The sequence below is a fragment of the Bos indicus genome, chromosome 17 (genome assembly GCF_029378745.1).
Source record: "Bos indicus isolate NIAB-ARS_2022 breed Sahiwal x Tharparkar chromosome 17, NIAB-ARS_B.indTharparkar_mat_pri_1.0, whole genome shotgun sequence".
NCBI classification, from domain to species: domain Eukaryota; kingdom Metazoa; phylum Chordata; class Mammalia; order Artiodactyla; family Bovidae; genus Bos; species Bos indicus.
Window position 1 is genome coordinate 10,716,700 of NC_091776.1, and position 288,358 is coordinate 11,005,057.

The following is a 288,358-nucleotide window of genomic DNA, read 5'->3' on the forward strand; positions in this document are numbered from 1 at the left end:
AAAGACACTTACTCCTTGGAAGGAAAGTTATGACCAACCTAGATAGCATATTGAAAAGCAGAGACATTATTTTGCCAACAAAGGTGAGTCTAGTCAAGGCTATGGTTTTTCCAGTGGTCATGTGTGGATGTGAAAGTTGGACTATGAAGAAAGCTGAGAGCTGAAGAATTGATGTTTTTGAACTGTGGTGTTGCAGAAGACTCTTGAGAGACCCTTGGAGTGCAAGGAGATCCAACCAGTCCATTCTAAAGGAGATCAGTCCTGTGTGTTCTTTGGAAGGACTGATGCTAAAGCTGAAGCTCCAGTACTTTGGCCACCCCATGCGAAGAGTTGACTCATTGGAAAAGACCCTGATGCTGGGAGGGATTGGGGGCAGGAGGAGAAGGGGACGACAGAGGATGAGATGGCTGGATGGCATCACAGACTTGATGGACATGAATTTGGGTAAACTTCAGGAGTTGGTGATGGACAGAGAGGCTTGGCGTGCTGCAATTCATGGCATCGCAAAGAGTCGGACACGACTGAGTGACTGAACTGAACTGAACTGATAGTTGCTTTACAATGTTGTGTTAGTTTCTGCTGTTCAGCAAAGTGAATTAGGTATACATACACATATATGCCCTTTCTTTTGGATTTCATTCCCATCTAGGTCGCCACAGAGCACTGAGTAGAATCCTTTGTGCTGTATAGTCAATTTTCATTAGTTTTCTATTTTATACGTAGTATCAATAGTGTATATGTGTCAATCCCAGTTTCCGAATTCACCCTCCCTTCCCCTCTTGAAAGTGAAGTCGTTCAGTCGTGTCCGACTCTTTGAGACCCCATGGACTGTAGCCTACCAGTTTCCACTATCCATGGGATTTTCCAGGCAAGAATACTGGGGTGGGTTGCCATTTCCTTCTCCAGGAGATCTTCCTGACCCAGGGATTGAACCTGGGTCTCCCATATGATAGGCAGATGCTTTACCGTGTGAGCCACCAGGGAAGATATATTTTTTCTCTATGTCTGTGTCTCTATTTCAGCTTTGTGAATAAGATCATCTGTACCATTTTTCTAGATTCCACATATCTACTTCTTTTTTTAATACATTGTTCTTATCAAAGTTTTCCCAGCTTTCAATTCATTCTGTTAGATCTGAGTTTCATAAGGCTATATATGAGTATACGCATTGTAAAATGTAGATAAAGATCCCACATCTCATAAAGCAACTGGAGATCTACATCATTTGTTCTTATTAAGAGTCTGTTCATAGTGGATACACTCACCATAATGTTTCTTTAAGCTGATGAAAGCTTTGCAACGCACATGACAGAACGTCTATAATATTGTCTGTATAACTCACCAAACCACATGGCCATCTCATTTTCACTGAGACCACAGTTTTAGCTGCTTGCTCATTAGACCAATTAACATATAGAATTGCTGTCATCTTCCAAAGTGAAGGAAGATCTTCTCACATCTGACTGCAAAAAATAACTACAGGCCCAATGAGAAAAATGTTTCCAGATTCTTCTGCATCGTTTTAGATGTAAGGGAAGAAGTATTTGAGCCTTAGCGGTCTTCAGTTACCAAATGAGGATATTAATATCCATCTTGTAGGGTTACTATGAGGATTAAAATTAACAAAATTAAGTATGTGAGAAGATTTTACTAACCACAGTTTATAAATATAAACTATTATTTCATGGGTATGTATGAAGATTAGCTACAATTTGTTCAGTTCAGTACAGTCGCTCTGTCGTGTTCAACTCTTTGCAACCCCATGAACCGTAGCATGCCAGGCCTCCCTGTCCATCACCAACTCCTGGAGTTCACCCAAACCCATGTCCATTGAGTCGGTGATGCCATCCAACCATCTTGTCCTCTGTCATCCCCTTTTGCTCCTGCCCTCAATCTTTCCCAGCATCAGGGTCTTTTCCAATGAGTCAGCTCTTTGCATCAGGTGGCCAAAGTATTGGAGTTTCAGCTTCAACATCAGTCCTACAAATGACCACCCAGGACTGATATCCTTTAGGATGGACTGGTTGGATCTCCTTGCAGTCCAAGGGACTCTCAAGAGTCTTCTCCAGGAGGAGGAGCTAAGATGGCGGAGGAATAGGATGGGGAGAACACTTTCTCCCCCACAAATTCATCAAAAGAACATTTAAACGCCGAGTAAATTCCACAAAACAATTTCTGAATGCTGGCAGAGGACATCAGGCACCCAGAAAAGCAACCCAAGTCTTTGAAAGGAGGTAGGGAAAAATATAAAAGACAAAAAAACGGACAAAAGAGGGAGGGATGGAGTTCTGTCCCGGGAAGAGAGTCTTAAAAAGAAGTTTCCAAACACCAGGAAACCTTCTCACTGCCGAATCTGTGCCCAGCCTTGGAAGCACAGAGGGCAACATAACAGGGAGGAAAAATAAATAATTAAAACCCACACATTGCAAGCCCTATGGTAACTCCCCCAGTGGAGAAGCAGCACAGATGCCTGTATACGCCATTAGCAAGCGGGAGCTGGGCAGGGAGGCGCGGCGTGGGCTGCATCGCAAGGATCTGGCCTGAATACCCTGAGCACTATCTGAGCAAAATAATTTGGGCTAGCAAACCAGACTGTGGGATATCTACCACGCGAAAAGCCAGCCCTAACCTATGACACCGCCAGGCCCGTGCACGGAACAAAGGACTGAACAGAGATAGCCGGTGGCAGACCATCCCCCTCAGGTGATAGGCAGCCAGAGCAGGAAGGGGACAATCGCAGCCCCAGAGAGACATTATCTATAAAACTGTAAGCAGACTTCTTTGCTAACTATAACTTCTTGGGGGTCTGGACGGTCAACATCTGCCTGAGAAGGTGTGCCGGTGCACAACTAGATAACCGAGCGGCGGGGAGGCGATAAGTCGCAGCAATTGCGCGCGCAAAACACCTCATCACCTGAGCTGCTCAGATCTGGGAAGGGCACAAAATGCAGGCCCAACCGAGAGTCTGCGCCTCTGAGGACTACCCGAGTGCCTGAACCTGAGTGGCTTGGACCTGGGAAGTACAGGCAGCCCAGGGCCGGCCGCGGATGGTTCACGGTGGAGCAACCTAGAGACTGAGCAGTGTGGGCAGAAAGGCTACACGTGCCGTGAACAGGGGGCAGACCCAGTGTGGCTGAGGCACTGCGAGCACATGCCAGTGTTCTTTGTTTGCAGCATCCCTCCCTACCTCCCCTCAGTGCGACTGAACAAGTGAGCCTATTAAAAAAAAAAAAAAATTCAAGTCCTCTATTATTCCTTTAATTTCCACTTTTATAACTGATTACTTTGCAAAAAAAAAAAAAAAAAAGACCCTTTTTTTTAAAAGCTAACTTCATATATATATAATTTTTTAAATAATTTTTTGACCTTTTTTTTCCTTTTTCCTTCTTTTCTTTAACATTGTATTTTTGAAATTCCAAACTCTACTCTAGATTTTTAATTTTAGCTTTTTAGTATTTGTTATCAATTTTGTGCCTGTATTCTTTTTTTTATAATTTATGCGACTTTGTTTGTTCTTGTTTTTTCTTTTTTTTCTCTCTTTCTTTTTCTTCTTCTTTTTTTAACATTGTATTTTTGAAATTCCAAACTCTACTCTAGATTTTTAACTTTTGCTTTTTGGTATTAGTTATCAATTTTGTACCTATATTTTCTTTATAATTTTTGCGACCTTGTTTGGTTTTGTTTGTTCGTTTTTTCTCTCTTTCTTCTCCTTCTTCTTTTCTTTAACATTGTATTTTTGAAATTCCAAATTCTACTCTAGATTTAAAATTTTTGCTTTTATGTATTTGTTACCAATTTTGTACCTTTAAGAACCCAATCTTCAGTACCCAGTTTTCACTAGGGAGCGAGATTACTGGCTTAACTGCTCTCTCTCCCTTTGGACTCTCCTTTTTCTCCACTAGGTCGCCTGTGTCTCCTCCTTAACCCCTCTCTACTCTACCCAACTCTGTGAATTTCTGTGTGTTCCAGATGGTGGAGAACACTTAGGGAACTGATTACTGGCTGGATCTGTCTCCTTCCTTTTCATTCCCCCCATTTATCCTCCTGGCCAGCTCTGCCACCTTCTTCCTTCTTTTCTCTGTATAACTCTGTGAACAACTCTGAGTGGTCCAGTTGTGGAGTGCACATAAGGAAGAGATTACTGAATAGCCCACTCTCTCCTCTATTGATTCCACCTCATCTCATTCGGGTCACCTCTAACTCCCTCCTCACTCTTCTCTTCTCCATATAACGCTGTAAACCTCTCTGGGTGAAACAAGTTTCAGGGCAAGACATACCAAGCAAATTCTCCAGAAGCAAGGAACACAGCCCTGAGCTCCAAGATACAGGCAGCCCAAAGTCACCCCAAAACCATAGACATCCCATAACTCATTACTGGACATTTCATTGCACTCCAGAGAGAAGAAATACAGCTCCACTCACCAGAACACCGACACAAGCTTCCCTAACCAAGAAACCTTGACAACCCACCTGTACAAACCCACACAGAGCGAGGAAATGCCACAATAAATAGAACTCCACAAACTGCCAGAATACAGAAAGGACACCCCAAACTCAGCAATTTAAACAAGATGAAGAGACAGAGGAATACCCAGCAGATAAAGGAACAGGATAAATGCCCACCAAACCAAACAAAAGAGGAAGAGATAGGGAATCTACCTGATAAAGAATTCTGAATAATGATAGTGAAATTGATCCAAAATCTTGAAATCAAAATGGAATCACAGATAAATAGCTTGGAGACAAAGATTGAGAAGATGCAGGAAAGGTTTAACAAGGACCTAGAAGAAATAAAAGAGAGTCAATATAAAATGAATAATGCAATAAATGAAATTAAAAACACTCTGGAGGCAACAAATAGTAGAATAACAGAGGCAGAAGATAGGATTAGTGAATTAGAAGATAGAATGGTAGAAATAAATGAATCAGAGAGGATAAAAGAAAAACGAATTAAAAGAAATGATGACAATCTCAGAGACCTCCAGGACAATATTAAATGCTACAACATTCGAATCATAGGGGTCCCAGAAGAAGAAGACAAAAAGAAAGACCATGAGAAAATACTTGAGGAGATAATAGTTGAAAACTTCCCTCAAATGGGGAAGGAAATAATCACCCAAGTCCAAGAAACCCAGAGAGTCCCAAACAGGATAAACCCAAGGCGAAACACCCCAAGACACATAGTAATCAAATTAACAAAGATAAAACACAAAGAACAAATATTAAAAGCAGCAAGGGAAAAACAACAAATAACACACAAGAGAATTGCCATAAGGATAACAGCTGATCTCTCAATAGAAACTATTCAAGCCAGGAGGGAATGGCAAGACATACTTAAAATGATGAAAGAAAATAACCTACAGCCCAGATTATTGTACCCAGCAAGGATCTCATTCAAATATGAAGGAGAAATCAAAAGCTTCTCAGACAAGCAAAAGCTGAGAGAATTCAGCACCACCAAACCAGCTCTCCAACAAATACTAAAGGATTTTCTCTAGACAGGAAACACAAAAACAGTGTATAAACTCGAACCCAAAACAATAAAGTAAATGGCAACGGGATCATACTTATCAGTAATTACCTTAAATGTAAATGGGTTGAATTCCCCAACCAAAAGACAAAGACTGGCTGAATGGATACAAAAATAAGACCCCTACATATGTTGTCTACAAGAGACCCACCTCAAAACAGGGGACACATACAGACTGAAAGTGAAGGGCTGGAAAAAGATTTTTCATGCAAATAGGGACCAAAAGGAAGCAGGAGTACCAATATTTATATCAGATTAAATAGACTTTAAAACAAAGGCTGTGAAAAGAGACAAAGAAGGTCACTACATAATGATCAAAGGATCAATCCAAGAAGAAGATATAACAATTATAAATATATATGCACCCAACACGGGAGTGCCGCAATATGTAAGACAAATGCTAACAAGTATGAAAGGAGAAATTAACAATAACACAATAATAGTGGGAGACTTTAATACCCCACTTACACCTATGGATAGATCAACTAAACAGAAAATTAACAAGGAAACACAAACATTAAATGATACAATAGACCAGTTAGACCTAATTGATATCTATAGGACATTTCATCCCAAAACAATGAACTTCACCTTTTTCTCAAGCGCACATGGAACCTTCTCCAGGATAGATCACATCCTGGGCCATAAATCTAGCCTTGGTAAATTCAAAAAAATAGAAATCATTCCAAGCATCTTTTCTGACCACAATGCAGTAAGATTAGATCTCAATTACAGGACAAAAACTATTAAAAATTCCAACATATGGAGGATGAACAACACGCTGCTGAATAACCAACAAATCACAGAAGAAATCAAAAAAGAAATCAAAATTTGCATAGAAACTAATGAAAATGAAAACACAACAACTCAAAACCTGTGGGACACTTTAAAAGCAGTCCTAAGGGGAAAGTTCATAGCAATACAGGCATACCTCAAGAAACAAGAAAAAAGTCAAATAAATAACCTAACCCCACACCTAAAGCAACTAGAAAAGGAAGAAATGAAGAACCTCAGGGTTAGTAGAAGGAAAGAAATCTTAAAAATTAGGGCAGAAATAAATGCAAAAGAAACAAAAGAGACCATAGCAAAAATCAACAAAGCCAAAAGCTGGTTCTTTGAAAGGATAAATAAAATTGACAAACCATTAGCCAGACTCATCAAGAAACAAAGGGAGAAAAATCAATAAAATTAGAAATGAAAATGGAGAGATCACTACAGATAACACAGAAATACAAAGGATCATAAGAGACTACTATCAACAATTATATGCCAATAAAATGGACAACGTGGAAGAAATGGACAAATTCTTAGAAAAGTACAACTTTCCAAAACTGGACCAGGAAGAAATAGAAAATCCTAACAGACCCATCACAAGCACGGAAATTGAAACTGTAATCAAAAATCTTCCAGCAAACAAAAGCCCAGGTCCAGATGGCTTCACAGCCGAATTCTACCAAAAATTTAGAGAAGAGCGAACACCTATCCTGCTCAAACTCTTCCAGAAAATTGCAGAGGAAGGTAAACTTCCAAACTCATTCTATGAGGCCACTATCACCCTAATACCAAAACCTGACAAAGATCCCACAAAAAAAGAAAACTACAGGCCAATATCACTGATGAACATAGATGCAAAAATCCTTAACAAAATTCTAGCAATCAGAATCCAACAACACATTAAAAAGATCATACACCATGACCAAGTGGGCTTTATCCCAGGGATGCAAGGATTCTTCAATATCCGCAAATCAATCAATGTTATACACCACATTAACAAATTGAAAAACAAAAACCATATGATTATCTCAATAGATGCAGAGAAAGCCTTTGACAAAATTCAACATCCATTTATGATAAAAACTCTCCAGAAAGCAGGAATAGAAGGAACATACCTCAACATAATAAAAGCTATATATGACAAACCCACAGCAAACATTATCCTCAATGGTGAAAAATTGAAAGCATTTCCTCTAAAGTCAGGAACAAGACAAGGGTGCCCACTTTCACCATTACTATTCAACATCGTTTTGGAAGTTTTGGCCACAGCAATCAGAGCAGAAAAAGAAATAAAAGGAATCCAAATTGGAAAAGAAGAAGTAAAACTCTCACTGTTTGCAGATGACATGAGCCTTTACATAGAAAACCCTAAAGACTCCACCAGAAAATTACTAGAACTAATCAATGATTATAGTAAAGTTGCAGGATATAAAATCAACACACAGAAATCCCTTGCATTCCTATACACTAATAATGAGAAAACTGAAAGAGAAATTAAGGAAACAATTCCATTCACCATTGCAACGGAAAGAATAAAATACTTAGGAATATATCTACCTAAAGAAACAAAAGACCTATATATATAAAACTATAAAACACTGGTGAAAGAAATCAAAGAGGACACTAATAGATGGAGAAATATACCATGTTCATGGATTGGAAGAATCAATATAGTGAAAATGAGTATACTACACAAAGCAATTTATAGATTCAATGCAATCCCTATCAAGCTACCAACAGTATTCTTCACAGAGCTAGAACAAATAATTTCACAATTTGTATGGAAATACAAAAACCTCGAATAGCCAAAGCTATCTTGATAAAGAAGAATGGAACTGGAGGAATCAACCTGCCTGACTTCAGGCTCTACTACAAAGCCACAGTTATCAAGACAGTATGGTACTGGCACAAAGACAGAAATATTGACCAATGGAACAAAATAGAAAGCCCAGAGATAAATCCACGCACATATGGACACCTTATCTTTGACAAAGGAGGCAAGACTATACAATGGATTAAAGACAATCTCTTTAACAAGTGGTGCTGGGAAAACTGGTCAACCACTTGTAAAAGAATGAAACTAGAACACTTTCTAACACCATACACAAAAATAAACTCAAAATGGATTAAAGATCTCAACGTAAGACCAGAAACTATAAAACTCCTAGAGGAGAATATAGGCAAAACACTCTCCGACATACATCACAGCAGGATCCTCTATGACCCACCTCCCAGAATATTGGAAATAAAAGCAAAAATAAACACATGGGACCTAATTAAACTTAAAAGCTTCTGCATAACAAAGGAAACTATTAGCAAGGTGAAAAGACAGCCTTCAGAATGGGAGAAAATAATAGCAAATGAAGCAACTGACAAACAACTAATCTCAAAAATATACAAGCAACTCCTACAGCTCAACTCCAGAAAAATAAATGACCCAATCAAAAAATGGGCCAAAGAACTAAATAGACATTTCTCCAAAGAAGACATACAGATGGCTAACAAACACATGAAAAGATGCTCAACATCACTCATTATCAGAGAAATGCAAATCAAAACCACAATGAGGTACCATTTCACACCAGTCAGAATGGCTGCAGTCCATCAGTCTACAAGCAATAAATGCTGGAGAGGGTGTGGAGAAAAGGGAACTCTCTTACACTGTTGGTGGGAATGCAAACTAGTACAGCCACTATGGAGAACAGTGTGGAGATTCCTTAAAAAACTGGAAATAGAACTGCCTTATGATCCAGCAGTCCCACTGCTGGGCATACACACTGAGGAAACCAGAAGGGAAAGAGACACGTGCACCCCAATGTTCATCGCAGCACTGTTTATAATAGCCAGGATATGGAAGCAACCTAGATGCCCATCAGCAGATGAATGGATAAGAAAGCAGTGGTACATATACACAATGGAGTATTACTCAGCCATTAAAAAGAATACATTTGAATCAATTCTAATGAGGTTGATGAAACTGGAGCCTATTATACAGAGTGAAGTAAGCCAGAAGGAAAAACACCAATACAGTATACTAACGCATATATATGGAATTTAGAAAGATGGTAACAATAACCCTGTGTATGAGACAGCAAAAGAGACACTGATGTATAGATCAGTCTTATGGACTCTGTGGGAGAGGGAGAAGGTGGGGAGATTTGGTAGAATAGCATTGAAACATGTATAATATCATGTACGAAACGAGTCGCCAGTCCAGGTTCGATGCATGATACTGGATGCTTGGGGCTGGTGCACTGGGACGACCCAGAGGGAGGGGAGGGGAGGGAGGAGGGTGGAGGGTTCAGGATGGGGAACGCGGGTATACCTGTCGCGGATTCATTTCGATATTTGGCAAAACCAATACAATATTGTAAAGTTTAAAAATAAAATTTAAAAAAAAAAAGAAAGAAAAAAAAAACAAAAAAACAAACAAAAAAAACCCTAAAGAGTCTTCTCCAACACCACAGTTCAAAAGCATCAATTCTTCAGCACTCAGCTTTCTTTATAGTTCAACTCTCACATCCATATATGACCACTGAAAAAACCATAGCCTTGACTCAGTTCAGTTCAGTTCAGTCACTCAGTCATGTCTGACTCTTTGCGACCCCATGAATTGCAGCACGCCAGGCCTCCCTGTCCATTATCAACTCCCGGAGTTCACTCAAACTCACCTCCATTGAGTCGGTGATGCCATCCAGCCATCTCATCCTCTGTCGTCCCCTTCTCCTCTTGCCCCCAATCCCTCCCAGCATCAGAGTCTTTTCCAATGAGTCAACTCTTCCCATGAGGTGGCCAAAGTACTGGAGTTTCAGCTTTAGCATCATTCCTTCCACAAAACACCCAAGACTGATCTCCTTTAGAATGGACTGGCTGGATCTCCTTGCAGTCCAAGGGACTCTCAAGAGTCTTCTCCGGCACCACAGTTCAAAAGCACCAATTCTTCAGCACTCAGCTTTCTTCACAGTCCAACTCTCACATCCATACATGACCACAGGAAAAACCGTAGCCTTGACTAGACAGACCTTTGTTGGCAAAGTAATGTCTCTGCTTTTGAATATGCTCTGTAGGTTGGTCATAACTTTCCTTCCAAGGAGTAAGCATCTTTTAATTTCATGGCTGCAGTCACCATCTGCAGTGATTTTGGAGCCCAGTAAAATTAAGTCATCCACTGTTTCCACTGTTTCCCCATCTATTTCCCATGAAGTGATGGGACCGGATGCCACCATCTTAGTTTTCTGAATGTTGAACTTTAAGCCAACTTTTTCACTCTCCTCTTTCACTTTCATCAAGAGGCTCTTCAGTTCTTCTTCACTGTCTAACATAAGGGTGGTGTCATCTGCGTATCTGAGGTTATTGATATTTCTCCCAGCAAGCTTTCCTCCAGCCCAGTGTTCTCATGATGTACTCTGCATATAAGTTAAATAAGCAGGGTGACAATATACAGCCTTGACGTACTCCTTTTCCTATTTGGAACCAGTCTGTTGTTCCATGTCCAGTCTAACTGTTGCTTCCTGACCTGCATATAGGTTTCTCAAGAGGCAGGTCAGGTGGTCTGGTATCCCATCTCTTTCAGAATTTTCCACAGTTGATTATGATCCACACAGTCAAAGGCTTTGGTATAGTCAATAAAGCAGAAATAGATGCTTTTCTGGAACTCTCTTGCTTTTTCCATGATCCAGCAGATGTTGGCAGTTTGATCTCTGATTCCTCTGCCTTTTCTAAAACCAGCTTGAACATCTGGAAGTTCACGATTCACATAGTGCTGAAGCCTGGCTTCGAGAATTTTAAACATTACTTTAGTAGAGTATCAGATGAGTGCAGTTGTGCGGTAGTTTGAGCATTCTTTGGCATTGCCTTTCTTTGGGATTGGAAAGAAAACTGACCTTTTCCAGTCCTGTGGCCACTGCTGAGTTTTCCAAATTTGCTGGCATATTGAGTGTAGCACTTTCACAGCATCATCTTTCAGGATTTGAAATAGCTCAACTGGTATTCCATCACCTCCACTAGCTTTTTTTGTAGTGATGCTTCCTAAGGCCCACTTGACTTCACATTCCAGGATGTCTGGCTCCAGGTGAGTGATCACACCTTAGTGTTTATCTGGGTCATGAAGATCTTTTTTGTACAGTTCTTCTGTATATTCTTGCCACCTCTCTTAATATCTTCTGCTTCTGTTAGGTCCATACCATTTCTGTCCTTTATTGTGCCCTTGTTTGCATCAAATGTTCCCTTGGTATCTCTAATTTTCTTGAAGAGATCTCTAGTCTTTCCCATTCTGTTGTTTTCCTCTATTTCTTTGCAATGATTGCTGAGAGAAGGCTTTCTTATCTCTCCTTGCTATTCTCTGGAACTCTGCATTCAAATGGAAGTATCTTTCCTTTTCTGCTTTGCTTTTAACTTCCCTTCTTTTCACAGGTATTTGTAAGGCCTCCTCAGGCAGCCATTTTGCTTTTCTTTCATTTCTTTTTCTTGAGGATGGTCTTGATTCCTGTCTCCTGTACAGTGTCACGAACCTCCATCCATATTTCATCAGGCATTCTGTCTATCAGATCTGGTCCCTTAAATCTATTTCTCACTTCCACTGTATAGTCATAAGGGATTTGATTTAGGTCATACCTGAATAGTCTAGTGGTTTTCTCAACTTTCTTCAATTTCAGTCTGAATTTGACAATAAGGAGTTCATGATCCAAGCCACAGTCAGCTCCCGGTCTTGTTTTTGCTGACTGTATAGAGGTCTGACAGAATGTGGTGCACTGGAGAAGGGAATGGCAAACCACTTCAGTATTCTTGCCTTGAGAACCCCATGAACAGTATGAAAAGGCAAAAAGATAGGATACTGAAAGAGGAACTCCCCAGGTCGGTAGGTGCCCAATATGCGACTGGAGATCAGCAGAGAAATAACTTCAGAAAGAACGAAGGGATGGACTCAAAGCAAAAACAATACTCAGTTGTGAATGGGACTGGTGATGGAAGCAGGGTTCGATGCTGTAAAAAGCAATATTGTATAGGAACCTGGAATGTTAGGTCCGTGAATCAAGGCAAATTGGAAGTGGTCAAACAGGAGATGGCAAGAGTGAACATCAACATTCTAGGAATCAGCGAACCAAAATGGACTGGAATGGGTGAATTTAACTCAGATGACCATTATATCTACTACTGTGGGCAAGAATCCCTTAGAAGAAATGGAATAGCCATCATAGTCAACAAAAGAGTCCGAAATGCAGTACTTGGATGCAATCTCAAAAACAACAGAATGATCTCTGTTCATTTCCAAGGCAAATCATTCAACATCACGGTAATCCAAGTCTATGCCCCGACCAGTAACACTGAATAAGCTGAAGTTGAACAGGTCTATGAAGACCTACAAGACCTTCTAGAACTAACACCCCCAAAAGATGTCCTTTTCATTATAGGGGACTGGAATGCAAAAGTAGGAATTCAAGAATCACCTGGAGTAACAGGCAAATTTGACCTTGGAGTACAGAATGAATCAGGGCAAAGGGTAATAGAGTTCTGCCAAGAGAACGCACTGGTCATAGCAAACACTGTCTCAACAGCATAAGAGAAGACTACACGTGGCCATCAGCAGATGATCGACACCAAAATCAGATTGATTATATTCTTTGCAGCCAAAGATGGAGAAGCTGTATACAGTCAGCAAAAACAAGACCGGGAGCTAACTGTGGCTCAGATCATGAACTCCTTATTGCCAAATTCAGACTGAAATTGAAGAAAGTGGAGAAAACCAATAGACCATTCAGGTATGACCTAAATCAAATCCCTTATGACTATACAGTGGAAATTTTGTTAGGTAAGTCATTATGAAGTTGAAGATCATTTCAAACTATTTCCAGATTTTTGTCTTTTCTCTCTCTCCTTTCTTTTTTTCATTCTTGTCAGCACCCAGTACTGCCTTCTTGGCTGATTTCCATAACGTTATGACTCTACCCACTAAAATTACTGTCCTTTTCTCTCTGATATATTCTTCTTTCTATGTCCGAAGTAATGGCTCTGAAATCTTTTTTGTTTTTCTTTCTTCAGACCTTCTTCAACACCAGTGATGTGATTCTAATTCTTTTTTTTTTTTTTTTTGCGTCCATACCTAGACCCTGGAATAAAGTAAGTGTTAAACAAGGTTTTAGTATGTTTAAACAACAAAATCTGGTGGCCCAGAGCACAGTCTGTTCTCCAAATTTGGACTCATCATCCCAGTAAATGCTTAAGATGATCCATTGGGAGATAGAAAGAAACTATTAGGACTTAATTCCTAGTTAGTTTTCAGATTATACTGTTCAAAGCTTTAATTTATATTTATATTTTATGCACATTTTGTAGTGGTTCATGTATGTACATCCAAATAAATAAGTCTATGTGTATTGGGAATGTATGCTCAAAGTTTTTCTGATTGTATGGAATTGTTTTTTGCTGCAATAATGCCGCAGTACAAATGATCCCACAATCTATGTGGTTTTCAGTAATAAACATTTACTACTTACTAGGTTGGCTGGGATTAGCTATGGGGCCCTCTGGTTGGTTGTGACTTGTCTGAGGAGCTGGTTTGGATTTCTGCATTGGATTTAAGGCTGCTAGATGTCTCACCTTATTCTAAGACTATCAGTTACTGAGGGAAACTCTTCATGGCAAAGCATGTAACTGTAAACAGCCTGGCAGAATCTCTCCCTGCCTCCTCAGTCCTCACCCGAGACTAGTGCTGTTTCTTCTGCCCATGGATGACTGAGAAAATCAAAGCACAGGCCTAAGCCCCCTGTTAGCGAGGACAGGCTCATGTCTTCTTGCCTGGAAGGAGAAGAGAGGGTAATCATTTGCTGAACAGTAATTCAGTTTACTGCATTTATGAAAAGCATGCAATAAAAGTTATGTGTCCACTGGCTTTGCCCTAGAACAGTGGTCCCCAGCCTTTTTGGCGCCAGGGACCGATTTCGTGGAAGACAGCTTTTCTATGGACCCAGTGGTGGAATGGTTTCAGGATGATTCAAGTGCATTACAGTTATTGTGTATTTTATTATTATTACATTGTGATATATAATGAAATAATGATGCAGCTTACTGTAATGGTGCCACTGATCTGACTTGAGGTGGAGGAGCTCAGGCAGAAATGCAAGCAATAGGGAGCGGCTGTAAATACAGATGAAGATTTGCTTGCTGCCACTCACCTCCTGCTGTGAAGCCTGATTCCTAGCAGCCCATGGACCAGTACCTGTCCATGGCCAAGACACTGGGGACCCCTGCCCTAGAGGATGAAGTCCAAGTGTCATATGGTGGCATTCTGGGATGAAGTCTGCCTTTCCAGTGCTTTTCATCTTCAGTGCTTCTCTTCATACACAGTGATCTTGGCCCTCTATGCCAGTTGGGTGCTACCCTCCATATGTGCTGTGAAAGTTGCCACTTCTACCTTTTATGGACAGTAACCCTGACTGTGAAGCAGGTTGCTGCTGGTGGGGTTGAGTGAGTTCAAGTCACCACATCCACATCCAGCAAGGGGCAGTGTGGCTTGGGCCATAGTCAGGATCCGGGAGGTCAGCTTGACCTGAGAGCATTCATGAGCGTACTTTGGAAGCGGCAGCTCTTAGTTTCAATAGAAACTCAGTTTCAATAGTTTGAGTCACTGGTCAAGGGAGTCCAGAGCCTTGAGGCAAGGGACTCAGGCCAAGCTCTGGAGCTGGGTACAATACTTGGTATGTGGGAGACACTCAGGAAATGTTTGTTAAGAGATGTACAAATAAATTCATGTATGAGCACCTCAGACCATCTCCACTGCTGCCATTCTGGTCTGAGCCACTACTGTCTCCAGTCCAGGGTTTTGACATGGTTGTCTCTGTCTTCCTTTTTAGTGGGAGATAGCCCCCTCACAGCAGTCTACAAAGTCCTCCATGATCCAGCCCTTCATTTGATCTCTGTCCGTGTCTCCTACAACTTGGCTTCCTTCCTGCTCTAGCCACACTGGCCTTCATGCTGTTCTCTGAACTTGTCATCCCTCCATCTCCCCAATTCTTGCTCTCTCCTAGGTGGTTGACTTAACCTACATGATACTGACCAGTGTCACACGACTTATTCCCTGGCCTCCTTCAGGGCATCACTGAAATGTAGTCTTCCTATGGAGGCTTTTTCAACTGCCCTATCTAAAATTGCTCTTTTCCCACACAACTCCAGTCCTCTGCCATTATTGTTTTCCAGAGCGCTTTGAAGTTTGAGAGATTTTTTTTTTTAACTTTAACTTTTTATTATGTTTTATTTGGCTGCATTGGGTCTTAGTTACAGCATGTGGGATACAGTTCCCTGACCAGGAATTGAACCTGGGCCCCTTCCATTGGAGGCGTGGCGTCTTAGCCACGGACCACCAAGGAAGTCCTGAGAGACATTATCTGTCTATGGTCTGCTTCCCTCCATGGAGGGAAGCCCATAAAGGTGTTTTTGCTATTTTGTTTGCATTAGTGCTAAGACTAGTTCTTGCCTGTCAGATCTGCAATCAATATTTGGTCAATCAATTGATGAGAATTTCACCATCCTTCCTAGTGAATTCTTCGTCTCTTATTTCCCCAAAGCACTTTCTCTATACCTAGTTGATAGTACATTATCATTCTAGCAATAGAGAATTAATCTGTATGTTGCTTCCCTCTCCCACTAGAATGGGTATCCAGTGCTGAATTTTGCATGAGCTCGATGTGTTACCTCCTCCAATTTATGATGCTTTGTTAAAGCAAAACAGGAACATAAGTGTAAAACTTTTCCACAGTCCTCTCTAAAGGCCACTAATGACATTCACCAGGAACCGTACTTTCACTCTAAAATCCTGATAGGTGTCATTTGCTCATACAGGAAAAGTTCATCTTACCTTGGTAAAGCTTTTTTATTTCACTTAAAAAAATTATTTTGGAGTATAGTAAATTTACAATGTTGTGTTAGTTTCAGGTGAACAGTAAAGTGAATCATATATATATATATATATGTATGTTTATATACCTCCACTCTTTTTTAGATTCTTTTCCCTTATAGATCATTACAGAGTATTAGTAGAGTTCCCTTTGTTATACAGTAGATCCTTATTAGTTATCTGTTTTATATATAGTAGTGTGTTTATCAATTCCAACCTCCCACTTTATCTCTCCCCCTTCCCTTCAGTAACCATAAGTTTTAACATGTTTTTAAAAAATGAATTGTATTTATGCTCTTAGAGATATTTTATTATCATTTATTTGCTCCTGCTGAAAAACTGTTGTTTCACATTCAAAATCATTTCTTAAACACTAAGTAGTTGCATTCTAGGTGTTTGTGTGGATCACAACAAACTGGTAAATTCTTAAAGAGATGGGAGTACCAGACCACCTGACCTGCCTCCTGAGAAACCTGTACACAGGTCAAAAAACAACAGAACTGGACATGGAACAATGGATTGATTTCAAATTGGGAAAAGAGTAAATCAAAGCTGTATATTGTCACCCTGTTTATTTAACTTCTATGCAGCCTATATTATGCAAAATACTGAGCTGGATGAATCACAAGATGGAATCAAGATTGCTGGGAGAAATATCAATAACCTCAGATATGCAGATGATATCACCTTAATTGCAGAAAGCAAAGAGGAACTAAACAGTCTCTTTTTTTTTCTTTTTAAATTAAATTAAATTTAATTTAATTTTTTAACTTTACAATATTGTGTTGGTTTTGCCATATATCTAAATGAATATGCCACAGGTATACATGTGTTCCCCATCCTGAACCCTCCTCCCTCCTCCCTCCCCATACCATCCCTCTGGGTCGTCCCAGTGCACCAGCCCCAAGCATCCAGTATCGTGCATCGAACCTGGACTGGGGACTCATTTCATATATGATATTATACATGTTTCAATGCCATTCTCCCAAATCACCCCACCCTCTCCCTCTCCCACAGAGTCTAAAAGACTCTTCTATACATCAGTGTCTCTTTTGCTGTCTCATATACAGGGTTATTGTTACCATCTTTCTAAATTCCATATGTATGCGTTAGTATACTGTATTGGTGTTTTTCTTGCTGGCTTACTTCACTCTGTATAACAGGCTCCAGTTTCATCCACCTCATTAGAACTGATTCAAATGAATTCTTTTTAATGGCTGAGTAATACTCCATTGTGTATATGTACCACAGCTTTCTTATCCATTCGTCTGCTGATGGACATCTAGGTTGCTTCCATGTCCTGGCTATTATAAAGAGGGCTGCGATGAACATTGGGGTACATGTGTCTTTTTCAATTCTGGTTTCCTTGGTGTGTATGCCTAGCAGTGGGATTGCTGGATCATAAGGCGGTTCTATTTCCAGTTTTTTAAGGAATCTCCACACTGTTCTCCATAGTGGCTGTACTAGTTTGCATTCCCACCAACAGTGTAAGAGGGTTCCCTTTTCTCCATACCCTGTCCAGCATTTATTGCTTGTAGACTTTTGGATCGCAGCCATTCTGACTGGTGTGAAATGGTACCTCATAGTGGTTTTCATTTACATTTCTCTGATAATGAGTGATGTTGAGCATCTTTTCATGTGTTTGTTAGCCATCTGTATGTCTTCTTCGGAGAAATGTCTATTTAGTTCTTTGGCCTATTTTTTTATTGGGTCATTTATTTTTCTGGAATTGAGCTGTAGGAGTTGCTTGTATATTTTTGAGATTAGTTGTTTGTCAGTTGCTTCATTTGCTATTATTTTCTCCCATTCTGAAGGCTGTCTTTTCACCTTGCTTATAGTTTCCTTTGTTGTGCAGAAGCTTTTAAGTTTAATTAGGTCCCGTGTGTTTATTTTTGCTTTTATTTCCAATATTCTGGGAGGTGGGTCATAGAAGATCCTGCTGTGGTTTATGTCGGAGAGTGTTTTGCCTATGTTCTCCTCTAGGAGTTTTATAGTTTCTGGTCTTACGTTGAGATCTTTAATCCATTTTGAGTTTATTTTTGTGTATGGTGTTAGAAAATGTTCTAGTTTCATTCTCTTACAAGTGGTTGACCAGTTTTCCCAGCACTACTTGTTAAAGAGATTGTCTTTAATCCATTGTATATTCTTGCCTCCTTTGTCGAAGATAAGGTGTCCATAGGTACGTGGATTTATCTCTGGGCTTTCTATTTTGTTCCATTGATCTATATTTCTGTCTTTGTGCCAGTACCATACTGTCTTGATGACTGTGGCTTTGTAGTAGAGCCTGAAGTCAGGCAGGTTGATTCCTCCAGTTCCATTCTTCTTTCTCAAGATTTCTTTGGCTATTTGAGGTTTTCTGTGTTTCCATACAAATTGTGAAATTATTTGTTCTAGCTCTGTGAAGAATACTGTTGGTAGCTTGATAGGGATTTCATCGAATCTATAAATTGCTTTGGGTAGTATACTCATTTTCACTATATTGATTCTTCCAATCCATGAACATGGTATATTTCTCCATCTATTAGTGTCCTCTTTGATTTCTTTCACCAGTGTTTTATAGTTTTCTATATATAGGTCTTTAGTTTCTTTAGGTAGATATATTCCTAAGTATTTTATTCTTTCCGTTGCAATGGTGAATGGAATTGTTTCCTTAATTTCTCTTTCTATTTTCTTATTATTAGTGTATAGGAATGCAAGGGATTTCTGTGTGTTGATTTTATATCCTGCAACTTTACTATAATCATTGATTAGTTCTAGTAATTTTCTGGTGGAGTCTTTAGGGTTTTCTATGTAGAGGATCATGTCATAAACAGCCTTTTGATAAGGGTGAAAGAGGAGAGTGAAAAAGTTGGCTTAAAAGTCAGCATTCAAAAAACTAAGATCATGGCATCTGGTCTCATCACTTCATGGCAAATAAATGGGGAAACAATGGAAACAGTGACAGATTTTATTTTCTTGGACTTCAAAATCACTGCAGACAGTGACTGCAGCCATGAAATTAAAAGGTACTTGCTTCTTGGAAGGAAAGTTATGACCAACCTAGACAGCATATTAAAAAGCATGAAATGTCACTTTGCCAACTGAACATCCATATAGTCAAAGCTGTGGTTTTTCCAGTAGTCATGTATGGATGTGAGAGTTGGACCATTAAAAAGGCTGAGCACCAAAGAATTGATGCTTTTGAACTGTGATGTTGGAGAAGACTCTAGAGATTCTTCTTGGAGGAGAGTCAAACCAGTCAATTCTAAAGAAAATCAGTCCTGAATATTCATTGAAGGTACTGATGCTGAAGTTCCAGTACTTTGGCCACCTGATGTGAAGAGCCGACTCATTGGAAAAATCCCTGATTCTTGGAAAGATTGAGGGCAGGAAGAGAAGAGGGCAACAGAGGATGAGATGGTTGAATGGCATCACCAACTCAATGGATGCAAGTTTGAGAAAACTTGGAGAGATAGTGAATGACAGGGAGGCCTGGCGTGCTGCAGTTCAGGGGGGTCCCAAATAGTTGGATGTGACTAAACAAATGAACAACAACATTTTACTGTAATATATAATATGTGCTCAATTTCTTAGTCATGTCAGACTCTTTGTGACCCCATGGACTGTAGCCCAGAAGGCTCCTCAATCCATGGGATTTCTCAGGCAAGATTACTGGAGTGGGGTGCCCATTTCCTTTTCCAGGGATCTTTTCAAACCGGGGATCAAACCCGACCCTCCTGCATTGTCAAGTGAATTCCTTACCACTGGTGACTGCAGCCATGAAATTAAAAGACACTTACTCCTTGGAAGGAAAGTTATGACCAACCTAGACAGCATATTGAAAAGCAGAGACATTACTTTGCCAACAAAGGTTCATCTAGTCAAGGCTATGGTTTTTCCAGTGGTCATGTATGGGTGTGAGAGTTGGACTGTGAAGAAGGCTGAGCGCCGAAGAATTGATGCTTTTGAACTGTGGTGTTGGAGAAGACTCTTGAGAGTCCCTTGGACTGCAAGGAGATCCACCCAGTCCATTCTGAAGGAGATCAGCCCTGGGATTTCTTTGGAAGGAATGATGCTAAAGCTGAAAGTCCAGTACTTTGGCCACCTCATGTAGAGAGTTGACTCATTGGAAAAGACTCTGATGCTGGGAGGGATTGGGGGCAGGAGGAGAAGGGTACGACAGAGGATGAGATGGCTGGATGGCATCACTGACTCGATGGACGTGAGTCTGAGTGAACTCCGGGAGTTGGTGATGGATAGGGAGGCCTGGCGTGCTGTGATTCATGGGGTTGAAAAGAGTCGGACACGACTGAATGACTGATCAATCTGATCTGATCTGATCTGAGCCACCTGGGGAGCCTGATATAGAATATGTAACCTTATACATTGTGGTATAATATAGTTTTTTTCTTGTTGTTACTATGGAAATGTTGTTAAAAAGTTTAACTACTTAAGATTTAGAGACATAAAATATTATTTTCAAATGTTACAAAATTTTGAAAAAGGTGCTCTTTTACCTCAGAAATTGAAAACAAAATTAAAATTTTTGGTTCAATAAAAGATTTTTTTGGAAAATTGTTAGAAAAAAAGTAAAGAGAAACTTTGGCTGGTTAAATAAATTTTCTCGAGAAATAGGTGGAATGACAGAACGAAAAAGAAAAGAGTTTCAGAACTAGAATACTCAGCAGAATGCAGCACGGATGTGTCATTAATGGAGCAGTGTGTTAATTTACCTTCCGCCTCAACATCAACTCTAAAAGAAGAATTTGAAGAACAACTTGAAGTGGAGAAAACACTGAAGAATCTTTTAAATTGAACATTCTATTTGCCATCCAGGTTCATGGCCATCTAATTTGAATAAGAAACAAAAAAAATGCCATTTTTTGTAGAAAATTATCCAATTTTTGTAGGAAAGTATAACATTCCCAAAGAAACTGTAGGCAAGAATATTTCACATATGATTATTCACAAATTGTCCCAAATGTTGAAACTGATTAGATTATGGTTGTTTTTACCTCAAAAGATTCTATTTTTTGGTCTATATTTTAAGTACTTTGGGGACAGAAAAAGACCCACTAATGAATGAGAAAGTACTCGGGGACTGTCAGCTTTAATTACATATTTTTACTAAGCATGAAAAAAATGAAATGCATGTCAACAGTAATGGAAGTATTCAAAATTGAAGTCTTATATAGAAAATTTTTATAACTATCAATGCTACCAGAGATGATTTGAAAAAGAGAAAAATATTGGTGTACTATGGAGGCCTCTTAATATACATGATTCAGTTTTTGGCAAAGCTATGTTTTAACATTGAGAAGGTTTTTCAAGGAACTCTGTGAGTGAGATAATGCTAATTGGCTGTATTTTGCAGAAACTATAGCAGAATTTTATATTATGGAAGACATTTGCACAGAATAAAAATACTGGCAACATAACATACTTCTTAGGGGATGGAATGAAAAAACCAAAATTATTACAGAATAGTTTGGATCAAAACAAATATAAAACATAACTTAATTATTTTAGATAAAATCTCTAATATAGGCCAGGTAAAGAGAAATTGTTGTTAGGTGTGTGGATTATAGAAGTGCATATATTTCCATTTGTGAACTTTTGGATTGGAATTGCCCATGTAAATGAAATAAAGAAGACTTATGTACATTTCTTGTGGACTAAACCACTTGAAAAAGTACTTAATAAATGTAAAAACAATTTGAGGGGCCAAGGCTGTAAGTATGTATAGAAAACATAACAGATTACACAAAAGAGCCTTTAGCTGCTTATTTGTACATTCTTTACAGTTGATAGTTAACAGCACAGTTAAAAAAAATTTTTTGACAACAATAAATTTTCTGTCTTTCAAGAATTAACCCGCTGGTTTTTTACTTCAGTCAAACAGTGAATTGTATTTAAAACACATTTACTAAAAATTAAAAAACTTAAAAACCTTTGTCAAATATGTGATTGGGAAGAAAATTGATAACATCACGTCATTAAAAACTAAATTAGAGGAAGTGTGTTGTGCATTTTTAGAAATTGCCAATGAGGTTGCTGCTGCTGCTGCTGCTAAGTTGCTTCAGTCGTGTCTGACTCTGTGTGACCCCATAGACAGCAGCCCACCAGGCACCCCGTCCCTGGGATTCTCCAGGCAAGAACACTGGAGTGGGTTTCCATTTCCTTCTCCAGTGCATGAAAGTGAAAAGTGAAAGTGAAGTCTCTCAGTTGCATCTGACTCTTAGCGACCCCATGGACTGCAGCCTACCAGGCTCCTCTGTCCATGGGATTTTCCAGGCAAGGGTACTGGAGTGGGGTGCCATTGCCTTCTCCAGCCAATGATGTTAAAGATACCTAAACATATAGATGGTGCTTCCCAGGTGCTTCCCACTAGTGATAAAGAACCTACTTGCCAATGTAAGAGATACAAGAGATGTGATGTGGGGATCTTTGATCCCTGAGTGGGGAAAATCACCTGGAGAAGGGCATGGCAACCCACTCCAGTATTCTTGCCTGGAAATCCCATGCTCAGGGGAGTCTGGTGGGTTATAGTCCATAGGGTCCACAGATTTGGACATAACTGAGCACACACACACAAGTAAACATATAGATATATTGATAGTATAGATGAATAAAGAATAATAACATGCAATATGAATATAGTAAATTATAATAATGCATATTATTAAATTCTAATAATAATGCAGAATAATAGTTTGTAGTAATGATATCATAATCATTGCTAGTTCTACATAATAATAACTTATGCTTCTCATTTTAAAAAGTTTTCAGTATCAAAAGACTTTTGTTATCGTAGCCATCATTAAGTCCTCGCTCAGGAGTTTGCAAAAGGGTTAGACAGTAAACATTTTAGACTTTATGGGCCATTTGGTCTCTGTTCAGTTACTCAGCTCTACTGCTGCAGAGTAAAAGTTGCTATTTGTTGTTCAGTCGCTAAGTTGTGTCCGACTCCTTGTGAGCCCATGGACTGCAGCACACCAGGTTTCCCTGTCTTTCGCCATCTCCTGGAATTTGCTCAAACTTATGTCCATTGAGTTAGTGATGCCATCCAACCATCTCATCCTCTGTCGTCCCCTTCTCCTCCTGCCTTCAATCTTGCCCAGCATCAGGGTCTCTTCAAATGTGTCAGCTCTCTGCATGAGGTGGCCAAAGGATTGTAGTTTCAGCTTCAACATCAGTCCTTCCAATGAACACCTAGGACTGATCTCCTTTAGGGTGGACTGGTTGGATCTCCTTGAAGTCCAAGGGGCTCTCAGTTTGAAGGCATCAGTTCCAACACCACAGTTGGAAGGCATCAGTTCTTTGGTGCTCAGCCTTCTTTATGGTCCAGTTCTCACATGGGTACAAGACTATTGGAAAAACCGTAAAAGTTGCTATAGACAATACAAAGCAAATGAGCAGGCCTATGTTCCAGTAAAATTTTATTGGTGGATGCTGATATTCTAATTTCATAAAACTTTCAGGTGTCATGCAATACTGCTAACATTTTTTCCTATCATTTAAAAATGCAAAACCAATTCTTAACTTACGGACTGTATAAAACAGATGGGTGGGTCAGACTTGGCCCTGGAGCCATTGTTAGCAGACCTCTGTTCTAGATGACATATTTACTTTGAAATCTGTAGAAATGAGTTAATACAAATACCTAAAAATTTACAGCTGAGATTGAGTGATGAACATGCTAACCTAGTGATGGGATATCATCACGCAGCATTAATTTACTGCATGCAGTTCCAGGTATATATCTGGCTCCCAGTTTATGTTTATCTCTGTCAGTATTAGTGCCAGTGGAGAATTTATTATCATATTGAAAAAAATTTATTAAACATGCTTTAAGGTCTACAACATTACAAAAAACTGTATTCTAGCTCAGCCACCATTTCTACAGAATGAGACATCAGTTCAGTTCAGTCGCTCAGTTGTGTCCGACTCTTCGTGACCCCATAAATCGCAGCACACCAGGCCTCCCTGTCCATCACCAACTCCCGGAGTTCACTGAGACTCATGTCCATCGAGTCAGTGATGCCATCCAGCCATCTCATCCCCTTCTCCTCCTGCCCCCAATCCCTCCCAGCATCAGAGTCTTTTCCAATGAGTCAACTCTTCGCATGAGGCGGCCAAAGGACTGGAGTTTCAGCTTTAGCAGCATTCCCTCCAAAGAAATCCCAGGGCTGATCTCCTTCAGAATGGACAGCTTGGATCTCCTTGCAGTCCAAGGGACTCTCAAGAGTCTTCTCCAACACCATAGTTCAAAAGCATCAATTCTTCAGTGCTCAGCCTTTTTTACAGTCCAACTCTCACATCCATACATGACCACTGGAAAAACCATAGCCTTGACTAGACAGACCTTTGTTGGCAAAGTAATGTCTCTGCTTTTGAATATGCTATCTAGGTTGGTCATAACTTTCCTTCCAAGGAGTAAGTGTCTTTTAATTTCATGGCTGCAGTCACCATCTGCAGTGATTTTGGAGCCCCCAAAATAAAGTCTGACACTGTTTCCACTCTTTCCCCATCTATTTCCCATGAAGTGATGGGACCAGATGCCATGATCTTTGTTTTCTGAGTGTTGAGCTTTAAGCCAACTTTTTCACTCTCCTCTTTCACTTTCATCAAGAGGCTTTTGAGTTCCTCTTCACTTTCTGCCATAAGGGTGGTGTCATCTGCATATCTGAGGTTATTGATATTTCTCCCGGCAATCTTGATTTCAGCTTGTGTTTCTTCCAGTCCAGCGTTTCTCATGATGTACTCTGCATATAGGTTAAATAAGCAGGGTGATAATATACAGCCTTGATGTACTCCTTTTCCTATTTGGAACCAGTTTGTTGTTCCGTGTCCAGTTCTAACTGTTGCTTCCTGACCTGCATACAGATTTCTCAAGAGGCAGATTAGGTGGTCTGGTATTCCCATCTCAGTTACAAATAAATACCAAAATTGCTATAACAAGTTTCTTTGCCAGGGAAGAATGATGTATAATTATTTTAGGCAAATTACTACATTAGAATTAATTGTAATTCTTTTTTTTACTGTTTCAATTTTGAATTTTGTGCTTCATGTTCAGGAGTTTGCCTTGTGAATTGGATAAAGAATGACTTTATATTGCATTTGTTATAACAGAAGTGAACACTATGAAAAGAGAAAGTGTTAGTTGCTCAGTCATGTCCAACTCTTTGAGACCCCATGGACTGTAGCCCACAAGGCTCCGCTGTCCATGGAATTCTCTAAGCAAGAATACCGGAGTGAGTAGCCATTCCGTTCTTGAGGGGATCTTCCAAACCCAGGGATCAAACCTGGGTTTCCTGCATTGCAGGCAGATTCTTTACCTTCTGAGTCACCAGGGAAGCCCAATAAATACAACACTACCTTTACAACTTTCACGTCTCTTCTTTTTGAGGAAGAGATTAAAAAAAAAAAAACAACTTCTGTGGATGTCTTGTGTGGACCAGTGGAAGCCAGTCCTTGGTAGGGATAGAGAGCTGTATCCAGAATGGGCCTAAAGGAGAGGTTTCACAAAGACGCACAAGGCATGGCTCCTGGCCTTAGGACACTTCTGGGATAGTCTGAAGATGTGTGTTTTGCAGTCCTAACATTTATTTTAAAGCATTCCTCCCTGTTACTTTCTTCCATTGTTGTACTGCAGTGCAGTCCAGGGTTTTACTTACAAATAAAAACAGCAATGTAAAATTTACCCTACCTAAGAGCAATAAAGCAAAAATGGATGGAAAAATAGAAGCCACTCTGTCAGTATGCTGTGGTGTGTAAAAGTTTACTTTGTGTGAGTTTTTGTTGTTTATTCTACCTCCTATCGTTAATCACACATGGTAGAGTCCAGAAGCTTCACAGACTGTGCTGGGATTAGCCTACTGTCTTAAGGACAAAGATTAGTTAGGTTGACAACTTGTTATTTTTGACAAGACCTGTCAGCTCTATGATCAACCAAAATGTAAACTGAAGAGGTCTTCAGGTACAAAAAGAAATTCCTCAAAGCTGAAGCTCATTGACTTTTAGAAAAAAATACAAAATCCTCTCGAATTGCAGAGTCAAACAAAACTTTTTAAAGAAATAAGCCTTGAAACTCATGGAGGCTGTTTGAAGATAAAAGAAGAGCTGTTTATGAGCCAATGATGAAAGTGTGTAAAGGGCCACAGGTATTTTGCAATACACATCTGGAGATCTCATTAGAGTTTGAAAGCACCTTGAGGAAAAGTAGTTCTTTAAAGTAGGAAAGGTTGGCTGAGCTTGCGTGGAGTGAGTCACAGCTGGAAGCAAGGATCTGAGGGAAGTTCTTGCCCTGGTGGCAGTGTGTAGATTGATAGGAGTCAGTCTTACACGTCAATCTAGTTATTGGTTCTTATTATAAACCTTTTAAAATCATGACTATATAAAAGGTAAAGACCCAGGGCAACCATGCCTTTTACACCTATTATATGTTCTTGAGATTTCCCTGTCTATTTGGAAAGTTTTTCTGTTTCAGAATTTGTATGATAAATAGTTCAGTGATACAGTATCCAGTCTGACATTGTTTATTGATATGTACATATCTTTTTTCTCCATTCTGGATAAATTCATTTTCAAATAATATGATGAACTTGTTGACCCTCACAGGACAAAAAGACAAACTATACGAAGTATGCTAGATGCTACTTGGCTTTCTTCCTACAGAAATGGCATAAGCTACCCTTAAAATATGATCCTCTGTAGAAAATTCCATGTAATTGCAAAAGGAGATGCTGAAATGAAACTAAGAGCTGAAATAGCAAAAATGAAAAATTAATAAAACAGCATTTAAGGGACTTCCCTGGTTGTCCAGTGCTTAAGATTTCACCTTCACCTGCAGAGGTCTCGGGTTTGATCCTTGGTTGTGGAACTAAGATCCTGCATGTGTGTGAAAGTGAAAGCCACTCAGTCACGTCTGACTCTTTGTGACCCCATGGACTATACAGTCCCTGGAATTCTCTAAGCCAGAATACTGGAGTGGGTACCCTTTCCCTTCCCCATAGGATCTTCCCAACCCAGGGATCGAACCCAGGTCTCCTGCATTGCGGGTGGATTCTTTACTAGCTGTGCTACAAGGGAAGTCCAAGAATACTGGAGTGGGTAGCCTATCCCGTCTCCAGCGGATCTTCCCCACCCAGGAATCAAACCAGGGTCTCCTGCATTGCAGGCAGATTCTTCACCACCTGAGCTATCAGGGAAGCCCTGCGTGTGTGTGGCACAGACAAAAGATGAAGAGCAAAAAAAGGCATTCCATTAAAAAAAAATCAACATTTAAAATCAAAGTTATTTTGTCAAAATAATGAATAAATTAGTAAACTACTGACATGATTTATTTAAAAAACTTGTTCAACTTGGTAAGAAAGGAGTACATTTAGTTAAAATCAGGAATGCAAAAGATCATTGAGAACCTACTTTAAATAATTTCTGTTTTATTATTTCCAGTTTATACTAATATATTTGATGATCAAATGATTAATTATAAAAATAATGTAACTCAAATAAGCACTAGAAATAAGGAACATAAACTGATTATTCAGAGAGGAAGAAACATAAAAATGTTGCTATGTGATTTAAAATTGGTATTCCCAAATGCTATGAAACTATGAAATTCCAAATTTCTAAAAATAGATTCTTTAGAAGATGCATTTTTCTAAAATATGTTGCCTAATATATTTAATAGGGCAAATATAGTTTTGAATTTAATGTAAGAATACTATAAACTGTAAAAGAAAAAAGTAAACATAGGCAACTATTACAGAGAAGGCAATGGCAACCCACTCCAGTACTCTTGCCTGGAAAATCCCATGGACGGAGGAGCCTGGTAGGCTGCAGTCCATGGGGTCGCAAAGAGTCGGAAACGACTCGGTGACTTCACTTTCACTTTTCACTTTTCTGCACTGGAGAAGGAAATGGGAACCTACTCCAGTGTTCTTGCCTGGAGAATCCCAGGGACGGGGGAGCCTGGTGGGCTGCCGTCTATGGGGTCGCACAGAGTCGGACACGACTGAAGCGACTTAGCAACAGCAGCTGCAGGAGCAGGCAAATATTAAAGATAAAGTATAGGAAACTTAGCAAGCAAAATATAGTTATACAGCAGATGAATAATATGCTCCAGTCAAAAAGGGCTACTGCAAGAAAGTGATGACTCTGTGTCACAAAGATACCGCTTATCAGATTAACAGGAAAGAAAACAAAAGCCCTCAATGTAAGCTAAATTGATTCCAAGAAGTTATTCAGTGAAATGTGCCATCTTTTCTTGATGTAGTCACATAACTAAACTGTTAAAAATTTTATTTATTTAAAATTTATTTAAAGTCATTAAAATGGTTTTTAATGCTATACATTTAGAATGAATATGTATTACATTCACTTATGGAATTCTAAAACTTGAACCAGGAATAGGATGAGGATAGAGTGCTATTTAGCATAACACTTGAAATGCTGGTATTAGCTCTTTAAGATGAAAACGAAGTCAGACATATAAATAAATACAAAAATATTTTAGGAATGTTTTTTTTAATGAAAGTAATAAATTACAAAAGTCAAAAAATTATGGAAATAACTGACACTATTAGAGGTTACAAATAAATTTAGCAAATTTTCAGAATATAAGAAAGCTCTAGTTATTATTTATTGTTGTATATAAAAACACATACATTCCATAATAAGGAAAAGATTTACTGGAGCCCCATCCCACCTGGATGAAGGGCATTTCTCCTATTCTAGCCTTTACAGCCTTCCTTTCTCCCGTCCTTATGTTGATATAAAGAAATACTTGAATAAATAAAATGGGGATAAAGAGACACATCTGTCTTGCACAAGAATTCCAAATAATTACTGTAGCTACTTTATCTTCCAAGAAGAAGAATCTGACTCCTCTGGCCTTAAGTGTAGGCTATGCATAGTGACTTCCTCCCCAAAACTACAGGCTGGAAAGGGAGAAAATGATAAATTAAAAATTTTTTTTATTTTAATTGGAAGATAATCACTTTAAAATATTGTGATGGCTTTTGCCAGACATCAGCATGAATCAGCCAAGGGTATACATGTTTTCTGCCATCCTGAACTCCCCTCCCATCTCCCTCCCCACTCTATCTCTTTGGGTTTCCCAGAGTGCTGGCTTTGGGTGCCCTTCTTCGTGCATCGAACTTGTACTGGTCATCTAGAAAATGATGATTTTAGTGTGGAGAATCTCCCTGACAAACACTGCCTCATCCAGGCGGTGACAGTCAGTGCAACCAGTGAGGTCAGGATGATAGTATGCACTCTTGATAGGATGTTGTGAAAATGGCATTTTTCGTCTGTGGTCTGGTTCCCCCAAACCCAAAACATGAATGTAGTATGAGAAAAAAAAAAATCAGAAAAATCCCAATTGACAGATGTATTCATCTGCCTGGGCTGCCCTAACAAAATTCCATAAACTGGGCAGCTGAAACAACAGGAATTGATTTTCTTACGTTCTGGAGGTTGGAGTCTGAGCTCGGGGTGCCTGCGTGGCCAGGTTCTGGGCAGGCTGTCTTCTCGGTTTGCAGACGGCGCCTCCATGCTGTGTCCTCACACAGTGGAGAGAGCTCTGCTGTGTCTTTCCCTTTCTATGGGGTGTCAGCCCTGTTGGATTAGGACTCATATGACCTCATTTAACTTTTATCATCTCCTCCTCTTGGGTCACAGTCACAATTGAGGGTTAAGGCTTCAATACATGGATTCTGGGAAGATATCATCCAGTCCATTGCAAGGGACTATTCTACAAACTACCTGACCAATACTTGTCAAAGGTATTAAACCTATCAAAAACCAGGTCAGCCTGAGAAGCTGTTACGGTCAAAAAGAAGTCTAAGGAGACTTGATGACAAATGCAATCTGATGTTCTGGATGGGATCCTGGAACAGAAAAAGGACATCAGGTAAAACTTAGAGGTAAGTAAACTGTGGACTTTGGTTGATAATAATGATTTGATCGTGGTTCATTATTTGCAACTGATGTACCATGTTGATATATTAGAATAGTGGAACAGGCATATGGGAACTCCGTGCCATCTCTGTAATTTCCTGGTAGAACATCTAAAACTGTTCTAAAAATAAACTTACTGTGTTATTATTATAATAAAAATTAAAGCTTATTATAATTTTCTGTTAGAACACCTAAAACTGCTCTAAAAATAAAGCTTATTATTAAAAAACTTTATGCCATTGGATTAAAAAGAGAAAACATAATTATGTTGAAATTTTAGGGGAATTCACAAACTAAGAGAATGAAAGATTATATATCAGCAATACTAGAACAGTAGAGAATGGCATCATTAATCACTAAATGTAATACAGGGATAACTGGTGACTGGTATAGAGAAGAGCTGAATTATTGACAAAGGCACCAAATATTACAGTGAGAAACTCCAGATTTTATCACTGGGTGAAGGAGATCAGCCCTGGGAGTTCTTTGGAAGGAATGATGCTAAAGCTGAAAGTCCAGTACTTTGGCCGCCTCATGCGAAGAGTTGACTCATTGGAAAAGACTCTGATGCTGGGAGGGATTGGGGGCAGGAGGAGAAGGGGATGACAGGATGAGATGGCTGGATGGCATCACCTACTTGATGGATGTGAGTCTGGGTGAACTCCGGGAGTTGGTGATGGACAGGGAGGCCTGCGGTGCTGCGATTCATGGGGTCGCAAAGAGTCGGACACGACTGAGTGACTGAACTGAACTTAACTGAAGGTGCTAAATGGATAAAGAAGACCCTACTATATAGCATAGGGAATTATAGTCAATATTCTGTGATAAGCCATGATAGAAAAAGAATAGAAAAAAGAATGTATATATACATATATGTGTGTGTATGTGTATATACACCCATGTATATATAAATATACATATATAACTGAATCACTTTACTGCATAGGAGAAATTAATACAGCATTGTAGATCAGCTATACTTCAATTTAAAAAAAGTAAGGCTTTAAAAAGCAGAAAAGACAGGTGACACTTAACTCTCCTTTAATTGTTTTTTTAAAAACTGATCCTGTTTTACATGATATACTTTCCCTTCGCCTAATATCCTAGTTCTGTTTATATCCTGACATTATTATACTATGTGTGTTCCTGTGTAAACTTTGTCTACTACCTTTGGGAACAAACTAGGAAATTGATAATTGGATAATAAATCCCAGCTATTGAAGAAACAAGACTATCATGATAGATAAAATGAAAGATTCCAATATGGGTCTGCCTTTTTTCTGACCTATTCCGAGCTTATTTTTCTGACAAACCACACAATAACCCACATAGAGGTAAGAGCTAGGGACTGAGCAGTTCACTTCGGGCTGGTCCAGATCCACTCTCAGTATGATCCCCTTCTGATTCCTCCATAGCAATCTGACCTCAGTCAACACAGCCATCCCAGTGTGTGCACAGATTGGCCAGCTTCAGTGGCTCTCTCAGACTCTCTGTCATCATGAACTGTACGTGTGCCTGTCTGCCTGCTCAGCACTGCCCTATGGACAACCCTGTTGGCTATGATGAGCTCTGCCAGACTCTGCCTGTATCCCCAAACCTGGACCTCAGACAAGGAGATTTAAATATATAAAGCTAAAAAAATTCCTCTGTCCATGGAATTCTCCAGGCCAGATTACTCGAGTGGGTAGCTGCTCCCTTCTCAAGGGGATCTTCCCAAACCAGGGATTGAACCCAGATTTCTAGCATTGCAGGTGGATTCCTAATTGCCCGAGCCACCAGGGAAGCTGCTATATAATGATAATAGGATGAAATTTCAAAGAAAACAACAGAATAACAAAATAATAGATAAATTTGTTAGAAAAATACATGTACTGTGTATTTGTTGTTGTTCGTTTGCTAAGTTGTGTCCAGCTGTTTGCAACTCCACAGACTGCAGCACCCCAGGCTGCCCTGTCCTTCATTATCTCTTGGGGTTTGTTCAGACTCATGTCCATTGTGTTGATGATGCCATCCAGCCATCTCGTCCTCTGTTACCCCTTTCTCCTCCTGCTTCAATCTTTCCCAGCATCAGGGTCTTTTCCAATGAGTTGGCCCTTTGCATCAGGTGGGCAAAGTATTGGAGCTTCAGCTTTAGCATCAGTCCTTCCAATGAATATTCAGGGTTGATTTCCTTTAGGGTTGACTGGCTTGATCTCCTTGCCATCCAAGGGATTCTCAAGAGTCTTCTCCAGCACCATAGTTCAAAAGCATCAATTCTTCAGTGCTCAGCCTTCTTTATGGTCCAACTCTCATATCCATACATGTCAGGCAGTCAGTTCAGTTGCTCAGTTGTGTCTGACTCTTTTCAACCCCATGGATTGCAGAAAGCCAGGCTTCCCTGCCCATCACCAACTCCTGGAGCTTACTCAAACTCATGTCTGTTGAATTGGTGATGCCATCCAACCATCTCATCCTCTGTCATCCCCTTCTCCTCCTGCCTTAAATCTTTCCCAGCATCAGAGTCTTTTCCAATGAGTCAGTTCTTTGCATCAGGTGGCCAAAGAATTGGAGCTTCAGCTTCAGCGTCAGTCCTTCCAATGAATATTCAAGACTGATTTCCTATAGGATGGACTGGTTGGATTGCCTTGCTGTCTAAGGGACTCTCAAGAGTCTTCTCTAACATCACAGTTCAAAAGCATCAGTTCTTCAGTGCTCAGCTTTCTTTATAGTCCAACTCTCACATCCATACATGACTACTGGAAGAACCATAGCTTTGACTAGACAGACCTTTGTTGGCAAAGTAACGTCTCTGCTTTTTTTTTTTTTAATTTTATTTTATTATTAAACTTTACAATATTGTATTAGTTTTGCCAAATATCAAAATGAATCCGCCACAGGTATACCTGTGTTCCCCATTCTGAACCCTCCTCCCTCCTCCCTCTCCAAACCCTCCCTCTGGTTCGTCCCAGTGCACCAGCCCCACCATCCAGTATCGTGCATCGAATCTGGACTGGCGACTCGTTTCATACATGATATTATACATGTTTCAATGCTATTCTCCTAAATCTCCCCACCCTCTCCCTCTCCCACAGAGTCCATAAGACTGATCTATACATCAGTGTCTCTTTTGGTGTCTCATACACAGGGTTATTGTTACCATCTTTCTAAATTCCATATATATGCGTTATTATACTGTATCGGTGTTTTTCTTTCTGGCTTACTTCACTCTGTATAATAGGTTCCAGTTTCATCCATCTCATTAGAACTGATTCAAATGAATTCTTTTTAATGGCTGAGTAATACTCCATTGTGTATATGTACCACTGCTTTCTTATCCATTCATCTGCTGATGGACATCTAGGATGCTTCCATGTCCTGGCTATTATAAACAGTGCTGCGATGAACATTGGGGTGCACGTGTCTCTTTCCCTTCTGGTTTCCTCAGTGTGTATGCCCAGCAGTGGGATTGCTGAATCATAAGGCGGTTCTATTTCCAGTTTTTTAAGGAATCTCCACACTGTTCTCCATAGTGGCTGTACTAGTTTGCATTCCCACCAACAGTGTAAGAGGGTTCCCTTTTCTCCATACCCTCTCCAGCATTTATTGCTTGTAGACTTATGGATTGCAGCCATTCTGACTGGTGTGAAATGGTACCTCATAGTGGTTTTGATTTGCATTTCTCTGATAATGAGTGATATTGAGCATCTTTTCATGTGTTTGTTAGCCATCTGTTTGTCTTCTTTAGAGAAATGTCTATTGAGTTCTTTGGCCCATTTTTTGATTGGGTCATTTATTTTTCTGAAGTTGAGCTGTAGGAGTTGCTTGTATATTTTTGAGATTAGTTGTTTGTCTGTTGCTTCATTTGCTATTATTTTCTCCCATTCTGAAGGCTGCCTTTTCACCTTGCTAGTAGTTTCCTTTGTTGTGCAGAAGCTTTTAAGTTTAATTAGGTCCCATGTGTTTATTTTTGCTTTTATTTTCAATATTCTGGGAGGTGGGTCATAGAGGATCCTGCTGTGATGTATGTCGGAGAGTGTTTTGCCTATGTTCTCCTCTAGGAGTTTTATAGTTTCTGGTCTTACGTTGAGATCTTTAATCCATTTTGAATTTATTTTTGTGTATGGTGTTAGAAAGTGTTCTAGTTTCATTCTTTTACAAGTGGTTGACCAGTTTTCCCAGCACCACTTGTTAAAGAGATTGTCTTTAATCCATTGTATATTCTTGCCTCCTTTGTCGAAGATAAGGTGTCCATAGGCACGTGGATTTATCTCTGGGCTTTCTATTTTGTTCCATTGATCAATATTTCTGTCTTTGTGCCAGTACCATACTGTCTTGATAACTGTGGCTTTGTAGTAGAGCCTGAAGTCAGGCAGGTTGATTCCTCCAGTTCCATTCTTCTTTATCAAGATAGCTTTGGCTATTCGAGGTTTTTTGTATTTCCATACAAATTGTGAAATTATTTGTTCTAGCTCTGTGAAGAATACCATTGGTAGCTTGATAGGGATTGCATTGAATCTATAAATTGCTTTGGGTAGTATACTCATTTTCACTATATTGATTCTTCCAATCCATGAACATGGTATATTTCTCCATCTATTAGTGTCCTCTTTGATTTTTTTCACCAGTGTTTTATAGTTATCTATATATAGGTCTTTAGTTTCTTTAGGTAGATATATTCCTAAGTATTTTATTCTTTCCGTTGCAATGGTGAATGGAATTGTTTCCTTAATTTCTCTTTCAGTTTTCTCATTATTAGTGTATAGGAATGCAAGGGATTTCTGTGTGTTGATTTTATATCCTGCAACTTTACTATAATCATTGATTAGTTCTAGTAATTTTCTGGTGGAGTCTTTAGGGTTTTCTATGTAGAGGATCATGTCATCTGCAAACAGTGAGAGTTTTACTTCTTCTTTTCCAATTTGGATTCCTTTTATTTCTTTTTCTGCTCTGATTGCTGTGGCCAAAACTTCCAAAACTATGTTGAATAGCAATGGTGAAAGTGGGCACCCTTGTCTTGTTCCTGACTTTAGAGGGAATGCTTTCAATTTTTCACCATTGAGGATAATGTTTGCTGTGGGTTTGTCATATATAGCTTTTATTATGTTGAGGTATGTTCCTTCTATTCCTGCTTTCTGGAGAGTTCTTATCATAAATGGATGTTCAATTTTGTCAAAGGCTTTCTCTGCATCTATTGAGATAATCATATGGTTTTTATTTTTCAATTTATTAATGTGGTGTATAACATTGATTGATTTGCAGATATTAAGAATCCTTGCATCCCTGGGATAAAGCCCACTTGGTCATGGTGTATGATCTTTTTAATGTGTTGTTGGATTCTGATTGCTAGAATTTTGTTAAGGATTTTTGCATCTATGTTCATCAGTGATATTGGCCTGTAGTTTTCTTTTTTTTGTGGGATCTTTGTCAGGTTTTGGTATTAGGGTGATAGTGGCCTCATAGAATGAGTTTGGAAGTTTACCTTCCTCTGCAATTTTCTGGAAGAGTTTGAGCAGGATAGGTGTTCGCTCTTCTCTAAATTTTTGGTAGAATTCAGCTGTGAAGCCGTCTGGACCTGAGCTTTTGTTTGCTGGAAGATTTTTGATTACAGTTTCAATTTCCGTGCTTGTGATGGGTCTGTTAAGATGTTCTATTTCTTCCTGGTCCAGTTTTGGAAAGTTGTACTTTTCTAAGAATTTGTCCATTTCTTCCACGTTGTCCATTTTATTGGCATATAATTGTTGATAGTAGTCTCTTGTGATCCTTTGTATTTCTGTGTTATCTGTTGTGATCTCTCCATTTTCATTTCTAATTTTGTTGATTTGATTTTTCTCCCTTTGTTTCTTGATGAGTCTGGCTAATGGTTTGTCAATTTTATTTATCCTTTCAAAGAACCAGCTTTTCGTTTTGTTGATTTTTGCTGTGGTCTCTTTTGTTTCTTTTGCATTTATTTCTGTCCTAATTTTTAAGATTTCTTTCCTTCTACTAACCCTGGGGTTCTTCATTTCTTCCTTTTCTAGTTGCTTTAGGTGTAGAGTTAGGTTATTTATTTGACTTTTTTCTTGTTTCCTGAGGTATGCCTGTATTGCTACGAACTTTCCCCTTAGGACTGCTTTTAAAGTGTCCCACAGGTTTTGAGTTGTTGTGTTTTCATTTTCATTAGTTTCTATGCAAATTTTGATTTCTTTTTTGATTTATTCTGTGATTTGTTGGTTATTCAGCAGCGTGTTGTTCATCCTCCATATGTTGCAATTTTAAATAGTTTTTCTCCTGTAATTGAGATCTAATCTTACTGCATTGTGGTCAGAAAAGATGCTTGGAATGATGTCTATTTTTCTGAATTTACCAAGGCTAGATTTATGGTCCAGGATGTGATCTATCCTGGAGAAGGTTCCATGTGCGCTTGAGAAAAAGGTGAAATTCATTGTTTTGGGATGAAATGTCCTATAGATATCAATTAGGTCTAACTGGTCTATTGTATCGTTTAACGTTTGTGTTTCCTTGTTAATTTTCTGTTTAGTTGATCTATCCATAGGTGTGAGTGGGGTATTAAAGTCTCCCACTATTATTGTGTTATTGTTAATTTCTCCTTTCATACTTGTTAGCATTTGTCTTACATATTGCGGCACTCCCGTTTTGGGTGCATATATATTTATAATTGTTATATCTTCTTCTTGGATTGACCCTTTGATCATTATGTAGTGACCATCTTTGTCTCTTTTCACAGCCTTTGTTTTAAAGTCTATTTTATCTGATATGAGTATTGCTACTCCTGCTTTCTTTTGGTCCCTATTTGCATGGAAAACTTTTTCCAGCCTTTCACTTTCAGTCTGTATGTGTCCCCTGTTTTGAGGTGGGTCTCTTGTAGACAACATATGTAGGGGTCTTGTTTTTGTATCCATTCAGCCAGTCTTTGTCTTTTGGTTGGGGCATTCAACCCATTTACATTTAAGGTAATTACTGATAAGTATGATCCCATTGCCATTTACTTTATTGTTTTGGGTTCGAGTTTATACACCGTTTTTGTGTTTCCTGTCTAGAGAAAATCCTTTATTATTTGTTGGAGAGCTGGTTTGGTGGTGCTGAATTGTCTCAGCTTTTGCTTGTCTGAGAAGCTTTTGATTTCTCCTTCATATTTGAATGAGATCCTTGCTGGGTACAATAATCTGGGCTGTAGGTTATTTTCTTTCATCACTTTAAGTATGTCTTGCCATTCCCTCCTGGCTTGAAGAGTTTCTATTGAAAGATCAGCTGTTATCCTTATGGGAATTCCCTTTTGTGTTATTTGTTGTTTTTCCCTTGCTGCTTTTAATATTTGTTCTTTGTGTTTGATCTTTGTTAATTTGATTAATATGTGTCTTGGGGTGTTTCACTTTGGCTTTATCCTGTTTGGGACTTTCTGGGTTTCTTGGACTTGGGTGATTATTTCCTTCCCCATTTGAGGGAAGTTTTCAACTATTATCTCTTCAAGTATTTTCTCATGGTCTTTCTTTTTGTCTTCTTCTTCTGGGACCCCTATGATTTGAATGTTGTAGCGTTTAATATTGTCCTGGAGGTCTCTGAGATTGTCCTCATTTCTTTTAATTCGTTTTTCTTTTATCCTCTCTGATTCATCTATTTCTACCATTCTATCTTCTAATTCACTAATCCTATCTTCTGCCTCTGTTATTCTACTATTTGTTGCCTCCAGAGTGTTTTTAATTTCATTTATTGCATTATTCATTTTCTATTGACTCTCTTTTATTTCTTCTAGGTCCTTGTTAAACCTTTCTTGCATCTTCTCAGTCTTTGTCTCCAAGCTGTTTATCTGTGATTCCATTTTGATTTCAAGATTTTGGATCAATTTCACTATCATTATTCAGAATTCTTTATCAGGTAGATTCCCTATCTCTTCCTGTTTTGTTTGGTTTGGTGGGCATTTATCCTGTTCCTTTATCTGCTGGGTATTCCTCTGTCTCTTCATCTTGTTTAAATTGCTGAGTTTGGGGTGTCCTTTCTGTATTCTGGCAGTTTGTGGAGTTCTCTTTATTGTGGTGTTTCCTCGCTCTGTGTGGGTTTGTACAGGTGGCTTGTCAAGGTTTCTTGGTTAGGGAAGCTTGTGTCGGTGTTCTGGTGGGTGGAGCTGTATTTCTTCTCTCTGGAGTGCAATGAAATTTCCAGTAATGAGTTATGGGATGTCTATGGTTTTGGGGTGACTTTGGGCTGCCTGTATCTTGGAGCTCAGGGCTGTGTTCCTTGCTTCTGGAGAATTTGCTTGGTATGTCTTGCCCTGAAACTTGTTTCACCCAGAGTTTTACAGCATTATATGGAGAAGAGAAGAGTGAGGAGAGAGTTAGAGGTGACCCGAATGAGATGAGGTGGAATCAATAGAGGAGAGAGTGGGCTATTCAGTAATCTCTTCCTTATGTGCATTCCACAACTGGACCGCTCAGAGTTGTTCATAGAGTTATACAGAGAAGAGAAGAAGGAGGAAGGTGGCAGAGGTGGCCAGGAGGATAAATGGGGGGAATGAAAAGGAGGGAGACAGATCCAGCCAGTAATCAGTTCCCTAAGTGTTCTCCACCGTCTGGAACACACAGAAATTCACAGAGTTGGGTAGTGTAGAGAGGGGTTAGGGAGGAGACACAGGCGACCTACTGGAGAAAAAGGAGAGTCTAAAGGGAGAGAGAGCAGTTAAGCCAGTAATCTTGCTCCATAGTGAAAACTGGGTACTGAAGATTGGGTTCTTAAAGGTACAAAATTGGTAACAAATACATAAAAGCAAAAATTAAAAATCTAGAGTAGAGTTTGGAATTTCAAAAATACGATGTTAAAGAAAAGAAGAAGGAAAAGAAAGAGAGAAAAAACGAACAAACACAAACAAGGTCGCAAAAATTATGAAGAAAATATAGGTACAAAATTGATAACTAATACCAAAAAGCAAAAGTTAAAAATCTAGAGTAGAGTTTGGAATTTCAAAAGTACAATGTTAAAAAAAGAAGAAAAAGAAAGAGAGAGAAAAAAAACAAACAAACAAGAACAAACAAAGTCACATAAATTAAAAAAAAAAATACAGGTACAAAATTGATAACAAATACCAAAAAGCATAAATTAAAAATCTAGGGTAGAGTTTGGAATTTCAGATATACAATGTTATTTAAAAGAAGAAGAGAAAGAAACAGAGCAAAAGAAAAAGAAAAAAGAAAAAAGGGTCACAGATATTATATAAAAACAAAAACAAAAACTATAGGTACAAAATTGATAACAAATACTAAAAAGCTAAAATTAAAAATCTAGAGTAGAGTTTGGAATTTCAAAAATATAATGTTAAAGAAAAGAAGGAAAAAGAAATGGTCAAAAAAATTATAAAAAAAAATATATATATATGAAGTTAGCTTTAAAAAAAAGGGTCTTCTTTTTTTTTGCTAAGTAATCAGTTATAAAAGTGGACATTAAAGGAATAATAGAGGACTTAAAATTTTTTTTAATTAAAAAAATAATTAAAAAAAAAAAGAAAGAATGATCATACAAATAGTAAAAATATATCTAGGACTTTCTCCAGTTTTGTTGTGAGTGTTGTGGGTTCAGTTCATTTTTGACTAGTTCCTTGGTCTGACATATTTCTCAAGATCTATAGGCTCCTTCCTATGTAGATGGTAGTAACCACATGGTTTTAATCTATTGCCTGTAGCTTCCAAGGTGGTTCCCTCTGTTATAGCTTCTTCTGTTTGCTGGTCTCTTTAGTGTCTGGTTTCTGCCCTGACACAAAGGGGACGGTGGAGGACACTTTTTTTTTTTTTTTTTAGGCTCACTTGTTCAGTCGCACTGACGGGAGGTAGGGAGGGATGCTGCAAACAAATAACACTGGCGTGTGCTCGCAGTGCCTCAGCCACACTGGGTCTGCCCCCAGTTCACGGTGCGTGTAGCCTCTCTGCCCACGCTGCTCAGGCTCTAGGTTGCTCCGCCGGGAACCATCCGCGGCCGGCCCTGGGCTGCCTGTACTTCCCAGGTCCAAGCCGCTCAGGTTCAGGCACTCAGGTAATCCTCAGAGGCCCAGACTCTCTGTTGGGCCTGCGTCTTGTGCCCTTCCCAGATCCCAGCAGCTCAGGTGATGAGGTGTTTTGCGCGCGCAATTGCTGCGACTTATCGCCTCCCCGCCGCTCGGTTATCTAGTTGTGCACCGGCACACCTTCTCAGGCAGATGTTGACCGTCCAGACCCCCAAGAAGTTTTAGTTAGCAAAGAAGCCTGCTTACATTTTTATAGATAATGTCTATCTGGGGCTGTGATTGTCCCCTTCCAGCTCTGGCTGCCTATCTCCGGAGGGGGATGGTCTGCCGTGGGCTATCTCTGTTCAGTCCTTTGTTCCGTGCACGGGCCTGGTGGTGTCATAGGTTAGGGCTGGCTTTTCACGTGGTAGATATCCCACAGTCTGGTTTGCTAGCCCAAATTATTTCGCTCAGATAGTGCTTGGGGTATTCAGGCCAGATTCTTGCGATGCAGCCCGCACCGCGCCTCCCTGCCCAGCCCCCGCTTGCTAATGGCAGATGCAGGCGTCTGCACTGCTTCTCCACTGGGGGAGTTACCATAGGGCTCGCAATGTGCGGGTTTTAATTATTTATTTTTCCTCCCTGTTATGTTGCCCTCTGTGCTTCCAAGGCTCGGCACAAATTCGGCAGTGAGAAGGTTTCCTGGTGTTTGGAAACTTCTCTCTTTTTAAGACTCCCTTCCCGGGATGGAACTCCATCCCTCCCTCTTTTGTCCCTTTTTTTTGTCTTTTATATTTTTTCCTACCTCCTTTCGAAGACTTGGGTTGCTTTTCTGGGTGCCTGATGTCCTCTGCTGACATTCAGAATTTGTTTTGTGGAATTTACTCGGCGTTTAAATGTTCTTTTGATGAATTTGTGGGGGAGAAAGTGTTCTCCCCGTCCTATTCCTCCGCCATCTTAGCTCCTCCTCCACGTCTCTGCTTTTTAATATGCTGTCTAGGTTGGTCATAGCTTTTCTTCCAAGGAGCAAGCATCTTTTAATTTCATGGCTGCAGTCACCATCTGCAGTGATTTTGGAGTCCAAGAAAATAGAGTCTCTCACTGTTTCCACCCTTTCCCCATCTATTTTGCATGAAATGATGATACTAGATGCCATGATCTTCATTTTTTGAACGTTGACTTTAAGCCAGCTTTTACATTCTCTTCTTTCACCTTCATCAAGAGGCTTTTCAGTTCCTCTTTCACTTTCTGCCATTAGGGTGGTATCATCTGCATATCTGAGAGTCTTGAGGTTATTGATATTTCTTCTTGATTCCACCTTGTGATTCACCCAGCCTAGCATTTCACATGATGTACTCTGCATGTAAATTAAATGAGTGGAGTGACAACCTGACAATATACAGCCTTGACATACTCCTTTCCCAATTTTGAACCAGTCTGTTTTTCCAAGTCTAGTTCTAACTACTGCTTCTTGACCCGTATACAGGTTTCTCAGGAGGCAGTAAGGTACTCTGGTATCCCAATCTCTTTAAGAATTTTCCACAGTTTGTTGTGATCCACACAGTCAAAGGCTTTAGCATAGTCAATGAAGCAGAAGTAGATTTTTTTTGGAATTCCCTTGCTTTTCCTAAGATCCAACAGATACTGGCAATTAAAATATAATATAAAAGTTGTAGAGGTGCTATATAAATTTATATATAAATGTGTCATGCCAATGTTGATGTTGTCTAGTCACTAAGTCATGTCCGACTCTTTGTGACCCCATGGACCATTTCTCTCCAGGCTCCTCTGAACATGGGATTTCCCAGGCAAGAATAATGGAGTCGGTTGCCATTTCCTTCTCAAAGGGATCTTCCTGATGCAGGGATCGAACCCATCTCTCCTGCACTGGGAGGTGGATTCTTTACTGCTGAGCCACCAGGAAAGCCCAGGTGCCATTATATACCTATTTAAATATCATAAATCAATAACAATAGCAGAAAACCAGTGGCGGTTGGTGGGCACAATCATAAAGAGCTACCAGCATTGTAAATTGCCTTAGTCTTTTTGGAGAATAGTCTGGCATACGTTAAAGAAAAAAAGCTTTAACACTATTTCTTTGTTTTCATGTTGCGGTTCTGCTTCTAGGACTCTACCCATGGTGGTGATGTTCAGACCAGGCTCTGGGGAGTTCTAGAGGAAAAGAGGGTGGGGGAGCTTAGGGTTTAGAGATTTTCTTTTGCTACTCCTCATGTGTTGTGTATGTGGGAGTGTTTTAAATTAAAATTTGGGTAAACAAAGTGTTTGGACGAAGCTAAAATTTAGTTGAAGCTGGTGCTCTATGGAGGTATCGCTCAAAAGAAAAATGAAAATTACATGACAATATTAAAAATAACTCAGTTTAAAATAGGAGAAAATAAGTGTGCGTTCAGTCACTCAGTCGTGTCTGACTCTTTGCGACTGCATGGACTGTAACCCACCAGGTTCCTCTCAGGTCTATGGGATTCTCCAGGCAGGAATAATGGAGTGGGTTGACGTTCCCTTCTCCAGGAGATCTTCCAGACCCAGGGATCGAACTTGGGTTTCCTGCATTGCAGGCAGACTCTTTACTGTCTGAGCCATCAGGGAAGCCCCAAAATAAGACACAAAGCCAAAAGCCAAAAAAAAAAAAAAAAGGCTAATAGCAATAGTATCGCAAAGCAGCACCAAATAGTTATTCCAAGACACAAAAAAAGGCAAGTATGGGGCCTATTTAGACACAAAGGAATATTAAATAAAGTGAAGAAAAGTCAGAATACAAAACAATGCATGCATGATACAGTGACATAAAAATGTCCTTATGTATGAACAGTGACAGAAGTTGGAAGATAATATAGAGAAAATATAAATAGAGCTTTTAGTCCCCTTTTTCCTATAAAATGATCAAGTGCAAACTTAAAAAATTATTCTTTATGTATATAGGAGAATATGGGATATTTCACCCAAACTTTCTTAGATGAGTGATCCAATTAAAATGATCATAATATACTTCTGTACAAGGGCAATATACCTGCTTCTGTATATTTCTGTAGAACTAATTAAGGATCTCGGAGCATGTTGGTTGAATCAGCTTGGCATTGTAAACCAGGTTCTCTGCACATTCACAAGCATTAACAACAAAGTGACGGATCTTTTCTGTGTGGGAGCATTTTAGCATTTCAAAGTCAACATCCAACGAAAAAAACACACAGATGTATATGCAGCTGGAGAACAGTCCTATTTTTCTTTTCTTGTTCTGGTAATGACATTTACATTCTCAGTTTTTGTCTGAATTGGGCTGTTGGTTTCCGTCATGGTCCTGATGAACCACAATTTTAAGGTCTTCAGAAGAGGACACACGGTGACAAATTAATCTGACATTTGAAAATGATGAAATGCAGTGGAAAAAGAACACCCCACTCAAGATAAAATAGTGAACGTTGTGATGAGATAACAGAATAATGGTGATAGAGGGCAAGGTTCAGTGAGAAACCTTTTTCAAACTAAGAGTCTAAAAACTCCATAGGACAAGATGATTTGGCAAATGCTTGGTGGGGAGACAAATATGGAAAGGCACTTCATAGAAAGGAACTGAGGTGTAGTCTGAGGACTTCATTCCCAGATTTAAGGTGGCTTAGACAGTGAAGAATCTGCCTGCAATGCAGAAGACCAGGGTTCAATCCCTGGATCAGGAAGATTCCCTGAGGAAGGGAATAGCAACCCACTCTAGTACTCTTGCCTGGAAAATCCCATGGACGGAGGAGCCTGGTGGGCTTCAGTCCATGGGGTCGCTAAGAATCGGACACGACTGAGTGACTTCACTTTCACTTTTCACTTTTCTGCACTGGAGAAGGAAATGGCAACCCACTCCAGGATTCTTGCTTGGAGAATCCCAGGGATGGCGGAGCCTGGTGGGCTGCCGTCTATGGGGTCGCACAGAGTCGGACACGACTGACACAACTTAGCAGCAGTAGCAGTAGATGGTAAAGAATCTGCCTACAATGTGGAAGACCAGGTTCAATCCCTGGATCAGGAAGATTCCCTAAAGAAGGGAATAGCAACCCACTCCAGTATCCCTGAGTGAAGAATTCCATGGACAGAGGAGCCTGGCGGGCTACAGCCCATGGGGTCGCAAAGAGTTGGACACGACTGAATGATTAACACAATAACAACACGGATAGAAAAGGGAAGATTCAGGTGAAAGCTGCTGGCAAGAGACTGTGGACTCTTGGAGAAGGAAGAAAGAAATGTTGTTCATTCATTCACTTTCTGTCTCTAGGATCCACAGTGAATTACCTAACTTCTCTGTGCTGTGGTTTCTTCGTTTATAAATGAACAAAATGACTCTACCTATCTGACGGAGTTATGAGGATTAAATGAGGTTGTACAGTCCAGGCATGAAGTATGTTCTCAATAAGTGTTAGCTGTTGTTACTTTTGGCAGAAATGGGGATTGCAGGAGTTTGCTAATGACTGAAAAATTCCATCATAAAATTTAGAGCTCTCCAGATAATCTGGGTTACAGAAAACCTCACAGTCTGCTGAATAGGGGCTACATTCCTACTTGTTAGGGCATGCAAGAGATTGGTGGAACACAACCAAGCTGTTTAAATTACAGAAGTCAAGTTCACTGAGATGCAAAGGCTGGCTACAGGCATAATTCTCTGCATGTAGCATCTGAAAAGAGTCTCAGTTGTGATTTATGAGGGTCCTGGTTAGGTCTTGGTTCTGACCACAGTGACTTGCAATAAAAATGAACCCAAAGCACATGGCTGGCCATTTGATCTGCTGATAATGTTGTTTTGCTAAAGCTAGGGAGGGGAGAGATATAGGAGGGGAAGGAAAGAGGACTGCTACCATTTTTTCCCTTAACTTTGGAAAGAAAGCAAAGCAAAACAGAGAAATATATGTCCAAAGATTTAAAAAAAATCCTTAAAAGAAAAAAAAAAGAAAAATAGGAAATAATTTTTTGGTTGGCAGTTTTAATTCAACCCTGAAGTTCCTGCCCACATTCTAATCTTGGACAGTAAATTTGACAATTGGGAAACTCATAATGAGACCAGTGGTCAGACTCTTGGCTGAGCCCATTAGAACCCTTCCATGACACCTGAATTCTTTTTAGCATTTATTTCTTTTCTTATGATAGTCTTTATCTAGAGTCCTTCATCTGGCAATGTTAAGCTTCTTTTTTCTTTTTTTTAATTATTATTTGTTTATTTGGCTGAGCCGGGCCTTGGTTGCAGCATGTGGTTCCCTGACCAGGGATAGAACCCAAGCTGCTGAACCACCAGCCAAGTCCCAAGCTGCTTCTTCATATGATTTTATTCATCCTATTTTTCATAGCTCCATTAATCCTTTTCTGAGGCCCTATGTCCTAGTGACTTCAAAAACAATCATTCCTCTTATGTACATTGAAATGATTTACCTCAGTATCTTAAAAATTTTCGTTTTTTTTCACTTCTAGAATATCCAGCTCCTCTGTCACATCCTGCAGTCCAGATACAGAGAGTCCCACAGATGTCACCTCCTCCATGGAGCCTTTCACTCACCACCTCCTGACCTTCTCCCAGTGAAGGAATAGCTGAAATTCCCCAGAGCAGTGGTCCCCAACCTTTTTGGTACAAGGGACCAATTTCATGGAAGATAGTTTTTCTGTGGACAGGGTGGAGGATGGTTTCGGGATGATTCAAGCACATTGCACTTATGATGCACTTTATTTCTATTATTATTACATCAGATCCACCTCAGATCATCAGGCATTAGATTCTGGAGGTTGGGGACTCCTGTCCTAGAGCAATTAACCGTAAGTAGTTTTCTGGCATTGACCTCCTCCTGTGTGTTTAAATTCTCTGTGTTTATCTTCTCTCCCTTACTACACTATTAAGCAGGCTGAGGGGTGAAAAAGAAAGAAAGAGCTAAGTCGTGTCCAACTCTTGCGACCTATGGACTGTAGCCTGCCAGGATTCGCTGTCCATGGGATTTTCCAAGTAAGAATACTATTTCCTTCTCCATGAGATTTTCCTCACCCAGGAATTGATCCCAGGTCTCCAACCTTGCAGGAAGATTCTTACTGACTGAGCTACATGGGAAGCTCCATGACTTAATTATCAATATTTGATGAATGAATAAATCTTTTACTTAAAACAATGCCTAACTTCTTTTTACTGTATAAGGTATCAAGCAAAGTAAAATAAAGGGACATGGTGTCATATGTGCAAGCCCCTTAAAAAGAAATCATCCATTGATTGTATACAGATGTCAAGATCTACTGAATAACAGAGATTTTATAAGTAAAAGGAAGTACAACTTTTATAGATTTTATTATTCTATGTGCAAATAATACTATGTTTCCACTTAGGTTTTCTATTTATAGTTTCTCTTTATTCAGAAAAAAGACTGGAAAGCTGCAGCTTTATACTTCTGCCATTAACTTTTTGCATCATCCTGGGTAAATGATGATAGCGAAATATATTTAGTAAAGAGAATCCAGTGACTTCTCTCCACCCTTGCTGGTCTGAGCCACTGCCATCTTCTCATTCTGGAATGCCACAGGCACCTGCTACTGGGCTCCACTGCTGGTGAAGAGCCTGCTAGGCTTTGTCCCTTCCTAACACAGTCACTAGAGAGGTCCCTCCCCAGGGAGAATCAGGTCATGTCACCCTGCTGAGTCACTCCCATGACTCCTCACTTCACTCTAAGAAAAACCAAGATCCTGCTCATGTCTTTAGGGCTCCTCTTGATCTTTCTGGTCCCTGGTTCCCCTGAGCCTTCTTCTCCTGCTGCTCTCCCCTTCTCCTGCTACTCTCCCCTTCTCCTGCTACTCTCCCCTTCTCCTGCTACTCTCCCCTTCTCCTGCTACTCTCCCCTTCTCCTGCTACTCTCCCCTTCTCCTGCTGCTCTCCCCTTCTGCTGCTCTCCCCTTCTCCTGCTACTCTCCCCTTCTCCTGCTGCTCTCCCCTTCTCCTGCTGCTCTCCCCTTCTCCTGCTGCTCTCCCCTTCTCCTGCTGCTCTCCCCTCGAAGCTCCATCCGCATCGGCTCTCTGGCTCTTTCCTCAACTGGCCTTGCCTCTGCCCACCTTAGAGACTGGGAGCTGGCTGTCCCTCTGCCCTCAAATGCTTTTCCCCAAACATATGAATGGTTAGTCTCCCCACTCCTTCAGGTCTTTGCTGCAAAGTCACCTTCTTGTGAGGTTATTCTTTTTTAAAAATTTGTTTATATCTATTTGGCCACACCAGGTCTTAGTTATGGCACTTGGGATCGTCAGTCTTCATTGCGACATGCGGGATCTTTGGTTATGGCATCTGAACTCAGTTGTGGCATGTGGGATCGAGTTCCCTGACCAGGGATTGAACCTGGCCCTCCCTGCATGGGGAGCACGGAATCTTAGCCACTGGGCCACCAGAGAAATTGCTTATGCGGTCATTCTTGAACAACTTATTTGAAATTGCAAGCACGGCCCCTTTTCCTCTCCCAGCTGTCTGGGGGTCCCTTCTCCCCTTGCTCTATTTTATTCCCTAGCATGTGTCACTTATTATTTTTAAAGGACTGTATCGTTTATTTAGTATTTTATTGCTTCTTGTTTATTTCTCCCTCTAATTCTTAAGCTCCACGTACATTCACTGATACATCCCCACTGTCTACTGTGCTTGATGCAGAGCAGATGCTCTTAATATGTGTTAAAGGAAAAGACGAGCCCTTATAATGTGCCTCACAGCAACTCTCTGATGTGAATATTTTTATAACCCCCATTTTAAGTTGAGGGAACTGAGGTTTTTAAGGGTTAAAATGCCCAAGGTCACATAGGTAGTCAGAGGCAGAATTAGAATGCAAATCTAGGTGATCTGACTTCAGATACTATCCTGTCCCTGTCCTTAGCTCCACTGGGCCTCAGCCTCTTTGATGTTTATTTTTAAACTTGTTTCTTAAAATTTATTTTACTATAGTTGATTTACAGTGTTGTGTTAATTTCTGCTGTACAGCAAAGTGACTCAGTTTATATATATATATATATATATTTCTTTTTCATATTCTTGTCCATTAGGATTTATTATAGGATATTAACTATAGTTCTCTGTGCGATACAGTAGGACCTTATTGTTTATTCTCACATTCATTTTAATCAACATTATTATCACTCATAATTTTAAGAGTCAAAAAGCCCTATACAATCAGTAATGAAAAATGATTTCCCTGTTCCCTTTCCCTCCCCCTCCCCAGAAGCAAACACTGATAACCCAAAGCTGATTTTTGGTTTTGGTATTTTCCTCCATATTCCTGAATAATATGCTACTATTTCTACTCTGTGATTTTCCCCTCCAGTTTTAGACATTATCTATTGACTTTTCATGTTGCAAGATGACGATTTTAGCCCTTTTCCCTCCCCTTCCTTCACACACACACGTACACACACACTATATTTATATTTTTTTCCTAACCCCCTGACCTCCCAATATAGTTATATGATATATTTAGTTAGAATCAACAGGAAAGGTTATGTTGTTGTTGCCTCTGTAATTTATTCATAGATGAATTATATGCCTGTGCTGTGTTTTCCTTCTTTGCATATCTTTCTGTAGTCCCTGGAGTTGTCTTGTTTGAAATTTGCTTTTTTAAAATAATAAATTGTACTTATCATGTTTGAACACCAAGGCCTTCACCACTTTAAAAAATGTTGAGTCCTTGAATATCTTTAATATTTGTATTTTGTCCTGACACTTGAATTATGATGTGGCTGCTAACAGAAATTTAGGCTGGAACTAATTTTCCTTCAGAATTTTGAAAGCATTACTCCATTAATTACTAGCGTTTGCCTGCTTTTATGTCATTTGAGGCTGTTTTGCTCTCAGATTCCTTCATAGGTGACTTTTTTTTTTCCTTTCTCTGAAACTGCGGTCGCTCTTCTCTTTATACCCAGGGTTCTAAAACTGCTCAGTGATGTCCCTGGTGTGGCTCTAATTTACAACATGCTGGACACTCAGACCCATGTTCTTCAACTCTAGGAGTTTTTCAATTGATGATTTTTCTCCCTCTATTTTTTTCCCCCTTCTCTTTCAAGAAACCTAGTATTCTAATATTAGAGTTTCAGAATTTGCACCACTTCTCTTATCCTTTCTATTGTATTTTTCTTTTGCTGTACTTTCTAGAGATATTTTCACCCTCATTATCCAACTACTAAACTACTCAGTTGTTTTTTTTTTTTTTTAATTTGGCTGTGCCAGGTCTTAGTGGCGTGTAGGATCTGTGTCGCGGACGTGCAATCTTTAGTTGTGGCACGCAGACCTAGTTCCCTGTATCGGGATCGAAAGCTGAGCCCCTGCGCTGGGAGTGCAGAATCTTAGCCCCTGCACCATCAGGAGAGTCCCTAACCTAGTGAGTTTATTTTCACTTACTTGCTCAGTTGCTGTGTCATGTCCGACTTTTGCAATCTCATGGACCACGGCACGCCAGGCCTCCCTGTCCTTCACCATCTCCCAGAGTCCACCCAAGTTCATGTCCATTGAGTCGGTGATGTCATCTAACCATTTCATCCTCTGCCGCCCTCTTCTCCTTTTGCCTTCAATCTTCCCACTCAGGTCAGAGTACAAATTCTCCCATTTACCTGGGAGGGAAGTTGAGAATATTTAACGAGGGGAAGTGGACTGCTGGCCTCCTGAAGGAAGCATTTGGACTTCTGCGTCTAGCTCTCACGTGGACCATAGGAGGATTGTGTAATACATAAGGGGGGAGCTGTCCACAAGAGCCAGGTGAGTGGATACTATTCATCATACTGGAACTGGAAGCCAGGGCAGGTCTAGGAATAGATTTCCTGGCAGGCATATCTACTTGAGATGCTTAACTGGAGATCTTTCCATTTCTTCTGATTAATGGTTGTATTAGATCCAGATTCTGGCAAAGGGTTTAACCTGAAAATGCATCAAGAAGCCTTAACTTTGAGTATGGAGTTGCAAGAACTGGGAGCCTGAAGGAGCATTAGCATGTTCATTTCTCTGACTTGGACACCACGCTTCAGAATGCTCCTCCCCACTCCCTTCTGGTTTCAGAGGCATTGATAGGATTACTGCTGAAAATCTGTAATGTGCTTTCCCAGTTATTTCAAGTGAGGTCTCTCCCCCACCTCCCTGTCCTGCTAATAAAATAGAGTGACTCTCTAAAATGATGGAGTTTGCTGCCAATAAAATGAAACAGGTTTGTAGACCTCAAGGAAGTCGCGAGGTAAATATTTACACATGCAACTGAATTTTCTGAGTGTTGTTGTGTCCTTGATCTTTGTGGAATGCTGCAACTTTTTGCTCACAGTTTAGTATATCGTGGAGATGTGAAAGTGGGCAGATGTTTGGTTCCTAAGAGAGTGCCTCGCTGCTGGGCCTTATGCCAGTTGGCCTGGTGGTTATGTCTCACTTGCTAGATTTCGGTCCCATGTCTCACTCTTATTATATTTTTTTCATTCTGAAAGCCTTAGAGATTTGGATTGCTTCTATTCCTTTTTTTTTTTTTTTCCTCCCAGGACTGATTGCTGAGTAAGATGCTATCTTCCAATCTTGCTCTTTACTTATTGTCACCAAAAAAATGCACATGGGTTCTTTTCATTTAAAAAATTTATGGCTGATCCCTTCTTGTTTGGGGGATGGGCCCACTCAGCCAATCTGTAATAAATTCAGTAGTTCATTTCTACTTAGAAGCTGAATAAGCATTATGTGGATTTGTGTTTGCTAAGTGAATGAAAATATTTGCAAAATTGATAATTGTCATCTGACATGTTGTCAGATGTCTGTAGGTTCCCCTGGAGGCTTCCTGCCAGTTGCTTCTTCCACCTTTCCTTAAAATCTTTTTGACTTGGGCCCCTGAAAATTGTTGATTCCCTGGTTCATGTCTTCCTGTTTTTTTTTTCAAGTTTGCTGGTAACACTTTCTCTAGAGCAGTGCTTTTCAAACTTGAGCATGCAAAAAATTACCTGGAGAGCTGGTGGAACCACAAATTCCTGGAGCCAGTTCTGGGATGACCCTGATGCCACTGGGCCAAGGTCCACACTGGTCTATATAAGAATTGGTGCTGGGCTTCCATGGCAGTTCAGTGCTTAAAGACTTTGCCTTCTCATGCAGGGGGTGTGGGTTTGATCTCTGATCAGGGAACTAAGGTACCACATGCCTCAGGGCCAAAAAACATAAAACAGAAGCAATATTGTAGCAAATTCCATAAAGACTTTAAAAATGGGCCACATCAAAACAAAAAAAGATTCAAAAAAGAGTTGAAGGATAATTGCTTTACAGAATTTTGCTGTTTTCTGTCAAACCTCAATATGAATCAGCCATAGGTCTACATATGTCCCCTCCCTTTTGAATCTCCCTTCCATCTTCCTCCCCATCCCATCCCCGTAGGCTGACACAGAGCCCCTGTTTCTGAGCCATACAGCAAATTGCCATTGGCTATCTATTTTACATATGATAGTATAAGTTTTCATGTTACTCTTTCCATACATCTCACCCTCTCCACCCCTCAATAAAAAATAAATAAATTAAAAAAAAGAAATTTCGATGTATAAAAACACATTTAATAAATGATTCCTTGAGGAATTAAAAAAAAAGAATTGAAAAATAATTGGGGTTCTGATGGTGGATAGACAGGCTTCTTCGCCAATTTCCTAAGCTACTGTTTGGGCCTAAGCTTTGCAAAATCTTTGTGACAGAGGCCAAGTGGAGCTGATTTGTAGTATAATGTTTCTGTCCAGCAGTACAGCCAGGTTCCCTTCCTCTTGGCTAAGGAAAGGGAAGAGAACTCTGTTACTGAGGATATAATCTATGTACACTCTGGGCTGGGTACCATCAGATATTTCTTTGGATGTTCATAAGAACTTGTGGCATCGATATGGCTGGTCTCATTTCATAGAGAAGTTCAATAACTTACTTCTCTATCACCAAGCCAGGAATCAGGGAACCAAACTGTAACCCAGGCTGTGTACTAATCCCCAGAAAGCACTGTCCTCCTGACCCAAAACCACCTGCCTGTGTTGAACCTCTCCCTAAAGGTTCTCTTTCAATTCAGAGGAGCACCTTCAAGGAGACTAGTAACTGTTCAGCAAAGAACTTGTTCAGACAGAGCGCCTGCTCTCCTCCTAAGAGTCTCTGTGGTTCACTCAGTTGCCCTCTGCCCTCATGAAAATGCTCTGCAGAATTACAGATCAGCAATGCCAGAAATAGCTCATTTCCAAAACATAGTTACAGACAGTTTCTACCGACAGAAGAAAGTGATTTTCTAATACGCCTACAGGAGAAATTAGGTTAAATCTAGTGAAAATCAGGAGATAGGTCTAATGAAATGTGTATTTTATGTCTTCCTTGCAATTCTTTCTTTATTTACTTTATATTAGATGATTCTATGAGGATAAATTTGCATTTACTCATAAACGTGCATGTAATTGCTATTATTATTTTGGTGAACGGAGTAGTGTTCAGACAAAGATAAGAGATTGTTCCAACTCATTAAGGCTGTCACAAGTCATGATTTATTTGGAGCTTGTTTGTGTTCTGACATAGTAAGCTATGGGCTTTCTGTGTCCAGGGACTGAGTGTGAGGCAGTATTTTTCAGCTTCTTTCGCTTCCACGAGGTCTTTGCTATTTTTGATTTAGGGAGGTAGGTGATAATCTTCCCAGTGTTCTCTGTTTCAGTCACTGCAAGAATTGAGAAGAAAGTTGCTGTTTGAGCCTCTCATTCTCTCCTCTCCCTTGCAAATCCCTTCCTTATTCTCCCTCCAGTTTTTGGGTCAAGTGTAAACTTCATAAGGCTCACAACATCATTGGGGGAGCCACTCCAGTATTCTCCATACAGCCCACTCCAATATTCTTGCCTGGACAATCCCATGGGCAGAGGAGCCTGGCGGGCTGCAGTCCTTGGGGTTGCCAAGAGTAGGACACAGCTGAGCACACGTGCACGCACGTCAGCAGCCTAAACTATTGCCTGGCCATGGAATTAGAGAAGGCCTAGTTTCAAGAGGCTGAGGATTTTGGCTCCCCAGGCCTAGTTTTGTCATATATTTATGAACTGGGGCAAGTTACTTCTCTTCACTGGGTCTTACTTTTGTTATCTGTAAAGTGAAGGGATTGTGCTAAAGATTTCTAAGATTTAAAGTTACATGAAACTAAAATTGCTATAGAGATGTTTAAATTTCATTTTGGATAAACCAGTCATTTGCATCGTGACAACTTCCTGGTAAAAGAATTTTTTTCAGACTATAGTGAGCTCATCAACTTCAAAATCAACTTAAAAACAAAAACAAAAACACAACCTAAACAGACATTTCTCCAAAGAAGACATACAGATGGCCAATAAACATGTGAAAAAATGCTCTATGTTGCTCATTATTAGAGAAATGAAAATCAAAACTACAAAAGTATCATCTCACACCCGTCAAAATAGCCATCATCAAAAAAATCTACAAACAATAAATGCTGGAGGTGATGTGGAGAAATGGGAATCCTCTTGCACAGTTGGTGGGAATGTAAACTGATAGAGCCATGGTGGAGAAGGGCGTGGAGATTCCTTAAAAAGCTAGGAATAAAACTACCATATGACCCAGCAATTCCACTGCTGGGCACATACCCTGAGAAAACCATAAGTCAAAAACCACATGTACCCCAGTGTTCATTGCAATACTATTTGCAATAGCCAGGACATGAAAGCAACGTAGATGTCCAATAACAGATGAATGGGTAAAGAATATACAATATACAACGGAATATTCCCCAGCCATAAAAAGGAATGAATTTGAGTCAGTTGTATTGAGGTAGATGAACCTAGAGCCAGAAAGTAAGTAAGTCAGAAAGAGAAAAATAAATATTGTATATTGATGCATGTAAATATATGGAATATAGAAAAATGGTTACTGGTGAACTGATTTGCAGGGCAGGAACAGAGTCGCAGACATAGAGAGCAGATGTGTGGACACAGTGGGGGAAGGAGGGGTTGGGACAAATTGAGAGAGTAGCATTTAAACATATATTGCTGTTGAAATAGATAGCTTTTAGGCAGTTGCTGTACAATGCAGGGAGCTCAACCCTGTGCTCCATGATGACCTAGAGGGGTGGGATGGGGTGGGGATAGGAGGGAGGCTCAAGAGGGAGGGGACATACATATACCTGTGGCTGATTCTCATTGTTGTATAGCAGAAACCAACACAACATGGTAAAGCAATTATCCTCCAATTAAAAATTTAAAAACATTAAAAAAAAAACCCAGACCCTTTTAGGTAGTTAATTCAAGTATTCTAGTCTGTCTCTTAATTATTAAGTGTTTGGGTGGAATAATGGAGTACTGGACAAGTTAGTTCTTATATTTCTCACTTAAAAGCATTGCTATCAGGATGTGAAAGCTTTGCCATTTGCTGGTGCTGAGAAAAAAGTTATCAGTGCTTTCAGGCAGTTTCTTCAAATCAAAATCTAAAGTGTCAGGGAATCAGACCACAGGACCACTTTGTGGTTCAGCTGTGCCTTTAGGCACCACTTTCAAAAGAGAACCTGTAGATGAAGGCAAAAGGCACTCTGAATGTAGGGTGGGGAAAATTGGGAAGAGCTGAACAACCTGCAGAAATCAAACATATGATTTCTATCTTTCCATGAGATCAGATAAGCTCAGGACTTTTTCTAGGCCATTCCAAACTTGGACAGTAAGTCAAGGATGATTATTTGGAGAGGTGCTTCCAGGGCCTCTTTTAATATGATGGCTGGATGGGGGTCTTCCTGATGCTGGGGACCAGATAGGATTCCTGTGAACTTCCCAGAGTTCTGTGCTGTAACCTGCCTCCTGAAGGGGGACAGAGTGGTCCAGTCTGCATGGAAAGCCCATTAGTATCCAGGTCAGTTTAGAGTTAAAAAAAAGACTGGGTGCTCTACAATGTGAATTTCTGAATATTTCACCACATTTCATTTAAGTCCACGTGACTGCTACTAGATCCAGAAAAGTCCTCTTGAGGAGCCTGGGCTGGCATCAGTGAGAACCTCTCCCTTGGTCCTAACTTAACATCTCTGGAAGAAGACTGAGATTTGGGTTAGAAAACTGGACACTTGGCTGAGTCCAGGGGTGCTGGTCAAGAATGGCAGAATGTGCTCAGGTGTCAGACTTCCTATGAGATCCAGGAGGCAGGGCTTCGATCAGAGGACATTTTCAAAGGAGTGCTTGATGTTATTTTAAGGAGCGCCAGAAATTCAAAGCCAAGTTAGTGAACATATGGCAGAGCACAACCCAAGCTGATGGGATGAAAGGAGAGAAGGAAACAGAGATTGGTCAAGATTGAGTATCACTGACAAAGAAAGAGGAAGAGAGGGTCAAGGAAAGGAGACCCACCCAAAGGCTGGCTGTTGTTCTGGTTGGATCTTATTCACCCACCCAGGCACTGGGCAGCTCTGGGAAACCACCTCTGAGAGGGTATTTTAAAAAATGTTTTGTGGAGATGTAATTCACATGCCATATCTTTTGTTGATTTAAAGTGTACAGTTCAATGATTTTTAAATGATATTCACAGGGTTGGGCCACCATCAGCACAATCCAAGTTGAGAATATTCTCATCACCCAAAAAAAGAAAGAAACCCCATATCCATAGCTGTCACTTGCCCTTACCTTTCCCATCTCCACTCACCCCTAGCCATGGACAAACCCTAATCTACCTTTTGTCTTTATAGATTTGCCTATTCTGCACATTTCACATAAATATGGTCTTTTGGTGACTAGCTTCTTTCACTGATGGGGTCATTGAAATCCTGTTTTCTCTACAGAATCTATGTTCCTCTTAAAGTAAGTGTATGTATACTTATTACTGAATTTAGAGTACTTTTCCCACTTATAAAGTATGTATATATGGAAGTGGCCTTGTTAAGACAATGCTATAGTAAATGGAGAATTATACTGATCTCTAGTAAAATAATAAAATCTGAGATAAAATTTTATTTTTAAAATGAAAAATTCTCAAATAAGTATGTATGTGCATGCATACACGTTAAGTCACTTCAGTCGTGTCTGACTCTATGTGACTCTATGGACTATAGCCCACCAGGCTCCTCTGTCCATGGGGTTCTCCAGGCAAGAATATTGGAGCGGGTTGTGATTCCCTTCTTCAGAGGATCTTCCCGACCCAGGGATCAAGCCCACATCTCTTATGTCTCCTGCATTGGCAGACAGGTTCTTTACCACTAGCACTGCCTGGGAAGCCCGAAAGTCTGTACAGATAGCATTAAATGAATTTGTTCTTTTTTGGATGGTTCCTATCACGAAGAGCTTCAATATAATTATGATTGAACATACATGCCATTATTATCTGAAGGGTAGGAAATGTAGGTGATTAATCTAACGTGTACAGATCCTGTGACCTACGCTAGGTAGAACAACAGCACAGCAACAAAAAACCTCCAAGTCTCTGATATCCATTTGTTTATTTTGTCTCTTATTTTGTTCGGTTATCTGAACTTTTTGGTTGTTTGATTCCTGGAAAGAGGCTTTATAGTAAGTTAGGGGAGAAGCATCTGACAATAGTGTGTAAAAGGAGAGATAAAAATATTGGCTTTTCTATCAACTGGGTCTTTGAGTGTGGATTTTTGAGCTGAGTGAATCCTATTTCCTGTTTCCTGTATCCATCTGCCTCCTCAAGCAGAAATTGTATCTCAGTTGAATCTTTTCTTTTTTTGGAAATGGACAGGCAAAGGAAGGCAAGACTGGGAATTTGCTTCAGAAAAATTATTCTGCCTACTTAGTAATATGGCTTAACCCATGCAAACTTGATATATGTCCAAGAAAACAAATACACAATCGAACAAAAGGACCTGGCAAAAATCTTGCTCTAGCAAAAAAAAAAAAAAAAATGTTTACTTTGTAAGTGAAGGCCATTTAATTAATGAACTGTTAGCTACAGGAAACACTGGCCTGAGAAAAGCAAAATATGAGGATAGTGATGAGGCATTTAACACCAGAACAGTCCTGAGATATGACTTGGTACCAGAGTGTAGAAGGGAGAAGATTTAAATGCTGGGAAAGTCATTGTCCCCTGGGATCAACCCCATCTGTTTAAGCCATAACTTTCTTGGTTATGCCTTTCCTTCCTTTGTATCCTTCAGAGATAAATCATGCCTTTGTTGTTAATGAGAACAGCTGGATGCCTGTGAATAAGGGGTCAGCCTGCAGGAAGCATTGTTGATATTGGATCATCATTTCCTGCAGAGAGAAGAGTGGCTTATGTGGAGAATCTTCTTTTCTACATACATTTGCTAAATGCCTGTTCATGTATTTTGCGAAGAGCTCCCACGAGAATTTTGTAATGTGGCATCTTGGGTTTCTCTGTCGATTCTGGCCATGAACCTTTGCTTATACTCATATCTTATTGATACATGCCAAGAGCAAGCTGCCTGACACAGAAGAGAACTAAGAACAAGTTCCGAATGGGTCCGGAATGACAGCACAATCTGGAATTCACTGTTCCTTAGTCTCACTAGCTTAATTTCTTCAAAGAGTGTTCAGTTCCTTTATGAGCAATGCTTAGAACCCAACTGCCATGGTCCAGGATGCAATCCTTGTTTTTTCACTGAAGATTCAGCGATGGAGCATCTCTGATTTCCGTGATGCTCTGAAGCAGAAAGCGTCTGCTCTGAATGCTCTCGGATTCTCAGTCAGCTTTTTTCTCTACCTGCTTTGTTCACATTACATCTACACATGATTACCATGTGTACAATCAGCTGCCAGATGCTGACTCGCCCAGGGTCCTGGGAACATACCCGTCTCGTTTTGATCTCTCTTTATTCACTGTTTGTACAATTTCCTTTCAGACTTGAGTTTAATGAACCTTTCCCTTTCCTGGCTTTATGATCTCCTTTCTTCCACCCTTCTCCCTCCTCCACTATTCTTGTCCTTCCCCCAGACCACTGTCTAGCTGGAATTTGTTTGATTTCTCTTTCCCTTCCCCTTGTTCTATGTCAAAGCTCAAGGCTAGGCTCCCTTAAACATTTATGAACTTAGTTCATGTTCTCGAGTCCCTTTGGATAAGTCAAGCTTGACCCCATCACATATCGGTTAAACGAGACTTGCTTTGAATACTTTGGTATCACGCATATAATATACCCTTCAGATTATAGGGTCATACATTACATTAAAGATGTAGAACAAAGAGACTGACATGTAGACCATATATTTCATGTTCAAAGTCAAAGAAGTAAAAGTATCAGGATATTCTAGGTGAGGACCATGCTCCAACTTCTACAGTGTATGTGACTTTGCTTATAATCCGCATCATCATTGGTATTCTTACCACTTCTCACCCTTCAACCCAGAGAAGAATAGGAGGGGAGGAAGAAGTGAAAAAAAAGAAAGAAAGAAAAATTGAAGGAAAACAGCTGTGGTGTTTCCTATTAAAATGCCATATGAACTTGAATTTGGAGTTTAATCAATAACTTCTAAGATATCATCTGCCTTTTATACTGCACATCTGATTCTATACATCTAGTTGTACACTGTATTTATTTGGTCATGCATCTTGGTTTTCTTGAAACCTCCTGGTACTTAACTCTCTTGGAATATGTACTGTTCTTGGTGACTGGTCACAGTGTATCTTGGCAGTGGTTGGAGGTTCTTTGTTATGGATTCAGTTTTGTTTTTTTTTTTTAACAGTTCAGACAATGAAGTATGAGTCTCCAGTGCTGCTGAGTATGTTAGGGGATAGGGTGGGGAGTGAAATGAATGAAAGAATAGCTAGACTTGCAGAGTGCAGAGGCAAGAAAGGAGGAGAAAGTTTCCTGTTTCATAGTGAAATTTTGGACAGAGTTTGAACAGGGAGTAAGCAAAAATAAGCAAATGTAATTTTATAGCCAACTCCTCATGTCTTCATGTCTGCAGGATAACAACATCTTTTCATTATGTTTCCCTTGCAACTCAATTTGCTGATGTTCCAAGAGAAATAGAAGGAGGGGTGGGAAAATTCATTTTTGTGATTGGAATACACAAGGTTTATTACGCTTTTTAAAATTGCAGTGCATTGCTTCAGTTGTGTCTGACTCTTTGTGACCCTATGGACTGTAGCCTGTCAGGTTCCTCTGTTCATGGGATTCTCCAGGCAAGAATATTGGAGTGGGTTGTCATGCCCTCCTCCAGGGCATCTTCCTGACCCAGGGATTGAACCTGCATCTCTTAACATCTCCTGCGCTGGCAGGCGGGTTATATATATGTGCACATATTTGCATTTTGAAGTTTCATTCTTTCTTTTTTCATTGAATGAAAGATTCTTTAAATTCTACAGTGCTTTACAATTTTCAAAAGTTTCACATATGATTTCATATCTATTAAAATGTTTTTTTGGCCACATCCCAAGGCATGTGGGATCTAAGTCCCTGATCAGGCATCAAACTTGTGTTCTCTGCATTGGAAGCATGGAGTCTTAACCACTGGACCGCTAGGGAAGTCCCCATTAGGATTTTTTGATGATGTAATCTGGACAAATGAAACATGAAGATCACAAGCAGAATTGCTACATTGTATGTTTGTGAGAAACTATATGGTGCACCCAGCAAGCGTTTCTTTCACAGGATGCCACCAGATGGGCACAGTGTTGTGGAATAATCTCCCTAAGTTAGGCTTACCTTCCCTGCTACTTCACTGCCCAAGAGACAGAGTAAGATAGCAGTGGGCAGAGAGAAGGCAAATTCAAGTATCTTGGCTATTAGAAATGAGTGAATGAGAATGAGCCTAAAAGTTGGCAAAGTGGCACCTTCTCACCAAATGCCACCTGCGTGCCACCCTCTTCTGCTGCTGCCTCTATATTCTGGCACCTCTTCCTCCCACAATAGGGTTGGAATGAACTCAGGACTGTGACCACTGGCATGCTTTCCATATCACCCCAAGATAAGGCTCCCAGGCCTGCCCTAACTTCACATTATCCACACTGGTAGTCATCAAGTTTTGTTAAGGTCAAATCAGGACATGAAACTGTGACAGAAGAAACTGTGCTTGTTGGCAGCCAAAGAAGGGATTGAGGCCATTCAGAAATAGGATTAAATGCCAGTCTACAGTTTGACATCACACTCCCCTGCCTTCAATCCCTCTTCTGAACCCAGGATGCTGGCAGGACACTGGCAGGGGAGAGAGTCGCAGGCACTGGAGGTCCTAGACAACTGCCAGGCATCCTATGGGGGTGCCCATCATTGGACAAACCATGTACATGGAGCTTCCAGTAAGGACTTGGCGGCTGACTTTTAAGTGCTTCCCTGGTAGCTCAGCTGGTAAAGAATCTGCCTGCAATGTAGGAGACCCCAGTTAGATTCCTGGGTCAGGAAGATCTGCTGAAGAAGGCATAGGCTGCTCACTCCCGTATTCTTGGGCTTCCCTTGTGGCTAAGATGGTAAAGAATCCACCTGCAATGTGGGAGACCTGGGTTCGATCCCTGGGTTGGGAAGATCGCCTGGAGAAGGGAATGACAACCCACTCCAGTATTCTGGCCTGGAGAATTCCATGGACAGAGGAGCCTGACAGGCTACATGGAACTTCCAGTAAGGACTTGGTGGCTGACTTGTAAGTATAAAGACCTAAGCAGGAGGAAGGGCAGTGTAAAGACAGCAACTCAAATAAATAAACAGAAAAATAAGTAAGGGGAAAAAGTTTGATGCAAAGCTTACCAAAAAAAAAAAAAGTAAAGGAAAAAAAGAGATTAATATCCTCAGAAAGATAATACCATTTATATACATAAAACAAAAATAAGAGCCTCTTAAAAAGCACTTACTGTATTAGGGAAAATAAAAGTAAAGCACATTAAAACAATTCAATAGAAGATTTAGAGGATATATTTGAGGACTTCTAGAAGTAGGAAAAAAAGGCAGGAGTGAAAAGTAGGAAGGAAAAATAAGGACAGTAGAAGGTTATGAAATCTAAAATTTAAATAATAGGCATTCCAGAAAGAGGCCACAAGGAAGTGGGGGGAAATATTATCGAAGACTTATATAAAAAATTTCAGAATTAAGGAATATGAGTTTTTTGATGCAAAAGGCTGCTGAATACCTCATATAATGATTGGAAAAAAGAATTATTCAGGAAATAAGAACATGAAATTTTAGTAATATAAAGATCACATATTTAAAACATTTTAAAGTTAATTTCTATTTATTTTTTTCTCTTTACTTTTTTGACCCCCTTCATCCTTATCTCTTACCTCCCAACCACCTCTGGCAGCCACCAATCTGTTGTTCTCTGTACCTACAAGGGTGGGATTTTGTTATTTTTTTCTTTGTTTTTGAGTTTTACATGCAAAGGTCATACAGTATTCATCTTTATCTACCTGATTTATTTCACCTAGCATAATGCTCCTGAGGTTCATCTGCGTAAGTGCTAGGTCGCTCAGTCATGTCCGACTCTTTGAGACCTCATGGACTGTAGCCTGCCTGGCTCCTCTGTCTGTGGGATTCTCCAGGCGAGAATACTGGAGTGGGTTGCCATGCTTTTCTCCGGAGGTCCATCTATATTGATGTAAATGGCAAGATTACATTTGTTTTTATGGCTGAATAAAATTCTATTGTATGAATATATCACAATTTCTTTATCCATTCATATATTGATGGACACTTAGGTTTTCTCCGTATCTTCAGTTCAGTTCAGTTCAGTCACTCAGTCATGTCCGACTCTTTGCGACCTCATGAATTGCAGCACACCAGGCCTCCCTGTCCATCACCAACTCCCGGAGTTCACTCAGACTCACGTCCATCGAGTCAGTGATGCCAGCCATCTCATCCTCTGTCATCCCCTTCTCCTCCTGCCCCCAATCCCTCCCAGCATCAGAGTCTTTTCCAGTGAGTCAACTCTTCGCATGAGGTGGCCAAAGTATTGGGGTTTCAGCTTCAGCATCAGTCCTTCCAATGAACACCCAGGACTGATCTTTAGAATGGACTGGTTGGATCTCCTTGCAGTCCAAGGGACTCTCAAGAGTCTTCTCCAGCACCACAGTTCAAAAGCATCAATTCTTCAGCGCTCAGCTTTCTTCACAGTCCAACTCTCACATCCATACATGACCACTGGAAAAACCATAGCCTGGACTAGACGGATCTTTGTTGGCAAAGTAATATCTCTGCGTTTTAATATGCTATCTAGGTTGGTCATAACTTTCCTTCCAAGGAGTAAGCATCTCTTAATTTCATGGCTGCAGTCACCATCTGCAGTGATTTTGGAGACCCCCAAAATAAAGTCTGACACTGTTTCCACTGTTTCCCCATCTATTTCCCATGAAGTGATGGGACCAGATGCCATGATCTTCGTTTTCTGAATGTTGCACTTTAAGCCAACTTTTTCTCTCTCCTCTTTCACTTTCATCAAAAGGGTCTTCAGTTGCTCTTCACTTTCTGCCATAAGGGTGGTGTCATCTGCATATCTGAGGTTATTGATATTTCTCCGAGCAATCTTGATTCCAGCTTGTGCTTCTTCCAGCCCAGCGTTTCTCATGATGTACAATGCATACAAGTTAAATAAACAGGGTGACAATATACAGCCTTGACATACTCCTTTTCCTATTTGGAAACAGTCTATTGTTCCATGTCCAGTTCTAACTTTTGCTTCCTGACCTGCATACAGGTTTCTCAAGAGGCAGGTCAGGTGGTCTGGTATTCCCATCTCTTTCAGAATTTTCCACAATTTATTGTGATCCACACCATCAAAGGCTTTGGCATAGTCAATAAAGCAGAAATAGGTGTTTTTCTGGAACTCTCTTGCTTTTTCCATGATCCAGCGGATGTTGGCAATTTGATTTCTGGTTCCTCTGCCTTTTCTAAAACCAGCTTGAACCTCTGGAAGTTCATGGTTCATGTATGCTGAAGCCTGGCTTGGAGAATTTTGAGCATTACTTTACTAGTGTGTGAGATGAGTACAATTGTGCAGTAGTTTGAGCATTCTTTGGCATTGCCTTTCTTTGGGATTGGAATGAAAACTGACCTTTCCCAGTCTGTGGCTCCGTATCTTAGCTGTTATAAATAGTGATGCAATGAGGATGGAAGTGTGTATATGTTTTGAAGTTAATGTTTTTGTTTTCTTTGGATAAATACGCTTAAGTTGAATTGGTGGATCACATGATAATTCTATTTTCATTTTTCTGAGGAACCTGCGTAGTGGTTTCCAGAGTGTTGACATCAATTTATATTCACACCAAGAATGCTCATGTGTTTCCTTTTCTCCACATCTTCCCCAACAATTGTTATTTCTTAATTTTTATAATGCCATTCTAATAGGTGTGAGACAATATCTCACTGTGGTTTTGATTTTCATTTCTCTGATGGTTAATCATGTTGAGCATCTTTTCATATACCTGTTGGTCATCTTCAGAAAAATGTCTATTCAGATCCTCTGTTCATTTTTGAATTGAGGTTTTTTTTGGATGTTAAATTGTATGAGTTCTTTATATAGTTTGGATATTAGCACCTTATCAGATAGATCATTTGCAAATATTTCTCCCATTCAGTAGGTTGCTTTTCATTCTGTTGATAGTTTCCTGTGCTGTGCAGAAGCTTTTTAGAATGATGTAGTCATAGTTGTTTTTGTTGCTTTTGGTATCAGATTTAAAAATTCTCACCAACACAGGGACCTATATACAATATCTTATATTAAGCCATGCTGCTGCTGCTAGGTCACTTCAGTCGTGTCCGACTCTGTGTGACCCCATAGACGGCAGCCCACCAGGCTCCCATCCCTGGGATTCTCCAGGCAAGAACACTGGAGTGGGTTGCCATTTCCTTCTCCAGTGCATGGAAGTGAAAAGTGAAAGTGAAGTCGCTTAGCCATGTCTGACTCTTCGTGACCCCATGGACTGTAGCCTACCAGGCTCCTCCGTTCATGGGGTTTTCCAGGCAAGAGTACTGGAAAGTAATCTGAAAAAATATGATTGAATCACTTTGCTGTAGCCTTGAAACTAACACAATATTGTAAATCAACTACCCTTCAAGTTATCACCAACACTTATATCAAGTACTTTACCATGTATTGTTTCTTCTAGGAGTTTCAAGGGCTTCAGGTCTTACACTCAAGTTTTTAATCAATTTGAGTTAATTTTTGTGTATGGTGTAAGACAGTAGCAGGTTTTATTCTTTTGCGTAAGTCTGTCCAGTTTTTCCAACACCATTTATTGACTCAGTAGGTCTGGGGTGGGGCCTGAGAATTCTAACAAACTCTAAGATAGATGCTAATGCTAGTATTCTACCAACCACACTGAAAGTACCATTGACGGAGCTCTTGGGAAAACAGTTTTAAGTGTTCTTTGGGCAGGATCCAATTCACTGCAGGATTGGACTTTTAGTAATACCTATCTATCTACACATATTTTTTCTTTCAAGATAGATAGGATAACAGTTGGTTTTATGTGTCATCTTGACTGGGCTAAGGGATGTCCGGATGGCTGGTAAAACATTATTTCTGAGTGTGTCTGTGAGGATTTTTCCAGAAAAAAATAGCATTTGAATGTGTAGACTGAATAAAGAAGGTTGTCTTCATCAATGTGGGTGGGCATCAGTTGATCCATTGCCAATCTAATAGAGCAAAAAGATGGAGCTAAAGGCAAGTTTGCTTTTTTTTCGCTTGAGCTGGGACATCCATCTTCTTCCCTCAGCTCTTGGTTCTTGGGCCTCTGGATTCAGAGTGGGACTCAGGCCATTATCACCTCTCCACCCTTGGCCCCACCCCATTTTTGCACCTCTAGACTCAGACTGAATTGCACCCCAGCTTTTTTGGTTCTCCAGCTTGAAGATGGCAGATTGTGGGACTTCTTCCCCTCTGCAACTTCATAAGGCCATTACTTATAAATCTCTTATTATCTATCTGTGGATCTATCTATCGTGTGTGTATCAATTTTCTTTCTTTTTAATGTATGTATCTGCCTCTCATCTATTAATATCTCTTGTATTTATCTGTTTCTTGGTAGAACCTTGACTAATACAGATAGATAGAGAGATGGATAGCTAGATAGATAAAACACTCTTTGGACAAAAAAAGAAAGGGAGGAAGGAAAAGAAGAAGTAGGGAAAGAGAAAGAAAAGGAAGGGAGAAGGAAGAGAAGGAAAGGAGGGAAAGAAGGAACTCAGAACGCAGGTTCTTTTCAGCCCTTTACCCTGTCATACATGGTAAATTCTGTTGACCATATTGCCCCCTGCCCCTGATGTCCTTCCTCAGGGTCCAGACCTATAGAATGACTTTTTTTTTGGCCATGAAGCTTGCAGGATCTCAGTTCCCTGACCAGAGATTGAACCCAAGCCCTCCACAGTGAAAGCGTGGAGTCCTAACCACTAGACCACTAAGAAATTTCCCTAGAATAACTTTTTATTGCTCCTTTCCTGTAGATCACTTAATCTGATGATATCTCTGCCATTCCTGCAGGTGATCCCAGACATTTCTTATTTGACCCAAGGACCTGCAGTCCTGTAGGTGGTCAGGAAATGTCTGTGGACGGAGGTGGCGCATGAGGAGCCTTCCGCATAAGGTTTCTCAGCATCTCTGCCTCCCTCTGGTTGTTGCCCTTCAGCCCTGCCTGCCACATGTGCAGACTAAGTTTCAGAGAAACTTCTGGGAAGTTTTGGAGACAGAAGAAGGGAGACTGTAGGGACATTTGTTGCACCTGGTTTTATGGATTATAGGAAGTAGTTAGGATGAACTATCTCAGTGGCTTTCTGTGAAAGTCCATCTTAAAGATTTCAGTTGCTTTTCAGTTTTATTTTTTGGGTGGTGTTGGATGAATGTCCATCTGAATCTGAGATCATATCACCACTTATGTCCAAACAAGACTGTGCTTCCTTGTGGGAACTGTGAGTAAACAGGAAACAAGATTTGACTGTTTCACATTATGTAATGATGGTTTTTTTGATTTGCTTGTCTTTTGGCTGTGGTTACTGGGCAGATCTGTGGAGAGATTGCTCTCAGATTAGAGAGTCATGTCAGTGTACCTGACATAGCTCACTCTTTGTGTCCTCACGGTCACAGCTGACTCAAAGGACACGGGATGATCAATACACATTATTTGTTTCTCACTGAACATGATTTCCCAGGAGCCCTCCTCATTTTCACTATCTTTTTTTAGGGGGGTTCTTTCACCACAGACACTCACTTCTGTGGTTATGACTTGGGCCTTGTCAACTCCAGACATTGCAACACCTCTGAAATCTCCAAACTTTACATAATCTTTCATCCTCTTAGCTCATTCCCTCAAGAACCCCCTCAGCGGGGCATTTTTCTACCAGCAAATCTACTCAGTTCTCTCAAGTCATGTCCCCAGCCCGGCCACTCCTCCCTGTCTTCATGCTAACACACGGGTTGAAGCCACCATCATCTCTTGTTTATGTCTTGTTTATACTGGCTACTGGTCTCCCTACTTCTGTCCTTACTTCTCTAGAGTTTATTTCTTAGAGTAGCCAAAGTCATCTTTTTCCAGGGTAAATCAGGTCACTTTACATGCTTATTTAAAAGTTTCCCACAGTTTTCTCAAGCCCTTGGAATTAATCCAAACCCCTTACAGTATATAGTTAACCACCAAAGATTCATGCTTCTTTTCCGCAGTGTAGAATTGTTTCTGGAAGTGGCTGCCCACGCCTGTATTTTCCAGCCTTCTTGTTTCTAGGTGAGAGCATTTGATTGGTTCTCACCAATGAAGTGTGAGCACAGGGATGTAGATCCAGAGACGGTAAGACATCAGGGTGCTCACTGCTCCCTCTCTCTTCCTCAGTAAACTTGGAGGTCATAGGTCATATAGCAGCATCATCAGGTAGCAGGAGTTTGGATCCTTGAGTTACTCTTTGGAGGAAAGCTGCCAGACCAGAAATATTTACTTGTGATTTTAGCAATTTTTTTTTTTTAGTGTGACTCTGCTGCCAACAAATTCCCAACTGTGCTGGCTGTCTCCCTGCCAAATGAATGGTCTCAGACTAGCTAAACCACAAAAGAATCCCACTACTTTTGTCTACTTACTAGGTTCCTGCTAGTTTTAAAGGTGACTATTTCACCTTCTTTCTCTTGTGTAGCCCTTTTAGCTACAAATAACACCTTTTAGCTAATCAGCTAGACTTACACATGTTTGAGAAGATCAACCAATCAGGAAAGACCTAATAATCTTCTTTTTAAATTTAATTTTTATTGGAAATAATTGCTTTACAATGTTGTGTTAGTTTCTGCTGTATAGTAAAGTGAATTAGCTACATATACACATATCCCGTCTTTTTTGGATTTCCTTCCTATTAGGTCACCACAAAGAATTGAGCTATACAGTAGGTTCTCATTAGTTATCTATTGTATTCATAGTAGTGTGTGTATATATATATATATATATATATATATATATATATATATATATAAATATAAATCCCAACCTCTTAGTTCATCCGATCCCCCTTTGCCTTTACCTCCTGTTGCTGCCCATATGCTGGTTCTCTACATCTGTCTTTATTTTGCATTGCAAATAAGATTATCTATACCATTTTTCTAGATTCCACATATATACATTAATATATACTTGCTTTTCTCTTTCTCACTTAGCCCTAATCTTCTTACCACCAAGCCCATAGACCCACTAGCATGTACACCCAATCACGTCTTCTCTGTTCCCCTCGGATGGAACCGATAAGGTGTCATTATCCCATCAATAGTCATACTTGCCCATGAGGTCTGGACCCTATCCTCTCTCAAGGACTTCCCTGCTTTATTCTTTCTCTCTCCAGCATGATCAATATTTGCCTCACTCCCAGGAGCAAACAAACTGTGTGTATCTCAACCTAAAATACAAAACAAACAAGCAAAAGACCCCGAGTCCCCTCTCTATACTTCTGTCTCCTCTAGTTATGGTCTTGTTTCTCTGCCCCTCTTTACAAGCCATAATTAAAGTGATTTCCACATGGTTCTTCTACCTCCTCACTTCCCATTTGTCGTACAATCCTTTCCAATTTGGTTCTGATCCAGAAAACTTCACCTACATTGCTTTTTAAAAATATCATCAGTAGCCTCTGCATTGTCGAATCCATTGAAATTAATATGTTCTCATTTTACGTGATCTTTTTTATTTAAATTTTTTAAATTTATATTTATTTGACTTCACCAAGTCTTAGTTGTAGCATGTGAGCTCTTAATTGAGTTGTATCATATCAAATCTAGTTCTCTGACCAGGGATTGAGCCTGGGCCCCCTGCATTAGAAGCCCAGAGTCTTAGCCAAGGAACCACCAGGGAAGTCACATTATTAGATCTTTCAACTGTATATAGCCAGTTGTCTGCCTGTGCTTTCTTAAAATTCTCTCATTTTTTGGTGACTCTGACTTTACACCCTGGTGTTCCTCCATCTCTTTCTTCGTTTCCTTTATAAGTTCTTCTCTCTCTTCCTAACCTCTAAGGTAGAGGCCCTCTAGGCTCAGGTCTTGGTCCTGTTTTCTCTCCCAGCCACATTCTCTAATTAAGGATTCATTTCCAAAATATACAAACAGCTCATACAGCTTAATATAAAAAACAACTTAATTAAAAAATGGGCAGAAGACTTAAATAGATATTTTCTGGAGAAGGCACTCAGATGGCCAACAGGCACATGCAAAGATGCTCAATATTGCTATTAGAGAGATGTGAATCAAAACTACAATGAGGTATCACTTCATATCACTCAGAATGACCATCATTAAAAAGTCTACAGGCTTCTCTGGTGGCTTGGATGGTTAAGAAGCTGCCTGCAAAGCAGGAGACCTGGGTTCAATCCCTGGGTCAGGAAGATCCCCTGGAGAAGGGAATGGCTACCCACTCCAGTATTCTTCCCTGGGAAGTCCCATTTTCCAGTAGTTATATATGGATGTGGACCATAAAGAAAGCTGAGTGCTGAAGAATTGTTGCTTCTGAACTGTGGTGTTGGAGAAGACTCTTGAGAGTCCCTTGGACTGCAAGGAGATCCAACCAGTCAACAGATGACCAGTGCACGTTCGATGCATGAAGCAGGGCACTCAAAGCTGATGCCCTGGGACAACCTGGAGGGATGGGATGGGGAGGGATATGTGAGGGGGCATCAGGATGGTGGGACACATGTACACCCGTGGCTGATTCATGTTGATGTGTGGCAAAAACCACCACAATATTGTAAAGTAATTAGCCTCCAATTAAAATAAATAAATTAAAAAAGTAATCTTGAAAAAAAAGTCCTAAAGGAAATCAATCCTGAATGTTCATTGGAAAGACTGATGCTGAAGCTGAAGCTCTGATACTTTGACTACCTGATGCGAAGAACTGACTCTGGAAAAGACCCTGATGCTGGGGAAGATTGAAGGCAGGAGGAGAAGGGGAAGACAGAGGATGAGATGGTTGGATGGCATCACTCACTTGATGGACATGAGTTTGAGCAAGCTCCGGGAGTTGGTGATGGACAGGGAAGCCTGGCTTTCTGCAGTCCATGGGGTCACAAAGAGTCAGACACAACTGAGTGACTTAACTGAACTGAACTGAATACATCTACAAATAATAAATGCTGGAGAGGGTGTGGAGAAAGGGAACCCTCCTACACCATTGACAGGAATGTAAATTTGTGCAGCTACTATAGAGAACAGCATAGAGGTTCCTTAGAAAACTAAAAATACGGGACACATGTACACCTATGGCTGATTCATGTCAATGTATGACAAAAACCACTACGATATTGTAAAGTAATTAGCCCCCAACTAAAATAAATAAATGAATTAAAAAAAAACAGGCTGAAAATACAACTACTGTATGATCCCTCAATCCCACTCTTGGGCATATATCCAGAGGAAACTCTAATTAAAAAACATACATGCACCCCAGTGTTCATTACAGCATTATTTACAATAGCCAAGGCATGGGAACAACCTAAATGTCCACTGACAGATGAATGGATAAAGAATATGTGCTATATTTATATAATGGAATATTGTTGTTGTAATTGTTTAGTCACTAAGTTGTGTCCAACTCTTTTGTGACCCCATGGACTGTGACCTGCCAGGCCCCTCTGTCCATGGGATTTCCGAGGCAAGAATATTGGAGTGAGTTGTCATTTCCTTGTCCAGGGTATCTTCCCGACCCAGGGATCAAACCCACATCTCCTGCATTGGCATGTGGGTTGTTTACCACAGAGACACCAGGGAAGTCCATAGTGAACTATTATTCAGCCATAAAAAAGAATGAAATAATACAATCTGTGGCACATGTATGGGTCTAGAGATAATTGTGTTGAGTAAGTCAGTCAATAACAAATATATGATATCACTGTGTGTGGAATCTAGAAAATAATACAAGTGAACTTATCTACAAAACAGAAATAGGCTCACAGACAGAGAAACAAACTTATGGTTACCAGAGGGGATAGTGGCGGGGGAGGGGAGAGATAAATTAGAAGTTTGGGATCAACATGTATATACTGCTATATGTAAAACAGGTAAACAGCAAGGGCCTACGGTATAGTACCGGAAGCTGTACTCAGTATCTTTTAACAACCAGTAATGGAAAAGAATCTGAAAAAGAATATATATATGTGTGTGTGTGTGTGTGTATAACAATCACTTTGCTGTATACCTGAAACTAATACAACATTGCAAATTGACTACACTTCAATAAAAAAAGGGAAAAAATTAGCTATGTTCTAGGCCCATCTAACTATATACTTTTAAAACTTTTAAATTTTTTCCAACTCTCTACTTTTCACACATGTACTTGGATGTACTCATTTCCTTTTTCTTAACAATTATGTCATGAGTCCTGTCAATTCTATGTCCAAAACAAATCTTGAAGTCATCCTTTTCCCCAGTTCTACTGCCAACCCTCTAATCCACATCACCATCATCTCTGACTTGAATTATTAGAATAGACCCAGTTTCTGGCCTCTCCATTTCTGTCCTTGGCACACCCTATGTTAATCTTATCTTCTACAGCAGTGATGGCCACGTACGTTAATGTCCATGCTTTCAGATATGTGTGCGTTAAAAGAATAATATGCTTTTGTGAAAACAGGGTGCCTCAAATATATAGACATGGCAGCCATTCCAGGCTCACATCAAAAGACTTAGCCTAATAATATACAGTTTGATAAGAATATTTGAACTCAGGACTATCCTGGGAAATCTAGGTCAACACTTTCCTGCCATCATAAGCAAGAGCTCTGTGTGCACTGGGCTGCTGCCAGGACTCTGGCACTCGAACTATAACTTGCTCCTTTAAAATGTCAGAATAAGAACACTTATTTCAGAGGGAAGAAAGTTTAAACCAATTCTACCCAAGAGGTAAAAATGGAACTGGTCTAAGTCAAGGCTCCATTTGTCTTTTCTCAGAATTCCTGAGAGGACTTCTGGAAATGCAGTGTGGACAGCTATAATTCTTTTGATTCTTCCATTTTATTCTGATGTTAAAGAGATTTTATACCTTGACTCTTATATCAGCCTCTGCTGTAGAACAGTCCACCCACATCTCAGTGGGTAAAACCACTATGCATTAACCTTACCACCCTGGTGGAAACCGATGTTGGTTGCTCAGGGTTGGGCAGTTCTTCTGGCCTCTCCTGGGGTCATTCACGTGGCGGCCGTTTGCTGATGTCCTGACTACAGCAGGATGATCTCCGTTGGCCTCACTCACCTGTCTGGAGATTAGAGCTGACCACCAGCTGGGCCTCTTCTCTGGTTAACTTCTTATCCTCAAGAAGGCCAGCCTGTGCTTCTGCCTGTGGGGGCAGTCCTGAAACTAGAACCTGAGAACAGAAGCTGCCAGGCCTCTGGAAGCCCAGAGAGGAAGTCACACACATGAGTGCCATTGGTCTGAGCCGGTCAAAGGGCCAACCCAGGTACAAGGAAGGAGAAATTGACTCCACCTCTTGGTGAGGGGGTGGAAAGTCACTGCCAAGTGCTCGCAGACGGGATGGGAGGAACTGTTGTGGCCAGCCTGTGTGTGCTTAGTCACTCAGTCGTGTCCAACTCTTTGCAACCCCATGGACTGCACCCTGCCAGGCTCCTCTGTCCATGGAATTCTCCAGGCAAGAATACTGGAGTAGGTTGCCATGCCCTCCTCCAGGGGATCTTCTCCACCCAGAGATCAAACTTGGGTCTCCTGCATTGCAGGAAGATTCTTTACCATCTGAGCCACCAGGGAAGCCTGCCCACAACCTACACAGCCCCAGTATTTTACTTCCTTAGAAGAGCACTTTCTCGGAGTCACTTCCTGTGTATATATATTTTAATATCTCTGTGTGTATGTCTTAGTGAGTTTGGGCTGCCATGACAAAATGCCATAAACTGGGTGACTGGTAAACACACAAATTTATTGATCATAATCAGAAGGAGGGAAGTCTGAGATCAGGGTGTCGTCATGGTTGGGCTCTGATGAAGGTTCTCTTCTGGGTTACAGGTTACTGACTTATTGCATCCTCATATGGTGGAAAGAGGGCAAGAGCACTCTGGGTGGTCTCTTTTATAAGGACACTAATCTCATTCATGAGGGCTCCACCCTCACGACCTAATCACTTTCCAAAGGCCCCATGTCCTAATACCATCACAGTGGGAGTTAGGATTTTATCATCATATGAATTTGGGGGGTGGGGCAGAAACATTTTGGGCTTCCCAGGTGGCTCAGTGATAAAGAATCCACCTGCCAATGCAGGAGATGTGGGTGGGGAAGATCCCCTGGAGAAGGAAATGGCAACCCACTCCGGTGTTTTTGCCTGAAAAATTTTATGGACAGAAGAGTCTGGTGGGGTACAGTCCATCAAGCCACAGAGTCAGCCATGATTTAGCAACTAAATAACAACAACAGAAACATGTAGTCCATTGCAATGTGTGTGAATATATGTGTAGATATGACTGCTATAACTCGGAAATGTAAGTGTGTATATATATATATATATATATATATATATATATATATATATATAACATACCTTTTGGAGAAGGGAATGGCAATCCACCCCAGTATTCTTGCCCGGAGAATTCCATGGATGGAGAAGCCTGGCGGGCTACAGTCTGTGGGGTCGCAAAGAGTCGGACATGACTGAGCGACTAATACACACACACACACACACACACACATGCACACACACACAAAACATACCTATAAGGTACACAGATATAATTTACTGATGTGTAGGTACGTATGGTGGAGCTATGGTAAAGAACATGCCTGCCAATGTAGGAGACATAAAGGATGCAGTTTCGATCCCTGGGTTGGGAAAGATCCCCTGGAGGAGGGCATGGCAAGCCACTCCAGTATTCTTGCCTGGAGAATCCCACAGACAGAGGAGCCTGCTGGGCTGTAGTCCATAGAGTCAAAAAGAGTTGGACGTGCACAGGTACATATAAACAACATTTGGACAGGAGTTGACTGTGGGTTGTTTATTATGTTGTCTAACATCATTTGTAAAAGGACTTCTGCCATAATACGTCTTAGAAGTTGCTTAACTCCTAAATACATAATATATTTCTTTTGTTCAAATAAGAAATGCATAATTCATCACTGACTTGTTTACTTTGGCTTCCAGAAAGTTCAGAATTGAACTTAAATGTCATCGCTCGTTTTTTATATTAGCTTAGACATGATTGTTTTCTACTTAGAATTAGTTTTCTTTTTTCCTTTTAAACTTCCTTATTGTGCCCATGTAGTACTTATAAGCTACTTCAGTCATATTTGAAATGAGACGAGGTGCAATCCAAACATTTAAAAATACATGAATGTGCTTTTTGTAGTTCCACTTGAGAGAGTGATGTTAATGCATTCTAGAAAGACTGGAGAGCCATGTTAGGGTTATCTCACATTGTGAGAATTGTAAGGTTAGCTTATGCAATAAAATAGTTCGAATAGTGGAGGCGAGTCCCCCAGAGAGCTGCTGGGCTCAAATGCCTATGGTTTAATGCATTCTTTTTCTCACTCTTCACAATCAATCATCTACGAGAGCTCATGGTGAGTCATCCTTAAAAAACAAACAGTCACAGACTTCATATCTCCATTTTCAATCCATTCTCCAATTCACCTCTTTCTCCTTTCTAACTCAGAAAGGAGTCTTCTTGGGGGAGAAAATCATTAATTTGATTATTGGGCAATATTGGATTATTATCTTACATATAAACATTTCCTTAAAGAGAGGTATTATTTTCACTTTTGATCTTTGCCAGTACTTTCAGGTACGTTTTCTGAAATATTAACTCACGTGCTAGGTCGCTTCAGTTGTGCCCAGCTTTTTGCGACCCCATAGACTATAGCTCACCAAATTCCTCTGTCCATAGGATTTTATAGGCAAAAATACTGGAGTGGGTTGCCATTTACTCCTCCAGGGATCTTCCTGACTCGAGGATTGAACCTCTGGATTCTTTACCATTGAGCCATTAGGGAAGCACTGTTAACTCACAGTTAGCTCACAGCTCATCCTTTTGGTGCATAATATTTTTCTTTAAGTGTGCATTCTCTTGGGGATTCCCTGATTGTCCAGTGATTAGAATGTTGCACTCTCACTGCTGAGGGTCCCTGTTTAATTCCTGTTTGGGAACTAAGATCCCACAGGCCTCCTGGATTGGCTTTAAAAAAAAAATAGTGCATTCTCTTGCTCCTTTTAGAATGGAAGTACACAGAACTCAAATGGGTATGGGGGTGGGGGGAATACTATTACGAACACTGGGGAGTATCTTTTCAAATCAAGTTTTCATCTTTTCTGGATATATGCCCAGGAATGGGATTGCCAGCTCATATAGTAGTTCTATTTTTGTTTTTTTTTAAGGAACTTCCATACTGTTTTCCAATGTCCATCAACAGATAGATGAAGAATATGTGGTGTATGTATATACATATTCATATACATGTATATACACAATAATATTACTTAGCCATAAAAAAGGATGAAATATTGCCATTTGCAGCAACATGGATGAACTTAGAGTTTATCATACTAAATGAAGTAACAGAGGGAAACAAATACTATGTGATTTGTCACTTACATGTGGAATCTAAAAAATACTACAACTGCATTTATTTACAAAACAGAAACAGACTCACAGACATAGAAAACAAACTTATGTTTACTAAAGGGGATAGTGATGGTGGTGGGAGAGAGAAGAGTCAGGGATTAACAGTTATACACTACTGTACATAAATTAGGTACACCACAGGGCCCTACTGTATAGCACAAGGAGCTATAGTCAATATCTTACAATAACCTGTAGTGGAAAATATTCTTTTTTCCATTAATGGAAAATATCACTTTGCTGTGCAACAGAACCTAACACGATATTGTAAATCAACTATACTTCAATAAAAACTAATAAAACACACACACACATATTTGATCTAGGCACATAGCCCCTCCCTTTAAATCTTTGTAATTTCTTAAATGATGAGAGCATGGGAGCATTTTCCATTTAATATCTGGTCTTTAGCCCTGAGATCATGATACAGCTTCAGAGATGAAGATGAAAATAATGTCTTTTGCTCTTCATAAGCCCTTTTCTTTTTTTTTCTTAAATTTAAATTTATTTATTTTAATTAGAGGCTAATTACTTTACAATATTGTATTGGTTTTGCCATACGTCAACATGAATCCGCCACGGGTGTACACGTGTTCCCAATCCTGAACCCCTCCTCCCACCTCCCTCTCCAGACCATCCCTCTGGGTCTTTCAATCACGCCTGAGTTTTTGTTAATGACTGAGTTTTTGTTAATTAGGTGGCTTTTGGAAAGCCCCTAGATTACCATAGGATGGGGCTATTTGCCAGGGGAGTCAACCTTGTGACTAGAGAAACTTTCAACCACCCCCTCACTCCCCTTTCAGGGAAGAAAGAGGGGCTGGAGGCTGAATTAATGACCGATGATTTAATCAGTTGCACCTCCATAAAAGTCCCTGTAGTTCCTACCTGGTGCTGAGAGCGTCTGGGTTGAGGACCACGTGGAGCTGCTGGGAGCATGTGGAAGCTTTGTACCCGCTTCCTCCACACCCTGTCCTATATGTCTCATCCATCTAATCTGAGCTGTATCCTTTGTAATAAATCAGTAATCTATTAAGTAGGTGGTCAACCTAAATCAAAAGGTAATCTGAGGTAAAATCGAATTACCTGAAATTGACTTTATTCAGGAATAGCAGAGGAATTGTAGCTCAGGACACTCATGCTGAAGCAGGCTCCAGGTGGGTCCTTTGAGGTTGTAGTACATGCTGAGTTGCTCAGCCACACCCGCCAGGCTCCTCTGTCCATGGGATTTCCCAGGCAAGAATACTGGAGTGGGTTGCCATTTCTTCCTCTGGAGGATCTTCCCCATCCAGGGATCAAACTGCAGTGCCTCCCAGGTTGGCAGGCGGGTTCTTTACCACTGAGTCACCTGGGAAATCATTGAGCGTGTAGGACGGGCTATATTTGTAGACAAGGAGTGCAAAGAGGAAGAAGCCCACCAAAATCCAAGGAGTAAGTTCACTGGCTAAGAGGATGGGGAGAGATTCTTGGCGGACGTTCATCGGTCAAGAGACAGGTCTTAGCTGAAGGCATTTACAGCACATCAGTCTCAGTTCTTAGGTTTCGTTTCATTAGGGCACATGCGTGAGCGTCTCCAAGTCACGTGCTCCGGTTCCATTTTAGGTTGAAATTCTTTCACAAGGTAAACGCTTTCTGGAGTACTGTGAGCCATTCTAACAAAATATTGAACCCAGGGAGGGATTGTGGGAACTGCCCATTTTTAGCTGGTTGGTCAGAAGCACAGGTAATGATCTGGACCTTAGATTGGCATCTGAAGTCTGGGCACGGAGTGGGGGTGGCAGTCTGGACTGATCCCTTAACCTTGCGGTCAGACAGGAGCTCCAGGTAGATGGTGTCAGAATTGAGTGGAATTGCAGGACACCCAGCTGGGGTGTATAGAGAATTAGAGAACTGCTGCTGCTGCTGCTGCTGCTGCTGCTGCTAAGTCATTTCAGTCATGTCCGACTCTGTGGGACGCCATAGACGGCAGCCCACCAGGCTCCCCCGTCCCTGGGATTCTCCAGGCAAGAACACCGGAGTGGGTTGCCATTTCCTTCTCCAATGCATGAAAGGGAAAAGTGAAAGTGAAGTCGCTCAGTCGTGCCTGGCTCTTAGCGACCCCATGGAATGCAGCCCACCAGGCTCCTCCATCCATGGGATTTTCCAGGCAAGAGAACAAGGTTGTGAGTGGCTTAAAGAAGGTTCACTGAGAAGTCCAAGAAGTCAGTTTGATGGTGTGATGATGACAGAAGCAGAACCAAGGAAAGCAGACATACAAATGCAGAATGCATCATGACCTCAGGCAAGGAGCATAATCATAGATCACCTCATAGTAGCTTTCATCTCCTAGGACAGCATTCCATTCTACCAAGGCACACAGTTTACTGTTCATCACTGTGGCCCTGAGTTGCCAGAAAATTGTTATGCTATACTCAAGTAGTCAGTTTAAAAAGACATGGAAATATTTCCATCAAATTGTTATTATTAGTCTGTGTACCTTAAAAATCTCAAGTTCAGTTAATGGGAAGATTTGCTGTATTCTGTGGCTCAGTCGTCATCCTTTGCTCACGTTTTAATGATGCATCTGCTATATGCCAGGCACTGAGCTAGGAGCTAGATCTTTAGTGGTGGACAAAACTCACACCACTGCTGTCTTGATGGAGCTTGCAGAATTGTACTAGAGACGAACAGTTAGTAAACAGGCAAAACCCCTAAACACATAATTTAACTCCTGTAAAAGGTTACAAGAGAAAAGAACGTGGGTATATCAGAGAACCCCAAGGGTGGGAATGAGGAGGTTTAGAACATGATTATTTATTTACAGTCACCAGGGAGGGCCAGAGAATGCCACATACAGGAGGAAGGCAGGAATGTGAGCATGGGGAGGAAGCAGAAGTGATGGGCAAGGGGTTTGAGAGAGAAAGAGGTTGGCAAGGCAGAAGAGCTGCAAGGAGGATGGTGTGGCAGCAGAAAGTCACACAGAACATCAGAGGGAGCATGGAACGACTTGGATGTGAAGCAGCAGCCAGATCATGGAGGGCTTTGCAGACCTTAGTATCATGGGAAGCCTTTGTAGGACTTCAAGCATAGCTGCTGGATAACCAGCTCTTTGTGTTTTACAATGCATTAATTATTTTTGTCTCTCTTTGCTTTTGCTCGTATTTGTAGAAATGATGAAAGGATAAATCCGTGAAGGTGCAGTGCAGAAATGAGTCCAAATTTGGAGAGTTGCCAATCTTAAGCAGTTTGAGAGGCCCTCTTTGAGAAACAGAACTTAGAATTACCAAGTGAGGGACAGAGTTTTCCATTGACAGGCTGCACACAAGTGAAGGGTGCTGGAGATTAAGCTTCACTGTTTCTTTACATATCCACTCATTTTTCGTATGGTGGAAAGGGTATTTATAGATATTCCTGGCTTTAGGTGGTAACCAAAGTCAATCATCAAGTTTGAGAATGGCTCAAAGCCCCATTCTTCAGAAGTCCTATCCTTTATTTTGTTCTTTTTTCCCCTCTCTTTTGTTCCCCGTCATCCAATGCCCTCTGACTCCAACGGGTCAGGCTAAAATTCTTTTGTGGTTGTCTTAGAATTGATTTGGAATTTTTCGGTTGAACTATTTCATCCTTCCACATCTGTGTATACGTCATTTGCAGCAGTATACTCTGAGGGTTAGCGTGAGTGTGTATCTGAAATGGTATGGGACTGAGAGATGGGATGGAAAAAGGATAATGAGATTCATGTATGTAAATAGTCATGTGTTAGAGATTCCATGTTCTGGAAAAAACATTTTACTGGAAAAATTCCAGGAGCCTGTTACAGTGCTGTTACAAAGCTTTTGTTTTTAAGATCAAAGGCCCTGGAAAGGTGCTTTATTGAGTCAGAGCCCCTGCCTTTTTCTGTCCCACATTCCAGTCTCCTTTGAAATCTTATTGAACACTGTGGCCTATCTCATACCCTATTTGTCAAGCAGTTTTACTGTAAGAATTGGGGTCTATTCCATGAAATGCTCTCACTACAGAAATAGTACTCCATTTATTTATTTATGAAATAGAGGGAAAGATGAGCTGGCTAACTTACTCCATTCCAAAAGCTTTTGTAACAAAAGTTGAAATGAATGAAAATGATTGAGTTTGTAGGCCTGGTCTGCAGATACGAAAAACTGCTGGAGACTGTTGAGTGTGGAATGGCTTTAATTTACAGCATGGATTTCAGCCCACGACACACCTGCTTTTGGTTAACTTTTACAGAAGAGAAAGACATACAGAGAGCAATAGCTTTCAGAAAGACTGTTCTTCAAACTAATCAGTGCTTGAAGCCTTAAGATGCTTACTGCATGAAACAATGGGGTATTGTTCTGGAGGAGTGGATGAGAAGGGGGACAGCAGTGGAGTCTAACAAAGAGTTAGGCTGGCAGACCAGTTAGTGGGAACTCGGGCAGAATCACCCCATCAGATGATTGCCTCCACGCGCAGGAGTGCCTGGGGATGCCTGGGACCACCGGAGGTCGGACTTGGTGTGATGAATGAGGATGTATGAGACTGCAGTGTCACTCTCTACTCCGAGAATACTGTTCCTAGATTTTTGCTATGTGACTTAAATATCAACATATTTGATATTGATGGAACTAAAGAATGTTGGATGTTATTTCTTCTTTTTTGTACTCCTCCAATGCTGCTGGTTCATTAAATGAATATAATGGGGTCCGATGGCAATACCCATCGATAACAGGAGGAGAACATCCTTTAGTACACAGATTCTTCCACTGAAAGAGAGACTGGCTCTCCAGTTTCCACATTTTGCTGAAAAGATGCTGCCTAGCAGAGTGACTAGGCAGAGCCTCCCGGCAGAGTCCTGGCACGGGGCATCCAGGATGATTTATGGCAACACTGAGTCATCAGGCATTTGGGTTGCACGTCTTGTAAATATGGAGTGAAAGAAAAAGGTCCCTGCCCCCATCAAGTAGAGAGGACAGAATGGTTACTCACGTCTCATTATCGTGCCCTTCATCTTCCTTTGAAAAAAGTTTTTAAGGTAGTATTGAAACCATCTGGGCTGCTTTGAAGTCAGTTTATTTCACTAAATTAAACTTTCTCAGACCGGGCCCTTTTTCTTTAAGTAATACCATGTAACATGTGATTAACTCTGGCACAGGTACACCTGTGTTTATAAATCTGACAATTTAGACTGTAGATGAAGGAAGCTGGAGTTTTGTGCCAAATTCAGTCTGTTGGTAGACTCCAGTTTTTTCTTCCTGATATGGTTTTATATTAAAGTTTCCATGTGCAGATAAATATCTTCCGCTTTAAGTTTCAGGTTACTTAAAGAGAAAGTATAGTATAGTGATCAAAAAACAGGGTTTAGAGTCAGAAAGAACCAGCTTCAAATATCAAGTTGACAACTTACTCTGTGACTTTAGGAAAGTAACTTTACCTCTCTGGGCCCCCGTAACCTCGGCTGTAAAGTGACAGCTGTGGTAGCCAGCCTTCAAGATGGGCTCAGCGATTCCTGCCTCCTGGTGTTCTTGCCTGTGTGGTCTCCTCCATGCTGAGTTGGATGGACTCATGTAACCAATAGGATATTGTGGAGCTGATGGCATGTAACTTCCGAGGCTTCCACTGTGTCTCCTGCCTTGCGCCTTCTCTTGGATTCAGCCTAGGGTAAGCCAGGCACCATGCTGTAAGGGTGGTCAACAGTCTGAGGGAAGGCCCACTTGGCATGAATGGAAGTTTCCTGCCAGCAATCCATATATATGGGTGAGCTGTCTTAGAAGCACATCTTCCAGCTCCAGTGGAGCCTTCAGTAGATGTCTTGACTGCAACTTCAGTAGATGAGAGATCCTGAGTTGGAAAACACTCGTCAAGCTGCTCCCAAATTCCTGTCCCATAGGAACTGAGTGAGAGAATCGATGTTTATTGTGTTGAGCTGTAAAGTTCAGGATTACTGATAATGATTCTAATGCTCATTCCCTCTCAGAGGATTGTGAGGAGGAGTAAATGCTACAGTGTAAAGGCTTTGCACAGAGTCTGGCACATACTAAGTGTTATTCAGAAAGATGAAAGCATTGGTTATAGATGGAACTTGACACCAGATGACAGATTCTCTCCAGCACCTGGACTCCAAATGCTTCGCATGGGTGTTGCGTTTCATTGATGAAGAATTCCAGATTTACAGTAGGATCCCGAGTGAATGGTAAATGGAGTGGCATATCTGGTATTTCTTGTGTCCCGCCTCAGAGACTCCTATCCCACGTTTTATTAATAATTTTAGCCTTGCTGTGGCAACCAGCTGCAGGATGGTGTCAGCCTGATGGCTCCTGCCTCAGTTGCATGGGCACCTCTTGTGCAATCATGGGGCTGCCTCAAGGCTCAGCTGCATGGGACCTTGCAACCCCTGGGATGCACATGAAAATCTGTCCCCATTAGGAGTGGGAGGTGGTGGGTGAAATCTCCCCTTTATGATTCCTTAGCTGGATGATTCTAAGACACCATCTACATGGCTCCTTGGAGATGTCCCCTGAGGGGATGGAGAGCTATTGCCCACAGCAGATATATGACCAATAGTGCATCTTCAGATTGGTTTTCTCTCTTTTGTCCCACTCATCACACTCCCCCACTCCTGCTCCTTGGGCTCACTGCCTCAAATCAACTAAGAGCTCACCAGCTGTGCATGTCTCTGGCTCCGCTCCTTGGAGGTAACCTTAGGCTGAGACAGCTGGATCTAATAAGAGTTGGCTGAGTGTTGTTTTCTTGATGTGTGACCATGAAACCATGACCGTGATACCTGCTTCTCGCCTTGCACTGGTTTCCTGCTGTTCTGAGGACAAAACCTCAAACGTCTCATGTGGTGGCAGCGGCCTCCACAAACTGAGTCTTCTCCACACATGCAGCTTCCTCTTCCAGCTGGGTGCCCTGCGTCTTCTCCAGCTTGGCCTCACTGGATGGTGTTCAATTCCTTTTACTTGACAGTTTCTCTGCAGTGTCTGAACCAAGTGCATAATGGTTTCTTACGATGACTGGCCTGTTGTCACTCTGCTCAGGTCTCAACCTAAAAACCACATCCCCAGGAAGGCCTTGAAGATGTCACTGTAAACATCCTCATTTCAACCTGAACTTCGTTTTCTTAACACTTTCTGTGCTTGGAAGTATTGGGTTGGCTAGAAAGTTCTTTCGAGTTTTTCATAGTAGCTATGGCTTCCCTGGTGGCTCAGATGGTAAAGAATATGCCTGCCATGTGGGAGACCCTGGTTTGATCCCTGGGTTGGGAAAATTCCCTGCAGAAGGGAAGGGCTACCCTCTCTAACACTCTTGTTTGGAGAATTCCATGGACACAGGAGCCTGGCAGGCTACAGTCCATGGGGTTGCAAAGAGTTGGACATGACTCACACGCACACGCACACACACACACACACACACACACACAGAAAAGCCTGAACAAACGTTTTGGCCAGCTCAGTATTTTCCTAGTGTTTATGTTCCCCTCTCGAGTGTAGACTCTATGACAGCGGGATGGTGACTGTTATGTTCTTTATTGCTTAACATTTGGCTTAGAGAACATTTCAATATATCGAATAAAAGAATGTACCTGTGCAAAATGCACTTGGCTGAGGATTTTCTGTGTTACTTTTTTTTCAATGCCTTAATCTGTCCGTTGAAAACTTTAATCATTTCCAGGGACTTCCCTGGAAGTCCAGTGGTTAAGACTTCACCTGCCAGTGCAGGGGTTGTGGGTTCAATCCCTGGCTGGGGAACTAAGATCCCACATGCTTCATGATCAAAAAACCAAAACATAAAACAGAAGCAATATTGTGACAAATTCGATAAAGACTTTAAAAGTGGTTCACATTAAAAACACACACACACACACACACACAAAACATGGATCATTTCCAAAAGGGCCTCCTTGAACTGCTGAAAGAAGGCATTACTTTAATAACAGAAATGACAGATTTGTTGGTTATAGAAGAATTTACTTTCACATTTAGCTTTTTGTCACTTTGCTAGAGGCAGTATCATAGGCTTGCACCAACTGACGAACTGCCCTGGTAATGTGGATTATAATTTAGTTTACAAAAGGTGATTGACTGACAACTATTAGAGATCGTCTCTTTTGCATAGTCTGCTGCTGCTGGTGCTGCGAAGTCGCTTCAGTCATGTCCGACTCTGTGCGACCCCATAGACGGCAGCCCTCCAGGCTTCCCCGTCCCAGGGATTCTCCAGGCAAGAACACTGGAGTGGGTGGCCATTTCCTTCTCCAATGCATGAAAGTGAAAAATGAAAGTGAAGCCACTCAGTCGTGTCTGACCCTTAGCGACCCCATGGACTGCAGCCTACCAGGCTCCTCCGTCCATGGATTTTCCAGGCAAGAGTACTGGAGTGGGGTGCCATTGCCTTCACCTTTGCATAGTCTATCCCTGCTTAAGTAAAACTTGTTTCACTCTTGTAATCTAAGCTCTACTTGAATGAGAAAAGACTTCTGCTTCTAATATATGTTGAAAGGACACTCTATTAATGAGTCTTGAGGAAATGGGGTGCCCATCTCAGGAAATCTACCCATTTCAGACACAGCAGCACTATTTGGATGGCAGAGGGTCACATCAGAATTCTGCTTGAATATTTAAGGAGGGAAAGTCATGTGTGAATGAAGTCATTATTCAAAATATATAGGGTAAAGTCTAGGACCATCTTGTATTGGCATCAAAAGGCCTAAGTTTGTTAACTAATACTGTGAATCTGGAACTGTATCATAATTGTATTATGGAATGGGTACTTCTATATTTAATCCTATAATTAAATATAATAATATTTAAATTCTATATTTAAAACAAGTTTTTTTTTATGAATATATTTGCAAAGGGCTTCCCTCATAGCTCAGTTGGTACAGAATCTGGCTGCAATGCAGGAGACCTGGGTTCACTTCCTGGGTCAGGAAGATGTGGAGAAGGAAATGGCAACCCACTGCAGTATTCTTGCCTGGAAAATTCCATGACAGAGGAGGCTGGTGGGTTATACAGTCCATGGGATCCCAAGATTTGGACACGACTTAGTGACTAAACCACCACTGTGTTTTCAAAATAGAAGTGTTTGCTGAAAAAAATTAACCTAAAAGTTGAGAATTATGTTTTATTTGGTGAACAAATCTGAGGACTTAAACCCAGAAGACAGTGTCTCAGCTATCTCGAAGGAATGCTCTGGAGAAGTAAGGAAGGAGCTTCTAGAGGAGTTTCTGCAACTAAAACCAGGTAGTTGGAACATCAAAACATCACTGTTAATTAAAGAAAACCAGATACCTCAAGTTAGTGAATTTACTGCTTTTCTGTGTATGGGAAGATGCAGGAGTCTGGGCTCACTGAAATCATTTCTTTAATATGCGCTTTAACAATCTAGACCAGTATCCTGTTTTCCACCCTGTAGGGTCGCAGGTGGTCGCCATGACTGAAGGCTTGATGACCACAACATCCTTTGTTTTCTGATATAGAAGGCAACATTTTTCAACCTCAGAAGTCAACTCCAGTAGATCAATAGTGCACAAAGATAGCTCTCTTGATATTTTACAAAGGGCTGTATACTAAGTTTATGATGTCCTTCACAGTTTTAAAGATCACACACTTTATGTGGTAAGAAACCATTGATTCAGCATATATTTATTGAATGCCTACTGTGTCCCAGACGCTTCTCCAGGCAGATGAGATATAGCAAGAACAAAATATAGTTTAGTATATTCTCTTCAAGAGCATGTTTTGCCATGGCAAAGGGCTTTGCAAAAACCTCATGGAAAGGGAATGGTTGCCATCATTGGGAATCAATGTTGGTAACCTACAGGAAATTGGCAGCAGATTTCCCACAGTGTTTTCTGAAGCACTAGTGTGGTTAGTTGCTCAGTCATGTCTGACTCTTTACAATCTCATGGACTGTAGCCTGCCCAGCTCCTCTGTCCATGGAATTCTCCAGGCCAAAATACTGGAGTGGGTAGCCATTCCCTTCTCTGGGGGATCTTCCCAAGCTAAGGATCGAACCCATGTCTCCTGCATTGCAGATTCTTTACCAGCTAAGCCACCAGGGAAGCCCAAGAATACTGGAGTGGGTAGCCTATTCCTCCTCCAGCAGATCTTTCCAACCCAGGAATCAAACTGGGGTCTCCTGCATTGCAGGTCTGAGCCACCAGGGAAGCACTAGAATCTTCAAGGAGGAAGGTCACATATTTCATTGAGAGCCAGCTGTTCCAGCAGTTTATTTGAAGGCTAGAAATGTTCATTTTCTTGAAGGAAATGTAGATAGCACTGAATTCAGCTAATTGAACTCATGTCACACTCAGCCACTCTTCTGAGTTCCCTCTGGAAGAATTGCATCCAGAGAAGACAAAGGCTCTAAGACAAGTCCTGGGAATTAAGGATCATATTTTGATCCAGATCTGATAATGCAAGATACATTAAAAGTTAATTTCTAGGGCAAAATGGAAGAGATCTTGAATGCGCAACCTAGATCAGTGGTCCTAAAGCTTGAGTACACATTGGAATCATCTGCGAAACCAGAGTAATAGATGCTTCAACCTAACCCCAGCAATGCTGACACATATTGAGGTTTGAGAACCACTCCCCCAGATGTTAAAATCCATTTGGTGATGCACCATAGTTTCTCAGAGATTTCCAGAGTCCTTGGGTGAGACAGCAGGTTTCTATGGTGCCTTGCCTGAAGTAGACTCCTTCTGCTTCTGAAAATCTATATAACAAACAAAAATAAAAAAAGTAACAAAGATGACATTGTAAATGACAATGTAAATTATGTTAACTCTGGGTGATATGGTTCAGTTTTAGACAAAGTACTCTTTTGATTAATTCTGGAACTAAGTAACATACTTTCATTTTTAAAAAATTGGATTATAGTTGCTGTATAATGTTTTAGTTTCTGCTGTACAGCAAAGTGAGTAAGCTACATGTATACATATATCCCCTCCTATTTTGGATTTCCTTTTTTCATTTAGGACACCACAGACCATTAAGTAGAGGTCCCTGAGTTATACAGTAGTAGTTTCTCATAATTTATTTATTTTATACATGCTGCTGCTGCTGCTAAGTCACTTCAGTCGTGTCCGACTCTGTGCGACCCCATAGACGGCAGCCCACCAGGCTCCCCCGTCCCTGGGATTCTCCAGGCAAGAACACTGGAGTGGGTTTCCATTTCCTTCTACAATGCATTAAAGTGAAAACGGAAAGGGAAGTCGCTCAGTTGTGTCTGACTCTTCTCGACCCCATGGACTGCAGCCTACCAAGCTCCTCCATCCATGGGATTTTCCAGGCAAGAGTACTGGAGTGGGGTGCCATTGCCTTCTCTGTTTATACATACTAGTGTATATAAATTCCAGTCTACTCTTCTCACACACTAATAAAATACTAGTAAAGTTCTTTGTCTAAAATTCTCCAAGCCAAGCTTCAGCAATACATGAACCATGAACTTCCAGATGTTCAAGCTGGTTTTAGAAAAGGCAGAGGAATCAGAGATCAAATTGAATCATTGAAAAAGCAAGAGAGTTCCAGAAAAACATCTATTTCTGCTTTATTGACTATGCCAAAGCCTTTGACTGCATGGATCACAATAAACTGTGGAAAATTCTGAAAGAGATGGGAATACCAGACCACCTGACCTGCCTCTTGAGAAACCTGTATGCAGGTCAGGAAGCAACAGTTAGAACTGGACATGGAACAACAGACTGGTTCCAAATAGGAAAAGGAGTACGTCAAGGCTGTATATTGTCACCCTGCTTATTTAACTTGTATGCATTGTACATCATGAGAAACGCTGGGCTGGAGGAAGCACAAGCTGGAATCAAGATTGCTGGGAGAAATATCAATAACCTCAGATATGCAGATGACACCACCCTTATGGCAGAAAATGAAGAAGAACTAAAAAGCCTGTTGATGAAAGTGGAAGAGGAGAGTGAAAAATTTCGCTTAAAGCTCAACATTCAGAAAACTAAGATCATGGCATCTGGTCCCGTCAATTTATGGCAAATAGATTGAGAAACAGTGGAAATAGTGGCTGACTTTATTTTTTTGGGCTCCCAAATCACTGCAGATGGTGATTGCAGCCATGAAATTAAAAGATGCTTACTTCTTGGAAGGAAAGTTATCACCAAGCTAGACAGTATATTAAAAAGCAGAGACATCACTTTGCCAACAAAGGGCCATCTAGTCAAGGCTATGGTTTTTCCAGTAGTCATGTATGCATGTGAGAGTTGGACTATAAAGAAAGCTGAGTGCTGAAGAATTGATGCTTTTGAACTGTGGTGTTGGAGAAGACTCTTGAGAGTCCCTTGGACTGCAAGGAGATCCAACCAGTCCATCCTAAAGGAGATCAGTCCTGAGTGTTCATTGGAAGGACTGACGTTGAAGCTGAAACTCCAATACACTGGCCACCTGATGTGAAGAGCTGACTCATTTGAAAAGACTGATGCTGGGAAAGATTGAGGGCAGGAGGAGAAAGGGACGGCAGAGGATGAGATGGCTGGATGGCATCACCGAGTCAACGGACATGGGTTTGGGCGGACTCTGGGAGTTGGTGATGGACAGGGAGGACTGGTGTGTTCATGGGGTTGCAAAGAGTCAGACACAACTGAGCAACTGAACTGAACTGAACCAATATTTTCATTTGTTGTTATCCAAGCATTACAATTTGGACCTGAATTTGGACCCTTGCTCCACTGACTATGGAGCAAGAGATCTTTAAATCTTAGGGGAGTTTTTATTTTAAATGTATACCAATAGTATATGGAATCAGGTAAATCAGTGAGCAGTAGGGAGATGTGAATTGTGTGACTAAGGCTGCTATTGCTATTGGTTAAAGTCAATGGTTTGAATCGCTTAAATCCAAAGAGAGTCTTATAAATTTTTATTTTCTCTTCTTTGAATGTTACTCAGTTTAATGCATTTCTAAACTGAAAAACAAATACTACTAAAAATTCTAGATTATATAAATTCTTGTTGAGCCACCTTTGCAAAGATTTCTTTCCAAAAGATGGTGGCAGCGATTTTTCCTTTGGTACTTTCTCCTAGCATTCTGAACTTGATGTATAAATTGTATGTTTTGTAGTACATCATTCTTTTCCTAAAATTTTTTGAGTTTTTCTTTACAAAAAGTCATGGAAATTTACCAGACTGAATCATAAATCTTTGCTGCAGTTGACTGCAACACACTTGAATTGCACAACAAAATGAACATACAATTAAAAATTTGGCAGATCTGGTCATTGTTTTAAGTATAGTTCAGCCCCAAGGAAAAATGAAAACTAAGTTATAAGTTGAATTGTATATACTGTAATAGAATGAAGCTTTGAAGTAAGAATAGAATTTAGAAGCTGTCACAATCCTTGCCTAAAGCAAATATATTTGCTTTTGCAATATTTTCTTGAATTAGAATTCTATGCTTACCAGCTGCTATAAATCACTTTTTCCTTTATTACAGAGTTGGACACTGTGATACCTTAAAGTGGGTGTTGCTTATCTTGGGAGTGGTGTGGAAGTTGAATGAGTAGGGGAAGGAATTATTGCTATTTAACAACTGTTTGCAAAGATTGCAGTGTTCTTGGGAGGGAGCAGGAAGTATTAATTTAAAAATAGTTCCTGAAGCCAAAAAGTTGAGGCAAGAATAAAGCATTTAATTTTTTCATCTGTTTGGATTACCTCTAAGGAGATGAGTAATGACTGAAATTCAGGATTAGTACATAGGAAGGGCCCCTGAGAGACCGTCTAGACTCTAGACCATCTTCCTCTTTCACAGAACTCCTCCTGACATTTTTGGAGAGAAACTCCTCTGCCATATTCTTAAGGACTCTGAAGGAAAGGGAATTAGGGAATTCTGAATAACCACTCCAGCATCTAATAAAAACTTCATCATCAAAAATTTTTTAATACTTTTTTTACCATCTCTAATTGAAATTTATATTTTCTTAGGACCTAGAAACTCAGTCATTTTATATCTTAGATTTATATAGTTTATTTTTCCTATCCATTAAAAAAATTGGTCAAAATTATTTTTAGTTCTAAAACACTTGGAAAAATCTCTGTCCTATGCCTTAAAATTTCAAGCTCTGTGTTCATTACCCATGGTATTTTTCTAAGTCAGCAACAGAGCTCCCTTTACTGTCACTGATACATTTTAAATTACTTTTGGGGAAAATTTCCTAGTAAAATTGTTTTGTGTCTTCCACACGTCTTTCATGGTAGTTTTAAAAATTTCCAACATAGATTTCAGCTAAGATGGCCCTGCATGAAAAGATGAATCTTCTTTTTATCTCCCCAACTCCAGTGTTATGTAAAGAAAGGAAAATAGTTTTAAAAAAGACATTTGTAAATAATATAAATGCAAACATGACAGATCCTGGTGAATACTTAGAAAAATTTCCTTATACTTCCATACAAGGATTAAAAACCCACTGCTTTTCCTTTTCTTTACTACTCCCAGCCTGCAGAGGCTGGCTCGCTCACTTTACTGCATTTCAACACTTTGGGATCACAGAATTTGTCACCGCCACTTGGCTCTTAAACTCACCCTACTTTGGAAGTCATTTCTTGTTGTAGGGAGTCAGATTTTCCTTTAGGAACATTTTTGCCTGACTATGGAGTAAGGTGGGACCTCTCTGATTGGCTTCCATGACTTTCCATGTTCCATTTTTCCATGACTTTCATGTCTCCATTGAGGCAGACTGTGAGACCTTTCCCTGGAACCCTTATTTGCATCTCTTTGGAAGAGATTTGGGATTTATTGCTGCTCTGCTTTGCTCCTGTTTCACCTGCATGTATTGCAGTTTCTCCCTGTGGTGAAAGCTTTATGTACTTTACACACAAATATTAAAATTGTTTAACAACTTACTACTCAAAAATGCTTATCTATTTGGGGATGGCTCTGTAAATTTTGGTATACATTTGCTGAAGAGTATGCAGTCAATAAAAATACAGAATTTGTAGTGACTTGGAAAAATACTTGTGTTAATATGCCTATTAACTGAGAAAAGCGGGATGCAAAATTGTATATATACTATGACCAGAGCTAAGTAAAATACAAAAACAAAAACAGCTCTGCTTCCTTCTAAAACATGTATGCTTAGGAAAAGTCTGAAAGAGAAGTTGCTAAGTCATGGTTGATAGAGAATGGTGAATCCTTTGGCAATTTCCTGTTTTCCACTTTGTTTTCAAATTTTCTGTAATTGATTTGGTATCACTTCTATAGTGTAAATAAAAATTCAGTACCTTCCCTTTTAAGCCAAGCAACCTCATCATTACTATCATTAGACACCCATTTGCTTTTCAATACCTTAAAAGAGCAATTTCTCATTCTGTAAGTGATGTTGGTCATTGGAAAAAAGAGAAAAGAAAAAATGGTATATAAATAAAATATTGAATTCACCTTTCTTTTATAAAAAATTTTTTTTGGCTGCACCATGCAGTATGTTGGAGGAGGAAATGGCAAACCACTCCAGTATCCTTGCCTGGAAAATCCCATGGACTGAGGAGCCTGATGGGCTGCAGGCCATGGCGTCGCAAAGAGTCGGGCACAACTGAGCTGCTAACACATGCAGCATGTGGGATCTGAGTTCCCAGATCAAAGGTTGAAAGGGTGCCCACTGTAGTGGAAGCCCAGAGTCATAACCAGTGGACCACCAGAGAAGTCTCATAAAGCTCTTTTTTAATGTAAGTATAAAAGAAGTTGTTGAAGACTTTAATCTGATACAGTTTGCTCATGATCATCAAATCTTAATTCAGGATAAGTTCTTCAGTTCAGAGCTGCAGACATTGAGACTCAGAAAGCAGGGTGATTTGCCACATTGAGCTGCAGTGCTGAGTCTAGAACATTCACCTCCAGCTGGCCATTAGAACTGCCTTCCCACCATGACTGCATCTCCCCATAGCCAAACTAAACTCAAAGTCTTTTTTGGTCTGGAACAGTCTCAGTTTTGCATTTCTGTTTCATCTGACATGCAAAGCTTAAGAGCCAAAGAATATGAGAACAGTTTTGCATATATCTACTCTGCCAAAATTAACACGCACTGGCAATGGGACTACTGAAGCCATTTAGAGGTCTTCAGTTCTGGGGCCAGGCCCTCTTTCCAACACGAATCACTTGAACAGGGTGCTTGCAGAGAGTACCATGCTCTGTTTGTGCTGGGGTACAGGAAGCGATCTTGGGAAAGGCTGTTTCCCAAAATGCAAATATTCACACACAGCTAGTAAAGAGAACTTGTGGGAAATGGCTCCCCATCTAGCTTTTGCACTGCTTTCCCCCTCAGCACTAGGGCATGTTTTCCTGCTTCCATTTTTGTTCATGTTGTTAACACTGTTTTGGGACAGCTCTGTTTATTACTGCTTCCAAAAAAATTTCCGTACCATGGGACATTTGTTTTGGCTAGTTGGAAGAAAGTTTGCATTTTCTGTCTCTTTAGGAGATGGAGAATACGAAGAGTATTTATTAAGGGAAATGTGACATCGCTCTGTGTTTGGCAGTTTCTTGGAAACTACTCAGCCTTGGAAACTTGTGCAATTGATGCCAAGACTACAGTAATGGTTGTAAAGGTGTATGTTTTTATATCACAGTCTTAATGCTCTCTGCATTTCTGCTCTCAGGGAAGCTTTGTAAATGGAAATAAAGTGGAGTATTTATTTCTAAATCACCTTTAAAAACATCTGAACTTGCAAACTTACAAAGATGCTCTTCAGATATATTGTATCATGTAGTTCTTACAACACTCCTTTGGGAGTATGTCATTTTTCATATTTTAAAGATGAAAAAAAGCCTAGATTGCAGCTAAAAATTGGCAGAACAGTATGGTCTTCTTATGGTCTCCAATCTCAAATTCCATGTCCTTTCTCCCATCTCTATGATTTATGGCCTCTCTGCTCTAGGGGCCCCATTCTATTTACAGGATAAAAATTCACTAAAACTTTCACACTTGGTGTAACAGAGCTGTTCTGAAATTATACTTCATTGCTTGCATGAATTTCCACTTGCATCTTTCTCAGTGAGGGAAGGAGTACTAGAGCAATAGTAATTTTAGAAATTTCTCCTGAGATAGTGTTTTTGGGTAGATTCAGTTCATTTTGCTTTAGTTAAGCCCTGGAAATATTATTATAAAATGATGGTTGAATTCAAACAGTGTTTTTTGTTAGAAATATCTATGTTCAGATTTGATTCATTAAAAAAAAGTTGTATATGTGTGAGTACAGGCTTAATAATACAAAATAGTGGCACTCTTTACTCAGGTTTTCTATTTGCCTGCTCAGGTGATTATTTTTGCCATCAGAAAGGAGGACGTTTGCCTTGAAAGAAAGCTCTGTGGTTTGTTAGTAGTTTTCATAGGACCCTCCAAGGTTTCTGTTCTTAATAGTGTTCTTTAGTCTGTGACATGAGGCAGTAATTGCTGAATGTTTCATCATGATTTTGTTTTATAAAATTGAGATCTAGTTGATGTACAGTATTGTGTAAGTTACATAAGTATAATCGCTCAGTTGTGTCCAACTCTTTGTGACCCCATGGACTGTAGCCCGCCAGGCTCCTCTGTCCATGGAGTTCTCTAGGCAGGAACACTGGTGTGGGTTGCCATTCCCTTCTCCAGGGGATTTCCCGACCCAGGGATCAAACCTGGGTCTCCTGCATTGCAGGCGGATTCTTTACCATCGGAGCCAACAGGAAAGCCTTGTGTAAATTATATAGTGATTCATGATTTTTAAAGGCTATACTCCATTTATAGCTATTGTAAAATATTGGTTATATATCCTCCATTGTACAGTATATCCTTGTAGCTTATTTATTTTATACATAATAGTTTGTATTCTCTACTCCTATTGTGCCCTCCCCCTTTTCCCCTCCCCACTGGTAACCACTAGTTTGTTCTCTATATTTGTATATATGTATGTATGTGTGTGTGTATTTATATATATATATACACCTGTGTGTGTGTGTGTGTGTGTGTATATATATACACACCTTTTTTAACCCTAACTCTATGAAACTGACACAAATGAAAAAAAACAATACTGTTTGCCCATCTTCTACTATACTACTCTGCAACACGCTCTTAAAAATTGCCTTTGCTCATTCAAAAAATATTTATGGAGAACCTACTGTGAAACTTGGACACAGAAGAGTCAGTGACTTGTCCAAGATGTCAGGGTTAGTAAATGCCACAGTCAGAACTTAAATGATGTCTATTTGGCAAGCCACTTCAATATTCCTGCCTTGAGAACCCCATAAAGAGTATGAAAAAAGCAAAAAAATAGAAAAGATGAACTCCCCAGGTTGGTAGGTTCCCAATATGCCACTGGAGATCAGTGGAGAAATAAGTCCAGAAAGAATGAACAGATGGAGTCAAAGCAAAAACAATACCCAGTTGTGGACGTGACTGGGGATGGAAGCAAGGTCTGATGCTGTAAAGAGCAATATTGCATTTGAATCTGGAATGTTAGGTCCATGAATCAAGGAAAATTGGAAGTGATCAAACAGGAGATGGCAAGAGTGAATGTCGACATTCTGCTGCTGCTAAGTCACTTCAGTCGTGTCCGACTCTGTGCGACCCCATAGACGGCAGTCCACCAGGCTCCCCCATCCCTGGAATTCTCCAGGCAAGAACAATGGAGTGGGTTGCCATTTCCTTCTGCAATGCATGAAAGTGAAAAGTGAAAGTGAAGTCGCTCAGTCGTGCCTGACTCTTAGCAACCCCATGGACTACAGCCTACCAGGCTCCTCCATCCGTGGGATTTTTCCAGGCAAGAGTACTGGAGTGGGGTGCCATTGCCTTCTCCGTCAACATTCTAGGAATCAGCAAACTAAAATGGACTGGAATGGGTGAATTTAACTCAGATGACCATTATATCTACTACTGTGGGCAAGAATCATTAGAAGAAATGGATTAGCCATCATAGTCAACAAAAGAGTCTGCAGTCTCAAAAACGACAGAATGATCTCTGTTCATCTGCAAGGCAAACCATTCAATATCATGGTAATCCAAGTCTATGCCCCAGCCAGTAATGCTGAAGAAGCTGAAGTTGAACAGTTCTATGAAGACCTACAAGACCTTCTAGAACTGACACCCAAAAAAGATGTCCTTTTCATTATAGGGGCTGGAAAGCAAAAGTAGGAAGTCAAGAAACACCTGGAGTAACCGGCAAATTTGGCCTTGGAGTATAGAATGAAGCAGGGCAAGGGCTAATAGAGTTCTGCCAAGAGAATGCACTGGTCATAGCAAACACCTTATTCCAACAACAGAAGAGAAGACTCTACACATGTACATCACCAGATGGTCAACACCGAAATCAGACTGATTATATTCCTTGCAGCCAAAGATGGAGAAGCTCTATACAGTCAGCAAAAACAAGACTGGGAGCTGACTGTGGCTCAGATCATGAACTCCTTATTGCCAAATTCAGACTTAAATTGAAGAAAGTAGGGAAAACCACTAGACCATTCAGGTATGACCTAAATCAAATCCCTTATGATTATACAGTGGAAGTGAGAAATAGATTTAAGGCGCTAGATCTGATAGAGTGCCTGATGAACTATGGACAGAGGTTTGTGACATTGTACAGGAGACAGGGAGCAAGACCATCCCCAAGAAAAAGAAATGCAAAAAAGCAAAATGGCTGTCGGAAGAGGCCTTCTTTTCTGTGAAAAGAAGAGAAGTGAAAAGCAAAGGAGAAAAAGAATGATATAAGCATCTGAATGCAGAGTTCCAAAGAATAGCAAGGAGAGATAAGAAAGCCTTCCTCAGTGATCAATGCCAAGAAATAGGAAAACAATAAAATGGGAAAGACTAGAGATCTCTTCAAGAAAATTAGAGATACTGAGGGAACATTTAATGCAAAGACTGGCACAATAAAGGACAGAAATGGTATGGACCTAACAGAAGCAGAAGATATTAAGAAGAGGTGGCAAGAATACACAGAACTGTACAAAAAAGATCTTCATGACCAGATAATCATGACGGTGTGATCACTCACCTAGAGCCAGACATCCTGGAATGTGAAGTCAAGTGGGCCTTAGAAAGCATCACTACAAACAAAGCTAGTGGAGGTGATGGAATTTCAGTTGAGCTATTTGAAATCCTAAATGATGATGCTATAAAAGTGCTACCCTCAATATGCCGCAAATTTGGAAAACTCAGCAGTGGCCACAGGACTGGAAAAGGCCAGTTTTCATTCCAATCCCAAAGAAAGGCAATGCCAAAGAATGTTCAAACTACTGCACAATTGCACTCATCTCACATGCTAGCAAAGTAATGCTCAAAATTCTCCATGTCAGGCTTCAGTAATACATGAACCGTGAACTTCCAGATGTTCTGTTCAAGCTGGTTTTAGAAAAGGCAGAGGAACCAGAGATCAAATTCCTACCATCTGTTCAATCACCAGAAAAGTAAGAGAGTACCAGAAAAACATCTATTTCTGCTTTATTGACTATGCCAAAGCCTTTGACTTGTGGATCACAATAAACTGTGGAAAATTCTGAAAGAGATGGGAATACCAGGCCACCTCACCTACCTCTTGAGAAACCTGTATGCAGGTCAGGAAGCAACAGTTAGAACTGGACATGGAACAACAGACTGGTTCCAAATAGGAAAAGGAGTATGTCAAGGCTGTATATTGTCACCCTGCTTGTTTAACTTATATGCAGAGTACATCATGAGAAATGCTGGGCTGGAGGAAGCACAAGCTGGAATTAAGATTGCTGGGAGAAATATCAATAACTTTGCATATGCAGATGACACCACCCTTATGGCATGGTGAAAGTGAAGAAGAACTAAAGAGCCTCTTGATGAAAATGAAAGAGGGGAGTGAAAAAGTTGGCTTAAAGCTCAACATTCAGAAAACAAAGATCATGGCATGTGGTCCCATTACTTCATGGCAAATAGATGGAGAAACAGTGGAAACAGTGGCTGACTATTTTTCTGGGCTCCAAAATCACTGCAGATGGTGACTGTAGCCATGAAATAAAAAGACAGTCCTTGGAAGAAAAGTTATGACCCACCTAGACAGCATATTAAAAAGCAGAGATATTACTTTGTCAACAAAGGTCTGTCTAATCAAGGCTATGGTTTTTCCAGTGGTCATGTATGGATGTGAGAGTTGGAGTATAAAGAAAGCCGGGTGCCAAAGAATTGATGCTTTTGAACTGTGGTGTTGGAGAAGACTCTTGAGAGTCCCTTAGACTGCAAGGAGATCCAACCAGTCCATCCTAAAGGAGATCATTCCTGAGTGTTCATTGGAGAGACTGATCCTGAAGCTGAAACTCCAATACTTTGGCCACCACATGCAAAGAGTTGACTCACTGGAAAAGACTCTAATGCTGGGAGGGATTGAGGGCAGGAGGAGAAGGGGACAACAGAGGATGAGATGGCTGGATGGCATCTCTGACTCAATGGACATGAGTTTGAGTAAACTCTGGGAGTTGGTGATGGACAGGGAGCCCTGGTGTGCTGTAGTTCATGGGGCCGCAAAGAGTCGGACATGACTGAGTGACTGAACTGAACTGAACTTATTTGGTTACAAAGCTTTTCACTTATTGATAACCAGTAACCCATTATAAGGACTTCCCACGTAGTACTACTGGTAAAGAACCTGCCTGCCAATGCAGGAAACTTAAGAGACACAGGTTTGATCCCTGGGTTGGGAAGATTCCCTGGAGGAGGACATGGCAATCCACTCCAATATTCTTGCCTGGAAAAATCCCAGGGACAGAAGAGCCTGGTGGGCTACAGTCCATAGGGTTGCAAAGAGTCGGACATGACTGAACGACTTTGCATGCATGCAAGCCATTATAAACTGTGCTCAGTGTGTGTGTGAGAGACAGAAAGAGAGAGAAAAAAAAGAGAGAATGATTAAATTAACATATAAGACATGATCTTCCCTCTCCAGGTCCTTTCAAAGGGCAGCACTTTGGGGGGATCACACCCATCTTGTCTTCTGAGTGAGCTCTGTCCTGCCTACACATATATCTTCATTATTCCCTAGTACCAAGAAAATATAGCTTGGTAGCATTTCAATAGGAGAACATAGATGTGTAAGTGAGGATAATCACTCTTTCTGAAAAGCAGACATTTTCATAGTGACCTTCCTTTTCTGACTTTGGACAAATAGTTTAATCTTCAGTGTTTTAAAAAATGACTTCTTTCAGGCATGAAAAATGTAGGAAACTAATTTCAACAACACAGAATGATCTTTTCCCTCTGCAAAGATCTTAATGCTAAGTGTTGTGGGTAGGAGGTGATATGATATGAGGACATACTCAGTCACTCCCTTAATCTGGTCAGTTTAGGACAAGAAAGAAGATGATCCTAAAGCAGTGGCACCCGCTGTGTAATTCACAGTACTGAGTAACCAGATTGATCATGAGCAGTCTGGGACCAGATAGACACCAAAACTGGCAGTGTTAAGCAACTATTTGCCTAATGGAAAGAAACTTGACATTGCAGTATTGTGCATGCTGAACCCAATGGTTAAAACAAGGGTGTTTCTATTTTCTGTCCCCCACCTCCAGCTTTGTTGAGGTATAACTGATGAATAAAACTGTGTATACTTCCTGTGTGCAACTGATGGTTTGTGCAATGATGATTTGACATATGTATACATTTTTAAAGATTACTATAATCAGGTTAATTAACATACCCATCACCTCACCTACATTTTATTTTTTGGTAGTGAGAACACTTACGATCTATTCTCTTAGCAAATTTCAAGTATTCAATGTAGTATTGTTTTCTTTTTTTTAATATAAATTTATTTTAATTGGAGATTACTTTTTAAAAGGGGCTTGGCTCATCAGCTGACCTCAAGGGCCTTGCACTTATTTTTTTTTAAATTATATTTATTTATTTTTGGCTGTGCTAGGTCTTCGTTGCCGCTCAGGCATTTTTCTAGCTGCTCTCTAGTTGCGGTGCATGGGCTTCTCATTTGTAGTGGGTTCTCTTGTGGAGCATGGGCTCTAGAGTGGGTGGGCTTCAGCATTTGTGGCTCCTGGGCTCCAGAGCACAAGCTTAATAGTTGTGGTACATGGGCTTAGCTGCCCCTTGGCATGTTGGATCTTCCCGGACCAAAGATTGAACCTGTGTCTCCTGAATTGGCAGGCGGATTCTCTACCACTGAGCCACCAGGGAAGCCCTCTACAGTATAGTATTATTAGCTATAATTGCCATGCTGTGCATTAGATTTCCTCAAGACTTACTCATCTGATAACATGTACCCTTTGACAAGTATCTCTCCATCTCCCTCACCCCTGAGTCCTGATAACCACCATTCTACTCTGTCTCTATGAATTTGAGTTTTTTTTCTTTTTTAAGATTCCATGTATAAGTGAGATTGTATAATATTGTCTTTTTTGTATCTGGCTCCTTTCATTTAGCATAATGTCCTCTAGTTTCATCTGTGCTTTCTTGTGTGTGCCCAGTCATGTCTGACTCTTTGCGACCCCGTGGACTGTAGCCTACCATGGAATTTGAAGGCAAGAATCCTAGAGTGGCTTCCCTTTCCTTCTCCAGGGGATCGTCCCCATCCAAGGACTGACCCTGCCTCTCTCGTGTCTCCTGCAGGGGCAGGTGGATTCTTTACCACTGTGCCCCCTGCTAGGCCCCTAGGTTCATTCATGGTGTTGCAAGTGGCATGATTTCTGTTTGCTCGTGACTGAATAATATTTCATTGTTATATATTTATCTATTATATAGCTTCCCTGGTGGCTCAGACAATAAAGAGTCTGACTGCAATGCAGGAGACCCAGGTTTGATCCCTGGGTGAGAAAGATCCCCTGGAGAAGGTAATGGCAACCTACTCCAGTACTCTTGCCTGGAAAAATCCCATGGATGGAGGAACCTGGTGGGCTATACCCCATGAGGTAGCAAAGAGTCAGACAGGACTTAGTGACTAACACACACACACATTTATCTATTAATTTGTCTCACATCTTCGTTATCCATTCAACAGACACTTAGTTTGTCTTCATATCTTGGATATTGTAGATAATAAACATAAGTGTTTTCATTTTATTTCTCAAAAAAGTCTATTTTGAATTGACAATTAAAAAAAAGAGAAAACCAAACTGGTCTTCCACCACAGGTTGTTTGAGAACACTGTGCTAAATCATAGTCAAGTCAGGTTTTTTACTGAATTGAAAAAAATTTTAAAAAAATTGAGTATAAAATACAAGATTAGAACTATAGTGTTAGATTTTTTTCAACCCGTGGTCAACTAGGTGAATAGAATTGAAAGGATTCTGGAGATTTGCAATCGCATGGAGTCAAATTTTGCTTAATTCCAAGTGAGAAATTTTGCCAAAAATTTGAGAGAGCGCAAGCCCTAGTAACTAGCCTAACAGTTGAGTCTTAACAAAGGTACCATGAGGGTAACTTTCCTTGGTCTCACACAAGGAACTATATTTATTCAGTGACTACTGAGCACTTAGTCCGTGCCCAGGGCCATTCCCTGAATACTAGGAAATGCTTCTAGAATAGCATAAGGGGTGGCCTGTGTACATACAAACATTCTTAGAGATGATTTAAACCCAAGCCCTTTGAGTTTCTTGAGTAACTGTGGAGGAACTCAGGCACACTGAGCACATTTGCAAAATGTTCATAGCTGATTGGGCTTCATTCCTGCTTTACCTATTTTCCTGGCCTGGTTATCTGTCACCCCAGTTGTTTCTGTGCCTACTTTTGGAATGGACTCAGAAGATAGTAAGTCAGACAGGTTAATGGGAATCACAGAAGAGTGTAAAACATAAAGCTGGACTGTATCTGCAGAGGTGGCTTCCAGCACAAAAGTAATTGGCTTTGATGACGAGGCAAGGAGGTGTGGTCAGTATGTGCCTCCTGAGGATGTGGTGGCTTCCACGAGCATCAGTGTCACTTCAGCATAAAGTTAGCAGCATATACGTAACATTGAAATCTAGATACAAGATCCTAGTGTATAGCACAGGGAACTATATTCAAAATCCTGTGATAAACCATAATGGAAAAGGATATATATAAAAAAAGAATGTCTATATGTGTATGACTGAGTTATTTTGCTGTACAACAGTTTGGCACAACATTGCAAATCAACTATACTTCAGTAAAAAATAAAATTAACAGTAAATCAGCAAAAACAAACAAACACCAAAAAACCAAAAATCCAGTCATCAAGATTTTAATCCTCAGTCAGCCAGTTTGATTCTCTATCAAGAAGAAGGCAAGACAGCAGTGAAATTCCTGCTAGAATTCCTATTTGGTAAAGGGTATCCTCTAACATTCAACTGTGTGATCTTTGGGAGCTTCTAAAGATAGAGAACGCCTTCAGAAAAATCTCACAATCTTTTTTTGATGTTTTTGTCTTTCGTTTTGATTTTATTTTCCTGATTTATCACTAATAGGTTTGCTGTCATATAAAAGAGAAAGTTTCCATCATAGATGTCTTGGGTGATACAAGTTGTAAAAGAGTCTGTTTTTCTGATGAATGTCCAGATAGCACTGAATGAGGGCAGCCTAATGGTTCAATCTCTGTCAGCAATTAGGCTGGACCCATAAACAGCAACACATGTTGAGGCTGGGTAACTGACTGGAACAGCTAGGTATTTCTTAGTAAGATTTCCTGAACCTTGAGTTTTCTCCACATGGTGTGCCTGGGAGAAGTTGGAGAGGTCAAGAGAAAATAAGCACAAGTCAAAGGGAGACGTGTAAAATAAACAGCGACATCTGGCAAATGACTTCCTCCCATGGACGTAGGAAGGGCTCTTACTCAGGGCGGCGAATGTGAAATGTTATTCTTGGCAGCGTATGAGCTTAATGTCCATCAGATCTGGGAATGAGGGTTGCTTAAGTTTATATTTCTTTTGCTGATGGTATGCACCTTAAGATCTGATGCTCACAACATCCACCATCCATTCGGCCGTTCTTTGAATCATTAGATTTCACTTTGATGCGTTTTCAAAAGAGATCTGAACATTAAAGACTATAGAATTGTTCATTATCTAAACTTGTTTATCTCCTTAATGAACTGTATTATTTACATTGGAGAGGCCTAGTTCTGCACCTCTCTTTGGTCAGTAACGAAAAGAACCTTAAATTCTAACAATTCAGCATGCCACTGCAAGCATACCGATGTGGTAAAAGCCCTCTGTAATTTCTTGATGCGTAACTGTTCATATTAAATGATTAATAAGAAATTTAGCCTTTAATAACTTTATAATGTATTATTCTAATTCTTATCACTGGCTTATTAAGGGTATTTTCAGAAATTTTTTTTACCAAATTAGACATTTTTATTGAAAAAAGAACTGAAAAATGACTGAAAAAAGAACACACATATTACATATTGATAAAATAAAACAAAACAGAAATATATAAAATAGAAAACATTGCAGTCTGTCACCCAGGCCACATCAAGTGGCAATTCCATGACTTGTATAACTCAAAAATGAAGTATTACACAATTCTTATTTTCAAGTGACATTCACTATTTTTAAGTTAATGTAAAGATAGCAAAACTTTCCAGTTTGATTGTGGGAGTTCTGAAATTTATTGCTTCTCAGTGAAATAGGGAAAGAGGTGTTTTTCTTGTTGTGGGGGGGAGAAGAGGATGGGAAAATAGTCCATTCCTCTGGAGAGGACAGTGAATAGATGTCCATTTCATTTCCCATCTCGCTGCTCTTCCCTCCTTTCTGTTTCTTGGTCATTGCCATTTATGAAAAGCAGATGGAAGTGAAGTGGTTTACACATAGCATGATCATTTTTTATGTTATGGGAAATGTGGATGCCCTGGTTTCAGGACTTTTCTGGTGATTTTTTTTTTTTTTTTCCTCTTTACAGAGGGAAGCCGTCTGTTTTCTGAAGCCAGGCACTTCCTGATGCAAATGCTCAGAAAAGCTCACTGACTTCAGGTGAGAATCTGTGTCTATGATCTCCAAGGGAAAATGAACAATTCTGGACTTCCCAAAGAGGGAAGGTGTTTGAGTGACAGTGATCTGAAGAGCATGCCTAGCAGGAGCTGAGCCACCTGTGGAAGATAGTTTAGTAATCTTATTTAAGAAAACCTGTCACTTTTACACTTAAATTGGCCACCTCTACCCATATTGTTATAGCAAAAACAGCATAAAGACTATAATATACCTTTTTGAAACAAGTATACTAGAATTTAGAGTTAGAGGCTATTTCTATATAGTGACATTTGACACAAGGAGTAACTTTGGAGTTAGTGGCAGTGATCCTACAAAGAGGTAATCCTGTGCAGCCGTCATTCATTTTAAAAAATATTGAGATGCCTGGTACTCCCGACTCTATCTCTTCAGAGCTCCAGACCCACACAATTGGCTGGCCACTGCATGTCCCTCTTTAACTATATCAAAAATAATGGGAATTGGTTACAGCATTTTTTGTGTTTATTACTATTTTCATTTTTTAAATTTATTTTAAAAATTTATTTATTTTTTGATTGCTTTATAGAATTTTGTTGTTTTCTGTCAAACCTCAACATGAATCAGCCATAGGTATACATATGTCCCCTCCCTCTCGAACCTCCCTCCCATCTATGTCCCCATCCCACCCCTCTAGGTTGTTACAGAGCCCCTGTTTGAGTTCCCTGCAACATACAGCAAATTCCCATTGGCTATCTGTTTTACATATGATAATGTAAGTTTACGTTTTACTCTCTCCATACCTCTCACCCTCTCCTCCCCTCTCCCTTTGTCCATAAGTCTGTCCCTATGTCTGTTTCTCTGTTGCTGCCCTGCAAATAAATTCATCACTACCATCTTTCTAGATTCCATATATATATATGTTAGCATAAAATCTTTCTCTTTCTGACTTCATGCTGTATAATAGGCTGTAGGTTCATCTGCATTAGAACTGACTCAAATGCGTTCCTTTTGCTCTACAGTGTTGTGTTAGATGTATGTATGAAAGTGAAGTTGCTCAGTCGTGTCCGACTCTTTGCGATCCCATGGACCAGGCTCCTCTGACCATGGAATTTTGTAGGCAAGAGTACTGGAATGGGTTGCTATTTCCTTCTCCAGGGAATCTTCCCAACCCAGGGATCGAGCCCAGGTCTCCCACGTTGTAGACAGACGCTTCACCATCTGAGACACCAGGGAATGATATATGTATACTTCTTACTTATTCTACAACAGCATGAATCAGTAAGAAGTATACATATATCCCCTGCCTTTTGTGTCTCCCTCCCTCTGGACCCCATCCCACCCCCTCTAAGTCATCACAGAGCACCCAGCTGAACTCCCTGTGTTATAGAACAGCTTCCCATTAGGTCTCTATTTTACATCTGGTAGTATGTCAATGCCACGGCACTGTAGAACAGAGAGCAACTGAAGGAAGTTTATTACAGAGATCCAGTTAGCCCCAAGGGGAGATGTGAGTCATAAAAGGCACGGGAACTAGGGTTTGGCCTGTGATTTGGGACTTTATGCTGTGTCTGTCCTGGTCGGCCTTGGTGGATGCATTGTCTCTGCGCTGCTGTAGACACGCCAGGCACTTTGAGGTGCCTTCACTGCTCACATGTTTATGTATCATAATTTCAGCATCATGAAGAGATTGAACCAATTCTCTCTTGGTCTTTATTCCTCCTAACAAAGGTGGGGAAAGAGTCAACATATTGTATGCCATGTCTCAACCATGAACAAAGCAGTGAAAAAACACATAGACAGTAGAAGAAATTCTTCTTGGGCTGCTGACAAAGACGTAGGAGGCAACTACATTTTTTTCTGAAAGATCAGCACATACTGTGGCTGTGGTTTAATTTCTGCCGAATGAAAATAGGCCAGTAGCCTGGGGGTGTCGCTTCCTGTGACATGGTGGGTCCTGGGCAGGTTATCTGCAGAAGGAGAGGAAAGACGGGACAGGAGCTGGGCACGTGCCCTAGGCCAGGATGGGCAAAGGTAAGACAGGTTGCTAGTTCTGGAAGATCTGAATTCTGGAAGATCTGAATTCTGGGTCATTTGCTGAGTCACAGGTAGAAGGGAGCAAGGCAGGCAATTAGGTATCAGCGAGGCTGTGGAAATGAGGACTGAGTTTCAGGAAGGGGCAATAAAAGTGAACTGAAGTATGGTTTTTAAGGACTGATATATCCCAGAGACTGAGACAAAAACCCACCCACAAGCTCCTGTAAGGAGAGGAGGGCTTGGAGATCTGGAAATGGGAGTAGGGGGAGTGAGGGTCTTATACATAGGTAAAGGGGGCTTTTGACTCTATTCACATGAGAATTCCTCTGGTGAATGAAAAATGAGATTTTTGTATTTCTGTGCTTTATTAGTCAGTACCAAAATGTGGAGAACCTGTGAGATATTGCGTCCAGAGCCAATTTAAACTTAATTTATCAATAATCAGTTCAGTTCAGTCGCTCAGTCGTGTCCGACTCTTTGCGACCCCATGAATCGCAGCACGCCAGGCCTCCCTGTCCATCACCAACTCCCGGAGTTCACTCAGACTCATGTCCATTGAGTCAGTGATGCCATCCAGCCATCTCATCCTCTGTTGTCCCCTTCTCCTCCTGCCCCCAATCCCTCCCAGCATCAGAGTCTTTTCCAGTGAGTCAACTCTTCACATGAGGTGGCCAAAGTACTGGAGTTTCAGCTTCAGCATCATTCCTTCCAAAGAAATCCCAGGGCTGATCTCCTTCAGAATGGACTAGTTGGATCTCCTTGCAGTCCAAGGGACTCTCAAGAGTCTTCTCCAACACCACAGTTCAAAAGCATCAATTCTTCGGCGCTCAGCCTTCTTCACAGTCCAACTCTCACATCCATACATGACCTCACAGGAAAAACCATAGCCTTGACTAGATGGACCTTTTTGGCAAAGTAATGTCTCTGCTTTTGAATATGCTATTGAGGTTCATAACTTTCCTTCCAAGGAGTAAGCGTCTTTTAATTTCATGGCTGCAGTCACCATCTGCAGTGATTTTGGAGCCCAAAAAAGTAAAGTCTGACACTGTTTCCACTGTTTCCCAATCTATTTCCCATGAAGTGATGGGACCGGATGCCATGATCTTTGTTTTCTGAATGTTGAGCTTTAAGCCAACTTTTTCACTCTCCACTTTCACTTTCATCAAGAGGCTTTTGAGTTCCTCTTCACTTTCTGCTATAAGGGTGGTGTCATCTGCATATCTGAGGTTATTGATATTTCTCCCGGCAATCTTAATTCCAGCTTGTGTTTCTTCCAGTCCAGCGTTTCTCATGATGTACTCTGCATATAAGTTAAACAAGCAGGGTGATAATATACAGCCTTGACGTACTCCTTTTCCTATTTGGAACCAGTCTGTTGTTCCATGTCCAGTTCTAACTGTTGCTTTCTGACCTGCATACAGATTTCTCAAGAGGCAGGTCAGGTGGTCTGGTATTCCCATCTCTTTCAGAATTTTCCACAGTTTATTGTGATCCATGCAGTCAAAGGCTTTGGCATAGTCAATAAAGCAGAAATAGATGTTTTTCTGGAACTCTCTTGCTTTTTCCATGATCCAGCGGATGTTGGCAATTTGATCTCTGGTTCCTCTGCCTTTTCTAAAACCAGCTTGAACATCAGGAAGTTCACGGTTCACATATTGCTGAAGCCTGGATTGGAGAATTTTGAACATTACTAGCATGTGAGATGAGTGCAATTGTGTGGTAGTTTGAATTGACTCTTCTCACTGACTTAAAATAGCACAGCCAGAAAACTGATAATGAGCAGTTAACTGGAGAGGAAAAGTCTTATTTCAAAGGAGAGCAACCAAAGACACCTATTTATTTTTCTAATAAATTTCTTTTGTTTATTTTATTAAATTATTAAATTTTATAAAGTTTTACTAAAATTTTACTTTATTAAATTTCTTTTGTTTTTTATTTTATTTTATTTCTACTTTTTTGGCTGTGCCACATGGCTTGTGGGATCTTAGTTCCCCAGCAGGGATTGAACCCATGCCCCCTACAGAGGAAGCACAGTGTCTTAACCATTACACCACCCGGGAGTCCCAACACACCTGTTTTGAATAACCATTTCCCCTGTCCCTTTTCCCCTATATTTTCATTTCTCCTTCATTTCTTAAAGGAGATGGTAGTGAACATTTCTGTGGAAATAGAGTGCTCTTATGCTTCTATTTCCTATCTCTTTAACAGACAGTGTCCTCAGTGATCATTTTTCCTGACTTTGTATTATCTTGTGATGCTGAATCCCAGAATATCTGCCTTCCCCCAAGCCCTGAAGGCTCCCAGTGGGATGTTATAACCTTCATGAAGCCTTTTTAAGCTATTTACCACCCAAAAGGGTTATTATAGTCATCACTACACACCTTAGTGCTTAATTTTTATTTACATGTTTTATCTCACATCAGTTTTCTTGCCTGGAAAATTCCATGGGCAGAGAGAAGCCTGGCAGGCTACAGTCCATGGGGTTGAAAAGAGTTGGACAGGACTGAGTGCACATACGCCCCCACACACAAAGTTATTTTTCCTCCTCATCAAGTTGATCAAATTCCAGATCCTTGTGTTCTTCAATGTAGAAATTTGTCTTCTGATGGAGAATATCTCCTTTTCTCTTGCATCTGAAAGATGTCCCTTTTCCTCTTGCATCTTGAATCACTAACCCAGTTCGTCATACTTGGGGTCCTTTCCTGAACAGCCCTAGGCACTAACGTTGCATTTCTAATGCCAGTCTCCTAGGATCCTGCCCAAGATTTACATGATTGTTTTTTTTAACCTGCCTGCTCCTTTCCACTCTCTCCATCACTCATTCCATCTGTTTGAACACATGGCTTTGGAGCCTGAGTTAGGAAACACTCAGTCTCCCTCCTGTCTGTCTCACTTCCTCACACCCCTGCCATACTCACAACACTCTTGACACCAGATGAGGGGGTGGTTTGCACATCAAGCAAGTCTCTGTGATGCCAGGTTAGTGTCTTGCAATTCAACTCGGTTCGGCACTACGTATATAAAGGTAGATCCCACAACTGAAAGGCTGCCCTGAGAGATCCCCCCACGTTAGATGTCAATCATAAATAGTAAGTTCCCAGGTTACCCACAAGTTTTTAAAATTAATCAATTAATTTGCTTTTGGCTGCACTGGGTCTTGATTGCTTGTCTAGTTGCGGTGAGGGGGCTACTCTTTGTTGTGGTGCAAGGGCTTCTCATTACCATGGCTTCTCCTGTTGTGGAGCATGGTCTCTAGAGCGCGGGCTCAGTAGTTGTGGCTCATGGGCTTAGTTGCATGTGGGATCTTCCTGGGCCAGGGATCAAACCCTTGTCCCCTGCATTGGCAGGCAGATCTTGACCACTAGACCACCAGGGAAGCTCTACCCACAACTCTTCAATTTGGCAGCAGAGTAGTTTACATAATCTCTTCCCCCTTGGATTTGATTATTTGCTAAAATAGTTCACAGATCTCAGGGAAAAAGTCCATGTTTCATTTTATGGGGTAATAAATGATGTGATGAAGGATACTGATGAACAGCCAGATAAAGAGATGTACAGGAGAAGACATATGGTAAATTTCTTGCCTTCCCTGGGCACACTGCTTCCCTGTTGCTGCTGCTGCTGCTGCTGCTGCTGCTAAGTTGCTTCAGTCGTGTCCGACTCTGTGCGACCCCATAGACGGCAGCCCACCAGGCTCTGCTGTACCTGGGATTCTCCAGGCAAGAACACTGGAGTGGGTTGCCATTTCCTTCTCCAATGCATGAAAGTGAAAAGTGAAAGTGAAGTCGCTTAGTCGTGTCCAACCCTTAGCGACCCCATGGACTGCAGCCTCCCAGGCTCCTCCGTCAATGGGATTTTCCAGCCAAGAGTACTGGGATGGGGTGCCATTGCCTTCTCCGACACTGCTTCCCTAGCAGATCACATATTCAGCAACCAGAAGTTCTCCAAACCTTGTACTTTGAGGATTTTTATGGAAGCTTTATCTCACATGTGTGATGGATCCTTAACTCCATTTCCTGCCTCTGCCCCCTCTCTGGAGAATCAGAGGAATGGCTGATGCCCCTGATTGGAAAATTCCAAGCTTCTCTTCACAACTTGGTCTTTCTGGTGATCAGCCCTCTTCTAGGAACCATCCAAGAGCCCAACCAGAGCCACCTCTTTAGAACAAGACACTCCTATCACCCTGGAAATTCCAAGGGATTTAGGAACTTTGTGGCAGGAACCAGGACCAAAGACCAAATATTAGCAAAAAAAAAAAAAAGATGCTTCTAGTGCTCTCATCACTTAGGAAATCACAAGGGTTTTAGGAGATCTTTGCAGGAACTCAAAGCAGGAATCAATATAATGTTGTTGTTTAGTTGCTAAGTTATGTCTGACACTTTTGAGACCCCATGGACTGTAGCCTGCCCGGCTCCTCTGTCCATAGGATTTCCCAGGCAAGAATAGTGGTGTGAGTTGCCATACCTTTCTCCAGGGGTCTTCCTGAACTAGGGGTAGAACCTGTGGCTCCTGCATTGGTGGAGGGGAGGGGGTCTTTACCACTGAGTCACCAGGGTAGCCTAGAAACAATGCATGTATTTTCTATTTCACAGAGCACCTACTTGATTATTCTCACATGGGAAGTTTTCTAGGCAAGCCTATGATCCTTCTTGATCTGATGCTTCCTGACAGCTATATTTTGACTTTTTTTTAAATTGATAATTATTGATTTGCCTTTTTATTGAAAGTAGTCACTTGAGCAATTTTTCAAAAAATAACAAAAATATTTATCCTGTAAACACAATTCTTATATTCATAAAAGTTTATACATTTGCTTTGTTAACTGTATCTAATATGTACATATTTTTATTTTTTCCTCACATTTCAGATACACATCGTCCAAATACTATCATTTTATATGTTCTCAGCAGTAATTACATTAATGTGTAATAAACTGCTCGATCATTTCTCTAAAGTTGACTATGTGGCTTGTTTCTAGTAATTCTCTGTTCTAAATATTGCCCTTTGGAAGCATGTGGCGGGGAGCAGGGTGAGGGTGGGTTCCAAAAAAGTTAAGTCAAAAATTTGTTTTGTTTTCTGACAAGTAATTTAACTCCTCTGAATCTCAGTTTCCACATTTATATTTTGACTTTTAATGATATTTAAATATTTTCCCCTATGTTGTTGATATTTGGTCAATGCTTCCTCTCTGCTACCATATTTAATGTACTATTTATGGTGATAGAAGTAAAGTCTGATCCTGTAAAGAACACTATTGTATAGGAAGCTGGAATTTTAGGTCTGTGAATCAAGGCAAATTGGAAGTGGTCAAACAGGAGATGGCAAGAGTGAACATTGACATTTTAGGAATCACTGAACTAAAAGGCACTGGGATGTGTGAATTTAACTCAGATGATCATTATATCTACTACTGTGAGCAAGATCCCTTAGAAGAAATGGAGTAGCCATCATAGTCAGCAAAAGAGTCTGAAATGCAGTACTTGGATGCAGTCTCAAAAACAACAGAATGATCTCTGTTCCTTTCCAAGGCAAACCATTCAATATCACAGTAATGCAAGTCTATGCCCCGACCGGTAATGCTGAAGAAGCTGAAGTTGAACAGTTCTATGAAGACCTACAAGACCTTCTAGAACTAACACCCGAAAAAGATGTCCTTTTCATTATAGGGGACTGGAATGTGAAAGTAGGAAGTCAAGACATACCTGGAGTAACAGGCAAATTTGGCCTTGGAGAACAAAGCAAAGCAGGGCAAAGGCTAACAGAGTTTTGCCAAGAGAACGCACTGGTCATAGCAAACACCCTCTTCGAACAACACAAGAGAAGACTCTATACATGGACATCACCAGATGGTCAACACCAAAATCAGATTGAGTATATTCTTTGCAGCTGAAGATGGAGAAGCTCTATACAATCAGTAAAAACAAGACCAGGAGCTGACTGTGGTTCAGATCATGAACTCCTTATTACAAAATTCAGACTTAAATTGAAGAAAGTAAGGAAAACCACTGGACCATTCAGGTATGATCTAAATCAAATCCCATACGATTATACAGTGGAAGTGACAAATAGATTCAAGGGATTAGATCTGATAGACAGAGTGCCTGAAGAACTATGGACAGAAGTTCGTGACTTTGTACAGGAGGCAGTGATCAAGACCATCCCCAAGAAAAAGAAATGCAAAAAGGTGAAATGGTTGTCTGAGCAGGTCTTACAAATAGCTGAGAAAGGAAGAGAAGCTAAAGGCAAAGGAGAAAAGCAAAGATATTTGAATGCAGAGTTCCAAAGAATAGCAAGGAGAGTAAGAAAGCCTTCTTCAGTGATCAATGCAAAGAAATAGAGAAAAACAATACAATGGGAAAGACTAGAGATCTCTTCAAGAAAATTAGACATACCAAGGGAATATTTCATACAAAGATGGAAACAATAAAGGACAGAAATGGTATGGACCTAACAGAAGCTGAAGATATTAAGAAAATGTGTCAAGAATACTATACAGAAGAACTATACAAAAGAGATCTTCACGACCCAGATAACCGTGATGGTATGGTTATCACCTAGATAACTCACCTAGAGCCAGACATCCTTGAATGCAAAGTCAAGTGGGCCTTAGGAAACATCACTATGAACAAAGCTAGTGGAGGTGATGGAATTCCAGTTGAACTATTTCAAATCCTAAAAGATGATGCTGTGAAAGTGCTGCACTCAATATGCTAGCAAATTTGGAAATCTCAGCAGTGACCTCAGGGCTGGAAAAGGTCAGTTTTCATTCCAATCCCAAAGAAAGACAATGCCCAGAATGTTCAAGCTACTGTACAATTGCACTCATATCACATGCCAGCAAAGTAATGCTTAAAATTCTCTAAGCCAGGCTTCAACAGTACATGATCTGTGAACTTCCAGATGTTCAAGCTGGATTTAGAAAAGGCAGAGGAACCAGACATCAAATTACCAATATCTGTTGGATCATAAAAAAAGCAAGAGAGTTCCAGAAAAACATCTACTGCTTTATTGACTTCGCCAATGTCTTTGACTGTGTATATCATAACAAACTGTAGAAAATTCTTAAAGAGATGGGAATACCAGACCCCCTTACCTTCCTCCTGAGACATCTGTATGCAGGTCAAGAAACAACAGTTAGAACTGATCATGGAACAACAGATTGGTTCCAAATCAGGAAAGGAGTACCTCAAGGCTGTATATTGTCACCTTGCTTATTTAACTTATATACAGAGTACATCATGTGAAATGCCAGGCTGGATGAAGCACAAGCTGGAATCAAGATTACCAGGAGAAATATCAATAACATCAGATACGCAGATGACACCACCCTTATGTCATTAAGCGAAGAACTAAAGAGCCTCTTGATGAAAGTGAAAGAGGAGAGTGAAAAAGTTGGCCTAAAACTCAACATTCAGAAAACTAAACCATGGCATCTGGTCCCATCACTTCATGGCAAGTAAATGGGGCAACAATGAAAACAATGAGATATTTTAATTTTTGGGGCTCCAAAATCACTGCAGGTGGTGACTGTAGCCATGAAGTTAAAAGACACCGACTCCTTGGAAGAAAAGCTTTGACCAACCTAGACAGCATATTAAAAAGCAGAGAAATTACTTTGCCAACCAAGGTCCATTTATCAAAGCTATGTTTTTTCCAGTAGTGGTATGGATGTGAGAGTTGGACTATACAGAAAGCTGAGTGCCGAAGAATTGATGCTTTTGAACTGTGGTGTTGGAGAAGACTCTTGAGAGTCCCTTGGACTTCAAGGATATCCCATAAGTCTATACTAAAGGAAATCAGTCCTGAACATTCACTGGAAGGACTGATGTTCAAGCTGAAACGCCAGTACTTCGGCCACCTGATGCAAAGAACTGACTCCTTGGAAAAGACCCTGATGCAGGGAAAGATTGAAGGCAGGAGGAGAAGGGGACGACAGAGGATGCGATGGTTGGATGGCATCACCGACTTGGTGCACGTGAGTTTGAGTGTGCTCTGGGGGCTGGTGATGGACAGGGAGGGGTGGCGTGCTGCAGTCCTTGGAGGCTCAATGAGTCAGACATGACTGAGCGACTGAACTGAACTGAACTGTCCTCATTTTACAAGTGATAGAAGCTTTAACAAAAGCCATCAGGCCCGATGCCAGCCACCCACAGATGGTAGAGGAATGATTCTCACCTACGTTCTCTGAAGATAGGGCAGATCTAATGCCTGGTCATCAGAGATGGAGCTGATGTAATAATAATAGAAATAAAGTGCACAATAAATGAAATGCGCTTGCGTCATCCTGAAACCATCCCCCACCCCTTGGTCTGTGGAAAAATTGTCTCCCACAAAACCGGTCCCCAGTGTGAAATGGTTGGGGACCACAGCTCTGTGTCACAAAGCAAGAGAGCAGAGAAGCCCCACGTGGCAGGCATTGATCTTGCCGCTGAGGACATGCAATTGTGGAGAAGTCTCGCGGTGTGCAAAATTCTCATAGCTGATGGGTATTTAAGAGTTGTTTTGATGATGATACTCAGCTTCTTAAAGTAATGGATTTCACTGTGTTACTAAGATGAACATATAATTCTGGTTACCAAAGGAATCTCAGCTCTGTGTATGTTCCTTCTGGTTTTCTTTTGAAGAGAAATAAACTACCTGGATTTCACACTGTGCCTGGGAGCACATTTGTTTAAAAATATTGTGGGAAATGGTCATTATGACTTAGAGAACCCACATTTGGAGGGGTGGTATGTAGAACTACTTTTCTGAAGAATTATTGATTCTTATTGAAAGGAAAGTTCAAAAGTCTCTCCTTACTGTTGTTTTTCACTTAATCTCATCCCAAATATCCAATATCCAGTTCTTAATCACCTGCAGGTATCACAGGGTGCCGTTTTAAGAGGGGGCATATGTAAATATATACTATTTACATATATACTATTTACATATGTTTACGTATATGTGAATGACAGTGTATTTAAATATCGCATGTTGGCTTCTCTGTAGCATCATCATAGCTTTATTTGCATTTGGGAAATTTGTTGCAGTTGTTAAATCTCTGAGTGATCAATATGTCTGTGGTCAAAACACATAATTGCAAACTTATACTACAAGATGATAAAAGGGGCATGCTAACTTTGGGTTTGTCAAGGAGAATTAAATTTGGATTTGTCAAGGGGGAATTTATAGATTTAATAATTCATGCAGAAGATTGTCAAATATAATAAATGATTGTAATTCAGTTCAGTTCAGTCGCTCAGTCGTGTCCGACTCTTTGCGACCCCATGAATCGCAGCACACCAGGCTTCCATGTCCATCACCAACTCCAAAAGACATTAATTTATATGTAAGCATACAACTACTGTTAAAACAAATGTAAATGTAGGAGATAATGTATATTTAGACTCTCATCTCTAAAGATGTCAATAGCACTAACAATATTTGTGCAAAGGAGATGGAGAAGGATCAGGCAGAGAGATAGAAGGAGAGCCAGAAGAGTGAACATAACTAGAGCCAGGGAAAAAGAGTGCTTTAAGGAGAAAAGAGTGGCCAGTAGTCTTGAAGAAAATAGAGCAAGGAAGACAGAGTCAACAATTCTCCATTAGGACTGTGGGACATCAGATCACTTAGTGAGTACAGATGCACTGGAGGGTTAGGGGTCATGGTCAGGTTCACGTGGGCTGAGGAATGTGCGAGTGGCAAGTGAATGGAACCAATGAGTGAAAAATACTTTGAGAATATTTTTGTAAAGGAGAACAGATGTCTAAAAGGAGATCAGAAAGAGCTGTAGATTAAAGAAAGTTTTGTTTGCTTTTTAATGGAAAAAATTTGAGTGTGCTTAAAAGCCAATGGCAAAGATCCATTTGATTGGAGAAATTGAATATTAAAGAGAGGAAAAAAGGTAGTCAGTAGTTTCAGAGGTTCTTGAGAAGGCAAAGAGCATAGTATTCAGAGCAAAGTAGAGGGATTGGCCTCATAGAATGCCAAGGTCAACCACTTCTCTGTTGCAGGAAGGAAGATGAGAATAGCTGTAGGGAGATTTGTATATTGGTAATGCATCACTAGGGAATTGGCAGGAATACTATTGGAATAGAATGGACCACAGAATCTAAATTTGATAAGGATAGAGGTTAGAAGGATCAATAAAGTTGTATAAGAATGGTTGCAGCAAGCCTAAGCTCTTTCAGATGAAAAAGAGGCAATAGTCACATAGTGCAGTGTTTCAATTAGAGCTTTTGGTGTTTTTTTTTTTTTTTTTAAATCAATTAGAGCTTTTGGGACTGGGGCATTTCCAGATGATGACAAGGTTCCAGGTGGAATCTGGAAACCTGTGCTGATGTGAAAGATGTTGGAGAAGGTTACTAGAAGTGTTAAGAAGCTGAGAGGCCAGTTGTTAGGTTGTCCTTGAGGTTGTTGTCATCTTCCAAAGACAGAGCAACACCTTCGGAAGAAGAGATAGCAAAATCCAGTGGATGAAAGGAAGTGGATGAAAGATTTGAAGCCCAGGGTGACAAAGAGTAGGAGACAGTTGTAGCATCCAGGGGCATGGCCCCAATAGAAAAGAGTATTTTGGTAGCAAAAGAAGAGACCTGAGAGTGGGAAGAAGGAAGATGGCAACTTTACTTCCTAACTCTGCTGTCCTTGGAGTGTGGAAGAAGAGCAGTCTTCATTGCAGGAGTTTGTGGGGAAAATTGTGTCCTTAGGAAAAAGCTGCGGTTCAGGTATAAGGAGATAGGGGAACATTTAGAGAAGGTTATAGAGAGTTTGTTGATTTTGGAACAATATTTCTGGAGGGCATAGTGGGAGGGCAGTTCTAGGGAAGGAAATATAGCTATTATGGGCAGATGGTATGTCAGAGCAGCATTCTCAAGTTATAACATGTATTCACATGGCCTTGTTCAAATGTGTATTGTTATTTAGTAAATCTACAGTGAGGACTGAGATTCTGCGTTTCTAACAAGCTCCTCAGGGATGTCAGTGCTGTCGGTCCCAGACAACTACTTTCTCAAGATATTAGAGAACATATTTTTTATTTGATGGGTGGTATACTTTTGGTGGTGACTGATGAAAGTAGGGGTGATATTATTAACCTTTGTTAGACTTACTATGTGCCAGACACTCTTTTCATATGTGTTACATGTATGAACTCATATAACCCTCCTAACAACCTTTTGAGGTTGGTGCTATGATTACTCTCTTTTACAGATGCATAAACTGAGGCAGTTGCTCAAGGATGAATAGCTGGTAACAGGGAGGCAGGAGATGAAGTGAGGCAATGGAGACCAGAGCTGACATGCTTTGCTGTCTATGAGAGCAATGGAAGTTAATTTCAAGGGTCTGTATAGGAGAATGAGCACCAGGACCAGTGGCCAGGGGGGTCTCACCTCTCATGGTAGGTGCTTTGGAGAATTTTGAATAAAGGAATACAGTATTTCTTTGTTGCAAACATCCTATGGAGGTGCACAACAGGGTATCGTTTCTGGCATAATTTGGAATTTACAGTTTAAAAATTTATGGTAATATTTTAACTTCTGTTTGCATAAACATGTGAACATAGCTCTAAATTTAAATTAGGAGCTATAATGACTCCTATATTAACTAAATGCAGTCATTTGTTTATTGATTCTCCCAGATCTTGCTTGTGTGTTGGAATCAGAAGGGTGTCCAGTTCTCTGATGCTCCACCATATTACACTGGGATAAATAAAGATTATCTATTATTTGGCCATCCTTAATGCCCATTTGTAGGTGAACACTTTGATACTTGTAAAATCTTTCATGGCCTCCTTGAAAAGCTTGGGGGCACTCAAAAGGACTCTAGAAAAGAGGATTTCCTTGGTGGTCCAGTGGCTAAGACTTTACATTTCCTGTGCAGGAGACCTGGGTTCAATCCCTGGTCAGGGAACTAGATTTTGCACGTTGCAATGTAGATCGAAGATCCCAAGTGCTGCAAGTAAGACCTGGCACAGCCAAACAAATGAATAAATAATTTTTAAAAAAGGACTCTAGAAACTAAAATCTTACGATGACAGCTGGAACATAATATCTCTGTCTCCATCAAGTTGGCAGCTAGTCATAGTCTTTTGGCAAGCTGATCACATTCTTTCTAGTTCAGCTTTCTCTGTATTTCTTCCTAAGGGAATCTGCAAAGAGGGTAAGAAATAAAAAGATTCTTTATCTTAATAAAAAGAAAATCCAAGTTGTTTTTTCTTTCTGAAGCCATTCACTCATCTAGAAAGGTGGTATTGCCTTAAGGCTGGGGATTCAGGTAGGGATTGAAACCCAGTACCGTGAAAGAGATCATCCTTCGTACAATATTTGGCTAGAACTTTCTTATTGTTGGTCTTATACCTAAAGGTCAAGGACTTGAAGGGATTTCAGAGGTCCTATTTCATTATTAAATAATCTGGTCTCAGGTTTCTGCTAGAAAATAGTTCATAGATTAGAAGAGAAGTGGCTCAAGAATTGTTAAATTCTTAAATTGGGTCTATGTAAGTTTTAGATCAGTCACATTTCTAAAATCAAACTCTGCAAAGAGCAAGGGGTATGGAAGATGAAAACTAGGTAGAAAATCTCCTTTAGAAAATAACTTCTGCCTCCAAACTGCTAACTTTCTGCCTGGAACAGAATCTCAAACACCTCTATAGTCTGTCTTCATGAGTGGCATCTTCAGCCTTTAGAAACTCTTGATGCAAGAAATATGTTTTAGGGGAAAGGAAATAGAGTGGGTAAGAAAATTCATTTGGGTTTTTCCCATAAGATGGTAAGGAAAAATCCAAACTAACTTTTTGCCCAACCCAATATATCCCTTTGATGACCTTTGATAATACGAAGAGCATGCAACTGTGTTACTATTGATATTCAAACTAATGCTTTGTTTATTTAAAGAATAGCTTGTTGCTTTTACTGGGCACCTTTATCTTCTCCTTGGAATAATCAAATAGTCTCTTAACTCACTTTCCATTTTCTTTTACACTCTTTTAAACCCATGCTCTGGAGAAGGAAATGGCACCCCACTCCAGTACTCCTGCCTGGAAAATCCCATGGATGGAGGAGCCTGGTGGGCTGCAGTCCATGGGGTCTCTAAGTGTCGGATACGACTGAGCGACTTCACTTTCACTTTTCACTTTCATGCATCGGAGAAGGAAATGGCAACCCACTCCAGTGTTCTTGTCTGGAGAATCCCAGGGACTGGGGAGCCTGGTGGGCTGCCGTCTATGGGGTCGCACAGAGTTGGACACGACTGAAACGACTTAGCATAAACCCATGCTCCAGGTAGCTGTCAGAACTTGAGAAAGCAAATAAATACAGCAAATGCCATTTTTGCTTGCCTTAAGATATTACAGTGTTTTCTCCTTGTGATTAGAACAAAATCTAAACTCTGTATGTGATGTGACGACTCCTCATTAATTATTAGATCTTTCTCACACCACTGGTCCTTTGATCACATCGCAACAGCCCTAACAACTGGCTTGGGTTTGATCCTGTCTTGAGGTCATAGCATTTGTTCTCTGCTGCCTGGAATGCTCCTCAGATTTTTACATGTCTTTGGCATTCTCATTTCATTAGGTTTTTGACAGTGCTTCAGTTTAGTATTCCATGATCGTTTAGCTTTTGTTTTGTTGACATAATGGTTCACTTTACAACAATGCTTAGTATTTTCAAAGAATCATGAAAAGTCTTAAAACTTTAACATTTTTATTTCTTTTGATAAAATATATTAAAAAATACACATTATGTGCGTCTACACATTAGAAAATGGGATTTATAATAGTAAATGAATCATTTCTTGATGACCCAGGGCTACTAGTATGTATAATTGTTACTATGATTGAATATAAAAATATTCTCTGGTGTTGCTGAGAATTGATGCCTTTTTGTTAACGCTCCTTTTTGGGTTCTAGGATCTGTTTTTTTATAGTTCTATTAAAAAAATCTATTCCTCCCTGTTCAGCTATGTCAGCTAATCTATTTTATTGCTTCCAGTGACTCTCCCAGCTCTACTGTCCCTTTCTGGTGTTTTGCTTTTATTATGTTATGTCTCAGATTACTGAGCCAAATAAAATTTTACCGAAAATAAGATAGAGTGGTTCTGAGTCACTTTTAAGTGCACTTTTATAAATGAAGTGCAGGAAGTTACTTTGTGTGTAGTTTGGCTTTTTGGACTTGTTTCCCGTTTATTTCAGGTCTTTGATTTTGCATGATTATTTCATGGCTGTGTGAGAGCTGGATAAGAGCCATGTGACTGTGACTGTTTTCATTTTTTTAAAGTTTCATACAATTTGGGCCTGTTATCATCCTGTGATGTTGATTAAGATCAGCTTGGGAATTTTTAAACTTCATTTTCTAGCTTTACTTAGATATGATTGACATATAACATTGGGTAAGTTGAAGGTGTACAATGTGATGACTTGATCCACATAAGTACCACAGTAATGAAAGTTAATACATCCTTCATCTCCCATACCATGTTGTTATGCTAGACCACGAAAGCTCTATTCTCACAGCAACTTTCAAGCAGTGTGTGGGTAGGGTTGACTGTAATCACCATGCTAGGTATCAGAGTCTCAGGACTTTTTAATCTTGGAAAGTTTGTATCCTTGGGCTATTATCTCCCCATTTGCCCTACCCCTCAGCCGCTGGCATCTTCTTTATCCATTTCTCTGTTGATGGACATTTGGGTTGTTTCCATATCTTGGCTATTGTGAATAGTGCTACAGGTTCATGAAAATGAACACGAGGATGAAGATATACCTTTGCGGTCCTGATTTCATTTTCTTTGGATATGTACTCAGAAGCAGAATTGCTGAATCATAGTTTTTTTTTCCTTTAATTTTTTTGAGGGACATCCTTACTGTTTCCCATAATGACTGTATCATTTTACATTTCTTCCAACAGTGCCAGAAGGTTCCCTTTTCTCCACATCCTTGTCAGCATTTACCTCTCTCTCTTATTATTTTTTAATAATACCATTCTGACAGATGTGAGGTGATGTCTCGTTGTGGTTTTGATTTGCATTTCCCTGATGATTAGTAATGTGAGCATCTTTTCATGTACATTGGAAAAGTTCTATTAAGGGCCTCCATCCATTTTTTAATGAGATTTGTTTTGGTTTGTTTGCTTTTGCTATAGAGTTGTATGGGTTCTTTATATATTATAGATATTAACACCTTCTGAGATGTGTGATTTGCAGTAGTTTCTGTCATTCTGCAGAAGCTTTTTAGTTTGGTCTAATCCCAGTTGTTGATTTTTGCTTTTGCTGCTTATGCTTTTCGTGTCATATTCAAAAAAGTAATTGCCAAGACTGAGATCAAGGAGTTTTCCCCCTAAACATTCTTCTAGGTCTTATATTTCAGGTTTAATCCATTTTTGTTATTGGTTTAAGGTAGGGGTCCAATTTTATTTTTTTGTGTGAGGATATCCATTTTCCCCGGCCCCACTTATTGAAGAGACTTTTTTCCTTGTTGTATATTCTTAGCTCCTTTGTCAAATCTTAGCTGACCATATATGTGCGGGCTATCTGGGCTCTTGATTCTGTTTAATTGGACTGAGTGTCTGTTTTTATGCCAGTACCATACAGTTTTGATCATTATACCTTTGTTAAGTAATTTGAAATCAGGGAGCATGATGCCTCCAGCTTTGTTCTTTTTCAAGATTATTTTGTCCATTGTGGTCTCATGTGGTACCATGCAAATTTATGGATTTTTTTTTGAAAAATGGCATTGGAATTTTGATATGGACTGTACTGAATCTGTAGATGGCTTTGGAAAGTATTGATATTTTAACAATATTAACTCCTCTGATGCATGAACACAGAATATATTTCCATTCATTTGTCTCTTCTTTAATTTCTTTCATCAGCGTTTGATATTTTTCAGTGTACAGATCTTCCATTTCCTTGGTTAAATTTATTTTTAAGTATTTTGTTCCTTTGGTGCTGTTGTAAGTGGGATTGTTTTCTTTATCTCTTTTTCAAGTTATTTATGTATTGTTATTGTATAGAATCATCAAAAAAGCTGGATCATCGAAAAAGCAAGAGAGTTCCAGAAAAACATCTGTTTCTGCTTTATTGACTATGCCAAAGCCTTTGACTGTGTGGATCACAATAAACTGTGGAAAATTCTGAAAGAGATGGGAATACCAGACCACCTGACCTGCCTCTTGAGAAACCTGTATGCAGGTCAGGAAGCAACAGTTAGAACTGGACATGGAACAACAGACTGGTTCCAAATAGGAAAAGGAGTATGTCAAGGCTGTATATTGTCACCCTGCTTATTTAACTTATATGCAGAGTACGTCATGAGAAACGATGGGCTGGAAGAAGCACAAGCTGGAATCAAGATTGCTGGGAGAAATATCAATAACCTCAGATATGCAGATGACACCACCCTTACGGCAGAAAGTGAAGAGGAACTCAAAAGCCTCTTGATGAAAGTGAAAGAGGAGAGTGAAAAAGTTGGCTTAAAGCTCAACATTCAGAAAACAAAGATTATGGCATCTGGTCCCATCACTTCATGGGAAATAGATGGGGAAACAGTGGAAACAGTGTCAGACTTTATTTTTTGGGGCTCCAAGATCACTGCAGATCGTGACTGCAGCCATGAAATTAAAAGACGCTTACTCCTTGGAAGGAAATTTATGACCAACCTAGATAGTATATTGAAAAGCAGAGATATTACTTTGCCAACAAATGTCCATCTAGTCCAGGCTATGTTTTTCCAGTGGTCATGTATGGATGTGAGAGTAGGACTGTGAAGAAAGCTGAGCACTGAAGAATTGATGCTTTTGAACTGTGGTGTTGGAGAAGACTCTTGAGAGTCCCTTGGACTGCAAGGAGATCCAACCAGTCCATCCTAAAGGAGATCAGTCCTGGGATCTCCAGGACTGGAAAGACTGATGCTGAAGCTGAAACTCCAGTATTTTGGCCACCTCATGTGAAGAGTTGACTCATTGGAAAGGACTCTGATGCTGGGAGGGATTGGAGGCAGGAGGAGGGGACGACAGAGGATGAGATGGCTGGATGGCATCACCGACTCGATGGACATGAGTTTGGGTGAACTCCAGGAGTTGGTGACGGACAGGGAGGCCTGGCGTGCTCTAATTCATGGGGTCACAAAGAGTCAGACACGACTGAGTGACTGAACTGAACTGTATAGAAATATAACTGATTATGGATTTGATCATATAATACAACCTTATTTCAAAAAGTATGAATTTAACAACACTAATTAGTCCTATTAGGGAGAATTTCTGTGATAAAGCATCAGGAAAATCTCTTGGAGCTTCAAATAGAAAAGCTTTGTGAATTAGTTGGAATGTTTGTGAAGTGAGCACTGGGTAACCAACTACTGCCCAGTTATTTCATGGGGTAAGATTTTGACAGTTTCTTAGTATCTTGGCTATAAACCATATTTTAAGCTATTGCTCTAAAGTATGTAGCCCAATTTGGTGCTTAATTTTGAATTCATGAAGCATTTTTTTTTAAACTTAAGACATGCCTAACTTGCTTTAATTTACCTGTAATACACTAAGCAGTAAAACTGGTGATCTATTTAACACAATACAAAGTCATATGGACTTAATATCAAGTGGTAGAAGTCCCACAGACATTTTGTGGATCTGATGCTGAAACCTCAGCCTCTGTGCACTGGTGCAGAACTGAATTTTGGAGACAAGAGTTTTGGGTGAAGTAGAAGAGAATATTGCTTTGCCAGGCAAAGGGGGACACAGTGGGCTAATGCCGTAGAAAATGATGAGTCCCCAAACAGGAGGATTTAATGAGGAGTTTTATAGCAATAGTTCAAGGATGGGGTTGCTGATAAGATTAGGGTTTGTGTGAAAGGGCCTGCATTCCTTTAATCTGGTCTCAGGTAATCTTCCTGATGAGTTTCTCTGGTTTTTTGACCTGGCGTCAGGTGGTTTTCTGGCTGCTCCTTCCTTGATTAGCAACTGTTCCAGTCATGGGGAGGTCATGGAGGCTGAGGTCTTACGTACAAGAAATGGGGGACAGAAAAGGCTTCCATGCCCAGGAGCCCCACAGGGTCCTGCTTAGTTTTAGATATAATGAATAAAAGAAATTTTAAATAGTTTGTTTTGAATTCTCTTGGGACTTCCCTGGTGGTCCAGTGGTTAATTAAGACTTTACCTTCCAAAGCAGGGGGTATGGATTTGATCCCTGGTTGGGAAGCTAAGATCCCATATGCCTTGTGGCCAGAAAACTGAAATGTAAAACAGAAGCAATATTGTGACAAATTCAATAAAGACTTTAAAAATGGTTCACATTAAAAAAAATCTTTAAACAAATTTAAAAATTCTGTTAAATACAAGTCAGCAGTATGTTCACTTCATTAGGGCTAGAGTCAGTTGCAGTTGATGGTACTACCTCAGCGTTATTTCACAGTTCCTGAAAGATCATTCTCTTCAAAAAATTTTTACTGACAGACTCTGAACACAAACAGTCTTTGGAGGTCAAAGATATTTAAGAGAAATAGAAGAAATAGAGAATAAAAAATCACAGCTTGAAAGTTTGTTTCATCATGTATATTAAAAAGGTTCTTTATCAACTCTCCCAAGTATTCTCCGAAGCCTTAGTTCATTTCAGTCAGTTCAGTCGCTCAGTAGTGTCCGACTCTTTGTGACCCCATGAATCACAACACGCCAGGCCTCCCTGTCCATCACCATCTCCGGAGTTCACTCAAACTCACGTCCATCGAGTCAGTGATGCCATCCAGCCATCTCATCCTTTGTCGTCCCCTTCTCCTCCTGCCCCCAATCCTCCCAGCATCAGGGTCTTTTCCAATGAGTCAACTCTTTGCATGAGGTGGCCAAAGTATTGGAGTTTCAGCTTCAGCATCATTCCTTCCAAAGAAATCCCAGGGTTGATCTCCTTCAGAATGGACTGGTTGGATCTCCTTGCAGTCCAAGGGACTCTCAAGAGTCTTCTCCAACACCACAGTTCAAAAGCATCAATTCTTCAGTGCTCAGCTTACTTCACAGTCCAACTCTCATATCCATACATGACCACTGGAAAAACCATAGCCTGGACTAGATGGACCTTTGTTGGCAAAGTAATATCTCTGCTTTTCAATATACTATCTAGGTTGGTCATAACTTTCCTTCCAAGGAGTAAGCGTCTTTTAATTTCATGGTTACAATCACCATCTGCAGTGATTTTGGAGCCCCCAAAAATAAAGTCTGACACTGTTTCCACTGTTTCCCCATCTATTTCCCATGAAGTGATGGGACCAGATGCCATGATCTTTGTTTTCTGAATGTCGAGCTTTAAGCCAACTTTTTCACTCTCCTCTTTCACTTTCATCAAGAGGCTTTTAGGTTCAGTCAAAAGTAGAAATAAATTGTTTGCTTTTAGCAAAGGTAGAATTATTTTTGGAAACTACTTTTCTGAAGAGTGTGTGTGTGTTTTAAAGGAACTACTCAGATTTCTTCCCTTTTGCATTTACTTAAGGAAGGGAGCAGTGGATAAAGAAAGGAGCTCAAGAGTTGGAGGAGTCTCCACATAACCTTGTTATATATGAGGTGGTGGAGGCACGTCCCCACTGTGCTTCCTGCCATCAATGACCTGGAGCCATTTCTCTGTCTAGTTAGCATCCTAAAACAGCTCCTTTCTTGCCAGGTCATTAAGATCCCCTGCAAGCCTCTGTGACAAGCTCTGCCTTTCAGGAACTCAAGATTAATACTTTAGGGAGAGTTTGGGAATTCCTTGTTATCAAATTGATCTATGAAGCTTTCCTTTGTCTGCTGGTGTCAGGAATGCAGGGTGGGTGTCACAGTCAGTCAGGCTAACATAAACACACGCCTGTATACACATTTAAAATTCATTCTCGCCAGCTTTTCTCCTTCCTATCTTATTTATAATAAATCTTATTTACCTAAGGTGTTAATTATCTCTGTGAGATTAGTTTGTGTTACAGAAAAAATTCAACTCCAAGTTAGACTAGGGCTGATACTGTGGTTCAGAGTAATATTTCAATTTGATTTGGGTGAAGTTGGTGTTGCTCTAAGGTGATTTTCCTATCAATTCCCTGGAAATCTTCCTAATTGACTGGAGTTGCTTTTAAACCAAGTACTTTCCTTTTCCACACCTCACCTTTATTAGTGGGAGAGTTGGGAATGGGGAGACGGGATTTTGAGGAAGCCACTTCATTTTTCTGGGCTTTGGTTACTTTATCCTAAGGTAAAAGTTTGGATTTGATGATTGCTAAGGTGATCCCACGGAGAAGGCAATGGCACCCCACTCCAGTACTCTTGCCTGGAAAATCCCATGGATGGAGGAGCCTGGTGGGCTGCAGTCCATGGGGTTGCTAAGAGTCAGACATGACTGAGTGACTTCACTTTCACTTTTCACTTTCATGCATTGGAGAAGGAAATGGCAACCCCCTCCAGTGTTCTTGCCTGGAGAATCCCAGGGACGGGGGATCCTGGTGGGCTGCCGTCTATGGGGTCGCACAGAGTCGGACACGACTGAAGCGACTTAGCAGCAGCAGCAGCAAGGTGATCCCAGCTGTCTGGGCTTCATAAATCACCATTTCAGATGGTCTATAAGCAGCACACTAATGTTCATTATTAGGGTTTTCAAATGATGTATATGCTGGTCATACCTGTAAGCCATGATCAGTCACAGTATGTTAAAATAAATAAGATGATCTCAGAGATATATTTGTCTCATAAAGGTCATATGGTTTACTAACTGTGTGAGAGTTCCTTAGCATTCCCTGCCTTCTACTTAACACTGACGTTGATGTTTATGATGAAAAATGAGAGAGCTGCATGGCCATCAAAGGGACAGTTGTTCCAAGTGAAGCTGTACTCATGTTAAAAATCATGATTTTTATGATCATCATCACCATGCACCAAGTGTCTATTTGCTTCTTTAAAAAAAAAAAAAAAAAATTTATTTTGTTATACCAGGTCTCCATTGCAGCATTTGGGATCTTTGGTTGTGGTTTGCAGGATCTAGTTCCCTGACCAGGGATTGACCTGGATCCCCTGCATGGGCAATGTGGAGTCTTAGCCACTGGACCACCGGGAAAGTCCCCCTGTTTGCTCCTTGTTCTGCTTTTGAAAAGATTGGTAGGAAGAGGCCAGAATCTGGGTTACTTGGCAAGCATCTAGGTGGCTTCTGGGCTAAGCTGTGGGAGGTTTGGTTCTATGAAGGGAGCAGGAAGCATGAGATGTCCAACCAAAATGCAAATGGAGAAGGACCGAGAGGAAGAGAAAGGTTTTAAAAAGTAGGGCACCTAAAGAGAACAGACTTATTCTATGACCTGTGAAAAACTTTTATCTCAATGATGAGATAGGAAATAGCACTGATAATAAACTGTCACAGGTAATCATTATTAGTTCTTATTAGTTTGGGGCTGCTCCCACCAATGAGTCAAGGGCAAATATTCAAATAGAAGGTAATGATTCCAATAGTACTTTCAGATCCCTTAAGTTCTATTAAGCAAATTGGAGGAAGCACATGGGGCCCAATAGACCTGAAAAGAGGATGCAGTTATTCTACACTAATAATAACAGACAGGCACCTAGTGTGGGAAGGGTGGGAGCTGGAAGGTAAATTAGTCACCTTTTGGAGATGGATTAACTCCTCTTGGCCCCTAGGGTGCTATTTAGTACATACATTTGTGCGCTAATTAACACTCTTGGGTCCAAGTATTAATGCAGGCCAACAGGGGAATGGTTTGCTCCCCAGGCATCAAGAACATAAGGCCCATTATTATTGTTTATAATAAAACATTGTACTTACCCCACATCTTTGATCAAAGCCTTGTTTTTCCTTTTATTTCCAAAACACTCTCATTAATCCTAGTACCATCACTTGGATTAAGTGACTCAAATCCTGTATTATTATCTCCATTTGTTTTTGTTTTTGATATAGACCATTTTAAAGTCTTCACTGAACTTGTTACAGTATTGCTGCTGTTTTATGTTTTGGCTTTTTGGCTTCAAGGCCTGTGGGATCTTACCTCCTCTACTAGGGATCAAACCCACATGCCCTGCATTGAAAGGCAAAGCCATCACCACTGGACTACTAGGGAAATCCCTCCATTTTTGAGAGGAAGGGACTAGGCCAGGGAGGCAGCAACTTGCTCAGGCCATGGTGAGTCAGAAGTGGATAAGGAACCAAAAAACAAAAACAACAACCTGAACTCCTGGCTTTCCTTCTTGGGCTAAAAATGTCTTAGCTGATGAAAAGATGTTAGGAAGTGGTTCCAGAATTCAGCAAATGCTTTTATTTCTCCCACTCATCTCCTCCTCACCCACAGTACTCTCATTTGATGGAGATACTCTGGAGAGTGTCTCCTTTCTCAAGATAATTGAAGAAGGTCATTGGTCCACTGTGTACTAGCATTTTTTAAAAAAGTATTGCAAGCCTGATTCTTTTGCGCCATTTAAAAAATTCAAAAAAGTGATCTGACAGTATATTCTACAGGCAAATCCACTTGTGAAATAGCATTAAAAACAAATCTATCCTCTATTTAATAAGACAAGGGTCTGTTTCAGAAATGGGAACAACTAAGTATCCTGAGGGTCACTGAACACATAGACATCTGAGCACTCAAGACGGGTGAATGACCTCTTACACATATCATTTTGTGACTTATTCTCCCCGTGGATCTTTGAGCTTCCTCTCCAGTTACCAGTCTTCATTTCTTCAAATTATGGGATTTGCCTGAGAACTGATCTGTAGGTTAAAAATAGAAGACTGTACCTTCCATGACAAATTGGTCCATAGCAGACTCCCAGGAGAGCTGGAATTCACTGAGACAAATTCAGGTTTCCTGTACTTAAAAGAAGCATTGCAGCTTCCAGGAAGGGTGATTCATTTATCAGAACTTAGTAATCAAGTATGATAGAGGAATCATTTTGGGGAACAGAAATAAATATATCCCTCTTTTTCCTTTTTCCTCTGTGTGCTGCTTCTGGGTCTTCCTCTAAATCTATGATGTTATCAAATGGATTGAGAACATAGGCTTGGCAGTTCTTAAAACCTTGGGTAATCTTGGACATTTAACTTCACTCAGTCTCAGTTTTTTCTTCTGTAATAGTTGTGTTTACTACACAATGATAGGTGAGATAATGCATTTTAAGTGCTGCACATACTGCCTGACACATAGGAAGAAGTCAATATTGGTTATTATTATGAACCCGCTGGTACTCTTGACTTATAAATAAAATAAAGTTTAAAAACGTAGTTGAATAGTGCTTGACAGTGGTCACAAATTTCGAAGTTTTATGCAGTTCTTTGCCAACTCTAAAGGAACAAGAAGGGATCCAGTAGACTTGTGATATCTTCATTTCTGGTTTATCTTCAGAGATTGTAAAGTCTCCAATTTTACTGCTCTTATAGTCTAGGATAATTAAATCATACCTCAGATAGTTATTTGAGCTATTTAATGTCCCAAATTCTTGGGTGGCCACATTGAATCAGATACTAATTCCATTTCTTAGCAATGTTCTGGAAAAAAATCACAGAAATTTGTCCATCTGCTCTTAGCTATTTTATGATTCATGTTTTATTTCTACATGGTTAGAAAGAGAAGGGTATTACTGGGAAGAGCCTGTACTACAGTAAATCTTTTTTTAAAAAAAATTTAGTGAAATATTCGCAATTTACAATTAATATTTACAATTTAGTGATTTACAATGTTGTGTTAGTTTCAGGTGTACAGCAAAGTGAAAAAGTTATGCATATACATAAATCCACTTACTTAGAAGATTCTTTTCCCATATAGACCATTACAGAGAATTGAGTATTGTGCTGTACAGTAGGTTCTTATTCCTTACCTATTTTGTATATAGTAGTATGTATATATCAATCTCAGTATCCCAGTTTATCCCTTCCCCTCATCTCCTGGCAACCGTAAGTCTGTTTTCTATTGATACATCTGTGATACTACAGTAAGTCTTAACTTTGTCCATTAGAATCATCCAAAGATGATTCTTAAAAATCCCAGTGTCCAAGCTACACCCTCAAACAATTCAGAATTTCTGGTTGTGGGACCAGGCTTTACTTGGAAAGCTCCTTGGGTATTTCTGTATGCAGCTGAAGCTGGGGCTCACTCTAGCTTTGGCCCTACATTTTGGCAAGTGTCAGGATTATGGGGAACCTGGTGATTCTAGGGCCCCACACTCAGAGTTTCTGTATTTCGTGAGTCTACGTTAAGGCCTGAGGATTTTCGTTTTTAGTAAGAACTTGCTCCCCTCCCAGACTTCCCAGGTGACACTAGTGGTTAAGAACCCATCTGCCATTGCAGGAGATGCAAAGGACACAAGTTTCAATCCCTGGGTCGGGTAGATCCCCTGGAGGAATAAATGGCGATGCGCTCCAGTATTGATTCTTGCCTAGGAAAGTGTCCTCCTGGACAGAGGAGCATGGGAGCTACAGTCCATGGGGTCACACAGAGTTGGACATAACAAGCAACTTGGCATTCACCTTCCTCTCCTATCCTCTTTCCCTTGGTGATGCTGACTGAGTCGCCTTAGGACCACACATTGAGAAACACGGGTGTTGACTAGTAATCCATTTAAAGTGATCCCATTTAAAATTCATAAGGGTCTAACCCAGCATAAAAACCTCATTAATACACGTTATTTGGTCTCTTCCAAGATGCCATTTATGGAACTTCAGCTTGCTTTCAGATGTGTGGTAAAATTGTAAATTAGCACCCCAGTTTGGGGTTGGCTTTTTGTGACCTGCTGAGAAGCTGCCTCAATTCACCAGACAAGAGGCAAGGGGGATTCTGCAGACTTGGGATGGGCCTGGGAAGGTTTCCAGAGCCTGTCTGTCTGCATGAGTGGATTTGCCCCTTGGGGTTCAGCCCATTCTTGTAGTCAGTTTTCTTAAACTTTTAAAGTAAGCTTTTACCATAATTATCTTTTATATTTTCAACCACAGTCTGAGATTTCTATAGGTTTACCATGGTTTCATTAAATGAAAGCTTTTCTGATGAGTCTCATGTGATGCTATTATGTTTAATGTTGGACTTCCTGTTTGCTTTGTAATAAAATACAACTAGAATTTGCACATGTTTAATTTTTCTCAAGTCTCCTTTCAGCTTCTTGGGTTAGCCATTCCTTGGAGACACACCATGCATTTCCCTTCTTGTGAAATCTGAGCTGTGAGCATAGTGTGTTTAACCCCTGCAGCCAACACCAGTATAAATTATTCTTGGGAAAGGCCAACCGGAAATGACTTTTATAAATCTTTGTTTCATTTCATTGAGTTTTAAGCCAAGTATACTAAGCAAGTATCCAAAAAAGAAAAAAGGAAAAGAAAAACCATATTGTTTGATCCCTTAGGTTTTTAGGGCAGAATGAGGATGTTCACTAAATAGCACCAAATATACAGTAATGGAAATTGGCTTTTAAAAGAGTTAGGATGTTCACTAATTAGCAAGGCAATGTAATGACATTCTGGGCCCTTCTGAAGCAGTCAGCCTTATAATTTATGGCCTGTGGGGACTAAACTTTTGTAACCTGAAAATCATAAGGCAGATTGAGAATAGCCATTTCAGCTCTTTATCCTGGATTCTGAGAAGTTGACTTTAAGTACTATGGCCTTCAGCAACTATTCTCATTTCTACTGTTCCTAGTATGAGAATTGTGAACATTATTATCCTGAGCACTACTTTCAGTGTCAAGGCAGAGGTGTTGGTAAGAAACAGTTTTCTGCCCAGGGATAATGTGTAACTCTGGGATAAGCATCTTGCTGATGACCCATGGGCCCAGGACCAAGGAAAGAGGTCCCAAAGGATGGGGCGTGGTCACTATAAGAAAGACCCAGCTTTGCCAAGAATATATCACATTGCCAAACAGCTGTGCAGTGAAGACACTTGGAGGGAGGAAGACTTATCTTCTAATGCATCCATTCATTCAACAAACATCTTAGATGTTTGTTGTATGCCTATTATTGTGTGGGTATTGGGGAAAAAACAGTGAATGGAAATCCTTATCCTCATGGAGATTACGTTCTAGTGGGAAGAGGTGACAAAAAATAAAATAAAAAAAGTGAACTGTATAGTATGTAAGATAGTGACAGGTGCTGTAGAGAAAATAAAGCTGTAAAGAAAGCATGGGGATAGGTGGTGTTGTAATTTGAAAAAACAGAAATCGAGGAAAGTCTCACTGAGAAATTAAGATTTGAGTAAGGTCCTGAGAGAGGAGATAATTGTGTGGCTATTTGGAAGAAGCAGTCCAGGCAGCAAGAAGAGTATGTGCAAAGATCCTGAGGTAGAGAGTGCCTAGCCGGTCAGAAGCAAGGGATCTGGATCTTTAGGGTTAGGTGGAATATACTTGGTTGGAGTTAACCAGGTGGACCTAATTAGCCTCTAAGGAAAAATGCTTGTTCATTAGGCTTGGAAATGGAGGTCCCTTCTGTGTGTATGTGCTGCGTTGTGTCTGACTCTTTGTGATCCCCATGCACTGTAGCTCGCCAGGCTCCTGTGTCCATGGATTTTGCCGGGCAAGAATACTGATGTGGGTTGCTGTTTCCTACTCCAGGAGGTCCCTCCAAACTCCCCACTTTTCCTCATCTTCCTCTGCTCCTTCTCCTCTTTTTTTCTCATCTCCCAGACTTGTTTGTGGAGCTTTCCTCTGTTTAAAGTTTTCTTCTTCCTACAGGGATCCCATCAAGGTGACTGTGTGCTTAGTCACTCAATCGTGTCAGACTCTTTGCAATCCTTTGTACTGTAGCCCGCCGGCCTCCTCTGTCCATGGGATTTCCCAGGCAGGAATGCTAAAGTGAGTTGCCATTTTCCTCCTCCAGGATATCTTCCCAATCTGGGGATCGAACATATGTCTCCCGTGTATCCTGCATTGCAGGCAGATTCTTTACCCGCAGAGCCATCAGGGAAGTGCATCAAGGAGATCAGAGTTAGACTTCTTTGGTCATGGCCTTATCCCCTAAGGTAACATTCCAAAAGATGCCCTGACACTGTATATTCTTTTTTTTTTTTTGACACCTTATATTCTTATTTGAAGACACTTCTAGCCACATGAAAGCCATATGGAAAAGATAATTGCATTCAGTAACCCATCTTCATAGTCAAAATTACAAATACCAATTTTCAATAGAAGATTTGCCTATATTCTGGTCTGGTGAGAAAGGGATTAAGCGTGTTTGGACATTTCTGGGAGGTTCCACGGTGGTGTGTGAAGTGATACACAGGCCTTTGCATCAAACAGATGAGAACTTTAAACCCTAGTAATGAAAGTGCCTGAAAAAAATTTTGTGAGAGTTAAATATGTGGCAAACACCTCATTCATAGGTGGAGGCCCATAAATTTGTAGGAGTAGCTTTATAAACAGTGAAAGAGGGAAAACAGAGAGATGATAGTATTTGTAGGGAAAGGGCAAGAAGCCAGGAGAGATTAGAAAGGTGAAAGGTCATGCCCTTTCACTTTCACACATCTCCGCAGGGAAGGCTGTAGATAGGTCAGTGTTGTCATCACTTTCCTGTACAGCTGCCTCTGTGCCTCCTGGCTGGTGAGACAGCCAGCATATACGTGGGGGGAGAGACAGGGGCCACTGGGGGCCCATCCCAGCAGCCCATGTTTGTTAACAATTACTTTCTGGGTATGGACTCAGTTGCCGATAACAACTGTAGGTTTAACTACTGTGATTTATGGCCTGTGAACGTGATCTGTCATGAAAAAGAATTAGTGCAAGTCAACTTTGGTGAAGAGGTGACTTTCAGTTTGACCCCTTTGAACCTTGATGACGATTGAAAGATATTCCCCAATCTCTTTCAAGGAAATGAAAGAATGAATAGAAGTCTCATGTGTAATGTCTGGCGCAAAGGAGGCTTTCAATCAATGGCTGTTGACTCCTGTCACAGTCTTAATAAAAGTGTCTACTTATATTTCAAATATGATTGAGTTTATTCTAAACGTGATATCATATTAGCACATTTAACAGTCAAGTAGTATTCCATGAGGATAAAATTATTGCAGCTAGGAATAGCAAAACAAGGAGTTCACTCGTGCTCTAGTGATTAAGAATCCACTTTCCAATGCAGAAGATGCGGCCTTGATCCCTGGTCAGGAAACTAACATCCCACATGCCACGGAGCAACTAAGCCCATGAGCTGTAGCTACAGAGACCACGTGCTCTAGAGCCAGTGTTTCACAACTAGAGAAAGCCCCTGAGCCACAAGAAAGACCCAGTGCAGCCAAAATTTAATTTAAAAAGAAAGAAAGAACAAAACAGAAAGTGTTAACTCCTCTCAACAGTTTTAGGTCTACGAGAGAAAAAAAAGGGTACAAAACCCAAAACACACAGATGAAGTTTAGCCTGGATTAAAGAATGATATAAAAAGCATCAAAGGCAGCTCAGGACTTCTTTGATTCTAGTCTCTCAAAATAAAAATGTAACTCTTAATTTATCTTCTGGCTTCATTTTTTTTTTAAATTGAAACTAGTTTAAACTGTAGTTGATCATCATTCCTGTGAAATGAAATGCTGCTGCCTCTTATAATAGATGAAATGATGCCATAATGACGTACATGTGGGAATGGAAATGAAATCCAGAAAGAGAAATACAACTTGCTGTACTCAAGAACTGTATGTCACTGGAAGTTTGGTTGAGACATGCTGACTTCCTTCTCTTTGGTCGAGAAGATCACGCTACTTACTGGAAAAAAAACAATACAGCAGAAATTTGAGAAAATGATCCAAGCTTTTCCTTGTATGCTCTGAAACTCACACACTTGTATACAAAACGCTTCTGTATTATTTTATTCTTTCTTAGTATGTGCACTATATTTCCCACATTAAATGCCCTCAGCAATCCCTTGAGAAGAGCGTTATTATCCCCATTTGCAGATGAGGAAAGGGTTTAGAATATATATTGATACCTTGCGTCAGATAGCACCGTAGATGAGAATTGAACATGAAGCTATGTCCATGTGACTAAAACATATGTGTTTTTTCCACCTCATCACTTTGATGTATGTGCTTATGTTTTCTCTTCCTCCTTAATTTCTTTTTGTTTTTAAATTTTTATTGCAGTATAGTTGCTTTACAATGTTGTGCTAGTTTCTACTGTACTACAAAGTGAATCAGTCATATGTGTACATATATCCACTCTTTTTTGGATTTCCTTCCTATTTAGGTCACTATAGAGTCGGACACGACTGAGCGACTTCACTTTCACTTTTCCCTTTCATGCATTGGAGAAGGAAATGGCAACCCACTCCAGTGTTCTTGCCTGGAGAATCCCAGGGACGGGGGAGCCTGGTGGGCTGCCATCTCTGGGGTCGCATGACTGAAGCAACTTAGCAGCAGAGCAGCAGAGCACTAAGTATAGTTCCTTGTGCTCTACAGTCGGTTCTCATTAGTTATTTATTTTACACACAACCTGCATGTCCATCAACAGAGGATAAGGGTATGGTGTGTGTGTGTGTATATATATATGTATATATACATATATATATATAAAATAGAATATTACCCAATCATAAAAAGGAACTAAACTGGGTCATTTATAGAGACATAGATGGACTAGAGACTGTCATACGAGTGAAGTTTCAGAAAGAGAAAATCAAATATCATATGTTAATGCATATATGTACAATCTGAAAAAACTGGTACCGATGATCTTATTTACAAAGTAGAAATAGAGACACAGATGTAGAGAACATACATGTGGATACAAAGGGGGGAAGGAAAGGGGGATGAATTGGGAGATTGGGATTGACATATATACAATGCCTACTGATGCCTACTTGATTTCTACCCACCGTCTCTTCTCTTCCACTGATACGTCCTGCCTTCCAAGCCACACTAACTCACACCTGCCATCTACTGCTCCAGGACCTCTTCTATAAAGATGCCTAGTGAGCAAGACAATTGTTGACAAAAGACACTGTCATGCAGGAAGTTCCTCTAGGGTAATGCAGAGTGTGATTTTTAGACCAGTATTCTGGGCATTATCTAGAATCTTGTTAGATAGAATCTTCTTGATAGAATCTTGTTGGAAACTAAACCTGACAATAAAAGTTGGTTACAGATAATCACAGCTGAATATCCCAGTTTCATGGGAAGCACTGAGAGGGCCCTGTAAAATGAATATCAAAAGTCTTAAGGAGTTGCATTGGGTATTAACCCTGTTCTACTTGCTCCCTTAAGTATTCCTATCTCATATTGAGGAATTTTATGTTTTCCATCAAATTAAACATCATTTTTTTTTTGGTTGTTTTTGTAAAGGGGACTATATGTTTTTCATCCATGATTCATTCAAACCACTGTCAGATGGTCTTTAGAAACTAGAACTCCTTTCAGAGTAGATTTACCTGATGAACAGTTAGGGATTTGTTTGTGTGCGATATGAATCTCTATGCTAATAGTAAAAAGAAAACAACCTATTTTCTAGCCTGGAGAGAAATACCTATGGAAGTGTTTTTAGAGCTTAATGGTCATAGAAAGCTATCCTGTACAGATCAGTCACTGTGGTCTCGTTCATGTCTAATGCTCCAAGAAGGGAGAGCTGTTAACAGCCATTTCTTCCCGCATAGACTGGGGAGGAGGCTGGCTGTGGACAGTTCCATTGTGTCCTTGAAAGATGGTGATTAACCAAGAAGTCACTTGAGTTGCCCGATTCACTTTCATTTGTAGATGGTTGGAAGGAAGTTTCTATACCTCATGTGAAGAGTTGACTCATTGGAAAAGACTCTGATGCTGGGAGGGATTGGGGGCAGGAGGAGAAGGGGACGACAGAGGATGAGATGGCTGGATGGCATCACTGACTCGATGGACGTGAGTCTTAGTGAACTCCGGGAGTTGGTGATGGACAGGGAGGCCTGGCGTGCTGCGATTCATGGGGTCGCAAAGAGTCGGACATGACTGAGCGACTGATCTGATCTGATCTGAGGGCTAGAATTCATCACGAATGCCCCTGGTTTTGTCTCAGCTTATGCAGACCATAGAGAGACGGATGCAAGGAAAACATACTCCCTTTCATTTCAAAATTATTTATAACAACTGAAAATCCACAACTTGAAAAGACTTGAAAGTATGTATTTTCCTTTGAGAGAATATAAACATTTGACTTTTCTTTCTGAAAGAAATAAAAGATGAAAAAAACCTTAATTGCAGTCTTCATCATGGGTTTAATTACTTTGGAACCTTCCCCTGTGCTTTTGGCCTATTTGGCAATCCGCATTTATGAATCATATAAAAACAAGTGGGCAAGCAATTATGACTGATTTTGAAAAACAAAGATAGGACTCTAAGGCATTTACTCTCCATATATTTTAGTTTCAACTCTGTGAAATTTCTTGGTCTGGAGCATTGTCATATGTAAAAAATGACCTAGGAGATGTAAAATGTTCTATTTTTTAATAGTTAACTTAAATTCTGTGTGTTTCTCATGTTCTATAATCTTTCTGGGTGGAACGCTGAACATGATGGAAGGCTGTTTTATGCTCTGGGGGAATACTGTTTTTCTGTTTCTCTTCGTGTTGTTTTTCCTAGCTACCTATCAAAATGTAGTCATAGCAATAAAGCTGTGTGTAAAAGTTACAGTGCTCTAAACAGTATATCAAGTGCATAGCCTGAAATTTTAATGTAAACTTAATGGAATCCATTTCAAAGAATGGAAATATTTACACAAGGAGCTGGTTTTCACCTTCCTCAAGTGATAAAAGTTCATTTAGCAGACTCAGAAAACATGAATATAAAAAATCACACTAGTGAATCAATGGTTGAAGTAAAATCAGACCACAATTATCTAAGCAATGTACGTAGATTTTTCTGCAGCTGCAAATATTTCTACTGGTTGTGTAAAACTGCAAATCAGTCTTCAGCTTTAAGCTCAGCTGCCTCTTTTCTTTTTGAAATTATAGCCCTCAGAGACTTAAGCTTTGCAACTGAATTATCCTAAAACTCTTCACAACAGTTTTCTCTTCATAACAATATTAACTAATATTTTCAATATTAATTTCAATATTAACAATATTAACTAATATTTTATCTTCATAACAAATATTAACTAACTATAAAAAAATCAAAGACATTCTGGATTAATGCAATCTGTATGGCAGGGGGAATTCAAGAACGTATCCTTATGTAGTCACGTGTACACAGAATGGAAATGACTGAAAGCCAGGTAACAAATTATTAGATTTTTGTTGTTGTTGCTTGGTGTATAGATGGAGCTATGTTTTCTAATGGATGTTGTTTCAGGCAGTCAAAAAATAATAATTTCCTTTAAATGAGATTTTAAAATAGAGAAAAAGGCATGTTGGTTAGTGATGTCTTTGCTTAAAGAGGGTGATAAAAGCTGCGGAGCAGGTATAGAATGTTAGTTGAAGTGGTCAAGGCTTGGGAGGGGCACTGCTGCTATGGTGCTCACATGACTCTCCTTGTCCTAGTGTGATAGTTGTTCAGATGCATCATGAAGAGCTTCTCGTTTGATGACTGACAGGAACAGAGTCCTGGGTCAAATTAGCACTATTTCAGGAACACAGACAATAGTTGGAAAACATGCAGAATTGGGAACTTTGGGACTATCAAATCCTGGCACAAGAAAATGAATGCTTTGTTGACAGGAGGAAATCTTCATTATGTGTGACTTTAAAATACTTGCACTGAGTAGGCAGAAACCTAATCATTTAAACCTGGATGATAGCATGGCCTGTGCTGAGAAGACTAGAGGTGTTAGAATGAGAATAGACCCATGTTCCTCTCCTCTCCATGTACTGGTACCTCAGGAATACTACAACTAGCATGTTAATTATTGGAAATACCTGTATTCCAAATGCCAAGACACAAAGCTAATTTTTGGTGTGGTAGGGAGGTAAAGGGGCTTCCCAGGTCATCTCAGACATTAAAGAATCTGCCTGCAACGCAGGAGACCCCAGTTTGATCCCTGAGTCAAGAATTTGCCCTGGAGAAGGGAATGGCTACCCACTCCAATATTCTCACCTGGAGAATTCCATGGAGAGAGGAGCCTGGTAATCTATAGTCCACGGGGTCGCAAAGAGTCAGACACAACTGAGTGATGAGCACACTCACACAGAGGGAGGTAAAGTAGAGACAGATTCAAGTTTTGATGGAGTCGAATTTACCGATGTGCTTTTCTCTTACTGTTTGTGCTTTTTGTGTCGTATTTAAGAAAACTTTGCCAAACTCAAGGTTCCTAAGATTTTTCGTTACATTTTGGGAGAAGTTGTATAGTTTTAGCTTTTACATTTGCTTTTTGATTTATTTTTAGTCCACTTTTGTAAATAGTGTGAAGAGTCAAGGTTACTATTATTATTATTTTTTTTTTTACATAAGGCTCTCCAATAATTCCAGCATTGTTCGTTGAAATAATTTTTATTTCCTCAATGAATTGTTTCTGTTCAAAGTGAATTGACCATGTATGTATGGGGATGTTTCTGAATTTTTTTCTGTTCCATTGATTTATTTATATTTTGAAATAATCCGTCTCAATGCTAAATTAGAAATCTTGAAACAGGTAGTGGTGTGGAAATATTCCAAATTTGTATTTTTATTCAAAGTTTTTTGACTATTTTAAGTATTTTGATTTCCCATATAAATATAATAACAAGCTTGTCAATTTCTCCTGAAAAAGCTACTTGAATTTTGATTGGGATTACATTGAAGCTATAGACCAATTTGGTGGGAACTGATGTCTAAGAGTCTTCTAATCCTTAAATATGGTATATTTCTCCATTTACTTGATTAAAAACTTCCCTTAGTACTTTATTGTAGTTTTCAATGTATGAATCACATGTGTCAATTTTCAGATTTATCCCTCCTTATTTCATATTTTGCTATTAAAGACATATTTTAATATCAGTTATCATTGTTTATTGGTATCACTTAGAAATACAGTGGATATTTGTATATTGACCTTATACCCTGAAACATTGCTAAGTTCTTATTAGTTATAACTGTTATTTTATAGCTTCTATAGAATTTTCTTGACTTCCTACTTTTGCATTCTAGTCCCCTATAATGAAAAGAACATGTTTTTGGGGTGTTAGTTCTAGAAGGTCTTGTAGGTCTTCATAGAACCGTTCAACTTCAGCTTCCTCAGCATTACTGGTCAGGGCATAGACTTGGATTACTGTGATATTGAATGGTTTGCCTTGGAAACGAAGAGAGATCATTCTGTCATTTTTGAGATTGCATCCAAGTACTGCATTTTGGACTCTTTTGTTGACCAAGAGGGCTATTCCATTTCTTCTAAGGGATTCTTGCCCACAGTAGTAGATATAATGGTCATCTGAGTTAAATTCACCCATTCCAGTCCATCTCAGTTCACTGATTCCTACAATGTCAATGTTAACTCTTGCCATCTCCTGTTTTACCACTTCCAATTTGCCTTGATTCATGGATCTAACATTCCAGGTTCCTATGCAATATTGTTCTTTATAGCTTTGGGCTTTACTTCCATCACCAGTCACTTCCACAACTGGGTGTTGCTTTGCTTTGGCTTGGTCTCTTCATTCTTTCTGGAGTTATTTCTCCACTGATCTCCAGTAACATATTGGGTACCTACTGACCTGAGGAGTTCATCTTTCAGTGTCCTATCTTTTTGCCTTTTCATCCTGTTCATGGGGTTCTCAAGGCAAGAATACTGAAGTGGTTTGCCATTCCCTTCTCCAGTGGACCACTTTTTGTCAGAACTCTTCGCCCAAAAAGATGTCCTTTTCATTATAGGGGAGTGGAATGCAAAAGTAGGAAATCAAGAGATATCTGGAGTAACAGGCAAATTTGGCCTTGGAGTATAAAACAAAGCAGGTCAAAGGTTAACAGAGTTTTTCCAAGAGAATGTACTGGTCATAGCAAACCCCCTCTTCCAACAGTACAAGAGAAGACTCTACACATGGACATCACCAGATGGTCAATACCAAAATCAGACTGATTATATTCTTTTCAGCCAAAGATGGAGAGGCTCTATACAGTCAGCAAAAACAAGACCAGGAGCTGACTGTGGCTCAGATCATGAACTTCTTATTGCAAAATTCAGACTTAAATTGAAGGAAGTAGAGAAAATCACTAGACCATTCAGATATGACCTAAATCAAGTCCCTCATTATTATACACTGGAAGTGACAAATAGATTCAAGGGATCAGATTTGATAGACAGAGTGCCTGAAGAACTATGGACAGAGGTTCATGACATTGTACAGGAGAGGAGGGATCAAGACCATCCCCAAGAAAAATAAATGCAAAAAGGCAAAATGGTTGTCTGAGGAGGCCTTACAAATAGCTGAGAAAGAAAGAGAAGCAAAAGGCAAAGGAGAAAAGAAAAGATATACCCAAATTGAATGCAGAGTTCCAAAGAATAGCAAGGGGAGATAAGCAAGCCTTCCTCAGTAATCAGTGCAAAGAAATAGAGGAAAACAATAGAATGGGAAAGACTAGAGATCCCTTCAAGAAAATTAGAGATACCAAGGGAACATTTCATGCAAAGACTGGCACAATAAAAGACAGAAATGTTATGGACCTAACAGAAGCAGAAGATATTAAGAAGAGATGGCAAGAATACACAGAAAAACCATACAAAAAAGATATTCATGACCCAGATAACCACAATGGTGTGATCACTCACCTAGAGTCAGACATCATGGAGTGCGAAGTCAAATGGGTCTCAGGAAGCATTACTATGAGCAAAGCTAGTGGAGGTGATGAAATTCCAGTTGAGCTATTTGAAATCCTGAAAGATGATGCTGTGAAAGTGCTACACTCAATATGCCAGCAAATTTGGAAAACTCAGCAGTGGCCACAGGACTGGAAAAGGTCAGTTTTCATTCCAACCCCAAGAAAGGTAATGTCAAAGAATGTTCAAACTGCCACACAATTGCACTCGTCTCACATGCTAGCAAAGTAATGCTCAAAATTCTCCAAGACAGGCTTCAACAGTACATGAACCATGAACTTCCAGATGTTCAAGCTGGATTTAGAAAAGGCAAAGGAACCAGAGATCAAATTACCAACATCCATTGGATCATCGAAAAAGCAAGAGAGTTCCTGAAAAAGATCTACTTCTGCTTTATAGACTATGCCAAAGTCTTTGACTGTGTGTATCACAACAAACTGTGGAAAATTCTTCAAGAGATGGGAATACAAGACTACCTTACCTGCCTCCTGAGAAATCTCTATGCAGGTCAAGAAGCAACGGTTAGAACTGAATGTGGAACAACAGATTGGTTCCAAATTGGGAAATGAGTACTTCAAGGCTGTATATTGTCACCCTGGTTATTTAACTTATATGCAGAGTACATCATGTGAAATTCCAGGCTGGATGAAGCACAAACTGGAATCAAGATTGCTGGGAGAAATATCAATAACCTCAGATATGCAGATGACACCACCCTTATGGCAGAAAGTGAAGAAGAACTAAAGAGCCTCTTGATGAAAGTGAAAGAGGAGAGAAATAGAGTTGGCTTAAAATACAACATTCAGAAAACTAAGATCATGGCATCTGGTCCCATCACTTCATGGCAAATAGATGGAGAAACAATGGAAACAGTGAGAGACGTTATTTTTTTGGGCTCCAAAATCACTGCAGATGGTGACTGCAGCCATGAAATTAAAAAATGCTGGCTCCTTGGAAGAAAAGTTATGACCAACCTAGACAGCATACTAAAAAGCAGAGACATTACTGTGCCAACAAAGGTCTGCCTAGTCAAAGCTATGGTTTTTCCAGTGGTCCTGTATGGATGTGGGAGTTGGATTATAAAGAAAGCTGAGTGCCGACGAATTGATGCTTTTGAACTGTGGTGTTGGAGAAGACTCTTGAGAGTCCCTTGGACTGCAATGAAATCAAACTAGTCAGTCCTAAAGGAAATCAGTCCTGAATATCCATACTTTGGCCACCTGATGTGAAGAACTGACTCTTAGGAAAAGACCCTGATGCTTGGAAAGATTGATGATAGGAGGAGAAGGGGACAACAGAGGATGAGTTGGTTGGATGGTTTCACTGATTTGATAGACATGAGTTTCAGTGTGCTCCTAGAGTTGGTGATGGACAGGGAAGCCTGGCGTACTGCAGTGCATGGGGTCGCAAAAAGTCGCACAGAACTGAGGAATGAACTGAACTGATGGGATTTTCTACATAAACGTTTGTGAATAAAAGTTTCACTTTTCCTTCCAAATTATTTAACTTTTTGATTCTTTTTCCACCTTAATGCACTGACTACAATTTCCAATATGCAAATACAAGTAATGAGGCTGGATGCTATTAACCTTTTTATGTATCTTAGGTGAAAAATACTCAGTATGATGGTGGCTATAGGTATTTTGTTAGATGCCTTTTGGCAGGTTGGGATTGTTCGTTTTTAGTCTTAGTTTCCTGTAGGTTTTTCTTTTTCTTTTTAAATCAACAATGTGGTTGGATTTTGTCAAATGCGTTTTCTGTATGTATTGACTTGATCACATGATTTTTCTTTACTAATATGGTGAATTACACTGACTGATTTTTGGTTGTTAAACCAACATTGCATTCCTGGGATAAACAACCCTTAATCATAATGTATTATCCCTTTTATGAATTGATGGAATTAATTTGCAAAATTTAAAAAAAGGAAAAAATGAATCTGTGTCCATGAAGAATATTGGTTTGTAGCTATCTTTTATTGGAATATTGTCTGATTTTGATATCTGGTTAAGGCTGGCCTCACAGACTGAGTTTGACATCTTCCTTTTTCATTGTTTTATGGAAAAGTTTTTTTAAAGTTGATGTTCCTTTTTCCGTAAATATTTGGAGAATTCAGCAGTGAGCCCATCTGGGCCAGGAATTTTCACTGTGGGAGTGTTTATAATTGCAAATTTAATAAATATTCAGACTATCTATTACTGCTTGAATGAGCATTGTCTATTTCATCAGAGTTTTAACTTCAATGATAAAATATTAAAGTATTCTCTTTAATCATTTTAACATTTATGACTTTTATACTTATGTCATCACTCTCCTTCTGACATTACTCTGTCACTCTCACTGGCATTAATAATTGGGACTGCTCTTATTTATTTCCTAATCAGTATGGCCAATAGTTCATCAGTTTTACTGATCTTCTCCCAGACCCAGTGGATGTATTTTTTAAAAAATTTTCTCTACTATTTTTCAGTTTTGTTGATTTCCACTCCTCTCTTTACTTTAGATTTCATGTACTTCCCCCCCGTCCCCTAATTTCTTAAGGAAAAAACTGACTGTAGCGATTTGAGACCATTCTTCTTTTCTAATGTTGGCCTCTATTGCTATAAATTTCCCTCTAAATGCTAGCTTAACTGTATTCCACACTTTTTGCTATGTTGTGTTTTCATTTTAATGCAGTTCTAAAAGGGTCTTAGATAAGTTCTAAAGTCACCTAGAAAAGGACTCTGTGACAGACGAGGCTTGTATCTTTCACTCAGGAAACAAGTGAAGACACTTTGTTAACAACAACGGAAGCCTAGATTATGTAAGAATTGTATACTATGTGAGAGAATTGAGCAATACAAGGATGTGGGATGTATCAGACACCTGTTATGTATCTCAGATCTTTTGGTTTCACCTCTTTCTAGAGCCTTTGGACACTTGTTGCCCTGGGCTGTTGCAACCATCGCTTTCACATGAGACAAGTATGACAGTTCTTTGCTTTATGCCTATGCATCTCCTATCCCATAATGTTCTTGTTGCTTAAGTTTGAGTCTGCAGAACCCACTTGATCCCTATTCATGTGCATCCCAGAGGTACAGGGAAGCCAATGTCAGTGGGGAAAAACTTTGTTCAGTAAGAGAGGTTAAGCAGTGGATAAACTTTTCCTATCTCCCCTTGGTTGGATTGTTCTGAGATAGTCATTTACAGCCTAGTAGAAGATGGTGATAGAAGACAGAACAATTCAAGAAGCTGTATAAACTACTGGCATTTGCTTTCCCTCCTCTTTGACTTTTCCCCTTCCCCTCACTCCTTTTTTCCTAGCATTGTACTTTCTAATAAATGAGTAGCATAGTGACTTTGTCTTCCATTCTGCTTTCCAGAAAACCCAGACAAAGGCAGAAAGCGATCAATTGATGATAATCAGCACATCAGCACTTGTTCCCCTCAGTGGATTTTACTTACCATCATTTTATTTTCATCCATGTCTATTATGATTGAGAAAATCAAGGTAAGGATATACAAAGTTGTGATGACACTTTAACTTAGCCATTGGTGGAGGAGGTCATGGAGAGAATGTGACCGCCGGTTGACCCTCAAGCTCCACTTGGCAGTTGAGGTTCCTCCCCATCTCCCGCCTTTGGAATGTTTGTCCCACCCACCATTTCCACACTTGGAGCTGTTTCAAAGACTCAGCCTTAAGAGGGTTAGGTATTGCTAAGACCATCTGGACTAAATATGTGATGAATCCAGTGAAGGCTTCTGCATATAACGGGTGTGGAAGGTGTGGAGACTTGCTCATCTGGAGGGCATCCAAGCCAAGCCTTCCTACCTAGCCATCTGGAGAGGTCCGCCTCTTTCTTTGATCTCTCCTTGCCCTCATTGTATGGGCACCAGTTTGCAAACCAACAGAGAATATTATTCTTTTGAAACTGAACCATTATTGCAAGTTTTTTTTTTTTCTTCTTCTCCACTTCTCAGTACTGACTCAATGATTGCTTTCCTCTGATTACATTTTCTTCTTATGTATAGTGTTCTGCATTTTGAGTTTGGGTGTCTGACATCAGAGGCTTCCCTGGTGGCTCAGCGGTAATGAACCTGCCTGCCAATGCAGGAGATGCCCGTTTGATCCCTGGGTCAGGAATGTCCCCTGGAGGAGGAAATGACAACCCACTCCAGTATTCTTGCCTGGAGAATCCCACGGACAGAGGAGCCTGGTGGGCTGCAGTCCATAGGGCTGCAAAAGAATCAGACTGGATTTAGCGACTAAACAGCAACAGCAATAACAATCTGACATCAGGGAGCAGGTGTTAAGGTTTCAAAAGACTTTTGGGGACAAGGGCTCTTGTAGTTCTTTTGTATGAATTGTTTTGTCTGAAAGGTGAATACTCACTGATCTGAGTCTATGGTAACCTCTGTTTTTTAAAGAAGTCACCTTTCTCTGTGACCACCTCTATATCAGCTCCTTTTCTCTGCTCTGAGCTGCTTATATTGGATGAAGGTAAGAGGAATTGTTTATATTATTAATAATCTCTGTGGAAAGTCATATATTGTCACTTATAAACTAGCATATGCTTGACTTGATTTCTTTTGTAGTTGCTAAAGTTCTTTATGGGTTTGGTTATTTGCTCTTTTTATTTTATTCAGTGACTAATATCAGTGTAAACCTCTGTCTACTGGCAAACTCTCTGTTGACAGACAGAGCCAAGATTTCATAAAATGCAAGTACTGCTAATCTGATATTTGAGAAGCATAAAGCATGAGAGGCAGTGGTATAAATATGTTTTATATTACCTTATTACAAAATTAATAAATGCTCATTTTTGCAAAATGACAAAATTGGAAAAATAGAACACAATATGACTAATAACTCAACAGAAAAGGGTCACTTGTTGTCATTTGCTGAGCATGTTATTTTTATATGATTATTATCATGTAAAATAGACTACATCAGTGTTTTCAAGAATATATATTCTGATTTGAAAAGTAATACCTGCTTGCTGTAGCAAATTTGGAAAATAAGATACTTTTGATAAAGAAGAAAGTTAAAGTTAATTATATCACCTGAGATAACATTTTAGATATTAATTTATTTCTTTGTAATTATTTACATGCAAAACATTATTAAAAAATAAGCATTTCTTAAAATATTCATGGAGAAAACCCCAAGAAACATTTAAAAATATTGTGATTTTACATATGTCCACAAATTCTTTGATACTCTTCCCTTCCCATCCCATCCAACTGAGAGTGAATTCTACTTAGTGACTGACTTTGATCAAAAAGAATAAACTTATTATCAGAGAAATGCAAATCAAAACCACAGTGTGGTACCATCTCACACTGGTCAGAATGGCTGCTATCCAAAAGTCTACAAACAGTAAATGCTGGAGAGGGTGTGGAGAAAAGGGAACCCTCTTACACTGTTGGTGGGAATGCAAACTAGTACAGCCACTATGGAGAACAGTGTAGAGATTCCTTAAAAAATTAGAAACAGAACTGCCATACAACCCAGCAATCCCGCTGCTGGGCATACACATCGAGGAAACCAGAATAGAAAGAGACACGTGTACCCCAGTGTTCATCGCAGCACTGTTTATAATAGCCAGGACATTGAAGCAACCTAGATGTCCATCGGCAGATGAATATTACTCAGCCATTAAAAAGAATACATTTGAATCAGTTCTAATGAGGTGGGTGAAACTGGAGCCTATTATACAAAGTGAAGTAAGTCAGAATGAATAACACCAGTACAGTATATTAATGCATATATATGGAATTTAGAAAGATAGTAATGATGACCCTTTATGCGAGATAGCAAAAGAGACACAGATGTAAAGAAGTCTTTTGGACTCTGTGGGAGAAGATGAGGGTGGGATGATTTGAGAGAATAACATTGAAACATGTATATTATCATATGTGAAACAGATCGCCAGTCCAGGTTCAATGCATGAGACAGGGTGCTCAGGGCTGGTGCACTGGGATGACCCTGAGGGATGGGATGGGGAGGGAGGTGGGAGGGGGGTTCAGGAGGGGAACACATGTATACCCATGGCTGATTCATATCAATGAATAGCAAAAACCACTACAATATTGTAATAAGCCTCCAATTAAAATTAAAAAAAAAAAAATAAAGTGAGGAACTTTCCTGGTGGTTCATTGGTTAAGACTCCATGGTCCTTATGCAGGGGGCACAGGTTTGATCCCTGGTCTGGAAATCCACCTGCTCAATGCCACCAAAAACAAAACAAAAATAAAAAACCAAAAAACAAGCAAAAACAAAACAAAAAGTGGAAATAATGGTATGCAACTTCAGAGACTAGGTCATAGAGGGAACCGCTATGGAATACTCACTTGGTGGACAATAGCCGCCATTTTGTGAGCAGCCATATGGAGAAGCCCAGATGTGGAGAAGCTGAGGCTTCCTGCAAATAACCATGGGAATACTCCATCTTGGAAGGGCATCCTTCAGCCCCACTAAAGCATTCTACCATGAATTTGGCTCACATGTTGACTGAAATGTCCTGAGAGAACCTGAGTCACAGTTGCCTGGCTAAGTTGCTCCCTGGTTCCTAAACCCGACAGCTATGTGAGATAATACATGTTTGTTTTCTTAAGCCAGTAAATTTTGCAGTAATTTGTTATGTAACAATATATAATCCAAACATCAATATGTCTGAAGGCATATAAAGTATTAGATCACCTTTGCTTTTATAATTGGAGATGGCAATGGCACCCCACTCCAGTACTCTTGCCTGGAAAATCCCTGGACAGAGGAGCCTGGTAGGCTGCAGTCCATAGGGTCGCTAAGAGTCGGACACGACTGAGCAACTTCACTTCCACTTTTCACTTTCATGCATTGGAGAAGGAAATGGCAACCCACTCCAGTGTTCTTGCCTGGAGAATCCCAGGGACGGGGAGCCTGGTGGCTGCCGTCTATGGGGTCACACAGAGTCGGACACGACTGAAGCAGCAGCAGCAGCAGCTTTTATACTTGCAACAGCATTATGGGCGTGAAACAATTAATGTCAGGTCAGGAGACAGATCACTGGTTGCCCCAACTGTGAAGGGTGTTTGTTTTTGCTGTTTCTAATTGGGGTAGAGGGGAACCTAGGTATGAGATCTTCTAAATTTCTCTGTCTTTCCCTCCCACACATTCCTTTCCCTTTTTTTCCCCTCCCTGAGGCTGCTGGCTGTGTGATACCTTTTGTGAGGTTTATTTGCAATGATTGACCTTGGCCATGGATGGAAGCCACCCAAAAGCTTTATGCTAGACTGAGACACAAAGTAAGTATCCACTGGCCAGTGTCTGAGATGATTTATTGTCAGATTTTGAAGTGAAAACTGGGTTGTCTTTTGAATTTATTATTTGCTTAGCGCTCCAATATAGTTACATTAAAAAAAAAAAAAAAAAAAGGAAAACAGAGAAAAGCGTCTTGTGATTTATAGTAGTAAAACAAAGCTCGAACTCATCACTCACTGTCAACTATCCTGTTTGGTTTCCACAGCATTTGTGCTCAATCACCCTAACCTTATTTTGTATCTATCTTTAGCAATTATTTTCTGATTATAAATATACTATCTTTGAAGCTTATGTCATCAGCCTGTGTAATAGCTACGGCAACCCTAGAGCACCCACTGGCAGCTCCAGACTTTTTCTATGAAGGTGCTTGTTGGAGATGTGTAGAAATCCAGCAGGAATTGGGAGAGGGAGCATTTGTCTTGAAGCTACAGAGTGGCAGGAAATTACAGGAGCGGGGTGGGGGCGGTGGTGATGACACTTCCCGTGCTTCCAGGCATTTGTTGGCAGCACCATTGAAAACCATACTCTACTGCAGAAACTCTTTCTCCGTCTTTTTTGTCGTCAGGTCTTCCTCCACCAGTCCCTTAACTGCTATTCCTTAAAGCAATCATTTTTAAACTTCAGTATGTGTCAGAATCACTTGGCACATGCGTTAAAACAGATTTCTGGGCGCACCTCCAGAGTTCCTGATGCCGCAGGTCAGAGTAGGGTGGGAGAATTTTCCTTTGCAATGAGTGCCTGCATGATGCTGGTGCCACCATTCTGGGACCACACTTAAGAACCACAGTCCTCAAGCTCTGTGTTTGCATACATAGTAGAGGGGATCCCAAGGGCATGGTGAAGACAGGAGCCCATGCAACGAAAGGGATTGCCAAACTGCTTTGCATGAAGCAATATAAGGAATATGTGTTTGCTTTTGAGGGAGGAAGTGAGGAGGAGAGAGAAGGAAGATGTGAAGTGGTGGAATGAAGACAGCTTGAGGCTGAGGGATCAGATAAAGATCAAGGCAGCTCTAGAAATATGCCTGGTAAAGGGGTCCTTGGAGATCTTTAAACATTTCTCTTCCATATTAGGAAAAATCTTAGAATAGAAAAAATTCACTGTCTCCTAGCAAGATGTGTGTGAGAGAGGGAAGGAGAGACAGAGTTATGGACATATTCCTATATGAAGAAATGAAGTCAGATGCTGATTTGTGCTAAAGGTTGATGCAGTGAAGAAGAGAGAGAGCGCCTTTGAGATGGTAAAGTGGCCAGCAAACGAAGGAAGCAGTAAGTTGTAGCCAGAGGTGATCTGAACAGAATATGTTCGTCCTTTGTCCTCCCTACGCCTCTCACCGGAAGTTATCATTGAGTTGGAGAAGGATTCGGGTTTGCCCAGCCCATGAAAATGAGGGCTTGACTCAATCATATCTAGCTCTCTAGAGACCAGAGAGGCCTCAGTTAACATCCAGGTAAATTTCTCTTGCTGTTATCATCTACTGTGTGCTTACTCTTTTTTTTTAAATTAATTTTTATTGGAGTATAATTACTTTACAATGTTGTGTTAGTTTCTGCTGTACAGCAAAGTGAATCAGCTGTACGTATGCACATAGCCCCTCATTTTTCGATTTCCTTCCCATTTATAGAGCCTGAGTAGAATTCCCGGTGCTATACGGTATGTTCTCGTTAGTTATCTACTTTATACATAGTATCAACAGTGTTATGGGTATCAGTCCCAATCTCCCAGTTCACCCCATCGCCCTCCTTCCCCCTCTGTGTCCATATGTTTGTTCTCTATGTCTGTGTGTCTATTTCTGCATTGCAAGCAAGAGCTTTGATGCTATTTTTCTAGATTCCACATTGATGCATTAATATATGATATTTGTTTTTCTCTTTGCGAGTTAACTTCAGAGTGAAGGAGGACATAGAAATTGTGCGATTATTCTTAAGTCTTTCCTTCAGGGTAAGCAGATGCACTTCTTTAAGTCAGAATCTCCAGAGGCTCCTGTTTGTCTTCTCCTTCTGAGTTCATTAGATGTTATTGGCAGATAACAGCTACATGTTGCAGGTGATTTTTATTCTGATCTCCGGGTGAAGGTTGGATGTTCTCAAGCCTCTGGGAAGGGAGGAGCTTCCCATCTCCTTTTGGGGAAGACCAGGAGAACAGGGACAGTCAGAAACAGGTCCGTCTCAGCTGAGGGAAATGAGAAAGATGTTGTGGGGTCACACGGGCATGTTGAAGCCTCACGAAAATGCCTACAACTTCCTATCGCTTTCTCTGTTGTCAGGAAATTGAGAGATCTAGGGGTTTACGCCTTCCCTGTTACAAGTCATCTTCAAAATTGTCTTCATCCAGAGAACTCGGTGAGGGTCTGAGGGAAGAAAAGAGAGACATAGCTACAGTGGGATTTGAGGTAAACAGACCTGCTTCCTGCCTCCTCTTCCTTAGATACCCAAGTGGTCCCCATGCTTGTGCATCGCTCTAGGAGTTTATCTGTTGGCTTCAGCACTGACTAATTCAGGATGTTTTCAAGCCTCAGAAGGAGATATGGCCAGTCAGAGGATTTCCTTTGAGGTTAAGGGTAGACCTCGACGTGGTGCTAATTAGGGGAGGGAAAAGTCTTGTTTCCCAGATGCTGCTGCACTCTGAAAAGCTGAAGAGACTAAACACTGAAAACTCTGTTATGGTGATGATGCTGGTCGTGGTGGTGAATCAGACCATTTTTGCCTGTAGGCATCCTGCATACAGTCTAGCAATCCCCCACAGAACAGTTCAATGATTAGTTTTCTCTGTTTTCACTTTATTGAGGTAAACATTGGAAACTAAAAACAGTACCTTTTTAAGGTGTATAAGTTGATGTTTTTATATATGTGTACATTAAAAAGCATTAGATTGCTGACAAAGGTCCATCTAGTCAAAGCTATGGTTTTTCCAGTAGTCATGTATGGATATGAGAGTTGGACCATAAAGAAACTGAGTGCAGAAGAACTGATAACTTTTTAACTGTGGTGTTGGAGAAGACTCTTGAGAATCCCTTGGACTGCAAGGAGATCCAACCAGTCCACCCTAAAGGAAATCAGTGCTGAGTATTCATTGGAAGGACTGATGCTGAAGCTGAAACTCAATACTTTGGCCACCTGATGTGAAGAACTGACTCATTAGAAAAGACCCTGCTTTTGGGAAAGATTGAAGGCAGGAGGAGAAGGAAACGACAGAGGACCAGATGGTTGGACGGCATCACCAACTTGAAGGACATGAATTTGAGCAAGCTCTGGGAGTTGGTGATGCACAGGGAAGCCTGGCGTGCTGCAGTCCATGGGGTGGCAGAGTTGGACACCACTGAGCAGCTGAACTGAACTGATACAGTGTGAGATAATCACTGTGATCAAGGTAGTTAACATATCCATCACCTCAAATAGTTACCACTTTATAAAAAAAAAAAATTTTGACTGTGCCACACAGCATGCAGGATCTTAGTTCCCTGATCAGGGATGGAACCTAGTCCTCTGCAGTGGAAGCTCAGAGTCCTAACCACTGAACCATCCGGGAATACCCAGTTACCACTTTTTAAGTTCAGTTATGGATGCAGCTCCATACTTGGAATTCCTTATCAGGGTTAAATGTTTTTTTCCAAGCAACAAAACTCATGTCAAAATGGAGTGTTGGCACAGTCCATCAACTGGAGAGTGCCTCAATTGAACTGCTGGACCAAGACGTTATTTTTCCTGCTCCAGGCATCCCTACCCTTTTCCTTCCCTGCTGATTTTCATACTGCTTCCCGAACTCTCCCAGAGTCCCTTTTCAGCATGTTTCTGACTGTTCTCTACCCACAAAAGGGAAGGTGTGTGAGAGCTAAGCTCCACTGTGACTGTCAGTTCTAGGCATTGTACCAAGACCAACAGAATCTTTGTCTGGGCTCTTCCCAGAGGGCATGGGAGTCTTCACCCAACAGACAATAAACAATAGGGAACAGGGATGCCGACCATGGGCGTTGCATAAGAAGTGCCTCTTTTCATTATTCATACTCTCTGTCACTTGCTCAAGGGGCCTTAATTCAAATATGGGAAGACAAAATTAAAAAAAAAAAAGGATTGATTCATGGAGGAAATGGCTTTTGAAAATAAACTATGAATAAAAGCATTTCTGAAAATTAAAATTAAATGATGATGATTCTGACACATGTAAAAATTTAAGGACCATATAGATCACCTGGGGATGTTGTTAAACTACATATTCTTATTTAGTTAGTCTGGGATAAGCCTGCTGCTGCTGTTAAGTCGCTTTAGTTGTGTCCGACTCTGTGCGACCCCAGAGACGGCAGCCCACCAGGCTCCCCTGTCCCTGGGATTCTCCAGGCAAGAACACTGGAATGGGTTGCCATTTCCTTCTCCAATGCATGAAAGTGAACAGTGAAAGTGAAGTCGCTCAGTCGTGTCTGACTCTTCGTGACCCCATGGACTGCAGCCCACCAGGCTTCTCCGTCCATGGGACTTTCCAGGCAAGAGTACTGGAGTGGGTAAGCCTGAGATTCTGCATTTCTGACAGTCTTCTAGGTAATCCCATTGCTGCTCATGTAGGGGTCAAACTTTGAGAAACAGGACTTGAAAGATATTCAAGGAGAAAATGTGTCAATCACTGTGTAAAACTGCTGAAATCCTGTAGACAAAAAAGCTACAAAATCCGGAAAGATCTGTACTAGTACACAATTTTTATTGCTGTTGGATAGTTATAACTTGCATAAATCTTCAGAATGTTGTATGTTGTTTTAGGGGAAAGGGGAACTCTTATCTTCAACTGACAGGTCTGCAAGCAGAAATGGTTAAAAAGTTTATGTACCAAGTCACCTTTAAGTCAATTGTGTAAATGTTGCATTGTGTCTTAATCTCAACATGCAATAGCATGTACCAAGGGTGGAATCTATATCTCCAGCTATCTTTTATTTTGTCTTGTTCATGACAGAAACACTATATCCCACGTTATTTGAAATGATAACTCAAAACTTAATGCTAATGTAGTTACCAAGCCATGACCTAAATGAAGAGAGAGTTTGGCCAGATGACTTAAGTCACTGATTACAACTTTTTAGATCTTTCTTTCTTGTCCCAGCTTGATCTTCTCTAGTGTCTTTAGTCTCTGGCTGTTTGGTGACTAATCATGAAAGCTTTTGAGAATCCGGTCCAATCAACAGTTTGCTTTTAATGCCACTTGAATCTGATCACTGTTGTTCAGTCGCTGAGCTTGAAGAGTTGCTAAGTTGTGTGCAACTCTTTGCTACCACATGGACTGCAGCATACCTGGGTTCCCTGTCCTTCATCATCTCCCAGAGTTTGCTCAAACTCATCTCCTTTGAGTTGATGATGCCATCCAACCATCTGTCACTCCCTTCTCCACCTGCCATAATCTTTCCCAGCATCGGGGTCTTTTCCAGTGAGTCCATCAGGTGGCCAAAGTATTGGAGCTTCAGCTTTAGAATCAGTCCTTCCAATGAATATTCAGGGTTGATTTCCTTTAAGATTGATTGGTTTGATCTCCTTGCTGCCAGAGGGACTCTCAAGAGTCTTCTCCAGCACCACAATTTGAAAGCATATTTCTTCAGCACTCAGCCTTCTCAGCAAACACCAGGAAATGGTGAAGGACAGGGAAGCCTGGTATCTGCAGTCCATGGGGTCACAAAGATTCGTACATGACTGAGTGACTGAAAAACAACAACCCCTATACCAAAATGTCCTAAGAGGTTAATCAACATAAATGTATATGAAAAAACTCTCATTACTGCTGAAATTTAAGACTTATCTGCAGAATAATTTCTATTAGAATTCTTTGAAGAGAGCAAGTAAGGGAATAAAAATAAACCAGGGAACATAATTTATTTAATCTTTGAAAAATACTCATATACTTTAGTAAAAAGTTAAGTCATCCTTGATTGAGGGGTTCCTCTGCCCCATGAAGTCTTTGTTTCCTGTCAAGAAATAAAAAGTAGAGATATGGCATTTTCCTGAAGAAAGAAATATTGACAGTGTGGCATCCTGGAAATTACTTCTGACATGTGTCTAAATGATCATTTTTATAAATGATCTGGATGGTCAGTGATGCATAGTTAAATGGAAATTGATGAATACAATAACAACGTTTAGGAAACTAATGACTGTTTCTGATTGGAATTTAAGGTGTGGTTGTATTGTGGTTGAGTTTCAAATATTAGCCTCTGGTCTCTCAGGTTACAGGCTTGGAACTTTGGTTATCTTTTTTTTGAGAGGCTTTCCAGAAAAAACAACTTCCTTAACTTGGAAGAGGCTGATTAAATGTAAGTTTATGTAAAAATGTTTTCCTCATTATAAAAATCTATAGATCTTTCTTATATAAAACTTAGAACATATGAGAATACTAAAAAAAAAAAATAATAATAATAATCCATCTCACTGCAACTCCACTATTGTTAACATTTGGGGTTTCTGTTTTTTAGTATCTGCATTTACCATAAAATTTTACTAACCTTGCATGAAAATCTTTGTATGTTCAAGTGTGTTTTCTGGTTTAATAGATACGCTAAAATTATTTTAGTAGATTTTTTCATAAAAAAAGCTATAACAGTTTGCACTGTCTTCTGTTAGGTATGAGGGCACGTATTTTCCCACATTTTCTTCATCATAAGAGAGGTCATCCCCCTTGCCTTTGGCATTGGTCTCTTTCTCTTGAACCTGTTGCTGATGGGCCTGCTCCTACGTGGTCATTGGGCCTGTGATGCCATCTGCTACTTTTTGTTGTCAATGTCCTTGCCTCTGCCTTGAATTGCGGAACCTCAGAAGTACTTACTTCCTGAGATTTTGGGTCTCTTATGGCACCAGTCTTCCTCCTTGGGTAGGAGTATTAGAAAATATCTGGGTTTCCTTCATGGCACATACAACGTGAGAAAATTATTTTTCTATGCACGTCCCTCCGATAGTGCAGAGTCACGGCCGCACTTCACGCCACATATGATGTGGGAAGAATTTTTTTCTATACGCTTCCCTCTGACAGTGCAGGTCTGCAGCTGTTGCACCATGTTGAACTGGTTCCCAGGCTGAAGGCAAGGTTTCTGAGGGAGCTTGCAGCCACCCCAGACAACACCTGGGAGAGTGGGGCACTAGCTTTGATGTTCTGCTATTCTTTGGTATTTATTTTAGTATCTCTAAAGTTTAATCCCCTTATCTCATGGAGGTTTGGAATTTGACCTCCCTTTCATAACTTCCTCTTTCTTTCAGACATGGAAGTGTTTTCTTCTTCTTTCATTTCCTTTCTTGTCTGGCTGGGAGTTTGTCTACATAATGTTATCTTTCAAGATGTTATGATGGAAATCATGCAGAGAATCATGATTATTTATTTTACGTCTTTAACAAGTACCTTTATAGCACTGATTATGTGCAAGGCACTCTTTTAAGCATTTCATGAATATTACTTCATTTAGCCCTCATTGCAACCCCATAGGATGGGTAGTGTCATTATCCCTACTTTACTACTGAACTGAGGCACAGAGCAGTTGTGTAACCAGTCCACGTTTACACAGCCTATGCTATGCTATGCTACGCTAAGTCACTTCAGTCACGTCCGACTCTGTGTGACCCCATAGACGGCAGCCCACCAGGCTCTGCCGTCCCTGGGATTCTCCAGGCAAGAGTACTGGAGTGGGGTGCCATTGCCTTCTCCATAATAACAAGTGTTGGGAGTATGTGGGAAAACTGGAACTTCTTTCATTGCTGATGGGAATAGAAAATGGTTCAGCCATTTTGGAAAACAGTCTGGTGGTCGTTTTTCAAAAGGTTAAACATAGAGTTACCATATGATCCAGCAATTTCACTTACAAGAAAAATGAAAAAATAGGTTCCACACAAAATCTTGTATGTCAGTGTTTATGGTAGCATATTCATAATAGCTCTAAAGTGAAAAATCCATTCAAATGTCCATAAAATGATGAATAGATGAATAAAATGTGATATATCCATGGAATAGAATATTATTTCACAATAAAAAAAGAGTAAAAGACTGAAGCATGCTACAAAATGGATGAACCTTGAAAATATAACAGCCTTCTGTGGGGTGTGAATGCGCTTATTGATGAGCTCCATGTCTTCCTCCCTATTCCCTTCCCAGGAAGGCCTGGCCAGATCATGGCCTCCTTGAGCCTCTGGCCAGAGGGCCAATACCCACCACTGCAACTCTCGGCAGAGTAGTCATTGCATCCTCCAGAGTTCTGCTTGGGCCCGAGGACTAGGGTGTCCCTCCCACTCATGGGGATCCTAGGTGAGATGTTCTCCAGCTACTGCTTTGAGAACCTCATCTGTTCAGTGGTGGATGCTGCCAAGCCTTCCCTGTTCTCTGGCTTGGATTTACCATAGGTCCTTCCCTGTGTGGCAGTGAAGGATGAAGGGAAGGTGACATAATGCTCTTGGCACTGTGAGTATTCCAGGGACACCATTTAGTAAATCAGGCATTTGTTAAGGAAAGGTTTCCCTGGTGGCTCAGTCAGTACAGGCTCTGCCTCCGATGCAGGAGACCTGGGTGTGATCCCAGGGTCGGGAAGATCCCCTGGAGAGGGAAAGGCAACCCACTCCAGTATTCTTGCCTGGAGAATTCCATGGATGAAGAGCCCGGTGGGCTACAGTCCATGGAGTTGCAAAGAGTTGGACATAACTGAGTGACTAACACTCACTTTTCACACTTGTTAAATACAGTTAGCCCTTTTTATCCACAGGTCATGCATCCACCCGGGATTCAACCCCCTGGGGGTAAAAAATACTTGAAACATTCCAGAAAGTTCTATGAAGCCAAAGTTGAATTTGCCATGTACAGCCACTATTTACGTAGCATTTACATTGTATTTACAGATATTTGCATTGTATTTACAGATATTTACACAGCATTTACCTGTACTGGCTATTATAAGTAATCTATGGATAATGTAAGCTATAAGAGATGATATGTGTAGGTTATATGCAAATACTACACCATCCTATATAAAGGACTTGAGCATCCTCTGATTTTGCTATCTGAGAAGACAATGGCAGCCCACTCCAGTACTCTTGCCTGGAAAATCCCATGGATGGAGGAGCCTGGTAGGCTGCAGTCCATGGGGTTGCGAAGAGTTGGACACGACTGAGCTACTTCACTTTGATTTTTCACTTTCATGCATTGGAGAGGGAAATGGCAACCCACTCCAGTGTTCTTGCCTGGAGAGTCCCAGAGACGGGGGAGCCTAGTGGGCTGCCATCTGTGGGGTCACACAGAGTCGGGCACAACTGATGTGACTTTGCAACAGCAGCAGCAGGGGGTCTTGAACCAATCACCCATGGATACTGAAGGTCAACTGTAGTGGCTGAGATTTGTCTTTCCCAGGTTCATTTAGTCATTAGGAAGTTGAGGACAGTGGTGCTGAAAAGTGAAGCTGCAAAGTGAGCATCGGTTTTCCAAAGACTGGAGGATATCTGAAAGTGAAAAAAAATTATTAGAAAGTTTTTTCTTTAATAAACTTCTAATTTTGTTTACAAAGCACTAAAGCTTCAGTAGGAAATACCCAAGACTAAGTCTCACCTTATACAGAACTACAGAACATTACAATGGTTGGGGAGGGTATGACAAAATGGAAGAGGAGAATATACATCTAGTGTACAAACTGAGAAATTCAAATTGAAATGAATAGGAGGTTTTAGAAGTTGAAAAAACTCCAAAGGCATAAATAATAATTATTGGGAACTGCTGCTAGAGACAATCTGAGAGGGCTTGAGCTGATTTTCTTAGTAGTCAGTTTAGGAGGTGGACATAACCTAACCATCCAAATGCACAGGCAGAGGACATCAGGCAACTTTGCATGTGGAGTTAAAGCAGAAACCTTTATTATACTGTATCACACAGTTTGCACATTATTGCAGTGTACAGTATGTAGAGAAACAGAGGGGAAATAATGTCTGCAAAAGAAATGTGAAGGAAGTCACTTAAGAAAGACCATGATTCCATTTACATGAGATATCTAGAATAGGAAACTCTATAAAGGCAGAAAACAGATTGGAGATTACCTAGGGTTGATAATTGGGGTATGGGAAGAGGCAGTGACTGCTAATCTGTACAGAATTTCTGGTACACTGAAAATGCTCTAAAATTGAATGTAGTGATGGTTAAATAGCTCTATAAATATAAAAACGCTTACTCCTTGGAAGGAAAGTTATGACCAACCTAGATAGCATATTCAAAAGCAGAGACATTACTCTGCTAACAAAGGTTCATCCAGTCAAGGCTATGGTTTTTCCTGTGGTCATGTATGGATGTGAGAGTTGGACTGTGAAGAAGGCTGAGCACCGAAGAATTGATGCTTTTGAACTGTGGTGTTGGAGAAGACTCTTGAGAGTGCCTTGAACTGCAAGGAGATCCAACCAGTCCATTCTAAAGATCACCCCTGGGATTTCTTTGGAAGGAATGATACTAAAGCTGAAACTCCAGTACTTTGGCCACCTCATGCGAAGAGTTGACTCATTGGAAAAGACTCTGATGCTGGGAGGGATTAGGGGCAAGAGGAGAAGGGGATGACAGAGGATGAGATGGCTGGATGGCATCACTGACTCGATGGACATGAGTCTGAGTGAACTCCAGGAGTTGGTGATGGACAGGGAGGCCTGGCGTGCTGTGATTCATGGGGTCGCAAAGATTTGGATACGACTGAGCAACTGATCTGATCTGATAAATATACTGAAAACAAACTGCACACTTTAAATGGCTGAATTATTGTATGATATATGAATTATATCTCAGTAAAACTGGATATATAGAGCCATACTATGTATATATAGAGATTATATATTGATATATATACTTTAAAAATTTATTTATTTATTTGGCTGCACTGGGTCTTCTTTGTAGCATGTGGGACCTAGTTCCCTGACCAGGGGTTGAATCCAGGGCCCCTGCATTGGGAGTGCAGAGTCTTAACCATTGGATCACCAGGAAAGTACCTGGAATATACATACTTTAATTTCAGAAGAGTTTTCTTGATTCATAGTTTTTGTATGCAGTGTGCCTTTGCAAAATTTTTATTTTAGGATAAGTATTATTAAGTTTTAAAAAGTTATTCTATTTTATTGCTTTGGTTTTTTTCTTCTGGGGGCCTCCTATTACATGTACGTCTGATTTTCTTTGTCCAACTTCATTGTCTACCACTTCTCTTAAATTATTTTTTTAAGTAATTTCATTTATTTGTTTTTGGCTGTGCTGTGTCTTTGTTGCTGGGTGGGCTTTTCTCCAGATGCAGTGAGTAGGGGCTACTCTGTGGTTGTGTTGTGTGGGCTTCCCATCGTGGAGGGTTCTCTTGCGTGGAGCACAGGATCTAGGGCACGTGGGCTTCAGTATTGATGGTGCATGGTCTCAATCGCTGTGGTGTTCGGGCTCAATAGTTGTGGCACACTGGCTTAGTCGCTCTGAGGCATGTGGGATCTTCCCGGACCAGGGATTGAACCCATGTCTTTTGCGTTGGCAGGCAAATTCTTTACCACTGAGCCATTTTTTATTTCTCTTAAGGCATCATTTGTTATGTTTGTTTGCTTTTAGTTTTCTTTATTTTACTCTTCTTTTCTGAAATAACTGTTAAAAATAATTTTTACTGTTATCATATCATTTCTATGTTCTTTTATTTATATTGCCTTTTCACCTTTTGATCTTCTTAATTTTTATAATTTGATTTGAAATCTTATATTCTAATTCTCATCAATTTTGTAGTAGCATCTTTTTGGTATGTTTTCATAGGAAATTTATGTCAGTATCTGTTCTCACTTTTCTTACAAAAACTACATATATCCAAAATCTGTTCTGTTGCTCATTTATGTGAATTAGTTTTCCTGGATTTTAAAAGTACTAATGTGTGAGGATTGCTGTGAATTTGTTGTTTGTATGAAGTGTTAAAAACATCATTTAGTATTTTCTGAGATCTCTCAATTCTAATTCTGTTCTCCCCCCTGCATTTTCTTTGTTCTTTTATTTGCTTCTGTTGCCTCTGTTTTGTTTAATTTGGAATTTATTCTATCTATTGGTTCTTCGTGAAGGGCCTTGTGCTGGTAGGAAACTAGCACTAGGTAGATTTCAGAGTCCATAAGGCTGGTTCTGTACCATCCCCTTTGGATCCCATGTACGATCACCTACAAGTGTGAAAACGTCTTCCACTTCACTGTTTTTTTCTCAAATTGTTCCTCCATGTTCCCCAGTTGTGTATCTGTTATCTCTTTGGGCTTTCCTCTTGCCAGGAGTAGTGGAGACTCTAACTGACTCTCCTGCTTCCCCTAGAGCTAATTTTCATACACATTAAGGTTCATAGATACGGGAGCTATGCCTCCACCCATTGGTGTTTTGGAAGCTGTGAGATATGTCATCTAGTTTTTCTTTTGTTGTTGTTCAGTCGCTCAGTCGTGTCCAACTCTGCAACCCTGTGGATTGCAGCGCGCCGGGCTTCCCTGTCCTTCACTGTCTCCTGGAGCTTGCTCAAACCCATGTCCATTGGTGATGCCATCCAGCCATCTCATCCTCTGTTGTCCCCTTCTCCTCCTGCCTTCTATTTCACCTACCATTTAATTCTGCTATCTAGTGGGCCCATCTCTTTTTACAGGTGGGTTTTGGTGAGAGTAAAAACTGTTTTTACTGCCACTCCTACTTTGTTAGAATCCTCTCAAAATGGAATTCCTGATCATTCACCCCAAACCAGTCTTCACCAAATTGTCTCCATATTGGTAAATAGCATCACTAATCAGTTACTTACACAAGCCGAAAACTACAGAGTCATCAAAGATGCATCCTTTTCTTTCATCCTTCACAACTAATTCATCAACATCTCCTGTTTATTATATCTCCAAGGTACATATTAAATTTACTAATTCCATTTAATCTTCACTGTCATCATTCAGGTCCAAAATGCTGTCATCTTCCTAGATTTCTATCATATCCTCTTTACTGGCCTCCCTATTTGTACTCTGCCTTCTGTTAAGAGCCTGAGTGATCTTCTAAAATTGTAGTTGCTTGTTATTTTTCTGTTTAAAATGGCTTTTAGTAAAATTTCAATAGAATAAAATCTTTCAATAGTATAAAATACCAACTCCTTTCCAGGTCCAAAAGGTCCATATGTAATCAGATCCTTTCCTGATTTTTCCAAACCTCATCTCTCTTCTACCTTCTCAGTATCAGAGCAGTATAATTTTAAAGGTATATAAGAGATCCATAGAAAGGGAGAAGATATAGAATGAAAGCCTGGCGACTCAATGAGGCAGAAGAACAAGTGAAGTCAGAGTGTAGAGTAAGAGAAAATGAGGATTAGGAGACTGTGATCAGGAGGAGAGATGCTTTTAGTTAATAGTTTTGTCATGGGGTAGTTTTAGGTAAAAATACGTTTCAGGGTGTTGTCTGTAGCTGATGAGGAATGCTGTGGCAGTTATTGAAATCAGAGGCTAGAGTGTGGGATGGGTTAACTACATGAGCATTGCTTTTGCCCAGTATGATGAGAGGAAATGGAGTGATAATTACTCCTGAAAATAAAGTTTATGGTTGAAATCACTATACCAAAGGCTTTTCTGTCTACAGAACTGAGAGATGTCATTAAAATTAATGAAAACTCTCTTAAAAAGCTGGGAAAATATTGATCCAGTCTGAGTTTCCATATCTCTGTCTCTCTCTCTCATGATTATTTTTAGATTTGGTACAGGCCATAACCTGCTGTTGTGTATGTGTGTGCAGTAGTGTCTGACCTTTGTGACCCCATGGACTGTAGCCCGCCAGGCTCCTCTGGCCCCCCATGGACTGTAGCCCGCCAGGCTCCTCTGGCCCCCCATGGACTGTAGCCCACCAGGCTCCTCTGGCCCCCCATGGACTGTAGCCCACCAGGCTCCTCTGGCCCCCCATGGACTGTAGCCCGCCAGGCTCCTCTGGCCCCCCATGGGCTATACCCCGCCAGGCTCCTCTGGCCATGGGATACTCCAGGCAAGAACACTGGAGTGGGTTGCCATGCCCTTTTCCAGGGGATCTTCCCGACCCAGGGATTGAACTTGCATTTCCTGTGTTTCCTGCACTGGCATATGGATTCTTTACCATGTTAGCATTGGCCTTAAATTGCCTTTTACTCAGCACTCACTGATCCATCCTCAGATAGGTGCTCTGGGGGATAGGAAAGCAATAACTGATTCCAGGATCTTTTTTTTTTTTTAATTGAGATATAAATTATACATCATAAAACTCACATTTTAAAGTGTACAACTAAGTGGTTTTTGTATTTTCAGAAGATTGTACAATCACCAACACTATCTAATTCCAGAATATTTAATCACTCCCTAAGAAATTTGGATGGCATCAGCGACTCATGGACCTGAGTTTGAGGAAGCTCTGGGAGATGGTGAAGGACCAGGAAGCCTGGCGTGCTGCAGTCCATGGGATCACAAAGGGTTGGATATGACTGAGTGACTAAGCAACAATAACTAAGAAATTTTGTGCCTATTAGCAGTCCATTCCCACTTGTCTTAGTCTGTTAGGGCTGCTATAAAAAAATATCATAAACTCTGTGGCTTTTAAACTATAACATATTTTTCTCACAGTTTTGGTAGCTAGAAATTCTAAATCAGAGTGTCAGTATGATTGGGCAAGGTTCCTCTTTCAGCTTCCAGATTTTTCAGACTTCTTGTATCCTCAGATGGCAGAGGAATTAGAGAGCTCTGTGGAGTTTCTTATAAGAGCTCTGATTCTATTATAAGAGCTCTACCCTTACAGCCTAGTCACCTTAAGGCCCTACTTCCTAATAGGGAAGGATTTTAACCATGTGAATTTAGAGGGGGACATAAACATTCATAGCATAACTTTCTGTCATACCACTTATACTTTCTGTCTCTACGGATTTGATGATTCTGGAAATTTCATATAAATGGTATAAAAATATATGACTTTTTGAATCTGATTTGTTTTACTCAGCATAATATTTTTTTAATATAAATTTATTTATTTTAATTGGAGGTATTATTTTTAAGTATCATATGTATCATGGCCTAAGTTAGTACTTTATTTTTTATGACTAAATAACATTCTGTTGCATGGACTGATAAGGAAGGATTTATATCCGCTATTTCTTTTCTACTTGTCTTATGCTTTTTTTTGATCCTGTATTCTTCCATTACTGCTTTTTTTGTGTTAAAGATATTTTCTAGTGTACCATTTTAATTCCCTTGTCATTTATTTTACCTTTTTTTCAGTTAATTCCTTAGGTATTTCCCTGGGAAATATCTTCACTTATAATGATTTGGTTTGGATTTTACGTGCTAAGTCACTTCAGCACTGTCTAACTCTTTGCAACCCTGTGGATTATAGCCCACCAGGCTTCTCTGTCCCTGAGATTCTCCAGGCAAGAATGCTGAAATGGGTTGCCATGCCCTCCTCCAGGGGTTTTTCTTGACCCAGGGATCAAACCCACGTCTCTTATTGATGTGCACTGGCAGGTGGGTTCTTTACCACTAGTGCCACCTGGGGAGATTAGTACCAACTTAACTACAGCTGTATGTAACAGCCTTGTTCCTATACAGTTCAGGTACCTCTCCCTCATTTGTGCTGTTATTGTCATAGAAATTACATCTCTCTACACTGTGTGCCTCTCAACACAGATTTATAATAATTATATGATGTGGTTTTCTTTTAATCATATGTGGGAAAAAAGAGACAAACAAAACATATACCTATATTTTATATTTATATATGTAATTACCTTTACCAGTGATGCTTTCTTTTTTCATGTAGATTTGGGTTACTCTCTAGTGACTTTTCATTTAAGCCTGAAAGTCTCTTTAGTATTTTTTTGTAGGACAAGTTTGCAGTTGATTAATCTGCTTAACTTTTGTTCATCAGGAAATGTCCTAATTTCTCCAATTTTGAAGGGTAGTTTGGCTGGGTATAGAATTCTTGGTTGACAGTCGTTCTTTGAGCACTGTTAATACGCCATTTCCACTGGCTTTTGATGGGCTCTGATGAGAAATTGGCTGTTAATCGTACTGGAATCACTTGTATATGATAAGTCACCTCTCTCTTGCTGTTTTCAAGATTCTCTTTGTCTTTCTCTTTCAACAATTTGATTATGATTGGTTCCATGTCCAGTTCTACCTGTTGTTTCTTGACCTGCATACAGATTTCTGAGGAGGCGGGGCAGGTGGTCTAGTATTCCCATCTCTTTAAGAATTTTCCACAGTTTGTTGTGATGCACACAGTTAAAGGCTTTAGCATAGTCAATGAAGCAGAAGTAGATGTATCTCTGGAATTCTCTTGCTTTTTCTATGATCCAGTGGATATTGGCATTTTGATCTCTGGTTTCTCTACCTTTTCTAAATCCAGCTTGAACATCTGAACTTTCTTGGTTCATGTACTGTTGAAGCCTAGCTTGGAGAATTTTGAGCATTACTTTGCTAGCATGTAGATTCTTTAAATTATTCATCTAGCAGTTCCAATGTTGGTCCTCCACTTTTGTTTAATGATTTTTTGCTGGTTATGGGCCATACTTTCTTTTTTCTTTTTCAATATAGTAATTTTTATTGAAAACTGAACATTTAAAATGATGTTAATATGATAAATCTAGAAATCATATTCTCCTCCCCACCTAGGATTGCTGGGTTTTTTTTTTTTTTTTTCGCTTAGTATATTTTCTGAGCTAATTTTATAAAGTCTGTGTTCTTTGTTGAGTGTTCTCAATAAAGCCTATATTTGATTAGCTTAATAATTAGTTAATGATTGGACAGAAATTTTCTTAAACACCTGTAACCAATATCCCTGTATCTTGCTGAAGGCTGTGTGTGTGTGTGTGTGTGTGTGTGTGTGTGTTGCAGCAAACCTTCAACACTCAGGCATTTAATAACTTTGCCTTCTTACTTGGGCAGGTCTCAAGGTCAGCCTACAGTGAGAACATAGAGCCTTCTCAGACCTTTCCTGAGCACGTGCACAGCCCTGGACATGTGTATAACCCTACTCATCTTATGGGCTTCTAGATTCCCAGAAATACGGTGGAGCTTCCTAATGCCCCTGTGGGCATCTCACTCCTCAGCCTTTCTTTTTGAAACTTTTTGTTAGCTTATTCTTTATTGCAGTGATTATCCACTGCCTCACCCTGCCATGAAATTGACCAATTGCCTCTAGTTGTTTTTACAAATTCTCCTGGGGAAATAGCTTCTGCACTGAGTGAATTCTGAATCAGGTAAAATACCACGGCCTTGAGTATAAGAAGGGCAGAATAATGGCATTTGTCGGGGAAAGGTTTCGATGGAGCTCCACTACCATTCTTCTCACTCTGGTTTTTATTAGGCTGTTGGTTTACACTGTGATTGTAGGCTGTTGGTTTTTGTCATGATTACTTTTGGCTTTTTAAAGCTATCTCAAACCTGCAAAGTGAAGGCTTGGAATAGGACAAGTAAAAATGCCACAAAGCTTCCTCTTCTTACCAGAATTCAGCCATTTCCCTTGAATAAATGCTCCCAGCATTGATAAAACTTTTGGGTTTTTTCCCCCAGAGTTTGGAAGAATTTGACTCTGATAGTGTTTTCTATTTTCATCATTGATTTTATGGGGGAGAGAATTTTAAGAGGTCCTAACTCTATAATTTTTGGTGACATCGTCTCTCTAAAGATCTTATTATGTGACTATATAAAATGGTCCAATTGGTATTTATTTGGAAACGTATTTGTAATACGTTGTATTCCCTAAGACTGGAATTTTTCCAGCTGATTTTTTAAGTTAAGGAGTCAGAAAAACTCATTTCTTGGGTGTAATGTGCACAATTAGACCGTTTAGATGTAGAAGACTACTGAGAGAAAATTGAACATTTTTATTTCATTTTCAAAAATAAAGTGAATGGTTGCATGGAATATTTCTTGCAGTTCTGGTTTATATATGTTAAGAAATCATAATGGTACACTGATATGCATATAAAATTAGAGTTTAGACAAATTTGTAGACAAATTAAAAGACAGGCTGTAGTTATAAATTATATCTTTGATTAATAAATTTATGGAAGTTGTTTTCTCAAGAACTAATGAAAATGAAGTTTGTCTTATTAAAATTATCACATTAAAATTGCTACATTTTTCTCTCATTTTTTTCAAGGAAATTTGACAGAGCAGTAGAAATTAATTAACATTTAAAAGAAATTCTTGCCATAAAATATGGCAAGATTTAGATTTAGCAGGATTTAACCCAGTTTAAACTCTTGTTCCTGATGCTGTGACAGATTTAGAGGTTGTATTTTGATATATTGTTCCATTCAGAGGAACCATGATTTGACCCAGGGTATGACCAAATGGCTATTCAAAAACCTATTTTTCCATTAGCAGGCCACAATTTTATGGGCTATATAGTGAATAAAAATTAGAAATTACTGTATTGCTAACTGAAAGAAGATATCAAATCTTAGGTCCAATACTTTAGCAATGATTCTAAGACCCCTGTGAAGATTTGACTTTGACCATGAGTCATAGGAAATTGTATTGTTCTAAGCCTGACTCTAAAAGCTCTAAATTGATTTTGGTGGTTGGAACTGAATCTTGGCATTTTTATTTAATTTTGGCCAGTGTGTTTCCTGTGTTTTCTATTATTGTATGTGCAGACTATGTATGTAACTATGTTTTTTATATATATATATACACACACATATATATGTATATATATATATATGTATATGCATTTTGAGAGGGAAAAACTGCAGAGATTTTTAAGTTTTGACTTTTTTGTCACAAACAATAGGATCTTCAACTTGGGAGTTCTAAAATAAGTGTCAGCATGAAGGATGAAAACATCGTAGGGCACATGCACTTAATTATATTATGCTCAGGGTGGTTGGAATTATGCATTAAAAAGTAAAACATAAAGCTGACTACACTGGGCATGGTGCCCCCCACTTGGAGGGCTAGGGCACTATTCCAGGGCAGCATTGACGAGGCTGGGTGGCAGTGAGGACCTGAAGTGGAAGGATGAAAGATGTTAAAGAAGGTGAAACACCAACATTTTTAATTTATTTTTTCCCCACATAATGTAATTCACTTCACTTAGACTGTAAAATTTTATGGCTTTAAGCATCAATTCCATTCCAATAAAATGAACTTTCTTTTCTGTCCATCTTCCTCAGAATAAATACTGTGTGTTCCTCATAGATATTTGCAAACACTTCTAAAATATCTTAGGGAAGAAGTCTTCAGGTGGAGGGCTTAACACTAAAACTAGCACAAAAAGCATTTTCAGACAGTGATTTAAAAAATTAAATTAGTTGTCAACTTTTATATGTAGGGATTTTCTTCACATGAAAATAGATTTTTAGCTTTCCTTGAAAATATGGGTGCTTGACCAGATGGATTATTTTGTCATGAAGCAGTTCACTGGGGTTGTCCCATCACATCATGGCAAAGAGATGGGAAAACAGTGGAAACAGTGAGAGACTTTATTTTGGGGGGCTCCAAAATCACTGCAGATGGTGACTGCAGCCATGAAATTAAAAGATGCTTGCTCCTTGAAAGAAAAGCTATAACTAACCTAGACAGCTTATTAAAAAGCAGAGACATTACTTTGCCAACAAAAGTCCATCTAGTCAAAGCTACAGTTTTTCCAGTAGTCATGTATGGATGTGAGAGTTGGACTAAAAAGAAGGCTAAGCACTGCAGAATTGATGCTTTTGAACTGTGGTGTTGGAGAAAACTCTTGAGAGTCCCTTGGACAGCAAGGAGATCCAACCAGTCTGTCCTAAAGGAAATCAGTCCTGAATATTCATTGGAAGGACTGATGCTGAAGCTGAAACTCCAATACTTTGGCCACTTATGTGAAGAACTGACTCATTTGAAAAGATCCTGATGCTGGGAAAGATGGAAGGCAGGAGGAGAAGGGGATGACAGAGGATAAGATGGTAGGATGGCATCACCGACTCAATGGACATGAGTTTGAGTAAACTCTGGGAGTTCGTGGTGGACAGGGAGGCATTGCTTTCTGCAGTTCTTGGGGTCACAGAGAGTCGGACATGACTGAGGGACTGAACTGAACTGAAGAATTGGGCTCTGGATGGTTAGTTTGTATTTGATAAACATACAATTTTTAAAAATTATACCATCTCCAGTAATTGACTAACCTTGAGATAAGCAGTCCAGCTATGATCAGCAAGGCTTTAGATATCAGAGCATTAAAATACAAAAAAATTAAAGATTAGGTCAATACAAGGATTGTAAGTAAGTGATGAAGCTTGGATACTGATTTCTTGACTCATGCCCAAGTCCTTAATATTGTGTGGTACGCATGGAAGAGCCTAGGTGAGGGATCTGAGGCCATGACCAGTTGACCTAGAATTGGAAGGCAGTTCATTAATGACTATAATTTAGTTGAGCTGGTTTGTTGAATGAGACCACAGTTCTGCCTCCTTGTATACACAAGCGTTCATATAGTTGAAGTACAATTCGCTCTCCCCAACAGACTGACAGAGCAGAAGTGCTGCAGTGAGATTAGCAGAGGACATAGCAGAGATTCACAGAAGGAAGATGGCCATGGTCATTATGACCTGGCTTGGTAGAGACAATGCCCCGTCTCTCACAAGGAATTTCAAATTCATGACTCAGAGGACTGTTTTGGACCCACTTTTTCAACATTCCTTAAAGTGAAGGGAAGTTTCTTATCCTAATTGCTTCCTTTGAGGTCACCTCAGGCCTAGTGTTGGAGAAGGCAATGGCACCCCACTCCAGTACTCTTGCCTGGAAAATCCTATGGACGGAGGAGCCTGGTAGGCTGCAGTCCATGGGGTCTCTAAGAGTCGGACACGACTGAGCGACTTCATTTTGACTTTTCACTTTCATGCATTGGAGAAGGAAATGGCAACCCACTCCAGTGTTCTTGCCTGGAGAATCCCAGGGATGGGGGAGTCTGGTGGGCTGCCGTCTATGGGGTCCCACAGAGTTGGGCACGACTGAAGCGACTTAGCAGCAGCAGCAGCAGGCCTAGTGTGGGTCGACTTAGTCTGAGAAGACGAGCAGGCCCCAGGGAAGATGGCGCCGTGTTGACTGTGCCCTGGAGCAGCACCCTGGTTCCCCACAGGCCCCTCGGTCTTTCCTTTATCACGGCAGCTGCACAGTCCAGGTTCATTGTCAGAGTCTCTGCCTCTTGGCCAGATGTTGGAAGCTTCACAGGATGCAAGAATTAAGGAGTGGGACCCCACCCTCAACAAAATTGCTTGTGCTTTTCTGAATTCAGGAGAGATCACCCCAGAGTTAGTTTAGAGAGAAAAATAACTGTAGCAGAACCTGTTTTGCATTTACGCTACAAATTAATTGCCTCTTTACACATGTAGCTCTGGATTGTTTACCAATATATGACATTCCTGAAATTTCACAAGCTCTCTTTAAATAGTACACTTTATTTTCAGGCACAATTGAAGAACTCAGTGAAAATCAATTTTTGCTTATAAAAGTAGATTCTATATTACTTATTTGCTATAACTCAATGATTTGTTAAATGTGACAATAACTTAAATATGTATAGTTGAAGAAGACTTTATTATCAATATGAACCCTGGGTAAACAGGGACCTTTTTCTAGTTTTATTTCGTGGAATAGTAAGGTAATACCTTTTATATGAATGTGGACATAAGTATAAGTCACTTTTCAAAATACAAACAACATGATTTCTTTAAAGATATTTTTCACTAGAAAATTTTAACTCTAGAATGAAAGCTGCAGGAAAATAAATATAATTCCCTGTAATGTGGTGAAAGATGGCCTTTAGAATGGAAATAGCAGATTTCCTCTGAATGAATCCTGGCCAGAAGATGGAGAAAATTTGCTAAAATGACAGTAATTAACTACAAATATCAGAGTCAATATAACACACTCTTAAAATGGAATGAAGTTCTTAGGGCAGCATGAACATTTAAATGATGAAGCCAAAGACTGACAACCATTGATTGCAGTGTGAGTTACTTTTTTTGCTAGTTTGTTTAGGCTTAACTATCTAATTTCGATCAAATCTCTATTGTTTAGAACAAATTCTATTTTTTGTTAAGACTACTCCCTTAGAATTTAATCAAAGAAGGATTGAAAGGAGATTTGCTTTTGTGGAATCTTCTGATGCAGGAGTCACTTTAAAAGTGACCCAGTTGAGATCTTTAATCCATTTTGAGTTTATTTTTGTATATGGTGTTAGAAAGTGTTCTAGTTTCATTCTTTTACAAGTGGTTGACCAGATTTCCCAGCACCACTTGTTAAAGAGATTGTCTTTAATCCATTGTATATTCTTGCCTCCTTTGTCAAAGATAAGGTGTCCATATGTGCGTGGATTTATCTCTGGGCTTTCTATTTTGTTCCATTGATCTATATTTCTGTCTTTGTGCCAGTACCATACTGTCTTGATAACTGTGGCTTTGTAGTAGAGCCTGAAGTCAGGTAGGTTGATTCCTCCAGTTCCATTTTTCTTTCTCAAGATCGCTTTGGCTATTCGAGGTTTTTTGTATTTCCATACAAATTGTGAAATTATTTGTTCTAGCTCTGTGAAGAATACTGTTGGTAGCTTGATAGGGATTGCATTGGTGGGAATGCAAACTAGTACAGCCACTATGGAGAACAGTGTGGAGATTCCTTAAAAAACTGGAAATAGAACTGCCTTATGATCCAGCAATCCCACTGCTGGGCATACACACTGAGGAAACCAGAAGGGAAAGAGACACGTGTACCCCAATGTTCATCGCAGCACTGTTTATAATAGCCAGGACATGGAAGCAACCTAGATGTCCATCAGCAGATGAATGGATAAGAAAGCTGTGGTACATATACACAATGGAGTATTACTCAGCCATTAAAAAGAATACATTTGAATCAGTTCTAATGAGGTGGATGAAATTGGAGCCTATTATACAGAGTGAAGTAAGCCAGAAGGAAAAACACCAATACAGTATACTAACGCATATATATGGAATTTAGAAAGATGGTAACGATAACCCTGTATACGAGACAGCAAAAGAGACACTGACGTATAGAACAGTCTTATGGACTCTGTGGGAGAGGGAGAGGGTGGGAAGATTTGGGAGAATGGCATTGAAACATGTGAAATGTCATGTATGAAACGAGATGCCAGTCCAGGTTCAATGCACGATGCTGGATGCTTGGGGCTGGTGCACTGGGACGACCCAGAGGGATGGTATGGGGAGGGAGGAGGGAGGAGGGTTCAGGATGGGGAACACATGTATACCTGTGGTGGATTCATTTTGATATTTGGTTTTAAATTATTTAAATAAAAGAAAAAAAAAATAAAAGTGACCCAGTGAGTATCCTATCTTATAGACCAGGGCTTCCCTGTGGTTCAGATGGTAAAGAATCTGCCTGCAATCCGGGAGACCAAGGTTCAATCTTTGGGTCAAGAAGATCCCCTGGAGAAGGAAATGGCCACCTACTCTAGTGTTTTGCCTGGGAGAATTCAATGGATGGAGGAGCCTGGTAGGCTACAGTCCATGGGGTCACAAAGAGTCAGATATGACTGAGCTTTGACTTGTCACTTCACTTTCATCTTATAGACCATTCATTTGGTGGATGATGGGATTTGTAAACTGAAAAAAAAAAAAAAAAGAATTCTATTGCTGGACCAAAGAGTGACTCCTCCCCTATAATACATATTTGCATGATAGTTCCCTGCAAAAATGTGCTTGATGTATAACTGAATTTTGGGTTGAAAAACTTTTGTTAGAAAATTACCCTCTTTGGGGACTTCCTTGGCAGTCCAGGCATTTAAGATTGTGCACTGCACTGCAGGGAGCATGGATTCAGTCCCTGGTTGGGGAATTAAGATCCCGCATGCCATGTGGCCAAAAAAAAAGAAAAAAGAAAACTTAAAAATTATAAAAAGAAAGTTACCGTCTTTGGAAAGACTACAGTGAACATCCAGTCCTACACCTACAGAAGTGCTTTAAACATTTGCTTCCATTTTATTTTTTAATTTTTTTTTCAGAGATGGAAACAGTTTTAATCAGAAATTTACCTGATGAACTTTGAACTTCGTTGGAGAATTCCGACGAATTTACCACATGACTACATGTGTAACATGACTCACTCAGAGAATCTGTCACAAGACCACTGAGAGAAAGACTACCATGGGTTACTAACTGGGATACTACAATTAAAGAAAAAAAATCACTTGTTTCCTAATAATATTACAACAATGAATCCTAAACTTTAGCTTGCATTAGAATCACCAAATAGCTTATTAAGGCACAGATTTCCAGGCATTTAAGGGACTTGACAATTAAGTGGGAAAATGGCAAATGAATAATTAACCCTAGAAAGAAAGTAAAACCCATATGTAACAAACAATACAAAGTATCTCTTAGTTTAAAATGAAATGCTTTCATATACAGAGTAATTAAGCATTAAATATTAAATTAAAATGGAATACGTTTTGAGAAAATACAAATATGGGTGTGAAACAGAAATGAAAATCTCATCATCAGTAGTAGAAAACAAATCATCATATCAAATTAACAAGTAAAAATAGCAGAATGCTTCCATTTTAAACCCAACTTGAGTCTCTTGTAAGATTTGGGTGGTTGGGTTGAGTTTGGGCGTAATGGCTTCCTCACGTGTATGTTTTTGCTGGTGGCTTAGTATCTCCAGACCATGGATGGATTTCCGTCTGGAAAGAACATCAGTCTTGAGTTAGAGGATCAGGCAGACTGAGGGAGGCAGGAAAAATAAGAGAGATTCAGACAGACAGACGCTGGTGGAAAGGGGAGCTTGCTTCTCATTACTCAATGTCTGAATCCAGGATTAAGCTATTCTATTGTTTTCTGTTTTAGACCACGATGGTCTTCATAAATTTAAGACATATGTAGCAATTCTTTTGTAGTCTCTCAGAAATATACAGCTAAAAGTTTTTAATCACCCCCAGGGAAGTTTTAGAAAAGTTCCTGTGTAGTTTTCACATCATGTTGGTCAGTTAACAGGGCATCTCAAATTGGGGAGCATTTCAGTGGATGGTGAGGGGCCCCAAAACCAATCCAAATGTTTTATCATTTGTCTGACTTTGATTCAATAGAGACAATCTGTATCTATGCTCTGAGTAAGAAAGTCATGTCTTAGGAGTCCTCCCAAATGCATTTGTACTGCAGAGTCCTTGTTCACTGCAGCCACACATCTGTGATGTATCCATTTAGCTTTGTAACTTAGAGAGTGGCTGAGATGTCACTCAGGAGTGGCGATGACCACCTAGCAAGAGAAACAATGCAAATGTTCCTGGGGAGACTGAGTGGAGACAAAAGCAGCTCTACCTTCTTGGGGGTCCTGGGATCAAGAGAATAACTTGGGGGTGTATTTCAAATTAAGAACTTTACCCATGGAAAACTTACCTATTCTTCCTGGTTGGATGCACTGATGTGACCTTGACTCTCTGCTCTGTCCCTTCTTTTCACTGTTTTCCTCTTGGTCATTCTCTCCAAATTTTCTAGCCTATGAAATAAAATCCTACCATCTTGACACCCATTAATTCTCTGGTGCTTTTTGACACCCAGAATCTATGCTATGAGGGACATTAGTGTCTGATGTCATCCTCACTGGTGAGCCTGTCTTTTGTCCCTTTGAATCTCACCTTTTGTAGATTAAGTGTTTTCTATTTGTACAATGGGCTTCCCAGTTGGCACAGTGGTAAAGAATCTATCTACCAATGCAGGAGACACAGGAGATGCCGGTTGGATCCGTGGGTTGGGAAGATCTCCTGGAGTAGCAAATGGCAAGTAACTCCAGTATTCTTGCCTAGGAAAATTCCATGGACAGAGGAGTCTGTTGGGCTTCAGCCCGCAAGGTTGCAAAGAGTTGGACGCCACTGAGCATGCATGCGGTAGCATGTGTGCAATGCAATAAACACAGAATTTGCTAATGCTGCTATTTTGTTAGATCTCTTGTCACTCAGAAGAGTGTAAAACAATAGGATTTTACGACTTGGGAGGCTATAAATCCAAACTGCATTTCTTTGTGCTTCATTTGGATAAAAATAAGTGAATATGTGTGGCTTGTCTGTGCAGTGGTTTGTGGTGAATATTGTCTTTACTATAAACATATGCTCTCTCTTTGAGTGTATGAGAAGGCATAAATAATTTCTCAACAGATAGAATGCTGTTTCAGCTTTTACTATACCTTTTTTTGATAACTAACCTATTGTTTTAAGACAAGGAAACTAGCGGGTCTGTTTGGAAAGACATTTTCACAAACATTGCTCTTGGGAGTGTAAATTGGTACAAAATTTATGGAGGGCTGTTCAACAATATATTTTAAAAGCCTTAGAAAATCTCATACTCTTTGAACTCAATAATTTCACTGTTTTGAATTTATTCTAAAGAGAAAAAAGTTACAAATATGCAGAAAGATTTATATTCCAGGATTTTTCGTGTCAGAGTTAATAACAGTAAAACATTATATACCCTTCCTATTCCCAACAATTTAGAATGATTAAATTATGGTATACATATATATAATGAAATACACTAATGCATTTAAAGTCCTATTTATATATAAAAGGCTCAAAAGAACAACCAACTCATAATAATTATTTCTTGGTATTATTTCAGAACATTTTATTTCTTTTGTTAAATTTTTATTTATTTTACAACTTTTTCTGCCTTGAGCATTTAATAATTTTAAAATAAGGAATATAATATATGCTGTGCTGTGCTTAGTTGCTTAGTCATATCCAATTCTTTGAGACCCCATGGGCTGTAGCCCACCAGGCTCCTCTGTCCGTGGGGATTCTCCAGGCAAAAATACTGGAGTGAGTTGCCATGCCCTCCTCCAGGGGATCTTCCGAACCCAGGGATCCAACCCAGGTCTCCCACATTGCAGGTGGATTTTTTACCATCTGAGCCACCGGGGAAGCCCAAGAATACTGGAGTAGGTAGCCTATCCCTTCTCCAAGGGAACTTCCCTACCCAGGAAACCGGGGTCTCCTGCATTTCAGGCAGATTCTTTACCAGCTGAGCTACCAGGGAAGCCCATATACGTATACTATGGGCTTCCCTGGTAGCTCAGACAGTAAGGTGTCTGCCTACAATGCGGGAGACCCAGGTTCGATCCCTGGGTCAGGAAGATCCCTTGGAGAAGGAAAGGGCAACCCACTCCACTATTCATGCCTGGAAAATCCCATGGACCGAGGAGCCTGGTGGGCTACAATCTATGGGGTTGCAAAGAGTCAGACACGACTGAGTAACTTCACTTCATATTATTACATTGAACAATTAACTTTATTTCTAACTTGAATTTCTTAGGAACTGATTGTTATCTTTTTGATTATCTAAAACCTTTGTTTCTTTTCTTTTTTCATCCCTGAAGCTCTGCTCCTGTTGATTTCCCTACCTACTAGCCCAGTGATTTGAAGTGAATGAGAGGAGAAGAGGAAGCAGACTGATAAGACCTTCTTATAAGCTGGATTTGAATATAGCTTTTATTAATGAGAGGTAAGAGAGTCTTTTCTTTTAGTAATGAATTTTTTTTTTTTAACAAATCGTTTTTGTAGAGGTCATTTAAACGTTGAGATTATTTGAGAACCAGCAGCAGAGTTTCCGAAGGGCTTCTTACTCTTTGTCCTAAAAGAGAAGTAAAACAGAGCGTATGTGGGCAGGAAATCAAAGTGGTGTCCTCCTGGGCCAGGGTCGCCCCAGAGAGGGGCCCTGAGGAGAGGAGCTATTGACCTGACACAAAGCACTCAGAGTTTTGTTTGCGTTTCCCTCAGTCTCTTTTTCCTGTACCCTACTCTCTTCTGAAAGTTTCTCAGTCACATTCTGGGTATGTTGAATATTTAAAATGTCTCAGCTAGAGCATACTGAGTGAGAATTCCTTCAGCACCTGCTTCATGTAACGAGGATGACCGTGAGCCTGATAATTAAATCCATGTGTTTGGTAGAAAGGACCATGTCTGTATTGTATATGTTCTACTCGCTAGGCACATGGATATTTCTGTTCCTATCATCTTAAATAGACCACAGCATGGGCCTTTTCATGCTTGGTTATTGGGTGTGAACAATGGAAAATGCAGTATAAGAGATTACGCAAGGGCTCATGCTTCCTGGAATTGGCTTTTTGTCTTTTAAAATGTTTCCTGGTTAAAAACTTTTATTTCACTGACCTTCATGAGGGCTGAAATAAGTTGTTTTGTGTCCAGTTGTTTAGCCCAGGGGTAGTCATGGTTAATTGCTGCAGAGCTCAAAGCCCAAATTATTTTATTAACGTTGGAGAGTTTGAAATTAAAGTCTTACAACTCCTATCTCCTTCCCCACCACTCTATTCAGTCATAATTGCATCCAATCTGTGCTGGAAGAACGAACTTGTAGACATTTATAGGAATATGAAATTATCCTAGGAAAGGCACTCTGATCCACCAAGACCCATTCAGGTAACATCTTTAAAAATGCGTTGGCTACTATGTCAGATTGTCCTATGCGTCCACTCAGGAATTTTGATGTCTTATTTTCTTTTTCTAATTATAGAAGTAAGTATTAGAAAACACATACAGGTTTTAAAATAGAAAATTAGAAATGCATGCTATTCCTAAGCATAAGGTAAATTTTGTTAGCATTTTGTTGTATTTTTGCCAGTCCTTTTTCCTCTGCATGTCTGTATATTTAGCATAGTTAAAATCCTTAAGCATTGCATTTTGATTTTTTCATAAACAATAGTTTATGATCATCTCCCTTAGCATTAAAAACCTTCAGAAATATATTATTTATTTATAATATTTGATCAAGAATCTCAAGTATATCCTCTCCTTTCTGGACATTTTGGGTGTTCATAGCTGTTAATTGTATAAATAATGATGTATTGAACATCTTGTGCATACATTTTTGCTCATACACTTAGCTAATGTTTTAGGACAGATTTTTAGAAGTGGAATTACTGAATCAAGTGATACATTTAAAAAGTTTAAAATTCATATTGTCTCAGATACTTCTAAAATCAGATTTATAAAAATCAGATTTATTTGCTAAGAAATGATGAGGATGAAAGTGGAAAGATTGTGATTGTTAAACCAGAAAAATGTAGACTTTGTTCTAAGTTCCTGATTAGATGTAGGGTCCAGATGCTTGGCAATGTCACTTCAGGTCTCTGTGCCTTGATTTCCTCATCATAATAAATTGTTAAATAATACCACTCTTTTTCTTATTGCCCTTTTAGAAAACTTTAAAGTAGACTGATTGACAAGAGTTTTTAAAATATTTTGAACATTTAAAAAGGGATATGGAGGAACCAGCGATGACAGTCTGGTTGTTTACTTCGTGTTTGTGAACCAGAATCAGATGTTTGGACCTCCGTGTCTTGGAGGTTTGGCCAGGAAAGCAGGAGACAATGAGACTGGCCAAGGCAGCATTTACTGTTTGGTATAATTTCAAAGGTATGCTAAGAGAAAGAGCTCAGCCAAGAATTTATGACTCGGTCAGAGGCAAAGTTGAGAGCTATCACCTGCTTCAAGGAGGAGAGCTTTGGATGAGTTCATATATATGCATGGCGCACTGCTGCAGTCTAACTTTATGACTTTTAATGACTCCGACCACCTAATCACTTGTGAAAGGATGTGCTGGAGTTTGCCTTCACTCAGCCTGACAAGGTGATGGGAGGCATATATCTTCCTTACATGAAAACACTTGTCAGTTGCATCATATTTGGTAAGACGAGCACCAATGTCACCTTGGGGGGAAGAAAAGTAACTCAGCTGACATCCAATGCATATGAGTTTCCAATATGCTGCAACATAGCCTAATTTCAAGTGAAATATGCAAATACACCCTATTTTGTCTGTAGTTTTTATTTTCCTGATGCTTTCTCTAAGTGCCACATCTTCTGCTGATGGAAACATTGTGTAACTTCTTCTGAGCTGATGCATATTTAAATACGCAAGGCGAAGAATTTTCAGCCTTTGAGTGGAAGCAACATGGCAAACCAAATGCAAATCTCTGTCACCTGTTCCTGTTTGGTTTGTTTTCTATTTTATTTTGGTGCTTGGGATGCACTTATATAACCAGTTCATGTTAGTCCAAACTGCTGAATTTTAGACTTTTTATGGGTCAGTCAAGTGAAGTTGGCTTATTAGCTACGCGGGCAGCAGAGAGATAACTGAGTGTGTTTGGTAAAGAGGAACAGATAAAGAAATTGAGTCACAAAACACATGTCTCTTTCCTGATTCTTTCATAAACTTTAAAGAATATTAAAGTGTTTTGTAACCCTAATGGTTTTGGTTTCTAAATGACTACTTCATTGGGGCAGCATAACCAAAGAAGTCTAGGTATAAATGCCTCCAAGGGGTCAATATTATGGGTCAGGTGAATGTCCTGAATCATAATAGTGGGTCTGATGACTTTCCTAAAGAAAGGAAAAGGTTAAATTGAAAACAAGACTGCTGTTGAAAAGGCTTCAGTGCAAGCTTTGTCCATAACAAAAGAGAGCCATTAAGGTATTTTAGTGTGACTGCTGTGTTGATTGCTAGAACACTGTCCCATAGGAAACTAAACAGCTCTTTGCACACTTTGCAGACTTTCCCTAATAAAACGCCCCTGTTTTATAAGAGGATAGGTGTTCTGTTTTGGAAGACAGATCTGCAACAGAGTTTAATTTGCGTTTTCCAGGTTATTGGTAAATGACTTAAGTCCAAGATCCCATAGTGTGCTTTTTTCTAACCATGCATACATTTATTATAGTTAGCATTTTCTAATAATAAGTCAGTCAACTGTGCAAGTACAATGGTCGAGGGTTCCATTTTATTTCATATATAGATTTCCTTCAGTAGCTGTTAGCTGCATTTATTCAATCATTCCTAGGGGGCTAGAGTGGATTCTTTTTCCAACTGATTTGTGCAGTAAGATTCTGCCTATTGTGATAGCCAAAATTGTGAATGGTTTGCTCATAAACGTGGAGCAAACCAAGGAGTTGCTTTCAATTTGGTATTACTTTATTTAGATTTTACTGTTTCACACCATGGAGGAATGGAGACCAGGGGATGTGATGAGCCAAATTGTCTTCCCACCCAAGAAACAAAGACAGTCTCATCATCTGAATCTGATTCTTCGTCTGAGTCTATCCACTGCAAATCAAAACAGTTGATGGTTACTTTATATAGTTTTTGGGAGGTCGTAGAATAAAGAGTCAGTTGCCTCTAACTGTCTCCATGGCAGCCTAAGAGAAACACGCAGGCAGTGATATGGTGTAGTTACATTTACAATGCTATACATCCAGAGAGAGAGAGAGTTCTTGTACACTCGGGGGAAAAAAAAGTCACGTCTAGAATCGGATAGCCCATGGTGACACACTGTCCTTGCAAATAAGTAGGTACAAATTCCATTCAATTTTCCACTATAACTCAACAAGGGACATAATATGACTTTGTGGCCATCCACAAAAATACGTTTTTCTTAAAACCACTTATCAAAACATGTGAAGGAAAGCCACATAGTTTACCATGTTAATGAAAACATAACTCTTTTGGACAGGTAAGCTGTGTCAAAAATTTTCATTTTAAGTTTCAAACCTTTGTTCCTTCCTCAACTCAACATTCACGACTATGTGACAGTATTTTTTCTTTTTTCCCATTTATTTTGCAAAAGTTGGTGAAAGCTGTGTTCCAGCAATCATCCAATTATGAGTTTGATTTTTTAAAAATTAGTCATTTGAACAAAATAAGCAAGCATGACTATAAATCTGAAATGAAATAGATGTTAGGAAAAGCACTTTCTCCTATCACACAATTGTCTCTTACGAGATAGCTAGGGAAAATGATCTCCTTTTAGCATTTATTATTGTATAGCTCCTTCCACAATTGATCCATTGGTTATAGGTTTCCTGCTCTTGCTATTGTTCGGTGGGGAAGAGGCAAACAAAGGGAACGCACTGAATTGTCATGTGACTATTTGGGATAGTCACGAGCAACATTTTCTTCTTGTATGAAACAATAACATTTAAATTTTGTGGTTATGTATCATGAGTGTCTGACAGCAGAAACCATTGTGATTGGCAGGCAGTAGATTAAATTTATGGGTTTTAGGCTTTTTTTTTTTTTCTTAATAAGGATACCTTGAGAGAGTCCAAGGGAAATGAAAGTCAGTTTTGTCATCTCGCACAGATTTCAAAGGCAGGGGGCTACACCAGGGCTTGAAAGGTCTATATTACACTGCGGCTGTCTAGCCATACTTGACAATGAGACATACTGTATTTGCTCACGGTGCTGGAGTTTATCATGCAAGAAGAGTAATTATATTTGAATTGTGTCAGCCAGCCACCCTAAAATGAAGGAACGTCAACGAATGTTGCTCCAAGGAGAAGGAGATGATTAGTTATAATTATACTCAGTGTCCAAGAAAAATGCTTCATTCCCTCATTCTGTTGCAAAGAGGAGAGGGCAAAAAAAGAAAAAACCCAACAATTTTTTTTTAGTACTTCTCAGTATTAAAAAAAAAAAAAAACACCTTTTAAGGTGGCCATTTATTGTAGAAATTTCAGATAAGCGCTCTGGTGTGACCATTTAACTATCTGAGGACTTGCTTGGTCTGTGCACAATTTTCTAGCTTTTAAAAACATAGTGTGTAATACATCTCCTAGATTTTTCTTCCTTATCATATGTAGACAATCTCCTAATGGGGGAAATGTTACACAATAGAAGTCAAATTTCTTAATTCATCTAACTGTGGTTTCTCATCTGCATAGCGCCAAGACATAAAATATGGCTTTATAGCCATTTATAAATTTGATGATTTGATTTATAATTCTTGTCAAATGAATGGTTTGTTTGAGATGATCGGATGAATACTCTGGAGTGTTGATGGCTTTTTGGGTGTTTTTGTCAGTGAATGGTTACGTACACTTAGCTTTTAAGTCCTAAGAATACACATTTTGAAGTTTACACCTGGAGACGTTCAGACTTTTCAGCTGATGCATTTTGTTGCATATTCTCTTTTATTGTGTAGTGTTTCAGATCTAGCTTAGAGTGATGGTTTGGTGGGTATTAGTTTGTCGGTCACCTCTAGAGTGGTTGATTTTTGTGACTTCCTATGTGTAACTTTTTTGGGGTAAAATTCTCACTTTAGTAATTTTTTGATAATGTTGAGATGATGAGATGGTTGATGGGCTTGGATTTTCTCTCAAGTGATTTATTATTATACTTACGAGAATGGGCTTCATTTACAATTATTGATATTTTGTGTGGTTTCAGTAACTTCCCAAGACATTCTCATGAAACCAATGTTAGAAGTAATGGTAAGATGAGTAGAAATAATGGATTTAAAAAGGGGTGATATTTCCAAAATGTATTTGCTGAGAAGTCAAATTAGTACCAGCTATTTTTACATATTATTTAATGTAGCCTCCTTAGCAGTGAAGATATAGGTGGTCAGAACATTTTAAATATTACTTCTGTTATCTAAGTAATACAGTTTGGTTAACTGTTATGGATCACTCAGAATGGTTTTGAGTAGTTTAACACAATATTTCACTTTTCATAGAATTTAGCAGACTCTTATCAGACAATCGGAGAAGGCAATGGCACCCCACTCCAGTACTCTTGCCTGGAAAATCCCATGGATGGAGGAGCCTGGTGGGCTGCAGTCCATGGGGTCCCAAAGAGTCGGACACGACTGAGCGACTCCACTTTCACTTTTCACTTTCCTGCATTGGAGAAGGAAATGGCAAGCCACTCCAGTGTTCTTGCCTGGAGAATCCCAGGGACGGGGGAGCCTGGTGGGCTGCCATCTGTGGGGTCACACAGAGTCGGACACGACTGAAGCGACTTAGCAGCATCAGACAATATGTAACATAACTATGTCTGATTCATGTAAAGTGATTTGGGACATGACACAGTCTTCATACAGAGCAAACTCCACTATTTCACCTCAGTGAAACAGCTAGATCACTGACACAGAATTTCATGTATATTTATACACGTATAAATTGCTCCTCTTCGCGGCTGCTCAACTCACACACACCACACGTAGCACAGTCGTGAAGCTGTTGTCTGGTGTGCCTGTTCCCGGTGGTGGAGGCCATCTCCATGATAACCCTGATTCCCTAAGTCACAGCCCAGTGTGCCCTGTGAGCACTGGTGCTTCAGTGAACTCTTTAGATGGATTTTCCTTACTGTTATTTTCTTTTTTTCATGTGTTTCTGTGTAATCAGACCCATAAATAGATTTGCCAAATAACAAATTTTCGGTATAAAAATGTTAAAATTTTCAAATTGTACTTGACGTATATATTATAGCTTAAGAATGCCACCAATCTATAGTCATTTTTACAAATCATTTTCTTTCCCTTTATATGAAATTTAAGTTTTAGATGTGGCTGGTTGTTTAGGTATGTTGGTTTATCCCACTACCCAGTGTCAATAACTATGGCTCTGAAGTCCTTTGTGCTTTTTTTGTTGAGGACACAGAACTGAGTCAATCATGGCCCTCATTCATAGCCTACTATGCTGTATATTGGCTGGCACAAGCCTCTCTTTAAAAAAAAAAAAAAAAATCATTCACTTGACTGTGCTGGGTCTTAGTTGCAGCATGCAAGATCTTAAGTTGCAACCTGCGAACTCTTAATGGGGCATGTGGGATCTAGTTCCCTGACTAAGGATTGAACCCAGGCCCTCTGTATTGGGAGTATTGAGTCCTAATGACTGAATCACCAGGGGAGTCCCACAAGCCTCTCTTTTGTTTCATTCTGTTTTCCAACCTGTTCCCCAGTCTCCAGTGCTGTTCTCTTTCCTGATAGAGTCTCCTTCAATGTACTTAATGTCACATTCTTGCAATTCTTGTCATGTATATGTATCTTGAATTGTTTTGTGTCTTGTGTATTTTGTATTGTTTTGAGTATGTTTTAAGTATATGAATGATATTATGCTATAAATATCACTCAATTTCTTGCTGGAAAAACGAAGCATTATGCTTTTGAGCTACTTCTGTGTTGCTAAATGTAAATCCGACTCATGAATCCTGCCTTTGACTTCATACTCCTGGGGTGCACAGTGGATACTTTGCCATTCCTGGGGATGGATATTGTGTTTCCTCCTTTATTTGCAATAATCAACATGTTTCTGTGAATATCCTTAGGCATATTCCTTTGTGGACTTGTGAAGGTATATATTCAGGATTGCTGGGTTGGTGGGCCTGTGTCATTTCCTTTTGACAAAACCTTTCCATCTAAATTTTGCACAATGAATAAGCAAATGCTGGTTTGCTTCTGGGATCACCCAGAACTTCCCACACCCTCACTTGCTTAAACTTTAAAATCAAGTTAACAGATATTTTTTTGGAAGGAAAAATTTGACCCTATTTTTGTCTTTTACATTGGCTAATCAGAAGCTGTATAAAAAATGCCTCCAAGTACTATCAGTTTTTTAAACTTAGAAACAAAAATGATGGGTCTTTGTATTAAATTGTGTAAAATGTTTATTCTAGCATTGTAATCAGTAAATCTGATTTTACAAGTGGAATGTTTATTTAATTTTTTTTGATGATTCTACATTTACTTAGATGACTGGTAGAACCGCTCTAATTATATATCAACCATTTGAATACATTTCTTTACTATCTTGCCCCCTCATATAGTAAACAAGGAGCAAAAGAATGTCCAGGGTACTTAGTTGTGCTGTGTGTGTGCCTGAGATTTTCATTCTCTGGCTAGCTTGTCTTTATCAGAATTTATTCCTTACTTTATGCCCAAATTCTGTTACCCAAATTAAAACAGAAGTCCCAAATGAGAACTCCAGAAAGGAAGTAAAATTGATGTTAGATGAATATTATTTGCTCACTACTTTCCTCAAGCCCTGCTGCCCAAAGAACCCTTATTTCAGTGAGTCCTAGGCTGCTTTGCAGGGCATCTTTTGTTTCCTGGTAATGGAGACCTTATACAGGTTATCTTTCCATCCAAGTAGAAGGGTCTGTTTATATGGGAGAAGCAGTGACTAACTGGAAAGCTAACTGAAACTTTGTTGTCAGTGTCTTATGGGAAAATGTATACATTTATGAAATGCCTCTGTATGCATGCTCAGTTGCTGAGTCCTGTTTGACTCTTTGTGACCCCATGGACTGTAGCCCACCAGGCTCCCCAGTCCGTGGGATTTCCCATGCAAAAATACTGTAGTGGTTTTCCATTTCCTTCTCCAGTGAAATGACTTTACATGCTGTTTATTTCATGCTTCATTTTCCTGTCTTTCCAGTATATCTGTGTCCCAAATATCAAGAATTACAATACACATGTAATTATTTTTTTTCTTTGTAATTTTTTCTTTTGTATAATTTTTCCTTTCTAATTAAAGGAAAATGTGCTATTTAACTTGGTCATAAGAGAGCTCTTATCTAGTTATTTAGATAAAACCTAAGTGACCACTTCTTAATTTAGGCAATTTGGTTATAATTTCAAACAATGTAATTTTTTTTTACCTTAGGCATTCTGTTATATTGTTAGCCCTCCACCCTAACTTTACGTATGGTATAGAGACAGTGATTTCTTTTTATATTTCGCTCGTAACTTTTCTTAGTGTGTTTTGAAAAATTAGCTGACGTGACCTGACATGACTCACTGATGTAAGATTTATTGAAACCCTCTTTTAAAAACAAATATTTTAGAGGCTTCCACAGCAATAACCATAATAAAACTCCAATTTTTTACTTTCAGTGCACATATTTTAGTGATTCCTTATACTCTTATTTGAAATCCAGCACACGTTGAGGCTGGGCGTGGTTATTAATTCATTAGGGAATGGTGGATCCACTCTTCGGCTCTTCTCCCTTCCTTTCGTCCTGGGAGCCAAGGAGGGAGAGGAGGAGGGATGGGGGTGGAGGAGGAGGAAAGACAGTGAAGGGAAGAGGGAGACAGGGAGACAGATCCTGAGAGGGAGACGATGACATTAGAGGTGACATATAGCTATCCTGAGCTTCCTCAGTCTGAGGGCAGAATAATGAAGGGTTTCCCTGCCTTCTACAGCCCGAGGACAACCCTATGGCCACCGCACCTTTTCTAATCCCATTTTCTGTGTGCTGCATGTCATAATCTGTAAGGCACTGGTTCCAAGTGAAAACACCGAATCCAAACAGTGACTGGCTCTTGTATTTATTTGCACTTTAAAACTACAGTGTGGGAAAACTTACTCCTTAGGAAAAAAAAAAAAAAAGTAGGAGGGCTGCAGCCAAACACCTCTGGGAATATGTTGCCACTAAAGTGGTCACTGGACCCAGCAAGCCTTCAGATCTCAGTTCTGTGATTTACAGCAACATTTCACCAGGGAGAGAAAAGTGTGTGTCTCTTTAAAACTTTTTGTTGAAATCTCCCCTCTTTGGATTATCTTTATTTCTTGCAGTTGAGGGTCCCATGTAACAATAAACAGTTGTCCTGGAGACTGGCTGACCCTAAGTACCCCACTGTCTACAGAAACATGGAAGGCTAGAGCAAAAAGATTCTGAGTGGAAAAAAGGCAGGATAGTTTTCCCAGATGCAGGGAGCTGGGAGGAAACAGGTCAAAAGCAGCAGGGTTATATCCTGCGTGTTGTTTTGGACACGAAGACCAATGGTAATAACCAGGAAGAAGAACCTGTACGCAGAGCACACTGAAATAGCCACTTAGTGACTTTCTTTGCCAGCCTGGTGAGTAGAGCAGTCACTAGATGAAGCGACTCTCATTCTGTAAGATATGAATGTATGCCATGTATTTATGGTATCAGTGTGTGGAAAGGCTGTGTGTACTTTTTTAAAGGTATGAATAGCATTTGTAAACTTCCTGGGAATGAGAGGCGAAGAGGGCCAGATAGGAACCAGAGTGAGGAGATGATTCATTAGCCTGACAATAGGGCGGGTGGGCAAAGAGCATGGAAACGGGAAAACAGGCAGGTTTCTGGGACTAGCACGCTTGTCGGCCTGTCTGTTGTGAGTGTTCTAACCAGAACTTAAGAAAGAAGCTATTTTAAAAAGCCTAATTGGGCTCCTTTACAAATATTGATTAATCATTATAGTACCAAATATCTTGCTGATATAGAAAGCATGTGATTATGGTTGAAAAAAATCATTATTTAGAACTGAAGTCATTCTAATTCTACAGGCAATACACGCACTGTTTTACTCATTCAAAACTTGGCTATTTGAGATGTGTTAAAAACATATAAGAACATTTTATTATGAAATTGCACTTACTTTTTACAAATATAAGACAAAAATAACAATCCATTGGGAGCTAGTTTAGCCTGCTATAAATAGGCTGTGACTATTGATCAATAATATCAGCTATATTTTAATAAAATAGTTAAAATACTAAAAAAAGCTGCTGGAGGAGTGATGTTTAAATGGATATTAATTTAGTTTTTAAAATTCTCTTTCTTCTGTTGACATTCTTTCATTTGCTTGTGGCCAACTCAGGTAATTTCTTTGTTCACTTTCTAGGATTACAAATTTATTCATGTAATTATGTAAAACTTCAAAAAGAAAATATTTAGTTTAGTTTTGGTTTTGATAGGATTTCTTGGCTGAAGATTAGAGATTAACTTTAAAATTCACAAATGCATACTAAACATTTTACAGTAATTAAGCCTATTGGAGCAGTAATAGGAGGCCTTCAATAAAAAAATATGAATTAAGGATATGGAGAAAAAAAAATTGCCGAGCCAACCAGGGACATCTACTAATTTGGTAAAAAATGCTGTTTGTTAGAATTCTCTAAATGTACCATTTGGTTTTGGGGACATCGTTATTATTAGATCTGACATATCAACTCAGAGGAAGAATGACGAGGTCATCCTTATCCTTAAGAAAACCATTTTTTAATCAGCATTTTCTTTTACTCAAATTATAATTCAGCTTTCATATCTAATAGAATTTACATTTACTAGTTCCCACTTGAATATCATTATTTTTGCCCTTTTCTATCTGGTAGTTATTTATAAGGAAAACACAACAGCATTACAAAGAGATCATTTCAGGTCATGTATTATTGTTTGTTTTTAATGGAACTTTGGTTCATTTAGTATATCCTCATTTCAGAAGAATTAATGATACCCTGATGTGTAAATAAGCAGGATCATTTGTATGCTTTCCTAAGCTCATTTCCTATTTTTAAAATGATAATATTCTGGTGCGGTCTCTAGTCACTTCATCTCAGAATGATGTGAATACTGTAATAGGCATAATTTTATAATTTCTGGTAAATTATGGATGCAGACTTTGGTTTCATTCCAACACTGTCATACTAGCCGTATGATTTTGGACAATTCACTTAATATTATCAGACTTCAGATTTCTTACGTCTAAAGTGTGGTCAGAGGAAGAGGCACTACAAAATCCTTTTTCAATTCCAAAATTTTATGATACAGAAAGAATCCCCATGAACTTAACTGAGTACTGTATAGAAAATGATAGTTAACCATGACAGCATAATTGAATCAAATTGAACTTTTTTGTTTTTTAGGCTCTCAGAAGTATTGTTGAAAAGAAAATTGAGTTATCTTTAATGATTCTGGCCATTTCATTTGGTGTTGCTTCATATGATCTGATACTTGGTTAAAAGCAAAAAGATATACTGATCGGTAGATTGGAGTGATTTAGAAAATAATATCACACTTTTATTAATGAGGAATCTACTGGTTGCAAGTGAGAGAACTCCAATTCAGATTTACTTAAGCAACGTACAGGGAATATTCTGGAATCTGTAGTCATCCATCCAAGAATGGATCTACTTATGTATACTTAAGTATATGTATATAATATATATAAGATATACTTATGTTTATAAGGTAGATTCAGGGTTTCAAGTAGCCTCCTTAGAGCTTTGTTTCTCTATCCCTTTGCCCTATTTTCCTATTGATTTGTTGCTTGGACAGGCAGGGCTTCAACCTAAGAGCAAAGGAAGTCCCAAGAATATATTCTTTTGAATTTTGGTTAAAAGGAAGAAAGACTGTCTCAATCCAAGCAACCACTCTGACCAGCTTTCATCAGGTCAGGTATTCATCCAATCACTGTGGTTGGGTTAGGGATGGAGTATTTTGATTGGCCAGCTGTGAGTCATAGGATCATCCCTTGGCCACAGGCAAGTCACTCCATCCAAATCACAAGAAATTGGCTTTCCAATGGAGAGTAGGGTTCTATTATTAGAATCGTGGTGGATGCGCAGAAAAAACACCACAAAGTCCCAAATCTAACACAAGTCTTAGAATGGACGTTTTTTTGGCAGCTGAAAAGTTTTAACCAAAAAGATAAATTGGCAACACACTTGGAAAATATTAACAATAACAACCAGTAGCTGAATGGCTTCTACTCTTTCTTTAAACCATTCAGTCAGACGGATGTCAAGACCCTTCTTGATCAATTTAAAGTTGATCTGCCCAAAGATTCAGAACTTTGCTTTATTCATGCATTTACTTCATTCTTTTAATAATTTATAGTGGTGAAGCTTTGCATTTCTCCAGGGTACCCAAGATGGGCACCTTAATTTTCTTGCTTGTCAACATTTACATATTTCTAATATGACTGCTCCATTCCTATTTATATGATAGAGTTGAATTTGAAATGGTTTTTAGGATTTTTTTTTCAAAGAACAAGATGTCTTTTTTTCTTATGTGACAAAATGTGATTTAAACTTTCCATTTGGCACCCATTCTGATTGAATTTTATTCTGAATCACAGGAATATATTGAGTCCCATGTTGTATAGAAGTCCATGCAACATTTACTTTTGTCATTTATCAGAAAAACATAGAGACTTGGGGACAAGTGTCACTTAATTTAGTATCAATTTTTAATAATTAGAACTATATATCTTTTGATTGGTAAAAAGTTTTATTTAACAATCCATATAATTAGACTAAAAAAAACTTGCTGGTGCTATATCACTAGGTAATGATCAAGCCAACCGGTGGAGAAGAAAGAACATGTACTTTGGCAACATAGAGCTGGTTCTAAACCCAGCTCTTCCAATTACTGGTTCTCTGGTTCTAGGCAAGTGACTTAATATCCTGTGCCTTATCCTTATTACAAAATGGGGAGTCATAATCCTTCTTCACAAGATTCTATCAATGTAAAAATGAGTCTAGGTGTCAATGCCTAGCATACTGCTAAAAATTTAATAAATACACTTCAGTTTTTTCCTTCCTTACTGTTACTTCCTTCATTTATTTCCCCTCTTTTCCTCCTTCTTTCCTTTAAAAAAAAATCTAGCTTAACAATCATAGATTCACCCTTTGTCACTTATTTTAATTAAAGAATCAGTTCAGTTCAGTTCAGTCGCTCAGTTGTGTCCGACTCTTTGCAACCCCATGAACCGCAGCACACCAGGCCTCCCTGTCCATCACCAACTCCCAGAGTTTACCCAAACTCATGTCCATTGAGTCAGTGATGCCATCTAACTATCTCATCCTCTGTCATCTTCTCTTCCTGACCTCAGTCTTTCCCAACATCAGGGTCTTTTCAAATGAGTCAGCTCTTTGCATCAGGTGGCCAAAATATCGGAGTTTCAGCTTCAACATCAGTTCTTCTAATGAACACCCAGGACTGATTTCCTTCAGGATGGACTGGTTGGATCTCCTTGCAGTCCAAGGGACTCTGAAGAGTCTTCTGCAACACCACAGTTCAAAAGCATCAGTTCTTCAGCGATCACTTTCTCTATAGTCCATCTCACATCCATCCATGACCACTGGAAAAACCATAGCCTTGACTAGACGGACCTTTGTTGACAAAGTAATGTCTCTGGTTTTTAATATGCAGTCTAGGTGGGTCATAACTTTCCTTATAAGGAGTAAGTGTCTTTTAATTTCATGGCTGCAATCACCATCTTTAATTGAAATATGATTGATTAAATACCAATTTACTTAAGAGGGAAAAAACCCGTAGCTGATAACAAATATGCAGATGTTTCTTTATGATAAATTAGGAATAATTTGGTTTGAATCATGTGCTCTCAAGTGACTTCTTATTTTTCCCTGGACAGGAAAGTAGTCAAACAATTATTTTATTGATAAATCTTTACAAACTAATGACTAATTATATGTTCATAGTCTAATCTAAGTGAAGGAAGAGTGAAAAAGAGTCTAGTAATCTAGGAAAATGCTGGAAGTCTTAAATAAATACATTTTAGCCTTGCTGTCTTTGAATTCTTTCTATACAATTTGATGCTTGAAAAAGCAACAAGAAATTACAGAGGAGAATAAGTCTGTATATCTTGGCACTAGAAATGGAAATAATCCTTACAAAGATAATGTTCTACTAATGGAATCAACCCTGATGTATAATGAATGCAAGAATATATTTAGTCCCCACTACACAGTAGTGAGTTGCTTTTTTAAAAAATCCTTTTTGTCAATAATGGATAGTGTCTTTTTTTTTTTTAAATTATTGTTAAAAAGGTAATGATTTGTCCTGAATCTTTTCTTTGATATAGGAAGAAAAAGCAGCTCTTTTTTTTTTTTCCCTTCCTGAAAGACTTTAAAAAAATGAGATTTCAAATAATGTATTTTTACAGATTACAAAAAGTTACTGACTTTTAAACAATTAAGCAGAACAAAGGCAAGTTCAAATGAGTTGTCTTCCATGGAAAAATGACATTAGCTTGCTAGACAATGGCATCAAAGTCAGGCATCTATTAAGGAGATTGAAACTCAACAATTGTCCCCTGCTAGGCTGTGGGTAGGAACTGGACATTGGGGTTTTAATTGCTGTTTTGTTCTAGGTCATGCCTTGCTCTTCCAATTAAATCTGGTGTAAAGAATCCCGGTTCTTCTTGCTTTTGATCACCTAATAGAAAGAAGCCCATGTTCCTCAGGGAAATAACTGGGCAGTGTGAATCAATCTTTCTCTCTCTCTCCCCTCAGTAAAATCTAATTTTAGTGTAATGATAGCAAATCAAATGTAAAAACAGAATAGAATTGGTGTTCATTTCTCTGTGCCTCATTATTGCAGTCAATGCACAGTTTTTAACCAGCAAGGGGAAAAGAGTTGATTTAATCTTAACAGTTTGAAATGTACATATAGGGAGAAAAAATCAGGTGGAAATAAATGTTAAGTGCAGAAAGCATCTGGATTATTTAGCCCCAGCCCCTGCAGTTGAGTAAAAATAATAATTTGGAAAAAGTCTTAAGTTTTCAAATTTGTAACCTACTTCTTCTAATCCTAGGATTTTACTTATGTGGACTCTCAGTGGGCAGAAATACCAGCATCAAGACAGTTGCAGACTAGCATAGCAGGTAAAAAGTGTTCGTAAATAACCCTAAACTCATAAATTATTATAAAAAGACTTATAGAGACAAGCTTTCAGAGCTCAGAGAAAGGAGAGATGATTTCTATTGGAATATGAAGCAGGAGACAGTGAGGATTAGAAAGACCAAAAGAAGGATATTCAAGAAACTGATGATCTTTAAGCAAAACTGTGGGCTTCCCTGGTGGCTTAGACTGCAAAGAATCTGCCTGCCAATGTGGGAGACCCAATTTCAATCCTTGGATTGGAAAGATCCCCCGAAGAAGGGAATAGCAACCCACTCCAATATTCTTGTCTGGAGAATTCCATGGACATAGGAGCCTCGCAGGCTACAGTCCATGGGGTCACAAAGAGTCAGACATGATTGAGTGACTAGCACTTTCACAAGCAAAACTTTGAAGATTAGCAAAGATTTAAAAGAAAACAGAATTTCAGATACAATGTAATACATTAGAGATACTGGACTGTGAGAAAAATTATGAGTGTAATTGAATTAATTTAAATGATTTCTGACCATTTTTGTAGATGCTGTGCATGTTTTTACAGAGTAAAGTTAAAACTTTCTATGTATGTGAATTTGTGTCAGTGGGTAGGGGTTTTAGACGCCAGTATATGGATCTGATTATCAGAGTCTATTCTAGTTTTTATCTTCACGAGGAATTTTAATCTCTGCTTGTTCCAATCCTTTGCCAACTAAAACTCCAGCCATGATGGCTCCCACTCTGAGATTAAGCAAGCTGATGTTATAAAATTGGTGTGCCTAGGAAGGTGTACACTTAGAAGTATTCTTACCATGTGGCCTATAAATGACTAATTTATTTAAGCTGATATCATTTAAATGCTATTTGTAAGTGATTTCATATCCAGAAAAAAATGACATCAATTATCATAAACACTTAGCACATAATTCTTCTTTCTCCATTTCAACCCTAAGACATCACAGTTTGCCCAAATAAATATTTGGTGAGTCCTAAGAGGTTGGAGTTTGGTTTAAAACTTATTACTTAATGGAAATCAGTCCTGAATGTTCATTGGAAGGACTGATGCTGAAGCTGAAGCTCCAATACTTTGGCCACCTGATGCGAAGAATTTTTTCATTGGAAAAAACCCTGATGCTGGGAAAGATTGAAGGCAGGAGGAGAAGGGGACGACAGAAGATGAGATGGTTGGATGGCATCACTGACTCAATAGACATGAGTCTGAGTAAGCTCCGGGAGTTGGTGATGGACAGGGAGGCCTGCATGCTGAATAGGGAGGCCTGCATGCTGTATAGTCCATGGAGTCGCAAAGAGTCTAACACGACTGAATGACTGAACTGAACTGAAGAGGTTGGAGTTTGTTTTAAAACTCGTTACTTACAGATTTTACAAAAATCTCAAGTAACCTTAGCAAATAAATTAATAACATCTTAATGGATTCCCACCCTCCTCCCCACCCAAAAGAATACATCATAGTCCTAGAATAATATTAAGGGTAACTTAATTAGCTCGCTGTTTTTGAAAGAACAAGTAAGGTTCAGATTTGTGGTTCAGAACAAAACGTGGTGTAGTTGAGTTTAATTAGCTAGAGTTTAATTCATTATTTGTGTAATTGAAATTTTATTTGAACAATGTGATAGATAACAGATAATTCTACAAAGGCATGCTGAGTAAAAATGTATTGGCTTACAGCTAGTGTAGCATAGGTGACTTTAAGGTAATTAAGTTCAGAGAGATACAGGTTTCAGCCATGCCCACATTTCCCAATGAGGCTATAGATGTGGACAAATTACTCTTTCAGATCCTCACTTTCCTTAGAGGTTGAATGGGAAGAATAATATTTATTTTGAGAGGTTGTTAAGAATAAATAAAAGAGAGGATGTTAAGTGCCAAGCATATAATCGATACTCTATAATTCATAGATTTTATTAATAGGGCTGTGTATAATTTTCAGAAGGAATTTTGAGACTATCTTGGATCCTTGAGAATATTTGTTGATGTTCTGTGAAAGAAGGAAAAATTCAGAGAAGTCCCTGTTACCAAGAGTGTTGTGAAACCAATTCTCACCCATTTCTGATGACAGAGCAGATTGGAGCATCTCTTGGAAAAAGCCTTAGCCATTTGGTATCTATTGTGATGCTACCGTGGTACAAGAATGCGCTATTTAAAAAGTGTGGGCTAGGAGAACTGAATGCACAGAAAAGGCTTGTGATGACTCAGTGGGAAAGAGGGAGTCCAGAGGAATCAGGAAACAGCTTTCCGGTAAACACTGGAAAAAGGCTAGACACAAGAGAAAATAATTGCCAACCTCCACTGAATTAAAATCTTTCTCCCACTTTCAGCTCCTGTTGACAGCATGACCTAACTCTTTGCAGAAGGCAGCGGCCATAGCAGATGGCGCGGTGACCACCTGGCATATTTGTAGTCAGAAACTGGGAGAGTCTAATTCTGTGGTCAAGATTTTTCAGCTTAAATTTGGGAGTCTGGGTCCTGTGCGCCAAGCCAAGGGATCAAAACACATTCTGATGAAAAGCCTTCCAGAGTCAGCACACTCAAGGAGTTCCACTGAGGCCGGGACCAGTAAATAACACCAACCCCAAGGAGTCACATGAGGCGTGTGATTGCGTCTTCCAGGCGGATGCCATCCTGCCTTCCAGCTTGTGCACAATTCAGACATCTGTATGTGACATATGACAACTATAGCTTTTTGTGTTATTTCTGTTTCCTGTCATCACTTCTTGAGATAAGAGCTTGTCCTTTATTTTAAACAAAGCGAGCATGAGGTGCATATTATCTACCAGCATTTCACAAAGCTGACTGACAGAGACGTGATAGAGACTTACCTAGATAGAGGCATCACAGTAACAGATCCAGAAGATGTTTACACATTTTTGTTGCCATACTCTGGAAGGATCCCACTACCAGATTTGGAAAACATGCAGAAAATATTGGGTGGGCCAAAAAGTTTGTTCAAACGAAAGAACCAACCCAGTACATAACAAAGTTCAAAGGTCAACATTTTTAGATAATATATATACCTCAAATAAGAAAAAGCTTAAGTAAATTAGTAGAATATTATGCTTCTAATATTATTATACATGTGAAAAATACCAGTGTCTTTCCTATGTGATAAAGATAAGGTACAATATTTGATATACAAGGCAATTACAACAATATGCAAATCAGTCACAAAAACAATGAAGAGAATATGCAAACATCATAACATTTCTATTGGGTAGTATGCTTATGGGATTTTGTTTATGTTAATTTAAAGATAAAGCAAGGGGACTTTGCTGGTGGTCTAGCAGTTAAGAATCTGCCTTTCAGTGCAGGGGACTCAGGCTCCATCCCTGAGTCAGGGGACTAAGATCCCACATGCCATGAAGCAATCAAGCTCTTGAGTTGCAACTACGGAGCCCTGCGTGCTCTGGAGCTGTGTGCCAACATGGATTCTGCGTACCGCAGCGAAGATTGACACAGCCAAATAAAGAAATAAATATTAAAAGGTAAAGACTTATTTATGCAGGATTTTTTCTTTTAAGACCAATTCTTTACGATGCCTGTGTCTTCTGGAGAACTGTAAAGAGGGAGAGGAGAATTCAGTGCTTTACTGTGAATGAAATACTTTTCAGCTCAAGTTCCCAAGAGTGGGATTTATCTGAAAGTCAGTTATAATTAAATAAAGAACTAGACCTGCTCCAATGACTTTTAAGATTAAAAATAGACAGAAAAAACTTTAAGGCATCAGAAAGTTAAAGATCTCAATCACACCGACTAGATGTTTTATTTATGGCACAGTGTAAAAACAAATTGTATATACTGGAAATGTGTGATCTCTGTCATCTAATATTTCTTGGGGAATTTTGCCTCTTCACCCTCATCTGTGTTTCCAAAATAGAAAGTCTATCCTGATTCCTGGCATTACTTTACTATGCTGATACGGTTCCCCTAATTTATTAAAACAGAAAATGATAGAGAAAATATCAAAAGATTGTGTTTCCTGAGGAATATCCACCAGCTCTTAAGGAAAGTATGCCAAGTCAAAGGTCACAACTAATCAAATACAAAATCTCTTGGTTGATACTTGATGCCCCCAAATATCATAGATATGCAGGGGAACATTTTATCCTTCTGTGCAGATTTATCATACTCATTTTTCATTTAGAATATACACACATGAAAAGTGCTCCTTCTCTGATACTTTTCCAATTAAATAACTTTGAAGGCATTTTCTTCTTTTTCCCCTTGCTTTTAAAGAGAGTGGAACCAGGGAACTTTTCCTCTAATCCCTTTGAAGGCACATTTCCAAGAAGCCTAAATTTGTTATTATTCAGTTGCTAAGTCGTGTCTGATTCTTTTTGACTCCAGGGACTGCAATAGGCCAGGCTCCCCTGTCCTTCACTATTTCCTGGAATTTGCTCAGATTCATGTCCATTGAAGCCTAAATATTTAGGCACAAAACTTGAGAATCTGCCTAAATGAAGTCTTGCGAAGAATCATAGGATCCCTTTACTTCGTTTCCCCTACTTTTCTGTGTTTTGGATTAATTCCTAACAGGTTATTAACTCTGGCGTGGTATATAAGGAACTTAGTGTTAGAAATTTCCTTTATTTGGAAGCAACAATCTGAAACCAAAAAGACTTGAAATTAGAGTTAGAATCTACTGTATAGCTTAGAGCTTATAGTTAACGATACTGTACCATATACTTAAATATTTGCTAAGAGGGTAAATCTTTTGTTGTGTTCTTATCACACAAAATAATAATAAATAAAGAGGGTGAGAAACTTTTGGGGGTGATGTTTATGCAAAGACTGTGGTGATGATTCATGTGTGTATACTTAACTCCAAACTCATCATGTTGTATATATTAAATATGTACACAGAAGGAAAAAAAAAAAAAGATTAGAGGAGGTTCAGATGCTAAAGAATCTGCCTGCAATGTTGGAGACCCAGGTTCGATCACTGAGTCAGGAAGATCCCCTGGAGAAGGAAATGGCAAGTCACTCTAGTATTCTTGCCTGGAGAATTCAATGGACAGAGGAGCCTGGTGGGCTATAGTCCATGGGGTTGCAAAGAGTCAGACACAACCGAGTAACTAACATTTTCACTTTCAGAGTGAAAATAAATCAGTTCAGTTCAGTCTCTCAGTTGTGTCCAACTCTTTGTGACCCCATGGACTGCACCATGCCAGGCTTCCCTGTCCATCACCAACTCCTGGAGTTTACTCAAACTCATGTCCATTGAGTCAGTGATGCCATCCAACCATCTCATCCTCTGTCGTCCCCTTCTCTTCCTGCCTTCGATCTTTCCCAGCATCATGGTCTTTTCAAATCAGTCAGTTCTTCACATCAGTGGGCCAAAGTATTGGAGTTTCAGCTTCAGCATCAGTCCTTCCAATGAATATTCAGGACTGATTTCCTTCAGGATTGACTGGTTGGATCTCCTTGTAGTCCAAGAGACTCTCAAGAGTCTTTTCCAATACTACAGTTCAAAAGCATCAGTTCTTCAGCTCTCAGCTTTCTTTATAGTTCAACTCTTACATCCATACATGACTACTGGAAAAACCATAGCTTTGATTAGAAGGACCTTTGTTGGCAAAGTAATGTCTCTGCTTTTTAATATGCTGTCAGCTCAGAGGTTAAAGAATCTGCCTGGAATGTGGGAGACCTGGGTTTGATCCCTGGGTCAGGAAGATCCCCTGGAGAAGGAAATGGCAACCCATTGAAGTATTCTTGCCTGGAGAATCCCATGGACAGAGGAGCCTGGTGGGCTACACTCCATGGGGTTGCAAAGAGTTGGACACAACTGAGCGACTTCACTTTCTACACTTTCTTTCTTTTTTTTTTCCTAGGTTGGTCATAGCTTTGCTTCCAAGGAGCAAGCATCTTTTAATTTCATGGCTGCAGTCACCATCTGCAGTGATTTTGAACCCCCCAAAATAAAGTCTGTCACTTTTTCCATTGTTTCCCCATCTATTTGCCATGAAGTGATGGGACACTTCAGAAGACAATAGAAAAGATCAGTAAAGTTAAGAACTGGTTCTTTGGAAAGATAAATTTAACAAGACTCTCCAGGAAAAAAGAGAGAGCTCAAATAAAATCAGAAATGAAAGAGGAGATGTTACAACTGATGCCACAGAAACAGAAAGGAACATAAGAGACTACTGTGAACAATTATATCCCAACAAATTGGACAACCTAGAATGGGTAAATTTCTAGAAACATACAACTTATCAAGACTGAGTCATGAGGAATAGAAAATCCAAACAGACTGATTACTAGTTAGGAGATTGAAGAAGTAATCAAAAAACTTCCAATAAAAAATATCTAGGACCAAACATCACTTCATGGGAAATAGATGGGGAAACAGTGGAAACAGTGTCAGACTTTATCTTTTTGGGCTCCAAAATCACTGCAGATGGTGACTGCAGCCATGAAATTAAAAGATGCTTACTCGTTGAAAGGAAAGTTATGACCAACCTAGATAGCATATTGAAAAACAGAGACATTACTTTGCCAACAAAGGTCCGTCTAGTCAAGGCTATGGTTTTTCCAGTGGTCATGTATGGATGTGAGAGTTGGACTGTGAAGAAAGCTGAGCACTGAAGAATCGATGTTTTTGAACTGTGGTGTTGGAGAAGACTCTTGAGAGTCCCTTGGACTGCAAGGACATCCAACCAGTCCATTCTGAAGGAGATCAGCCCTGGGATTTCTTTGGAAGGAATGATGCTAAAGCTGAAACTCCAGTCCTTTGGCCACCTCATGCGAAGAGTTGACTCATTGGAAAAGACTCTGATGCTGGGAGGGATTAGGGGCAGGAGGAGAAGGGGACAACAGAGGATGAGATGGCTGGATGGCATCACTGACTCGATGGACATGAATCTGGGTGAACTCCGGGAGTTGGTGATGGTCAGGGAGGCCTGGCATGCTGCGATTCATGGGGTTGCAAAGAGTCAGACACGACTGAGCGACTGAACTGAACTGAACTGAGGACCAAACAGCTTCATTAGTGAATTCTACCAAACATTCAAAGAGAATTAATACAAATCATTCTCAAGCTCTTCTGAAGTATGGAAAAGGAGAGAGGCCTTCCAAATTCATTTCATGAGGCCAACATTTCCCTGATACAAAAACCAGACAATGACCCCTCAAAAAAAGAAAACTGCAGGCCAATATTATTGATGAGCACAAATGCAAACCCCCCCCCCCCCAAAATATTAGCAAACCAAATTCAGTAGTACATTGAAAGGATCGTGTACATTATCAAGTGGAATCTAGAATCACAAAAGTGGTTCAACATCTGCTGATCAGTCAATATGATATGCCACATTAGTGAAATGAAGATAAAATTTATAAGATTCTGTCAATAGATGCTGAAAAAACATTTAACAAAATTCAACATCCATTTATGATAAAGACTGTCAACATTGCAGGTAGAGAGGGAACATACCTCAACATAATAAAGGCCATATATAAGCCTAAGTACACAGCTAGCATTATACTCAGTGGTGAAAGCTGAATCTCTTCCTCTATGGTCAGGAACACGACAAGGATATCCCTCCTGCCACTTTTATTCAACTTAGTACTGGAAGTCCTAACCAGAGCAATTAAGCAACAAAAATAAATAAAAGGCATCCAACTTAGAAAAGTAGTGAAACTATTTGCAGATGACATGGCATTATATGTAGAAAACCCTAAAGACATCATAAAAAATGTTAGAACTAACAAACAAATTCAGTGAAGTTGCAGAATACAAAATCAATACACAAAAAACTATTGTGTGAGTACATTTATAAGAAACTGTCACAGAGAGAAATTATAATATCCCATTTATAGTCCCATCAGAAAACTGTAATACCTAGAAATGAACTTAATTGAGGAGGGGAAAGACCTGTATATTGAAAACTGTAAGACAGTAATGAAAGAAATTGAAGAAGACATAAATAAATGGAAATATATTCCATTTACACTCATGGACTGGGACAATCAATATTGTCAAAATCTGTATAATGCCCAAAGCAATCTATAGATTCAGTGCAATCCCTATCAAAATGCACATGGCATTTTTTAAAGAAATAAAATGAATAATCCTAAATTTATATGAAACCATGGAAGACTTTGAATAATCAAAGCAATCTTTAGAAAGAAGAACAAATATGGGGGAAATATGGTCCCTGATTTAAAACTATCTTACAAAGATATAGTAATTAAAACAGTATGGCATTGGCATCAAAACAGACACAAATATCAATGAAACAGAATAGAGAACCCAGAAATAAACCCATGTATGTTCACATATGGTCATTTAAATTATGACAAAGGAGCCAAGAATATAGAAGGGTAAAAGCACAGTCTCTTCAATAAATGGTGCTGGGAGAACTGGGCAGCAACGTGCAGAAGAATGAAGCTCAACCACCATATGCTCCATAAACAAAGATTAAGTCCAAATGAATTAAAGACCTGAATGAAAGACCCGAAACCCTAAAGCTCCTGGGTGAAAAAAAAGTATGTGGTAGGCTCCTTGACAGAGGCCTTGGTTTTTTGAATCTGACACCAAAGCCAAACAAACAAAAATAAGTGGGACTACATCAAACTAAAAAGCTTTTGCACAGCAAATGGAATCCCTAAAACAAGGTGAAAGGGCAGCCTACTGAATGACAGAAGTTATTTGCAAATCATACGTCTGATAAGGGGTAATATCTAAAATACATAAAGAACTCATACAAGTCAATAACAAAAAATCCAGTCAAAAAGCGTATGGAGAATCTGAAGAGACATTTTCCCAAAGAAGACATAGAGATAGCCAACAGATACATAAAAAGATGCTCAATATCATTAATCATCAGGAAAACACAAGTCAAAACCAAACTGAAGTATGAGTGTGTGTGTTAGTAGCTCAGTCATTTCCAACTCCTTTTGTACTCCTTCCAACTCCAGGGACTGTAACCCACCAGGCTCCTCTCACACTATTAGAATGACATTTAGCAAAAAGACAAGAAATAGCAAGTGTTGGTAAAGATGTGGAGAAAAGAGAATACTGTATCCTGTTGATGGGATTGTAAGTTGGCTCAGGCACTGTGGAAAACAGTATGATGTTTACTCAAAAAATTAAAAGATAGAGCTGCCATATGACCCAGAAATTCCTCCTGTGCATATTTATCCAAAACAATCCCCAAGCCACTAGCTAGAAAAGATATATGCACCCCAGTATTCATTGAGGCATTATTTACAATATGTAAGCAACTTAAATGCCCATCAGTGGATGAACAGATAATGAAATTGTGGTATATACAGGCATACCTCAGGGATGTTGCAGGTTTAGTTCCAGACCACTGAAATAAAGCAAATATCACAATAAAGCAAGACACATGAGTACTTTGGCTTCACAGTGCATAGAAAGTTATGTTGGCATTATATTGTAGTCCATTGAGTGTGCAATAGCCTTATGTTTAAAAGAGTATATGTCTTAATTTAAAAATGCTGTATTGCAAAAAATTGCCCAATTATAATAGTGCCATCAAACATTACTGATCTCAAGTCACTGTAAAAAATATTGCAATAATAATTAAAAAGTTTGAAATAATGTGAAAATCACCCCCAAATGACACAGATACACAGAATGAGCAAATGCTATTAGAAAAGATGGTGCTGATAGACTTGCTTGATACAGGGTTGCCACAAACCTTCACTTTATATAAAACACAATATATGAGAAGTGCAATAAAGCAAAGTACAATAATAGGAGTAATGCCTGTATATATAATGGAATATCATTCAGCTGTAAAAAATGATGCAGTCTTACCATTTGCAACAGTGTGGATTGACCTTGATGGAGTTAAGCTGAAAAAGTGAAACAGAAACTAATACTGTGGTATGACTTCTCTTAAGTGTGGGATCTAAAACAAAGGAAAAAGAGAAAAATAAAACCCTGGAAGATTGGTAGTTTCCAGGGGCAGGGGATGGGGGAGTGGTGGAGAAATGGTTGAAAGAGTTGAAAAAGTGAAAAAGAAAAAAAATGTGAGTGGTGAAGGTTTTCTGAGACCTGTCAGTGGGTTATGCAATACCCACCCCAATGTGCCCCACAGTTGTATAGAGGAAGGACATGCTTCTATTCCTCCCTGCCTCCCCGGTGGCCCCCCAGATAAACTCAGGTCAGTCTGACTCAAAAGCCCCAATTAAAATTTACTCTATAATCTACAACCTCTTAAAGTAATCATTAAAATTCCTGGTATCTAGACAAAATACATCTTTTAAAACTAGCCTTATTGAGATTTAACTCACATACCATACAATTCACCCCATTTAAAGTGTACAATTTAATGATAAATATATTCACAGGGTTGTGCAACTGTTACCACAATCTAAATTTAGAACAGTCACCCCAGAGGAAGCCCCATATTTATTAGCAATTTCAAGCATCTCTTAATCTTATTCTGTGACAAATCACTAGGTCATCATTGACTCTGAAAACAAATGACTCTATATTTACGGTGGATGTTGGGAAGAATAATATTGGGATAAACATTTTCTATATCTTCAGTACTTTGCTTTCACCTGCCCTGTGTATCATCATAGGCTTCTTGTTACCCTCCCAGCAGTAGAGTAAATCCATATTGTGACACTTTCTTAAAACAACTCCTAGGGTAACACAGACTGCTATGCCAACAATGCTAATCTAGGGTAATATCCTAGAGGAAGAATGAAAAAATAACAAAAACAAATGATTGAACAAATAAATGCATGAATGAAGTACAGTTAATCATACCTCAATAGAGTGTTTAAAAAGCTACAAGAATTACAATTTTTGGTTCATTCCTTTTTTAAAAGAAATTGAGGTTTGAATAAATTTTGAGAACATTGTTTACTGTTTTTCATTCCTGTCTCTTGACTTAATGTGAAAGTATACTCATAAATATTTAGAGATAGATGCACCCAAACTTTTAAAATGTTAACTTATAAATAAATGCATGCAAACTTATAAATGCATGCATACTTCATGGAAGACTATGGTCAGGCTATTTTCAATAATTCAGCTACTTCAAGGCAATCATCTAACAGAATTCAGGTTGAAATTTTTTATTTGAAAATGGAAAGTATGTTAGCAAAATTCAATGCTAGTTTCATCCATGAAATTAAGAAGTATCCAAAACAAGTAATACATTGGGTCTTATGAAAAAATGTGATACACCCTTTTCTACTTTTTAGTATCAATATTTATTTTCTTTTTGGAATCTGTGTTCTGGGGTGATTGTTTGGGTTATGTCTACTGCTAGCTGAGACTTGCATTTTATCTGTCTATTAATATGAGAAGCAATAGACAGACACAGTGACAATGCTAATATGAGTATTATTTTACTAATCAATTGGATTAATTAACACTTATGAATATATAATAATTTTTAGAAACCATTTGCAAGCTAATCTAGTAAGAAGAATGAACAGGTTTTACTTCAGTGGAAATAAACTATCAAACCTATCCTTAGTCTATTTGTCGGATTGCCTTCAAAGCTCCTGCAGCTTGGCTGAAAGGAAGAGAAAAACAATTGACTCTAAATTGAAATTTCAGTAAGGCCAAGGCAATGGAATGGCAACTGGTAAGGGCAGAGTTTCAGCAGACTGATTAATACCCTTAAGTCTGTGATAAATACAGACAATACAGTCATAGATTTAAGGATGTCTATTCTAGTGGATGGAAAAGATCAGTGTCCTATCTACAGACTCTGCAGTATTTAAAACTTTTTTTTGGTTCAGGCCTATCCCAGGGAAACCAAGTCTTTATTTTGACTTTTGGGAAGATCCCAATAATTGAAATTAGTTTATCACATTCATAGTGCATAAAATTTGAGACCCTATAAAAAAAACCCTCTAAGATCTTGTGCTCAGGATCAATTCTTCATGCAGGACATAATTTCTTTTTCATCTAGTTGATGATGTTACCTCTTTATACACAAAGTATGAAACTCATAAATAACATGAGTTTTCCTCAAAGCTGTTTGAACTTAACTTTCCTAGAGTCAGAAATGAGATAGTGGAAGTTTTCTCACTTGCTATATTATACTTTCTGGACATGGAAGACCCACAGAGCCTTTCTGAATTTGCAGGTTCAGATCAGTTCAAACAAATTTGTCTTGAGGCTCTTCTTCCCTATTGTATGTGTCTGGTACACGGCCAGACATGCCTAATGCTTGCAAAGTTATAGGTAGGAACTCTTGGCCAAGATACAAGATCCAGACATCAACAGCAACATTCTGAACTGAGTTGAAATTTTTGTTAAGTTTCAGCAGACATGCAAAATATTTATTCAACAGGTTTCTCTTGTGTAATTTAGTTTTGTCACAGTTGTAATGCCCTATGCTGTTGTTATTTCAGAGAAAAATGCCTTCAGTTCACAAGCTGAAGTTTTCTTTAGCACATGGAATGTTCTTCTCTCTTAGTGGTACAAGATGCTTCAGATGTCCTTAGAACTTCTTGATTTGCATTTCTAGTTGCCATAATTGGGTTATTTTTCATTGTTTCACTGGAGTCAGAGGAAAATCCACATGCTGAGTGAGCCAAATGCAAAACTAGGTACTTTACGTTCGAAAACTGTAAGTTTTCCCCTATTTGGTTCTTTGATGCTTGATTGTTGTTTTTTTATTTTAATTAAAAAAATTTATATAATTTTGAAAGGTTACTTTCCACTTACAGGTTCATTGTGGATTATTGTGACTGAGTTGTAAGCTCAGCCCAATATTGCTACAGGACTGAATTTTATGCTTAAACATTCTAACGTGCGTTGGGGAGAGTCAGTAAATCTACCCCATCATCAATGTATTAATCTCTAAGAAGAAGCATAATCAGTATCTAAGATATATTGACTATTATTATTCTAGAACCCATTTCACTTTGTGGTTGATTATGGTCCTTGTGGGCGTTTTCCTTGTCAGAGAATGTAGGCACCATCAAATGTATGCATCTTGGTTTTGTTCACTGATGTATCCCAAACACTTTTCAAAGTGCCTGGCAGAAAGTCGGGGCTCAGTAATTTGTTAAATGAAAGAGTATTAGCCTGGTTTCAATCAGGCTGCTGATCTACCACCTCCCCTTTGACATCAACTTGACCCAACTAGGTTGGCAAATATGCCGGTGGGGTCAAACATGCTCCAGGAAGATGCTGTGAAGTCTCTTCTATGTTCTGAGGAGCCATGATGACAGAAGGTGCCCATTTGTTTGAAAGTCATGGTCAAGAGAGTTCCTGGACCCTTGCTTTTTGTGCAGAAGGAGCGTGAAAACTCTATAATTGATAAAGATTTCAGTGAAACTTTCCACGTTGGCTTTTGTTGGCTACATTTTATACTCTTTGAGTCTGGGAACTTTGCATTATAACTGTTAGCTTGGAGGGGAAATTATAAACAAAAGGAAACACCTATTTTAATTCATTCAAAAATTTATCATTTTTATAACAGATGGTAAAAACTTAGAGATAATGACAAAATATTAGAGAATTTAACAGATCTGGAATCTATTCAAAAGCAATTTTTGGAGCCTTTATCTTTCTAATGATGGCAAAGGAATAGAAATTAAAGTCATTTCAGGGCAGATTTGCTTTGCAATTTAATATGAAAACACTTTTCTGGTTCATATACTGTATGTTTTCTTGTAGCCCCTTAGGAATTAACTTGTTGAATATTGAGAAAATAGCACAACTAAGCTGACTTGGATCATAGAAGTACAAATCTTCTATTTCTTTTGTGGTGCTACTCAGAAGAACATGCTTCAATTAGATGATGTTTTTTTTTTTTAATTCCAGTTTTTTAGAAGTTTCCAATTCCAGTCACATTTGAGATTTATGCTTCCTTTTAAGTCTAAAGATTTTTGGATTTGTTTAGTGTTCTAAATAAATCCTGGATTTATTTCATTTGACTTCTTAGAATCCCCTATGATTGTTTCTACTGTTACACATTTACCAATTACTATCCCTGTTTTAAAGTGAAGTTTTCATTTGTGACTCAGTGGAGTAAGTAACATTATTAGTTTGCTCCATTTATTGTGTTTTGTACCTAGGCATGTACCTCCTACTCCTCAAATATTTTAACTTCTGTTAGTCACTGATTTAAATGTTCTTTCCAGTACTTTGGCCACCTCATGTGAAGAGTTGACTCATTGGAAAAGACTCTGATCCTGGGAGGGATTGGGGGCAGGAGGAGAAGGGGACGACAGAGGATGAGATGGCTGGATGGCATCACCGACTCGGTGGAGGTGAGTCTGAGTGAACTCTGGGAGTTGGTGATGGACAGGGAGGCCTGGCGTGCTGCGATTCATGGGGTCGCAAAGAGTTAGACATGACTGAGCGACTGAACTGAACTGAACTGAACTGAACCAGAGTCATTAGGACTGATTGCTTTCCCATTGAAATCCTTACTATTTCCTGTCTCTTACTACTTCGTGTTTCTATTGCTTTATTTTCCTATTAACTATGCCTCCATATTAGTAGTGATCACACTGTATTGTAAATTTCTCTAAAGAGATTGTAAATTTCTCGAAGCAGTGAACCATGCCTTTACAACATTGGACCTCTAGCATATGGCTTATAGTAGGCACTGGGTGTATTTTTGTTGAATAAATAAATAAAACTAAAATGTAGCAAGATGGTATTTGTTATTTAAGCCATAGAATCTACAGATAAGTATGGAGAAAAATAGCTATTACAAATATATACAAATAGTGTGAACTTTTAAAATATAAGTATAAAACACACCTCCAGTGGACCCTTGAAAACGAATTGGTCAGTCCTGCTTGCAAGAAGGACAAATTTAAATCTGAATTGAAATCATGCTGTTGTGAATCCTGAGGTTTCCTATTATGGGACTATCTTATTGACAAGACTAACTTCAACTGATGTCCTTATAAAATTATAGTAAATACACTCTGTTTTGGTTTGAGGCTAAGTCACATTTTATGGAATATTGTATCTTTTGTTTATTAGCTTTTATTTTGATAAAGTCCTTGTATAAGTCCCTTCAATGGAAATGATTCTATATTCTTTCTTTATAAATATTATGATCATTAAAAAACATTATTGTTATTTTTTAAAGTGAGTTCCTGGAGTTTGAGGATCTGGACTTGTTGTGATAAGAATTACTTTTTTTGTGTAATGAGGCACAACTAAAATACTTCTTAAATGCTTTTACAAAGTTATCTATAGTTTTCCAGGTCCTAAGGAGCTAAAAATGTGCCAGTTATTACAATAAAAATAAGTTAGTTGTTCCTAGTTTCACCTAGAATGTAAAAACCTGGAGAGAAAGCTGCTCCTACTCCCCCCACCAAAGGGGAAAAAGTCAGAAACACACCAAAAGCATAACTTTTCTTGAGTCCTTTAGAGAGCTAAGGTCACCAACTAACATAAATTCCAGAGTCCATGGAATATGAGTGGTCTCAGCTAAGGGACGAGATGATACCATAAAAGCAGGTCAGAATAAATACGGTAAAATTTTAACGAATTGTTCAAAGCCAAGTGTGGGCTGCCATACCAGTGTGAAATAGATGAGTTCTTACTTACTAGCAATATCTTTTCTTTTTTGAGTTTTATTTTATTTTTAATTGAGGGATAATTACTTTACGATATTGTTTGATTTCTGCCATACATCAACATGAATCAGCCATAGGTATACATATGTCCCCTCCCTATGGAACATCCTACCCCTTCCCACCCCTCTAGGTTGACACAGAGCCCCAGATTTGGGTTCTCTATGTCCTACAGCAAATTCCCACTGGTTATCTATTCTCCGTATGGAAATGTATACTGTTCAGTGCTTCTCTCTCAAATCATCCCATCCCCTTCTCCCCCACTCTGTCCAAAGTTCTGTTCTTTATGTCTGTGTCTCCTTTGCTGCCCTGCAAATAGGATCATCTGTCCCATCTCTTTGATTCCATATAGTGTTAATATACGATATTTGTTTTTCTCTTTCTGACTTACTTCACTCTGTATAAGAGGGTCTAGGTTTGTCTACCTCATTAGAACTGACTCAAATGCATTCCTTTTTATATCTGAGTAATATTCTATTTTATATATGTACCACATCTTATTTATCCATTCACCTATCAGTGGACATCTAGGTTGCTTCCATGTTCCAGCTGTTGTAAATAGTGCTGCGATGGACATTGGGTACATGTGTCCTTTTTGATTACAGTTTCCATGGGGTATATGCCCAGGAGTGGAATTATTGGATCATTTTCACCTTCACTGGGTGCTTGTGAGGGCAGGACAGGAGACTGCACTTCTCCTTGGGGGCACACGCATGCAGGAGGTGACCTGTGCCCCTGCAGAAAAACTCAAAGCATCTCTGTTATTAGTTTCTTCTTGCCTATGAATAAAAAGCCTTATGTCACTGAGGAGAAGCAGCAAATATTGTCACGCACAGGCAGAAAGAGCCCTCCTAATTGGCATGGGCATAAGGCAGCTGAGATGGAATATGGACACCGAGAAAAACTACCCGGTGCCCTAGTCTCCAGCTCAGCGCAAATGGCAGTTGCAATCCACTGCTAGAGGAGGTCAAGGGTTGCTCTGAGTTTGGTGCACTGAGCTGAATCCAGAAAGAAACAACTCATCATTTATCTAGATTAACTTAACCTGTTACTCAAGTAGCTTGACAGATCAGATCAGTAGCTCAGTCATGTCCGACTCTTTGCCACCCCATAAACTGCAGCACGCCAAGCCTCCCTGTCCATCACCAACTCCCGGAGTTCACTCAAATTCATGTCCATCAAGTCAGTGATGCCATCCAGCCATCTCATCCTCTGTTGTCCCCTTCTCCTCCTGCCCCCAATCCCTCCCAGCATCAGAGTCTTTTCCAATGAGTCAACTCTTCACATGAGGTGGCCAAAGTACTGGAGTTTCAGCTTTAGCATCTTTCCTTCCAAAGAAATCCCAGAGTTGATCTCCTTCAGAATGGACTGGTTGGATCTCCTTGCAGTCCAAGGGACTCTCAAGAGTCTTCTCCAACACCACAGTTCAAAAGCATCAATTCTTTGGTGCTCAGCCTTCTTCACAGTCCAACTCTCACATCCATACATGACCACAGGAAAAACCATAGCTTTGACTAGACGAACCTTTGTTGGCAAAGTAATGTCTCTGCTTTTGAATATGCTATCTAGGTTGGTCATAAATCTCCTTCCAAGGAGTAAGCGTCTTTTAATTTCATGGCTGCAGTCACCATCTGTAGTGATTTTGGAGCCCAGAAAAATAAAGTCTGACACCGTTTCCACTGTTTCCCCATCTATTTCCCATGAAGTGATGGGTCCGGATGCCATGATCTTCGTTTTCTGAATGTCGAGCTTTAAGCCAACTTTTTCACTCTCCACTTTCACTTTCATCAAGAGGCTTTTTAGTTCCTCTTCACTTTCTGCCATAAGCGTGGTGTCATCTGCATATCTGAGGTTATTGATATTTCTCCCGGCAATCGTGATTCCATCTTGTGCTTCTTCCAGCCCAGTGTTTCTCATGATGTACTCTGCATATAAGTTAAATAAACAGGGTGACAATATACAGCCTTGACGAACTCCTTTTCCTATTTGGAACCAGTCTGTTGTTCCATGTCCAGTTCTAACTGTTGCTTCCTGACCTGCATACAGATTTCTCAAGAGGCAGGTCAGGTGGTCTGGTATTCCCCTCTCTTTCAGAATTTTCCACAGTTTATTGTGATCCACACAGTCAAAGGCTTTGGCATAGTCAATAAAGCAGAAATAGATGCTTTTCTGGAACTCTCTTGCTTTTTCCATGATCCAGCAGATGTTGGCAATTTGATCTCTGGTTCCTCTGCCTTTTCTAAAACCAGCTTGAACATCAGGAAGTTCACGGTTCACATATTGCTGAAGCCTGGCTTGGAGAATTTTGAGCATTACTTTAGTAGCGTGTGAGATGAGTGCAATTGTGCGGTAGTTTGAGCATTCTTTGGCATTGCGTTTCTTTGGGATTGGAATGAAAACTGACCTTTTCCAGTCCTGTGGCCACTGCTGAGTTTTCCAAATTTGCTGGCATATTGAGTGCAGCACTTTCACAGCATCATCTTTCAGGATTTGGAATAGCTTAACTGGAATTCTATCACCTCCACTAGCTTTGTTCATAGTGATGCTTTCTAAGGCCCACTTGACTTCGCATTCCAGGATGTCTGGCTCTAGGTCAGTGATCACACCATCGTGATTATCTGGGTCATGAAGATCATTTTTGTGCAGTTCTTCTGTGTATTCTTGCCATTTCTTCTTAATATCTTCTGCTTCTGTTAGGTCCATACCATTTCTGTCCTTTATTGAGCCCATCTTTGCATGAAATGTTCCTTTGGTATCTCTGATTTTCTTGAAGAGATCCCTAGTCTTCCCCATTCTGTTGTTTTCCTCTATTTCTTTGCATTGATCGCTGAAGAAGGCTTTCTTATCTCTTCTTGCTATTTTTTGGAACTCTGCATTCAGATGCTTATATCTTTCCTTTTCTCCTTTGCTTTTCACTTCTCTTCTTTTCACAGCTATTTGTAAGGCCTCCCCAGACAGCCATTTTGCTTTTTTGCATTTCTTTTCCATGGGGATGGTCTTGATCCCTGTCTCCTGTACAATGTCACGAAACTCATTCCATAGTTCATCGGGCACTCTATCTATCAGATCTAGGCCCTTAAATCAATTTCTCACTTCCACTGTATAATCATAAGGGATTTGATTTAGGTCATACCTGAATGGTCTAGTGGTTTTCCCTACTTTCTTCAATTTAAGACTGAATTTGGCAATAAGGAGTTTATGGTCTGAGCCACAGTCAGCTCCTGGTCTTATTTTTGCTGACTGTGTAGAGCTTCTCCATCTTTGGCTGCAAAGAATATAATCAATCTGATTTCGGTGTTGACCATCTGGTGATGTCCATGTATAGAGTCTTCTCTTGTGTTGTTGGAAGAGGGTGTTTGCTATGACCAGTGCATTTTCTTGGCAAAACTCTATTAGTCTTTGCCCTGCTTCATTCCATATTCCAAGACCAAATTAGCCTGTTACTCCAGGTGTTTCTTGCCTTCCTACTTTTGCATTCCAGTCCCCTATAATGAAAAGGACATCTTTTTTGGGTGTTAGTTCTAAAAGGTCTTGTAGGTCTTCATAGAACCATTCAACTTCAGCTACTTCAGCTTGACAGAAGAGGAGCATAAATATCAGTTACCTCAGACTCAGCTGTCCTACCTGTAATGATGGATTTTCATTAAAAAAATTACAGGACAGAAATTGTGAAAAAATACCACCCACTGTCAAGAGGTAAGGAATCAAAGGATCCAGATGCAGAGCCAACCAAGATGTTATTAACAGAACAGTCAGGTGAGGACTTCAAATAATGATAACAATTATGTTAAAGATTCTATTGGGAAAGGTAGGTGGATAACATGCATATACATATGGGAAATTTAAGAAGATGAAGCTGTAAGAATAAGCCATATATATACAGAATTTTTTAAAAAAAGAATATTAGAATTGAAAAATCCCTTTGACAAATTCTTCAGTATGCTTGATACAACTGAGTAAAGATTGAATGAGCTTGAGTATAAGCCCAGAAAAATTATGGAAGTTATTCAAACTGAATAATGTTGTTCAAACTGAAATGTAAAGTGTGAAAAATATTTAAAAAGATAATATCCAATAATTTTGAAACAATAATAAGTGGTCTAATATATGTATACTGGAGTTCTAGAAGAAGATAAAGAGAGAATGAGGTAAATGAAATATTTGAAAAGATTGAGAACTTTCCACAAACAATGGAAGATATCAAACCACAGATCAGGAAGCTTGAAGAACTGTGACCAAGATCAATACCAAAAACAAAACAATTAAAGACTAAGTAAACAGAAAATTTGAAACATCATTGTGATCAAATATAAAGAGATAATCATGAAAACGGTGAGAGAAAATGTTATTTAACAACTTCAAATAACAACAAGAAATTATGGTAGACTTCTTATTAGAAATCATGAAAGCCAGAAGACAGTGAAGTTACATCTTTAAGTTCTTCATGAAGAAGGGGGTATGAAAACAGGTGAAAACTTAGATTCACCAAAAAAAAAACAAAAAGTGCAATAAAAATGTTAAAGATACAGGCAAATATAAGATATATTTTTTACTTATTTTTAATCATTCTAAAAGCGAATTGACAGTTTAAAGCAAAAATAGTGAAAATGTATTATATATATATGCTTTATAATATATGTAAAAATAAAATGTAAGACAACCAAGTACAAATTATAAGAAGGAGAAACTGGAAATATATTGTTTTCCTTTTACAGTATGTGAAATAACAATATTGTTTTTAAACAGACTGTGATAAATTAAAAATGTATAGTGTCGACTTAGGTCAACCATTAAAATTTTAAAGAAGGCAGTAAAACCAATAAGGCAATTGTGGAGAAAAAAATTTTAAAATATACGATTTAATGGTTGATCGAAAGGGGAAAGAAAGGATCTGGGAAATAGGAACCAGAAAGAGAGTTGATAGACTTAAAATTCACTTTATCAATAGTTATCTTAAATTATCTAAATATGCTGATTAAAATGCAGAGATTGTCAGGTTGGATGAAAATACAAGAATAAATTTTATATTGTCTACAAAATACTATTTTAATATAAATACATAGATTTGTTAAAAGTAAAAAGATGGGAGAAAATATACCATATAAACACAAATCAAAGGAAAGTGGAATGACCGTGTTAAAATCAGACAAAATAGACTTCACCCAAGAGATATTACCCAGGTTTAGGAGGAATATCACTTACTGATAAAGATATCAGTTCACAAAGAAGACATAACAGTTTTAAATGTGTATTTGAAGCACAGTAGGACTTCAAAATACTCAAGGCAAAGCTGATAGAAATAGAAAAATCCATAACTACATGTGTAAATGCCACCACTCCATGTCTTAATTATCAATGAGCAGGTAGAGAGAAAGTAATTAAGAATGTACAAGACATAAACAACACTATCAACCAATATGACCTAATTGACATTCATTAAAGTAAAACATATTCTGGACCATAAAACAAATCTCAATAAGCTTTAAAGAATTGAAATCTTAAAAAGAGTTTTTTTCTGATCACTCAAGAATTAAACTAGGAATCAGTAACAGAAAGGTATCTGGAAAATTACACAATATGTGGTTAAACAAAATACTTCTAAACTACCCATAATCAAAGAAGAAATCACAAGAGAAAATAGAAAATATCTGAAATAGAATAAATAAGAAAATATAACGTTAAAAATTGTGGGACTTCCCTGGTGGTCCAGTTGTTAAGAACCCACCTTCCAATGCAGGGGACCTGCAATCCTGGTCAGGGAACTAAGATCCCATATGCCACAGGGCAACTAAGCTTGCACGCTGCAAATAGAGAAACCCAAGCTCTAGAGCCCGCTTGCCACAACTGCTGAAGCTGCCCACTGCAATTAGCGAGGCTGGCATGCTGCAAAAAAAAAAAAAAAAGAGTTCACATGCCATAGTGAAGACCTAGTGCAGTCCAAAAAATTTTTTAAAAAGGCAAATAGCAAAAGTAAAGGTCAATTTAAAAACTTGTGTAAGAATTAAATGCATAAACCAATGAAAGAAAATGAATAAAAGGAAATTCTCAAAATTTTCATCTGCAGAAACTAGAAAAAATAGCAAATTAAACCTAAAACATGCAAATAAAGCCTAGTTAGACAATCAAAATCCTGAAATCTGGAGTTGTTAATTTTTTGAAGTGGGAGGGAGAAAGATACTTGAGTAGCTGACATCAAAATCTACTTGGAAATTATATGGAAAGAGCTTAGAATAGGCAAGACACTTAAAGAATAACAAAGTAGAAGGACAGTCTCTACTAAATATCAAGACTTATTATAAAAGGTGTTTTAACTGAACCAGTGTGAAATTGGTGCAAGAATTAATAACAGGCCAATAGAGTAGAATTGCCAGCCTGAAGACCAACTCTCATGTATTTGATACCTTAATTTATGACAAAGCTGGCAATAGACAACAGTAGGGAAAAGGCAGAAAACCAGAGTTCTGGGGAAAATTATATATATATATACAAAAAAGACAAAAGAAAAAGTTGTGCTCCTACTTCCTACCACATACCTAACTAATTTTAGACCACACATGAAAGGCAAAACAATAAAGCTTTTATAAGCTAACATCATCCTTGTCTTCTCTCAATAAGCATGGAATACTGAAAAACATTTCCTTGAATTCCGTTAAGGGAGATGTTATTTTGGCCAAGGTGGTTTGAAAAGCTTTTGGAAAAAGATGCAAGTGGAACTGAAGAATGAGTTGGATTTGAACAGGTGCAAATTACAGGGGAGGACATTCAAAGCACAAATTAAATATAGTCTTTGGAGAACAACGATTAGACTGGTTTGGCTGGACAGAATGTCTTCTGTATTGAGAGGATGGAGAAGATGGCAATGGGCTCAACTCAAAGCAGACTTTGAATGTCAGATATAGGAAGTTGGTATTTGTCCCTTGGGACAATAGATGTGAGTCTATGATGTGATGCAAGTGCTAACATGGTGGCAGTGCCTAATACAGATTGGAGTGAGGAAGTAAGAAAGATACAAGTGGCATATCTAGCCCTAAAGTAGGAAGTATAGGAGCCTTCCTTAGAAAGATAGAGATGAATGTTCCCAATATTGCAAATAGATCATTGAATGTGGATATGAGTGAAGTGAGACAAAGATAATTAGGATTTTAACTTGTAGTAACTGTGGAAAGCTCTTAAAGAGATGGAAATACCAGACCATCTTACCTGTCCTCTGAGAAAGCTGTATGTGGGTCAAGAAGCAATAGTTAGAACCCTGCATGGAACAACTGATTGGTTCAAGTTAGAGAAAGAAGTATGACAGGGCTGTCTGCTGTCACCCTGTTTGTTTAATCTACATGCTGAGCACATCATGAGAAATACCAGGCTGGATGAGTTACAAGCTGGAATCAAGACAGGTGGGAGAAACATCAACAACCTCAGATGTACGGATGATACAGCTCTACTGGCAAAAAGTGAAGAGGAACTAAAGAACCTCTTGATGAGGCTGAAGGAGGAGAGTGAAAGAGCTGGCTTAGAACTAAATATTAAAAAAACTAAGATCGTGGCATCAGCCCCATTACTTCATGGCAAATAGAGGGAGAAAAGGTGGAAGTAGTGACAGATTTCCTCTTCTTGGGCTCTAAAATCACTGCAGATGGTGACTGCAGCCATGAAATCAGAAGACGATTGCTTCTTGACAAGAAAGCTATGGCAAACCTGACTGTTGAAAAGCAGAGACATTTCTCTGCCCACCAAGGTCTGTATAGTCAAGGCTATGGTCTTCCCAGTGATCGTGTACGGTTGTGAGAGCTGGACTGTAAAGAAGGCAGAGCGTGGAAGAATTGATGCTTTTGAACTGTGGTGCTGGAGAAGACTCCTGAGAGTCCTTTGAACAGCAAGGAGATTAAACCAGTCAATCTTTACTCGTTGGAAGGACAGATGCTGAAGCTGAAACTCCAGTATTTTGGTCATCTGATGTGAACAGCTGACTCATTGGAAAAGTCCCTGATGCTGGGAAAGATTGAGGGCAGGAGAAGAGTGTATCAGAGGATGAGATGGCTGGATAGCATCATTGATGCTATGGACATGAACTAGGGCCAATTTCAGGAGATGGTGAGGGACAGGGAGGCTGTTGTGCTACAGTCCATGGCATCACGAAGAATTGGACATGAGTGGGCAGCTGAGTGACAACTGCAGGAATGGTGTGAAGAACGGTGGGAGATCACAGGGGAGAAGTTTTGGAGAAAATAATAACTTTGGAGCAAGCTTAAGGAATGAGAAACACAGTCCAAGTAGAAATGTTCAAATGAGCATTAGAAATAGAGACGTGGAGCTCTTCAGGAGAGGTGATATTTCTGTGTATGAGTGAATATAGTGAGGTCTGGAGCTGAAGTTGCAGATGAGATCTTAGAATAGGAAAGAGAACACTAGAGGGTTAGGGATTGTGTCTCTTGGAACACCCACATTTAGGAAATGGAAGAAAAAAGAAGGCAGCAGAAGAATCTGGGACAAGGTGATTAGAAACATGTGAAAAACCAGAAGAGGCTGGCTTTCAAAAAGAGGTGTTAATGATTTGAACTGTTACAAACTGGTTAAGAATGAAGGCAGGGCAGTTGCTTTTCGAGTTTGTGGTCAGGAGATCATGGGTAACTTTGGGGGCAGTCTCAGTGCAAGTGAAGGGAAGACCAATCCTTAGGCCCCCAGGAGAGTATTAAGGGGCTTCCCAGGTGGCGTTAGTGCTAAAGAACCTGCCTGCCAATGCAGGAGACATAAGAGACATGGGCTCAACTCCTGGGTCTGGAAGATGCCCAGAGAAGGAAATGGCAACTCACTCCAGTATCCTTGCCTGGAGAACCCCATGAAGAGGCTCCTGGATGGCTACAGTTCATGGGATCTCAAAGAGTTGGACATGACTGAAGAAACTTAGCACACACCCACAGAGTATTATGTTCGTTTCTGAACATTTTGAAGGTGAGAGAATAAGGATTATAGATTGAGGAAACAAAGCAAATGATTACTTTAAACTTATCTACAAAGATGGAAGAGGACTTCCCTGGTGGCTCAGACAGTAAAGCATCTGTCTACAATTCGGGAGACCCGGGTTTGATCCCTGGATTGGGAAGATCCCCTGGAGAAGGAAATGGCAATCCACTCTAGTACTATTGCCTGAAAAATCCCATGGACAGAGGAGCCTGGTAGGCTACAGTCCATGGGGTCGCAAAGAGTCGGACACGACTGAGTGACTTCACTTCTACAAAGATGGAAAAGGGTAGTTATTTGAGATTGTCATCTAACAATGTCTGGGGCACCATGTTATATGGTCTTCAGGCCAGAGCACACCAGCAGATATTTTGTTATTGTTTGGGCAATAATGTTCTTAAAAACTGGCTTAGGTGTGAATGTTTAGATATGAAAGTTTTTTGTTTTTTTTTTTTAAATCTCTGATTTCTAGCCTCTCTTGAAAAAAAATCAAAATTTGGCAACTGACCCTGTATTTCTGAATATCATTCATTTGCTGGAGTTGAATAGCAACTTTCCTTTTGGAAGAGCATGGGTCCTTCACTTAGCCATGGTCCCCCTCTGTATGTGGGTATCCCCATTAGACTACCAGCTACATCTTCATAGGTATTTCAGTGAGCAGTCCATAATTAAACCCAACTCCCTCATTCTATAGAAGAAGAGAATGAAATGGAGGGATGCCTTGTCCTAAAGTCACATAGCTTATCAGTGGGAGTCCATTTTAGAGCCACATCTCCTGGTTCTTATTTCACTATGATTCCTACTCTATTAACGCATCAGGTTTTTCTCTGGCTAGGTAGTCTCTTGAGGACTGGCCCATGGCAATTTCCACCCCCTTCCCAGCTTTTAGTATTGCCAGATGGTACCTACATGGTTTATTGGCTCTGTCCCAACCAAGTTCTCAATGCTTTTCATGTGGTCCAGATGGTGATCAAAGCTATTCTTCCTTGAACATGAAGGAAACTCTATTGGTCACCAAGTTCAAACTCACTTTTTTTAGAAATTTGGCATAATATAAGACGTGTAAAATTCCCCATAAGGTTTCTTTTCATGGAGATTTTTGAGGCCCAAGTGGAATGATGTTAAACAGTGACTATCATACATTTCCTCCCAAAGTGGAAAATTAAATTCAGCTTGCTGAAATGAATACCAGATCACATTTTCAAGCTTTTCCACCCCATATCTATAGAGCTGGTCTTTCAACAGAATTTGAATATTGTGTTTGTATTTATCTTTCTTCTGCTTTAAGAAGAAAGTTGTAAGATGATGGTCTTTTTTTCTTTCTTCCTGGTATGAAAATTCACTAAACATTTAAAAGAGGCCAAATGCTATTAAAAAGTACTGCGCTGTTAGGGAGAGCATCTCAGAAAGGCTGTTAAAGCCAGAATACAGCTGAATTAAGTTTTTCCTTTCTCCACAACTCCAGCCTTTGCCCCTCTGCCAAATATGAATAGATGTGGCTTAATAATACAGCAGCTAATATTTAAGATAGATAACCAGCAAAGACCTACTGTATAGCACAGGAAAGTCTGTTCAATGTGGCAGCCTGGATGGGAGGCGAGTTTGAGGGAGGTAAGTACATGTACGGCTGAGTCCCTTTGCTGTCCCCTTGAAACTATCACAGCATTGTTAACTGGCTATGCTCCAATATAAAATAAAAAGTTTTAAGAAATTTTTTTAAATTAAAAAAAAAGAGCAGCTAATGATGTTTGGCTAGTGGATTTAAGATAGACAGTGTTAATTCTTAATGTCAAAGATATAATGACCCTGTGTAAATTTGGAAATACTACTAGTTCAATGAAGTATGACTCCTGAGATGAAAATTATATTTTTTGAGTGTTCCAGACCAGCCAATTCTTTCCTGAATTCATCCCTTTCATTTAATGCCTTGCCAAATACAGCCTATAATAACCATGATACCCTAATAATGGTGTGATTATTTTGATTTAGGAGACTGTAGTACATTCATCAGACTATCATTGGTAAGTTTTGTAACATTTTTTCCCCACTGCACCACTTAGATCACCATGTCTCTAGCCTGTGATAAATCATCTTCTTTGCTGCCTGGTGGCCTGCCACATCTTTCAAGTTCTGTGATGGTTTTCCCCATTGCTAATACCACTTGCTCAATGTGGTTGGGCTAAATCATTGTGCAATAGTAAACAAGTTCTTGAATCATAGAGTAAGCAAAGGTTTGTTTCTTTCTCAAATCACTGTCCAGGGCAGTTGAGATTTCTCTCTTTCATGTTATGGTGTTGTCATCTTCAATATATCATCTCCAAGTTTGCCTTTATGAATGGTCAAGCACTAGATTTTACAAAACAGGCATGAATGTGGTATATTACTTCCCTCAATATGTCATTAGCCAGACCCCGGACTATACTTGAATCTAACCCAACTATAGGGAACATTAGGATTTTGTTCTTTTTTTTCACTGAGAAAAAGAAATTAGAACTGGTGACTGTTGGGGGCCAGAGTGAGGTACTCCGCCCATGGCAAAGGTCATGAGGAAGGAGGCTCGACATACGCAAAGGCGGGATCGAGCCTCAGGAGTCCCCCTGGAAATCCTCGAGCGTCTACCCCATAACCAGAGCCTGCCTACTTTACTACTTTGTGCTCTTACCTACACCTCTGACTTTACGGGGGGCTGTCCCCCACCACCTCTTTCGGAGAAGGAGTTAACCTAGAGCTCCAGTCAATAAAAACTCTTGGGTGTGGCAAGAGTGTTTTAACCTACAAACTCCTCTGAAGGTTCTCTGGCCTGCCTGACAGGCTCGTCCGGCCACATGTGATTGCTCACAGCCTCCCAACCATGAGAGGCACGAGATGCTTTAAACCTTCTAAAAACAGGTTCCTTAGAAAAGTTAGAAAACTATTAGTATAAGTATAATGGGCTAATTAGAAATTGTGTTGGTGAAGGGTTTTTCATTTGCTGAGCCAATGTTTGTTGCTAAGTCTCCATATCCCCTGCCCTTACACACATTAATGAATATATAGAATTGACCTTTGATATTAATCACGTTAGACCTTAGGCTAAGTAAATTCTTTCCTTAACTAAAACCCACTACACCCTCACCCTGTAGGAGTGTAACTTTACTTGGGTGGCGTCTGTTTTGAGAATAATCAGCCCTGGAGAAATAAGTGTCCTGATTGACTGACCGCTGTCACAAGGAGAGGGTCGTAAATTGTCAGCAGGCCCCCCTGGCCAGAAGATGATGTAACACCCCTAAGACCTCTGTATACATTTGTGTGAAGCACCTGACTTTAATAAAAGTCAGGACTGCTGTCCCCACGTGACTTTTGTATAACATCTTAGTGTATAAAAACAGACTCTGGAAAATAAAGAATTGGGATCAGTTTCTCAAAATACTGGTCTCCCCATGTCTCTCTCTCCCTCCGGCTGAGTCTCCATCTGGAGCGCGGAACCCACCAAGCTTACTAATTTTGCCTGGGCTTCTAAGATCCGACCGGGGAGGCCTCAGTGTCTCCTCTCCTTCGGGAGAACGGAAGGACGCCTGCGGCCTACGTAAGTGGTGCAAGCTTCTTGTCTTGAAGTTTTATTGGTCCCCCGCGTAAACCAAGCTACTCAGCCTCTTTTCTCCACTGAATTTTCCTACTGAGCTATCCTTATTCTAGTACTCTTTATATCTCTAATTAATATCTAATTGAAACTATCGTATCCTGACCCTCGCCGACGCCGTCTCTCCTTCGAGTACCCTGGATCAGCCGGGGCTGGTCCCCGGCAGGTGACTATATACCAAATCTTGCCATAACATGGATCTAAATATAATAGTGCTTGAAACTGTGAATAGCTCTTTTTTTTTTTTTAAACAAGAGACTTCTGACCTTCTGACATAGACTTGGAGCTCTATAATTAAGTTTTATGATTTGACAAGCACATTAGGTCATCCAAGGAAAAACTTTTGTTTGAAAGAATCAGAGTCTCAAACATCATTTTCTTGTGATAGGCATCATCAAAACAGAAAGACAAAAGTATTTAAATGTGAATATGGACTTGTTTGAAATCTGACTGTTTGTTCCAGCAAGAAAGAATCAGATGTATATGAATGTGTCTGAGTATATCAGTGTGATTACTGACAAGTCATAATCTTTCTCTATCTCAGCCATATATATAACTTTCCAGTAGATTTCTATAAAAATGAAGCATTTCTTTGAGTTACTTCTAAATAAATAACTTGGCTGTAGCATTCAGTTCAGTTCAGTGCAGCCGCTCAGTCATGTCTGACTCTTTGCGACCCCATGAACTGCAGCACTCCAGGCTTCCCTGTCCATCACCAACTCTTAGACTTACTCAAACTCATGTTTATTGAGTCAGTGATGCCCTCCAACCATCTCATCCTCTGTTTCCCCTTCTTCTCCCACCTTCAATCTTTCCCAGCATCACGGTCTTTTCCAATGAGTCAGTTCTTTGCATCAGGTGGCCAAAGTATTGGAGTTTCAGCTCCAGCATCAGTCGTTCCAATGAACGCTCAAGACTGATTTCCTTTAGGATGGACTGGTTGGGTCTCCGTGCAGTCCAAGGGACTCTCAAGAGTCTTCTCCAACACCACAGTTCAAAAGCATCAATTCTTCAGCACTCAACTTTCTTTATAGTCCAACTCTCACATCCATACATGACTACTGGAGAAAACATATCTTTGACTATACAGACCTTTGTTGGCAAAGTGATGTCTCTGCTTTTTAATATGCTGTCTAGATTGGTCATAGCTTATCTTCCAAGGAGCAAGCCTCTTTTAATTTCATGGTTGCAGTCACCATCTGCAGTGATTTTGGAGCCCCCAAAATAAAGTCTGTCACTACTTCCATTGTTTCCCCATCTATTTGCCATGAAGTGATGGGACCAGATGCCATGGTCTTAGTTTTCTGAATATTGAGTTTTAGGCCAACTTTTTCACTCTCTGCTTTCACTTTCATCAAGAGGCTCTTTAGTTCTTCTTTGCTTTCTGCCATAAGGGTGGTGTCATCTGCATATCTGAGGTTATTGATATTTCTCCTAGGAGTCTGATTCCAACTTCTGCTTCATCCAGCCTGGCATTTCACATGATGTACTCTGCATATAAGTTAAATAAACAGGGTGACAACATACAGCCTTGATGTACTCCTGTCCCGATTTGGAACCAGTCTATTGTTCCATGTCCAGTTCTAACTGTTGCTTTTTGACTGTTGCTTCTTGACTGTTGCTTCTAACTATTGCTTCTACATCTTCTTGGCTGTAGCATTAGATACATGTATTCAAATAATAGCCTACTATAGTCAACTGCAGTATTGTTCTATTCACCTAGGAGCTTTATTGATTTTGGACATATTTTATTAAAATTAAAAATTTAGAAAGATGGTAACAACAACCCTGTATGCGAGACAGCAAAACAGATACAGATGTATAGAACAGTCTTTTGGACTCTGTGGGAGAGGATGGGGGGATGGTTTGGGAGAAAGGCATTAAAACACGTATAATATCATATAAGAAACGAATCGCCAGTCCAGGTTCGATGCAGGATACAGGAAGCTTGGGGCTGGTGCACTGGGATGACCCAGAGGGATGGTATGGGGAGAGAGGTGGGAGGGGGGTTCAGAATGGGGAACACGTGTACACCCGTGGCGGATGCATGTTGATGTATGGCAAAACCAATACAATATTGTAAAGTAAAAAAAAAATAATAATAATAATAAAATTTTAAAAAAATTATATTTGGTAGGTCAATGATCTGAATTACTGACCTGAGGAAGTGTTGCAGTATAGTAATTATAGAATGATAGTTAATGGCACAGATAAGAAAATGTATGATCTTGGCCTCAGGGATTGGGATTAAGATGGTGGAGCAGGAAAATCCTGAGCTTACCTTCTTCCACAGGCATACCAAAAGTGCAACTACAGTTGACTTTGAACAATGGGAGTTTGAATTGCCTGAGTCCACTTATAAATGTATATTTTTCTTTTCTTTTGGCCATGCAGTCTGGCTTGTGGGATCTTAGTTCCCCAATCAAGGATGAACTGATGCCCTCAGCAGTGAGAGCATGGGGTCCTAACCACTGGACATCCAGAAAATTCCCTTATATGTGGATATTTTTCAATAGAAAATACTATGGTATTATACGGTCTGTGGTTGATTGAATCTGCAGATGCAGAGGAATCATGGATATGGAAACCTGACTGTAAATTATGTGTGGATTAACCCCTGCTTTGTTAATTCCAGAGAAACTATCTCTGGGAATGACCTGTAAACTAGCAGGAAAGATTCCACAAATAAAGATATAAAGAAGTAGCCACAGTGAGATAGATAGGAAGGGAAGAGACACAGTCTGTTTAATGCACACAACCGCTGGTGTGGTGACTCACAAAAAGGAGAAGTATCACAATTGCAGACATTACTCCTGAAGAGTGAGGCATCAGAGCCCCAAATCAGGCTCTGCAAACCAGGGGTCCTGTAGTGGGAAAATAAAGCCCCAGAACATTTGGCTTTAGGAACCAGTGCGCTGTACATTCAAGCGAGCCAGAGGGGTTTAGGAAACCTAGTCTATGCTTTTTAAAAGGCACACACAGCATCTCATATGCTGAGTCTCAGTGCAGTGTCAGCAGTTTGAAAGGTGCTGAGTCAGACCCACTTGCTGATCTTGGAGAACCTCCCAGATAGACAGGAGGTAATTGGGGCTCCTCTTGGGACTGAGATGCAGACAGCAGCCATTTGTGTGATCTCACTGTACTGTGCTGATACTGCTGCTGCTAAGTTGCTTCAGTCATGTATGACTCTATGCGACCCCATAGACGGCAGCCCACCAGGCTCCCCCGTCCCTGGGATTCTCCAGGCAAGAACACTGGAGTGGGTTGCCATTTCCTTCTCCGATGCAAGAAAGTGAAAAGTGAAAGTGGAGTCGCTCAGTCGTGTCCGACTCTTAGCAATCCCATGGATTGCAGCCCACCAGGCTCCTTAGTCCATGGCATTTTCCAGGAAAGAGTACTGGAGAGGGTTGCCATTGCTTTCTCCAGATGCTGATGCTGGAAGGTACCAATTTGGAATCCCCCCCCCCCCTGTAGCCTATAAGCACAGTGGCTTGCCCCAACCACCAGCAAGCCTGCAGCAACCACACAAGTTAGGGCCTCACGGCCAATGGGGTTGAGGGTCAGATTAGCCTCCAGCATGCCCACAGTAGAAAGCCCCACCACGATAGAACGGTGCATGCTGTCCATGCAGGGAAACCACTGGAGCATCTAGTTCTGGTGGCCAGAGGGGAGCATGCTGCTGGGCCCCATAAAGCCACTTATCCAAGACTGGGAGATGTAATGAGATGTAACGGACATACCTAATATTATAAAGAAGAAAACACAAAGATTTAGACAAAATGAAGAGATAGAGAAATATGTTTCAAATGATGGAGCAAGATACAACCTCAGGAAAAGAACTAAATGAAACAGGGATAAGCAGTCTACCTTATAAAGGGATCAAGGTAATGTTCATATAGATGCTCACCAAACTTGGGATAAAGATAGATAAGCACAGTAAGAACTTCAACAGAGTTAGAAAATATGAAAAAGAACCAGTCAGAGCTGAAGAATACAATAACTGAAATGAAAAATAGACTAGAGGAAGTCAACAGTAGATTAAGTGATATGGAAGATCAAATCAGTGATCTGGAAGAGACAGTAAAATCATCCATTGTAAGCAGAGTAAAGGAAAAAGAATTTCACAAAATGTGGTTAGTTTAAGGAGCCTCTGGGATAACATCAAGTGTACTAACATTCCCATTATAGGAGTCCCTGAAGGAAAAGAGATTGAAAAGGGCAAAGAAATTATATGAAAAAATAACAGCTAAAAAATTCCCTAACATGGGAAGTGAAACAGACATCCAGGTCCTGAAAGCACAGAAAGTCCCAAAGAAGATGAACTCAAGGAAGTTCACACCAGGACACATTCTAATTAACATGTCAAAAATTAGAGAATCTTAAGAGCAGCAAGAGAAAAGCAGCAAGTTATGTACAAGAGAAACTTCCATAAGACCATCACTGACTTTTAAGCAGAAACTTCGCAGGCCAGAAAGGAGTGGCGTGATATATTCAAAAGACTGAAAAGAAAAAGGGTACTCAACCTGACAAGGTTATAATTTAGATTTGGAGGAGAGAGAAAGAAATTTACAAATAAGCAACAGTTAAAAGAGTTCAGCACCACCAGTGTTATAAGAACTGTTAAAAGGACTTTTCTAAGTGGAAAAGAAAAGACACAACTAGAAATAAAACAAATTATAAAAGGAAAAATTCTCAGTGATAAAGGTAAATATATAGTAAAAGTAGTGGATTAATTGCTTAATAAATTAATAGGAAGGTTAAAGGGCAAAAGTAGTAAAATAAACTGTAATAGGTAGTTAAAGGATACACGAAATAAAATGATGTGAAAAAAAAAAAAGGATATCCAAAACATGAAAAATAGTGAGTAGAATGAAAAAGGCTTTTAGAATGCATTTAAATGTAGGAGATCATCAACTTAAAATAGGCGCTTATATACATACGCTGTTTTATAAGAACTTCATGATAACCAAAACCCCAAAACTTAGATATGCAAACAATAAGAAGAAAGGAATCTAAGCATAACACTAAAGATAGTTTATGGGAAGAGTACAAAGTACTCTTCGTAAAGGGAAGATAGTAAAGGGAAGAGTACAAAACAGCAAGAAAAGAACAGAGAAGAACTATAAAAAACAACTAGAAAACAATCAACAAAATGGCAATAAGATCATCCCTATCAATAACTACTTTAAAGAAATGAATTAAATGTTCCAATCAAAAGAAGAGGGTGGCTGAATGGATAAAACCACCACAATACCCATGTGTAATGCTGTCTGTAAGACACTTTAGATCTAAAGTCACACACGGACTGGAAGTGAGAGAATTAAAAAATGTAATCCATGGAAATGGAAACAGAAAGCTGGAGTAGCAGTACTTAAATCAGACAAAACAGATGAAATAGAGGAGCACTGTAATAAGAAACAAAGAAGGGCATCCTGAATGATAAAGGGATCCATCCAATAAGAATATTTAACAGTTAACTGCATATGTACTCAACACAGGAGCACCTACGTGCATAAATCAAATACTAACAGGCATAAAGGGAGAAACTGACAGTAACACACAATAATAGTAGAAGATTTTAGCACCCCACTTACATAAATGGATAGATCAACCAGGCAGAAAGTCAATAGGTGACATGGGCCTTAAACAACACGTTAGACCAGACTGACATGATAGATGTATACAGAACATTTCATCCAAAAGCAATAGACTACACACTCTTTTCAAGTACACATGGAACATTCTCCAGGGTGTATCACATTCAAGGTCACAAAACAAGTCTTAATGAATTAAGCATCTTTTCTGACCACAATAATATGATACCAAACATCAACTGCAAGAAAAAACCCACATGTGGAGTCTAAACACATGCTACTAAAAACCAGTGGATCATTTTAGTGATCAAACTGGAAATCAAAATACACCTTGAGACAAATGAAAGTGGAAGCACAACATTCCAAAATATGTGGGATGCACCAAAAGCAGTTCTAAGAAGGAGGTTTATAGCAATCTACACCTACATCAGGAAGCAAGAAAGATCTCAAATATACAATCTAACCTTACACTTAAAGGAATAGAAAAAAAAATACAAAGCCCAAAATTAATAGAAGGAAAGAAATTATGAACATCAGAATAGAAATAAATGATAAAGACTGAAATACACCAGGAAAGAGCAATGAAACTCAGAGCTGGTTCTTTGGAAAGATAAAATTGATAAATGTTTAGCCAGACTAATCAAGACATACTGTGCTGTTTTTCACAATGGAGGAAACCATCAATAGAATGAAAAACCAACCTACTGAGTGGGAGAATATATTTGCAGAAGCTATATCCAGGCTAAACATTAAAAATATATAAAGAACTCATACCACTCAGTATCGAAAAAATAAACAATCTGACTAAACAATGGGCAGAGGATCTGAGTAGACAATTTTCCAAAGAAGTCACTGAGATGACTGACAGATGCATGAAAAGGTGCTCAACATTACTAATCATCAGTTCAGTTCAGTTCAGTCGCTCAGTCGTGTCCGACTCTTCGTGACCCCATGAATCGCAGCATGTCAGGCCTCCCTGTCCATCACCAACTCCTGGAGTTCACTCAGACTCATGTCCATCGAGTCAGTGATGCCATCCAGCCATCTCATCCTCTGTCGTCCCCTTCTCCTCCTGCCCCCAATCCCTCCCAGCATCAGAGTCTTTTCCAGTGAGTCAACTCTTTGCATGAAGTGGCCCAAGTGCTGGAGTTTCAGCTTTAGCATCATTCCTTCCAAAGAACACCCAGGACTGATCTCCTTTAGAATGGACTGGTTGGATCTCCTTGCAGTCCAAGGGACTCTCAAGAGTCTTCTCCAACACCACAGTTCAAAAGCATCAATTTTTCGGCACTCAGCTTTCTTCACAGTTCAACTCTCACATCCATACATGACCACTGGAAAAACCATAGCCTTGACTAGACAGACCTTTGTTGGCAAAGTAATGTCTCTGCTTTTTAATAGGCTGCCTAGGTTGGTCATAACTTTCCTTCCAAGGAGTAAGCATCTTTTAATTTCATCAGGGAAGTGCAAAACAGTGAGTTATCATATCACTTCTGTCAGAATGGCTTTCATCAAAAAGACAAGAAATAACCACTGTCAGTGAGGATGTGAAGAAAAAGAAACTCTTTGTGTACTGTTAGTAGGAAAGTGAGTTGGTGCCACTATGGAAAACAGTATGGAGGTTCCTCAAAAATTTAAATATAGAACTACCATGTTGTTGCTGTTTAGTGGCTCAGCTGTGTTTGACTCTTTTGCAACCTCCTGACTATAGCCTGCTAGGCTCCTCTGTGCATGGGATTTCCCAGGCAAGAATACTGGACTGGGTTGCCGTTTCCTTCTCCAGGGTATTTCCTAACCCAGAGATTGAACCTGCATCTCCTGCGTTGGTAGATGGAGTCTTTACCACTGAACCACCAAGGGAGTAGAATTACCATATGATCCAGCAAGTCCGCACCTGGGTATTTACCCAAGGAAAACAAAAACACTAATTAAAAACATATATGCATCTCTGTGTTTATTGCAGCAATATTACAATAGCCAAGATATGGAAGAGACCTAGATTCCTTGATAGAAAAATGGATAAATACGATGAGAAGATGTATGTATGTATATGTACATCTTGTATGTATGTATATATACATATACATACATGTATGTATACATGTATACACACACATACATGTATGTATGTATACATAGATGTATGTATGTATACACACACACATATATATGTATGTATACATATGTATATATGTAAACACAGACACTCAGAAATAAGATAGAATGAAATATTGCCATTTATAACAATATGGATGGATCTAGAGTTTCTTATGCTAAGTAAAATAAGTCAAAGTGAGAAAGACAAATACTTTATAATCTTACTTATATGTTTTGTTAGAAAAACAAAACAAAGGAATAAGCAGAGCAAAAACAGACTCGTAGATACAGAGAACAAACAAATGGTTGCCAGAGGGAAAGGAGAGAGGTGCTGGGTGAGATAAGTGAAGGGGATTAAGAAGTACAAACATCCAATTCTTAGATAAGTAAGTCATGAGGATGTAATATGCAGCATAATAAATATAGTCAATAGTACTGTAATAATTTCACATGGGGACTGATGGCTACCAGATTTATGATGGTGGTCATTTAGTGTATTTAAATGTTAACTAAAATTGGGCAGGATTGAGGTTAATTTTAATCTTTAAGAGTTTGAATGTGTGGGTACAGAATCTTTTCTTATCTGAACAGTCAATGTGAAGTTGTAAATATTATCTGTAACTTTCTAGGACTTGACTTCTTCATCTATAAAGATAGAAAAAAATAAGATATTATTCATGAAGGAGCTTGAAGAACAAAGTAAAATTATCTGTATGCAGTGAGGTACAGTAGGGTAAGTATTCTGTTGCTACCATTCCTATGGCGACGATGACTTGATGGTGTGAAGTGAAGTTGCTCAGTCGTGCCTGACTCTTTGCGACCCTGTGGACTGTAGCCCACCAGGCTCCTCCGTCCATGGGATTCTCCAGGCCAGAATACTGGAGTGGGTTGCCATTTCCTTCTCCAGGGGATCTTCCTGACCCAAGGATCGAACCCAGGTCTCTGGCATTGCAGGCAGATGCTTTAACCTCTGAGCCACCAGGGAAGCCCAAATGACTTAATGGTAGCAATGGGCAAAAAGTTAAGCAAATGCTTTAGCTACAGAGAAGCATGCATGTAGAATGGGCTTGCTTCCTCTGTTTCCCTCAGAAACATTGTTATTTGTCATTATCCATCCTTCTTCCAAGTCTCTTACTGTTTGTACTTCTTGGAATATAAAACTTGTCAATATATTTTCAGAAAAAATATCAGTTCTTCCTCTAACCTATACTTCTCTCCTACCTCTCCTCCCTTTAGTTCCTGCGCATTTTGCTGATAACTTTGATGAGTGTTATTTATTTAGGGCTTTGTCTTCTGTTGGCCCTTTGGTGAAAAGCGTTGGGAATATAGGAGTTTTTCCTGTTCTAATTGATTGAGGGATCTAGAGGGAACACCAGGCAACTCTAACATTTGTCTTTGCTTCTATTTTCCATTCTCTCTTTTAATCATTGTGGGATTCTGCTTTTCAAATTGATGAGTTATTAGTTTTCATTTTAAACCTATTTTCTTTGTTTCCTAACATCCTCCATGATCAAATATTCTTTATAAGTGAAAATTTGCCTAGAAGGATGTATCTTCAGTATTTCTTGCTTCCATTCTTTTTCCTCTTTCCTTTTTCCCTCTCCTATTTTCATCCAGGGCCACTTGGCTGCCCTACTCCAGGGGGCAGTTTTCACACTGAATTTGATGTGAATGGTTTCCACTGTCTTGCAACTATCCTGCCCCCATCTAAGAGTCTTTGTCTTAGTAAAATAACACTCTTGCAGAATTGTATTAAATATTATTACCATAAAAATATAAATGAATCAGATATGTCTATTACAGAGATGTTGGAGAGAGAGTAATATATATATTATAAAGAGATAGAATGTAATTTTATGACCTACATGCATATGATTACTTTTTGCAGCTAAAATGACAGTAAATCCACCTAATTTCATTTTTTCTCAGCAAGAGAATAAAATTTGAGCTTCTTGCCTTTTGGGTCTTGTTACTATTATATACTTACAGACTGCCTCCCATCTTGTAGGCAAATTTACTGAAAGTTTATCAATACACTTGGTGTTGAAAGTAATATTATAGGTCTAGAATGGAGTCACTTATGCTAAGCTCCACAGCACCAAATTAAGACAATTTAATTACAACTTCTGCTCTCTCAGAAACAGACTCTTAAACCAGTCAGTCAGGAATCACCTGATCAGCACTAGTTAGAAAATCTGCTTGACAGACCCCTGCTCTTCCCTAAAGGAAAGAAACTTTGGAAGAACCAACCTGCTTTTTGCCTAGTACTGTGTCCTTATGATACCTCGTCTCTTCTGTCTATATAAGTTTTCCATTTTGTACAGCTCCATTGAGCTCTTTTTTATCTGCTGTATTGGATGCTGGCTGATTCAAATCAGTATTTGCTCAAATAAACTCTTAAATTTTTAAATATGCCTCAGTAAAGACCCACCTGCCAATGCAGGAGACATGGTTCAATCCCTGGGTCAGGAAGATCCCCTGGAGAAGGAAATGGCAACCCACTCCAGTACTCTTGCCTGGGAAATCCCGTGGACAGAGGAGCCTGGCGGGCTACAGTCCATGGGGTCGCCCAGAGTTGGACACAACTTAATGACTGAGCATGCATACACACAATTTATCTTTCAGCACTGTGGACCCTACCCCTTCAGAAACCATTTTCTCACATGTCTCAGTATGTCTAGAATCCCATGAGTGGTTGCATCACAAGGAATAACAACAGTAATTATTATTTTAAGAGTTACAAGTGGTGCCTTTGGACAGAGCTGTTATTGAGATAACTATAAAAATGACTCATACCCTCTCCAACTTACACACTTGCTTTTTATCAGTGGCAGTTTCAGATGGTTAGTATTATTGCCTTTTTGACCACTTTGACATTTTTGTTTAGAAGTTTGCTAAGATGGTATGCTGCCTGCTCTTTTCAGCTAAGGTCAGTGTAGCTGAATTGCTAGAGTAAGCATTTCAGAAAGTGGTTGAAGATGTTTCCCAGCCTGCAAATGCTTTGTAGAAATCATCCAATCTTGGAAATTTTTTTGGTATGTCAGTTATTTCTGTCTCAACCACATTGTCATGGACGTTTTTCTTACTTTTTTCTTTAGTGATTAGGAGAGCTCAGAGAAAATTTGCCCACTCTATTTTTTATTTTTTAAATGTATTTTTGACTGTGCTAGGCCTTTGCTACAGCACATGGAATTCTTCTAGTTGCGGTGAGTGGGAGGCTACTCTCGAGTTATGGTATGTGGGCCTCCCACTGCAGGGGTTCTCTTGTTTCAGAGCATGAGCTCTAGGGCTGTGGGCTCAGAAGTTGCAGTGCATGGGCTTAGTTGCCCCTTGGCATGGAATCTTCCCTGAGCAGGGGTCAAACCCATGTTCCCTGTGTCGGAAGACGGATTCTTGACCAATGGACCGCCAGGAAAGTGCCATTTTCCCACTTGAAATGCACTCCCGGTTTTTTGTATCATTGATGATAATGAAACAAAAGTATAAAAGGGGTTGCAGTATCTATAATCTTTCAAGTTTATTTTGTGTTTGTGCCTGCTAAGCTGCTTCGGTTGTGTTCGACTCTTTGTGACCCTTTGGACTGTAGCCCACCAGGCTCCTCTGCCAATGGAATTCTCCAGGCAAGAACACTGGAGTGGGATGCATGCTCTCCTGTAGGGGATCTCCCCAACCCAGGGACTGAACCCGTGTCTCCTCCAGCTCATGCAGGCAGATTCTTCATCGCTGAACCCCTGGGGAGTTTCAAGTTTATTTTAGACTTACCTTGACTGTTTTTAGGTCTGGAGTGATAGATTATGTCTGATTTGTATATCCCTGGCGTAGATCAAATTTGCATAATCAGGTGTTTGTATTGGTGACTATTTAAATATTTAATATGGTAAGCAAATATGACTTGAGCACCTACATGTAGGCTCCTTTCCTATAACAAGATTCAAACTTCCATGCACAGTTCCTCCTGATATGTGTGTGTGTGTGTTGGTTTTTCGTGGTGTGTAAAGTTGTGTCAAGATTGACAGCAGCCAATATAAAGGGTATTGATAGAGCCTGAGAAGTCAAACGTCACAGGACTTGAACATAGAAATTGCTTGATGAAGATGATTTCTTCTTCTTTTTTTTTATTATTACTTGAAATGATTCAGGCAGAGTCTTAGAAGAGCAGGGAGCTGAACTGAATTAAATGGCCATATTTCCTGTTTGTTCCCATCATATACCCTTTCTTCCCTCCTTGCTCCAGTTTTGAGAGAGAAAAAGGTAAGAGCCTGATAAGGAGGGAGGAGCAGACTATACAGGAGTAAAAAGCTAGGCGAGGAGGCCGAGGCAGGTGACGGAGGGAAGATGATAGAGGCTAACACAATGCAGGAAAAAGGAGTAACATAAGATGCTAAATAGGGGGATTCAATAGCTCAGAATAGTAATTCTCTTCTGTGGAGAGGATGTGAGCTAATATTTAATGAATATCTACTCTCTGGGCTACCAGTTTTTCAAAGTTAAAATCATAACTATTTTTTGAAGTAGGCATTATTCCCATTTAATGTGGACAGCCAAGGCTCAGAAAGGGTGTGGGATCTGTCTTTGGCCATATGCGAGCACAATGAATATTTGTGAGGAGGACTTTTTCACTCTAAATCCTCTGTGATTTCCACTACATTCATGCCAAGCCCTTAGAGAATTAAGAGATGAAAATAAGTCTCTAAGTGACTGTTTTGTTTATGAAATGTTGTCATAGCAGCCAACATTATTTAAACAATGGATGAAACATAATTAGATATATAAAAGTATTACCTTTTGATACATAAGAGTGACTCTAGTCTCCTGGGCTTCCCTGGTGGCTTGGTTAATAAAGAATGTGCCTGCAATGCAGGAGACCCAGGTTCGATCCCTGGGTTGGGAAAATCCCCTGGAGAAGGGAATGGCTACCCATTCCAGCATTCTTGTCTGGAGAATTCTATGGATACACGAGCCTGGTGGGCTACTGTTCATGGAGTTGCAAAGAGTCGGACACCACTGAGCGACTAGCACATGCACACACACACACACAAACACACACACACACACGTCTCCTATTTCATAACATAAAGACTAACAATATGACAAGGGCCTCAGAATCTTACTTGTTTTGTCAAGAGAACACTTGAAACATCCACACTCTTTAAGGCATCATCTCCCTAGCCGATGCTGAGATGGATTCTTGGACCATGGACCCACAGTGCAGGCTGGTATGACATGACTTAGGGGTCCCTGAACTCCTCATTCTCACTTCCTTCTCCTCCCCCAGCTAGGTCCTTTTGGGACCTGCTGCCTAATCTGTTTATCGTAGTGTATGAATACTATCCCTTTCTCTAAGTGACAAGATATGGGCAAGTTGGAAATTGCTGGCTTTAAATATTAATATCACCAGACCTAACTTTCTCTAGTAAGGTAAACATGAAATTCTGTAGGCAGACCCCAGATCTGGCTGAGTGCATGGATGGGCTGAGGTTCTAGGTTGCGAGCATTTCCATCGTGTCTCACTCTTTTGACCCGGTGGACTGTAGCCTGGCAGGCTCCTCTGTCCATGGGGTTTTCCAGGCAAGAATAGTAGGTTGACATTTCTACTCCAGGGGATCTTCCCGACCCAGGGATTGAACCCCATCTTTTGCATCTCCTGCATTGGCAGGCAGATTCTTTACCAGTGCCACCTGGGAAGCGAGAGGTTCTACATTAAGAATCTATTATTGTATCAGAGTACTATAAGCGGAACCAAGCCAAATCAATCAATATCTGTAGACTGTTGATTATAGCCACATTTGCTGGGAGGAGCCGTAGGCAAACATGGAGAGTTTCAGTTACTAAATCCAAGAGGTTGGCTTAATTGTGAGAAGATAAATGTATTGGTTGCCCTTTCCCAGTGTCCTTAGGGCTGAATATTTACCTTTTCATTCTAAAGTGACAGATTTAAGGACCTTCTGGACTAAAACATCACACAGTTCACTGCTGTATAATTTTCTTTGATTAAATCCAGGAGTTTGATGTTCATTCTTAAAAATGCACACATTTACCATCAAACAAGCAGTTAATTCTATGAAGGCTGGAATCCATCAAACTATTGCTTCAGGTGAAATAGTCTAAAATAGGGTGGCTCCAAGGAGTATGAAAAAAAGCAATGAGACCTTCACTTGTCCAGACATATATTCTGAACCACGTCTTGCAGCCTATGAAGTCAAGTGCTTACTTCCTCACAGAAGGCAGTTTTTCACTGGGATTTGTTTTTTGGCCTTTCTTTCCTGTGTGGATATTTCTGTCGTGGAGTGTTTTGGCTGTTGGTTTAAATTAGTCAGTGCTTTAAGGAACATCGTAGAATTTCTGGAATTTCTGAAATTCTTTGGAATGCTCTGGCTATTTGCAGGAATGCTCCTGCTTCCAGCTTGATTGTTTTGCTGACAGGTGCTGACTTTCACCAGGTTTACAACTTTCTTTACTGCTAGAAAAACCTGAATGTGTTATTCTCAAATCATAGTAACAGGTAACGTTCGCTCAGCACTACTTTACATTCCACATAACTGGTTTAATCCTCATGAGAAGCTTTTGATCTAACTCCTAATATGATCTCTTGCAGATGAAGAAACTGAGGTTTTGAGAAATGGTTCAGTTGGCCTGGGTGACTCAGCTAACAAATGTTGGAAGATTCAGTGGTTGGTCTTCTCTGTTACCTGAGCTTGAGCTGGCACATTTTCAAGCTTTATTAATGTTTGGATTCATAGAGGAAGTCATGTATAAACGTGTCATTTGTGAATTCTCCTGAGAAGCTAGTGGTTCTTGTCTTAGTGGCTTGGGTTTCTTTGCTCCTTTGGTGGCTGTGTGCCATGGCATATCTGACTGTGTCCTTTAGAATGACTTTAATGCTCTGCTTACATATGTTAGCCTGTAATTTCGCCCCCCGGGGATGCTGTCTCCTTCTTCTCCTGACATCCTTCCTTTCACTCGTCCATGCCCAGTCCAGCTGTTACCTTTGTTTTGACACTTCTTCTGAATTCCCAACACTGGCTCAGTCTCTCCCCATTCTTTGCTCTGCTGTTAACTCTTTGGGACTTCCCTTGTGGCTCAGCTGGTAAAGAATCCGCCTGCAATGCGGAAACCTGGGTTTGATCACTGGGTTGGGAAGATACCCTGGAGAAGGGAAAGGCTACCCACTCCAGTAATCTTGCCTGGAGAATTCCATGGACTATTTAGTCCATGGGGTCGCAAGGAGTCGGACATGACTGAGTGACTTTCACTTAACTCCTTTAGAGCAGTTATCAAGTTACTGTATAATTGTTAGCATTCATATCTTCTTCCTCAGTAGGCTCAAATCTATTTGAGGCAGAGGTGTTATCTATTTATCTTATATTCTCAGCATGAAGCACAGTTGTGAATATATTCATAGACAGAAAAATGGTGGGGGGTGGTCAGGAAAATGGGATAAATGAGAGGAATTACTGTCATTTAGTGAGATCTGAAAAATGATATCTCATTTTTATTATCCAGCAAAACCCTTGAGTTGATAGTCTGTATTCCTAATATAGAAGAGCTAGTGAATAATTAATAGGATACAAGTTTGGGCAGGTCTGAAGCTTCTACAACGTTGGGAAACCCTCCTTAAAAATCTTTCCACTGGCTTACAAACACAAAAGTATATAAAAAGTAAATATTTATTACAAACAAAATTGTGAGAATGTATGAATTAACAAAATCTGAGACAAAATTTATATTGACAAAATTTATATATAATGACAAAAATTATAAATATCAAAAACTGTGTTCAATTTTATAACTTGTTCCTCATAATGTCATGTCACTATTAGGATTGATGTCAAATTTTAGAAGACCTCTATCAAGTTTCATTCGTATATGAGCTATATGGAATAGAGGAATTTTCCAAAAACTAGCTGTATCTTCATGTTACAATGCTGAAGGAGTTGGCAAAGCAGGTAGTGGATGATAAAAAGAAGGAAGTGGATGTTGAGTGGAAAACTGGAGATAGTGGGTATAGAATTGAGATTTTTATAAAGTAAGATGGTAGAAGAAAGATGAATAGGATTGAATAATAAACTGGGTGGAAAAGGCTGTTTGCATTTATAAGAGAGTTGCTTGAAGTCAGATTTGGAAATCTGTCTTACACACTCTGTATTGTCTCTGATATAACCATGCCAAGGCATGGTTTGTGGGAAAGTGTTAACCTGGCATCAGCCACCAGTGTGTAGAAATGTTCCCTGTGATTACTCAATGTGCATATGTCAATCAGACATTTAGATGAGTCAATATTTTAAGTTATTCAACTTGTACCATCTTTCAGGGGAATATTAATAATACTTTCTATTAATGGATCACTTCCTTTTTTGAGGTTCACATCCATCATCTGATTGGAGCATACTTGTTAAATTATTTATAAATAAATAAGTTATTTACAACATATAAGAAAGAGAGATGAAATCTTAAATATTTTATAGATGCCAAGTGAAAATTTAGAAATTTTCAATTATCAAAAAATTCAGGTTATCAATTCTGGGAACTGAATGAAGGAAATGGCATTGAAAGCACCTTTCCTGACTTGACAATATGGAGCTAAAGGAACAATGTGGATATTTGTGGGGAATTTAAAAGTAGTTTCTGCTGCAGTATGCCATGTATTTCCCTTCCTCTTCTGTATCTCTTACAGAAGGTTCAGAAAAACAAAATTTATCATTCCAATGTTTGTATTTATTTTTTCCTCCAATTTTATTGAGATGCAATTGACATACAGCTCTGTGTAAGTTTAAGTCATATATCATGACGATTTGACTCACATATGTTAACAAATGATTATCACAATAAGTTTAGTGAATGTCCATCATCTCATACAAGTACAAAATTAAAGAAAGGAAAAAAAAATTTTTCTTGCAGTGAGAATGCTAAGGATTCACTATCTTAAAAGCTTTCATATATAACAGATAGCAGTGTTAATAGTATAATTGCATTGTACATTACATCCCTAGTATCTATTTATCTTATAACTGAATGCTTGTACCTTGTAACCACCTTCATCACTGTACAAAGATAGTTCCCATGTTTTTATATCAGAGGATCTTTAGGGGAACCATGATCATGTTTTGGTGTGAATGACAATCATTTGGATAGTGAGTTAAAATGAAGATTCCAGTTCAGAAGAAGCAAGATAGGATGGGGAACTGAGAGCAGTGTTGAACCCTGCATTTGGTGGGCATGGGATGAGGGCCGGAGAACAGGAACAGAGCCAACGTCTGGATTTCACTTGTCTCCCCTTTGATTTCTCCAGTGGTTGTATCTTCAGGGAAGTGACTTCTCCATTGGTTGTATAATAGCACGTTGCTTAGTCTCCACATATTTGTGTTTTTTACAGTTTTTTTTTTCTTATATTGATTTCTAGTCTCATAGCATTGTGGTCAGAAAAGACACTTGATATAAATTTTCTCAAATTTACTGAGGTTTGTTGAATGGCCTGTATGTGGCCTGCCCTGGAGACTGGTTCAGATGCACTTGAAAAGGATGTGTATTCTGCTGCATTCGGGTAGAATGCTGTATAAATATTAAGTTCATCTGGTCTAACGTGTCATTTAAGACCAGTGTTTCCTTATTGATTTTCTGTCTGGATGATGTGTCCACTGATGTAAGTGGGGTATTATAGTCTCTTTCTATTACTGTGTAACTTCCAATTTCTCCTTTTAGGTCTGTTAATATTTGCTTGGTGGTGTGCCTATGTTAGGTTATGAATACACCTGTGTTTATATATCCTAAATAAATATACATTTATTTTAGGAACCTGAGGCTTTGAGAAATTAAATGCCCTTTGTTCACTTATAGCTGCTGGTAGAAGGTGGCTCTGGGACATGAACCTTAGACTTCAGGCCTCCAGTCCCACTCTGTCTCTATAACTGTACCCTGAGAGATGGTGTGCCCACGCGGCTAAGAGTGGGGAGTTTTAGGGTCAGGCCTGGGTCTGAATCTTAGTTCTTCCACTTATTAACTGTATTATCTTGGGCAAAATCGCTTACCTCTGCATGCCTCTGTTTTCTCATTGGAAAATGGGTATAATTTGTCATAGAATTAAATAAGTTACTATTGCACCAGGCAACCATTTGTAAAATAATTAAGGAACTCCTCCGTCATGGCCTGTGATGTAGAGAACAGTAGTCTGCTTACTTATTAGTTTGCCCTGAGTGTGTATATTGCCCTTCAGCCTCCTTCCAGCCTGCATCCTTGCCCATGATGTAGATACATATGCTGTTTCCCCAGCACGGACTTCACTGAATCATGTCTTTCCACTTTAAGAGCTCCAAGAGAGGATAGAGCAGCCCAGTTACATGCAGGCAGTAGCTCTCTTTTATACAAAGCAGGCAACCCAAGGAAGAGGTATTCTATCTCATTCTATTGCATTGCCCTATTATGGCAACCCTGGAGAAGGAAATGGCAACCCACTCCAGTGTTCTTGCCTGGAGAATCCCAGGGACAGGGGAGCCTGGTGGGCTGCCGTCTATGGGGTCGCACAGAGTCAGACACGACTGAAGCGACTTAGCAGCAGCTTACATCTACAGAGTTATCCAGGTTATAGTTTTTAAATCTTCTGGTAGGAAACAATTGAAATTATTACCCAGGCAAAGGAGAAAATTGGATTTTGTCCTTTGGATCTTCTAATAGTCTACTGTAATTGGCCAGGAAATTTGTAGCAGATTTTGCAAATCTGTAGTGATTTGCAAAATCATTCCCCTCTCTTTTTTTTTTTTTCAGTATTTTTAGAGGAAAAAATATTCTTACTTGCGTCCTATTTGTTAAGGCAAAACAGATAGACATTTAAAAACTGAGGCTTTTCTCTCTGGTATCCAGCAGCTCTCAATTGCCTTGTTATATTTGGCTGGTTTTCCTTTGATAGCCTGTGACTTCACACTAGACATGGGTGTTGCCAGTAGCTGTTAGCCATCGGGTGGGGCAGAAAGGCCTTCCAGCAGCTGGGTGTTGTCTCTTGTCTTTCTCTTGTGTCACAAAGGTAGGTAGCACTGATGAGAATGTTTTCGTAGACTTTTTCTATTGGAAGCCAAGGCAAGCCTCAGGCAAGCTGCAGCTCATTCGGCTGTAAAGGGCAGTGGGGCAAGCTTGCTTACACCCACTGCTAACGTGCAAATCAGAGTATTGGTTCTGTAGAGAAATATGTCAATATTTATGTATACATAGTACGAATCCGTGCATAGTACTTAATACAAAGTATGTGTTAATAACCCTTAAAAATGTGCACTATCTGACTTGGAAATTCCATTTCTAGGAATCTTTTTATATCTAAGGAAATACTTAGACAAGTGTGCCAAAGTATGTAAACAAGGATGTTTATAAAAGCGTTGTAACTGCAAGAAATTGTAAACAACCTGACTATTTCTGAACAGCAGATTGACAAGTGACTTATGGTGTATTAACATATGGATGGTCAGGCAGCTATTTAAAACCATGGTATGGAATATAATTATTCTATGTACTGTATATGAAAATATATTTATTATATGTTGCTATGGGGAAAAGGACTATAGTTTGATACATTTAAAATGTGCATATTTACTTCCATATGGAGTTTTATTTACTTAGAAAAAGAAAATATAAACAACAGAGTATTACAAATCACTATCTCAGATTGTGGGATTTAGGGATGATTTTCATTTTCTTATTTTAATTAGTTAATTTTGTAAAATTTTCACACTAATAACATATGTTTCTTGTGTAATAAAAATGATTATGAGGAATGGTTTGTGTATGACAAAGAAAGTGTTACAAAGTATTCTACCATGTATGTCTATTTAGAAGTGTTTATACATTTGACCCTGTGCTAATAACATTTCACTGTGTCAAATGGAGAAGAGAAAGAGATGGCTTCTTTCTGAGCTGAAATCCCCTCACAGAGCTTAAATTCCTCTAGGTCTATTATTTTGTTGATTTTAACAGAAATGGCTCTCCATAAAATTAGACTTCTGTTGAGTTAGCTCATGGGCCCTGTGTCATTACACTCTTAAATCTATGCTACAAAATCTAGAAGGACTGACAGTCTTCAATGCGTTCACAGTATATATACAGAACCCTAATGAAATAAAAAATCAACCCAAACCTAATATGTACACTTGACCCATATTTTCCTTGGAGAATATTCTAAAGAAATATCATTAGTGCCCAAGATTTCATGGCATTGTGTTTGCTTATTTGTACCCTATGCCATTTACATTATTGTATGTCTTTATCTGCAACTTTATGGTCACATTCTGAATAATCTTTTGGATGCCAAGGATTTTTATTGAATGCTTTCTCAGGTTGGATTTTAATGTTGTTTCTATAAGGAAGAACGTATGTCATCGTGTTAAGTTAGGCAACCAGATTTTAAATATGTTTCTGTAATTGACAGCTGTGTGATCTGGCATGATGATAATTATGATGATGATGTAATAGAAGGTGTAATCATAGTAGTAGTAACTACTAGGTAGAGTAGTAGTAAGAGTAGATATTAGTAGTAACTACTGTGCTGTACTGGCTGCTACTACTACTAACAATAAATCTAGTAGCAATTTTATCTATGGATCCACTATTGATGTAAGGAGCTCTCCTCAATGCTTTATATCCATTGTCTTATTTAATCCTGAAATCCCCCTTATAAGTAGATATTACTATTATAATTACACAGGTGAATAAATTGAACTTTAGGAAAATTGAGTAATCTGTACAAATGACACCGTTAATCAGTGGCAGAGGTAGGGATCAAGCCCAGATTGTATGTTACTTATCCTGTATTTTTTTTCAGATATGCACACTATCTCCTTAAATCTCTCATACTCCTCTGGTCTTTAGTTTGCTGTTACTAAGTCATGTCCAACTCTTGGAGACCCCGTGGACTGCAGCATTCCATGCTTCCCTGTCCTTCACTCTCTCCCAGAGTTTGCTCAAATTCATGTTCACTGATGCTTTCCAAACATCTCATCCTCCACTACCCACTTCTCTCTCTGCCCTCAATCTTTCCCAGCATCAAGGTCTTTTCCAATGAGTCGGCTCTTAACATCAGGTGGCCAAAGTATTGGAGCTTCAGCTTCAGCATCAGTCCTTCTAATGAATATTCAGGATTGATTTCCTTTAGGATTGACTGGCTTAATCTCCTTACTGTCCAAGGGGGGCCCTCAAGAGACTTCTCCAACACCACAGTTCGAAAGCATCGGTTTTTCAGCACTCAACCTTCTTTATGGTTCAACTCACTGCTGCTGATGCTAAGTCGCTTCAGTTGTGTCCGACTCTGTGCGACCCCATAGATGGCAGCCCACCAGGCTCCCCCATCCCTGGGATTCTCCAGGCAAGAACACTGGAGTGGGTTGCCATTTCCTTCTCCAATGCATGAAAGTGAAAAGCGAAAGTGAAGTCACTCAATTGTGTCCAACTCTTAGCGACCTCATGGACTGCAGCCTACCAGGCTCCTCCGTCCATGAGATTTTCCAGGCAAGAGTACTGGAGTGGGTTGCCATTGCCTTCTCCTAGTTTACCATTAATTAAATGAGTATGTTAGGCTAAGAAGCAGTAGTTACGGTTTCCCGTAACTTAACATTCTTGCAGTCTATATGCATTGCAGTAGAGAACTGAGGTCATTAAATGGATAAAACTAAGTTGCCTGGGTTTGTAGCTTGGCTTTACACTTTGCTAGTTTTGTGAGCTTACCTATCTGTGCTTCTGTTTGCTTATCTGTAAATGAAGCCTGTAAGAACTGCTCTGTAAGATAGCTGTGAGGACTGAAAGAGACAATATATGTATGTACAGTGTCTGACACAGAGAAGGTGTTTTATGAATGAATTCTGACCTTTACATATTTTCTCATATATATGATAGAAAATCTAATATCCTTTCCTTTTTAGTCCAATTCTTTCATATCCCAAATCTTTGATTCAGTACAGCTCCAAACAATTTCAAGTTCTAGGGTGGCCAGTTCACCAAGTATATCAGGAAATTTTCCAGTTTGAGCCCTGAAAGTCCCATTCCAGGAATTCTTCAGTCCCAGAAAACTGGGACACCTGGTCACCCTACTTTTAAGTCTCTAGCCTGAGTCTCCAAGGTCCCAACTTGCAGGGCTTATCTGTCTCTTTTTTCATCTTTCCATTTCAAGTAGCCTTGTCTCTCCAGTCCATGTGGGCAAACTTCAGAAATCCACGCATTCATAAATGTCTTTCCTGCTTCACATCTTCATGTGTTTTCAAAGTGCTTAAGTCAAAGCACAGGAGAAGGAAATGGCAACCCACTCCAGTTTTCTTGCCTGGAAAATCCCATGGACAGAGGAGCCTGGTGGGCTGCAGTCCATGGGGTCACAAAGAGTTGGACATGACTGAGCAACTAACATGCACACACACACGCACACACACACAAGTCAAAGCATTGTAGAACTTTTTAGCAGAAAGTTCCCTTAGAAAATGTCTTAGCCTAATTTTGAGGTATGACCAGACATAGTCCAGTTCAGTTGAGTTGCTGAGTCATGTCCGAATCTTTGTGACCCCATGGACTGCAGCACGCCAGGCCTCCCTGTCCATCATCAACTCCAAGAGTTTACCCAAATTCATGTCCATTGAGTCGGTGATGCCATCCAACTATCTCATCCTCTGTTGTCCCCTTTTCCTCCTGCCTTCAATCTTTCCCAGCATCAGGGTCTTTTCAAATGAGTCAGTTCTTCGCATCAGTTGGCCAAAGTATTAGAGTTTCACCTTCAGCATCAGTCCTTCCAATGAATATCCAGGACTGATTTCCTTTAGGATGGACTGGTTGGATCTCCTTGCAAACCAAGGGACTCTCAAGAGTCTTCCCCAACACCACAGGCCTAGATAACTGTAATAGCATGAGAAAGGAGACAAAGCTCAACCCATTCATTAGTGTAATGGTGCTCCTGGAGGCCAAAGCCAGGTGAAAAGAAAAGATGGTCCAGATTATGGTATCTGAAGCCTCTGGTGATAAGCAATAAGTGGTAGCCTTGATTCGGAGGAAGCAGCAAAAACACCAGGCAACTGACGGTTCTCATAGGTGAGCGTCAGATGGTAAAAGGTAACTCAGGGGCGATGATTCTCAGTTTCATGTGGGGCAGGCAGGCCAGTTCATCAGAAAGGGGGATTTCAGCCACAGAACATATCAGGACTAGACTTTCAACTAGGGGGCCACAGAACTGATCTTCTGAAGGGGACCAGAGTTATAGGTAGCTTGTAGGCAGGGAGTCAAGAAGGACTAAGACAACATCCCAATTATGTGAACTAAGATACAAGATGGAGACTGTGTCTTAACAGAAAGGTGACATTCACTGCTCAGACTTGGGATGCTGAGTCACTGTGAGAAGATCAAGAAGGGTGATTTGGTGCTGAGTTCCAGAATCTTTAACTCTGTCTCCTCAATTTTAATTCCTGCTACTAATATTAGGATTGGCACCGAAGTAGTGGTTCTCATTCTTTACTGTGATTGGGAATCACTTGGAGTATTTACAAAAATCAACTTTGAATGATTGTTAAATGACTCATTCATAATGATTCTGACCCACTAGCTCTGTGATTTGTCCAAGGACTGTGTGTTGTTTATATGGCCACACCCCGCCACATGGTTGGCTAGGGTTGGCCATTGTGAGGACCGAGGCACTAGAAGATACATGGATGCCAACTCCAGAGGCAGGAACTGAGGTGCAGCCTGCGATCCCTCTCCACCACACCCCCCGCATTTGTCTCTCTGAACCTTCGGCCCAGATCCAGGACCAAACCCCACGGCTCCTTGTGTTGATTTGGCTGCTCTGTTGGTTGTGTGTATGATTCCATGTCATGTATAAACAGTATCTTTTGTTTCCTTCATGTTGTCTTAAATATCTGCTAAGGCAATACGCCTTGTTGAATATTCCCCTTTGTCTCTGGGAATCCTGGGATTTTGGTTTGTTCCTAATAAGGAAGTTTCCTCATAACTCTTGCTTGGAGGCACACACACACAGGCACAAAAATGCCATGAACATATCTGTCAACAAATTTTTCTTTACAACCCTCTGGCAATCTTCCAATCCTCTGACAGCCTAAACTTAAGCCAGATTCTCCCTAGAAATATGAGCTGGACTCTTTGTAAGCTTGGTTTGTAACAGAGGGAGGTTGATCCAGCGGAACAGAGTCAGGACAACTTGGCAAATACATGTAGTGCTTGTTTTTTTTTTTTTTTTCTTTTAGATATTCTAAATGTGGACTCTGAATACACAGGTAATCTATTTGAAACTTGGAGATCAAGGAGTGAAGAGGGCCAAGTGTGTTCCAAAGAAAGCCCGGGTGTTGTGTAGATTAAAGTTAAGAACAGATCTGGTTTCTGAGAGCTAAGTCTGACACGTGTTCTTAATTTGGTTATAAAGCTGAGCAATGCTGATGAGGTTTGAAAGGTAGGAAGAAATGCGGTGTTATATATGATGATGTTGGATTTGCACAACTGAGAGTTTATTTTTAATAAAGAAAAGCTGCTGCTGCTGCTGCTGCTAAGTCACTTCAGTCGTGTCCGACTCTGTGCAACCCCATAGACAGCAGCCCACCAGGCTCCCCCATCCCTGGGATTCTCCAGGCAAGAACACTGGAGTGGGTTGCCATTTCCTTCTCCAATGCATGAAAGTGAAAAGTGAAAGGGAAGTCGCTCAGTCGTGTCCGACTCTTCGCGACCCCATGGACTGCAGCCCACCAGGCTCCTCCGTCCATGGGATTTTCCAGGCAAGAGCACTGGAGTGGGTGCCATTAGTGTGATTAAACTCAGTACATGATTAGCTTGTACCTTGTGAGAGACACAGAGGAAAGCATAGTTCCTGAGACCTCCCAGCCTTTTTAGAATGCAAAGAATTTTGGAGCGATACAGTAAAGTTTCCTAAGCTAAATAATCCCAGTAAGAGTAAATATTATACGAGACATGCAGTTTTGAAAGCAGCCTATAAGTTCTGAAATTCTCATGTGGTTTCCACAAAGGTTGAAAAACAAGTGATTTTATTAAAATGTACTCTATTATTAACAATGTCCAAAAGCCACATCTTAACATTTGCCAAGCACATAATGGAGGAAAAATGTGTTAATCTTTTAATGTGCTTAGGATATTTTTTCAACTTTTCTGTTACTCTCTCTCTTTCTCATTTGGTGGGTAATTTTCAAGGGGAACATTGCTTTGGAATAGGCTACAAGGTCAATTGAGACTCATACCTTTAAAGATAAAGGAAGCTACAAACAGCTTCATCTCTTAGATACACAGTGAGATATGTGTATAACACACACACACACACACACACACATTTTATTAGCCTGGGAAATCAAAGGTCTCTTACTGATCAAAAATAATCTCTAACTCTTTACTGGATGAATACAGCTATATATATAAATAAATATGCAATTGTGCTTTAATGGCTATTCAATCTGATTAGAGAGGGTTATAAGTATTTCCAATAGAAGAGCCACTGTATTAGAGAGTAATCAAAAATCTGGTTCGTGACATTGTAAAGGAGACAGGGGATCAAGACCATCCCCATGGAAAAGAAATGCAAAAAAGCAAAATGGCTGTCTGGGGAGGCCTTATAAATAGCTGTGAAAAGAAGAGAAGTGAAAAGCAAAGGAGAAAAAGAAAGATATAAGCATTTGAATGCAGAGTTCCAAAGAATAGCAAGAACAGATAAGAAAGCCTTCCTCAGCAATCAAGGCAAAAAAAATAAGAGGAAAGCAACAGAATGGGAAAGACTAGAGATCTCTTCAAGAAAATTAGAGATACCAAGGGAACATTTCATGTAAAGATGGGCTCGATAAAGGACCATCGAAATGGTATGGACCTAGCAGAAGCAGAAGATATCAAGAAAAGGTGGCAAGAATGCACAGAAGAACTGTACAAAAAAGATCTTCACGACCCAGATAATCACGATGGTGTGATCACTGACCTAGAGCCAGATATCGTGGAACGTGAAGTCAAGTGGGCCTTAGAAAGCATCACTACAAACAAAGCTAGTGGAGGTGAGGGAATTCCAGTTGAGCTATTTCAAATCCTGAAAGATGATGCTGTGAAAATGCTGCACTCAATATGCCAGCAAACTTGGAAAACTCAGCAGTGGCCACAGGACTGGAAAAGGTCAGTTTTCATTCCAATCCCAAAGAAAGGCAATGCCAAAGAATGCTCAAACTACTGCACAATTGCACTCATCTTACATTCTAGTAAAGTAATGCTCAAAATTCTCCAAGCCAGGCTTCAACAATACGTGAACCATTAACTTCCAGATGTTCAAGCTGGTTTTAGAAAAGGCAGAGGAACCAGAGATCAAATTGCCAACATCCGCTGGATCATGGAAAAAGGAAGAGAGTTCCAGAAAAACATCTATATCTGCTTTATTGACTATGCCAAAGCCTTTGACTGTGTGGATCACAATAAACTGTGGGAAATTCTGAAAGAGATGGGAATACCAGAACACCTCACCTACCTCTTGAGAAATTTGTATGCAGGTCAGGAAGCAACAGTTAGAACTGGACATGGAACAACAGACTGGTTCCAAATAGGAAAAGGAGTATGTCAAGGCTGTATATTGTTACCCTGCTTATTTAACTTATATGCAGAGTACATCATGAGAAACACTGGGCCGGAAGAAGCACAAGCTGGAATCAAGATTGCTGGGAGAAATATCAATAACCTCAGATATGCAGATGACACCACCCTTATGGTAGAAAGTGAAGAGGAACTCAAAAGCCTCTTGATGAAAGTGAAAGTGGAGAGTGAAAAAGTTGGCTTAAGGCTCAACATTCAGAAAACGAAGATCATGGCATCCAGTCCCATCACTTCATGGGAAATAGATGGGGAAACAGTGGAAACAGTGTCAGACTTTATTTTTGGGGGCTCCAAAATCACTGCAGATGATGACTGCAGCCATGAAATTAAAAGACGATTACTCCTTGGAAGGAAAGTTATGACCAACCTAGATAGCATATTGAAAAGCAGAGACAGTACTTTGCCAACAAAGGTCCGTCTAGTCAAGGCTATGGTTTTCCTGTGGTCATGTATGGATGTAAGAGTTGGACTGTGAAGAAGGCTGAGCACTGAAGAATTGATGCTTTTGAACTGTGGTGTTGGAGAAGACTCTTGAGAGTCCCTTGGACTGCAAGGAGATCCAACCAGTCCATTCTGAAGGAGATCAGCCCTGGGATTTCTTTGGAAGGAATGATGCTAAAGCTGAAACTCCAGTACTTTGGCCACCTCATGCGAAGAGTTGACTCATTGGAAAAGACTCTGATGCTGGGAGGGACTGGGGGCAAGAGGAGAAGGGGACGACAGAGGATGAGATGGCTGGATGGCATCACTGACTCGGTGGACGTGAGTCTGAGTGAACTCCAGGAGTTGGTGATGGACAGGGAGGCCTGGCGTGCTGCGATTCATGGGGTCGCAAAGAGTCGGACATGACTGAGCAACTGAACTGAACTGAACTGAATCAAAAATCTTGTATTTAATTCTACTCCTCAATTAGTTCCATGCTGTTCAACTAAAAACATTTATGAAACTTGTTCCAGGCAAAGTATGGGGTAGCTGCTAAGGATACAAAGATACAAGAGGCTTTTGCCTTTAATGGGTACTGAATCTAATGAGGAAAATGGACACACCAAGAGCTAAAAGTAAGTTATCTGTTTGCAACATTAATAAAATGTCACATTCATGCAATGTTCATGGGTCCTAGGGACTCATTTTCCTGGAAATTCACTAAAGAATGAGTAAAATTTCAGTAGGTGGATTTATTGATCCAGTAGATTTAAGTATAGCCTCCAGGAAAATATAGATAGCTACAGATACGATGCACAGGGTAGAGGCGATAAAAAAATCAACTTGATCCTTTTGATCGGAGGGAGAGTTTAACATATCAGGGTATCTAGAGCATGGGATTAGGACAGCTGTGTCAATTAAAGGAAAGACAACTCTTAGGCACAATAGGTGCAGGGTAGGAGACAGTATTATGGAATCCTACTACATTATTCTTTAGTATTCTTTATTGAATTCAACTCACCAGTCTTCAGGAAGAGCCTACCCTATGCTAGGCTCAAGACTCAGGGTACAAATAATCCACAAGCAAGCAAGTAAGGGACAAACATGTAAAGAAATAAATGTCATTCTGTAAAGAAGGTATAAATAGAGTAGAGGACAAAGTTCATGTTTTAAGATATGAGAAACTACTGTCAAAAAGAACTCCAAATCCTGGCTTAATACAGAGAAAATATATTTCTTGTTTATGTAAAATCCAGTGCTGACGACCCAGAATGGGCAGCTCTCCTGGCTGGCTTCCCTCCAAGCAATGAGTCAGAGGCTGGGGCTGCTCCTACCTTGTATCTCCACCATCTTGTACTGTAGAGGTCACCCTGGGGTTACCCAGCGGGTGGGTGGAGGGAGCAATTCATGGAGGACATTCAGATTTTTTCCTTGGAAACGATGTGTGTCACTTACATCCACATTCCATTGGCAAGAACCAGTTACATGGCTCCACCTTGATGCAAGGCAGCTGGAAAATTGGCAGCTGCTTCTAAGAGTATCATCGTAATCTTCACAGTGAAGTGGAGGAGCAGTCTTTGGTGGGCTCTAGCAGTTTCTGCAACAGTGCAATAGGGGCCAAAATGGAGATCTCTGTACAGAGACAGTGATGTGTTTGATGGCAAAAGTTGTTTGACTAAGAGATGAGGGGATGTAGGGAGAATAAAGGATTCACAGCAGCTACGTGTCTATAAGGATGGAAATATGAAACCTCATAGCAGTGGCAGGAAAGACCATTCCTGTGTTAAAGCTGGGGCATACAGAGTAAGGCTAGAGGTGATGGATGGAGAAGGAGACTTTTGTAGTTATCCTCCCATGAGGATAACTTTGAATCTCTGTGTAGGAGATTTGAGCTATTTAGTTCAGTTCAGTTCAGTCGCTCAGTCATGTCCGACTCTTTGCGACCCCATGAACTGCAGCACGCCAGGCCTCCCTGTCCATTAAGACTATGTAATTAAACCTGGGAATTTGAAATTTGGCTTCACATTAAAATGATAAGGGAAGTTTTTTCTTAATGCTTAGTCCCAGGCCACCCTAACTCACTTAGATCAAAATCAGAAGAAATCTATAATTTTAAAAGCTGCATAGAGGAATAGGATGTATCACCTAGATTGAAAATATCTGAACTAAAGTTATTGTTAAAGTGCAAGCAAATATTTTATAGACTCCAGTAGGTATGGAGAGACGAAACACATAAATGCTGAAAATGAGTTTAAAATAATCTCGTTGTAGAACAGGTAATGCAAAGATTGATATTATCTGAAAATGTATTAATAATTTTAATCATCATCAAGAACCTAGAGCCTGTTATACAGATTGAAGTAAGTCAGAATGAGAAAAACAAATATAGTATATTAACACATATATATGGAATCTAGAAAATGGTATTGATGAACCCATTTGCAGGGAAGGCATGGAGACATTTGTGCACACAGTGAGGGAGAGAGACGGTAGGACGAATGGAGAAGGAGGCATCAACATATACACTCTATCAGGTGTGGGATGGCTGGCTGCTGGGAAGTTGCTGTGCAGCAAAGGGAGCCCAGTCTGGTGCTCTGTGATGACCTGGAGGGATGGGATGAGGGAACGGAGGAGAGTCACTCAGTCAGTTCAGTCACTCAGCTGTGTCGACTCTTTGTGACCCCATGGACTGAAGCACGCCAGGCTTCCCTGCCCATTACCAACTCCTGGAGCTTCCTCACACTCATGTCCATTGAGTCCGTAATGCCATCTAACCATCTCATCCTCTGTCGCCCCCTTCTCCTCCTGCCTTCAATCTTTCCCAGCATTAGGGTCTTTTCTAAGGAGTCAGTTCTTCGCATCAGGTGGCCAAAGAATTGGAGTTTCAGCTTCAGCATCAGACCTTCCAATGAATATTCAGGACTGATTTCCTTTAGGATTGACTGATTTGATCTCCTTGCAGTCCAAGGGACGCTCAAGAGTCTTCTCCAACACCACAGTCCAAAAACATCAATTCTTTGGCTCTCAGCTTTCTTTATAGTCCAACTCTCACACCGTACATGACTACTGGAAAAACCAAAGCTTTGACTAGATGGACCTTTGTCGGCAAAGTAATGTCTCCGCTTTTTAATATATTGTCTCATTTGGTTATAACTTTTCTTCCAAGGAGCAAGCGTCTTTTAATTTCATGGCTACAGTCACCATCTGCAGTGATTTTGTAGCCCAAGAAAATAAAGTCTGTCACTTTTTCCATTGTTTCCCCATCTATTTGCCATGAAGTGATGGGACTGGATGCCATGATCTATTTTTTGAATGTTTAGTTTTAAGCCAGCTTCTTCACTCTCTGCTTTCACTTTCATCAAAAGGCTCTTTAGTTCCTCTTTGCTTTCTGCCATAAGGGTGGTGTCATTTGCCTGTCTGAGGTTTTGATATTTCTCCTGGCAGTCTTGATTCCAGCTTGTGCTTCATCCAGCCTGGCATTTTGCATGATGTATTCTGCATGTAAGTTAAATAAGCAGGGTGACAATATACAGCCCTAATGTACTCTTTTCCTAATTTGGAACCAGTCTGTTATTCCATGTCTGGTTCTAACTGTTGCTTCTTGACCTGCATACAGATTTCCCAGGAGGCAGGTAAGGTGGTCTGGTATTCCCATCTCTTTAATGTGTAATTATGGCTGATTTGCATTGTTGTATGGCAGAAACTAACACAACATTGTAAAAACTAAAAAAAATAGAGTTCTATTACTAAAATATATATATATATATATATATATATATATATATGAGATGCCTATTTCAGGCAAGACAGTTTGAGGAACAAATTTTCAGCTGAAAACCATCCAAAGGCTTATAATTTTCTATTAAATGAGGGAGATCGTCCAATGTAATAGAAGGCTAAGGGAATGTGGACTCAGACTATCATTTGAATCCCTTTTACCATTTCTAGCTAAATTATTTCCTATGAAAGTTACTGAATGTCTAAGAAAGTTATTTAACTTCTCTGAGACTTTGTTTCATTATTTGAAAAATAAGATAATCATTTGTGCTTGGTATTGCTGGGTACCTCCCTAATATTCACTTCTCCTCTCCTGATTTTGTTGGGTGGCAGTGTGCCCACCTAAAAGGCTTGTTTTCTCAGGCTCCCTTGAAGTGAGCTGTGGCCAAGTGACAGGTTTCTGACTGATGAGGAGTGAACACGGGGAGAGTAGCAGGCCTTGGTGTCAGAGGACTGATGAGGGTAGGTAGATCCTGGAGGGCTTTGAGGCTGTGTTGAGACTTTGGGTTTTACTTTGTGGGAAATTGAAGACAGGAGGAATCTTGAGAGATAGATGATTTCTTTGGAGGCTGTGTTGAGAACAGACTGTAAAAGGGCAAGGATAAAGGAAGGGAAGGATAAAGAGCTGGTAGGAAATTGTTGCAGTAATTTAAGTGAAAGATGATGGTGGCTGAGACTAGGATAGTGAACTGTGGAGATGATACAAGTTGTCAGATTCCAGATAAATGTTGAATAGAGAGTCAATGGGATTTAAAGATGGAATGGATGTGGGTATGTGTGTGATTAAGATAATCAAGAAATAATTCAATTTTTTTGGTTTGAATAACTAAGGATTGGGGTATTTTTAATTGAGAGGAAGAAGGCTACCAGATGAAATGTATTCGAGGGGAAATATCAGGAGGTGAGTTCTGTACTTTTTGAATTTGGTACATCTATTCAAAATTCAAGAGGACATGTGAAGTAGGCAGTTTTGTATATAAATCTGGAGTTGAAGACTGTTGAAAATATAAATTGAAGTATTCCAAAATATCTTTAAAATCATGAGATTGGGTTAAATCACCAGAATAAATGTAAATAAAGGAGAGGTGTATGTGCCATGGATCATTAATAAATCAATTAAAAGAGAAAACAGAAACTGAGGAGGATCCAGTGAGACAGAACAACAAAAAAAGAATGTTGTTCTGGAAGCCAAGAGATAAAGAGAAACAACAGATCCAAGACTACTAATCAGTCACTGAATCAGATGGGAACTGGGGAGAATCCACCACTGGATTTAACACCATGGTGGTCATGGATATTCTCAGGAGATAGTGTGTGCTGCCTGTGCCTGGGAGGAAATAGGAGAAGAATTGGGAACAGCAGTAGAGATGACTCTTTCACAAACTTTTAAAGCAAAGGCATAAGGTAGCTGCTAGTGGCAAAGTGAAATGAGGGGCAAGAAAGTTGGGGTGTATGTGTTAAGATTTGAGAAGTAATATCCTGATAATACGCTGTTGGGAATAATTCAGAGAGAGAGAGAGAGCAAAAAAGTTGATAACATTGGAAAGAGGAGACATTGCCTAAGGGATAATTTTAAATGGGGTAGAAGGATCCAATCTAAGGCACATTTAGAGAAGTATGGAAATCTTGACCTATGCCGTCTACAGTGTGAGGCAGCAGGGAGGATGTGAAAGAAAGAAAACGAAATCTATTACCTCAAAGTACTTAGAATCTCACCAGGGAAACAAAGACGTTTTGGACCTGACAGAGTTTTGCCCCACCCGATCATCTTTCTTTCATGCATCATAAAGACCCTTTGAAATTTTAAGGTTTAAAATCCTTAAAATTACAGCCAGATGAACACACCATTGTCCTCCTTCATCATCTCTGTTAGACCGAGAATTCTACAGCACGTATGCATTTCCCCCCCCCAAATTTACTAAACCAGAGGACTCCTGTTATCAACCTACGTTTTATGATTGGCTCATGACTGCTTCACCATGGTCTTTCAGACTTTCAACACACATTGGCTGACTCTCTGTCTAATTCCATGTCCCTTGCTAGGTGCTTGGTTTGGAGAAATGAGAGTACTGAACTTCTTGTACTTAAGCAGGTGATGAGCACCTGCGATAAAGTGGTGGCGTTGATGTAGGGTGGAGGGAGGGGCATGTAACAGAGATTGAAAGAGTAGAGTCAGCAAAATTTAGTGATTGACTGGAAAAAGAAGATGAGAAAGATTGAGCAGTTCTTTCCTAGTGCTCTAAATACTAATCTCAATTTCTATGGTGTCTAGATTGATAGCCATGTATTACTATTCATTTCATTGGACTTTTTCTTTAATTTGTATTTTCTAAGAAATCAATTTTATATACATTTCTCATCTATTTACCATAAAGTTTTTCATAACACTATTTACACTTTAAATCTTTTGTGACTCTGTGTATTTGCATACCTAAGATATTACACCTGTGTTTTTCTAAAAATGGACATGTCATTAAAAATAAAACTTACCTTGTGATAGTCATCAGTTCTACTCTTTTAAGTTTTCTTTTTTTTTTCTTTACTTTTTTTTTCTTTTTTCTTTTTTTTTTATTATTATTTTTTTATTCAATTTTAATTAAAAAAAATTATACATGTGTTCCCCATCCTGAACCCTCCTCCCTCCTCCCTCCCCATACCATCCCTCTGGGTCGTCCCAGTGCACCAGCCCCAAGCATCCAGCATCGTGCATTGAACCTGGACTGGCATCTCATTTCATACATGACATTTCACATGTTTCAATGCCATTCTCCCAAATCTTCCCACCCTCTCCCTCTCCCACAGAGTCCATAAGACTGTTCTATATGTCAGTGTCTCTTTTGCTGTCTCGTATACAGGGTTATCGTTACCATCTTTCTAAATTCCATATATATGCGTTAGTATACTGTATTGGTGTTTTTCCTTCTGGCTTACTTCACTCTGTATAATAGGCTCCAGTTTCATCCACCTCATTAGAACTGATTCAAATGTATTCTTTTTATGGCAGAGTAATACTCCATTGTGTATATGTACCACTGCTTTCTTATCCATTCATCTGCTGATGGACATCTAGGTTGCTTCCATGTCCTGGCTATTATAAACAGTGCTGCGATGAACATTGGGGTACACGTGTCTCTTTCCCTTCTGGTTTCCTCAGTGTGTATGCCCAGCAGTGGGATTGCTGGATCATAAGGCAGTTCTATTTCCAGTTTTTTAAGGAATCTCCACACTGTTCTCCATAGTGGCTGTACTAGTTTGCATTCCCACCAACAGTGTAAGAGGGTTCCCTTTTCTCCACACCCTCTCCAGCATTTATTATTTGTAGACTTTTGGATCGCAGCCATTCTGACTGGTGTGAAATGGTATCTCATAGTGGTTTTGATTTGCATTTCTCTGATAATGAGTGATGTTGAGCATCTTTTCATGTGTTTGTTAGCCATCTGTATGTCTTCTTTGGAGCAATGTCTATTTAGATCTTTGGCCCATTTTTTGATTGGGTCATTTATTTTTCTAGAGTTGAGCTGTAGGAGTTACTTGTATATTTTTGAGATTAGTTGTTTGTCGGTTGCTTCATTTGCTATTATTTTCTCCCATTCTGAAGGCTGTCTTTTCACCTTGCTAATAGTTTCCTTTGATGTGCAGAAGCTTTTAAGTTTAATTAGGTCCCATTTGTTTATCTTTGCTTTTATTTCCAATATTCTGGGAGGTGGGTCATAGAGGATCCTGCTGTGATGTATGTCAGAGAGTGTTTTGCCTATGTTCTCCTCTAGGAGTTTTCTAGTTTCTGGTCTTACATTGAGATCTTTAATCCATTTTGAGTTTATTTTTGTGTATGGTGTTAGAAAGTGTTCTAGTTTCATTCTTTTACAAGTGGTTGACCAGATTTCCCAGCACCACTTGTTAAAGAGATTGTCTTTAATCCATTGTATATTCTTGCCTCCTTTGTCAAAGATAAGGTGTCCATATGTGCGTGGATTTATCTCTGGGCTTTCTATTTCATTCCATTGATCAATATTTCTGTCTTTGTGCCAGTACCATACTGTCTTGATAACTGTGGCTTTGTAGTAGAGCCTGAAGTCAGGTAGGTTGATTCCTCCAGTTCCATTTTTCTTTCTCAAGATCGCTTTGGCTATTCGAGGTTTTTTGTATTTCCATACAAATTGTGAAATTATTTGTTCTAGCTCTGTGAAGAATACTGTTGGTAGCTTGATAGGGATTGCATTGAATCTATAAATTGCTTTGGGTAGTATACTCATTTTCACTATATTGATTCTTCCAATCCATGAACATGGTATATTTCTCCATCTATTAGTGTCCTCTTTGATTTCTTTCACCAGTGTTTTATAGTTTTCTATATATAGGTCTTTAGTTTCTTTAGGTAGATATATTCCTAAGTATTTTATTCTTTTCGTTGCAATGGTGAATGGAATTGTTTCCTTAATTTCTCTTTCTGTTTTCTCATTATTAGTGTATAGGAATGCAAGGGATTTCTGTGTGTGGATTTTATATCCTGCAACTTTACTATAATCATTGATTAGTTCTAGTAATTTTCTGGTGGAGTCTTTAGGGTTTTCTGTGTAGAGGATCATGTCATCTGCAAATAGTGAGAGTTTTACTTCTTCTTTTCCAATTTGGATTCCTTTTATTTCTTTTTCTGCTCTGATTGCTGTGGCCAAAACTTCCAAAACTATGTTGAATAGCAATGGTGAAAGTGGGCACCCTTGTCTTGTTCCTGACTTTAGAGGGAATGCTTTCAATTTTTCACCATTGAGGATAATGTTTGCTGTGGGTTTGTCATATATAGCTTTTATTATGTTAAGGTATGTTCCTTCTATTCCTGCTTTCTGGAGAGTTTTTATCATAAATGGGTGCTGAATTTTGTCAAAGGCTTTCTCTGCATCTATTGAGATAATCATATGGTTTTTGTTTTTCAATTTGTTAATGTGGTGTATTACATTGATTGATTTGCGGATATTGAAGAATCCTTGCATCCCTGGGATAAAGCCCACTTGGTCATGGTGTATGATCTTTTTAATGTGTTGTTGGATTCTGATTGCTAGAATTTTGTTTAGGATTTTTGCATCTATGTTCATCAGTGATATTGGCCTGTAGTTTTCTTTTTTTGTGGGATCTTTGTCAGGTTTTGGTATTAGGGTGATGGTGGCCTCATAGAATGAGTTTGGAAGTTTACCTTCCTCTGCAATTTTCTGGAAGAGTTTGAGCAGGATAGGTGTTAGCTCTTCTCTAAATTTTTGGTAGAATTCAGCTGTGAAGCCGTCTGGACCTGGGCTTTTGTTTGCTGGAAGATTTTTGATTACAGTTTCAATTTCCGTGCTTGTGATGGGTCTGTTAGGATTTTCTATTTCTTCCTGGTCAAGTTTTGGAAAGTTGTACTTTTCTAAGAATTTGTCCATTTCTTCCTCGTTGTCCATTTTATTGGCATATAATTGTTGATAATAGTCTCTTATGATCCTTTGTATTTCTGTGTTGTCTGTTGTGATCTCTCCATTTTCGTTTCTAATTTTATTGATTTGATTCTTCTCCCTTTGTTTCTTGATGAGTCTGGCTAATGGTTTATCAATTTTATTTATCCTTTCAAAGAACCAGCTTTTGGCTTTGTTGATTTTTGCTATGGTCTCTTTTGTTTCTTTTGCATTTATTTCTGCTCTAATTTTTAAGATTTCTTTCCTTCTACTAACCCTGGGGTTCTTCATTTCTTCCTTTTCTAGTTGCTTTAGGTGTAGAGTTAGGTTATTTATTTGACTTTTTTCTTGTTTCTTGAGGTGTGCCTGTATTGCTATGAACTTTCCCCTTAGGACTGCTTTTACTGTGTCCCACAGGTTTTGGGTTGTTGTGTTTTCATTTTCATTCGTTTCTATGCAAATTTTGATTTCTTTTTTGATTTCTTCTGTGATTTGTTGGTTATTCAGCAGGGTGTTGTTCATCCTCCATATGTTGGAATTTTTAATAGTTTTTCTCCTGTAATTGAGATCTAATCTTACTGCACTGTGGTCAGAAAAGATGCTTGGAATGATTTCTATTTTTTTGAATTTACCAAGGCTAGCTTTATGGCCCAGGATGTAATCTATTCTGGAGAAGGTTCCATGTGCGCTTGAGAAAAAGGTGAAGTTCATTGTTTTGGGATGAAATGTCCTATAGATATCAATTAGGTCTAACTGGTCTATTGTATTGTTTAAAGTTTGTGTTTCCTTGTTAATTTTCTGTTTAGTTGATCTATCCATAGGTGTGAGTGGGGTATTAAAGTCTCCCACTATTATTGTGTTATTGTTAATTTCTCCTTTCATACTTGTTAGCATTTGTCTTACATACTGCGGTGCTCCCGTGTTGGGTGCATATATATTTATAATTGTTATATCTTCTTCTTGGATTGATCCTTTGATCATTATGTAGTGACCTTCTTTGTCTCTTTTCACAGCCTTTGTTTTAAAGTCTATTTTATCTGATATGAGTATTGCTACTCCTGCTTTCTTTTGGTCCCTATTTGCATGGAAAATCTTTTTCCAGCCCTTCACTTTCAGTCTGTATGTGTCCCCTGTTTTGAGGTGGATCTCCTGTAGACAACATATGTAGGGGTCTTGTTTTTGTATCCATTCAGCCAGTCTTTGTCTTTTGGTTGGGGCATTCAACCCATTTACGTTTAAGGTAATTACTGATAAGTATGATCCCGTTGCCATTTACTTTATTGTTTGGGGTTCGAATTTATACACCATTTTTGTGTTTCCTGTCTAGAGAATATCCTTTAGTATTTGTTGGAGAGCTGGTTTGGTGGTGCAGAATTCTCTCAGCTTTTGCTTGTCTGAGAAGCTTTTGATTTCTTCTTCATACTTGAATGAGATCCTTGCTGGGTACAATAATCTGGGCTGTAGGTTATTTTCTTTCATCATTTTAAGTATGTCTTGCCATTCCCTCCTGGCTTGAAGAGTTTCTATTGAAAGATCAGCTGTTATCCTTATGGGAATTCCCTTGTGTGTTATTTGTTGTTTTTCCCTTGCTGCTTTTAATATTTGTTCTTTGTGTTTGATCTTTGTTAATTTGATTAATATGTGTCTTGGGGTGTTTTGCCTTGGGTTTATCCTGTTTGGGATTCTCTGGGTTTCTTGGACTTGGGTGATTATTTCCTTCCCCAGTTTAGGGAAGTTTTCAACTATTATCTCCTCAAGTATTTTCTCATGGTCTTTCTTTTTGTCTTCTTCTTCTGGAACCCCTATGATTCGAATGTTGTAGCGTTTAATATTGTCCTGGAGGTCTCTGAGATTGTCCTCATTTCTTTTAATTCGTTTTTCTTTTATCCTCTCTGATTCATTTATTTCTACCATTCTATCTTCTAATTCACTAATCCTATCTTCTGCCTCTGTTATTCTACTATTTGTTGCCTCCAGAGTGTTTTTAATTTCATTTATTGCATTATTCATTATATATTGACTCTTTTTTATTTCTTCTAGGTCCTTGTTAAACCTTTCTTGTATCTTCTCAATCCTTGTCTCCAAGCTATTTATCTGCGATTCCATTTTAATTTCAAGATTTTGGATCAATTTCACTATCATTATTCGGAATTCTTTATCAGGTAGATTCCCTATCTCTTCCTCTTTTGTTTGGTTTGGTGGGCATTTATCCTGTTCCTTTATCTGCTGTCTATTCCTCTGTCTCTTCATCTTGTTTAAATTGCTGAGTTTGGGGTGTCTTTTCTGTATTCTGGCAGTTTGTGGAGTTCTCTCTATTGTGGCGTTTCCTCGCTGTGTGTGGGTTTGTACAGGTGGCTTGTCAAGGTTTCCTGGTTAGGGAAGCTTGTGTCGGTGTTCTGATGGGTGGAGCTGTATTTCTTCTCTTTGTTCAGTCGCGCTGTGGGGAGGGAGGGAGGGATGCTGCAAACAAATAACACTGGCGTGCGCTCGCAGTGCCTCAGCCACACTGGGTCTGCCCCCGCTCACGGCACGTGTAGCCTCCCTGCCCACACTGCTCGGGCTCTAGGTTGTTCCGCCGGGAACAATCCGAGGCTGGCCCTGGGTTGTATGTACCTCCCAGGTCCAAGCCGCTCAGGTTCAGGCACTCGGGTAGTCCTCAGAGGCGCAGACTCAGTTGGGCCTGAGTTTTGTGCTCTTCCCAGGTCCGAGCAGCTCAAGTGATGAGGTGTTTGGCGAGCGCCAATGCTGCGACTTATCGCCTCCCCGCCACTCGGTTATCTGGGTATAAAACCGGCGCACCTTCTCAGGCAGATGTTAACCGTCCAGACCCCCAAAAAGTTTTAGTTAGCAAAGAAGCCTGCTTACACTTTTATAGATAATGTCTCTCTGGGGCTGCGATTGCCCCCTTCCGGCTCTGGCTGCCTGTCACCGGAGGGGGGAAGGTCTGCAGCCGGCTATCTCTGTTCAGGTCTTTGTTCCGTGCGCGGGCCTGGCAGTGTCTTAGGTTGGGGCTGGCTTTTCGCGTGGTAGATATCCCACAGTCTGGTTTGCTAGCCCAAATTATTTCGCTCAGATAGTGCTCAGGGTATTCAGGCCAGATTCTTACTCTAAGCGATGCAGCCCACGCTGCGCCTCCCTGCCCAGCCCCCGCTTGCTAATGGCGCATGCAGGCGTCTGCGCTGCTTCTCCGCTGGGGGAGTTACCGTAGGACTCGCAATCTTCGAGTTTTAATTATTTATTTTTTCTTCCTGTTATGTTGCCCTCTGTGCTTCCAAAGCTCGGCACAGATTCGGCAGTGAGAAGGTTTCCTGGTGTTTGGAAACTTCTCTCTTTTTAAGACTCCCTTCTGGGAACGGAACTCCATCCCTCCCTCTTTTGTCTCTTTTTTTGTCTTTTATATTTTTTCCTACCTCCTTTCGAAGAGTTGGATTGCTTTTCTGGGTGCCTGATGTCCTCTGCCGGCATTCAGAAGTTGTTTTGTGGAATTTACTCGACGTTTAAATGCTCTTTTGATGAATTTGTGGGGGAGAAAGTGTTCTCCCCGTCCTACTCCTCCGCCATCTTGGCTCCTCCACCTGTTTTTTTTTTTTTTTAATTTATTTATTTTTATTGAAGGAAAATTGCTTTACAGAATTTTTTTGTTTTCTGTCAAACCTCAACATGAATCAGCCATAGGTATGCAACTACAAAACACTTACTCCTTGGAAGGAAAGTTATGACCAACCTAGACAGCATATTAAAAAGCAGAGACATTACTTTGCCAACAAAGGTTCGTCTAGTCAAGGCTATAGTTTTACCAGTGGTCATGTATGGATGTGAGAGTTGGACTGTGAAGAAAGCTGAGTGCTGAAGAATTGATGCTTTTGAACTGTCGTGTTGGAGAAGACTCTTGAGGGTCACTTGGACTGCAAGGAGATCCAACCAGTCCATTCTGAAGGAGATCAGCCCTGGGATTTCTTTGGAAGGAATGATGCTGAAGCTGAAACTCCAATACTTTGGCCACCTGATGCGAAGAACTGACTCATTGGAAAAGACTGATGTTGGGAGGGATTGGGAGCAGGAGGAGAAGGGGACGACAGAGGATGAGATGGCTGGATGGCATCACTAACTCGATGGACGTGAGTTTGAGTGAACTCCGGGAGTTGGTGATGGACAGGGAGGCCTGGCATGCTGCGATTCATGGGGTCGCAAAGAGTCGGACACGACTGAGCAACTGAACTGAACTGAACTGAACTGATACATATATTCCCTCCCTCTTGAACCTCCCTCCCATCTCCTGCCCCATCCCACCCCTCTAGATTGATAAAGAGCCCCTGTTTGAGTTTCCTGAGCCATACAGCAAATTCCTGTTGGCTATCTATTTTACATATGGTAATGTAAGTTTCCATATTACTCTTTCCATACATCCCACCCTCTCTTCCCCTCTCCCCATGTCCATAAGTCTATAGTCTGTTTCTCCATTGCTGCCCTATAAATAAATTCTTCAGTACCATTTTTCTAGATTCTGTATATATGTGTTAGAATATGATATTTATCTTTTTCTTTCTGACTCACTTCACTTTGTATAATAGGTTCTAGGTTCATCCACCTCATCAGAACTGAATCAAATGAGTTCCTTTTTATGGCTGAGTAATATTCCATTGTGTATATGTACCACAACTTCTTTATCCATTCATCTGTCAATGGACATCTAGGTTGCTTCCATGTTCTAGTATTGTAAATAGTGCTACAATGAACAATGGGATACATGTCTTTTTCAGTTTTGGTTTCCTCAAGGTATATGCCTAGGAGTGGGATTGCTGGGTCATATGGTGATTTTATTCCTAGTTTTTAAAGGAATCTCCATACCATCTTCCATAGTAGCTGTATATCAACTTACATTCCCACCAACAGTGCAAAAGTGTTCCCTTCTCTCCACACCCTCTCCAGCATTTATTGTTTGTAGACTTTTTGATGAGGGCCATTCTGACTGGTGTGAGGTGATATCTCATTGTAGTTTTGACTTGTATTTCTCTAATAATGAGCAATGTTGAGCATCTTTTCATCTGTTAGTTAGCTATCTATATGTCTTCTTTGGAGAAAGGTCTATTTAGGTCTTTCCCCCACTTTTTGATTGGGTTGTTTTTTTTTTTCTGGCATTGAGTTATATGAGCTGCTTGTATATTTTGGAAATTAATCCTTTGTCAGTTGTTTCATTTGCTATTATTTTCTCCCATTCTGAGGGTTGTCTTTTCTTCTTGCTTATAGTTTCCTTTGCTGTGCAAAAGCTTTTTGGTTTAATCAGGGCCCACTTGTTTACTTTTGTTTTTGTTTCGGTTACTCTAGGAGGTGGGTCATAGAGGATCTTGCTTTGATTTATGTCATCGAGTGTTTTGCCTATGTTTTCCTCTGAGAGTTTTATAGTTTCTGGTCTTACATTTAGATCTTTAATCCATTTTGAGTTTATCTTTGTGTATGGTGTTAGCAAGTGTTCTGATTTCATTCTTTTACACGTAGCTGTCCAGTTTTCCCAGAACCATTTATTGAAGAGGCTGTCTGCCCCATTGTATATTCTTGCCTCCTTTGTCAAAAATAAAGTACCCATAGATGCATGGGTTTATTTCTGGGCTTTCTATATTGTTCCATTGGTCTATGTTTCTGTCTTTGTGCCAGTACCATACTGTCTTGATGACTGCAGCTTTGTAGTATAATCTGAAGTCAGGAAGGTTGATTCCTCCAGCTCCATTCTTCTTTCTCAAGACTGCTTTGGCTATTTGGGGTCTTTTGTGTTTCCATATGGATGGTATGGAGAAGGTAATGGAGCAGAACGGTAAAGCAGCAGCAGCAGCAAAGAAGATTTATATACATTAAAGATTAACTGCAAGGGAAAAAGAAGAGTAGGAAGACAGATGAAGGAAAAATAATAATAGGTTTAAAAAATTAAAATTGAAAATAGAGAGAGGAAAAAAAAAGGAAAACTCCACAGAACTGCAAAGGCCAATATAGAGGCAGAGGTTTATAACAGCAATAAAAAATGTGACTGAGGGAAAAAAAAAACACAAAGCTAAAAAGCTTAGATTTCGTAGTGTCAATAAAATTATTGACAAGTACAACAAAGGGGAGAAAAAAGGAAAAGAAAAGAAAAAAAATCCAAAAGAATCTACTGCTGCTGCTAGTGCTAAGTCGCTTCAGTCGTGTATGAAAGTGAAAAGTGAAAGTGAAGTTGCTCAGTCATGTCCAACTCTTCTCGAACTCATGGACTGCAGCCTACCAGGCTCCTCCGTCCATGGGATTTTCCAGGCAAGAGTACTGGAGTGGGGTGCCATTGCCTTCTCCAGAGCAAGTCAAAACATAAGAATAAGAAATGTTTTTCTTGAGTCACTGCTGTCAGCGTCCTTTCCCTTGCTGGGAGTCAGAGTCCACCTCAGCTCCCTAGGATGCCCTCCAACACTGTGCTGATCTCTGGACCTGCTGTGAGGGCAGCTCAGATTCTAAACTGGTCCTACTTCTATCTGTTCTTGCCTCCAATGTTTACAGCTATCAGAACTAGTGCGTTTTCTTTCATGGGAGCTCTCAATGGCCTTTTATATATTCCATAGACACAGTGTTTGCCTAATTAGGCAAACAAGTATGCAAGGGACACGGACTGCCTCGCCACAGGAGTTATGGCCCTATCAGAGTCTATTTTTGAGCCTCTTGTAGCTGGCAATCAGAAGACCTGTTCAGCCAGTCTTTCTCTGTAGCTCCACCCATTCAGTCACTTACAGGGCTCCCTTGCCTGGGGTCCTTCTCTGTTGTTCACCCCGTCAGGCACATAGAGGGCCCCTGGCTGGGATCCTACTCTATAGCTCAGCATGTCAGGCACTTAAAGGGGCACCCTGGGTGGGGTCCTGCTCTGCAGTTTCTTTGCATCAGGCACTTAAAGAGGCACCCTGGGTGGGGTCCTGCTCTGCAGTTTCTTTGCATCAGGCACTTAAAGAGGCACCCTGGGTGGGGTCCTGCTCTGTAGTTTCTTTGCATCAGGCACTTAAAGAGGCACCCTGGGTGGCGTCCTGCTCTGCAGTTCAGTGCAGGTGTTTGACACCATCAGGTGTTTGATGGGCCAGCCTCTCTATTGTTCACCTGCTGATGCTGCAGGGTGGGGAGAGAGAGGCTATGGTGATGGCTCCACCCCCTACACGGGACTCAGCAGCGTGGCCTTGCTTCCATGGCTGCCCGGCTTTCCTCCACAGGCATTTCCCAGCACAATCTCATCTCCCCTCCATCTGTCTCTCTGCAGTCAACAGCAGCCCTCGTCCTGGGATTGCTCCACACTTCCCAAACTCCAGCTCCCAGCCGCTGCACCTTCTAGGGGACACTCGTCCCTGTCCGGGGTATGTATGGCATGGCTGCGGCAAGGACTGTCTGATTCTCATTCCATTTAGGCTGCCACAGATCAGCTGTTTCACTCTCAGCCTTAAATGTTTCTCCTCTGACTCAGACAATTGCCCCGCTGTGGGGATCAGACCCCTGCTTCCGTTCCCCCACCAATCAAGGGCAGGTCCAATCCTGCTAACACTCCTGTTTTCCCTCTAGTTCTTCATCCTACCGAGTTTTGCGTGCTTCTGTATATTCTTTTACTCTGTTCAGGTACTCCTGTCGGCTCTCAGCTGGTATTTTGCATGCCCAATGGCACCCCACTCCAGTACTCTTGCCTGGAAAATCCCATGGATGGAGGAGCCTGGTAGGCTGCAGTCCATGGGGTCGCTAAGAGTCAGACAGGACTGAGCGACTTCACTTTCACTTTTCACTTTCATGCATTGGAGAAGGAAATGGCAACCCACTCCAGTGTTCTTGCCTGGAGAATCCCAGGGATGGGGGAGCCTGGTGGGCTGCCGTCTATGGGGTCGCTCAGAGTTGGACACGACTGAAGCGACTTAGCAGTAGCAGTAGCAGCTGTGTCTGAAGGTGTGTTCCTGACGTATCCGTGGAGAGAGAGGTACTCCACATCCACCTCCTCCTCCATCACCTTGTTCCTGTTTTCAGTTTTCAATTGCAGAAAAATGTGCATAATTCTTAATGTAATTCTCTACTGAATTAGATCTCCCATTTCCAGGCTCCTTGATCTTGGAACAAAAATACTTAAACAATAGCATCAATAACAATATAACTATAAACACAAGTACTAGGGTCTTCCTGGCCCTGTGTTCAATTCTAACACTGTGGGTATTGCATTTCCTTTATTGCAATATGTCACTGACAATACAAGGCCTTACTGTCTCACTAGTGTTTTCTGAAGGTAATAGCTCCTCCTATGATATAAATGAGAAGGTGATTAAAGTGCAAGGCAGGGAGAAGACCTGCTATAAAAACTTTTGCAGGGTAATTTTTCTGTTTTTTGTTTGGCATAAACCTTGAGTTCTGAAATTGGATGCAAGGGGTGGGGGGATATTCTTATTGACCTTCAGGTGGGCAAAGCATAGGTGGGACACTGATGGTATTTTTAATACAGTTTTATTGGCCTCCTAGTTAGTAGAAAATCACCTCAGATTCTGATATAGGATACTACGAGTTTTCTTTGTTTTTCTGTCTTTGTAAATATACCCATTTGATATATTTATAAATACTTATTTGTTGAAATAGCTGTGTATAATATAAACAATATATTTTACTTATATACATATAGCCAATGGGTATATGTAAATAATTGTACCATAGCATGGCATCCATTTTAAAAATATAGAAGAATATTTAGTTAATATAAGAAAACACACTGTATATTCTGAAGTGGACTATTCAAATGACACACAATATTTATCAAATGATCACACTTTTAAAAGGTATCTTCATTATTATTGCTTTTTACATAATATAATAATACAGAATATAATGAACAATATAGAAATATATATTTTTAGGGCTTCTCAGTGACTCAATAGTAAAGAATCTGCTTGCATTGCAGGATACCTGGATTCAAACCCTAGGTTGAGAAAATGTCCTGGCAAAGGGAATGGCAACCCACTCCAGTCTTTTTGCCTGGAGAATTCCATGGCCAGAGGAGCCTGGTGGGCTACAGTCCATGGGGTCACAAAGAGTTGAACACGACTGAGTGACTAACACTTTACTTCATTATATTTTTATATAGTATATTTATATGTTTTTATATAATATATTTGAATATATTATATACACATCATATATGTAAATATGATATGTGTGTATGTATACAGTCCCTATAGTTTTCTTAGGCTAAATGTCCTGAGTGGCATTTCTGGGAAAAGAACATCAGCTCTCGGATGCACTGGCTCTAGGTTGCAGACTGCCCTTGAGAACAGTGGTACCAGTTTAAACTCTCACCAGCTGTGCACTTAAGCTCAGTGGGTATTGCCATTTGTCATTGTCTTTTGTTTTAATTTGCCAGGGTTGCCATAATTAAATACCACACACTCAGTGATCTAAACTACCAAAATTAATTTTCTCACAATTGTGGAGTAGAAGTCTGAGATCAAGGTGTCAGCTGACTCGTTCCCTGAATACCAACTGTATGTGTTAAATAAGAAAGTGGGGAGAGAGACTGCTGTTTCTAAAAACTTAGGGGAACCAGGGTCGCTGGGGTGTTATGGAGGAAGAGAGTGTGAGGTCAGGGAACTTCTGTGAGCAAGACCAATCTAGTTGTATGTATCTTGCTTTCTTTTGAAAGTCAGATACCTATGTATGTATCTTTTCAATGCTTTGGTATGTAAATGACTGATAATACTAGCTGGCTAATGATAAAATCACAAGATCTAAGGGTTTTCTTAAAAATCTCTGTAGATATTGCCCTGTTGTCAATGGTTTATAAGGTTGAGGAAAAGAAATCTTAGGTAAACTCTTTCCCTCCGCCTGGACTCTGGTTATGTTCTCTATTCTTGGAATTTAATCCTATTCCTCTAGGATATATCTAAAGGTTCATCTTTCCTTGGTATCATTACTTCGTCTATGGTAAATGCATTTGTTTTGCACATTAATATCTTTTTCAGTTCAGTAACGTATCTGGTGATTACATCTTAATTATAGTACTTTTTTGTCTGTTTTAGACTCTTCTTTAAAAAGTAATTGCCATTTGTATGTTGAATCTCTGTTTTCTGTCCTCTGTGTCATTTATTTCTTCTCATTTTCTATTTCATTCTCTTCTCATGAGTATTTTAATATCACGAACAGATTTTGTTTCCTTGGAGGAAGAATTTATCTACTATCCTTTAACAGTTCATTTTTCATGTCAGTCTGCTGTTTCTTCATCTTGTATTTTATTTCACATTCTGCATTTTGAAAGCATAGGGTATCTTTCTGACTAATATTTCTCTCTTTCTGTAATGCCTCTGTATCTTGCGTGATATATGCTATTCAGACCCACAAGCAGCAAGGGAAGCTGTGTCTTGCAGCCTTTGGCTGTCTCCGTTCATATATCCAGCATCTGGTTGATGTAAGCTGGCCTGACTTGTTCAGTAGTGGGGCTGCCAGAGGAGTGGTGGGGGTGGCGAGCTGCAGCTCAGGCCTTCCCAGTAGGTGAGCATTCTGTTTTGGAGAAGCAGTTTTCTGTATCCATCTTCCTGCTGGGTCATTCCACATCAGCTATGTGGCTTGTCTGTGTCTCCTTATTTGTAATGTGGCCATCCACACCCAGGTAGAAATACCACCCTCCCCCCCAAGTCTTGGCGAGCTCTCACTCCACTCTTGGCTTTCTCTGATGTTCTCAGTCTATAAGGTGTTGGCCCTTTCATCACACTTGTTTTGAATGCTGCTGATTCCAGGGGCAAAGGGACTTTCCCAGCTGGTGCTGCTTCTTTTCTGAGAGCTTCTCTTGTTTCAGAGCTTTGTCCTCCAATTAGGAGCTTCTGAAAAGATCATTTTATTGTTTTCAGGCTCTCTTCTCTCTGTTTCTATGCTACTTTCTTAAGAGGTCTTTCTATTAGTTTCCTGTTGCTACCCCAAACAAGTTACCACAAACTTAGTGATTCATACAACACAAATGCATTAGTTCTGGAGGTCAGAAGTCTGACATACCTCTTCCTGGGCTACCATTGGGCATTGGCAGGGCTGCATCCCTTTCTGTAGGCTCTGTAGTCATGATTCCTCACCTTTATCAGGTTCTACAGGCCTGCCTTCCTCAGTCTGTGGTCCCGTGTCTTCATCTTCAAAACCAGTAAAGATGAGTCAAGCCCTTCTTACTCTTTTTTAAAAATAATTTTAAAAATTGGAGTATAGTTGCTTTATGATATCACATTAATTCCTGCCATACAACAAAGTGATTGTTATACATATTAATACATGTACATTTATTCTCATATGTGTGTCCATTATGACTTATCACATGATACTGAATACAGTTCCCTGTGCTATACCCTAGGGCCTTGTGGTTTATCCATCCTGTGTATAGCAGTTTATGTCTGCTAATCCCACACTCCCAATCCCCTCACCCACCCGCTCCCTTCTTAGCAAACAAAGTCTGCCCTCTATGTCTGTGAGTCTGTTTCACAGATAAGGTCACTTGTGTCGTACTTTAGAGTCCACACTTGATACCATATATATTTATTTGTATTTCTGTTTATGACTTATTTCACTTAGGATGATAATCTCTAGGCCCGTCCATGTTGCTGCAAATGGCATTGTTACATTCTCTCTTATGGCTGGGCAGTCCTCCAGTATGTATGTATGCACTGCATCTTCCTTGCCCGATCACCTGTTTATGGACAGTTAGGTTGTTTCCACGGAGAAGGCAATGGCACCCCACTCCAGTACTCTTGCCTGGAAAATCCCATGGATGGAGGAACCTGGTGGGCTGCAGTCCATGGGGTCGGACATGACTGAGTGACTTCACTTTCGCTTTTCACTTTCATGCATTGGAGAAGGAAATGGCAACCCACTCCAGTGTTCTTGCCTGGAGAATCCCAGGGACGGGGGAGCCTGGTGGGCTGCCGTCTATGGGGTCGCACGGACACGACTGAAGCGACTTAGCAGCAGCAGCAGGTTGTTCCATGTCTTGGCTATTGTGTATAGTGCTGCTGTGAGCCTAGAGGTGCATGTACCTTTTTGAATTATGGTTTTCTCCAGATATATTCCCAGGAGTGGGATTGCTGGATCATGTGAGTGATCTTCATCACTCTGACCTCCTCTTCTGCTCTCTCTGCTACTTTGAAGGACGCTTGTGAGTACATTAGGGCCATCTGGACAGTCTCACTAAAGATCAGCTGTTTGGCAACCTTAATTCCACCTGTGAATTTGCTTCCCATTTTTTACGTAATGTAACACATCTACAGGTTCTAGGGACTAGGACGTGATATCTTTGAGGGGACCATTATTCTACCTTCCACAGCCTCTTCTTCCAATGTGCTCTTTGCACATGATCTCTAGTAACACTTCCTTAACATTACTGGCATGATCTTCTTACTCTTCCCTGCTTTTTAATCACTTGTCACTTTTTTTCTTGATTTTATGTTTCATGGGAGAGTCACCTACAGATACTTTTTATCTACAGGTATTTTCCCTGAAAGTGCAGATAGAAATCATATGACTTCCTTAGAGATTTTCCCATGATCACGGTTATATATGATGATTAAATTTGTCTTATTCAAGTTATGTTTTGTCTATTTCCCTTGCTTCATGCCTTTCTCTTCTAAAATGTCATTTTCCAGGAATTCCCTTTTTTATTGGCATTACCAATAAGAAGTAAAGAAACTAAATTTGGTCAGTGTTGATTCTCACATTAAAAATACATGGAATATGGAGTAGGTCCAAAGCTTCTCTTCTCATGATCACGTGTACTCTAGGCAAACTGGTTCTATTTCTCCTTTATTGAGCATTCAGATATATTTATCAAATGCTTTTCACATATGTTTCCCATTAGCCTTGAACTTTGGTGAATATTTGGAAGATATCATAGCTTTTGATGGTCCCTGAAGGAAAATATTGAATTTTTTTCCAGTTCATTTTGCATCCATTTTATGATGTGAAAACTATGTTATATTTTACTTTACATTGTGCTTTATAAGTGTCAAGGGTTTAAATTTCTGTGATCAATTTTTTTAAAATTTTGTCTCATGAATTAGGATTCCCACGGGCATCTTATTTTCTTTCAGTGTTTTACATTTGCAAGATTATATGGCAATGTGATATTTAGTTCGTCTCCAAGGACGAGCTCTCCAGAGAAATTGGAGAGGCTTTTTTGTTTTTACATTAAAAAAAATCCCTACTTGGCTCATAGAAATACACTAGATCCCTCCCAGAAGGCTTTAGTTCAAATAACCTAAAGAATAATTTGCCCAAATGGTACTAAAATAATGTATATAAAACAATACTTTTCTTTTTCTAGGTCATAAAGAAATAGTCACTGTTTCTTTATTACCTAGACTGCAAGATTAATTTCTTTGGTTCTCACAAAACAGAATTTTATTTAGATTGGAGTCATTGTAACCTTTTCTTTTCTGCACTTAATGACCTCGATTTTTGTTTGGCTCCACGATCTAAACTCTATTTCGATCTGCTAATGGTATAAGCCTTCTGTGCTGACAGAACACCCCATGTGCTAACTTTCAGCTCGAGTCCTCTGATAGAACGTCTGCTGATAAAAGTTGCCCAGCTTATCAACGGGCTTCAGTGAGGAGTGTGGCATTTCAATGACACCAAGCCAGGGACCGAGCTGTTCAGACATACCATTCATCACCTCCCTTCACAGGGCCTGAGCAAGCATTCCTGCTTTTAATCGGTACATATATGGTCTTGAGAGCAAAATAAAAGGTGTCTGCTGCCCCTGAGTAGGGCAGTCATCATGTCTAGTGGCTGTTGGATTGGTCGTGTAATAATTGCCTTCACTGAGATATACGTTGCTCAGGAAACATCAGGAATGAATAGTGGCCAAGACAGTCATGTGTGGTTAAGGCCTTTACAGACCTATATGTTGGGGGTTTCAGAGGAACTAACTGTTGAAAATGGATTCTGTTAAGTGTCTACCTTAGCATGCCAGATGAACATGTAAACTATGGCCTTCTGCACAGAACATCAGATGACTGAACTAGCAGGGATGCATCAGAGTCTGATCTCAGGTGACCAGACAGCCCTCATCATATGCCTACACCTGCTGGGGATGAGGGGGAGGCAGATGTGACCCTGTGCCCGACTGGCAGAAGGTGAACTGCTGATATCATGTATGGCAGTGGCCTTATTCCTTCTACTGCTTGTTCTCACTCTCTGAAGGAGAGGAATTGAAGTAAAATATGGTTTATAATTAAACAGATTATGAGATGGTGATTGACCATCACATTCTCTAAGATTATATCTAATAACATGGTAAAATACTCATTAATAGCAAAGAAGGGTAGGCAGTAGAATACAAAAGTTATTAAAATGTAACACCAAAATGCTTTTAGTTTTTACCTGAAGGTCTTAGTATTAGAGTAAATTTAAAATTTTCCTTTGAATGACTTTTTTTTCTATTTCTTGAATATTCTACACTGACTATATACTCTTACTATAATAGGAAAATGCTGTCTTTAACAGAAAAAGAAAAAAAAAATGCTTAAAGCAAGTACTTCATGTCTGAATACACCAGATCTAAAATCTGTTGAGTAAGATTTAAAGTTATATATCAGTTCAGTTCAGCTCAGTTCAGTCGCTCAGTCGTGTCCGACTCTTTGCAACCCCATGAATCACAGCACACCAGGCCTCCCTGTCCATCACCAACTTCCGGAGTTCACTGAGACTCACGTCCATCGTGTCAGTGATGCCATCCAGCCATCTCATCCTCTGTCATCCCCTTCTCCTCCCGCCCCCAATCCCTCCCAGCATCAGAGTCTTTTCCAATGAGTCAACTCTTCGCATGACGTGGCCAAAGTACTGGAGTTTCAGCTTTAGCATCATTCCTTCCAAAGAAATCCCAGGGCTGATCTCCTTCAGAATGGACTGGTTGGATCTCCTTGTAGTCCAAGGGACTCTCAAGAGTCTTTTCCAACACCACAGTTCAAAAGCATCAATTCTTCAGTGCTCAGCCTTCTTCACAGTCCAACTCTCACATCCATACATGACCACAGGAAAACCATAGCCTTGACTAGACGAACCTTTGTTGGCAAAGTAATGTCTCTGCTTTTGAATATGCTATCTAGGTTGGTCATAACTTTCCTTCCAAGGAGTAAGCGTCTTTTAATTTCATGGCTGCAGTCACCATCTGCAGTGATTTTGGAGCCCAGAAAAATAAAGTCTGACACTGCTTCCACTGTTTCCCCATCTATTTCTCATGAAGTGATGGGACCGGGTGCCATGATCTTCATTTTCTGAATGTTGAGCTTTAAGCCAACTTTTTCACTCTCCACTTTCACTTTCATCAAGAGGCTTTTGAGTTCCTCTTTACTTTCTGCCATAAGGGTGGTGTCATCTGAATATCTGAGGTTATTGATATTTCTCCTGGCAGTCTTGATTCCAGCTTGTGCTTCTTCCAGCCCAGCATTTCTCATGATGTACTCTGCATAGAAGTTAAATAAGCAGGGTGACAATATATAGACTTGACGCACTCCTTTTCCTATTTGGAACCAGTTTGTTGTTCCATGTCCAGTTCTAACTGTTGCTTCCTGACCTGCATACAGATTTCTCAAGAGGCAGGTCAGGTGGTCTGGTATTCCCCTCTCTTTCAGAATTTCCCACAGTTTATTGTGATCCACACAGTCAAAGGCTTTGGCATAGTCAATAAAGCAGAAATAGGAACTCTGGAACTCTTCCTTTTTCCATGATCCAGCAGATGTTGGCAATTTGATCTCTGGTTCCTCTGCCTTTTCTAAAACCAGCTTGAATATCAGGAAGTTCACGGTTCACATATTGCTGAAGCCTGGCTTGGAGAATTTTGAGCATTACTTTACTAGAGTGTGAGATGAGTGCAATTGTGCGGTAGTTTGAACATTCTTTGGCATTGCCTTTCTTTGGGATTGGAATGAAAACTGACCTTTTCCAGTCCTGTGGCCACTGCTGAGTTTTCCAAATTTGCTGGCATATTGAGTGCAACACTTTCACAGCATCATCTTTCAGGATTTGAAATAGCTCAACTGGAATTCCCTCACCTCCACTAGCTTTGTTTGTAGTGATGTTTCTAAGGCCCACTTGACTTCACATTCCAGGATGTCTGGGTCTAGATGAGTGATCACACCATCGTGATTATCTGGGTCGTGAAGATCTTTTTTGTACAGTTCTGTATATTCTTGCCACCTCTTCTTAATATCTTCTGCTTCTGTTAGGTCCATACCATTTCTGTCCTTTATTGTGCCCATCTTTGCATGAAATATTCCCATGGTATCTCTAATTTTCTTGAAGAGATCTCTAGTCTTTCCCATTCTGTTGTTTTCCTCTATTTCTTTGCATTGATTGCTGAGGAAGGCTTTCTTATCTGTTCTTGCTATTCTTTGGAACTCTGCATTCAGATGCTTATATCTTTCCTTTTCTCCTTTGCTTTTTGCTTCTCTTCTTTTCACAGCTATTTGAAAGGCCTCCCCAGACAGCCATTTTGCTTTTTTGCATTTCTTTTCCATGGGGATGGTCTTGATTCCTGTCTCCTGTACGATGTCACGAACCTCAGTCCATAGTTCATCAGGCACTCTATCTATCAGATCTAGGCCCTTAAATCTATTTCTCACTTCCACTGTATAATCATAAGGGATTTGATTTAGGTCATACCTGAATGGTCTAGTGGTTTTCCTTACTTTCTTCAATTTAAGTCTGAATTTGGTATATAGAGAGTGCTTAATTTTGCGATTTGGATTATGATGGACAGGGAAAATATTGGTTGAATATTCTTTTGTAGAAATTAATTCTTGTATTATTTCAAAGGGCTGTCTTGAAGATGAACATGAAAATAACATAATAATTTCCAATATGTGAAACTATCTAAGAAGTTTTTCATTTTATATTTTTTCAGTAAGAAATTTGAAAAGTTAGGCTACTGCAACAGTATGGTAGAATTATCACTTTTTATTTACATGAGTCAGTTTTCAGCTATACTTGTAGAGGTCTTGTGAATCACAGTGAAATTTTATCTAGAATAAAAGACTATGGATATTTGTTTATTTGTGCAATTTGGCTGTTTGAGGTATTTGGTACATATCATTTCTTAAGTATTTTTCAAAGAATGGGTGAGTGTTTCCAGTCAATTAACTATAGTACCAGAGACTAAAGTCATTGTTTATTTGCCCTAAATAAAAGTAACTAAAAATGACTAAAAGTAACAAATGGACAGGAAGCTGAACTCACCAGTGTAAGACTGAACTATGAATATGTGCATGAAATTATTCTATGCCCTATGATAGCCATACAAAATTCAGGAGGTAGGCTTTTTGAAATTCAGCTCTTATTTTTTTTTTTTTATTTTATGATCTAGAAGAACTATGGGTGGAGGTTCATACCACTGTATAGAAGGTGGTAATCAAAACCATCACAAAGAAAAAGAATTGCAAAAAGGCAGAATGGTTATCTGAGGAGGCCTTACAAATAGTTGAGGAAAGAAGAGAAGTGAAAGACAAAGGAGAAAAGGAAAGATAAACCCATCTGAATGCAGAGTTTCAAAGAATAGCAAGGAGAGATATAAGAAAGGCTTCTTAAGTGAACAATGCAAAGAAATAGAAGAAAAAAATAGAATGGGAAAGACTAGAGATCTCATCAAGAAAATTAGAGATACCAAGGGAACATTTCATGCAAAGATGGGCACAATAAAGGACAGAAATGGTATGGACCTAATAGAAGCAGAAGATACTAAGAAGAGGTGGCAAGAATACACAGAAGAACTGTACAAAAAAGATCTTCATGATCCAGATAACTGTGATGATGTGATCACTCACCTAGAATCAGACATCCTGGAATGCAAAGTTGAGTGGGCCTTAGGAAGTATCACTATGGACAAAGCTAGTGGAAGTGATAGAATTCCAGTTGAGCTATTTCAAATCCTAAAAGATGATGCTATGAAAGTGCTGCACTCAGTATGCCAGAAAATTTGGAAAACTCAGCAGTAGCCACAGGACTGGAAAGGTCAGCTTTCATTCCAATCCCAAAGAAAGGCAATGCCAAAGAATGTTCAACTACCGCACAATTGCATTCATTTCACATACTAGCAAAGGAATGCTCAAAATTCTCCAAGCCAGGCTTCCACAGTACTTGAACCAAAAATTTCCAGATGTTCAAGCTGGATTTAGAAAAGGCAGAGGAACCAGACATCAAATTGCCAATATCCACTGAATCATAGAAAAAGCAAGAGAGTTTCAGAAAAACATCTACTTCTGCTTCATTGACTATGCTAAAGCATTTGACTATGTGGATCACAACAAACTATGGGAAATTCTTAAAGAGATAGGAATACCAGATCACCTTACCTGCCTCCTGAGAACTCTGTATGCAGGTCAAGAAGCAACAGTTAGAACTGGACATGGAACAACAGACTGGTTCCAAATTGGGAAAGGAGTACGTCAATGCTATATATTATCACCCTGCCTATTTAACTTTTATACAGAGTACATCATGAAAACTGCCAGTCTTGATGAAGCACAAGCTAGGATCAAGATTGCTGGGGAATATCAATAATCTCAGATATGCAGATGACACAACCCTTATGGCAGAAAGTGAAGAGGAACTAAAGAACCTCTTGATGAAAGTGAAAAAGGATAGTGAAAAAGCTGGCTTAAAAATCAGCATTCAGAAAACAAAGATCATGGTATCCAGTTCCATCACTTCATGGCAAATAGATGGGGAAACAATGGAAACAGTGACAGACTTTATTTTCTTGGACTCCAAAATCACTGAAGATGGTGACTGCAGCCATGAAATTAAAAGATGCTTGCTCCTTGGAAGAAAAGCTGTGACCAACCTAGACAGCATATTAAAAGGCAGAGACATTACTTTGCCAACAAAGGTCCCTCTAGTCAAAGCTATGGTTTTTCCAGTAGTCATGTATGGACATGAGAGTTGAACTGTAAAGAAAGCTGAACACCAAAGAATTGATGCTTTTGAACTGTGGTGTTGGAGAATACTCTTGAGAGTCCCTTGGATAGCAAGAAGGTCAAACCAGTCAATCCTAAAGGACATCAATCCTGAATATTAATTGGAAGGACTGATGTTGGACCTGAAGCTCCAATACTTTGGCCACCTGATGCGAAGAGCCGACACATTAGAGAAGACCCTGATGTTGGGGAAGATTGAAGGCAGGAGGAGAAGTGGACGACAGAGGACCAGATGGTTGAATGGCATGACCTACTTGATGGACATAGGTTTGAGTTGGCTCTGAGAGATGGTGAAGGACAGGGAGCCCTGATGTGCTGCAGTCCATCAGGTTGATGAGTTGGACACAATTTAGTGACTGAACGAGAAGAAGAAGAAGGGGACAGGGGAAGCTGGGGAGCATATATCATAATTGAATAACAGTAATCTCTTAACTTACTGGAGGCAAGATGGGACAAGGCTGTAAGCCACCGAATTAGGAATCAGATTGTCTTCTCCTCTGCTTTGTAATTGACTTGAGTCTGTTCATCACTCTGTGGATCTTAGTATTTTCATGTGTGTACTCCAAGAACTGGTCTAAAATTCGTGGTTGTCTAATTAGAGGCCCATGAGAGATCTGGACTCTGGCAATGGAAGGTATGTGAGGGGAGAAGCAGGGGTCCCTCTGAGTCATTCTCACCTTTCTGATCAGATCCCAGCTTTTAAATTTATTTTTGCCAACGAGCTTAATTTTTTGATAGCTTCCAAAATAAAGCAAACACGTGTAGACTCATTTAGGAAAAACAGGCATGGAATCACTTGTTAAAATGGGTAGGTCTAATCCACACTTTTTTTTAATACATATAATGATGTTTGAGAATTATTCGTAAAGGCTTACTCACTCCACAGGATTATAATTAGTTTTTTGCAATATGCTTTGTTCAGGAGATGTGGTTTTACACTCACATGTCATTACTGTATGTGGTTACTTCAGTGTTAGGATGAAATCAGAGTCATCAAGTGTAAGTGCTGAGCATCCCTATAATTGAATGGGATCTGGTGGCTGAAAAAAGGATCTCTGATGAGAGACCAGCAGATATGCATTCAGTTCTCATCACTCACAGGCTAGAGGAAGCGGGCCTATAGGATTTTGTGCATTTTGATTTTCCCATCAGCAAAATGGAGTCAACACAGGTCAATAATTAATCTCCAGTGGGGTTGTCTGAGACTCAACCATGAAGACCTCTCAGATACTCTCTGAGAGTGACATCTTTTTTTTTTTTTTTTAAATCTGCATATATTTAAGGACTGATGGTCATCTTGAGGAACAGCTTCCCTTGGCCTTCTAGTGAGCAAGCCGAAAAGATGTTTGGATCACTTTTCATTACTCATAACTGAATTACTAATAACTGACCATTTTCTCTAAATGATTATTTCCTTTGTGAGCTCAAGTGAGAGAGAAGGAAAGAGAATATGGCCGTATTACAGAAAAGGCTCTACCTGTGAACGCTTTCTTTCTTTCCTTCTTTCTTCTCTTCATCTTTCTTTCTTTTCTTTCTCTCTCCCTTTCTTTCTTTCCAAGTTTTATTGAGATATAATTGACATACAGCATTGTGTAAGTTTGAGGTGTACAACCATAATGATTTAACTTACATATATCATGAAATGATCACCACAATATATCTGGTGAAGGTATATGTATCATGCTGCTGCTGCTGCTGCTAAGTCGCTTCAGTAGTGTCCGACTCTGTGCGACCCCATAGACGGCAGCCCACCAGGCTCCCCCGTCCCTGGGATTCTCCAGGCAAGAACACTGGAGGGGGTTGTCATTTCCTTCTCCAATTCATGAAAGTGAAAAGGGAAAGTGAAGTCGCTCAGTCGTGTCCGACTCTTAGTGACCCCATGGACTGCAGCCCACCAGGCTCCTCCACCCATGGGATTTTCCAGGCAAGAGTACTGGAGTGGGACGCCATCGCCTTCTCCGATATGTATCATATACATACAAAATAAAAGAAATAGAAACAAATATTTTCTTTGTGATGAAAATTTAGAATTTACTCTCTCTCAACAACAATCATACAGCAGTGTTATCCTTATTATGCTATATATTATATCTCTATATTTATTCATCTTATAGCTGAAAGTTCATACCTTTTGACTGCCTTCTACCTAAGTGTTTTAAGTAGTAAAACATGATGGTTTTGCTTCTAGCTTCAAGTGACCAGTTGTTCTGAGACTGGGAAACCCTGTCCAGACCTACATCCACGACAGTGAGATCTTCCCACATTTCCACGTGTCCTTGGCCTCATCGGTGGCCTGAGGTCCCCTTGTGACCACAGGACATAATTATTGCCTTTTTTCCTGCTGAAAAGTTTGTGGTCTCTTAGATTTGTACCAGCACTTAAAAACTGTGAAGCCAATATTTTACAGAGAACTCACCAGCTGTTTATTTGAGTTAAACTTCCACTGCACAGGAAAACATTTGCTTTCTTCAAATAATCAAAGGCTTTCCAATTGGTAGAATGTAGACTGTAAACAAGCCACACTTTTCAGAGGAACCAACTTGATCTAAAGTTGTAGTAATAGATTCACAAATTTCAAAAAACAGAAAAAATGCCCCAATACTATACCTCAGCATTCCATATTACTATTATCTAGTCATTGGGTGAGGTGTGCTGTGTTTTGTTTTTTTTTTATATGTTCTCAGGAATATTAATTCCTTTTCACTAATTGTGTGGAAATTTAAAACATGTGTTTATCCTAAACTGGCTCATAAACGAAATACTATAGGTAATGAAGGATGGCCTACAGATGATTAATGGAAGTGGTTAAATCTTTTGTTGCAAGTATAGAATTTCCCCCCTACCAATATGATTGGATCATTTCTTGACCACATTTGACCAAGGTTATTTTGAGTGCGTTCATGTTCTTCTACATAGATTTTCTCATGCTGCTTATTTCTCCCTCTTTTGAAATCTCTGCATCATTCAAGGTCTTGCTCAAATCCCACCCTTTCCAGGGAAGCTCTCTAGCTATGAATGGCCCACAGTGTTCCCTCCCTTCTGTGAACTCTGTTTTTATATGGTTAAGAGTTTTCTTGCTCTTCATTTTTGGGTAGCCATTGCATCTCCTATTTCTTTGGTAACTCCCACAGCCTCTAGCTCAGCCCTAGTGTTTGGTGCCAAGTAACAAGTAAGTGCTTGCTGATAAATACTTTTTGAATGAGTGAATGAATAGGCCTCTAACTAGCACAAAGTTATTTTCACTGATTTTTAACATAATTTCCTGAAGTTTAGTGGTGATGTTCTGGGAGTAATCACAGGGAGCTTAGGACACATGGTAATTTTATAAGCAAAATTCGAGTCTTTTGTATTATTTTGAGAAGAACTGGGTGAACAGGACGGGGATAATAGCTAAGAATATAGAAGATAACACAGCAGAATCAGAGGTTAGCAGTTGTAAGTGGGGTTGGGTGGAGCTTCCCCAGCTTTGGGACATGAGCACCTAGGACTTTGTGGTTGATGTATTGATGTGTAAGACTGCTGAATAATCTTCAGTTCATTCCTTAAGTTCATTATTTACTGAGCAACTTCTGATTATAACCACACATTCCAGGTGTTTTCCCTAAAGAGAGAAAAGTACTAATTGACGATTCAAACATTCCCACTTGAGCACTGCTGGTGAATAAGTTGGCATTTTGAGTATACACTGGGATGTTGCTAATTCTCAGGTTTTTAAGACTACAAGGTTGAGGACCACACTCAGTGTGGTGCATAGAAGATACCTGTGGTGGTGGGAACTTTCTAGTGGTCCAGTGGTTAGGAATCCACATTCCCAATGAAAGGGGCCTAGGTTAGATCCCTGGATGGGGACCTAGATCCCACATGCCTCAGCTCAGAGTTTGTGGCTAAGACCCAGGACAAAAAAAATAAATAAATAAAAATTAAAAAAAGATTATTTTCATGAAAACTTCCATATTTCTGGTACCACAAACCATAACATAACATTTCTGGTACCATAACATATCATAACATTAAAAGCATTAAAAGGAGGTAGAATTCTTTTTTGTGTGACTCAGTTATACATATACACATATATTATTTTTGAAATTATTTTCCATTATAGATTATTACAAGGTATTGACTTTAGTTCCCTGTGCTATAAAATAAACCTTTGTTGCCTGTTTCATATCTATTTTATTAAATTAGAAATCTAGCATTCTATTATACTGTCAAACAAGTGACCTCAAAATGTCATAAAAATTTTTAGTAGGCAAAAATTCATATGTTTTCTAAAATATATATATTATGCTGCTGCTGCTGCTAAGTTGCTTCAGTCGTGTCCAACTCTGTGTGACCCCATAGACAGCAGCCCACCAGGGTCCGCCATCCCTGGGATTCTCCAGGCAAGAAAGAACACTTGAGTGGGTTGCCATTTCCTTCTCCAATGCATGAAAGTGAAAAGGGAAAGTGAAGTCACTCAGTCGTGTCCCGACTCTTCACAGCCCCATGGATTGCACCCTCCTAGGCTCCTCCGTCCATGGGATTTTCCAGGCAAGAGTACTGGAGTGGGCTGCCATTGCCTTCTCCTATATATATTATACATATTATATATATTTTATATTTATATATATATGTATATGTATACAAAAGCCTCAGATATGCAGATGACACCACCCTTATGGCAGAAAGTGAAAAGGAACTAAAAAGCCTCTTGATGAAAGTGAAAGTAGAGAGTGAAAAAGTTGGCTTAAAGCTCAACATTCAGAAAATGAAGATCATGGCATCTGGTCCCATCATTTCATGGGAAATAGAGGGGAAACAGTGGAAACAGTGTCAGACTGTATTTTTCTGGGCTCCAAAATCACTTCAGATGGTGACTGCAGCCATGAAATTAAAAGACGCTTACTCCTGGGAAGGAAAGCTATGACCAACCTAGAGAGCATATTCAAAAGCAGAGACATTACTTTGCCAACAAAGGTTCGTCTAGTCAAGGCTATGGTTTTTCCTGTGGTCATGTATGGATGTGAGAGTTGGACTGTGAAGAAAGCTGAGCGCCGAAGAATTGATGCTTTTGAACTGTGGTGTTGGAGAAGACTCTTGAGAGTCCCTTGGACTGCAAGGAAATCCAACCAGTCCATTCTGAAGGAGATCAGCCCTGGGATTTCTTTGGAAGGAATGATGCTAAAGCTGAAACTCCAGTACTTTGGCCACCTCATGCGAAGAGTTGACTCATTGGAAAAGACTCTGATGCTGGGAGGGATAGGGGGCAAGAGGAGAAGGGGACGACAGAGGATGAAATGGCTGGATGGCATCACTGACTCGATGGACATGAGTCTGAGTGAACTCCAGGAGTTGGTGATGGACAGGGAGGCCTGGCGTGCTGTGATTCATGGGGTTGCAAAGAGTTGGACACGACTGAGTGACTGATCTGATCTGATCTGATACAAAAGCTTTTCTACTATACTTGATAAAGGTTTGAGAAAGAACATAAAAAAAGAAAAGAGATGGAGAGATTGGAAAACATAAACTAAAGGAAATGGAAACACTGAATATGAAATAGGAAAAGTAAAACAAACTAGATAAAAGTGAAAGATCCTTGTATTTTTCAAAAAATTCCAAGATAATTCTAATATACATCTGGATTTTAAAAAGTGATTACAAGTTTTTGAAATTTAGTAATTTTAATATTTTTTTCTAAAAAAAAACTATCACTTTTTCTAAATGCCCTATGGAAATCTAATAACCAAGTGTGAGATACAAAATTTTAAATATATTTCTATAGGCTATAAGAGTAATATAAATTAATATAAATATATTATATTTAAATTATTAACGACATCATTCAAGATGCTCCTATTCTTATTTTATCTGCACTTGATAAAATATCCTCAGAAAATGTTAACATAGCTCTCACTATGATTATATATTTTTTTCTTTTCCTTTGTATGTCTTCTGAATTTGGCTTTATGTATCTTTGTTTCTTTGTTGTTAGGTGTCTAATGGTTTATGATGTCTATCTTATTTGTGAATTGTGTCTTGTCATTAAAAATATTCCTTTTTTTCATTTAAAAATAAATTATTTTAAAATAAAAAGCATTAAAAGGGCTAAAAAGAGACAAAGCCTTTTTATCAAAAACTTTTAAGCATGTTTTAAGCACAGGGAGTATAGAAATACATTTTAAAGTATAGAAAATAGCAGTTTCCTCTCAAATTTTTATGATCATTTTTGATAGGGATTGTGTTTGACCTCAAAATGATTCTGAGGAATGGCACTTAATTTCTTATTTTAAGCATTTAAAGAGATAGATAGAGGAAAAGAGAAAAGAAGAAAGTTCAGTAAAAGTCAAAGGGACTAACTAATTCCACATTTTTTTCAGATGAAGTAAGTCTTATAAACACTAAACAATCTGAACTTTAAAATGCTTTCATTTGCTTAATAACACACTTTGCAATTATGTAAAAGCAAGAGCCAGAGAGGAAAGGAGATAATTATGGTGACTTGAGATGGCTAAGATTTCGCATTTTACTTTTTTTAAATTTTAATTAGTGTTTTCATGTCCAAGGGACTTAGATCAGTTGGCTATTGCAATCCCAATTATTTATCAAATTTGCACACTGGGTTGGAGGAGTGTTGTGGGAACTTCGACTCTCCAGAGAAAACTGAGGTCTGTAGGGGGAATCATAGATAAGGAGATTTAAAGCTATAAGAAAGGAAAGCTGGTGTAGATTTGGGAAGGATTTCTTGCTCAATGATACAGCCACCACCAGCATGTAACCATGCTTTTAATGTGTTGTTTACCTACAAGTGACAAAGTCCACTCATTAATACATAGGTAAGGGCAGTTGCAGTTTCAAATCTGAAGGATTTGAGGAAAGTTGAAATGAAAAATGAATTAAAATTTCTTCTCAAAATGTTAAGTGATGACACTGATGGAAGAACGATACCGGTCTCTTACATTTCCCTATTTTCTAATAGAAATTGTCTGTGGAGCTGAAACTTGGAAGTTTGTGCTTTATCTAGATGTATGTGTTTTTTTGTGGCTTTGTATAAGCATAATCTTTGGACAAATATTTGACTTTAGAAAGCAGCATTTAAAGACATTTGCTTCCTTTAAAAGGAGAAAAATCTGGAGGTATCATGCTCCTTAATTTTAAACTATACTAAAAAACTAGAGAAATCAAAAGAATATGTCACTGGCCTAAAAATGAATCAGGGATCAATGGAACAGAGTAGAGAGCCCAGAAATAAACATATGCTTATATAACAATTAATCTATGACAAAAAAGCAAGAATATACAGTGGCAAAGACAGCCTCATCAATAAATGGTGCTGGGAAAACTGAACAGCTACATACAAAAGAATGAAATGGGACCATTTTATTATACCATATACAAAAATAAACTAAATGGATTAAAGCTTGAATGCAAAACCTGACACCATAAAGCTTATAGAATAAAACATAGGCAGTACACTCTTTGATATTGGTCTTAGCAGTATTTTCAGTTCAATTCAGTTGAGTCGTTCAGTCATGTCTGACTCTTTGTGACCCCATGGACTGCAGCACTCCAGGCTTCCCTGTCTGTCACCAACTTCAAGAGCTTGCTCAAACTTATGTCCATCAAGTTGGTGATGCCATCCAACCATCTCATCCTCTGTCGTCCCCTTTTCCTCCTGCCTTCATTCTTTCCCAGCATAAGGGCCTTTTCTAATGAGTTGGTTCTTCGCATCAGGTGGCCAAAGTATTGGAGTTGCAGCTTCAGCATCAGACATTCCAATGAATATTCAGGACTGATTTCTTTTAGGATTGACTGGTTTAATCTCCTTGCAGCCCAAAGGACTTTCAAGAGTCTTCTCCAACACCACAGTTCAAAAGCATCAATTCTTTAGCACTCAGCTTTCTTTATAGTCCAACTCTTATATGCATACATGACTACTCGAAAAAAATATACCTTTGATTAGACAGACCTTTGTCGACAAAATAATGTCTCTGCTTTTTAATATACTGTCTCGGTTGGTCATAGCTTTTCTTCCAAGGATCAAGAGTCTTTTAATTTCATGACTGCAGTCACCATTTGCAGTGATTTTGGAGCCCCCAAAAAGAAAGTCTGTCATTGTTTCCATTGTTTCCCCATCTGTTTGCCACGAAGTGATGGGACCAGATGCCATGATCTATTTTTTGAATGTTGAGTTTTAAGCCAACTTTATCACTTTCCTCTTTCACCTTCATCAGGAGGCTCTTTAGTTCCTCTTCACTTTCTGCCATAAAGGTGGTGTCATCTGCATATCTGTTATTGATATTTCTCCCAGCAATCTTGATTCCAGCTTATGCTTCATCCAGTCCGGCATTTTCCATGATACACTGCATATAAGTCAAATAAGCAGCGTGACAGTATACAGCCTTGATGTACTCCTTTCCCAATTTGGAAACAGTCTATTATTCCATATCTGGTTCTAACTGTTGCTTCTTGGCCTGCATACAGATATCTCAGGAGGCAGGTCAGGTGGTCTGGTAATGCCATCACTTAAAGAATTTTCTACAGTTTGCTGTGATCCACACAGTCAAAGGCTTTGGCATAGTCAATAAAGCAGAAGTAGATGTTTTTTATGGAATTCTCTTGCTTTTTCAATGATTCAGCAGATGTTGGCAGTTTGATGTCTGGTTCCTCTGCCTTTTCTAAATCCAGCTTGAACATCTGGAAGTTACTGATTCAAGTACTGTTGAAGCCTGGCTTGGAGAATTCTGAGCATTACTTTGCTAGTGTGTGAGATGAGTGTAATTGTGCAGTAGTTTGAACATTCTTTGGCATTTCTTTCTTTGGGATTGGAATGAAAACTGACCTTTTCCAGTCCTGTGACTACTGCTGAGTTTCCATATTTTCTGGCATTGAGTGCAGCACTTTCACAGCATCATCTTTTAGGATTTGAAGTAGCTCAACTGGAATTCTATCACCTCCACTAGCTTTGTTCATAGTGATGCTTCCTAAGGCCCACTTGACTTAGCATTCCAAGATATCTGGCTCTGCGTGAGTGATCAAACCATCATGGTTATCTGGATCATGAAGATCTTTTTTGTACAGTTCTTCTGTGTATTCTTGCCACCTCTTCTTAATATCTTCTGCTTCTGTTAGGTCCATACCATTTCTGTCCTTTATTGTGCCCATCTTTTCAGGAAATGTTCCCTTGGTATCTCTCATTTTCTTGAGGAGATCTCTAGTCTTTCCCATTTCATTGTTTTCCTCTATTTCTTTGCACTGATCACTGAGGAAGGCTTTCTTATCTCTCCTTGCTATTCTTTGGAACTCTGGATTCAGATGAGTATATCTTTCCTTTTCTCCTTTGCCTTTAGCTTCTCTTCTTTTCTCAGTATTTTCAAGGCCTCCTCAGACAACCATTTTGCCTTTTTGTATTTATTTTTCTTGGGGATGACTTTGATCACTTCATCCTGTACAATGTCTTGAACCTCCATCCATAATTCTTCAGGCACTCTGTCTATCAGATCTAATCCCTTGAATCTATTTGTCACTCCCACTGTATAATTGTAAGGGTTTTGATTTAGGTCATATCTGAATTGTCTAGCAGTTTTCCCTACTTGTCTTCAATTTAAGTCTGAATTTTGCAATAAGCAGTATTTTTTTCTGGGGGGGTATATCCTCAGATAAGGGAAACAGAAGCAAAATAGATAAATGGGACTACATCAAACTAAAAACCTTTTGCACAGTGAAGGAAAGCATCAATAAAACAAGAATTTAGACTACTGAATGGGAGAAGATATTTGTAAACAATATATCTGATAAAGAGTTAATGTACAAAATATATAAAGAATTAATACACCTGAATGTAAAAAGAAAACCCAACCAAACAATCTGATTAAAAACTGGGTTTGCACGCATGATAAGTCATTTCAGCCATGTCCGACCCTTGCGACCCTGTGGATTGTAGCCTGCCAGGCTCCGCTGTCCCTGGGATTCTCCAGGCAAGAACACCAGAGTGGGTCCCGTGCCCTCCTCCAGGGGAACTTCCTGACCCAGGGATTGAACTCCATGTCTGTTAAGTCTTCTGCTTTGGTCGGTGGGTTCTTTACCACTAGCGCCACCTGGGAAGCCCCCAAAATTGGGCAGATGTTCTGACTAGACGTTTTTCCAAAGAAGACATACAGATGGCCAACAAATGGAAAGATGTTCAACATCACTAATCATCCAGGAAATGTAAATGAAAACCACCATTTTCACATCTGTCAGAATGGCTGTCATCAAAAAGTGAAACATAACAAATATTGTCAAGGATGTGGAGAAAAGGGAATCCCTGTATACTGTTGGTAGGAATATAAATTGGTTCAGCCATTATGGAAAACAGTATGGAAGTTCTTCAACAGTTAAAAATAGAACTACCATATGATGCAGCAATTCCTCTCCTAGGTATATATCTGGGGGGAAAAGACTAATTAGAAAAGATACATGCACCCCAATGTTCATAGCAGCATTGTTTACAATAGCCAAGATATAGAAGCAACCTAGTGTCCATCAACAGATGATGGATAGAGAAGATGTATATTCAGTTCAGTTCAGTTCAGTCACTCAGTCGTGTCCGACTCTCTGCGACCCCATGAATTGTAGCACACCAGGCCTCCCTGTCCATCACCAACTCCCGGAGTTCGCTCAGACTCACGTCCATCCAGTCAGTGATGCCATCCAGCAATCTCATCCTCTGTCATCCCCTTCTCCTCCTGCCCCCAATCCCTCCCAGCATCAGAGTCTTTTCCAATGAGTCAACTCTTCCCATGACGTGGCCAAAGTACTGGAGTTTCAGCTTTAGTATCATTCCTTCCAAAGAAATCCCAGGGCTGATCTCCTTCAGAATGGACTGGTTGGATCTCCTTGCAGTCCAAGGGACTCTCTAGAGTCTTCTCCAGCACCACAGTTCAAAAGCATCAATTCTTCAGTGCTCAGCTTTCTTCACAGTCCAACTCTCACAATCCATTCATGACCACAGGAAAAACCATAGCCTTGACTAGACGGACCTTTGTTGGCAAAGTAATGTCTCTGCTTTTCAATATGCTATCTAGGTTGGTCATAACTTTTCTTCCAAGGAGTAAGCATCTTTTAATTTCATGGCTGCAATCACCATCTGCAGTGATTTGGGAGCCCCAGAAAATGAAGTCTGACACTGTTTCCACTGTTTCCCCATCTATTTGCCATGAAGTGATGGGACTGGATGCCATGATCTTCGTTTTCTGAATGTTGAGCTTTAAGCCAACTTTTTCACTCTCCGCTTTCACTTTCATCAAGAGGCTTTTGAGTTCCTCTTCACTTTCTGCCATTAGGGTGGTGTCATCTGCATATCTGAGGTTATTGATATTTCTCCCGGCAATCTTGATGCCAGCTTGTGCTTCTTCCAGCCCAGCGTTTCTCATGATGTACTCTGCATAGAAGTTAAATGAGCAGGGTGACAATATATAGGCTTGACGTACTCCTTTTCCTATTTGGAACCAGTCTGCATATTTCTCAACCATAAAAAAGAATGAAATACTGCCATTTGTGACAACATGAGTAGACCTAGAGAGTATTATGCTAGGTGAAGTAAGTCAGACAGAGAAAGACAAATACCATATGATCTCACTTATATGTAGAATCTAAAAAACAAAACAGAAACAGATAACAGAGAGCAAATTGGTAGTTACCAGAGAAGAAGAGGATGAAAGGATGGACAAAATAGGTGATGGGGATTCAGAAGTACAAATTTCAAGATATAAAATAAAGTCATGAAGATGTAATGTACAGCATAAGATATAGTCAATAATACTGTAACAATATTATATGGAGACAGATGATTATCAGACTTATTGTGGTGATCATATCGTAATGTATTTAAATGTCATATCATGATGTTATACACCTGAAACTAACATTAATATTGTACATTAACTATATTGCAATTTTTTAAGAAAGTAAATCTGTTAGAAATTTAAAATAAATATATAAGGTGTAAAGACATTTACTTTCTCCAGATTCTTGAGGATATTAACACACTGCAGTAGAATAACCAATATTTTCCAATGCTTATTATTAGGTGCTTTATGTGTATAGTCCCCCGATCATACTGAATCTGTGTGAAGTGTACTATTTGTTGTTGTTTAGTTACTAAGTCATGTCAGACTCTTTGTGACAGCTTGGACTGCAGCACGCCAGGCTTCCCTGTCCTTCACAATCTTCTGGAGCTTGCTCACACTCATGTCCATTGAGTTGGTGATGCTACCTTACCATCTCATCCTCTCTTTCTGGCTCTATTGCAATATAATTTAGGTATAATATTGTGTAGGTTTAAATTGCACAATGTGTTGGATTGATAGAATACTACAAAAGGACAATCACCATAGATTTAACATCTACACCATGTCACAATCACTGTTTCTTTTTTGTGGTGAGAACATGTAGAATCCACTCTTAGTAACTTTCAAGTATATGATATAATATTGTCGACTATAGTTACCGTGTTCTATATTAGATGCCCAGAACGTATTCTTCTTATAACTGAAAGTTTATACACTTTAATTAATATCTCCCTATCCCCAAAACCCCCAGCCAGTCCCTCACAGCCAGCATTCTACTTGATGTTTCTGTAAGTTTAGTTTTTTGATTCTATATATATGTGAGATTACACAGTACTAGTCTTTCTCTATCTGACTTATTTCACTTAGCATAATGTCCTCAAGATCCATCCATGTTGTTACAAATGGCAGGATTTCCTTTTTTCTCCTGGCTGAATTGTGGTTTTGACTTGTATTTCCCTGATAATTAGTAATATTTAATATTGTTTCATGCATCTGTTGGAGAAGGAAATGGCAACCCACTCCAGTGTTCTTGCCTGGAGAATCCCAGGGACGGGGGAGCCTGGTGGGCTGCCGTCTATGGGGTCGCACAGAGTCGGACACGACTGAAGCGACTTAGCAGCAGCATCTGTTGGCCATTTGTATGCTAGTACCATAGTGATTTGATTCTTACACCTTACAGTATAGATTGAAATCAGGAAATGCGAAACCACCAGCTTTGTTCTTCTTTCTCAGAAATGCTTTCGCTATTTGGGGTCTTTTGGGGGTCCCATAAAAATTTTTGGACTGTGTTTTAAATTTCTGTGAAAAGTTGCATTGGAATTTTCACAGGGATTGCACTGAATCTATAGAATATTTTAGGTAGTATGGGTATTTTAACAATATTCATTATTGGTTTCCATAAACACTGGATATCTTTACATTTATTTGTGTATTCTGTTACTTCTTGTATCGAAGTCTTATAGTTTTCAATGTATAGATCTTTAACTCCATGGTTCTATTTATTCCTATGCATTTTTAAATTGTTATTGTAAATGCAATTATCTTTCTTCTTTTTCAGATAGTTCACTGTTAGGAGATAGAAACACAACTGATTTTACATAAAGATTATATTCTACAACTTTACTAAATTCTATTATCAGTTCTAACAGTTTTTCTGGTGAAGTGTTTAGGATTTCATAGAGGGCTTCCCTGGTGGCTCAGATGGTAAGGAATCTGGCCGCAATGCAGGAGACCTGGGTTTGATCCCTGGGTTGGGAAGATACCCTGGAGAAGGAAATGGCAATTTGTACATGTAAGATCATATCATCTGCAAAGAGAAATGATTTTACTTCTTCCTTTCCGATTTGGTAACTTTTATTTCTTTTCTATTTCTAAATTGCTCTGGCTAAGATTTCCAGTACTACATTGCATAAAAATGGCAAGAGTGGGCGCCCTTGGCTTGCTCCTGATCTAGAAAACTTGTGACTTTTCACCATTAGTATGATGTTTGTCATATGTGGCTTTTATTATGTTGAGGTATGTTTCTTCTATACTCCATTTGTTGAGTTTTGATCATAAAAAGATGTTGAATTCTGTGAAATGCTCTCCTGCATCTATTGAAATGATCTTATGATTTTTGTCTTTCATTCTGTGAATGTGATGTATCACATTAATCTATCTGCTGTGTTGAACCTTCATTGCACCCCAGGGATAAATCTCACTTGATCGTGATGTGTGATCCTTTTCATGTGCTGTTGAATTCAGTTTGCTAGCATTTTGTTAAGAATTTTTGCATCTATATTCATCAGGGATGTTGGCCCGTATTTCTTTCAAAGCTCCGGGTCTTTACCGCTGCTTTGCTAGAGATATCTTCTCCGCATCTCTGAACAAAACCAGCTGTCTGCTTTAGTGACCCCACGGGAATGTTTACTGCTGAATTTTCTGCCTCTCTCTGATGGTGGCTGTATTTCTGGGTTTGTACTCTATCATGTGGAAAAGATAGAGGCAAATTAGACTTTCTTTAACTTGTGTCTGTTCTGTTTGGACAGTGTGTGGGAAGATACAAAGAAGAGCAGCTGTGGGTTTTGACCAGCAGCTGGAGGTTGTATGGATTAAGCAGGTTTTTTCTTTGCTAATTGGTAGGTTATTTCTTAAAAGCAATGCTCATGTCCAGGGAAGGACTTACCTAGTCATGGGCTAAAGGATAAAACGTTAAAGGTTAGGTAGAGCTTTCTGCTGCTGCTGCTACTAGGGAGAGGGCAATGGCACCCCACTCCAGTATTCTTGCCTGGAAAATCCCATGGGCGGAGGAGCCTGGTAGGCAGAGCTTTCTACCCCGCTTTAATTTTGCTGTCTCAAAAAGGTATTGCTTTGACTTTTAAAAGCTAGGGAGTTTTTAAGAAAATATAGTTTTTCAGACACTGCACTCATTCAGTTGGCCTGGGGCGATTGGAATGATAAGTTTAAAAACCACAAATAGCACTTATGATCCAGAGGAAGCAGGGCAGGAAAGTGAATTCGGAGTGGAAGGGAAGATCCGTTGTATGTGTGAGAGCCTGCTGTCCTCTGTCAGAATGCTCCTAGGAAATGGTTCATACACGCAGGGTGCTTTATTTCTGTAACTGTAAGGGTCATGGAGGTTTGATGAAAGGCTAGCAGATGGATGCTGTGCCCTTTGTTGTGTGTGGTGTCCATGCTCAGTCGCATCCCCTCTTTGTGACCCCATGGACTGTAGCTCTCCAGGCTCCTCCGTCCATGGGGTTTTTCAGGCAAGAGTACGGGATTGGGTTGCCATTTCGTACTCCAGGGCTCCAGGGCATCTTCCCCACCCAGGGATTGAATCCGCGTCTCTTGTGTATCCTGCATTGGCAGGCGGATTCTTTACTTGCTGTACAAGTTGCTTCTCTGTTGTCCAGGGTGCATCCATACCCATCTAAATACCTCTCTCTGTTCTTTCCCTTCTGGGTTGTCTTTCTGCTGGGAGCACCACGGGATTCTAAATGGCAATGTTTGTTCAGAAGGAATTGGACTTGAAATAAGCTAAGAAAAACATTTTTTTTTTAATTGTAAAGCTCTATACATGTTTAGTGTATTATTATTACTACTACTAACAAAAATAGTAACTATTATTGCTGAATCTTGTGGACTCTCTGAGGGATG